At 39.9% G+C, this 267,727-nt stretch overlaps 5 protein-coding genes and 1 long non-coding RNA gene across 25 annotated transcripts; 1 reads left to right on the forward strand and 5 right to left on the reverse strand.

Annotated features, from left to right (window-relative positions):
* Positions 1 to 33,883: 33,883 nt before the first annotated feature.
* Positions 33,884 to 38,978, reverse strand: LOC131698850 (paraneoplastic antigen Ma1 homolog). 2 transcript variants are annotated; one of them, XM_058993359.1, is made up of 2 exons: positions 38,535 to 38,978; positions 33,884 to 37,930 (listed from the first exon to the last, which is right to left on the reverse strand). In XM_058993359.1, exon 2 carries the CDS (start codon positions 37,639 to 37,641, stop codon positions 36,169 to 36,171), a length of 1,473 nt encoding a protein of 490 aa, XP_058849342.1. In that variant the 5' UTR covers positions 37,642 to 37,930; positions 38,535 to 38,978; the 3' UTR covers positions 33,884 to 36,168. The 2 variants fall into 2 exon arrangements, with proteins under 2 accessions (XP_058849342.1, XP_058849343.1); XM_058993360.1 differs by having other exon boundaries at positions 33,884 to 37,438; positions 37,807 to 38,978.
* An 8,832-nt stretch (positions 38,979 to 47,810) lies between these two features.
* LOC117425590 (rap1 GTPase-activating protein 1-like) lies at positions 47,811 to 215,531 on the forward strand. 17 transcript variants are annotated; one of them, XM_058993376.1, is made up of 26 exons: positions 47,811 to 48,065; positions 83,204 to 83,247; positions 129,540 to 129,575; positions 158,227 to 158,320; positions 171,609 to 171,644; positions 173,309 to 173,356; positions 173,843 to 173,881; positions 175,338 to 175,523; positions 176,444 to 176,547; positions 178,143 to 178,221; positions 180,302 to 180,355; positions 180,631 to 180,714; positions 181,807 to 181,907; positions 182,554 to 182,683; positions 185,678 to 185,833; positions 186,801 to 186,872; positions 187,595 to 187,681; positions 188,574 to 188,714; positions 191,273 to 191,404; positions 194,442 to 194,519; positions 198,197 to 198,306; positions 199,319 to 199,432; positions 202,655 to 202,784; positions 207,775 to 207,877; positions 208,190 to 208,290; positions 212,120 to 215,531. In XM_058993376.1, the coding sequence occupies exons 5-26, from the start codon at positions 171,627 to 171,629 to the stop codon at positions 212,207 to 212,209; spliced, it is 2,157 nt and encodes a 718-aa protein (XP_058849359.1). In that variant the 5' UTR covers positions 47,811 to 48,065; positions 83,204 to 83,247; positions 129,540 to 129,575; positions 158,227 to 158,320; positions 171,609 to 171,626; the 3' UTR covers positions 212,210 to 215,531. The 17 variants fall into 17 exon arrangements, with proteins under 17 accessions (XP_058849359.1, XP_058849347.1, XP_058849351.1 ...); XM_058993364.1 differs by lacking the exons at positions 47,811 to 48,065; positions 83,204 to 83,247 and adding an exon at positions 108,107 to 108,247; XM_058993371.1 differs by lacking the exons at positions 47,811 to 48,065; positions 83,204 to 83,247; positions 129,540 to 129,575 and adding exons at positions 147,174 to 147,320; positions 210,690 to 210,740.
* A 2,797-nt stretch (positions 215,532 to 218,328) lies between these two features.
* On the reverse strand, positions 218,329 to 230,943 carry LOC117432441 (Y-box-binding protein 1-like). 2 transcript variants are annotated; one of them, XM_034904492.2, is made up of 8 exons: positions 230,634 to 230,943; positions 228,628 to 228,691; positions 227,954 to 227,987; positions 227,510 to 227,599; positions 225,738 to 226,064; positions 222,221 to 222,318; positions 219,897 to 220,162; positions 218,329 to 218,685 (listed from the first exon to the last, which is right to left on the reverse strand). In XM_034904492.2, the coding sequence occupies exons 1-7, from the start codon at positions 230,758 to 230,760 to the stop codon at positions 219,928 to 219,930; spliced, it is 975 nt and encodes a 324-aa protein (XP_034760383.1). In that variant the 5' UTR covers positions 230,761 to 230,943; the 3' UTR covers positions 218,329 to 218,685; positions 219,897 to 219,927. The 2 variants fall into 2 exon arrangements, with proteins under 2 accessions (XP_034760383.1, XP_034760384.1); XM_034904493.2 differs by having other exon boundaries at positions 222,233 to 222,318; positions 230,634 to 230,941.
* A 5,673-nt stretch (positions 230,944 to 236,616) lies between these two features.
* Positions 236,617 to 260,252, reverse strand: LOC117963786 (peptidyl-prolyl cis-trans isomerase H). 2 transcript variants are annotated; one of them, XM_034904960.2, is made up of 9 exons: positions 260,068 to 260,252; positions 246,108 to 246,172; positions 245,268 to 245,291; positions 244,488 to 244,532; positions 243,812 to 243,854; positions 238,369 to 238,461; positions 237,775 to 237,862; positions 237,364 to 237,404; positions 236,617 to 236,988 (listed from the first exon to the last, which is right to left on the reverse strand). In XM_034904960.2, exons 1-9 carry the CDS (start codon positions 260,131 to 260,133, stop codon positions 236,920 to 236,922), a joined length of 534 nt encoding a protein of 177 aa, XP_034760851.1. In that variant the 5' UTR covers positions 260,134 to 260,252; the 3' UTR covers positions 236,617 to 236,919. The 2 variants fall into 2 exon arrangements, with proteins under 2 accessions (XP_034760851.1, XP_058849365.1); XM_058993382.1 differs by lacking the exon at positions 260,068 to 260,252 and adding an exon at positions 246,410 to 246,540.
* On the reverse strand, positions 246,651 to 257,224 carry LOC131698851 (uncharacterized). The gene is made up of 4 exons (XR_009307861.1): positions 255,228 to 257,224; positions 254,821 to 254,857; positions 253,381 to 253,430; positions 246,651 to 251,457 (listed from the first exon to the last, which is right to left on the reverse strand). It is a non-coding gene; the product is annotated as an uncharacterized LOC131698851 (long non-coding RNA).
* Positions 260,253 to 261,621: 1,369 nt separating the features above from the next.
* LOC117425166 (transcription initiation factor TFIID subunit 10-like) lies at positions 261,622 to 264,946 on the reverse strand. The gene is made up of 5 exons (XM_034041891.3): positions 264,518 to 264,946; positions 263,815 to 263,969; positions 263,336 to 263,400; positions 262,376 to 262,490; positions 261,622 to 262,031 (listed from the first exon to the last, which is right to left on the reverse strand). The coding sequence occupies exons 1-5, from the start codon at positions 264,654 to 264,656 to the stop codon at positions 261,942 to 261,944; spliced, it is 564 nt and encodes a 187-aa protein (XP_033897782.1). The 5' UTR covers positions 264,657 to 264,946; the 3' UTR covers positions 261,622 to 261,941.
* Between the last annotated feature and the right edge of the window lie 2,781 nt (positions 264,947 to 267,727).

The following is a 267,727-nucleotide window of genomic DNA, read 5'->3' on the forward strand; positions in this document are numbered from 1 at the left end:
GGATTATTGAGATCAAGCTACAGACACATCCACTCATTCCTTGAAACCTCTTTATCAAATCGGGGCGCTCTTTTCTCAGACTGATAACCTCCCACCATTTCATCACTGTAGTTATAAAGGTGCTCAAATTCCCAGTTCTCTCTCCAAACTGCACAAAAGGATCTTATACAACAAGCGACACAATTCACACAACACAAATCAGTAACAGGATTTGGGATCCAATTACAAGAGACTGTATTTATCCCCTAAGTGGGAACCACTATGTTGCCATTGTGATACCATTTCCCTTTATATTAGTACATCATCAATGGCAAAGCAGTGGGCATCAACATACATTGCTGCTTCTTAGGCCACTGTCTTAATTTATAGTTTAACAGAGGATTTTCATTACATGAGAGTAGCGGTTGTTTACTTCATGCTAATATTGGACTCGGCTTTCACCAGGATAAAATGAGATACTAGTGGTGGGGCAAAACAAAGACGCTGTTGATGGCTGAAGTGTAATGCTGGCTCCAGGGATCAGTCTATTTGCGGCCTCCCTAGTGCCTCAGCATGGCAACAGTCTGGAATGGACTGGGTGGGGCACTTCACAGGGGTCATCAGGTGGGCACCTCCCGTCTTCTGTGTTTCGTCCACCAGCCCACGACACTTTGTGAAGACTCGACAGTGATGCTGAATCCATCTTGAGGGTCGGCCTAAGCAAAGTGCAGGGAGCTCGTCAGTATTAAATACTCTCTTCAGGCAATTGCTTGACTCAGATCCCTAGAGGAACATGTGTTATTGTGTTTCAAAAAAGCAGAGGCTGAAATAAATGGTGTCCAGGTTTGGCCTCGTCGTGTAACATGCTTTGTCTCTTTCTCTCTCTCCCTGTGCTAAACGCCAGGCTTAGCTCTCTCTGCATAGTCTGCTATTATTATTATTATTATTATTATTATTATTATTATTATTATTATTATTATTGTTATTATTATTATTATTATATGTGTTTCTTTCGAATGACCTCAATGGATAATCTTAGCTTAAAGAAAAAACAAATCCTAATCTTTTGATCTTCATTCATGAAGTATCAAGACTTAACGTCTTTCATTTTCAGTTTGGTTCTGTGGAGATCACAAGATGAAAAAAAAAAAAAAGTGAAAATAAGTTAGCAGAGCTGGCTGCAGGGTGACGTCAGACCAGAAAATGAAACAATAACACAAAACGTACGGGGTAAACTGAGGTGCAACGGTGCTCAGCTTAATTAAACAGAAACAAACAGTTTGTACAAAACACAAAATAAAGGACACACTGGCCAAAGTAAAAAATAACACAAACAATAACTATACTTTGCATAAAACGAATACCTTAGTTGGCTCTCGCTCTTAACTCTCTTGCTCTGAGCCCGGAGTGGGTCTTTTATATTCTATGGCTGAAGCCTTAATTACCTATTAAACAATAACCTTATTAAGACTCCAGCCACATTCCCATGGGCTTTATCAGGATGGGGATTTAACCCCATCCATGCCAGCTACATTTTGCAAGACCGGCTTTTCGTCGGTCTCAAATAATAAACAACAATGTCAGACGACTTTCATCCGTCCGCATACTAACACAAATAATAATAATAATAATAATAATAATAATAATAATAATAATAATAATAATAATAATAATAATAATAATAATAATAATATGCACAAGGGGTGGGCACTTTATCACATAAGTCCATTAGTAATGTTGAGATCCTGAGGGAATTGTTTTCGGACCTCCACGTTACTCATTATGCCCCACTTGGAATACATCTCCCTGTCCACAGGATACAGAGGAGGCAGACGCTTGATTAAACTTCCTGAGGACATTATTTAGCACAAGCTGTTGATATCAGGAAGGGGAGGTATATGCTTACTGTCAGTCCGTTGGTCTGTATGTCACACTTTCATCTTTACATATATCTAGAGATCCAGCTGTGATGAAACTTGCTAAGGACATTCCTTGGCACCAGCTATCGAGAGTATCAGTATGCTGTTTCATTTTTACTTTTTACTTGAGGCAGTCAATCAATATAAAGCAAAAAAAAAAAAAACTAACCCATGAATACAATTTCAGTCATGGTGCTGCCATCAATTATTTATTGCTTGAACTGCCTAAAAAGCCAAAAATCATCACAGTTAAAAGTATCAGTGTCATACTTGGGTTAGTCTGTATGCTGAATGGCAGAGTCCTGCTGTTTACTGTACCTCTTCACAGCAGATCCCATTCCTTATGAAATGAAATAGGAGTTCAATATACGCCTTTCCTATTCAGATGCCAGGTTTCCATCAGGTTTCCGCTACATCCCCAGTTTGACAGATGCAATCCAAGCGCTTGTGCCTCCAGAGCTATGCATCATTGCAGCTGCAGTATATTATCTATCATGCAGCTTACCAGTCTATCTTTAAATGACCTGCCAGTGATAGTTGATGAAAACTTCAAACATTGATGGATCAGCAAACTACAGTGTCCCTGTAAGCAAGCTCCAGGAGGGCTTTTTTTTGGCAAATCAATTCATTATTTTCTGTTGTTTCAAGTTGTTACAATAGCAATCCATTCACAGGGTGATAACCAAGGCTTTCTTCTGCTGAAGAGGATTCCATCTCTGCATTTAAGTTTTAAAGCAGCCCTGCTGGTTCAATAGAACTCTCAGAATCATGTCTAAACTTTAATTACATTTGGAACACTTGAGTGTAACTGTTAACCTGCCCCTTGTGCATGTAAGGACTACCAGGTATTCTGTAAGAATATGAATTTCAACATTGAGCAATATTTCTTACATCCACTAGGGGCAGAGTACACTCAGGTGTACCTGAGGTGGACCCTATTGAGGTCACAAAATTACAGGTTTTAAAAAGTGTGATGACTAAAACCGAAAACTCATTCAAAATGAATCTGAACAACAAGAATACATTGAACTGGAAGAGATCTCAGGAGCTGAGGATCTGAATGCCAAACATTTTCACGTTTATTTATTTATTCATTTACTTTAACCGCTATTTTCTCCTCAAATTAGAATGTCCTTCCCTCATGACAAGAAACTCCCCGCCCAGCTTAATGGCTGTCCTCCGATACCACAACCAAGCAAATAGCCTCCTTACATCCAAGACCTTGAGAGCCAATGTCAGAGAGTTGCCAGCCTCTGGAGGACAAAGGCCAGCCCTGCAGGTTGAGCTCACCAAGTACCTGACCAGTAGGGTCTGCTGTAGCGCGATGAAGAGAAACAGGCTTTAAGTTTGAGCCTTGCTATTGGTGGAAAATAAGACCCCCTCTCAGCATGCACTGCAACATTGGGCAGGGTACAGGCCAGCCTACAATACCAATATGGACATGTCTAGGAAGACCTTGGACAGCTGGATCAAGAGCAGGCCTCCCTCCACTCTCTGTCTCTCTCACAGCATCAGCACAGCTGCAGGGAAGCAAACGTGCAGTGATGAACATTAGCAGAGAGAAAGCTGACAGCCCTCCCCATGGCGCACAAAGACATGCTATTTATTTTTGCTGTTGTGTCGTAACATCACCACCTTTAGGCGATCTGGAAGATGACTCGAGTCACCAAGGACACTCTAATCAAGTGGGCCTCAAATAAACCTGGTGGAAGGGGCACATTAGGAAGTACTTTCATTTGGGGCCACACTTATAAACGTTTCCCATAGTAAAAGCAGGGCAACGTGTTTTAAAGCACAGTGAAAGCATAGTATAGCATAGGTAAACATTGTAAAGTCCAGAGAGGTATGGTAAAGCATATTAAACAACATGTCAAAGCTTGGTAGACTATGGCAAATGCATAGTATAACCATGGGAAAACTGCAAAATTACTGTGCACATTTACTGTGGTAAACTTCTGTAAGGACACTGATAATAATAATAATATATTTATTTTTATATAGCACCTTTCATAGTGGACCACCATCACAAAGTGCTTTACAGAGGTAGGTTGTGAACTGCAGAGTCACTTACAATAGGACATTGATTTAACATCTCATCCACAGGATGGAGCACAAGGAGGGTAAGTGACTTGCTCAGGGTCACACAGTGAGTGAGTCAGTGGCAGAGGTGGGATTTGAACCGGTGACCTTCTGGTTACAGGCCCTAGACTAACTAGTATACAACAGCAAGTGTGCAGTTTAGAAATACAATTGAACAGTATGAAACTAACTGTGTTGCAGGACAGAGAAGTTCAATTGTTGCATTAGTTACATGCTAGGCTTATAATATTACAATTATTTTATTTTGTGGTGTAAAACGTCCTTTACCTTTTCATATTAATGGGAAATACTGCACAATACTGTCTTAACACAGCAGCACATTGCTACCTATGTAGTATCATAATACTGCAGTGGATTAAAGTGACTGTAGTAAAATAAATTATTCCATACAACTTACATTGCACTTTCATTCATTATATAACTCTCAAATGTGTAACCGACTTCCTGTTAGTAAAGCATGGAACCTGAGAGCCTCCTTTAACCTAATGTAGTGCCAGATATCATGTTTTAAAATGAAAATGTTTGATAAAACATGTGTTTCTTGCAGAAGGGCACCTTTATACACCTAATGGAAGAGCAAAATAGGTCAGATTTATGAAATGTTTAAATACACAGTTGAAAACCCAATGCAAAACAACAAAAGCCTGCATAGCTAGCCTGCTATTAATAGGAGCACACATTATGGAGCCCTGCTAAACTTCTGTACAGTTTCTATTTATATGTATCCTGAAGGGACAGCCGAGGCCTGACCGACTGTGAGATAGGATGTGAAGGACTTTAAAGGCTCCGGGGCAGGCTAGACTGAGCCAGATTTACAAGAAAAAAGAAAGAGCTATTAATGGAAAAACACAGCTGACATAATTAGTAGAATTGAAGCAAACCGTCTAAAAAAATTCTATTGAATTTCATCAAGCACATGTTTATATGATCTGATATATTGCAGCTGTAAAACATATCAAAGATGCCTAGGAACGTTGGTGAATGCAGCATTGGTCAGTTATAAAAGTAACAATTAATAGCATATTAATAACAGAAAGTCCTCTCAGAATTAACAAAATAACTGCATTATACCAGAATATATTCCCACTTAAGGGATCGCCAAACCTACAGTTCTGTGCAATCCTCTCTCCTTTTTTCTCATTCTACCTTTTCTTTACCTTTTCTTTTTTCCACGTTCCTTTCTACATGACCTGCTGTAACCAGCCCCATGCACACCACTGCAAGGTTAATGTCAAACAGGTGCAAAATCAGCATGAACAGTCCCCTTAATGTGACCATTAAGAGATCCTTCACACGTTACCGCTTCGGGGTGGAGTCCACATCACCCCGACAATTATATAACTCAAAATTTATTTATAAGTTTGTCATTAAATTTTTTAAGTTTCTTTTAGTATTACTAAAAAAAAAAACTAACCCGAAAATATAGATGGTATAAAGTTAAATTTGCTTCTGGCAAACACAATGGCACTTGTGCCAGTCTCATAATGTGCCAGCCAAATGCCCAACCCTCCCTCAGCTGGTATTTAATCTGGCTACCGGAGGAGCAGAGGCAATAGGAGACTTCTTCCACCCTAATAACCATCATTAGCTTTCCATCACCTGCTTCCCTAGTCATTTCTCTGCTCTCATTTCTATAATTTCCAGTGGTATTGTTAGCATGGTGTAATAATGTGCAGTATCTTTAATTCGAAGGACCTTCACAGCGCATAGACTGTCATATCGACTCTGTCCTTCATTATAATCTCATTGCTGAGATTTAGTTATGTTTTTTTTCTTTTGCATTTGCATTTGCAGGAAGTGACACATCCTCTCACTCTTTCTCCTCAATGTAACCAAAAGCAAATTATCCTTGAAAACTGAGCAGTGATTCGTCACAATAACCTGGGGTGCAGCTGTGCATTATGGAAGCAATCTTCCGCTCGCATAGTGTATCGGAATACGATTACCCTCAGAAACAGTGTTGGTGTCTTGCTTCAGTTCTTTCCAGGTCGGATGGGGATAGCATATTCCTATATCAGACAGCAACCCCTAGTGGTCAGGTGCCTGACTAATCCAGCCAGAGACTTTCCAGTCTGGGCCTGGCCTCCTTCTGTTGCTTGGTAACATCCATTGCTCAGGTTCAGTGGATGAAATGAGGATTGGTTTGACAGCAGGAACAAAGGTAGCCCATTGATCTTCAGTCCTTCTGCATTCTGTTTTCTCTATGGGAACAAGATATTAGACAACCTCTATCTCCCAGGAAGACCCCTTCATTACATTCCTTCCTAAAGAAGCTATTCGTTCCTTTCATCTAATTCCTTATCACATCTTTGTGCCTGTTATCAATTTTACAGCCTTTCTTAGCTTCTTGTTTCTCTCAGCGACTCCCTTACCTTGTTGTGTTCCCGTTCACTCTCACTGTAGGGCATAAACAATATTATAGCTATATTTTTCGTAACCCCGCTACTTACTCTTTAAGATTTGTCACTGTCATAAAAAACAAAAATGCTCTGCTCTTTTAATAGCTGAAAACCAGACTTATGCAAAAGCAGGTCATTTGTTTTTGATTTGCATCCTTTTCACTTTTGAATATTTAAAAATTCAGGGCTTAGAAACACGAATCTCATTCAAATAACAAGAATAAGCTCATTGACCAGGTGAGGTGACTGAGGTTCAGAAACGTGTGCAGTTAAGAACAAACGCAGCTGGTGCAAATAAGAGGCAGTCATAAGAACATGAGATCAGAAGAAACATGTACAAGCAGGTGCCACAGACTAGGACGATCTAAGACATCAGTCATCCCAGTGTATCAGCAATGACTAATCGGAGGGAGAGAGGTCACCAAGAGAGACAACTGTGGCCGCAAACAGTTAGTGTTGGACACAGGAAAAGAGGCCGAAATATTAATCGTGGCATCTATGCCATGTCATGTTCGTGGAAACAGTGGCCCATGTAAATTACCAATCCTAATAAAGTGGCCTGGCAGTGTATGGTAACAATTGTTAGGACAATGCACATTTGACAAAACATACAGCAAAGGGAGGCAAACTGGGGCGCTTCCCTGACGTGCAAGATATCAAACGTGTAACAACAGAACACCACAGCACACTGTTGGGTTAAAGCAAGTGGTACTGGCTGAATAGAGTGAAACTATTCCTAGCAGACAGAAGAAATTGCCATTCAAAATCAGCCGCTGTTGTCACTGGTAATTGGTTCTCCTGTCTGTCTAGAGGAGGCTTTTAAAAGCAGACACTGGAACAGCAATCTACAGAATACCAAGACTCTCTTTCGTCATTCCTGGTGGAACCTGGTTTCTTTTCTTTATCTTTAATTTGGGAAATAATTGAATATTGTTGGTGCCTCTAATTTAATGAGCTGTAGCTTTGTAGATACAGTGTATGTAGCCTGCCATAGATATATGTGTAGATATACAGGCTAAATCAGTCAAAGTGTCTTTATAGATGTAAGAATCAGGGTCTAGTTTTTATTTACTGGGTCCTGGAAAACAATAAAGAGAGCATTACAATGTAAAAAAAAAGACAATTACAAAGTACAAACAACACAATAAAAACATGTGTGGTTCAGACTTAATCAGCAGCACACAGAGATCAAAGGACAGTGTAAATAAGACATATCTGTTTGTTAATGTGGACTGAAGGAGAAGCATTGGCAGGAGGTTCTAAGCAATTCCCAAATATGATCTTTAAACCCAGAGAAGGAACGATAATAAAATCTTCAAACTATGATGGAAACAGTTTCACGTCTTCCGGAGTTAATATGCAAATGATCATTCTCCCGTATGTGTTCGAACCCTTGGAACAGACAAATGAGTGATCTGCCACTTTGGGTCTTCATTCCCCATAGCGCACCCCTGTAAAGGATTAGTAATAAGAGTGTGTGAACATGGCTGCTCGGTGAAGCTTGACGGCAGGGGAGAATAGACAGTATAGGGCGACACTGGGTGAGTGACGTTTTTCTGATTTGAAATTTCTGGGCCAAAGCGTTTACTCCAGGCTCTCGTTAATTCTTGTTTTTGTTTTTTTGGGTTTTTTTTTTAGACATGAACAAATTTAAAGTTTGATATTCATGAAACTTTTTATGTCAGCAACAGCCTAGATACAAAGAATGGAATTTGCATAGGAATTATTAGTTCGCCTGTTCAGTTTCCAATTACAATTCTGTAAAATTTGCAATTACAATTCGGTATGCATAATATTTTTTTTTCTTTCCAAAAATAATAAATTTTCCTATGATTGACATATTAGGTACAACTAGATATCAAAAATGATAAAAAGTCCCTCCAGCTATTCTGGCCCATTAGTTAGGAAGCCAGCCCGATGGTGTGAGAGCACACAAGAGGTCATCTGGGTATAACTATTGACTGGACACTTCAATGCTCTTCTCATCCAGCCGCATACAGGCCCATCCGCAAAGCAAGGATGTCACATCTAATCTGCAGTTACTTCATTAAAGATATTGTATACTTGTGGCAAAGTGCCCCCCCCTGTGTATGTTATATGTTACGTGTTGTATGTAAATGTTGGTGTATAGTCATTGGTACACGGGATATAAACGGGTCTGTGTTTCACGTGTATTTAAATTGTGTATTTGTATTTAGGCACGGGGATGGCACATCACATCACGTGCAAGTAAAAAGTAATATGCGAGCACGGGGAATTGCACTTTAATTAATTCACGTGCAGTTGTACCGAGATTCCAATTGAATGATTGACTAGCAATCGAATCTCGGTACAACTGCATAAAAGCTGCATGTTTTCACTCACTGGGGGTTGGTGTTCGGTGAGTGGAGAACGAGTGTGGAGAAGGAGAAAGTAAATAGTAAGAAAGTAAGAACGTAAATAACTGTCTCACTCACCGTGTTTCGTTTGTCTGTCTGTTTACTGTCTAGTCCGTTTTGTTTACCTGTTTATTTTGGCGCAAGTGCCGTGTCCTGTGTTTTTGGTTGTGTTTAAAACCTTTTATTTTCTGTTTATTAAATGCTGAGCGCAATCACGCGCTCAGCTTAAACCAAACTCCACATCTCTGTCGTTTGTGTTCCTGTCTTCTGGTCTGACGCCACCCACTCTGGCCGTCTTTGTGACAATACTCTATAAAGTGCATAGTATTGCCTCAGGCACTGTTGAATTTCAAAACGGATTCTCTGGATCCCAGTGCTGCTACATGTATACTAAGTGGCTGTAGTGAACAAAAGCATTTCATCAATGCTACCTGTTGTGAATTTCAATTAGGGCTCAAATGGGCACGTAGTTGTAGTAAACCATTTAAAACATGGTATCTGGCAGTGGACGAGGTTGAAGGAAGATTGTGATGGATCTCCTCCTAGCGGCTGGTGAGTTAATAATCAGCATCAGCAGAAGACAGATACTTGCCTCTCCACTAGAGAGCTTGCTCGTTAGCTGAATGATAAGATGTTTCTCCTAAAACTGTGAGGTTACCGGTTCACGTGCCTTTTCATTCAATTCAATGGGCTGAGATGCCAAGCCCTTGCCAGGTCTCAGTGTGCTTGCCTTGGCTATGAGATGCCAAGCCATTACCAGGTCTCAGTGTGCTTGCCATACTTCTGAGAAGTCTTTTATTGCTTTACTTCCTCAGCAATGTGTTCTGGGTCAAACCCTGTTACTGTCTGCAAAGCATGTCAGTCAATAGAGGAAGCAGCTGTCTGGGTAATGACAGGAAAGAATATGTTGAAAGAGGTGAGGACAGTTTCAATCTTCAGGTAAAATGACCAGGGAAGTTCAAGACTACTTGAAAGTTAGGCCTGTACTAGACATCATGTTTTAGGACAATGCACATGTCTCTAGATATATGTAAAAGTGTGACACACATGCATACAACCCTAATTGCATTGAAGAAGGTCCCTAACAAGTTTCATCGTAACTGAGCAAGTGGCTGTATGTATATATGTAAAAATCACAGGTGTGAAATACAGACAGGTAATCAGACAGACAGCCTTCATCCAACCCCAAATTGTGATGCGCTCAATAATGTTTTCTCAAGAAGGTCCTTAGCAAGTTCCTTTATCATCGGACAGGACAAGTGGGTCTCTAGATATATATAGAAATGGAAGTGTGACATTTCGACAGTCAGTCTCCATATAGACCCAAATTATGATGCTATCAATAACTAAAGAAAATCCATTGCAAGTGTCTCTGTCTGAACCCCTTTCTGTAGCTATCTGCTTACAAGACTGCAAGGATTTCAGTTTTGTCACAATGCATCAGTCCACGAGACAGAGGGCATTACCTCAGCACCAACGTGCTGTGCTTTTAAAGAAGTTAGAACCAAGGCCTCAGGACTCATGTTCTTACCTAATACTTGCGTTTGCATAAGGGTTTATAGGGCATCTCGTATTAGTGCCTGATCACTTTATTAGGACCTGTGCCTGACATCAGTTTGGGTAACTGTTTGCCCTGATCACAGTCTTGACATGGCATAGACTCCACACGGTGCTGCAAGGCGTCTCGAAGGATGTTAATCCATTGAGTCATTAATATTTGACAAGCCTCTGTAATCATGTTTCCCCTGTGTCCACCACTAATTGTTTGCAGCCACAGTTGTCTCTCTTGGTGACCTCTCTCCCTCCGATTAGTCATTGCTGATACATTATGATGATTGATGTCTTGGAGCAGCTGACCACCACTGTTCTTGCTACTGTGGCACCTGCTTGACAAAGTTTGAGATCAACCAGCTACTAGAAACCGGTTGAGCATTGATGGGCCGAATGGCCTCTTCTTATTTATAAATGTTGTTATGAACATTACATCTACAATGACTTAAACTATAATAATTATCTGCATATTTTCGTACTCTTAAATAATAAAATCCATGCTGCTGCATAAATCCATGTTATTAAAAAATGTCAAACCTGTTATTAAATTATAATTATAATGCATTCCCAAGTTGTGATATGTTTTTTAATGTAAAATTGTTCAAAGAAAAACAAATAAACTGCACAGAAAACTATTTGTATTACTTTTTATGCAGGTCTGTAAAAAAAACCTAAAAATTATTGTTTCTGTTGCTATGGCAACAAAATGAAAGAGCTGGGCAGAGTGTCCTTCTTTTGGCCTAGTTTAGTCTACAAAGTCGGCACAGCCTATATATATATATATATATATATATATATATATATATATATATATAGAATATATCAGGGCAATGTAATACGTGGCTAAAGCAAAGTGTTTGATGTATTTCTGGTTATGTAACAATTAAAAAGCTGAAAAGCTGAGGGTTGAATAGACGATGTGGCAGAGATACTGTAGTGTAAAACAATTAACAAAAACTAATTAACAGAAAAGCAATACAATTAAACAATACAAAAAGGTGCCATTTTTTCATCATGGAGGTTTTTAACCCCCTCCCTGCTGTCTCACACAACTCGCTGTGTACTGTTTGTTAGCCGCCGTCCCGAGAGCCAGAAGGGGAGGAGCCGCCGTCCCGAGAGCCAGAAGGGGAGGAGCCGCCGTCCCTAGAGCCAGAAGGGGAGGAGCCGTCGTCCCGAGAGCCAGAAGGGGGGCCGCTGCCGTCGCCCAGAGAAGGGGAGCCGCTGCCGTCGCCCAGAGAGGGAGGAGCCCGAACGTCCACAGCCCGAGAGGGAGGAGCCCGAACGTCCACAGCCCGAGAGGGAGGAGCCCGAACGTCCACAGCCCGAAAGGGAGGAGCCCGAACGTCCACAGCCCGAGGGGGAGGAGCCCGAGCGGGAGGAGTCGGTGCATCCACGGCCCGAGCGGGAGGAGTCGGTGCGTCCACGGCCCGAGCGGGAGGAGTCGGTGCGTCCACGGCCCGAGCGGGAGGAATCGGTGCGTCCACGGCCCGAGCGGGAGGAGTCGGTGCGTCCACGGCCCGAGAAGGGGAAGCCCACAGGCCCAGGGCTGAAGGGACCCGCAGGGGAAGAATACAGGCTGTTCCCACCTCCACCGCCAGCAGAGGGGGAACAGCCGGAGCTGTCTCTCCCTCCACCGCCAGCAGAGGGGGAACAGCCGGAGCTGTCTCTCCCTCCACCACCTGGGGTTGGTTGCCTGCCTGTCCGCGTCGAATGGGGTTGCCTGCCTGCCCGCATTGTCTGGAGAGGCTCTCGGTGTGCTTTCTCCTGGGAATGCTGGTCCGCCGTCGCCGTCCCAAGCGCCAGAGGGGCCAGAGGGTCCAGCGCCGCCAGGGGGTCCAGAGGGTCCAGCGTCGCCAGAGGGGCCAGGGGGTCCAGAGGGTCCAGCACCGCCGGAAGGACAAGCGTCGCCGTTCCAGCCTCCGCCACCAGACGGAGCCAGGCCGCCGTTCCCGCCTCCGCCACCAGAGGGAGTCGGGCTGCCGTCCCCGCCTCCGCCACCAGAGGGAGTCGGGCCGCCGTTCCTGCCTCCGCCACCAGAGGGAGTCGGGCCGCCGTTCCCGCCTCCGCCACCAGAGGGAGTCGGGCCGCTGTTCCCGTCTCCGCCACTAGAGGTGCCACCATCGCTGCTCCTGCTGGAGGGTCCAGGTTCCCTGCCAGCGTTTATGTTCTTGGAAGGTCCGGGGCCCCCGCTGTTGAAGAAAGCTTGGGGGAGCCGATATCAACCCCGCCCACCACCACCCGTTGAAATAGCCCACCCAAGGGACATAAGGGGACTCTTGGGGGGAGGGCTTGGGTTCAAAGGGGGGGGAGTTTGGCCGATTGCGGCCTCCGTACTTTGTACGTGGAGGGAGGTGTGTGGCAGAGCAGGGCTCTGCCCTTAGAAATACTGGCAGGGAAGGAGTTAAATTCTCCTCCCTGCCCAGGTTGATTGCTTCAGGTGGGAGCAATCCACCAATTAATTATTCAATTATTACTCAGCCACCTGGCATAAAAGGAGGCCTCAGCCTCCCAGTTGGGGAGAGAGAGTTCTGGAAGGAGAAGAAGTGTTTGTATGTGTGTGCTATTTTGTTAGTTTTGGTCCAGTGAAGGCAACGCCCAGCCTGGAAACTTTATTTGTAAGTTTTGTTTTGTGTTTATTTTGTGTGTGAAACCTTTTTGTTTGGCCCTCGTGCCTGTTTATTTTGTATTTTTGTGAATTAAAAACTTTATTTTGAACTTTAAACTGTCTCTGAGCCTCAACCTCTGTCTTCCTTGCCACAATTTGAGTTTCATGCTCCATAATAGTTGAGGTACACTGGCACCAACTAGTGAGACAGCAAGTGAGAGAGAAACATTGCATGTTAATCCTGACCTGAACACCCCTATACATGCTGCTGACTGTAAAAGGCTCTGTCCCAAACTGACACACGACATTCAAGAGTCTGTAGAAAGGGAAACGTGGAAGTAACAGGCAGTGAATCACTCCATTATCTCCCAGATAAGGTCGATGCCTGCCCCTCCTGGAGTTAGTGTGATTCAGCACAGCTAGGACTGCATCACTGAAGGAACCGGAGACAGACAGGAGTCCATCCATAATTGATTTGGCATGAGGCGAAGCTAAGTGTCGTTAAGCAGCCTAGCCCTGGAGTGTGTTATTGAGCTTATAAAATGGCAGAGTTGACAGGTCACATTGTCACATGATTCGAATAGATTTAGTCCCAAAGCAGCAAAACCAAGTAAATACAGATAGAAGAGAAACATGAATCACAAAATGATTGCAAATGCCATAAATTAGTAAGGAGAATGTTACAAACTGTTTTAATAAAATGGCATTTGAAGCTACTAACTTATTATTCGTTTGCTTTGTTCACTTTACCAGCATGGGGAACATTGCGTCCTCCCAGGGGTCCCCATACATCAGTTTGGGACCCCTTGTTTATATTGCCTTTACTTCAGAATCTTGGTCTAAAAACCTGTATACAACATTTAGTTGTTGAACTAAATCCAGTACACAATTTGTGTAGCTTTCTCTGTCTGTATAGTGTATTCCAGTTCCAGGTATTGCATATTGCATGAACAGAATCAGAAGGAACGTGGTTAGATACTGAATGTGTGAGCGGAGACCAGGGCTGTATGATCTGGTTACTGTTGAGTTGTGACAGTACATTTAGACTTCTACAAAGTGTGTGTGTCTACCTGCTACACTTCAGGCACACTGTGTTGATTTCTGATATGTGATTTCTAATACAATATTTAGGACTCTGTTTTAATAATCTAAACAATGATGGATCCATGCAATGATGGATCAATGCAACTATTAACTCTGTATTCATCTTGCTGGTCTTTCCATAACTTGGCTGATCTTATTAACATAGCTAAATTAAAACACAGTGGAAACAGGCCTGTCGTAGAACAGGGGTACACGGTTAAGGCAGGGGGTATTAAAAGCTGCCACTGTTTACCAATTGAATACCCCTACTAATACATGCATGTTAATGAATTTACTTCAGTAAAACTAAAGAAAGAAAAGCATTGTCTTGCTGTACATACCTCACTCTTGTTATCTGGCAGCACACATTAAACATTAATACAGCAAATATGAAGCAAATCCGATTAGGATGGCAACATTGTCGAGTAATTAGCAAACAGCAAATAAGATTGACAGTACATTAGTCGCCCAGCTGAGAATACTGTCAGAACTGTTGGGGGGTGTTGTCTGCAAATTTCAGGCACAAAGGAATTACAGGATCAACAAATTATCCTTTTCATAACAGTCATTTATACAGTAGTGTTTTCAATCCTTCTGAGTGGTTCTGTGTTCCGTTGCAATATTAGTTATTACCATGTTTCTCTAAATCTGCCTTTGTGTGTACTGGCCTGATTTGAGTGAATGAAGAAGGCTGTTCAGTCCTGGAATATAGGAATACAGACAAGCCCAGACATGTGTAAAGGCAGATTTAGAGAAAAATGACTCAATATGGCTGCAACAGAACCAAGAATCGCTCAGAAACAATAAAGGAGTAAGAGAAATGCAAAAAAGCAATTACATTTGAACCTAATTAGAAAACTAGGAAGTTCAAGTGTAACTCAATTCCTGGAGTGCTAGGCACGAAAACCAAGTCTTTCAGCTAGTGCAGTGCAGATGTTTTAAAATGAAAGTACATGTTTGCTATGACTTTTATAGTCAATGCAAGTGTACAACAGGTATATCTGTTTGCACGTTATAACCCTAACCCCAACCTCAACCCTTTTCTGATACAACTGTATACTTACATATATTGTGCAGAAAGATTTACACATTAATCATTAATTATGCTTAAGTGCAGATGTATTTACTAAGTAACTAGCATGTAAATACACAGTAAAGCATTACTGATTTATGGAGGTATTTTGTTAGCTACAGAAACAAAGGCAATTCATTAGGGATCAAGCTTGAGCTGGTTGTCATGTAAACTCCATTCCTGACAGATGAGATTCTCTACAGCTTCTGATGTTGGGGGAGGAATCCTGCCGGTTTATTTTTTTTAGTATTGTCATTTGTATTAAATATTTATAAAGGCTAAGTCCTGTGAGATTCCAAGAAGCCCGAAACAGGGTTATACAAAAACTTCAAAGGATGACGGTGAAGATTCACGAAACAGAAACACACACACAATACAATTTAAAAGAACAGCTTCCTGGTTCATTGTTCTGCAGAAAAACTAAACACCGGCAATGTTTGGAAGCAGGATTCAAATATTTACCTTGAGTATTGTTGCAAGCTTTGTAAACTGTTTATTGTCTAATGAGATTTGAACCCCTTTCTGCTTGCTTGTGTTCCTGGTGTCCCTACTGCACATGCAGGCAAACCCGATTCATATCACTAATGTTAATGTCACAGATTGAAAAGTCCGAGGAGTCAATGGGGGAAAGCTCCTGATAACATCACTTGTTATCAAACTGTGGTTAATATCACTTACATATCTCTGTCTGACATTTGATTCCCATCACACATCGCTGAACTCTCTCCAAAATATCCTTTTGTAGTGCTGGGACCACAATTGAACACAGTATTGTGTGTGGTATGACCAGCATTATAAACCCTTATTATAAATCTCCATCTCTGTGCTCTGTTTGAGGCCATACAACCAAGCGTTCTTTTAGCCTTTTTAATGGTCTCTCCTTGTTAGCTGGGTGTAGAAGAATGATTACAGCAGTGCTGTCCAATGCCATAACTCATTGAGCTCCACCCTTATAAAAGTTAACCGCGGTATTTTTGTTTTTCCGTGCTTTTCCCATGGTTATACCATGCATTTACCATAGTTTACATTGCTTTACAGTGCTTACCTATGCTTTCACTATGTTGTATTACACTATGCTTTTACGATGGTAACCTTTTATAAGGATTTTTCTTAGTAATGGCACTGTAGCTTGAACTCCTTTCAAACTGTGATAAGCTGCTTGCAAGCCTTAATATTGCATGCATGGAAAAAATGGAATCAAATAAGATCAGCTAGTAATTTACAGTAGAGTGTTTGTTCCGCAGCCTAGCCAAATACATCTCAGAGTGCATGAGGAATGCATAGTGCACAACGTTTTGCAATTTTGATATCGCAACAGTTCAAATGATTAACAAATAATTAATTTTGTTAAAGATAAATTTCCTTCTATCTCAAATACTGTGTCACAAGAAAAAAAAAAACTAAATTTGTATTTAGGAGTCTGACTTTGGCCAGAGCCTATTTCTTACAGCAATTTTATAGCAGGTGTTTGTTTTAAATGTAATACAAGTAATTCAGTTAACAACAATTGAATAAAACCCGCTCATGCCAAGTTGCCCTTCATGCTCCTGTGGGATTAGGAAGGAAAATGAAATCAGCAATCACTACTGATCCAGGCTAGTCCTTACCTCCAGGGTTCCGTAGCTTTGTAAGGAAACTACATTATTTATGGATGTGTATGTGAAGGAACATTTCAGCAAAAAAAAATGTATTGATTCCAATAATCAAAAGTTACACACGTATTACCTACACATTATCATTTGGACATGATAATGTAGCACCCGGTTATAAACAAAAATCAAGTAGTGATCAATTACCTAACGCTCTGGAAGAAGCACAGGGTGGTCAGTCGTCAGGACTCAGGTATGTTTTATACAGTCTCTACACCACTTTGCATGCACAGCTTCATTGCTGGCTTATCTCTGTCCGTCAGCAACATTTTGACCAGACCACTCTTATTGCACCAGGTCAGGTCTGTTCATTTTATAGCCCCTTTCCCAGGCAATAAAGCATGTTTTCCCTGATAGCAGCACACACTGCCCACATAATAGCAGCACAGCTGCATCTCAATTGTAGTTTTGTACTTAGATTCTTTTCGTTAACTCTTTCCTTACAGCTTGATAGTTTGCTGTTGAAAAGAGGCAACTGGCTGCGCAGTAAGAGCTGAGCTTGCTCATTGCTCTTCTCTTCTCCTAAGTAAGCGGGTTGCATCATTCGAAGTGGGTAGAAAGAAATTAGGTATGTAGAAAATAAAATCTAATAGCAATCAATGAAGATGGATTGAGTGAACTCAATTGATTTAGTCTATAACATGAAAATTGTAAAAGGGGTTGACACAATTAACCCAAGGCAGAAACCAGGACCTGAGAACACAGTTGTAAGTGGAGACAGACTTAGGGCACAGAGAGTGATGAAGGTATGGGATGGGTACTGAATCATTGGCGTCTTTTAAGATGCAACTTGACAAATTTTTACGATCAATCACCTAGGAACCGGTGAGTCAAATGGCCTTCTCGTTTGTAAATGTTCTGTGGTTCTTCTTCTTAAAGGTATTTTGATTATTCTTATAAATCTCCTATTGTTTTGAGAAACATTTTCAGTGTAAATGACACACATGATTGCCCAGAGTTTATATGCCACAGAAACTCCCTCTTTTGAGCCTCAACATAAAGGCCAATGGTATGCCACAGTAACATTCCATAATGGATGACTCTTCACTCCAGTGCTGGCAGTTTGCAATTCTCTTGAGCAGAAATTTCATTACCAAATCAAAACCAGGTTCCCCATAAACAGGCCCCTTCCCTGGGGGGCAGACACAGGCCCTGGCAGACATGACAAATGGTGGATGCAAACCGCAACAGTGTCACAAGATAAACCCATCTGCTTGGGCTCAAGAGCGTCTTTCCTGATAATTACTTTGTAATGAGGTTTAATTTCTTCCAGGGCCGTCTAATTACAGTGTTTCACAGATACACAGGGGGCCCGTTTAACACTTGAACTTTATTTATAGACTGATTTTGATTGATTATATAAGGTTTGGTAGTCGTGAAACGAGTGCTAGATGATGTATGTTCTTGTGTTTCTAAGCTCTCTAGCCTTTAAGAACGTGCGACATAGATCTCACCTATGTAATTACCTTGTGTAGACGCTCAAAGTATGGTAAACGTACATCTGTGTTTTTAATGGGGTTTTTTTTTCAAAGCTATTAATGAATGTGCTGATCTCTCCTTGCAGATATTCCAATGCTGCGCATCCTCCACATCCCACATCCTTATTCAAAAGATTTCATGAAGGAACGCAGAGACATTTGAAACTTCTCATAGGTAAAGCAGCAATTGGTTACTGAGATAACAAAGCCTATGGCAATCCTTAAAAAAAAAAAAAAACTCCATATTCTGCTCTCCTTCTCAGTAACCAAGTGCACTCTGAAATATTTTGTTCCCTTAAAATATCATTAAAATACAGATTAAAAAGGAATAACAATTAAAGAAAATTAAACTTCTTACATATTAGCCCAACCCAAAGGCCATCCTACACAGTGCAAGTCCAGGACACTACCTAGCACCATTCAAAGACTTACAGCAACTACAGAACAGCAACCTAAAGCTAAAGGTAGTCCCTTTAGTGATGTAATTGTATGTGTAGATGCCCTGAAGATGGTCCAGGAGACCTGTGGATGAACTCTTTACCTGTGTAAGTGAGTTAATAAAGCACTGAGAGTAGGTAATGACGTTTTATTAAAACCACACAGTCCAAGCATTCAAAGATTCAAAACCCTTGCATCACCAGCACACTGCTGATAATAATATATATACCAGTAGGTAAAAATAGAACGAAGCTGCATGACAAGATGTGGCAAAGTGCCCCCCCTCTGTGTGTTATATGTTACGTGTTGTGTGTAAATGTTGGTGTATAGGCATTGGTACACGGGATATAAGCGGTCTGTGTTTCACGTGTGTGTAAATTGTATATTTGTATTTAGGCACGGGGATGGCACATCACATCACGTGCAAGTAAAAACTAATATGTGAGCACGGGGAATTGCACTTTAATTAATTCACGTGCAGTTGTACCGAGATTCCAATTGAATGATTGACTAGCAATCGAATCTCGGTACAACTGCATAAAAGCTGCATGTTTTCACTCACTGGGGGTTGGTGTTCGGTGAGTGGAGAACGGGTTAGTAGACGGAGGGTATTGTAATAAGTAGTAAAAGAAGCTCACCGTGTTTGTCTGTGTAATCCGTTTTGTTTGTCTGTTTATTTTGGCTCAAGTGCCGTGTCCTGTTTTGTGTTCTGTTTGTTAAACCTTTTTATTTATTTGTTATTAAACGCTGAGTGCAACCATCGCACTCAGTTTCTCATCATCACCGTCTGTCTGTGTGTTTCTCTCTCTGGTCTGAGTTCCTCCCTGCAGCCGTCTTTGTCACACGTGGTGTCAGAACCGGGACAACAGCGCCTCCAGGGCTCAGGCCAGAGCGGGAACCGCAGTTTTTTTTGTGGAAAAGTAAATAAAAAAAAAAAAAAAAAAAAAAAAAAATGGAAGGCTGGAACTGGAGAGACGGCTGCAGTGAGCTGGAGGATCTCCTCGGCAGGTTGGAGGACCAAGGTTGGTGCCTTGCCTGCGGGGTGTATGGGCACACGGTGGCTGTCTGCCCCTTCCAGGAAGAGGAGGAGGAACCAGCCCAAAGGAGGAAGGTGAGCAGAAGGAGGCAGAGAGGGGGAAAAGTGAGGAGGAAGCAGAGGGAGCCAAGGTGGTGCACCATGTGCATTGCTTATGGGCATGAGGACGAGGACTGCCCAGAGCAGGAGCCAGGGGAGGAGGAGCCCGAACGTCCTGCGCCTGAGTGGGAGGAGCCCGAACGTTCTGCGCTTGAGTGGGAGGAGCCCGAACGTCCTGCGCCTGAGTGGGAGGAGCCCGAACGTCCTGCGCCTGAGTGGGAGGAGCCCGAACGTCCACAGCCCGAGTGGGAGGAGCCCGAACGTCCACGTCCCAAGAGGGAGGAGTCGGTGCGTCCACGTCCCAAGAGGGAGGAGTCGGTGCGTCCACGGCCCGAGAGGGAGGAGTCGGTGCGTCCACGGCCCGAGAGGGAGGAGTCGGTGCGTCCACGGCCCGAGAGGGAGGAGTCGGTGCGTCCACGGCCCGAGAGGGAGGAGTCGGTGCGTCCACGGCCCGAGAGGGAGGAGTCGGTGCGTCCACGGCCCGAGAGGGAGGAGTCGGTGCGTCCTGTGTCCGGAGGGGAGGAGCTGAAGGCCCAAACCCCTATTTTTTTTTGGGAGGGACGAGGGCGTGAAGCTCAGGCTCCACAGCAGCCGCTGTTTTTGCTGCTGAAGGGAGCCCAGCGGAGACGCCCGCCACCAGCCCTACCCCCGCTGTCGGAGGAGCCGGCAGCGCCACCAGCCCTACCCCCGCTGTCGGAGGAGCCGGCAGCGCCTCCACCACCACCCGAGGGAGAGGAGCAGGAGCTGCCTCTGCCTCCACCACCACCCGAGGGAGAGGAGCAGGAGCTGCCTCTGCCTCCACCACCACCCGAGGGAGAGGAGCAGGAGCTGCCTCTGCCTCCACCACCCGAGGGAGAGGAGCAGGAGCTGCCTCTGCCTCCACCACCCGAGGGAGAGGAGCAGGAGCTGCCTCTGCCTCCACCACCCGAGGGAGAGGAGCAGGAGCTGCCTCTGCCTCCACCACCTGAGGGAGAGGAGCAGCAGCTGCCTCCGCCACCACCACCGCAAGGAGCAGAGGAGCAGGAGCTGCCTCTGCCTCCACCATCTCCAGGAGCAGAGGAGCAGGAGCTGCCTCTGCCTCCGCCACCACCACCGCAAGGAGCAGAGGAGCTGGAGCTGCCTCTGCCTCCACCACCGCCAGGAGCAGAGGAGCTGGAGCTGCCTCTGCCTCCACCACCACCCGAGGGAGAGGAGCAGGAGCTGCCTCTGCCTCCACCACCACCCGAGGGAGAGGAGCAGGAGCTGCCTCTGCCTCCACCACCGCCAGGAGCAGAGGAGCTGGAGCTACCTCTGCCTCCACCACCGCCAGGAGCAGAGGAGCTGGAGCTGCCTCTGCTGCCCGTACCTCCGCAGGGAGTACGGTGGCCGGAGCCCCAGAAAGGGGAGCTGCCGGCCACGAAGAAGGGGGAGGAGGTCTGGAGACCACTTTCCCCAGCAGCAGTTTCGCTGCAGGAGTTCTTGTGGCCGGAGCCCCACAGGAGGGAGCTGCCGGCTATGAAGAAGGGGGAGGTCGGGGGACCACCTGCCCCCGCAGCTTTTTTGCTGCAGGACGGGACCAGCATGCTGTCAGCCGTGCCACTACCGGCAGGGGAGCTGACAGCATTTCCAGCCATGGGCCCACTGAAGCCTCCCTTCCCAGCCCGAGACTTTTGCCTGGACTGCTGGGTATTTAAGGGGGGAGGTGGCCGTTGAGGCCATGTGTGCGTTGCACAAGGGGGGGTATATGTGGCAAAGTGCCCCCCCTCTGTGTGTTATATGTTACGTGTTGTGTGTAAATGTTGGTGTATAGGCATTGGTACACGGGATATAAGCGGTCTGTGTTTCACGTGTGTGTAAATTGTATATTTGTATTTAGGCACGGGGATGGCACATCACATCACGTGCAAGTAAAAACTAATATGTGAGCACGGGGAATTGCACTTTAATTAATTCACGTGCAGTTGTACCGAGATTCCAATTGAATGATTGACTAGCAATCGAATCTCGGTACAACTGCATAAAAGCTGCATGTTTTCACTCACTGGGGGTTGGTGTTCGGTGAGTGGAGAACGGGTTAGTAGACGGAGGGTATTGTAATAAGTAGTAAAAGAAGCTCACCGTGTTTGTCTGTGTAATCCGTTTTGTTTGTCTGTTTATTTTGGCTCAAGTGCCGTGTCCTGTTTTGTGTTCTGTTTGTTAAACCTTTTTATTTATTTGTTATTAAACGCTGAGTGCAACCATCGCACTCAGTTTCTCATCATCACCGTCTGTCTGTGTGTTTCTCTCTCTGGTCTGAGTTCCTCCCTGCAGCCGTCTTTGTCACACAAGAATAAAGAAAATACAGGACTCAATTACCATTGCATTAGGCAGTCAGGGGATTATAAATACCCAGTTTAAATGCATCCATAGCTTGTCATGTAGCAACAGTGAAAGCAGTAGGAACCTACAAGCGCAGCGTTTACAATGAGTGTCTAACCTAGAGAGAGGAATTCTGTGAATTTGTAACAAGCTATATAACTTGGAGTCCAATGTTAAAACACTGATCAATTAAAATTTAAATACTCTGGGCAAATTAAAATTTTCAGGCAAAGGAATTTTTTTTATAGTATAAAACTAGCAAGATGCACAAAGGAACACTTGTTTCTTTCTAGTTTTATGTATTTATTTAAGTGTTGTTTTAAATTTAGAGTGCCCAGTTATTTTACCCCTGTTTTTCTCCATAGTACAAAAAGTACAACATCCTTCGATTCCACCTCCTAGCCAATCACCTCTTCACACCCAAGATCTCGACAACCGATGTCAGCTAGTGACTGGCCCCAGGAGTACAAAAACCAGCCCTGCTGGTGTCTGCCTGAGCTTGGGGCCCCTGGCCAGTAGTGTACACTGTAGCACAGTGAGGAGAAACAGCCCTGTTGATTTTCCTAACTCATTGGCCAGAGCCAGTGCAACGCTCCCTATGAAATCCCAAGCCAGAACACAAACCTGAGTTGCTCTGATTGTATGACTCGCCCTTCACACCAACGTGATCATGCCTTTACAAACAAGCCGAACCACTCTCAGACCTTCTTTCTAGTTTCATACTGTTAAAGTTATTCCTCTGAAAATTTTTCTTTGCCCTTGCTTAAAAAAAACCTGGCACTCATTCTCTGTCTTTTGTGTTATAGCATATAGAAGTAATATATACATATTTGGTTACAGTAGCAAACTAGTGAGCCTTGATTGTCATCCACTGCCAGAAGAAAATGGGGGTCACGTATGCAGGAAAGTGCTGCTTCTCAATAAAAAGAGATTGTTTATCAAGAGGAAGGTATAAGGGTCACCATGGAAAAGTATCTGCAAACAGTGCAAACTTCAGAAATGACAAGGGAACCCTTGTTGGCCTTGGTTGGGCAGATAATTTTTATTTTCTGAAAAGCAGATAAAACAAAAGTCGTACTGAAACAACGTACAGCATGCACCTGCTTGCGATGGATGAGCTCATTTCTACTTTACACGCTGCAGATGTGTCCCCTTAGCGGGACTCTGCAGGGAGAATAATCTTTATTTCTGAAAGCACACCAATCCTTCTCTGAACTCAATAAGAAATCCATCCTTTCACTGGAAGCAGCGCAACTGATAAATATGATTCATTTTTTCTATTACCGTGGCTTACAATTTCTATTTGCTACTCTGCTGTGAGGAAATTCATCCACCAGTCTGTAGATGAATGTTCAAAATGTCTGATATGCTCTTCAATATATTATCATATATTTTTTATTGAACAAAGTGTGTTACTAACCAAATGAGTGGTACCAGCCACAGCAAAGATTAGATTTAGTGGGGAGATTTTTTTGACAGGGAAGGTACCAGTGATAAAGAGTACTGAGAAAATTAGAATCCCAAGTTTGAGCAAAAGTCTGTCTTTTAGACTTTCTTATAGAATTTCTTTTAAGGCTCTGTGTTAATTTGCTCCGTCCAGGTGGTATATTAGTAATTTGAGATAGCAAATGTTGAGCAACTTCTCGAGAGCTGCTTTATAACTTAAGGAAACAGGTATACAAATAGATTACAATCAAGGAAATACTTGGTTTACTTAAATACTGGATTTTACATGAAAGTATTAACTTTTTAATTGCTTAAAAGTATATGAAGTTGGGAATTACTTCAAATAATTTACTAATGTCTTAACATCTCCTGGGCTTTTAAATAATTAAGTAATTTGATTACTTTCCATTCAAATTCAGTTTCGATTGATTGTTTGAAGCAGCTTACACGACTTTGTGATTTCACTGTTTAACATTTTCTAAGAAGACCGTGGAGAAGTGGATGGATGCTTTTAGGGCCAGCATTTTTTTTTTTTAATATTCAAACATACATCCCTAATCATATTTTTTTTTATTTTAATGGCATTATGCAAAATAAACTCAAATTTTAGCTATTCATTATCAGCCTTACTCTGCCCAGGCTCCATTAGGCTGTCATATTTTATACCCTCTGCATTATGCTATGGCACTTAAGAGCCTTCATTTGGCTTGCTGCCTGGAATAGCATTTAGAGAAATCATTTCCAAAAGCTAGTCTGTTATTATTTATGTGAGCTGGCTCATCTGCCTTTGTAAAAAAAAGGTGTATAATTTTGTATGTTCTCTATTCATCCCAGACATCAGATTTAAGTAGCTTCCTCCTTCAACCTGCAATAATATAATTATTATTTATTTCTTAGCGGACGCTCTTATCCAATTGTTACAAGATATCACATTATTTTTTACATACAATTACTCATTTACACAGTTTTTTTTTTTTACTGGAGCAATCTAGGTAAAGTATCTTGCTTGCTTGATTTACCAGAATTATTTTGTTATTATATATACTTTAAGTACAATGATTAAGGATACATTTCCCGTTGTCTAAGATATTAACGTAATGTGTTAAGTTGCATTCTGCAACACCCTTAAACTCAAGAAACCCAAGGATAAACTAAGGGGAGATTGAACTTAAAGAGTAAATCACTGCAGCTTAATTTCTTCCCTTACTTTTTTACTTAATTCAAAGTGGAATTACTCAAAACTGTATTTTTTTTAAATTTGCGAATGATAGATCTATGTCAAAGTGCTTTTACCTGAGCACAGAAGCTGCTCATCCATTCTAGTTGCCTGCATAGACATATCTAACATAGACTAGTCAGCCAAAGTGTCATTATAGAAGTAAGGGCTATAGCCTTCTCGGGATCCTTTTATACTGCTGGCAATACGCTTCTGTAGAATAGACGGTGCTGATCCTTACTGATATAAAAACTCTTACTAATATAAAGGCTTTATACAAACTAAATTAAGAATATCATATTCCCAACCCAGACGGGAACCTTGTTTTATACCGAGGAAGAACCCCGGGAGGCTCACAGCAATAACACAAGCCCTTAGCGATAAGTTTCTGTGTAGATTCCCCTGGAATTGTGGATGTTGCCAAAGCCTTTTTCAGCGTACAAATTGATAACCTGCCAACAGCAAAGACATGTTGTGCCAAACGGAATCAAAGCAGGACCCCAGGTGACCAGGAAAGGGTTGTGTTTTTCTAAAGGCCCCCGGAAGCACAGCATGCATTTGGAGCAATGCAAGGCTTAAAAAGCAGGACTTCATGACTCCAGCATCACATCTGATGCAGTCTCTTGACGTCCGTACTGGAAAGGTTAGAGGCACAGTCATTGTTTTGGTAGTCAGGTTTTTTTTATCTGACTCTAGGCCTTCCTGACATCAAAGGCCACTTTCTTTTCAGAGACTGAAACTTTTATCTCCACGCTAAGCTTTGAATACCATCAGAGTCCTTCTTCGTTGTTTGAAGTTTCTGAACGAAGGCTTGCGAGCTTAAAAGGGCTTATTCACCATCAGCATTCTGGACAGATGAAACCACAGTAGGGCTAGGATTTAAATTGTCCACCGCAGACATGCATGTCCCTGACGATGGAGCGATAGTGCAATCACCTTTCTGTCTGTACATTACTGGTAAATACTTATGTCCATCATTATGTCACCATTTTTTTTAGGGCTCACAAAATACCATAATAAATCACCTGCATTTTAGAGTAACATATTTATTTTGGAGCTTTATGAAAACAAACCTGTTTTTGTAATGCAAATTTCCTTCTTTCTGGTGTGCAGAACATAACCTTAAATCAGTTGCCAAAAGCTCAAAGTGGGCCAGGTTTGATGGACTGACCCACAGGCAACCCGGAGAACGTAGGCAGGGGAAGAGGTGAATTAAGCAAAGTGAACAAATGATAATTAAAGCAAGGAGAGGGGCATACTGTATAATGGCATGCACTTATGAAAAGTGATAAGCCCATTGGCTTGTTAATGGAACAATTTTATAAACACAACTCCCCATGCTGTTGTAAAATAATGTGATTTTATAGACATCTCAGCCTCTCTCATCTTCAGCCATGGGGGCAGGAGGACACAGTTGCACAAGCTCACACGTGAAGCAACTGAATTTTCACATGAAGCACAGCTAACTATAAGTCCATGGTCTTATTTGTGCGACGTACGTTACAATATTGACATGGTATTGCACCACCAGTCTAATGGTATGTACATTTACTGTGAAAAAAAGAACATTATTATTGTTAGCGTTGATAACAGGGGTTTAAATGAAACAGAAGCATTCCAAATTAATACAGCGGAATGTTCTGGAAGCACTTCTAGAATCCCTTGTGTGAGTTCCAAAGCTTTGTGGAAACTGGGTCAGGCAAACTCTTTAATTATTAATCCTCCGTTTATTTTTTCTCATTTTCATTGCCAGCAAACTCAGAAGAACCTGGGCAATGACAGACAGAAAGCTGGTAAACACAGCTTTGAGCGATCCTGCAAGGAGCAATAGCATGCAAGAATGGCCATAATATCCTTATGCAAATCCACTAATGTGAATAGTCTCCGTTGCCATGGAAATAAAAAACACTATATCGAATTTAAATGTGCATGCTTGGTAGAGTAATGTAACCTTTCAACTCTGTCAGCCCAAATATATAGATATATGTTGAGTAGAGTTGAAAAGCCACATTGTCACATGATCTGAATGGAGCGAGGAAGGCTGTTCAGTCCCAGTGCAACCTCCCAGATTATACCCCCTATGAGATTATACCCGGGTACACTCTGGGATATACCCCAGGGTAGATTCTAATGTCTTCCAGTATCTAACCCCTCCTCCCAGAATCCACCCCACCCATAAGGAGGATATATTATTAAACAATAACACATAAGTCAAACATGAGACCTTTGCTAAATTGATATTGTTGTATGAATTACTGTGAGATAGCATGATGATATAATAGTCTGTTTTGAAATTTCCAAAAAGAAAGTGCATCTTGAATATACTTTATTTTCATGATATATATTTATTTATTTATTTATTTGCAGTTACACATATTATTTCACAAGTTTAAACAACATTGTTTTTTGGGGTTCAGTACCCACATTAGAATTACTCTTTATTTCATCTATATATCTATATGTGCATGTATGGATGTGAATATATCAAACCTGCCTTGGAAACTGTTAGATATATTGTCTTCAGGTTTATTTTTAATATATTTACATATATTTAATACATTTTCCCCACTATAATTTAAATATATTCTACAGTATATTTACAATATACTAGATTTTAGGTATATGATAAATATATACTACAACAAATTTTAACTAAATGTTAAATACATTTATAAACATAAATACATTTTCTTTGTTATGTATAAATATATTGTACAGTATATTTGAAATTGCATTTATTTTCAAATAAATCATTTTAAATAGAGTTGTATGCTGTTATTATTACACTAAATCAGGGTATTTGGAGAGATTGAGGGAATGGGGTAGATTATGTAAGCTCTATTCAGTTACTAGAACCTTCAAGACATAATACTGGTGGGGTAGATTCTGGGAGGAGGGGGCAGATACTGATTTAATGGTTCAAAATCCCGCAAAACAGAAGGTGCCCCGTTCTAATATTGCATCTCTTTCCCCGGAACACGTGTGTTGTTTTGTTTCTATTCAGGCAGGGATTGCTTTTTGCATAAATCATTTCCAGTGTTTTTAAAGTGCATTCAGTTGTTTGCAATGCTAGTAGCCTCATCACGGCTCACAGCTCATGGGACACAATATTCTCCTTCTGGTTTTCATCAAACATTTATATCACAAGTACATTTTCATGAAATATACATCACGGTGACCCACCTGTTGTGGAACGTTGGAATACCCTAAGGGTTCTTTAACTATATGTTTCCTGACCTGAAGATTATTAAGAGAAAGGTAGCATTCATTTATTGACTTATTATTTCATTTTCTTGTGATTCTATTGCAAATATGAGAGGAAAGATGACACTAGCTACATTCAGTAGATACCATTAGTAGAGCCCCCCCCCCCCAACAACAACTTTATAACCTTTATAATCTTAATGTTGCAAACTAGCAAAACCAAAAGTGTGTGGTGCTTTAATGATGCAAACTCCGCTTTACCATGTAAGGGTCATTGACCCTCACAAAACTCTACAACAGTCAATTCGCATGGAAACTTTGCAGTTTTCCCATGCTTTTCCCATTTTACTGGGAGTTTACTGTACCATGGTTTGCCGTGCTTTTTAATATGCTGTACAATGCTTACCTATGCTTTACTACTCTATGCTTTTACAATGGCAAACTTTTATAACAGGCTTATTGAGCTGCACATTATTTCAGTAAGGAAATGCGATAGGTTATTTATAAAGCATAGACTAGACAACACTACTACATTATACATATTTTACACTATATTCTTTGGCCTTTGCCTTGCCTTTCGAGGTACCCATAAATGAGCTCGCAGATAAGTGGAGAGGCTGACCGTAGGAAAGCCATGGGCAGGGGGCAGGATAGCTGCCCTCCCCATTAGATGGAGCCAAAAAGCAGGTGGAGGCTGGAGAGCTCTGGCACACATCGGAGACGTAATGGATTGAGGTAAGATATAAATACTTTCCTTGTTGATCATTGGAGTTATTGTTTATCTAACGAGAAATACAATTCTATCTATTCGATTGATGATTTGATCTGGTATTGGAAACGCCTAAAATATGCTTGATGTTTAGTGATTTGATTTAAGGTTAAAGTGAGTTCCCTGCCAGAACCACCGCTTTGCTTAATCTTTCTCTTTATTTAGAGGTGAAGGCTGGACATTGGGTAGATTTAAGTAGAAGTCAAAGTGCGAAAACAAATGGTAAGTGTTTAAACATGTTAAACAAGCACAGAAATACTGAATCGGTATGTACTGTTGTCCAATTAAATCCTTTGTATGGCTTTAAGAAGTCTCTGGTCATCAATATGACTCTCAATCACATCAAGGTTAAAGAGCTCTGTCTTTATTCATTTCACTAGTGACCTGATCCTGATTTGAATCCAATTTGAATTCCTGGCCCCCACTGTTTTAGGACTGGATTCAGACTTGCAATGAGAACCCTTTGTTGTGCAGTTAGATGTATCTGCAGTTAGAATTAGAGTTCTGTCTATCTCCTCTAGTTGCATATTTGCACTATAATTATGTGCAGATAATAAGAGGATGCTTATGTAAAAAAAGAGTGTGTTTCACTGAGTCTTGTTCTATGAAAAGTAAGGGGCATCATAGGAATAACTTATATATTTGCCTGTCTGTTTTTTCAGGTGTGAAATGTCTTTAAGCAAAGAGGAGGCATTCAGATCATTTGATGTGTGGTGCAGATAAGTCAATGGAATAGTGTATGATATTGCCTATGAATCCTGATATATAGGAGACCCTGTATAGTCCAATACATTGGCATATATTTTGCAATTCATTTGCATGCTAAATATTGATTTCCAGTATATTGTAATCTACACTATACTGTGAAAAATGAATGCAATGAAAATAATTTAGTTTACAGTAATTGCCTTTGAATTCCAGGCACCCAGGACCTTGGTTTTAATGTATTATTTAATGAAATAGAGCCAGTGTTCAAAGCATTCATCAAAGTGCATTGCATTGATTGTAGAACAGTAATATGACAAAACATTCCATACTTACTTACTGATTGGACACGCAACCTCAATATTCATGTAAATTGAACAACTCAAACCCTCATTAACAAGATGCTTATACCTGTGCTATATGAGAAGGATTTTTTTTCTTATTAAAAATAATTTGATTATCAACTCACGAGTCTCCATAGAGGCGTTCTCTTCAGAACTTGATTAATGAGCTTTGGGCTGAATTAAAACGTAATTATGTATTAAAATACAATTGCAATCTGTTTCAGGATTAATTACACTACAGCTTTGGGGGAGCAGAGAGATGGTTACGGAGGCTAAAACTCGTGTTTCAGAACCCAGGAAGAGAAGGGAGGTGAGCTGGACCAGCATCAGAGAGACTTAGAGTCATGGTTAGGGTTATATCATGCAAACAGATTTACACACCAATTACATTGTAAGTATGCATAATAACATTGTAAATATGTGCAAGTACACATGTATTTGCTAAGCAACTACTATGTAATACACTCAATGTAAAGTGTTACCCATTATTGATTTTGTTTACACGTACACGTAATTAAAGTCATGGAAATCAGCTGTGTTCGGCAGGCATTAGGGAAACACCTCCTTAAGATGGGGGACGGACAAAATTGTTCATTAAGACACATTCACCATGTCAGGGAAGTATCGGACTGTACCTCCTAAGTGTAAGGGATTATTTTTTGTATCGTATAACATGCAGCAGGTGTGATGGTAAACAGGAGCCCCTTACCCGCTGTCCTCTCTGGTGTTGTAGAGGTCTCGGCGGCCTGGGTTTTTGTGTAACAATGCAGCTTGAACACGTGGTGCCTCCAGGGGAATATAGGTTCCCCCACCTTAACTCTCCAGCTGTATTTCTGAAGAGGTATTGTGCAGCAACACAGTCAATACTTCACTTCAATATTATAATGACCCCAAACCTTTTTTCCCTATAGTTAACTCAGGATATATTTAACTACGCAGGGGAATATTACTGTAGTAATAGTATTAACAATTATACACAGCTTAGCATATATATATACATACACAAATTACACAACAATAGTATACTATAACAACAATGATTGGGTTTATTATAGTAATATAGATTATATGGCTAAATAAATGCAGTTCAGCTTAAAGGGCAACAAACATTATAAACTAAAGAAAAAGGGTGCTATTCAATCTATATCCCTCCCACTGTGCACATGTATTGTTTGTTGTATTTTTTTACAGTCAATGTTCCTGTTGTGCAGAACTAGTTCTGTGTTTTATTTCGTTGGAGTACTCTTATTTTCCACGAGGTTTGTGAATGTCATTGACATTCAGGTATTTTACGTTATTAAACTGTCGTTCCTTCTTTTTTATTTTCAGATGCCAATTATTCCTTCCAATCAAACGTAATTTTCCTCAAATTCACAATACATTTCCGAAGATATTTTCTCACTATTCACAAAGGAATATCCCGAAATTCAAACTGACCTGAGATCTGTTTTTCTCTTTTGTGGCGAGCGTGGGCCAAGCTGCAGGGTCGGCCGTCTAGTCTGCAGTCAACGTGACTGTCCCCTGTGTCAGGCGCGCGCAACGTGAGCAGTGTCGTTTTATTCAAACTGGTGTTTTCTTTTTCATTTGTAGATGCATCCAGCGATTGGATACTAGGTATTTACAGATTTATTTAAACTGTAATAGTTTTAACAGTGAAAGCGTCGCTCCACCGTCTGTTTTGGGTCTTTCTGTTTATTTTCTCCCGATCAGCTGCCAGGCGTCTGTTTTCAGTCTCGGGTCTCCCCCTTCCCTTTCGCTCTTTCTCAGCTCAAATTGAAACGCACATCCTGCCCAGGCGTCATCACAGGCAGAGGCACAGATTCCCTGCGGTCCTAAAGAGCTCAGTCACTCTACCGTAGCTATACAAATAACCTGCTTTGCTGAAGGGGGTTACATTCTCCCCTCTTTAAAATGTCTGATGCCCCCATCAGATTAACTTCTATACACGATCGGTACCGATCTGGTCTGGTCATGATCCAGTAGGAAATGCCCTGTGTATGTTTCCGAACGACATGTAGCGGTTCATCCCTAGAAGTACCTGGTGAATCATAAGTAAGACGGACAATCGGCTTCACTTCACGACCACTTCGTCTTGGCTCTAAGGTCTGTGGCTCTGAAACGGAGGGAATTCTCCCCTCTTCAGATTCTGTATCCGGTGCTGGATCTACTTCAACAGGATCCACCACACTTTCAGGTTCACTATCTGCACGCACACTAACATCCTCTCCTTCAGGTGGTACGTCTGCCTCCACGGGTAAGTCTGCATCGTTCTCCACAATATTCTCAGTTTCAGTAGAGGGTTCTGGGCTCTGTAATTTGTCACTCCCAGAATAATCAAAGATCTGAGTGACCTCACCTTCCTCTGATTCTGAATCAGAACTTGAATTTAACTGTTCGAGCGGATGTTCTTCTTGGCTAGTTTTCTGGGCTTGATCCAACAGTCCCCTAGTCCTAGGTCTGGACACAGATGTACTGGGTTCAGTTACAGAAGGAACGGTCACTAACTGCCCAATAGGTAGTAAGTGGTTTCTGTGAAGCACTTTTATCAGTCTCCGACCCATCTCCTTCTTGAGACGATAAACAGGTATGTTTGGCAGTTTTCCAGTAACCACAAATGGTTCAGCATTCCACCTGTCTCCCAGTTTATTTTTTCCAGGCACGCCTAGACTTCTTATCAGCACCCGATCTCCAGGAAACAACTCTTGATCCCGGACCCTGAGATCATATCTGGCTTTGTTCTTCTGGGCCATCTTCTGTGCTGACTCAAGGGCTAAGCGGTAGGCATCTTGCAGTTCTTGTTTCAGTTTTTTGACATACTGAAGGTAAGTTTCTGTACCAGCTCCATCAGGTGAAACACCAAAACAAATGTCCACTGGTAGGCGAGCCTCTCTCCCAAACATAAGAAGGTAGGGTGAAAATCCAGTGGCCTCATTTTTGGTACAATTGTAAGCATGCACTAGGTGCGAAACATGCTGGCTCCATTGGATTTTCTTGCACTTCTCCAGTGTACCTAACATGTTTAGTAAGGTCCTGTTAAATCTTTCGGGCTGTGGGTCACCTTCAGGGTGATAAGGAGAGGTTCGTGATTTTTTCACTCCCAACATCTGTAGCAGTTCTTTGATCACTCGGCTCTCAAAATCACGCCCCTGATCCGAATGTATCCGGGCCGGCCATCCATAATGTACAAAATACTTCTCCCAGAGTACTTTGGCCACGGTACAAGCTCTTTGGTCTCTAGTGGGGAAGGCTTGAGCATAGCGGGTGAAATGGTCCGTTATGACCAGGATGTTGCTGAGACCTTTGCTATCTGACTCCAGAGATAAAAAGTCCATGCACACTAGTTCCATGGGCCTTTGGCTTCGTATGTTGACCAGTGGGGCGGATCTCTTGGGCAGCGTCTTCCGGGCTATACAACGAAGACAGTTTTTGCAGTGTGTCTCCACATCTTTGCTTTGATGGGGCCAGTAGAACCGTTTTCTCACCTGGTCCAAAACCTTGTCCACACCAAGGTGTCCACTGTCATCGTGCAGGGCTTTCAGAACAGTTTCTCTATACTCCTGGGGTAACACTAGTTGTTGGAGCTGCCGAGGGGGATCCTTAACTACTCTGTAGAGGACTCCTCCCCTGAGCACGAGCTTGTTCCATTCCCTCAAAAACAGTTTGGTGTCAGGATGATCAATCTTGACCCATTGAACAGGCTTATCCAGTTTCTTTGCAAGCAGCACTCCCTTGAGGCAGGGGTCTGTCCTTTGAGCTCTCTGCAGATCCCCATGACTTAGTCTGGGAAGCGATGTTACTTGCAGCTCCGACGAGTAAGCATAGGCATCTGGGATTGCAGCAGGGGGTGCTCCCAGGGTATCTACAGCCCTAAGATGGTTTACTGTGGCATTCTCTGATTGCATTGTTACCATCTTACACATGGCTCGGATCCCAGGGGCAGATATCTCAACCCACTCATCATCAGCATGTCTGTTGGGGTGAGGCCTTCTTGACAAGGCATCTGCATCGATGTTATGACGTCCGGCACGGTACACGATTTGGAAATCATAAACAGCTAATGAAGCAAACCATCTGTGTCCAGTTGCATCCAATCGCGCCGACTTCAAGATATAGGTTAGGGGGTTGTTGTCAGTTCTTACAGTGAACTTGGCTCCATACAGGTAGTCATGGAATCTATCGACAACTGCCCACCGCAGTGCCAGAAATTCCAGTTTGTGGACTGGATAGTTTCTTTCTGATGCAGATAGGCTTCTGCTAGCGTATGCTACTGGCCTCAAACTGTCAGGATATTTTTGATATAGGACGGCTCCGAGTCCCTCCAAACAGGCATCTACATGCAGGAGATATGGCTTTGTGGAATCAGCAAATGCTAGGACCGGGGCATTGGTCAATTTTTCAATCAGTGTGCGGAACGCATGCTCGCAACCTTCCGTCCACCTGGCAGCAAAAGGCTCATTAGTTTTGTAGTACGTCTCCTTGGAGTTTGAAGACTTCTTATCCTTCCTTGTAGGTGGATAGCCTTTGGTCAGATCATGGAGGGGCCTACAAATGGAGGAGTAGCCCGGTACAAAACGCCTGTAGTACCCACAGAATCCTAAAAAACTCTGCAATTCCTTCAAATTGGTCGGCCTCGGCCACGTAGTGAGAGCCTCGATTTTAGCAGGGTCAGTTGCAATGCCTTGCTGAGACACTATGTGACCTACATACTTGACACTGGTTTGGCAGAATTGGCATTTATCCAATGATAGCTTTAAGCCTCGTTCCTGCAAGCGATCCAACACTTTAAGGAGACGTTCTTCATGCTCCTCAAGTGTCCTTCCAAAAACTATGAGGTCATCCAAATAAACCAAGACTTCCAGGAGATTCATATCTCCAACTGTCCGCTCCATTAGTCGTTGGAACGTTGCCGGTGCTCCAGATATCCCCTGTGGCATGCGCTGGAACTCATAGAATCCCAGGGGACAAATGAACGCGGTTTTCTCCATGTCTTCAGGGCTCATCGGAATTTGGTAATATCCGCTCCGTAGATCAAGAACAGAAAACCAGCAGCTTCCTGACAAACAGTCCAGAGCTTCTTCCACCCGAGGCATAGTATATTGATCAGGTATGGTTCGCTTATTTAATGTGCGATAATCAATGCACATTCTTACATCACCATTTTTTTTCCGAGCTACCACAATGGGCGATGCGTAAGGGCTTCTAGACTCTCGAATGATGCCAATCCTTTGCAAATCCTGAAGATGTTTTCGGATGTCTTCCACATCGGCAGGTGCAAGTCGTCTTGATCGCTCTCTGAACGGGGTGTCATCTCTCAAACGAATATGATGTTCTACTCCACGCGCACATCCCACGTCCCAATCACAAGTCGAGAAAACATCAGCTCTTTGGGCTAATTTGGTTTGCAGCCGTTCTTTCCAACTGGAAGGCAAAGGGGAAGTTCCAAAATTCAGCTTAGCCATATCAAAACTTGGTGTTCGCTGCTTAGTTGGAATGGAGTGAGCCACGGTGGCGGCCTGGTACACATGTGCTATCAGTGTGCCCACCGGTATTGTGACAGGATGTGCTGAGGCATTACAAACGGGGACCTGGACTGTGGCAGTCGTCTTGTGTGACGTTTGAGCTACTCCCCTTCTAATAAAAAGACCGTTCGGCAGTCGGTCATCTTCAGGAGCTTCGATGAGAATCAGCTGATTTTTCCCATCATCTGAGACTTGGGCTTTTCCCTCAACCACCTGTACGGTACCAGGGGGTATGGTCACTGGCAAACAACCCAGCGTCTGAATGGTTCCTATTGGCCCTCTAGCTGTCTGCAAGAGTTCTCTCTCTTTCTTGATGTAAGCATCGAGGCACAAGGCATGAATCTTTAGTTTCCTGGCGTAATTATCTCCTGCTCGGTCGCGACACACACGAGCCAGTATCCCAAATATGGCGGCATTTGTCCCTATTAGGCAAGGGATATGGTTAGGAGAACCAGTAGAAGGACAAACCAGGGCTAAGGTTTCTAATGTCTGCTGCACACCCACAACATCTGCAGGGAATTCCAGGAATACATTGATATATCCCAGATATGGATACTGTCCCTCCCCAAGGCCCCAGATAGCAAGACCAGTAAGTGGGTGCAATGGTAGGTGACTGAGATGCTCCCTGTAGTAATGCTCAAAGATTATCGTAACCTGTGATCCAGTGTCAAGAATGGCACAGCATGGGCGACCTTCTATTCGCACAGTTACTTCTGTCTTAGGGCCACACAGACCAGCAGGCCATGGATTTGTTGGTGTATTTCCCACAGTGTTACTTTCCAGGCTAAATAGCTCCTGTGAATCGGAGTGCGCTTTTGACGATAGGGGCCCAGGGCACTCCTTTACTGGGTCCCATCGTAGTTTCCCAACTGATTCCCATACATGGCTTCAAGACGTTCAGCAACCAAAGTAGCATTTCCAGTGTTGACACACTCTTTTATCCTATGACCATCCAATCCACAACGGTAGCAAAAGGATCTGAATGGAGCTCTGATAGTAGTTGGAAGTGGCTGCCTTCCAGCAGAGTGGAGAGTTGTTCCATCTTGTCCAGTTCCTTCAGCTGAATTCTCCCTCTTGTAGAATGGCTGATGACCCCTTGCGCGGACATCTTGGCGTGGCCGGGCATCCTGATAGTGATGCTGCTGCTGCACAGTCAAGGATGATATTTGTTTCCTAATCTCCTGTAGCTGCTCTTTTAGGCTATCCATTTCCGCATTAGGGGCTGGTGTGACATCAGGTGTGTTAGCATGATGCACTCTAATGGGCGCTGTGGGGGGGTTTTGCTTGAGGCTCTCTCTCTCCTCTTCCTCTCTGATCTCTTTTATCAGAACAGAAAAAGTGGGAGGATTTTTCTGCCGTTCTTTAAGCCGGAGTTTAACTAGGCACATGTCAGAGTATATGGCTCCTTTAAGTAGCTGATTTAAGCGTGCTTTTCCTAATGCACTGGCTTCTATGCCTCCCTTCACATATACTTTCTGTAACAACTTCTCCAACCGGGCCAAGAATATAGACAGCTTTTCTCCCTGCTTCTGCATGGTAGTGCGAAATCGTAAATATAAGTCCTCTCCGCTCTCTGTGCTTCCAAACATGTGCTCAAGTGTACTGAGGTATTCTTGAGCCGACGCATCCGGGTTTGCCACACGCAGTGGTCTGACAACATCAAGAGCAGGGCCTCTCAGACTTTCCACTAGCCTTTTCCGCTTTTCTCCTTCTCCACACTGCCATTCTTGGATCATATGTGCTGCTTGGTCCATCCAGGTGTCATAGTCATCCTCCTGGCTAGGGGTGGGCTTGACGCCAGAGAACACTCTAAGCCGTTTGTAGGAAGTGCCTTCTGAAGATGGCTTCAGAGCTTTTTCAAGTGCTTTCCCAATAGTAGATAGTAAGTCATCTGTAGCGCTCGTTGAGGAGGCTGCTTGAACTCCAGCTACTTCTTGCAGATCGTTCAGTGTCTTTCCTTCAGTCTCCAAAAACATTTGCAGCTTCTTTTTGAAATCTGGAGTTGGAGTTTGGGGGTCAGGCATTAAAAGTACTTGCTGCAACGTCAAAGGTGGACTATCACTATCTGTATCCATGGTCTCGGTCAGGTCCACCTCAACCAGATCTTTGTCACTGCAACACAATGCGAACCACTGATCATCATTCAGGTTGTAATATCTTCCCAAACACTTTACTCTTCCCAAATCATCATTAGCGCGGAGTACTTCTAATAATTTTTGTGTGGTAATGTTCTCAGGGAGATTGCCTACCCAGAAAGCACGTGGTGGAGCAACACCTTCGGCAGCGCACCATGCCAGTAACTTAATTTTGTCCATTTTGATGGCTCAGAAACAACAACAGCAATGCTGGTCAAACTAAATGGTCGCACAATTACTGCTTGCTTAGCAATTAGCCTCCCAGCGGAGCCTCCATTATGTAAGGGATTATTTTTTGTATCGTATAACATGCAGCAGGTGTGATGGTAAACAGGAGCCCCTTACCCGCTGTCCTCTCTGGTGTTGTAGAGGTCTCGGCGGCCTGGGTTTTTGTGTAACAATGCAGCTTGAACACGTGGTGCCTCCAGGGGAATATAGGTTCCCCCACCTTAACTCTCCAGCTGTATTTCTGAAGAGGTATTGTGCAGCAACACAGTCAATACTTCACTTCAATATTATAATGACCCCAAACCTTTTTTCCCTATAGTTAACTCAGGATATATTTAACTACGCAGGGGAATATTACTGTAGTAATAGTATTAACAATTATACACAGCTTAGCATATATATATACATACACAAATTACACAACAATAGTATACTATAACAACAATGATTGGGTTTATTATAGTAATATAGATTATATGGCTAAATAAATGCAGTTCAGCTTAAAGGGCAACAAACATTATAAACTAAAGAAAAAGGGTGCTATTCAATCTATATCCCTCCCACTGTGCACATGTATTGTTTGTTGTATTTTTTTACAGTCAATGTTCCTGTTGTGCAGAACTAGTTCTGTGTTTTATTTCGTTGGAGTACTCTTATTTTCCACGAGGTTTGTGAATGTCATTGACTTGCAGGTATTTTACGTTATTAAACTGTCGTTCCTTCTTTTTTATTTTCAGATGCCAATTATTCCTTCCAATCAAACGTAATTTTCCTCAAATTCACAATACATTTCCGAAGATATTTTCTCACTATTCACAAAGGAATATCCCGAAATTCAAACTGACCTGAGATCTGTTTTTCTCTTTTGTGGCGAGCGTGGGCCAAGCTGCAGGGTCGGCCGTCTAGTCTGCAGTCAACGTGACTGTCCCCTGTGTCAGGCGCGCGCAACGTGAGCAGTGTCGTTTTATTCAAACTGGTGTTTTCTTTTTCATTTGTAGATGCATCCAGCGATTGGATACTAGGTATTTACAGATTTATTTAAACTGTAATAGTTTTAACAGTGAAAGCGTCGCTCCACCGTCTGTTTTGGGTCTTTCTGTTTATTTTCTCCCGATCAGCTGCCAGGCGTCTGTTTTCAGTCTCGGGTCTCCCCCTTCCCTTTCGCTCTTTCTCAGCTCAAATTGAAACGCACATCCTGCCCAGGCGTCATCACAGGCAGAGGCACAGATTCCCTGCGGTCCTAAAGAGCTCAGTCACTCTACCGTAGCTATACAAATAACCTGCTTTGCTGAAGGGGGTTACATAAGAACCCCATACCAGGAGTTGAGTGAATCAGTAACACTGAGCTTCTAACAGCTTGTAGATTTACAAAGACACGCTGCACTAATACAAGGTTAGTTTAGCCCTTATTGTTTCATTGTCAGGGCAAGGACAGCTCTTTTTTTATCTGGGTCCCCTGAGCCTAATTACCCTCTTACTTAACATTGGTTAGCATTAGATATTGAGATTAATAGATTTTAGGGATATATAGAGGTGTCTCTCTGTCTGTTCATTCATCGATCCTTATTACATTTTTAAATACTGAGAAAACAAAAAAATGTCCCCATACTGTCTTTTTAGCATACTTTACAATGATACCAACACCTTATTTATTTACATCTAATGACATCCTAAATTTGTCCCATTTTCTTTCAGTTATTCACTGCCATTTCTTCTTCTATACTTTTCTGTATATATTGTTAAGAGCGTTGGATTCTACTGACTAAGTCTTTTCCCCTCAATGCCTTGCCTCAGCTTTCTGTCGACATCTGAGCTGTGTAAAGAATTCTCTCTCCTTCTGTTCTTAACATGTGATCTCTTTTGACAGGGCTGGATCTTATAATGGCAGCTCCCTGAAACCAGCCAGGCTCACAGAACTGAGGAGGACGAGAAGGAAATTACTGAGCAGCTTTATCTTAATGCTGCAGTATCGATCCACTGCTGCAAAGATTACTCAGTGGGTTGCAATATATCTTATACTACAGTTCACGTGAATTGCCGAAAACAGGTAGAATCAAATCTTAAATTGTATCCCTGAGATACAAATTCAGGTGTAGATCAGACTCTGGCCAAACAATAATTATTTGTGTCAGTGATGGATGTGATGACTGAAAGTGGTATATAAAATGATTATAAACAAGAAGGATAGTTCAGGTAATATTTCACACCCATACAAAGTTGCATAATAAATACTGTTTGATTGAATGTCACAATAGAACATTAAACAGGTGCTGTATTTTGTTTAAGTCAACCCCCTAAGCCATCCTACCACACACGCAAACGTATTGTAAATCACAACAAATTGTGAAAACTGTTACAACAGGTTTCTACCTTAAACGTTCTTGCCTCTTATTTGCACTATCAGCATTAATACTGCCCCTTGTTTGAGTGTTGAACGTTTTTGTTTTTTTTTGTTCATTATTTTATTCAAGATACAAATCTACACATACGACTCCTGGAACCTCCTCACTTCATGCACTGTGTGGGTCAGTCTCATTCCATTGGTTGGTCTAGCTAAAGACATCCATAGCTTTGTACTGTATTTCTCAAATTAATAAAAGGGAAAGCAGGTTTTAAAAGGGGTAATGATATGGCTTGTGCGAATAAGAAATTCGATTTTAAAACCTTGGTTATTACTAGAATGTTTGAGCTTTGTTGAATGCTTTTAAAGCTATTTGCACAAGATACTATAAATAAGATGCACTCAGACCCTATATTCCTCAGAATCGATACGTGACTTTTAATTCAAACTAATGGGATGCCCAGGAAAGCTTACCAATGGAGAGTAGTGTATTCTTTCTTTTTCTCGATTACTCCACGGTTTCATTTTGCTGAGAGATTTACTGTACAATATCCTGATTGAGCTGAATTACCCTTTTCACTATTGCGCTAATGAAATTCCTCAGTATATATGTATCTATACGCAGACACGTATATGTCAATGAGTTTCATGTCGTTAGAATTCATCTCCTCTCAGATGTTCGCTATAAAATCTATCCTCATTTGTCTTTCAGAGCACGTTGTGACAGAGTATGTTAAGACCTCTACAGTGTTATGAGTTTAACATAAAAGGGTGTCTGGGAGTGTGTCTGCTATAGGCTGCAATTCCAGGGGAAATTTGTATTCCTACATTTTTTAATTATATCCAACCAACCATGAAGTTCTGTACATGTCCAATTGAACCTACAGACTATTGTCAATGGCCATTGGATTTTTTAAAGTAATTGTAGCTAACAAAATATGTCCATAAATCTTCTTTACCATGCACATCTATTCATTATGTAGGTCTCAAATGTGCAGTTTTGAAAGAAACACATGTATTTTCATTTTAAAACATGATATCTGGTACTGCTCTAGGTTATAGACATTTCTGTTTTCAATGTAGACTGTCTTGCACTTCCTGGGTCATTTCACTTGGAGGGTGAAATTGTCCCGACCCCTTCACTGGCTTCTTTGCTGGCAATTTTTGATCAGCTCCTTCCTCTATTGACTGACATGTTTTCACTCAGTGATATGCTTTGACCCAGAAGACACTGCTGGGGTGAAGTGCCCAAGGAAGTAAAGCAGTAACAGACTTCCTGGAAGACAAGGCAAGCAAACTGTATAACCCGTGTTTCTTTACAAACTGCACATTTGAGACTTATGTATAATGGGATTAAGTCACGCTTTTTTAAAGGGCACCTTTTGACATGGGTCAGTGCAGTGTCTTGCATTGTCTTTTGGGTCAAACCTATATAGTGAATGGACGTGCATAACAGGTTTTTTGTTTGTTTTTTTGTTAAATTTAGTTGGCAATGATTTTTTACCCTGGTTTTCAAGGCCCAATTATTATTTTTATCCCGGTTCACCACTGCAACTCCCGTGCAGACCCTGGAAACAGCGTCAGACACACGTGTCCTCCGAAACGTGTCCTGCCAAGCCGTCTTTTTTCATGCTGCAGGTCTATAGTGAAGCCACCAGACCCATAGTGCCGGAGGACAACACAGATCTGAGTGGCTTCTACAGCAGACCCGCTGGCGCACTATCGGCCACAGGAGTCGCTGGTGTGTGGTGAACCACGGATTACCCTGCCGACCTGAGCCCTCCCCACCCGGGCGATGCTCGGCTAATTGTGTGCCGCCCCCTGGGAACTCCCGTCCCCGATCGGCGATGGCATAACCTGGACTCGAACCAGCGATCTCAAGGCTATAGGGTGCATCCTGCACTCCACGCGGAGCGCCTTTACTGGATGCGCCACTCAGGAGCCTCCCTGTATGGGATGATTTTGCCTTGCCTTGGCTGATTGTGCTCCTGTTGGGTTAATTAACTCCAAAGAATTTGGATTTAGTGAAATACATTATTTCACTGGTCTTCCTTGTTATCTTTTAAATATAGGTCAAATTGCATTGTACTCAAACAAAGGAAGATTATGTAACTACAGTTGAGTCATCAAAGGCTAAGGGGGTTATTTTGAAAGCTAAAAAAACAATAATAATTCTCCAAAAAGCAAAGCACATTGTGTGCGTATTAACCTAAGCAACATTGCATAACTGAACAAAACAGAACACAAATTAAAATTAAAATACAAAAGCCAAGCGGATTTGCACTTGACTGGCTTATCAAATCACCTTCTCCTCAGTTCAAGCAGTGTGGGATACACTCTTATTTTTCAATTACTCTGCCTCACTTACAGTGCATGTAGTGTTTTCTGCATCACCTTCCAGGGGATCACTTTTAAAGGGATTGTAGCTAACAAAATAATTACATACATCTTAACTGTTTTACACGTCCATTAGCTACATAGGTCTTCATTGTGCAGTTTTGAAAGAAACACATGGTATTTTCCTTTTAAAACATGCTATCTGCTACAATACAGTAGGTTTAAAGCTATCAGTTTCAATGCCTTACTCAAGAAATCTGTTGCAGCAGTGTCTTTGGGGTCAAAGCATGTTACTGGCTGAAAGCATGTCAGTCAATAGGGGAAGCAGCTGGTTGGTGAAATTTTGTATTTTTTACCACTGGGAGCAAAATTATAATTTCCATACGATTTTGATTTCCTCTCAGACAGGGCCACTTCTAAAATCACTCCATAGATACTTCAGACCGGAAGCCTATCACACGTAAGGTATTAGGGGAACAAATGTTAGTGCTACTAAGAAAGTTTATATTGGTTAGCCATTAATGCAGTCCTGAGTATTTAACCCTTTCAGACTTGTCCCGCCGTATGTTAATATATGCTGTCGAAATCACCTTGGAACCTCACGGGACTCCTAGGTCCCAGTCTGAGGTGTATAAATATATGGGAAAAAAATGTGTCCTGTTTTATACTCAATAAAGGTGTTTATTCTTCAGGGCAACAAAAATAATTCAGGACTGAAAGGGTTAAATCCCTCTAGATCACAGCAGTGCCATGAACTCCATGTCTGCTGGTGTTCCTCAGTCCAGCAGAGACATCCTGAAGCACAAACCCTGCTCCCCAATGCATAAACTATTCATGTATCTGTGCAGAGGATCCACAATCCTAAACAGTCTGCATTAATAAGACATTTTTCATTTAAAGGCACATTAGACCCCAACCTCTCACCCGTCCCCAAGTATAATAGGGGGTCATCTAAGGAATCTCATTGTAAGTAAATATATATTTTATAAATTCATATATGTTCACCCAGGCGAGACTGTTATGAATTTTAAAACGTGCTTTGTTGAGGGAAGCCTGTATTTTAATAATGTAACAAGCAAATAGCATATGTATATTTTCATCGTTTTTGTTTGCATAATAACCAGCAGTTGTCCTTTGGTAAGACAAGTTCATGGGAATTTATTTTCTAAACATTTTCAAACTTGGGACCCCCATGGGGCTCCCCTGGTAAAGGCACGGCTGTGTGGTGTACAGACCGAGTCACACATGGGGCTCCCCTGGTAAAGGCATGGATGTGTGGTGTGCAGAGTGAGTCACTCCCCTGGTAAAGGCGCGGCTGTGTGGTGTGCAGAGCGAGTCACACATGGGGCTCCCCTGGTAAAGGCACGGCTGTGTGGTGTGCAGAGCGAGTCACACAGTCAGGGGGCTCCCCTGGTAAAGGCATGGATGTGTGGTGTACAGAGTGAGTCACTCCCCTGGTAAAGGCGCGGCTGTGTGGTGTGCAGAGCGGGTCACACAGTCAGGGGGCTCCCCGGGTAAAGGCATGGATGTGTGGTGTGCAGAACGAGTCACACAGTCAGGGGAGGGCAGGGGAGCACAGGTGAGCTTCCTGGACACATAGAAACACACATCTACACAGCAAATACTGGCCTTTATCTGGAGCTGGTCTTCTTAAATAACCTTTGAAGGTTTGTACAGTGCGTTTACTTCCAAAACATTTCAAAGCCAGGGCACTAGTGTGAAACAACATTACTGAAGGTCAAATGATGAGAGCTTATTTATTTTGTAAATGTTAAGGCTTCCGTTTCTGGTGTCCTGTTGGCTGCATACTACTACTACTACTACTAGTAATAACAATGCTACTACTACAATTGCTAGTAATAACAATACTATTATTACTACTACGACTACTGCGACTACTAATACTAATACTACTACTACTACTACGACTACTACTACTACTAATAATAATAATAATAACAACTTGGCTGGAGGTTGATCAGCCAGTACCCTGTGTGACAAGCCTCAGCTGGATTTTGTAAGACTATTTTACAGTACCAAGGAATAAGAGGTGCAATCAGCAACTGTATTGTTAGACAAAAAGAATGAACAATGATCAATGCATTGAGAAATCTAGAAGCAAAGCAAAACAGCGGAGACTCTTGACAAGAGCCTTCAAATACAACTCAGAACATTCTCTAAATAGGGCAGCAGGGCAATCAGTCAGTGGATGTTTAATTAAGGCCCTATCAATGAATAAACAATTAATCTCTACAATGAATCCATCTGGATTGCATTAGCCACTTATTTTTGATGCATTCAACTGACAGCTCGCATTTAGATTAGAAGGAACATAGGTCTGATAACTGCCCTTACAGTCAGGATTGAAAAACCATGGTTAATACACAGTATAACCATGAGAAAAATAAATAAAATAGGAAAACTGCAAAATTAGTGTGCACATTTGCTGTGGTAAACTTTTACAAGGGATACTATTATAAAACCAGCATATTACTCTGAAGAAATTCTTCCAAAGCAAAGGGCATTACAAGCCAATTAATTTGGAACATCTCTTATTCCCAGCACATCTCCACTCTGGCACGCACTTGCCGATTCTTCCTGAGCAACATCCGAAGAATCCGACCCTTCCTCACCAACTATGCTACCCAGCTCCTGGTCCAGGCCCTGGTACTCTCCCGCCTAGACTACTGCAACTCCCTCCTGGCTGGCCTCCCTGCGTCCGCCACCCGTCCGCTCCAGCTCATCCAGAACTCTGCTGCCCGCCTGGTGTTCTCTCTGCCTCGCTTCGCCCACGCTACTCCACTACTCCGCTCGCTCCACTGGCTCCCGATCACCGCTCGCATCCAGTTCAAGACTCTTGTACTAGCCTACAGATGCCTTGACCAGTCTGCACCCAGCTACCTCCAGACCCTCATCTCTCCCTACACCCCCACTCGACCTCTCCGCTCCGCCTGCACTAGAAGACTGGCTCTACCTCCGCTACGCTCCCCTGCCTCCAGAGCCCGCTCCTTCTCCACCCTTGCTCCGCAGTGGTGGAATGACCTTCCTACAGATGTCAGGACTGCCCAGTCCCTGACCACATTCCGGCGCCTCCTTAAGACTCACCTCTTCAAAGAGCACCTGTAGAACTTCTCTGTTTGTATCCTGGGACACTATCACCCTTCATGTAAATGTGCTTTATTTTGCTTATCTGCCCCCTATTTTACTGCATTTAATCCTGTACTTCAGAATACTGTAATCTGCCAAGTTTTTAACCTGTAGTACTTTGTATTTAATCACATCCTGATGTAACTATCACTATTTAATCATATCCTGATGTAACTATCACTATTACCTGCTGTATTATTGAATTGTGGTTTGTCAAACTTGTACTTTGCTTGAACAAAAGTTATTGTATTTCTTGCTCTTATTGTATTACTTGTATTGTAACGCTTGAAATGTTTTTGCTTACGATTGTAAGTCGCCCTGGATAAGGGCGTCTGCTAAGAAATAAATAATAATAATAATAATAATAACACATTTTTCAGAGTGGTCCTCATACAGTAGCATACTGGTACTGCAATGGATTACCAGAGGGTAATTTCAGATATCCCTCAAACAAACCTGTTTCACAGAGCAGTGACAATGTTACCATGAGGGATTCACCACAAATTTACATCAAAACAACATATCTAGAAACTATGAGAAACATCTCTATACACTGCCTAGCCACTTTATTAGGACCATGTCTACCTGATTGGATCACTATGGTGTGGGACATGTTCTCCTGGTATACCCTGGTGTGGGGCATGTTCTCCCAACCCTGGTGTGGACATGTACACCCAACAATGCTGCACTTGAACCAAGAGGTGAAAATCATTCAAAATTAATTGAAATTTGCAGAAAAGGAGAAACAACTGATTCTGGAAAGACTAGAACACCATGAACTGGGTACAGGTAAAAAATATGTAGAGACAGACACCTCCTTATGAGAGGTTATTTATTTCAGTGGTCTGGAGAGAAAGGACTTAATTAACTGAACCTGATTACCACTAATCTTGGACTAATGGTATTGTAGGTAAAGTAGTCCAAGAATAAGGCTAATTGGGGTCTGTGAAATCATATATATTTTAAATATTTAAAAAATAATATTTGATGTGTTCTGTATTTTTCATTCCTTTAAGCCCAGTAGATTAGGATCTTAAAGGGAACTAAAGGAATGAGCTATGAAGAGGGAACTGAATCTAGCCTAGAACAAAGAACAAAGAATAAAGGTAAAGACAGAGTTAACCATTGCCAATACTTACAGTGCAGCACAGAAACCAGGAGCAGAGGGCATGCAGATCTGTAGGTTAGGCTGCATTGTAGTCATACATTCATTATAATGAGCTGATGTTTTACAACGTAACCTGTACATATTTAAAATCTAATTATATGAGTAACTTACCACTGGGGAGGATTCATATTCATTACTGTAGTGTAAGTGTCTATGAAACCGTTACAGAATATATTGGGAGAGAAAGAAAAGGATGGGCCGGACTCCAACCGAGAGAGCCTTCCCTATGGAGTCGAGCCTAGCCCTAATGGCCTCCGAGCCCCTGAAAAGACAGTCCTCTGACTTCTCGGAGAGTCGTTATAGGCTCGGTCTCGTGACTGGGTCCCAGTTAGCGATTGGGGTCAACCCTCAGAAGTCAGAACAGCTCATACGAAGCCTTGACGTAAGGAAGAAAAGAATCTGAAAGAACTATGGGACTCGAGCACTAAGAGTAAGAGGGACACGTCCCAGGAGGGTAAAGGAAGAAGGAAGACAGAGCCTTATGTCTTGAGGCAAGATATATAGCGCATGAGCTGTGAAAGAATAGTGTGGCTGGTGGTCCCCTCTGACCACATGAAGAACCTGCAGAGTTACTGGAACTCCAGGTCAGGGAAGTGAGAGTCACTAACCCCCCAGAGGGGACTGACAGAGGAGGAGAGAAACAGCAAAACGCAAGAGAAAGAGAAAGAGCTGAGCTGTGACTGTGTTAAATAGGGAGTTCATGATGACAGACAGGTGAAATTAGTCAATGATGATAGGCAGATGAAATTAGAAAATAGCGAAGCCCTCGTTCACACCCCCCGAATTTAAATCCATAAATCCACAGCAATATTTTAAGCAGTTTTGACAAGTCTATTGTGGGGTATTATGATATACCTAATAAATAGGCTATAGAATAATACAGATATTTTAGTTCTCCACCCATTAACAAATGTGCTTCACTATAAAATATAACGGTATATTGATGGATATTTGATGTAAAATCTCCTTCGTTTTCGCGCTGTTATTACGAACCAGGGTTTTGACACTGCTCGTTACTTAGCTTTCCTGCTAGTACCACTGCAGGTAAAGCAAGCTCTGCCTGGGACGGGTCACGTGACAGAGGCAATGCCTTTTCTCACATCCAAAGCCAGAACGAAAAGAAAGCTACCTCCTCTTTGCTCAGGAAGCAAGGGAACCACTGGCAACAGAGCGCATCACAAGCCGCTAGCCGGCACGTCTAGTTTTCTGAAGCTAAAAGACACAGTGTGTTACTCTGACTTTCCTCCTTCTCAAACCGAGCACCTATCGGACTCCCACCCCCCCGCTCCTCTCTATTCCGCGTGCACGGCTGCAGCAGTTGGGACTTCTGCTACAACAAGACCCGACAAACTGCGAGAACTAGAACTACTCACAGTACTGCAGGTAATGTAAATCTGCTTGTTTTGTCCTCCACCACACCTATGCAGGGAATTTGCATGTGTTATAGAGAGGGCTGGGATTGTCATCGTAACCTGGAGACCATGCATCTATTGTAAATTACTGATGGGAAGGTGCAATTGGGTTGGTAAACGGGACCTCTCACAAAATTCCAACACGAGCTTAAAAAGGTTCGGTTGCTCTTTTGTTTAGCATGTATATATCTCTCTGTCTATTTAATAATACTCATATAATATATGTTATATATCTATATATAATAATAATTATAGTGATAATATCGCTTCAACAGAGAAACGTGAAATAAGATTCCCGACAAGTAAACGTTGTTCTCTAGCATTAGACTGAGGCTGGTAGTATTGACAAATCAAACCGCAAAACACACATAATAATAACGATAACAATAAGTACTATGTATTGCGTGTACCTTGGTGATATATTCAGTCTGCATTTAATATATATATATATATATATATATATATATATATATATATATATATATATATATATATATATATATACTGGTGCGTTTTATTCTATGGTGTTGTATTAGTTTTGTTTACCTGTGCACTATATGTTACAGAAGCATACATTTGCAACGCTGTTCAAACTGAAGTCTCGTTTTACATATTTCGTTCAATGCAAGGTTAGTGAGTCTCAGTCTGTTAATTTGAAGAAGAAAAAAATGATTAGAATTGGGCACAGCTGTTAATGATGATGATAATAATAATAATAATAATAATAATAATAATAATAATAATAATAATAATAAAGACAGCCCAGTATTTCTTGATAACTATAATAGATCCGTCTCTATGGGGTGGGTCTGTTCCGTTCTAGACTCTCTTCACGTCGTTTGTTTTAATGCTACACTGTTTAAAATGCTATTGAGGTTGACGCTTAGATGTTATGGAAATCGGAATTATTGTTTGCAGAGGTGTGTACACATTTCCTTTGTATTTTAAAGCACATTAGCTGCATGACTTATCAGCGTTTTTTTGTTTTTAGGTATGATTAATATTAGAGAAGGAACAAAGTGGACTCAAATCAGTTCTCTACTTGACTTCTACTTTGGAATAAATACTTAATCTGTAATGTACAGGGTGACTGCTGGCAATTATAGATTGGATTGGGAGAAATGTATGAAAAATATCCTTTGGCACTAATAACGCAGTACATTACCATGAAGAAGCCCTAACAAAACCAGAATATGAAAATAACAATACCACTCTGATGGCCACTCTGCTGCTTTTGCTCTTTGGTACAGAAGCATTGCAATACCACCCTGATCACACCTTAATCCTAACCTGCACACTGACAGAGACTGCTAACACTGGCAAATTCTGCAAGATTATGTGCTCTTTGTTTTGTGATGTGGATAAAACGAATATCGACTAGGGGCAAGGCTGAGAGCACCACACTCACTTCAGTGTAGCCTGAAAGACACAAGACGCTAGTGGACTTAGCTTAGTGTCTGCTGCGCCACTCAGCCCCTCATTAGTTTGATTGTGGTGGCTAGCTGTCTTTCTCTGCTGATAATGACTGGATGTCTGTCGCCTATAAAAGACAGCCATGCAGCCTCCAAATCAGGTGTAAGTGTACTTGTTTTTTGCGCCTGTGATTCTTTGATTCATTATTGATGTCAGCTCATTGATGCTCCAGTCAGAGCATTGCTCAGAAGTCAGGGCCCAGTTGAAGGGAGGGTCTCAAGCTGTTTTTTTTTGATACTAGCAATGCAACTGCTTTGTTCCTGTCAAAATGCTGCATCAATTACTGGACGTTTATTGTGCCCCTTGATTTTACAACTTCTATTGCTTTCCAGTACCCAGCTACTGCACAGTGTAATTCTGACTTCCAAAGAGGATGAACATACCTGCAATATCCTGCACATAGTTTTGCATAAAAGGGATGGGCTGTGCCTCACATGCCTGATTATACTTGCGTTCTGGAACCCTGGCATGTATTTTGTAATACATACAAGCTGCATCGCCCTGCTGTTTCAGTTACGATGGGTATGGAGGATAGTAGACTGATAGTAAGTGCTTGGCTGACAGATGCTTCCAGGTTCAATTTTACACTAAATTACTTTCTTGAGAAATTGCCTCAAAAGGGTTTGTCATATCTTGAACGGTTTATTTCAGTGTATTCTGTATTTCTTGGTTAACGGGGAGCTTTGTTTTAGTAATGTAGAGTTAATTACACAAGTCCAAAATATAAAATAATTTTAAGAGAGGACTGAAATTACAACTGCCCACCCCAACCACCTCACTTTTGAGATCTGAGTTTTCAGGAATAGTTAAGAAAACTGGCAAATTATAGTGTTGGCACTGTTTTTTAATGCCTGGATATTTCTTTTTTTCTGCAGATTTTACACGAATATTTGAATAGTCTTTGATTTTTTTTTTAATGAACTGGAAAACAAAAGTATAAATGATACCAAATTAAAGTAAAGAACATCTCTCTGGAGTAAAAAATAGACCTGTTACCCCATCATATTACTTATTAAAGAAAGGAGAGAAACATTCTTGAACACTAGGATTTCTGTTATTTATTTCAATGATACAGTCATTTGATAAATTCTGCAAAATTCTGGCACACAAACCCCACAATAGCTATTAAAGGTGTCTTTGGATTAGAGGTCACAGTTTTGATCTCCAGCCAAGCTTGGCTTTTCTTTCATGGATACCTCATTAAACATAATGCTCTTTAAAAAAAAATACACTTGTGTTTTAGCGGTAATAGGACAGTTTATGCAGTACACAATATGTAGGGCCAGGTGGAGTCCTGTTAGACAGGAAGGAAGTGAATATTGGTCCACCTTACCTACAATAAAATGAAGTAACCCAGCTTTCAAAGATTAGTGCTAGTCAGATGCATTTCAAGCTGTGTTTGTTCGAATATTCAAGCATTTGCCCCAAGAAAGGCAGAAACAGCACTACAGAAGACTGGAAAGAAAGTGAATATTGTGGTAATGGATGAGGATATATTCCTCTGGGGCTCTTTTTCAAGGGCAATGACCCAGAGAGTGTTACTTTCCTGTTTCTGTGCCGCTTGCAGGCAGAGAGGCTCAGTACTGTTTGTTTTTAAACCGCACAGAATCTCCATGGGGCTGCTTTGGTGGAGACTCTCCAAGTAGAGAAGCAGTGGGAACAAGCTGTTTACACTGGAACCCATGGGGACTCTGTACTGACATACCCTCTGGTTAGGTGGCCTAATTCAGGAGTGCTTGTCTTTCTACATGCTTTTTTTTTCTATTCCTCTTTTATGGTATTTGCAATCGCTCTGAGAGGTTCTGTTGCTCCAGTGTTGGTCTCTGTTCTCCGAATGTGCCTTTACCTGGCTTTGCCTGTAGAATCATTGTCACGTAATTTGAATTGAACGAAGCAGGCTGTTCAGTCTCGGCACTTAGGGTTCTCCAGCTAAAGGCAGATTTTGAAAAATGAAAACATGTGAGCTACAGAACCCAGAACCACTCAGTATGATTGCAAACACTGTAAAATAGGAAGAGAAACAAATGAAAATGACTTCTGAAGCCACATGCTCTTTTCATAATAAAATATTCAATGATATATTCAGTTATCAGGTAAAAAATGTTGTCTGTTCAAAACAAAGCCATAGCCTTGCTTTCTCACAAAATGGAGGACAATACTGAGTAAAAGTTGTTTCACCCAAATCAGATTACACAGAACACTTTTCACACCCCCACAATCTCTTCATGGAGAAATTTGAGACGTGTAGGTACTGTACAGGAACGGAGAAGAACAAAACACCACCGGCAGTGGCACTGATCCTTTTTAGCTTTAGATGACTGTCAGAAACATGATTATCAACGGTAATGTAATTACCAATAAGAGTTTTTCATTGAATTTAAAACCTAGCTTGTTTATCCCCTGAGTACCGTCCCAACAGAATGTCCTGTTTTTATTATTTATTTATTTATTTATTTTGTGTCTAATATGTAAAATCCTGAGAATTTTTTATTTTTTTTATTTCCATGTTTGAAGTTTATGATAAACTAGTTTCAAATTAAAATTTTATTTACAGTCACTTAATGATGTTTGGAGTGGTTCTTACTGCATTTTTTTTGTGTTAAGGTGTTTTCACATCAGTTTTAGTTGCTTTCTATAGATAACTGTAATGTGGGCCAGATCAGCTAGTGTCTTTATATTAGTAAGCACCAGCACCATCTAGTGTGCAGCAGTGTATTGCCAGCAAGAAAGAAGTAACTTGATCCTAAGTAGCGGATAACAAGATGGAGCTGGCTCTTACTTCTTTAAAGACCTTTTAATTAATTTAGCCTACATTTTCAGATATATCTGGTTAGCAACTGGACTGAAGAGCAGTTCCTGAAAGCATCAACACAATATTGGAGTGATAGCAGTAAGTACTCACAATCAAACATCTTATAACGTAAAGCTACTTAAAAAAAATATATCTTTTTTGTTTAAAAATTCTGTTTGAACGCAGCAGGCCAGGGTCCAGCGGTGAAAGACACGTGCTGTAGAAGCACTGTGCCTGGCACACAAACCTCAAAAATAGCTCTTAAAGGTGCCTCTGCAATAGAGGTGACAGCTTTGATCCACAGCCAAGCCTGGCTTTTCTTCCATGCCCACTACCAACCAAAACATTGTTAGCTTTAATAGGACATAGTTTATGCAGTGTAGAGTGTAGAAGGCAAAGGTGAGTCCTGTTACACAGGAGTGAAGTGAATCCTGGACTACCTGAACATTAAGCAGCCCAGCTTTCAAAGGTTAGTGCTAATCAGGACATGTGAAACCAGAAATAATGAAAATAAAAACTGCAACTACAACTGTGGCTATTTAAGAACTCCCTGAGCATCAGTAAGACTCTTCTTGGACCTGACTGATCTACAGTACAGTATAACCGCTAAGTTATAGACAGACCTCCTATTAATCTGGGGACAGGACTCCTGGCTACTGTTAAAGATGTGAAGACTAGGAATTGTAACATTTTCAGTCAGTTAGGTACCAAATAACATACAGCTGTATTTATGTAATTTGATACATTCTAAATCAATATTTCTTCAAGGAAAAAAAATAAAATCCTTTGTTTTGGCTACAAACTTCTGCGTCCTATTTTAAGGACAGTCAAGTAAGACATGCCCGTGATCAGACCAGTGAAATTTCACGCCAGCTATGAAGCTCAACACATACAAAATACAGCTTTGTGGATTAGGAAAACACCAAGAAATGTATCATTTTTAGGTTTCAGTTTCTTATTTTATATTGAGGTGTCCTATCTGAAGGGCTGTATGTGCTCAATTAACAGTTACATTTACACTTAACAAAGTTATCATAACAATATAGTTAAAATGCTAAAAAAAATTACAAAGTAGTCTGTACTTAAATGAGGACAATGGCAGTGAATGGGTTAGGGACACCCTCCGCTCCATGTGTTTATAATGTGTAAATAAATTGGATGAGTTTTCTGTTCGATATATCAGTTTTGCTTTGTGGTTTTCAGTATACTCTCACGCGCTTGGCAGTGTGATTTCAGAGATTGTCTTTCCTTTAGATCAGTGAACCCTGGGAGAGGGGCAGAGTGTCTCCTGACAGAAGGGAGATGAGATCTGACACATTTCTAATACCCAGACGCTCTCCCAGAGCTCTGACCTTGCTGTTACTTCAGAGTGATCTCCGATTGTGACAACAATATCATTCTGCAACAGAGACATCCGCTTTGAAAAAAGAATGGTCTGATCTGTCTAAGCAGTATGTTTGGGGTGCTGATTCCCTCAGTCTATGGCAAGTTTAGCATACATTGTAATACCTACTCTCTAAGAACCGGGACAGATGGATGCAGGTTTGAACCACTAAGCCCATCACCACCAAGGAGCTCAACAGCAGATGTTGGTAAGCTACCTGCAGGTGCCTGTTCAAGCTCATCGGGCACTTGGCCTGTGGGGGGCGCTGTAGTATGGTAGGGTGATGCAGTCTCTGATTTTTGTTCTCTCCCTAACCTGCAGGAGCACCAAGCCAATGCAACTCTTCAGCAACTTGGCACAGACAGGACAAAACCTGCGCTACCCTGACTGCATTACAATACACATAATGGGTTGTGCCACTCAGGAATCCCACATGCATAAGGTTATAATCAGCTGTCTGTCCTGCAAGTTCTGTGGCACCCCAAATATCCATTTAATACTAAAGCAGACATACTGGGTGGGACATTGGTCTGAGGCTGGGGGGACCTTCTTGGTGGTACTGCAATTACCCATATTGTTATAATGTGGCAATCTTTTGTGTGCACCAGAGAACAATGTAAAGGCAATCCCCATTTCATTTAAATTCTCTATTGGTAGTTGGGTATGGGTTTTTTGCCTTTGCAGTTGCTTCAAAACAGGACCCTTGGATTGTATATTCTTTAACTTTATTGTGTTTGGTTCCTGAAACAAAAGCCTATAAGGTATGTATACGCTGGAACTGGAGTTAAGGACTATCCTTGTTCAGTCACTGAGCCTACAGATAACATCAAGCATTCTGAAGCCAAACAAGGTGTCTTTAATAGCGACTGCTGTAACCCTGGTTGCTATAGATGCAGTTAACAGAATAGCGCTGAATGGGAGTGTGGAGCGAAAAATCTTCCATTCATTTCTGATTCTATTTGTGGCAAATTTTTAAAGCTCATGTTCTGCCTTTGGTATGCGTTTGCTCTTTTTATTTAATCATGGGGTAATGCTGTCATGTTTGCTCTTTTCTCTGAATAGTCCATTAAGTGCTGAACACTATCTCTGCATTGTCAAAAGAAAATTGTGGTCATGCCTAAGAGACACACATATACTTGCCAAGCATATGAATATGAATAATGGAAAATTACAAAAAAGGTTTATATAAATTGGCAAGTGTTTTCTAAAATGCTTTTGAACTACAGATGTTACCAAGCTACCGAGCCTTGACGATAAGAGCCCGGTCTGTATAGACTCATGGGGCGCTTGACCAGTAGAGGTTGCTGAACCATGATGAGCTAAGGGGTTAATTTGATCACTTATAAGCTGTTGGGATCAGTGACAGCTGGAGCATTTCTTTGTATCAGGGAATCTACCTGAACTGAATCAACTGCTTATTTTTAACGGTATTCCAAGAATAACCAAGGGCGTCAGGACCAATCAGCCTGCCTCGTTCCATTCAAATCATGCGACAGTGTGACCTTTCAACTCTGCCAGCCCCGCATGATTTGAATGTATGGAGGAAGGCTGTTCCGTAACAGAACTTAGGACTCCCCAAACAAGCTCAAGTCCAAAGGCAAGACATACCAGAGTTAAAGAGAATAATGATATTAGAGAACCACGTATATTGATTGCAAACATCATAAAATAGGAAGGGAATGAAAAAAAAATCTATTAAAATGGCCTTTCAAGCTACCTTTAAGTAAAGCTATGACACCACCATAACATTTTATTTAAATCATAGCCAAGCATGTGTACTTGACTGAACCTTGCGTGTATTTAAACTGAACTGACAAGCTTACCTATTCATCTTTCTGATCTTTCTAAATAGAAAATGTAATCCTCTTACCAGACAGAGTCTAGGCATTCAGCTTTTACTTTTAAACAAACTCGCAAATAGGAAGGAGACATTTCCGTCAGCCTTTGCTGAATGGCTTCCTTACCTTTATTTTCCTCTAAACCTCAGACTAACAGGTACCCAATTGCACCCTTCTGTGTCTCCTTTATCAGTGTGTCACAGACTAATCCATACACTGCGGGGGGACATCTCGCTGTGGCTTGAGGCTGTTCTCATCAGTCGATATTAAATATAATGGGGTAGATGTAAGGATAGGTGCAAAAGTAAATCGTGCTTAGCAGCTAAAAGTGCAGCGTGTGTAAAGAATGGTGTTCATCTGGTGTTCTGCACCCACTATCACATTTACACTGTGCCATCATTAATCCATTAAAATTATATTGAAATGCAATCAAATGAAGAAAAGAGCATGGAATTGGGCAGGATCTGGATACTAAGCTGGCACAAACATTATAATGTGAGGTAAGGATTTTGCCTTGCACTTAGGCAATTACTGGCCCTCCAAAAACTTTACACCTCTTCTTACAAGGTGCAAACCATTGTAAAAGCAAGCAACTAAGAGCTGTATAAAAGATCATTGGTTCAATTTGCATTCTTGTAATCCAGAACACTGCTAATGTACATGATAAGATTCTGTCATCTAGTAAATTAGTTCCAAGGAAAGAGAATAATCCACAAATAGTGACCTATTACCAGCCACAGTCTGTGTATGTATAAAAAGCACAACAAATGGCAGGCGTTTATGACTGGGATATGAACTGGCAACCTCACCTCTAGAAGAATGAGGCTCCATTAGCACAGCAGATACAAAGGCTTGTTGCTGTCACATAGTGCAAGTGCAGACTGGAGATGATCACAGCTGAGTCCTGGTCCAGAGGGCAGATTACCCACTACCGGGCCACCAACACCACTGCAGTACTTACAGAAACTTCTCATCCAAAGAGGTCTCAATCAGCTCTTCCTGGTTTTTGAGATCTGAAAACATCCTACAAGATGTCTACACAGGACTATAACTATCAGCTTCTCCATCTTGAACTGTATGGCTCATTGAGCTTCTCGATATGGCTCACCTTGATTTAGAGTTGAATGCTTGACATTTAGTAGTTTTTGGTAAAAGTCAAAGTGCAAAAACAAATGTGTTTATTTTTTTCTTTGTTTTATTTGTTTAGTTTTCTTAAGGCCCTTTTATGAACTCTGGTTATCGATATGGCTCTTTCAGCTGAAAAGGCTGGACAGCTGTGTTAGTTTTCCGACTTTCAAAGACTTTCAAGTAGCTGCTGTGCTGTATACTCTGGCATCACCTTGTGCTCAGCGATGGAACCAAGTTCAAGTTCAATGACGAGGCCTGCTCCAACTAACATTGGAAATACACAAATAAAATGGTGGTGTTAGAATGCAGAGAAGAGGTCAAGTAGAATGTGCATATCTATGTGAATTAGAGCATTTTCAATTAAAAAAAATGCATGGTGATGCAACAACACAGACACCATGAACGAGAAATGTTAAACCTCTATGAAGTTGGGATAGCTGAATACAAGCAGAATGATTCAGGAGAGACATTTTGCCTGTTTTACCCTGCCCGGATCCCTTGGTCTATAATATCCCTGAAGAGATAATCACCCCACCTTAAAATATATGCCCAAATATTATAATAAGCATTATCTGTTGACTTCCAATGCGGAATTACTTTGTGGGACCTTGTTTTTAGCCATCTCTACAGACACCACCCCAAACACTCACCACTGCAACCCACTTTCAAATCAGGACTGAACCTCTATTCCCGCTGTCAATCCAATCGCCTTCTTTTCCTCTGCTGAACCTTAGCAATTGATGCTACCAAGTTACAGCTGAAGGAATAAATATATTAAGTTGTATGCGAACTATAACTTCATGCAGTTGGCTAAGTTTTGAGTGCCTCATATAGATAATGGTTGGGGTGAAGTGGTGTAAGGATGGGTGGGGAATGGAATGTAGGATAGCGGGACCAGTTTTAACTGCTTCAGTAGACACCATTTGGTGGTATGACCATATATGGTTGTTTTTTCTCGATATAGGGTTGAAAAGAGAAGATAAGACAGCACCATGGAGGCCAGGCCCAATGGCAAGTCTCTGTATGGACCTGTTGGGCCACTGACCAGTAAGGGTTGATGAAGCTGGATAAGGTGAACTGTTGCCAGTCGATTCTGTTACCCATGCAGGAGCACACAGGCCAATGCAGGTCTTCCTGTGGGTCCCCAGTCAAGATCGAGGCAAACAGGACTTGAACCACCCTTGCATCTCGCCGTTCACTCCAAGCAGCAATGTTTTTACTAGAGGATCTGCTCAGCAGGGGACAAGTAATATTTTTTAAAGCTAGCAAGAGTTAAGAACATTAATTTTAAAGCATTGGTTTGTAATGGCATGAGCAAAGACGGCAGTTTATAATATTTAAATCTATTCAGCCTGGAAAAAAGATGAGTACGAGAGGCTAAATTGAAGTTCATAAAATCCTCAATGGGCTAGATAACATTAAAAGGATGCACAAATGTTAAGTGAGTATGTACAGAACTGAAGGTAGGAAGCACTTACTGTGTTGGTTCAATCCAGTTTGGATTAATGAAAAGTGATGTCATCACATGACTGGGTGGGGTACAGTATTTATGCTTGTACAACAAGTGTTGGGAGATATAACATCAAATACATTTTTCATATTTGGTGTGATAGAGCAAGTTTCTTGTTTTTTTTTTTTTATTGTTATTTTATTTTTTAAACCAGATCTCATTTCAGAATCTACCTTGCTTTTATTCAGATCCAACGACAGGATGATGGGTGATTTGCACTGTTTCAAATTATATTGCGTTGCTAAGCAGATACGGCACTTGATCTAAGGAAAGTATCTTCTGAGTTCAGCTGTTTAATTTAATGTCAGACGTACTCTTTTCCATATATTACTTGTTGTGACATTCTGCAGTGGCTCATGATGATGGCCTTAGACAACTCGCTCGCCCCTCATTCGTAGAATAACTACAGCACTCCATGAATGTTGATGGTGCACCCTCTTTCTTCAATGGTATCTGCCAAGACTGGTCTAACAGTCAATGTGAATCCCATTTTTGAAGAGAGGACAGTTACTCAATATCTTGGTTTGCCCGACTTGATAAACAAGGGGTCTGAGTGGGGAGAGCAGGCAATACATGTCCCTTGTGGTTTGTCATTCCTAGAAAAATTGATACGACTTTGTGGTATCATAGACAGTAAAATCATGTGCATATGATTATCTATTCAGGGGAAGATATTTAATAAGCAAAAGGTCTGACTGAGATGGAAATATGTTTTGAAATATAAACTGTAAGAAAAAGCCTTGGATTGGATTCCGGTTGTTTTAAAATTGATAGGGATTTAGCTTCCTTGTAAAAAGCATGTAATAAGGATGAGAATCCTTAGTGTTCAGGTTTGTCCTTGCTTCCTGTTGCAATAATACATCATGGATTAGTGCTGCCTAATCTTTAATCAAACTCTGTTATCTCTTGCTGTGCATTGCTGGCTGGCAAGTTCTGAATAAATAATTGTTTTCTGTGAGCTGCATTATAAGCTTCAATAGTGTTGCACCGAGCTTCAAATGCTTTCTCTAGGTAGTGTAAGGTTTAGTACCCCTGAACGGTTTCATATACTCTATATATACAGTATATACATATATATATACTGTATATATATATATATATATATATATATATATAGAGAGAGAGAGAGAGAGAGAGAGAGAGAGAGAGAGAGAGAGAGAGAGAGAGAGAGAGAGAGAGAGAGAGAGAGAGAGAGAGAGAGAGAGAGAATATTCAAGAACGTTATTACCTTATAAACTCATGTTGAAAATGTCAATGCTCCACCTAAATGAAATGTTTTTTCTGGACTTGGTGACTGAAACAAAGCTAAGATGTAGCTTGTCAGTTGCTAATCTTTTTAATTGGTTGTGATCTTTTCAGGCAGCTAGACAGCTACTGCAGCTTAGGTAATACTACATACACTAAGCACAATCATACCCATTGGCTGGGTAGCAAGGACAAGTGCACTTCTGGGCACAGTTTCAGGAAAGAAATCTTTCAGGCAAGTCTGTTTGTCAAAGTCTCAGGGTAATTCAAGGACAGTGGTCTTCTTTTGACTTGTTACTTAGCTTTAAGTTCTGGAGATTATTATTATTATGATGATGTCACAAAGACGGCTGGAGTGGGTGGCGTCAGACCAGAAAGGAATACACACAGACAGACGGTGATGATGAGAGAAAATGAGTGCGATGGTTGCACTCAGCGTTTAATAACAAAAAAATAAAAAGGTTTAACAAACAGAACACAAAAACAGGACACGGCACTTGAGCCAAAATAAACAGACAAACAAAACGCACTAACATTAACAAACGGTGGATGCACAGACAAACGAACACGGTGAGTTAAAACACTTACTATTATTTTTATTATTCTTTTCGTTTATTTTAACTCCTCTCCACACCCGTTCTCCACTCACCGAACACCCAACCCCGAGTGAATGAAAATGTGTCTATATATACTGTTGTGCTGGGATTCAATTACTAATTAATTATTCACTTGAATCCCAGCACGTGAATGAATTACGTGCAACCCCGTGCTCACATATTAATTACTTTAAATGCATGTGCAGTGATGTGCAATCCCGTGCCTAAATACAATTATACATTTTAAATACTCGTGTTACACAGACCCGTTTATATCCCGTGTACCAATGACTATACACCAACATTTAACACACTTTAGGGTTCATTCTACACTACCCCAGTAGATTGTTTCTGTCATATTTAATTTATCATTGCAACACTCACAAGGTAAAAGAACCTGAATCTGGTCAGGCATAGCCACATTATGTTTGTGAGATATAGCACATTTCAACATTAGATTACATTTATATATATATATATATATTAAACAGTTAGGTAAATGAGGTAAAATGAGGAACAGCACATCTCAATTTGCTCAGTTTATAAACCTGACAACAAGGTTTCAAGCTCAGCAATTTATTTATTATTTCCCTTTCTGAGTGTAACAACTAAGACAAGGATATGCAGGCTTGGTGTCTGTGTTTCAAGAATTACATCTCAAGGACAACACTGCGTGTTAATTAAACAACCAGATCTTCACTGGTGACTTTTCTCCAGTCGATTAACCTTTATGCGCACTCCTCTTGATTTATCTAACACTGCCATGTAGGTTCGGGAGCATGCTGTGCTGGTTCGAATGCTGTTCACTCTCACTTGATATTAGCTAGGGGCTGAACTGGAAGAGCTGCTTTGGCCTTTGCGCTCCCACGAGCTGGGGAGGAAATCAGGTGGAGACTAGCCAGGCTGGGCCTCGTCTCCAGGGTTAATTTTCTTGTCAACATTCTTAGCTTAGTTTTGAAAGAGGGGAAAATAATTGATCTGTAAGGATGAGCAAGCCAGAAAATGTGTCCTGACAGTCAAGCAAAGCCTGATCTACAATTAAGTAAAGTGATTCGAGGGTCAAGCGTTACATCAGTGTTAATCTCATGCCTTGTTAAAGTGTGTATTAAGGTTGCATGAATACGTTATTTTCAATGTTTCTTGGCCTGACCCTACCAGCCTCATTGTGTATCCAGATCATGCTCCCTCCTGAAAAAACACTAATTAGGCCTGTATTTTTTTCACAGTAAAAAGTGGATTATTTCACTGTATTTCTACAAATAGGTATTTCAAGATATTTCATGATTTAAACATAATATTTCTTAAAAGTAGAAAAAATAACGTCACATTCAAAATTGATCATTTTCTCGAGTTATTATACAACAAATGTTCCTAAATATTTAAATGCTTACCTGAAAAAAAAGCTATGAAATGTTAAATTGTATTTCTTTTTTTATGTCCACCTTTTAAATACATTCTATTTTCAACATCAGTGAACTATCAAAACAAAATGAAATCATAAATAAATGTAAAAATAACAGACATGTGAAATGTCCCCTTCTTGTACTGGACAGAGCGATCTTTAGTAGAAATATTTCCGATCTTTGATGCAGCTGGTGTCTTTTTCGTTGAAGACATTTAAGAAATCATGCAGCTCAATGCAATGAGTTCAATCATTTACCAGAAGCAAACTAAACTGGCTGCCAGGTTCCTAAATGCAGTTTAACAGGTAGTGTGTCAATAAGGCAAACGTTTGCTGTGTTTGTTTTTAAAAAATAAAACAAATATTTATATTTACACTATTCTTTCAGAAATGAAAAATTTCACAGGGAACTACATATTACAAGGCAATGGGTACATTTTACTGAAATCTTAAAATCTGTGATAAAAAATACTACTGATGATCCAATTGCCATGAATGGCTGCTGTGGAAACTACTGCACGCGGCTGGAAGTGTTTCTCACCTGTTTCAGCAAGTAACTTTACTGAAAGACTACCCAAGGGTAATACAATAGTTTCAGTGTGTTATACTAGATTAGGGCTGCTGTTTTATTTGTGAGCTTTCCTAGACTAGTATGCAGGTCCGCGGGGACCAAACAAGTTTCAATAAATGCTTTCCCAATAAAGTGGTGGGACGCTGTTTGTTTAAAATCCTGCGGCTAGCTTGTCGTTGATTGCTTACAGTGAAGTGTTACTGTGCTAGGCATTTTCTCAAAGAAGAACTCGGAGGAGAGTCTACGGTGCTCGTCAATTACTCGGTGCACAGTGACAAGGACCTCAGTCTGCTTGTTCTTACAAAGTTGACAGACAAAAACAGGGCATTCTTTTGACTGATAAGCGCCTGGAAGAAAACTATGATGGCATGCCACCTAATATTACATAAAGTTGCACTCAGTGAACTAGAAATACCTCTTATTGTCAGATTTCATGAAATTCAGGTTCTGCAGCGCAGCTGTTTTTAACTCAACATTTGATATCCAGTATCTGCGGGTATCCCGTGATTACCCCTAAAAATAAGTGGGTGATGCAATCCAGGAGGATTCGCTGGATTGTAAAAAGTCCAGCTGTCTTATTCCATCTGGCTACAGGTTGACAAGGATGGAAATAAGACTCCTATTGCATAGCAGTTTCACCCATTCCAGGTTTTACTATGAGCTTGATTAGCCACAGTGTATATGCATTATACACTCATAGTGAAACCCGGAATGGATCTAACTGCTATGTAATTGGAGTCTTTTTTCCATCCCTGTTTGATTACATCAGTCTCATTGCAGCCTTTCTGTTAATGCTGAGTGCAAATTCAAGAAGATCAATGCTTCTGCTAATGCTTCCCATTAGCATCAAAACACTGACAGAGGCAGAAGACGTAACATTTGTTTCCTTGACTCTTCCGCCTTTAGCCTCATCATTCAATAGTTTTTTTCTTCTGGAATCACAATTGGACACTTGTTCTAGGTGGCTGCAGTGCATAATTTCACCACAACGCTCACCTTTGCATCTTAATGCTTGTTATTTTTTGCTTCCTAATTGGTTCAATATCATGATGGAAGTAAAGTGAGGGAGGCTGTATGTATTTGTGCATTGGTGCATTGGCAGACTGTAAGGGTGGAAAATAACATTGATAATAACGATAGTAGTTTATGCCTCTAAATTCATTTCGAGCATTTTTCATCAATTAATTTGTGCCTGTAGACCACAGTTTAAAAACCCTTCCTATTTTCAGGCAACTCAAAGGATGAAGAGGTGACACATGCTGTTCTACCATAATTAAGTACTGTGTTTGTAACCTTGCTTTAAAACATCATCATTCACTCCTAATGGTGCCTAATACATCTTAGTAGATATCTTAATTACTAATGCCACATGGCTTATATTTCACTATTTCAATGTTCAATCTGCAAGTTGTGGTATACAGTAGGGATGTAACAATACAGTTATTTTACAATACGACGCATTGCGATATGCAGGTTGCGATACAAAATGCAGCACGATACACATGATCGTCCTGATGGACTACTTGTATGATATAAGATCAAATGATCATTTAATGAAGGACTATAGGGAGAGAATATATTCATACCAACTAACACTCAATTATAGTTTATTCAAGAACCATCTGGTGAAGTACAATTAGCTCTGTTATGCTTTTGTTCTTGTATCAGGGTATAAAGGATACAGACCTCTATTACGACACGCTACATCATGTAAAGAAAGTTACGTGATTCAACGATACACAATGAAACGTTACATCCCTAATGTGCAGTATAGGGAATTGTTGGGATTGCCTGTGTGCACGATTGTTTAACAAATCAACAATGTGCAAAAACTGCAAATGAATAAAAGGCAAATAGATGACCATTCATGCAGATTGTGTCATTCTATTGTGACAAGCACCCATTAGAATGTTAGTCAATTCCTGCAGGAGAGCAGGGAATTAAGTCAGCAATTACCACAGGAAAATATCCTGGTTTCCTTCCTTCATTGATTTTAGTGCCGCAGACTCTCGCTTGTCCACACTAGCTGGGTCTGGACCCTGTTCAGATCACTGAACATGGATGGTCTAGTGTTTGTTTGATATTTTTCATACTTGTATTTCATCAAGATTTAATAATGTAAATGTTTTACGAACTTGAATACTAAAACTGAAGGTTTGTACAGCTGTTATCCGCATGAATTTCATTATGATAGCGTTGTTTAAATTTTGGGTCCATTTGGATTACCAGGACAGCACTGATTCAATTAGAGTTAAAATATTCTTGGAGAGATAAATGACCATTTAGTCAACGATTAACACCTCTGATTTCCTCTGAGAACTTAGGGGAGAAATCTAATCTTGAGACTGTTGCTCATACAAAGTCTGTAGTTTTTACAGTGTGGGAAGCACTTGCCACCCGAACGTCAGTATTCGCAACAGTGACTGAATTGTACAGGCAACAGGGACATGCAGCTTTTATATATTACAGAACAAATGCTAGGGATTCCATTTGCACAGCAGTCATGGGTATATAATATTATAAATTCCTCCCTGTCAAGCCTGTTTGGGTACTGTGTAGTTAACAAAATTAGCATTTAAAAAAAAATAAAAAAAATAACAAATTCATTATCAGGTGTAATTAACACAGATTGGATTTAATGAATGCCATATGGAAATAAAGTGACAACAGACACAAGTCTTTAGCGGGTTGAATATATACCAGCTTCTGCCAAAGCCATTTGTTTCCCACATCCTGGAATTCAATTCCTGCTATTTGTCAGTTTTTATCTTTATAATGCAAAGAATCAGGGACTGTTTCTTATTAAACTGCCACTGGAGATCTATTCTGTGTGTTAAAACTGCAGCATCTTGAAGGGTGACTTTTTACCTAACAAGCCAAATTCAACTAAACTAAAAACTTGACATCTGTGTCATTATTAAGCTGAATCAATTCCATTTCTTTTCCTGGCAATAAAAAACAAATGCCAGAAATGTTTAGCTGTAAGAAACAGTTTTTTTTAAATGCAGTTTTGAGCAGACCACATGTTATCAAAGCTCTGTAATGTCTATAGTTCTGAACAGTTGACTTTTCCATCTAACGCTGGTGGTGCATATCCCTGGTATATTCCAGGCATCCGTCTGTCCAGAGATTAACTATAGAACACCACTTTTCAGTTGTGAAGAAACTTGCATTGATTAGCACAGTGGTGCCACAATGCTGTCTGACATCATCTGTACTACAGACCACGATTAGCACTAGGCTTGGATTATCTTCCCTACGAACACATTAAGATAACATTTCCATTAAAGATGAAAAGGCAGCTAATTGTGCAAACAATGCTTTAAAAGTTGGAATACAAGTTTAGGACAAGTTTAAAGTCACTGAAGGAGGGAGCTTTTTCAGCCAACCAGCATATCTTCATAACTTCAGGTCCCTTGCTTTATTTTGCATCTTTTGGTATCCTCTCTGAAAAGCTAATTATCCCACCTTCAAATACTTGTAAAAGAGTAATGAGCAATCTGTCTCACAAGTGCAGCCCACGCATTATCCTTTTACTGCCAATTCAGAACAAATCAGAAAGCTGAAAACACTTTGATTAAAGATTTAAGTTTGGTACTTTTTGGGTACTTTTGTTAAACTTGTAGACATTCTGGTGGGATCCTCCCACCAGTGCAAATAATTATTCCTAATGGCAAACCTGTCAACCTGACATTTTTAATTATATAGCACTGCCTTTGAAATAAGAACCATAAGATACTGAATACAAAAAAACAGGCAGGTTCTAGTAGGTAAGAAATATATTTTTAAGGGTACTTTTATTGAGCTCTCAAATCTTACGTTTCTACTATCCAGTTGGATGCCTTTCAAAAACATACTGTTAAAATTTGGCAGAAGCTGTTACAACCAGTAAATCATTTTGGAATGCAGCATGCATCATAAAACACCAGCTTCCAATTAAATTGTTAAATCCTAAAAATATAAATCAAGGCAGACAGATTCCTTGTATCATAATTGCTTTCACATTGTACATTTACCTTGTCAAAGAGTTTTATTTAACATTAAAACACTCCTGTCTCAGTTCTCCAGCCCTGTCACCCTGCTCTAACTAAGGCACTTCATTCTCAGCTCTGTCACCCTGCACCTTAGAGGTGGACTGATCATCTACAGCTATGGTGAAATGTTTTGCATCACCTAGAATTTTAGGATTGAGACATAAATAATAAAAAAAAAATGTATGAACATGATTTAGATCTTTTATTTAACATCATGTAATCAAAGAAACTACAAAATGATATCCCAAAAGTCTACCAGAAGCCTAATAATAGTACAGTATTTCATGTTAGATTTCGAAATGCAATATCTGAAACCCATAGATGAAGAACTGTGTACTGAAGCTTGTGCAGCACTCGAATACTTCCCCACCACACTCCCTGCACTGACACTTCTCTATACTAGTCTACACACTCCATTCTCAGCTCTCCAGCACTGTCATTACCCTGCACCTTAACAATAATGTGCGCTAGTCTACACACTTCATTCTCAGCTCTCCAGCGCTGTCATTACCCTGCACCTTAACAATAATGTGCGCTAGTCTACACACTTCATTCTCAGCTCTCCAGCGCTGTCATTACCCTGCACCCTAATAATAAGCGCTAGTCTACACACTCCATTCTCAGCTCTCCAGCGCTGTCATTACCCTGCACCTTAACAATAATGAGCGCTAGTCTACACGTTCCATTCTCAGCTCTCCAGCACCTTCATTACCCTGCACCTTACCTTGCATCTCAATAATAACCACTAATACACACAGCTCTACATCATGGTAGTCCAATAACTAAGGAATCTGTACAATGGGGTATCTAACGTCTCGATTGCAGGATGGTTGAGGGGATATCAGATTTCTCATCATGTTTGTCAGTCCAGTGGTCTCACTAACGGCTGCTGAGTCTGCCCCTGCACAAAAACAGTGGCTCTAATATTCACACTCCAGTTACCGTCTGCTTGCACAGCTTTACCTGAGAGATTCAGCAGAAATGGTCTCCTGTAGTGTGATTGTTTGGAGCTGGGCGTGCACACCAGAGAACAAACTAAAACAACTATTAATCCAGCTGATAGTTTATTGCCTCAATTGGATAGGGAACATGAGTCTCACCAGGGCATGTTTCTAACCTCGTTTGTACCGTTTAACAGTGCTTAAAATGTATATTGTTCAGATGGAGCCCTAGCTACCAACAGCTCCCTTGTGCATTCTCCAGTAATCGCTGCCTTTCTCTCACCTGCTTGCTGCAGAGTGCACAAGGCTCTCCATGGCTCTCTTTTGTCTCATACAGGATTTTCTAAAGCAACTGCAATACCAGATCTTGTGCTAGTTGGAAATGCACACATATTTAAAACTATAGTGCAGGGCTGTCCAGACTTTTGGGATAAAAGAGCTAAATGAACGACCAGCAGACTTTTTTGCACATACAGTGTTTTGAAAGAAGACAGTATCTGTTTAGAGATACCAAGCTATTTAACAGGCATTCTCAGTGGGGTGTGAGCAACAGTGCCCTACATCAATTGTCTTCCATTGTTTCCGTAGTTTAGCTTTACTTGCATTCCTAGAACACCTACAGAATGCATAGACCACTAAACTGCAGGACGGAAGACTATAAGAAAAAGACACCAAGAAATTCTATTTAATGGGAAATTGACCATGGCTGTGGGACGCCAGCTTTAGGGGCTGCGCTGTATTATTGATTTCCCAGTCTCTGTGTTGAGCCACGTATGCCAGCTCTAGTTTGTCTTCAGGTCAAGGAAGAAGGTTAAAGTCCTATTTAAGAGCAGTCCCAAGGCTGAATGTGACCTTTGCCATGCCATTAGCACTGAATGAGTCAAGGGGGTTTAGTGCTGTCATTCCCTTGCCTACTTATTGAAAACTACAAATATTTGTATTTGTATTTTTTGTTGGGTGTATTGTTCTGGGTTTTCCCACTGTTCTCCACTTTGTAGAAATACTAAAAGAAACTGAATTTCAATGGCAAGTGTTTCAATTAGAAGTCTTTTTCAATGTCTCTAAATGTTGGAATGGTTTTGTAAAGTCACATTAGGAGGAGTAGGTGTGTACGAATAATCCACGAACGGGACGTTAAGCTTGCAGAGGTGTGAGTGACTAGTTAGTCACGTAGGGAAAAGAAAATAAATAAGTACATGGCAAGAATGTAAAATAATAAAAATAAATAACATAAAATAAAGCCATGAAAATTTGAAAAGTTAATACAAGAGGGGAAGAAATAAAAAAGATAAGATGGGGGAGAATCGCAGATAGTGTGAGGTGTTATTGTGCTCATTCCAAATATGCTGTCTTGGAGTGTTTGGTATAAGACTGTTATGCATGTGCTGGTTTTGGTTGCAATCATATTTATGTTGTGCAAATCTGATGGCTACTGATTTGCTAGTTTCACTCCATTTTCCCTTATTCAGCTGTGTTGAAAGTTCCCCATCATTTAAATAAACTAGGTTAATTTGGAAATTGAGCATACGCGATTCATATCTTTGTAGTGTGAGTGCCATTGTTTTCTATTGTTAGGAACACTTGTGAGTGCGGCAAGGAGTCTCCCGGTAATGAGCAGAATTGAGTGTGCGCCAGTCTGTGAAAGTACCACAGTATCATCTCCCCCGACTCTGTGAAAGTACCACAGTATCATCTGTCCTGACTCTGTGATAGTACCGCAATATCATCTGTCCTGACTCTGTGAAAGTACCACAGTATCATCTGTCCTGACTCTGTGAAAGTACCACAGTATCATCTGTCCTGACTCTGTGAAAGTACCACAGTATCATCTGCCCTGACTCTGTGAAAGTAATGTTTGCCATCTCCTTGTTCTCCTTACTGCCCAAAATAAACTGAACAAATCGATAGTACACAGTAGTGTTTCAGACTGATCATATTGAACAGTCTAGAATGTATAAAGGGCATCCCAAACTGAGGACTGTATGTTTTCAAGAGGGCTGCAGCACATACAGAAATATTCTGTCCTAAATGACATCTGACAAAACAAAGTTCCCCAGGCCCGGGGATCAATGAATTTACATTGGTGCTTGAGATTATGTGGAATGTAGTAATTAATATCTTATATGTACACTATCATACATGGATAATCTTCATTTTCAACCATTAAGTACCTACTATTATTCTACAACATCATTGAGTGGGGATACCAAGTTATAATGCCTACTGTCCTGGGGGGAACTAGTCAAGAAAGGACATGTATAGAACACAAAAGAACGAGAAACAGAAAAGAGAACCACTGAAGGACCCAGTCCCAAATGAATTCCGTGTTTCCTCAGGAATAGATTATTTTTCAGCGCCGTCTTGTTGTTATGTTTTGATTGATCACTCTGGTGAAACTCTGCACGGCTGGCTAGTGTCTATGACATGAGCTGGTCATTGATTTAAGGAAAGATAACTACAGTAAACTGACCAATAATCTGAGTCATGGAAACATCTAATGTAGCTTGAAAGGCTCTACCAGACAGATAAAGGAAAAGTGAATTGCTTTATTGTGTCACGTTGAGTTATCCACTAGTTTTTATCCCTTCGGTACCAGTAATAAGTGTTGAGTAGCGAGTAAAGCGTGGTGTTGAATTAAAAAATTAAAAGATGAATTAAGTGAAGGTGTCGAGTTATCCACCAGTCGAGTTAACAGAGGTTGACTGTATATGTTTCATACACAATCTTTCAAGTCATGGTGCCCCCCCTAAAACCAATATTAAAACCAGGTTGCTTACCAAGTTCAAAGTACAATGATACAGAAAGGAGCTTCTGTGAAGGGCATAACACATTCCTGAATATTATTTTTTTGAAGCCAGCTGTGGGTCAAAAAAAAGTCCTTGCTCATCTTATGTGTTCAGTGTATATATTCAGACTCATAAATCAGCAGATTACGATTCTATACTTGGTGCTAGAACCAATATGTAATGCAGTCAGTAAGCTTGATGTGATTAATGCAGTGTGGTTATCTCTTTGTAATCACATTCGGTTTCTTTATAAATGTGCTGTTCTCCCTTGAAATCCACAGGAGAGTCTCATCAAAATCTCATTCTCAATTCCATTGAGATCCGTGGGTTCTGGAGAATAGACCGTTTCAATGAGAAAATCAATAGGGGGAGAAAATCCTTTGGGATGGGAATGCATTGCCGGCTTTGATTAAAAGCTGTTCCCAGCATTATCTAAAAATGTTGACTTAAACATGCATAATGATTTTAAAGGTATAATGTGGTTGGGGTTGGGTTGAGGTTGGGGTTGGGGTTGGGGTTGGGGGGGTTGAGGTTGAGGTTGGGGTTGGGGTTGGAGTTGGGGTTGGGCGTAAAGTAAAACCTCATCTTAAGGCCACCACCATTTCTGGCTCTCACTCTCATGGTTTGTATATCAACAAAACCCTTGAATAAATGTCATCCTTCATATTTACAGTAGGTGCAAGCTATCTATTAGTGAGAGATCAACAGCAGGTTGAAGACACTACATCGTCTGTCTATATACCACTGATTCTGTGTATTGTCATTCCTATTTAGGCACTGCAATTTGGAGCTTTTGATGTAAAGGTATGCTTATTTTTTTGGGTTAATATAAACATTTAGAATAGAGTAAATCAGGTCACCCTGATATTTCAACATAGCTTCAAAAGCAGGCACTGAATTTTGTATAATCTAAACAATGCATTGAAATGTTATTTTTTGTTGACAGAATGTTATGTCTCTTGAACACAGAGGAATGTAATCCAGGCTGATCAGGGAATCATGTACATGTCTCCTCTTAATGAGTTTCACTAACTGAAGTGGCAGATTCCATTAGCCTTGCTCCTGTGAGTGGTCAACAAACTCTCTGTGCTGTTTTATATGTATCAGGGCAGGAGGAGTGCCTTAGAGCCTGAAAGTGAAAGCAAGCACTGTGCTGATTTATTTTATTGTTTAACAATTCTAAATGATATGAACAAGATTAACAAAATGTTTGGGAGTACTGGACAAACACGACCCTTCAACCCTGGAAGCAAACCTATCCTAAACCGTCAGAAATAAGAACATGCACAATTCACAGGACAGGAGCAAGGACTGGATTGGAGTGGGAGGAGCGGGCCTGTGGCTTAGTAAAGAGGACAGGGTCTCCACTTGACCTGTGGAGAGACGCCCTTGCGGAGGTGAGACCGGCGCAGGAGAATTGAAAAGATGGAGAGAAGTCCAGAGGTCTCCCCAGGCTTGCTGAGGGAAGACTGCCACGGCTGAGTAATGCGCTTCACATCCTCCGAGGGGGAGACTGGAGCGCTTCAAGGAGAAAGAATATAGAAACATGCAAGGATGCCGGGGGCTCCCCCTGGCTAGAGAGCTGCCTTGGTGGAGTAGCCGTGTGGATGGGCTCCGAGGCTGGGAGACAGGGGTGAAAAGGAGAGAGTGAGCGCAGGAAAGGAAAAGAAGAAAAAAGGATAAGAAGGTTTTGGCCTTATGATGGCTTTTTTTATTGATTACAATAAACTTAGATGTTTAAGATACTAAACTTAAACTAACTTCCCCAGCAGGAAAAATCCCCAACAGAACCAAATTCAGAGAAACGGGAAATTTGTAACCTAGAATTGCAGTAAATAAAAGCGCTGTGCTTATCAAAAAGAATTGGTCACAGGGAAGATGTTTTTGTTTCCCCCCAAAATCAGACTGCTATGGAGAAAAGGCATGGCCGATGAAGATGGTTTTTTCAAGGACATGCTTTCACAGACTGCTCTGATAGTGATTATACTTTTTCAGCAGAGTTGCAGTGTGTGGGAAAAAAAGACTTTCAGCAACTTTTAACAATCTGAACCTAATAACAAAAAAAAAGTTTTATTGCAACCCGTTACAGTATAGACCAAAATTGGGAAGAGAAATGCTCTGTGATTTCCCTCCAGCAGTTGGATTTTAGTTGGTGCTATTCCTAGTTATAAATTTGATCACAGTCCATCTTTCATAGGTATCCAGAGCCGGTCAATTAACTACAGGTAATGATAGCTATAGAGAATATTAATACTATTGCAAACCAAATCAATAGTTTGGGGTATGAGAGTGTTTTAAAGGTTATGTTTTGTTCTGTATCATGTAGGCTACTTTAAATGTATGTTGCTATTTAGCTAAACTTTAAAGTCCTGTTAGCTTTTAGAGGGCGTCTGTGGGATAACGAGCACTCTACTGGGAACCTGATTGGCTAAGACAATGTGAGTTTGATAATTTACTTTAACTGGAGATTTCCTGCATTCTAACTCCAATGTTCTCTACAGCAGTGCTTCTCAACCCTGGTCCTGGGGGCCCACTATCCTGCTGGTTTTTGTTCCAACCGAGCTCTCAATTACTTAATTGAAACCTTAATTGAACTAATAATTAGCTGAATTTGACTTTTTTAAATTGTTTAGCTTACAAAAAGTTGGAGAATTCAAGTTCCTTATATAATTTTATATTTAACTTGGAACCTCCAACTGTTTAAAATAATTAAAAAGCTCTGATTAGGCAAATTATAGTTCAATTAAGGGAAATGCCAGCAACAGCTGCCACAGTCTCCTGAAAGGACCCAGAGGCAAGATAATGCAGGGTGGCCAATAGTTTGACCACTGCAGGGATAGCATGGCTTCTCTGGGTCATCTTTTAAATCTGACAGCAGCTCAAGAATTATGTGGCTGTCAAGCCTGTACCTGTGCTTAATTTGGTCTTCATTTAAATCGAAGAGGGTAATGTGGGTACGAAATACCCTTTCTCTTCTCATCCTACAAATCACTCATTCTTGTTGAAGACAATGTCTCCTTCTTGCTGCAATCACAGTTGCCATAGTGTTTTTCATACTGCTTTAAAGGTTTGCTAACTGTGACTGTTGAAAACGTGTTTTCAAAAGTTCTTAACAAATTTATGCAATTGTAAGTGTTGCGAATTTATGCAGCAACGCCCATAATTACATATTCATCTGGCTGAACCGCAAAGAAAAACTGCTGCTGCAAAGCATTCCCTAAAAAGAGACTAACAGCAGTGCACTTGTTTAGTACATTTCACCCCAGACTTCCGACTTGTTTGCAACTGGTTTATGACTATTACGACAGCCGCAAAAGGCATGTTTTGTAAAAAAACATAATTTTAATAACTGCTCACAAAATCATGTAAAAGGGAATTACTTTTTATAGCATCTGCACAGCCGTCACTTTTATACAAACTCTCCAGCTTGTATATACCCAGAATTCCACACAGCAAGTAGGTCATGTCCTGTACGCAGTGTGCATGAGGTCATTGAGTCTGTCATAAAACCCAACAACGTGCTTGACCTACAGTGGACTTTTAATGTAACTAAAAGCTTTCCTCCTAATGTAATTACACATCTGCCTTTCAAATAACTTCACAGTATGTACTACACAAGAAAAAGTAATCTTCAAAGTGGTTTATATAAAAAAAAAAGGAAACGGTGACTCAGAATGTCATTTATTTGCAGTCTGCGCTATAAAAGATTTTCATTTTTTCTTCGTTTAATTTTTTTTTTTTTACAATCTCCTCACAGGAGCTGCTCTTCTGTTCTAGTTGCCTGCCATAGATAGAGTAACAAATGCAAGATCGGCCAGTTACAGAAGTAAGAGTCAGTGCCCTCTAGTGATGCTCCACTTTCGGTTTCTTTTTGTTTTCTTGGCAATACTCTGCTATACACTAGACGGTGAAACAGGTGAAGAAATCCAAGCAGCTGTTTCTGCCGTTGTTTTACTTTGAATGGTGAATTAGACTCATCAACAGCAAAGACCCTCACCTGAGTGTCAGCACCTGATTTCTGTGGAGAGCTCAACCTGAATACTCTGTTCATGCAGCTCTAATGACAGGTAACTAAAACTGAAGAGCAGCTCCTGAACTCATAGTCAAAGTCCAAAGTTGGCCGTTCCACTCCTGGTCTTTATTCCAACCCTGTTCTAAATTGTTTAATTGAACCAAGTAAACCTCCATCCAGACCCTGACTGGTTAATTATCTCATTTTACATGTTAAACCTGGAGTGGAATGACCCTCCAGGACTGTGATTGGACACCCCTGACCTTAACCCTTATCAAATAAAATTCAATGTTTCGAGTAATTTCAATAAGAACCATTCAAAATGATTGCAAACATCAGAAAAAGAACATGTAATTTTCATCTACTTGCTCTTTAAATATTTTGTCCTAGCACTTATTTTTTACTTTACATAGACTCCCAGTACAGCAGTACATTGCGTCACATTGCAGATCCTGACTGTGTGCAGAGACCTTCTTCTCTGCTGTGAGTCTGCGTGGTGCCAGCCAGAGTTTCTGTCCTTCTGAGTCAGCCTTCTGCTTTGAATGAACTCATTTCCCCTCACATTGTAACCTGGGGTTTTCAGCTAATTACAGCGATAAGAGTGGCAGGCTGTCCTCCTTCAGTTACAACAGGAGCAAGGGGGGGTCCCTGCAGCCAGACGTTTCAATGTGTAGAATTATATAGCATTTCAAGCCCACAGAATACAGCATGCAGTTATTGTACTGTTACAAAGAAAGTAACAGCATAAAGCTGATTTTTTAAAAAAAACAGCTCAAGAAATACTGTGATTTAAAGAGCAAAAGTATGGGTATGAAATATCATCGTTATCTTAAATATTATATTCTTCTCATTGTTTAGATTCACTTTGTGTATCATTCTCGGTTTCACTCATCACGTCCTGGTGACTTTTTAAAACTCAGCAAAGGGACTATCAATCATGTCTTCTCTTTTCAAGCTGCTTTCACACTCAAATGCCGCTACTGAGCCATCTCAGAGACGTTAAAAGAATTATTTAAAATACCCATTCACACAGCATGAAATTGCGCAATATATGGCGGTATAATACCGTCATAACAGATCGTTGTCATGGCAATGGCGATTCGCCCGTAAATTACAGCGTCACGCACCGTCCCTTCTATTTGTGAATTCACCTCCTCGTCAGCCCGTAAAGTTAACAATTCCTTAACTTATCCCAGACTCCAATTACTACCTCGTTCTTGATCAGCCATTGTATTTGAAAAAAATTAAAGCGTGTAACACCAACGACAAAAATACCCAACACATCCGGTATACAGTCACGTGGGATGTTGACTTTCAATCTACTACCTTGCGAGGTGGTTCAGAGACGGCATAAAATATGACGGCTCTATGATGGTAGAGGCAAGTCACACAGACCAAAATGCTGCATCAGTGCCGGTTCTGAGCCATCATAACTCGTCTGTGTGAAAGGGGTATAAGCTGAGCTGGTACACCGGAGTGTAACCATTAACCTGTCCCCCTGCAACACTGATCCTCCAGTGGATGTCAGAAATGCCACATTTGTTCTACAAGGTATCTCTTACTGATGTATTTCTTACAGTGTGTTGCATGGGGCAGGTTATTGGTGGAGGAATGGAGGTTCATCAGTCCTCCTGGTCGGTAAGTGGGTTGCAGAGATTAGGCGATATTTGAATACGGCAAGATGTGTGATAGTTGGTTACAAGTAAATTAAACAACGTGAGAATTTGAATAATATGAAATCGCATAAATATATTTATTTAAAAAGGTAGGTTAGGTCCTCATATGGGATACATGTTATATAACAGATTATTTTAATGGAATGTTGTGCAACAAACAGTACAAAAATGATGTTAACTCTGAAGGTATTGGCTAAAACTTTTGAATATAGTGCTCATGATTCACAAGTGGTACTAATGCAAATAACTTATCATGTTACTAAAATGAGGACATACACTTAGGGGTTGATCTGTGATACGCCACCACTGAATATTACTCCCCCTGGGACTCCCTCTGGGTTGCACCAACCTTCTTTTTTATGGTTAATACCGGGGGATAACCATAGAGAGGTGGTTGATGCCATTCAGGAGAATTGCCCTCTGCAGATATAAGATGACCGACTTTTAGTGAATAGGGACCAAAGCCTGTGACATTTCAGTGTGCCCCTGTCCCTATAGCAGAAAATATACTATAGACATGATAAAAACATGATAAGGAATTGGATAAAAGAGGAAAACTAATTCACCTAACGAGCCATTCATCCCTTTGATTGCACCCAGACAGTTTATAGCCGGCAAATGTCAACAAGGAAAATGTCATGAAGATAAAATAAATTGTTCTGCAGCCGACAGCCCTGAAACAATTTACTTAAAGATGGACGCATTAAAAAAATAAAAAAAATAGAATAAAAAACACAGCTTTCAAGGACAAACGGGTCCTGAATCAGGGACTACGATTGTTTTATAGTTTGTTTTAGACTAATGAGATTTCAAGATATTTGAAGCTTCAAAGAGTGAAAAGGTTTTTTTTTAGTTTTTTTTAAGCCTTGGTTTTTATTAATTTAACTGTGATGCCACAAATTTAGTGGGGCCCTAAATTATACACATTAATACAACTAAATAGGCTGAAGGATAATGATTTAAAGATCATTTTTCTCCACCAAATGTTCTTGTAGTGCAATATTTGAAAAATCTCCAAATAACCAAAAACAATCGTCAGGACAAGAAGGGGCAGTGACGGTGTTGCCAGTGATAGTAAGATGTACGAACATTTATGTTAGTAACTGTTTAGTGGCTACCTCCAATCAAATTGAGAGTGTATTTCTCACACACTCTTTGCTGTGTCAGTCATTTAGGCCTAAATAAAAAAAGCTGATATTAACGTACGTTATCTGTTTGTATAAAACCTGTTGTGGTTGATACATTTCGAATGCTTTGTCGTTGACGTTCTGAGTGCGAGCTCTACACTCTCAGTGCTATTATAAGTGTAGTTGCTGCTTATAGGTTCCAGTGAGGACGTGACAGACTGTATTTTAAAGCCTTGCCTAAAACTCCTTTGGAGGGCACTATTTATCCTTGTTCTAACGTCACGTGCTGGAGCGTGCCATATTTCTAACTCTCATTCTATTGCTAACTGAGTTTACCACTGTTTCAGATAAAACGTCTATATACATGTACAGTATATCCACACAATTAAGTGGTCATCTGTAACTTCAAAACCATATAATGAGTTCTGGTTGTAAATCTCCCTCCCGACCTGTGAGGGCGCTAAGCAGCGAGGACAGAGTTCTTTTGACGGGCTGGACTGACAGTTCTTTCCCGGGTCGGGGAGTTGGCCAGTCTGGAAGAAGGCGAGTTTCTGTTGCAAGAATGTATTGACCCAGAAGGTAAACAATGTAGCAGCCGCTGATTGTAAGGCAGCTGCATTAGTTTACCAAGGGGTCATGCGTGACAGCATAAAAAGGGGACAGAGACTTGTAATCGGGCCCTTCGCTTGGTTTCAGAGACACACGGAACTGGAAGGACCGGGAGAGTTCCCAAAAATAAATAATAAATATTCGTGAGTGTTTTGTTTGTTTGTAGCACTGTTAGTAATTGTCTTTTGTTTGTGAATTCACTAGACGGCTAACACGTCTCCGGAGCTGTCGCCTTGGGCCAGCACTACCCGGAACAACAACACCACAGTCACTGTTATTTGTTATCACCCACCTTGAGCACTACTGCACGCACCCGGACCGGTGATTTGTGTTAGTAGTATTGTGGGAGCGGATAACGTGTTATTATTTGTTTGTGTTTACAAATCGTTGTTATTTTCCTGCCGAGCTTTACACCAGGGGTGTATTGCCGGAGAAGTATTGTTATCAAGCATTTAGCTTTCATGTAGGTCACACAAGTTTCAGATTTGTAGGCTTGCAATAAGAGCCATTTTTTGCCCAAGCCCAAATGGAACAAAACTTTGCAGTTATGTGTACTAATATGCATTACCTCACCACCTGTCCACCCCAGTCCAAGACAGTTCCTGATGCAGCATATCCATCTTCTTTGAATCGTGACATTTTGCTGTATGCATGTGGGCCAAATCCAATTGCAAGCCATTGTCTTTGTACCGTTTACTTGGAATTAAAAGGAGGCCCACTCCAAAGGTCTTATAATTATGGGACACAACTCTAACGCTGCCTCTAATTAATATATTCTAGTACTTCTTTATATGCTATTCCTTTCCTTTGAGTGTACAATACATATTTATAACCTCCCATAAGCACACCTAAAGGCTCGGTTTCAGCATGGCCTTCACAGTAACCTTTACAAGTGGTACTGCAGTTCCACATTAAAAACCTTATTTAGAATTGTGAAGAGCCTGGCTTCTGAAGGTCATTGTTTTATTAAAGGGAGGAATGCACTTACACACTTGTGATGATCTTGAACCCTAAAGACGCATATTGATTTGACTTCAATGCGGGAATATAATTATCATTATAAGTGATCTCAACATGGTGTGTCATACGACCTGAATGAATTATAACTGACCCAATGTAATACAATACGGTTATATTACCCAAATGTGTTTTTATAGCACAGATATGTGCGTTTGTGAAGAGTAGCTTTTCAATTACGATCATACCTGTTACATTTTTATGAGGTTTCATATTATTCTGAGAGGTTCTTATTGCAATTATGCATACAGTGTTTAATTCAGTTTTTAGTACTCTGTGCTAAGGCATTTTGATCTTCCAGGAGCATCACTCCAGCTCTAGTACCACTTTGTCTTTCTGGATAGACATATGCAACACAGGCTAGATCAACGTTTTTGTATTGTTGTAAGAGCAATCTAGTAAACAGGTATTGTGTATACAAAAATAATTTTTATTCAAAAATGGATTTAAACACAATATTTGCAAAAGAAACCACTCAAAATGAAATAAAAGGGAATGGTAAAAAAGCCCTAATTATTCTTTAAATTATGAATATATTTAAATTATGAATATGTTACATATTATGAATTATTGACTGCTTTGGATATTCCAGCCAATCAGAGTGCACGTTTCACCTTCTGTATCCCACGACACATCATGGAGAAACCCTAGTCAGCCCATGTCTTTCAGTTTTTACCATGCTGTGTTCTTCTCCATATCAGCACGGTTAACGTCACCTGCTTTAAAAAATCATACCTGAGGCACCTTTTACAATTCCATTCAACTGCAAGTCCATTCAAAATGGTGACATCAGAATCGACCAAGTACCTCAGCTTCTTAACAGTATTCTCTTCAGCAACCTTTTCCCTCTTTTCAATGAAACTGACAATGGCAATGATTAAAAACAAAATTAACTACATGTTTTACTTGTATATTAATAATAGAGCAGTATATAATAAATGTATTCAGAACATCATTTTACAAACCAATGCCATTTACACATAAAGATGTATTTCTGTTACATGAGGACAGATAGACTTAAAGGTGTCTATTTTAGTTATCTAAGACAGGGTTTCCCAATCCAGGTCCTGGGGGATCTCTGTGTCTGCTGGTTTTCATTCCAACTGAGTTCTCAATTACTTAATGAAACCCTTAATTGAACTATTCATTACCTTAATTAGACCTTTTTAATTGTTTTCAGCTTTTAAACAGTTGGAGATTTCAAGTTAACTATACAATTTTATAAGTAACTTGAAAATCGGCAATTTTTTAGGAGCAATTTTCTATACCCGAATCTCGCCCTCACAATGAGGTCAGGTCGACTTTTACTTGAGCAAATTTTGTTTTTCGTTTTTTGTAATAGTTTTTGTTTTTTTTAATGGGAAAGGGGTGAAGTCAGCGTGAATTAAGTAACCATTTTTTCTGGTGTTTATTGGCTATACACCGATTTCATTGTTTTTGTATCAGGGGGTGTTTTATCTGTTAAAGTCCTAAAGGGTTTGTCAAATTTCCTCTTGTGTATAGATCCTATCCTGTTCATATAACATTTGATAACACTTTTTTATGTGTAATAGTAGTTAATGAGGTTGATACCAGAAATGAGCAGCCAGACAAACTTTTGCTTTGAAATCCTCTCTCCTAAGAGACCCCCTACACATGAAATATTAACTTATAAACTATTCTATCTGAGAAACCATCTTACACTCCCATTAAAACACCATTTCCATTTCCTTCCTAGTTTTATACCACTAATATTATTCTATTCCTCTGTATTTTCCCTTTGATTCAAAACAGCGTTTCTCCATCAGTCCCCGAGGCTCTGTAAGATTGAGAATCCCAATCATTACATCCCAAAATCAATTTCAACTTGCAGCACAATGTTGTTCCACCTCCAGCAAAGCAATTATACAGCTCTGATGTCAAAGGAAATGTAAAAAATTGGAATGTTCAACATTGTGGCTCATTTCATGTTGCAGCATCTCAATGTCATAATTAGTTTTAGAATGAAATGTAATCTAATGATTTGCTGTCTGTTAGCCACATTATTCCATAGCTTAGACCCATTCAGGTAAGATCTTCTCATGTAAACTGGATGCTTGCTGGAATATCTAGTTGAGGGGCAGGATTCAATGATTTGTCAAGGGAAAGAAGAAAAAGAAAGTCATTTTAAGTGTTTAAAGTATGTACAATTCTAAAGTTAAATATATATATATATATATATATATATATATATATATATATATATATATATATATACACACACAGACGTGCTCAAATTTGTTGGTACCCCTCCACAAAAAACGAAGAATGCACAATTTTCTCTGAAATAACTTGGAACTGACAAAAGTAATTGGCATCCACCATTGTTTATTCCATATTTAATAGAAATCAGACTTTGCTTTTGATTTTTTATTCAACATAATATTGTAAATAAGAAAACAAATGAAAATGGCATGGACAAAAATGATGGGACCGCTAACCTAATATTTTGTTGCACAACCTTTAGAGGCAATCACTGCAATCAAACGTTTTCTGTAGCTCTCAATGACCTGTGCACCTGTTAACAGGTAATTTGGCCCACTCTTCCTGAGCAAACTGCTCCAGCTGTCTCAGGTTTGATGGGTGCCTTCTCCAGACTGCAAGTTTCAGCTCTTTCCATTGATGTTCGATAGGATTCAGATCAGGACTCATAGAAGGCCACTTCAGAATAGTCCAGTGTTTTGTTCTTATCCATTCTTGGGTGCTTTTAGCTGTGTGTTTTGGGTCATTATCCTGTTGGAGGACCCATGACCTGCGACTGAGACAGAACTTTCTGACCCTGGGCAGTACGTTTCGCTCCAGAATGCCTTGATAGTCTTGAGATTTCATTGTGCCCTGCACAGATTCAAGGCACCCTGTGCCAGGCGCAGCAAAGCAGCCCCAAAACATAACCGAGCCTCCTCCATGTTTCACTGTAGGTATGGTGTTCTTTTCTTTGAAAGCTTAATTTTTTCGTCTGTGAACATAGAGCTGATGTGACTTGCCAAAAAGCTCCAGTTTTGACTCATCTGTCCAAAGGACATTCTCCCAGAAGGATTGTGGCTTGTCAATATGCATTTTAGCAAATTCCAGTCTGGCTTTTTTATGTTTTTCTTTCAAAAGTGGAGTCCTCCTGGGTCTTCTTCCATGGAGCTCACTTTCGCTCAAAAAGCGACAGATGGTGCGATCAGAAACTGACGTACCTTCACCTTGGAGTTCACCTTGTATCTCTTTGGCAGTTATCCTTGGTTCTTTTTCTACCATTCGCACTATCCTTCTGTTCACTCTGGGGCTGATTTTCCTCTTGCGGCCGCGCCCAGGGAGGTTGGCTACAGTTCCATGGACCTTAAACGTCTTAATAATATTTGCAACTGTTGTCACAGGAACATCAAGCTGCTTGGAGATGGTCTTGTAGCCATTACCTTTATCATGCTTGTCTATTATTTTCTTTCTGATCTCCTCAGACAACTCTCTCCTTTGCTTTCTCTGGTCCATGTTCAGTGTGGTGCACACAATGATACCAAACAGCACAGTGACTACTTTTCTCCATTTAAATAGGCTGAATGACTGATTACAAGATTAGAGACATGTGTGATACTAATTAAAGAAACGAATTAGTTTGAAATATCACTATAATCCAATTATTTATTATCTTTTCTAAGGGGTACCAACAAATGTGTCCGGGCCATTTTAGAATATCTTTGTAGAATAAGTAATAATTCATCTCTTTTCACAGCTTCTTTGCTTTATTCTATGACATACCAAAGGCATGCAAGTATACATGATAAAATAGCTTTTCATTTCATCACTTTTCAGGAGGAATGAAGCATTATTTCAATGAGCTGTAAGGGTACCAACAAATTTGAGCACGTCTGTATATATATATATTATGATGTATGTTAAGTTATTATATTGTATGTAGGGTGTCTCTTATTTTCTGAGCAGCTCAGATTTGTGGTCCTCTTTGTCCAAACAGCACGAGATAACATTGCTGATACAATAAGAAACCCTGTACACTCAGCATATTAACTTGCATGATCAGGGTTGCTGTCTGTGTCTGTATTTCTCTGTATGGAGTTAGATGCAGCAGCTGATGCTTGTGGGTGGCCCTTGTGTATTATTGTGCCACAAGTTAAATGAGATACATGTGGCCACTGGTGGCAACTCCAGTAGTTCCCCTGGCCCGGGGTACATTGGTGTAACTGCAGTGCTGTCAGGGTAAATGGGAGATGTTTGTTAACTGCTGTTAAATTATTATTATTTGTTTATTTAGCAGACGCCTTTATCCAAGGCAACTTACAGACTAGGGTGTGTGAACTATGCATCAGCTGCAGAGTCACTTACAACTACGTCTCACCCGAAAGACGGAGCACAAGGAGGTTAAGTGACTTGCTCAGGTTCACACAGTGAGTCAGTGGCTGAGGTGGGATTTGAACTGGGGACCTTCTGGTTACAAGCCCTTTTCTTTAACCACTGGACCACACAGCCTGTTAACACACCGCCATGCATGAGCACTTATTATGTCCCTTTTAAAATAGAACTGCATGTGTGAGACGTAATGGACTGGCAGGGAACAATGATTATGCATATATGATGAAGCTGTATTAGCATAAAACTTAATCAGAGTCTAGCAATTCCAGGTTTTGCTGGGAGGATCAGCTGTACAGTCAGTTATTTTACAACCACATAACACTGAGTTATTGATACGATCTAAGAAAACATGTGACTAGGTTGCATTTAACAAACAGCACCTTTAAATCGGAGTTCCTTGCAGGTGAATATAATACAAATGTTAGACATATGAGTCTTACCGTGAGTTTTATAGTACATTATACGGGTTATACAGCCCACTGATAAATACATTCTCAGATTCCTCAACAGATGAGAGTTGCTTTATTTCAGTTATTCTGTGAAAAGGGCTTATAAAGAAAAACAAAACGACTAAATAAGTTGTTTTTATGTTACTTTACAGAACTGAAGAGGACCTTTTGAAGAACAAAGACAGAAACTACAAAGGTAAGAAATGCACTGTTTGTAGAACACAGAGTTGGGTATCTTTATAATAAGCATCTATTAAGACGCCTGATCAGTGTTCTAGCACTGCACCATTTAGAGTTAGGCTTGTTGGAACACTGACGTCAAACTCAAATGGCGGGAAAGGTGCTTTGTTACGGGCAACAGAGTTGAACTCGCAGTTAGTAAAGTGCTGTTGTTGGTAATTAGTTTATTAATATTAGGCAATTAGGACAAGAACCACATAAAAAGTAAAAATGCAATTTGAATGTATTTCAGATCTGTCACTGTAAACGCAGCGTGTTGCTTTACCTGCGGCTTGTGTAACTGAACATGAGGAGAGTGGAATAATATTCTACCTAACGTTATTTTGGCAAGGAACCTCACACCTTCTGTCGAACTGATTCAGCCAATTTGAAATACTGTGTGAACAGATGATAACATTGGTCAGGTTGATTTTCACCCACAAAAGGATAGTGAAGTCAACCAAGCCAACCAACAACTACAACACATAGTTACTTTGACGACCCTGGTGGTATCCCAATGATATGAGCTAATATATACAGCTACAATAATCCGTGTATATACCAAAGACCCATTCCATTGTGTTGCCATTACAGGTTGGCTAATAGCCCCTTTCTATTTGTCCTCCTTAACTATCTTTTATTCAATATATCTGACAGAAAGGAGCCAGGAGGGTTGACACTGTCTGAAAAACGAAATTACAAGTCTGCAAGGATCGGCTCTTAAATAAATCAAACCTCATTTCAGTGTAGCGACGGTGTGAAGAAAGAACACTGTCTAGCTGTGGTAGCTTGCTGCAATTGATCCCTGTCCCAGTTGCACCCCCCCCCCCCCCCCCATACAGCCTGCCGCTATATTGTGATTATCAATCCATTACCTTCTGCTTCCTCTCGTCTCTATGAAACCAGATTTGATTGAGCGCTTTGGTTTCCCTGAAATGATCAATAATTCCTTTTTATGAAAGGGAATTATATTTGCGTAGATCAGGCTCTGGCGGGCCATCTGACTGTTCGGAAAGTGCAAACTATCTCTCACTGTTTAATAAAAGCCTGCATAACTTGTTTTGCTATGGCACACTCATCCAAAAATCATTGTCAGTGTTGCAAAAATAAAAGATGCCTGATAATATTTAGTTATGAAGGGATTTCTGTACAGTATGTTCTGGTATTGCTCCCTCTTCATTGTGATTTGAAGTCACAGTATACAGGTATACAGGTTGTATGTTATATGCACAGTATACTTGTGGTACACTGTTCTTCAATATTACAGTGCTAGGGTGGAATACAGAAGGTACTGGACAAGGAGCTGCACATGGTATGTGATGCAACCCAAGACTACTCCGTCATATATGTACCACTGCATTCTATACTTCAAAATCTCCATCCAGATGTCAAGAAGCTGCTTAGAACAATGCGTCCAGAATGCTCACAAGCACTAAATCCTCTTCGCTCATTAAATTGATTTGAATTTCTTCTGATTATGTGTCACGCTGTCGTGGTCTTGGTCCACTGACACGCTTATTATTCAGGCAGTTTAATATTGCAGCATTCAGACAATCTGGGTCAAATGTGTATTGTTATAAATGAGAATACGCACTGCCTGGATCTGTATTTAATATGGGGGTGTGGCAAAGTGGTTAACAGTGTGCAGGTGCAGGAGTGCTGCGGTGCCCCCCTTCTAGATGGCCGACTTCCGCCCTAACCCTGGGAATGAACTGTCTAGCCATCCAGTCCAGGGCACTCTGTTCCCATTACACAGCACCCTCACAGGTCGGGAGGGAAATTTATCAACAAGATTCATTCTGTCTCTGTCACAGGGGGTGATGATGAAGACCAGGGAAGATCCCTGAATTCTCTGTCATGCTCCTGTCATGCATTATCGTATCCCTGGTAGTCTCTACACTCCTCACTCCACACTCCACACTCCACACCCCTCACTCCACACTCCTCACTCCACCTCCACACTCCACATCCCTCACTCACCCTCAGTTTATATACACATGTGTTAAGCACCCGTGTCCAATTGTTTGGAAACTGGCTTCCGACCTCCCTGTGCTTCCAAAACGTTTTTAAATAATAAGAAACCTATCGTATCGTACAATTCTGTGTATAAGGTCTCCCTTCTTTTAAAGCCACATTTGTATGTCCTTTGACTGGCCTAAATGTTTTACTGTTTTGGAAAATCAGTTGAACAGAAACCTATGAATGAATGTAGCAAACAGACATCATTTAAAATTGGACTTGCTTGTAGATCACTGCAGCTATAAAGACAGTAAATTCTACATTTCAAAAGCCTATTTTTATAAATTGTTGCTGAGATATTGACCAGTGGGAGGAATTTTGTTTCTATTGAATAAAACATCAGGGCAATGAAAATAAATGGTCTGAATAAGCCTTGAGTATTAACATGTTAACATTTTTACAGAAGAATAAATCCACCCTATGTATTTAATTAGCAAATAACATATGAATACCAGAACCCTCTTGGGTCAGAAGCAACCTTTTTATTTGCTTACTCATGTGAAGTTATGTTGGGAAAACAAACCACTGCAGAACTGCTGTTCATTTAAGTTTTGTATTTGCATGCATGTTGCCATCCTGGATGGATTCCACCAGCAGCAAAAATTTGGTAACACTTTACATTGGATCTTTAATTAATGTGTATTCACACAGTAGTTACATAGTAAATGCATGTGTACTTACACATAATTATAATGTAACATGTAAATCTTTTTGCACATAGCACTCCATGAACATACATGTATTTTTTTCACACTGATTTTGCTGCACTGTCAGTATTAAATTCTGTACTAAATAAAACTCACTGGTGTCTAACTAACATATTACAGTAAAGCCTGCCTTAGCGACCACCTCACCACCTGTCATGAGAGACTACTTGCAGAGGCCAGGGAACGCTGTTTCTCTATAATGTTACTGTGAAGAGTTGCCACCTGCAACCAGCGATTTTTCTTACTCTCATCCATTGAAACAAACCTGGAGGAGAAATCGCTCTCCGATTAACAGTCATGTTTCTTTGAAGTTTTCAGATAAAGATTTTTTCATTTGCTCATTACAGTTTCTGCATTACTGCCTCTGAAATCCCAGAAAAAAATATATTTCAGTGCCTGAAGCCAAGAATATGATTAGAGACATGAAAGCATTTGCCATTCAAAAGGGCTACAGCCGACTTTTAGAGCTGTTCAACAACACAGAAGAAGAAGAAGAAGAAGAAGAAGAAGAAGAAGAAGAAGAAGAAGAAGTGGTAAAAATGCTTCTGTCATCTCAGAAGCAAACATCGGTAACAATAGTAGCCTCTTTGTTCATCGTAAAAGTGCCCATTTCACAGCTAAACTCTGAAGAGGGACCACCTCTTACAAGCAGCCACTTTGCTGACTCCCATGTGTGGTCTCTCCTGACAGGCTTTACTGTATATTATTCCATATTATACAATGGCAAGAAAAATTCCTGAGCTCTGATTGGTCAGCCTAGACCCGTGATGGTATGCTGGGATCTAGTACCGGCAGCCTCCTCACTGAAAACCTCACTCAATCCACCACAACTGTCAATAACACAGAATAAATTACACAATTCCTGAAGTGAATTTTACCTTAAACAACATGACAACTGTGGAAACCTTGTTTGGCAAGGAGCCTTCAAACACAGAGCAGCCAGGAGACCAGACAGCACCTCTCAATGGAGATTGACTCTGAGGGACTAGACAAGGTAAACTCTGACAGAAATGAAGCATCCACGAAATGACAAACCAACTGGGCAGTCAAAGTTTTTATTGACTGGGTGAGTGAGATAATAAATATAGACTTGAAAAGAAATACAGTAATACAGTTCTACTACAGTTTTATGCCGTTGTCAGAAATAGCTCCGGAGAGTATGGCATAAGCAGTTACATGGGGCTCAGAGCGGGCTTAAACAGACACTTAAATGAACCGCCCCGAGCCGTAACATTAATGTACTGTCAAATGCAGAGTTCAACACTGCCAACAATGTGTTCACGGTATACATAAAAAACTTGAGAAGTCCTACTGTTATTAACTCATTTTAAACAGAAATAACACTTTAGTGTATCTATTAGAACGTCAGAGTCCATACTTTACTACGGTTGTAAATGGAAAACATGAACCATTTTACAAGGCAGAATGTTATTTCCACATTTTTCTAATTAAAATCAGTTTCAAACATGACATGAGTCGTATTTGCTATTTTTTACAGTCATTGTATAATAGGAATAATGCACTCCAGGTTGTGTGAGGTGCTGGGATAACATCACTTCTCAAGTTTTTTATGTATGCTGTGAATCCTACTGTCACAGTCCAGTTGGATTAAATTCCCTATCAGGGTTTTTATTTATAGAGAAACAAGCTTCCTTCCCTAATGCAATCTAGTGTGTGACCCAAATAGGCATGCTTCTGTTAAACTCATAGCGGTTTATAAACTTCATCGTCAAGCCCTTGCATATGTCATCTGATGCCACGTGCAGGTGACAGCCTTCTTAAACATGTCAAAAAGCTCTTTTTTAAAGAGCTTTTTGACATGCAGAGATACTGCGCCATAAATTCACTGCCCCTGCAGACAGCCGCTTGGACTGCAGCAGTCGGAACCAATCAATTGTGTTTGTTTTTGTTGTCGTTTTGAAAGACGGCCCGGGGGGAGGAAGGTTCCTGAAGCCTGTGTTCTCAGCCTCTGAATGACCTGATCAATACTCATCATGTTAACTCCTCCTCGCTCAGTGAAGGGAGGAGGGAGGGTGTGAGGTGGAGATGAGCTCTCATTGATCTGACTTCAACATGCCCTTAAAAGGACCATGGCGTCCCTTTTGATAATGCTTGGGCCCTATATTCTAAAGGCACGATTTCCAAATCACTTTACCAACTATCAACTTTACCAAGATAACTAATTGTGTATTATACGGTATGAATAGGTTAGGATTTATACTGGCACGAATCAAATTGGAGTTGAAAGCAGCCAACAATAAACATTAGCCCTGGTTGAGCGCTCCACCATTATTATTATTATTATTATTATTTATTTCTTAGCAGACGCCCTTATCCAGGGCGACTTACAATCGTAAGCAAATACATTTCAAGTGTTACAATACAAGTAATACAATAAGAGCAAGAAATACAATAACACCATGCCTAAGTGATGGGAGAGATTAGGCCATGTAACAAGAACCCGGGATGAGACTCTCTGGCTGGACACATGAAGCCCACCTTTATTGATGGCAGCTTCATAAATAAATAAAAAGTGTTCCCCTATTTATAATCAGCTAGAGAAAACCTCTCCCTTAAGAACAGAATGTTCTTGTATTACCAAAACATTATTTAATAATTGCATATTTTGCTGTACAGGAATCCGCTACTTTGGCGTCAAACCCTTTCACTTTCAAAGAGACAGATTGATATTAAGCAGACAGGTAGCCCCTTTAATACAGCAGGGCTTTCTAACCTATAGTTCCGTGTCAGTGCTGGAGACCAGCTGCAACGTAAAACTGTACCTCCTACACAGTACAAAGAAACTTGATGCAATTACGAGTAGCTATCATTTTGCCAGTCCTTTGTTATTGAACATGCCATTTCCCATTCAAAATTACAGTGTTTTTATATATTTCAAGGAATGGGTTGTAAGTGGGTGGGTGGGTGGGTGACAGAAATATCAGCAACTACTGGTGACTAGCTAGAGTTGGAAATTGGATCACATGGTTACTGCTGTCACTTCAGTTTCTTTTTTTTTCTTTTTTTCTTGGGGTAGCTTCACCAGCAAGTGTGGTTCTTGGCTCTTGAGACACGATTCCAGTCTCTATACCAGCATAGAGAGAGCAAAACCTTAAAATCAATTGTAAATCTAATCTAAATCTAATTCTAAATCTAACACAGCTCTTTCACATCACTTCAAGACAGAACCGATTCGCCACAGTGAGTAAGCCATTGACGCAAGTGGTAGAGCAATCTGCCTTGGTTCAGTAGCCGGTCTCACTTAAACTTTAATGCACAATACAAAACAAAAACAAAAACATAATCTGAATTCTTGACAACCTCTACAAGTAGTTAAACACTGTAGCACATTTCGATTGCACCACTGGTTCTGTGTAATTCATGCCTTGACATTTCATTATTATAGGCAAGAGACCGCTGAAGCATGCGATAAGTGCTTTAGCAAAGACAAGCAGTATTTATGTTTCTGCTCCTGGGAAGAAATTCAACTTATTTTGTAAATTGCTTGCCTGTTCTCTGTTATTATATCCATTCTGCATCACATATATGTCAAGTACAGATACATCTCTCCACTTGCAGAGGGTTTACAAAGTATTGCAATTTCATTTTTCTTGAACTATGTTATAATGGTACAACATGTCAGTGTGTAATTGAGGCTTAGATATTCATCCATTTAGCTTTGTTTGTTTTTATAGCTCATTCTTGACTTGCCATTCAGTCCTAGGACTCAAGCAATTCCCTGCCAGTTGTGTGGTGTTGGTTTTGTGATCTGCAATAATGTCCACTGAGGGCTAATCTCAGACCAACAAACTCATTTAGTTGTTAATTGAATCAGACTGTAGCTAATTGATTTACATGGTGACACAGTGGTTTTGCAGTGGTGGGAATTTTGCTGAGATTTTTTTGCAGTAGGTGTAAGCCTTCTCACTCTTAATGATAAAGGCAGTGGCCCAACCATTTGTCTACTTTTTAAAAGCATTTACTCCTTACTTTGTTTAACACCTGTTCATTTTACAAAACTATAATATTTAATCAATATTTTGTGTTTATAAGTTTGCCATTACCTAAAAAATACAACACAGTTTTCAAATCGAAGTGTCGAGGTTTGCATTCGTTAATTAAACTAGACAATAATGGAAACGCTTATCTTGAACTCGAAACAGGCCGCCAGTGATCCTTTGCTGTTTACAAACCACAGAACAAAGGCCAATGAAATTGGGTAACATTCTGCAGTGAGAGACAGAGAGAGAGAGAGAGAGAGAGAGAGAGAGAGAGAGAGAGAGAGAGAGAGAGAGAGAGAACCTTTGCCCTGGAGAAAACCACTGAACAAGGGCATTGTTCATTAAAGTGACAAGAGCATGCCAAAGCTGATTCTGTCTGCCCTCTCTCAGCATCTCTATCTATATATCTGCCTGTCGGGGAATCTATCTGCTGTCTCTTCAAGTCTGTTTCTGTACCTGCGTTGTTTCTTTGGTCTTCCAGTGCCAGGTCTAGTCATCCTGTCAGTTTGTTATCTAAATGCTGACACCCTCTGTATGCCTGTCTAGCAGTCTGTACGTGTCTGTTTCAGTCATTTTGGCCGTATGTTTGTCTCATTATGTTGCTTTTTATTTGAACCCTTTATTGAAATACATCTTTTAATATGAAATCATGACATTCGTCTAGATCAGGGAAGGGGAGTTGACAAGAGCCAGTGTTAATACAGTGGGGGGGGTGGTTCAATAATCAGCGTTATTGTATGGAACTCGTGGTATAGTAACAACAGCTTTAGTAGCAAGTGATTTTCAAACGGAATTTGTTAATGAAATCAATCCGTTAATGCTTGGAAATTGAGTCGATGAGGTTGTTAATTAACTAATTTCTCTGTAAAAAGCTCAATTGTCGCAGGTCACGTACATCTCAACGATTACATAAGGGGGAACTCGTTAATCAAAATGCATGCTAACGAGATCAAGAAAAATAATGTGCTGTTATCACCTGCTGGAAGTGTACAGGGACAGCGACACCTCCTCTTTCCCAGGCTGTGTCTGTCCCTCTACGTCGCACATAATGCTTTTAGATGGGGCATTTTTAGTAAACCAGGGGTCCGCTCGATCACATTCCTAGTGGACTTGTGTGCCCTTGTACGCCTGTTCTTCGTTCGTGTGTGGATTAGATACAAGTGTTAAAAGCTAAGGACGCATTGCAAATCCTCAGTCACCACTCTAGTATGCTGTTTTCTATACCAAGATTTCATTATTTCCTCTGAAAATCTACAGTAGAGGTCAGTTGTCATATAATGTACGTATCCAGAGTTCAGATGATTAGGCTATAGTTGCATTGACCATTTCTTGGTAGTAACAAATAGGGGCACTGTATATCATTTTAGCAATACAACAAACGTTCCATAAGGTTAGATTAAAACGAGTGAATAAATCCAATTCATAACCATAAGTATAGAAATGACTAAAATGTTTTCATAACTACAGATATTGAATTATCTAGGTAGTCTTACATACTTACCTACTAATATGCCATCTGGTGTATTGGGTCTCTAAAAATGATTAAACACAGCGGATTGTGTCAAAATGTAAGTCATGACAGGAGCCGATTTGTTCATTAACACTGGAGTTATCATTTAGACTTTTGAAAATCCCCTCTAGATTTTGAATAAATCTTCAGTAAAAAAAAACGTATTTAAAGCTATTTAAAATGCAACACAAAAATAGACGTCTGTGACCGGTTCCATAAAAAAAAAACTTAAAGAGCAACTTGGTACAGGAATTAAATATCAGAGTCATCCTCACTAACATATTCTTCTAGCAAGAACGTTGTTATTTTAAAAGCTGTAATAACCAAGCGCATTTTCTCTTCCATCAATACCGTATTCAAAGGTACTGTTTTCATTATTCTTATGCAAAATAGTACAGGGCAGTTTTTTTATTACTTTACATTCCATTGATTCTCAGTTTGGCTTATCATGTAATTCATGAATGATACAGTGCTATTCTACACTACACAAACATTAGACAAAGACCTATGCATACTAATTTGCCAGTACCTAGGCGCTGAAGCATACCCACACTAATGGTTTAGTACTGCCTTTGTTCTGTTGCTTGGATTCATTCACCAACCTACAATTGAATACATAGATAAAGGTTATCTGGCTGACTTAGAGTTGCTGTATAACTCCACTGAGCAACACTATGCTGACTGAGGGCTCAAACGCACAGCTTTATTGCTTCATGCAGTTAATCAGTCTTATGAAGGCAACAAAATTGTACCCGTGGTGACAAAGTTATCATCTTGAACTTAATACAAAAATAGTTTTTGTGAGGGAGTTGAGATTGCGATTTTCTTAACATTTCTGTAAATGTCAAATGCAGAATGAGTATTGAAGAGTCCGATAAGCAAGGATTGTCTTGTCACGCATGTAGTCTGCGTTTTCATTAGACTTTTCAGGGTCTGAAGGAAGGTGACCTGCTTGAGCACAGGGATTTACTTACCGTTTTACTTTAAAAATGGGAACAACCTGGAGAATAGGTCTGCTTGACTGAATAATTGCTTTGAATAATCATTTTGAAAATGGAATTGGTTTGAGCCATGCAGTAGTATTAAACAGAAATCAAATTAAACCAGATGCTATTAAAGGCTTACTTTTCAGAATATTTAATCTCCTACCTGTTTAATATCCTATTGCTGCTTCTGATCACCATTTACTAGGATTAATGTCCTTTTTCAACCATGTTTCTGAAAAGAGAACTGAATTTCTAATGCAAGCTGGTTCGACCCCTCTGCAACTGTGGCAACAGTGAGTAAGTAAGTCTCTAACTAAAATGATTATTATTGATGTCCCCTCCTGGCCAAGCATCTCTTGTGACATTGATAAACCACTAAAACTTAAAGTACATGTTTCATTTCAATGCTGCGGAAATTATAAGCTTAATAGGTACAGTAGTGGATTAATATTATGTTATTATAAACGAAGTCTCCATTAGACAAAAGCAACAACACCTCATCTTGTGCACAAGTAAATATAATTCTAAACATACAGTTCCTTACTGTACTGGTAACATAAATGCCATGGGAAATGTAAACAGCTTGCTGTGAGTCAATTATCTTGAATCATCTTCTAGTGACTTCAGTCACGAACAGCTGGCTGGTATCCGAAAGGCAAGCCGCAGATAATCTGCAATTAGAACATTTTTAAACAAATTTCCATCAGTTTTATTGGCTCAGATATTTTCTTTCCAAACAGTAAGTACCACATCTTATAATATCTTTGTTGAGGGCCCTGCGTAAGAAGACTTGATGGGCAGGCATTTCTAAAACACATATACAAATATATTATATTTGTGGTTCAAACTGAAAACCAGGACCCATTCACATACAATGAGAACAGAGCATACCATTTTAAACCACAGCTCGAACAGCTTAAGTTGCTTATGTAATGCTGTTTTTCCATCTGTGCTGTGATGTCAAACTGAACTCCAAGTCTATCTGCAGTACTCAATTCAGTCTGTTTCTGGATGTTACCACACAGTGTCAGAGATCACCTGTGTGCTTCAGGTTTTTGGATATTTCTTCCAGTGTTTCCCCTAATAGTTAAAGGTACTGACAACTCAATTCTGCCAAAAAAAAACATTCTGCAATTTAAGGTTTTACACCTGCCTCTAGCCTCCTTTAAATTGGACACTTATAAGACAACTTTCTCCATAATAAATAAGAGGGCACTCAAGTCTACCACCCTCACGTCCCCCCACGTCCATATACAATCCATAAAAATGAGCCCCTCCAGCACTGTCTGGCCCTGCAAGTGTTCCAGGAAAGAACTTTGGGATGTACTTGTCTGTTTTGTTCACTGACATTTCCTTTCTAATAGCTTTGTGACACAAGAAAGAGCCTAACTGCCCCCTCGCCTGTCTTTCCCCAGACCTCCGGTGTTCAGATTTAATGGACATTTTGTATTCTTGGGCACTCTTGCAGACAGACTTTGTAATCACTTCGCTCTGGGATGTATAAAAATAATCTTGCCCTTTCTGTTAGCTCTGCTGAAGTGTCATCACCCAGCCGTGGCAATGCAGAAACATGGCTCTGTGTTTCAGATGCAAGCGAGAGCACAGGTTGTACAGTTCTCTCAAGAATGGTAATTACACTGCGAGAGAAGCAGCTCCTTATCTGTCTTAAAGGAAGATTTGCATTCAGTTTCAGATTCATTGCTTACTTTGGTTCAGAGTGCTTCGAGAGCTGGCAGCCTTAACAGAATTAGCTGCAAGCCAAGCGTGAGATTGGTGGTTCTGATGCATGTAAGTTTGAGAATCTTGGATCTTACTTTAGCAGCAGCTCTACCCTGGCAATAATACATTAAGAAACTCAAACTTTTTGAGAAAGTCATTTTCAATGTCAAAGACTTGTAGTGGAAACGTTTGTCGTTGAATTGTTGTTTCTTTTAGTATTTCTTAATTTGGCACTACTCAGATATTGAATAGTTAGGAATGAATCTTTTTACTTGAATCCAGTCCTGCATGGTGTTGCTTTTGATTATAATCACACTGCTATGACACTATGCTTTAATACTGTAGTGAGAACGCAATGAAGTTCACTACTGGGGCAATAGATCACAAACCCCTGTACCTAATGCTATCACACTCTCGTTCCTACATAAACCTCAGCTCCACACTACTTAATAGAGAGGCAGTAACGATCGCCATGGCTTTTATGTGATAGTTTACATTTCTTTTTTGCTTCTTGCTTTGGAATAATAGTGTTCTCAAGGCACATATTATATTACTATTACTAATAACACACATATACATGATTCCAGTTATTATTATTTGTTTATTTAGCAGACGCCTTTATCCAAGGCGACGTACAGAGAATAGGGTGTGTGAACTATGCATCAGCTGCAGAGTCACTTACAACTATGTCTGACCCGAAAGACGGGCCACAAGCAGGTTAAGTGACTTGCTCAGGGTCACACAATGAGTCAGTGGCTGAGGTGGGATTTGAACCGGGGACCTCCTGGTTACAAACCCTTTTCTTTAATCACTGGACCACACAGCCTCCTGTTGCATTTGTATTGCAGTTGTATTTGAAGAGTCTGCACATTGTTTAGTAATGTTATCAATGCAGGGATTATTGCTGATGTATTACCTTTATGGTATTCAGTTAGGAATTTGGTCGCTGATTGCACCATTGCTACTTGGTTTCATTGTTTGTATTGGTGTGCGGATCAAATTGAATTGAATGGAATTAGCACTGTGAAATACAGCAGTCAGCTCATAAGCAGTGTGTTTGTTTTTTTTACTTCGTTGCAGGTTTTGAACTAGCTCCCTAGTGTGAAGACAACAGGGAGTGATTGCACATTAATTAGTTGAGAAAAGGCATATTGTGTCTTAAACCACAGACAGTCAGAATACATTAATGAATCAGTTTTGACAAGAGAGCTGCTTCATAGAAGACTGCTGTCCGTGGTGCTGAATTTTCTTTCAATGTTGCATTCCCCAGTCTTTTTTTGTAAGGGCTACTTTTGTTTACTTGTTAACTAGCCAATTAACCCACTTTTCATCTCTCAAATCTGACTCAGACCACCAGCGAAAAGGTAGTCTTCCTGCAAACAGGGCAAATAAGTCCATCATTCAAAATAATTGTGGTGTGAAGGTCAGGAGTGGTTCAGGTCAGGATTTTGGTGCACTCTCTTGCAGAGCTGTGTCTGGTTGTAGCCATTGCTGGTTTACATCACCTTTTAAAGATATAAAAGAATACAAATGCCTTTAAACAAAGTGTCCTGTGTTTCAATGGGATGATCAGTTTTGAGTTGATCAGGTAGCCCTGAAGAGCCAGACCCGGTGCTGATCTTTTTGTATTACTTTATGACTTGTTGACCATATATTAACTTACCATCAAAGTGATTGTAAAGTAGTTTCAAAATGCTTCACTGTTTTGCATTTCCATTAGCTACTTCTCAAACATGTAGTTTTGAAATAAACACATGTTGTAGCATGATGTCCTATTAGATTCGGTTAAAGAACGTTTTCTTTCCTTTCTCTCTTTTACACTTTCTAGGTCATTTCACCTCAGCCATGTCTTCCAGGTAAAAGCCTGCTACTGACCTAAAGCATGTACAGGTTGGTTAATGACAGGAAAGAAGCTGTTGAAAGAGTGGGGACAATTTCACCAGCCAGGTGAAACGACATTATCTGAGAGTCTGGTTCGCAAACAGATATTTCTTTCATAGTGTAGAACTATAGATCATGTTTTAAAATAAAAATGCATGTTTACTATAACATCCTTCTTTCAAAACTGCACATTTGAGACCCACATAACGAATGGAATGGCACGACAGGAAAGATTTATGATGACACAACCCCCCTTGTCTCATCTCGTCTTGCCAGTATTACTGATGATATGACAGAGAAAACCTAAAAGATATTCATGCAGAAAATGGATGCTATTAAATAGACTTTGCATTCATTTTAGAGGATACCAAAATGATTTACTTTCCAAAGAAAGTTGATTAATCGAGTGCACTTTTAAACATAGTTCAGTCAAACTTTTCCTAACTCATTTTTTCTGTGGTTGCCTATGAAAAAGCTATTAATGCAAACCTCATCGCAGACGTGTCCCTATCTTAGCAAACCCACACCATTCTTCCCAAGTCAGACTCTGCAGGATTAATGTACTGGGCAGACCTACGCAGGCTGGGTAATGGAGCTCAATCTGTTAGATTAAAGGCTTCATTCATTTAAACAGCATTTAAAAGTCATTAATAAAAAAGACTAATGGGTTCTCGTGGTGGATTCACAGAGGCTGGATGCTTTCAGTGTCTCTGACTGGCTGGTTTACTCCAGCAAAGGTTTTTGTTTTTGTTTTTCACAGAGCAGCTCCTTATATCCGGTAAAAGGACATTTGGGGTCTGAATACCATAATGAATACCACAATACCATGCATCAACACTATTTGAAAAATTGTGACTCAGTTGATGTTTTTAAATCTAATCTTAAAACATACTTCTTTCGATTGGCTTTCTGTAAATCATTGGTTCTTCTTATTGTTTGTCTACTGAAATTTGTATACTGCTTTGTGAAGTGCTTTGTGATTTTTAAATGAAAAACGCTATACAAATAAAATGTATTATTATTATTATTATTATTATTATTATTATTATTATTATTATTATTACTATCAGCCCTATTATTTGACCCCTGTTTTTTCCACAAATTAGAATGCCCGATTTGCATGTTCCCCCACTAGAGGAATTACCCCCAACAACTCAGGAGAATTGAAGTAGGCATCCTCCGATCTCCCACAACTAAGCCTCTTTACACCCAGAAGCTCGACAGTGAATGTCAGCAAGCTATCAGCCCCTGGAGGACAAAGGCCAGCACTGCAGGTTTGCTTGAGCTCACTGGGTGTCTGGCCAGCAGGGGCCACTGTCGTGCTGTGCAGAGACAACAGGGCCCACAGGAGTACAATAGCCAATGTGATGCTCCCTGTGGAATCCACTGCAACTTTTCACAGCCAAGACACTAACCTGTGCTCCCCTGACTGCATGACCTTGTACACCTGGTTAGCCATTCGAAGACCGTACTAGGTGGAGCCGTGACATTAAAGAGTAAGTAGCAGGGTTCCGAATAATGTAGCGTCACACATCCCCACATGTTGCTACAACTGTTTAAATAACATACCTGTAATTGTTCTTTTCATTGTTGACATCCTGACAACGTTTTACGCTTAGAACTTTAAACTCTGTTTCAAGGCTCTTTTCAAAACAGCATCTACAGAACCTGTTATCTGATTGGGGTTAAACTTGGTAGGGACATTCTTTAGCAGAGTGTATTCAGAGTGTAATAATCTAGGGAGGTGTCACGCATTAATACATGGTTAAACTGAGCTTTAGATTTTAACGTGCATAGCTAACACCGTGTAACACATTTTTTTTCTTTTTTGGTTCCTGGGTAGTAAGTGTTATTTCCTAATTGCTTATGCCTCAAAAGTATAGAAAATGGCTATTATTCCCCACAAACTTTGCTTTTGTGACCAGGACAGTGATATTTTGAAATTTACCTATTTCCAATGAGAAAACGGGCGAATTTGTGTCTTTTCGTTCACATAAAGTCAGAAAAAAACAACATATGAATCCAAATTAACATGTATTTATACTAAAGTAATACAAAAATGACTACAAAAGATTTAGAAGTGAGTAGTTTTTTGAGATTTACGATTATACTGTAAATCACTTTCACGAATCAGCCCCCAAATGTAGTCTCCCATCATGTTCTCGTTATACTGTCCTTGGTAGTTCAAAGTCCAGTATATCCTGGTGGAAGCGCTCGCCTTGCTCCTCCGAGTACGCTTCCATGTTCTCCTTGAATTTATCAAGATGAGCATCAAGGATATGGACTTTGAGGGACATCCTACAGCACATTGTGCCATAGTTCTTCACCAGAGTCTCAATCAGCTCCACATAGTTTTCAGCCTTGTGATTGCCCAGGAAGCCCCGAACCACTGCGACAAAGCTGTTCCAAGCCGCTTTCTCCTTACTAGTGAGCTTCTTGGGGAATTCATTGCACTCCAGGATCTTCTTTATCTGTGGTCCGACGAAGACACCGGCTTTGACCTTTGCCTCAGACAGCTTAGGGAAGAAGTACTCATCATACTTCAAGGCGTCCAGCAAGGTCTTGATGCTGTTGTAATCCTCTTTGAGGTGCACCGAGTGAGCCAGGGGAAGAGACGGGTACTTGTTACCATTATGGAGCAGCACGGCTTTGAGGCTCCTGGATGAGCTGCCAATGAAGGACAGTATAACGAGAACATGATGGGAGACTACATTTGGGGGCTGATTCGTGAAAGTGATTTACAGTATAATCGTAAATCTCGAAAAACTACTCACTTCTAAATCTTTTGTAGTCATTTTTGTATTACTTTAGTATAAATACATGTTAATTTGGATTCATATGTTGTTTTTTTCTGACTTTATGTGAACGAAAAGACACAAATTCACCCGTTTTCTCATTGGAAATAGGTACATTTCAAAATATCACTCCTGGTCACAAAAGCAAAGTTTGTGGGGAATAATAGCCATTTTCTATACTTTTGAGGCATAAGCAATTAGGAAATAACACTTACTACCCAGGAACAAAAATTGTGTTACATAGTGTAATCAATAAGTTGTAAGAAAAGCTCTCGGATTTGCCTTTCTGTCTTTGTTTTGTAATCAGTGCCTCAGTCACATTCTCCAGAACACCTTAAAAAAGAGGCCGCATCTTATAAAGAGTCAATGCAATAACAAGTAAAAGAAAACCAATGAATACACATCAATGTTGGCTTTTGCTCAAGATGGACTACAATGATGCGCCCAGCAGCGCCCCTGTGTGGCTGAATATAGAAATGGCAGTCAATTTCTTGACTTCATTCATTTTTTCTTGGTAACTCAAACACCAGTAAACAAATCTAATATATTATGTGTATCTACATTTGATTTATTTTCCAGTATAACACTGAACCTATTTGATTAGTAATCCAATGGCAGTCTCAGTGCTAAATGACACAAAACCTTTTCATATATATTTTTATTTTACTGTTTTATGATATTTACAATCATTGCAATTGTTTGTTATGGCAATTACTCAAATAATCTATTATTTGATAAGTCAGTGTTAAGGCCCTTCTGTTCTAGTTGTCTGCTGCTGACATACAGTATGTAATGTAGGTTTCTTTATATTCGTAAGCGCCAGCACCATCAATTGCACAGCAGTGTATTGCCAGATAAACAACATGAAACATGACTCAATGTGGCAGCTCACTAGATGATGCTCGCTGTAGCCTAAGTTAAATGGATTTGTGTCAGGCAACTAAAACTGAAGAGCAATTCAGAGCACACTACAGAGACTTATAAAAAAAAAAAAATTATTGCATTGCTGAAGGCTGGACACATTTAAAGCGTCTTAAACTGTGAACACAAACGGTTTCCATTCATGCAGCAGTGGCCTACGCAGTTCACGCTCTGAAAGCATTCATTCAACAAAGGTGTTCGGTTCACCTTAAAGTCTGTGTTGTGAATAAAGAAGGCACTTTTCTCAATGCCCTTCCATGTCAAAAGACTGAAGTGCTTCTTAATTAAAACAAACCGACCTGCTACTTAAAGCACTTCCTGTTTGGCATGTAGCGGTTTCCTGTCATTCACAACTATTCTTTTGTGGTAGGGGAGTGTTTCCAGAACTAACCGCCGTGCTGCTTCAGCCTTCTCTCACTCGCCACAGAAAAACACATATAAATAAGCTTTTTAAAGTGGCACTGGCTGCTTTTATTTAGCTTAGTTAGTGCTCATAAAAGGTGAGGCGCTGGCTAGGCTGAGAAGTTTCCCTCACAGCTCTACAAGTGAGAGCACGGCGCTCAGTCCTGACCTGCACACCTATTCAGTCCTGTGCCTCTCTCAAGCAGACTGACAAGCCTGCTGAATTGTGTGCTGGCTTTGAGATGCTGACTTCCCCCACCGGGCTAAGTAAACACCACTAAACTAATTTCACTTTTGACCTGAGCTGGATGTGAACCTAGGAACTGCAGCTATGGGCATGAAAAGCTAGTGAATTACCCTTCTGCACCACCCAGCCTATTTTTGTTTTAATACAATAGCCTCTAACTCAAAACTACTTGGTACCGGAGCCTGTTCATATTCTGGGTGATATACTGTATACAGCGGAGGCACCCATCCGTATGTAGTTATGTACAGCATGTCAGACTTACACTTTTACATACAGTAAACTATACAGTATCTACAGAACCTTGTGTCTGATTGTGATGCAACTTGGTAAGGACATTCTTTAGCATATTTATTATAACATGTAACATACTAGCCTTGTTTTTTATGTTTCTGGTACTTGCATCCAAAATCTTAAAAAAAAAAAAAAAATACCTACTGCTGTAAATGTTGTAGACACCACGTATAGTAGTTTATACAGCTGCTATCAGAAAGCATGGCTCAGATATAGGTTAGTTAGGACTACCAATGTTCCAATAAGCGTGAGTCTATGGTACTTACATAATGATTTTTCTTTATAGTCAACTAGAAATCTTTCTCCCTTAAAACCCTTTCCCACTTCACAGAAAATGGAATCACAAACAACACAGGAAGTCTTGGGCGGGTTTGATCAGTTTGGGCAAACACACAGGAAGTAAACAGGAAGTTGTAAGGACACAGTTTTCCATGAGCAAACAATGCATCAGTGTCAGACTAAGTGTAAGAGATCGATACCAATTAGATTATTGTATCACCTTTCTGCACCTGTGTGAGCTTCCCTGCTGACAATTGCATTGTGATGGGCAATTTGAGTTCATTACTGCTGCTAACAAGATTCAGTGTAATATACTTTGTTTTATTACAGGGAAGCACACACAAGTGTTAAAGGTGAGACTACTAATCATCTTATTGTTCTCTTATCTTAAGTGTCTCACTGAGGATGCAAAAGCCCTTGTGGGGAACCAACTAGAAACATCTTCATATGATCTGCAGTAGAGAAAATACTGTGAACCATGCTGAGGATGTAATGAAAAACGGAAACAAAACCAAAATTAGAAACCGAATAACGTGAATGATATTAAACACACCCTTTTTATTATGATCATTTTATTTATACATCCTATTTCTTCTACCTTTTATCTAGCTGCCCACCCCTTAGAAAAGTGGACCATGGTTGAGTAATTTGCAGTCTTCTTATGCTTTTCCCAGGGTAAATCTAAGCATTTCTCATAGTTTACATTTCTCATAGTTTACCTGTCTGGGCTGTACAGTGTTTATCTGTGCTTCACAATGCTTTTACCATGGTAAGCTTTTCGAAGTGACAAGGCAGTGTGTTTATATAGATTAGTAGCCAGCATAAAGATTTGTAATGTTGTTGAAGCCATTTTATGCCATCCCAAATAAACAGAGCTCCTATCCATTTTTAAAGCTGAAGTGCAGTTTTTTATTGAAGTATCTTAGCACTCCCAGACCGTGTTTAGCTGTGTTTGGATTCCTAAGCCTCTCACAAGGCATCTAGATCAATTCCGATTGATTGATGAGACATCCAGGCAAGCAAGTTTCTTTCAACTGAGAAATACATTCATCCAAATCCCAGTTGGGGAGAGAGACAAGGAGGGGGGATATAATTAGGGCTTCTGTTTTTCGGTTTTCATTCATTTCATTTTTTGGTGCTTATTTTTAGCTTTTTTCGAGTCATATGTAAATCGTTTTTTTCAGGGCTTTCGCTTTCTATATTCTTATGAAATTCTTGTTTTCGGTTACTTTCGGGGTTTTTTCTGTCACAATATGTATAGTAACTTGACAGTACTTGCACACTCCAACTGTACCTTCTTTCCTTTGCTGTCCTTATGGTCACAGGCATATTGGTGGTCCAGTGGATGTGACCCTGAGCAAGTCACTTCCTTGTGCTCCGTACTTCCGATGAGACTCGCATTATTCCCTTCATTCCCTTAATGTTTTGCTCCTGCACTTTTTTTTTTTTTATATAATTTTGTGTCATTTGTGCCTGTGTGCCCAATTATTTTACCCTCGATTTTCTCCCCTATTTGGAATGTCCAAAATATGTTTCCCCTCACCGCAGGAATTCCCCACACAGCTCAGGAGAACTGGAGGTTCAGTGGGTGTCCTCCAAGTCCACGACCAAGCCCAGGAACTCTGGAAGACAAAGGTCAGCCCCCCAGGTGTCCTGTCTGAGCTCACTGGGCGCCTGGCCAGCAGGGTTCGCTGTAGCACGATTAGGAGGAGCAGTCCCTGCCGGTTTTGCCTTCCTAATCCACGGGAGCGCCAGAGCCAATGCGACACTGCGTTTGGAATTCCCAGAGAAGACCGTCCACTTCGCACAGCCAGGACGTGAACCTGCGCTGTGTGACTCACCCTGCACACCAGCTGAGCCACGTGGGGACACTGCTCTTTTTGTTTACCCAGACTTTGTTTTCTCCTTGACTACTTTTACATTTTTTTTTTTACTAACTGTAAAAATGCCATTTATTCTGACGCGTTACGTTTGATTAAAAAATAAATAAATAAAAAGTTTCTACTTGTGGAGAGGGTTATTATTATTATTTATTTATTACTGATTTGAAGATAAAGTTCGATTCTGAATTATTATTGTTACATTCAACTTTTTAATTGACCCAATAGCCAATCCATTAACTAGTTTTGGTTGGAAAATTGATCTGTGCTAGAATCGATCTTGAGTTGGTAACCCCGCACCCTAACCCTAACACTCCCTTCTATTCCTAGGAAATAAACAGCGCACAGCACTATTCAGTGCAGTTCTAACTGGAAAGCACTCCTGTCCAGCAAAGAGACAATAACAGGGATATCCCCCGGCAGTCCTAGCTATTGAAACTTGTGTCAGAGCTATGTTGGCTCCATCTGAGATTCCTCATTTCAAAAGCATGCCCAACAGTAATCCACTCTTCTTCATAAAAACTTGTTCATGCAGCGGTCCTGGGAACAAACCCCTGCTTGATCCTGCACAGGGCTGCACAGTCCTGGACTATGCGAGGGTGGGGGGGTGGGTGCTAGACAGAACTGCCACAACAAGACCGCTTTTCTTCTCACTCCATCTGCCCAGTTTTCTGCAACATTTTTTCCAATAAACCGGAATGAATGAGCTCAGTGTCCAAGGCTCTGTATGTGGCATTTAATGGAGTGTTTATAAAAACCATAAGGTGTGGATTTTAACAGCAGTCCCAGCGCAGTCATTGTCTCCCTTGCAGAGCTTGTTGTGGTTTTAACCTGGGGGTCGTATAGCTTTACTGTACTGTACAAGCACCATAGATGACAATAACAAAACTGACGCTCAAAGTTTTGTTTTCAGAAAAAAAATCTGTAAACGTTTTTTTGTAATACAAACTTTTAAATTTGTATATCTTTCCACAACAAGCGTTGAGAGATCTAGCATCGAATAACTTTTTTTTTTTCGTATTAAATCGCTGCTTGGTTTGAATGAATGCAAAATTGGACCCGTGCTGGGTAGGGGCGCTATCCCAGCGCTGCCAGGGGCTGATTGACAATTAATCATTCAATCAATCACCACCTGGTCCCATTCCACACACCACCACTGTGTTAGGTGTACAGAGTAGCATGGTTTGGGTATGTGGGAATAGGGAATAGAAGGTGCAGTTTAATATTAGAATTGAAGGTGTTTCCGTACTGACTTCTGTTGGATCTGTAGGCTGGGAACCTGTAATGTATGTTTCTAAGTGTTCGTGGCTTCATAATCAAGTTGAGAGTGTATTTCTCACACAGCGTCAGGCCTGCGAGAGAAGTAAGTTGTTCTGTCATACAAACAGTGCAAGAGAAAGCATGTCCCACAGTTTAGATGAATTACTCTCGACTTGATTAGAGGAAGTCATCGCACACTTAAAAACATATAATGAGTCTGTGACAGGAATGACGAGTGGTGATGTCACGGCAGAAGCAGGCACGGAAAATAAAACTGACACCGGGTACTGCAGTTCAAAAAGGCTTGGGCCGCCGTTTTTATTAACAAACAAAAATAAATAAAATATTCAAACACAAAACACTGACGCTCACAGAGCAAAATAAAAGGGTAAACAAAAACAAATCTCTGACACAAAATAATAAATAATACGATCCCAGGTCAGGCTGGGCAGTTGCTGACACTGTTCCTGGAATCTTTTTAAATCACGTTTCGTTTCTCGCCACTCTCGCTCCTCACTAACACCCCCCCGGAGCTAGAGAGCTGCAGGCTTTTTATAACAGGTGACCATCAAATTAAATCACTTAATTAGCAACAAATTAAATCACTTAATTAATTCGGGAGATGACCACCTTCTGCACGAGTTTAATTATTACTACTGTGGATGGGGTTTCCCATCCCCGCTACTAAATAAATCGGCTACGCCGTCAAAATCCCCAAACAATAACAAAACATACGGCGCTCGCCGTCATATATACAATAAATCATCAAAATAAACAAACACAAAATAACACAGGGGCGGAGGGGGAACCCTCGTTCTGAAAATAAAACAAACAAACACATATCAATAAGCAGGGCTTACTACCGCCCTGCTACAGAGTCATTACATTGAACTAAAAAACAGACAAAGCTGGTACACCTTGATAAATAGGAACATATATTTATTAACACCTTCGGGACGTCACTTATAATAGGGTTAATATGGTAGCCAGGCAGCAGAGAAAGGCTATACGTTTGTTTTTAATTCGGTAATAAAGATGGGGTAGGCTGTTTTTTTGTATGTTGCTTAGTTTGGTGAAGAAAGGATTATGAACACAGAGTGGTCTGTACAACTGGTCTAAACAGCAGGTTATCTAAAAACAAAACACCAATTTTTTTCATTTAAAGTGCTTTTTTGTCACCTCAAAGCGCTGTCCATATGGAACACAAGACTACTGTTATAAAACACAAGCCCAATTAATACACCAGCCTAAATAATTGCAAAGACCAAGTTCTAGAAAACTCCACAATAAAAGGCTGAGAGGTAAACAGCTTTAGACACGCTAATTGATACATTTTGTAAACCTAGAATGTGAAAACCCACATCACCGTGTCTGAGTCTCTAATGAAATTTTGTTTTAGCAGTTTGTGAAATTGTAAGATCTTCATTAAAGGTTCTTGGATAACCGCTTAGTAAAATACTATCGTTTACCCTTTCACAGCCTTCAAAGCTAGACAAAATGCTGTAGAAAGTAATGTATTAGAATTGATTCTAAATATCACCTTGCAAAATGTACTGTAAATTGCACAGTAAACGCTTCCTCTCAGGAGATCCTTCTAAAAACCAGCATCGCGAGCTCCAGCACTGTGATACTAGAGATCAAGGTTCCTTATCCTCCCAAGTGTGAATAATCTGTTACACTGTAACCTTCAAGCCCATAGGGCCCTGCCTACCGATCCCCCTGCGCTTCACCCCACACGTCTGCCTGATGAGTGTTTAACACTCCTGACAAATGGAGAGTCACACATTTTCTTCTTATTGTCAGGGGTATTGAAAAAGAGCGTGAACGCCCCAAGCCCTGTCTAACTTCATGCCCAGTTAGCGCTGCCCCAATGCTGCTAATGAGGGGCTGGAGGACCCCTGCTGTGGCTGCATCATGTCTTCAGCAGAGCTGAGCCCAGCCAGGTGAAATCAGTGCACACTGAGAGGTCGCAGAGGGGACAGAAAATATAGTCGCACACCCCTAGTGGCCATTTCTAAAATCTTGAGACTTCAGAATTTTCAGGTTTTTTTTCGGAAGTAGCCCCCAATGTTGAAAGCCATTAGTTACTAAACAGAAACTGCGTGAGAGAATTATACAAAACACACGTACTGGGACATTAATCAGAGAGGACATGAAATATAGCCTGAACGTGGGGAAGAGATTATTCTCACAAAAAGAGGTCAGGTTTACAGTTTATTTGCCTGTTTTGATCATTCAAATCGGCCGTGATTTTATTCTTGTCAGGAGATGCTGAGATTGCCTTCAGAATAATCTGTGAAATGGGTGATGTGGTTCAGTGGTTAAAGAAAATGACTTGTAACCAGAAGGTCCCCGGTTCAAATCCCACCTCAGCCACTGACTCATTGTGTGACCCTGAGCAAGTCACTTAACCTCCTTGTGCTCCGTCTTTCGGGTGAGACGTAGTTGTAAGTGACCTTGCAGCTGATGCAGAGTTCACACACCCTAGTCTCTGTAAGTCGCCTTGGCTAAATAAACAAATAATGAAGTAATTCATTTTGAATTCAGCCCTGTTATTTCATTACCCTTATTTATTCCATGCTCTGTTATAACGATGTCTCTGCTCAAGCGCAGTTCATTATTATAACACTGTGTTTCCTGCTGTTGTAACAAGACTTCCTGTGAAAGACACGTTGGCTGTTTGTGGGAATATTGCTGTTAACAGATTATTATTAAATACTGGCGATGTCTTACTTTACTGTACACTTTATATACTTGAATTAGAACACTAGTTCCCACTACACCTCTTTCAGTCATTGCTCACAGTTTTAATGACCTTTCTTTTTGGTGCTACAAATGAAAAGTGACAGGGAAACTAATTTGACTTGAATGACGTCTTAATTAGTTTCATTTTGCATGTGCTGTAGGCGTCAGTTTATAGACTTCGGCAGCAGATTTGACTGGAAGACACACACACACATAAAACAGGATTGCTGCTTCAGATTTGGCAAGCATGTCAGACTCGGGGGGATACAGATGTAGTTACGTCACTCGAAATTGCTTCACGATTTCCAAACACTGGCCCAACTTGCAAGATAAATGTTACGTGTAGTGATCAACGTTTTGTTTTGTTGTGATCCTATTTTCTGTTATGAGGAGAGTGATAAACAAAAACCAAAACGGTGAGTTTTTTTTTTTCTTTGTCGACACCCCCTTTTCCACATTTATATGATTGATGAAGTTTGACCTGTTGTCAGAGTAATAATTTAAATAAATAAATAAATAAATAAATAAATAAATAAATCTATCAAAACACCTGATTTTTGTCTCCAGATTTTTATTAGAAGGGCCTGGGAATTAAGATCCAGGACAGAGTTTAGAGGGGCTGCTGTATTTTTTAATGAGAAAAGCTTTAGTTTTATTATAGGAATAAATAAAACATTTAGAAGTGCAGATGTCTATATTTTCTTTATTTTTCATATGATATACTTAGTATTTAGGAAAAATGTGCAGTGCGGACACCAGTAAGTGTTTGTGGACACACTTTGAGGCCACCAAAAAAATCTGTTTGAGAACCACTGCCCTAGCATTTAAACAGCTACTCACAACCAAAGTATTGTACGTAGCTTATTTTTCCCACCTTCAGAAACATGATTCTTTTTTAGCAGCGTGTACAATATATTATTAGAACAGAAAGAGAAAGTGTCACTTTTAGTTTTTTTTTTTCAGTTCTCACATTATATATGAAATGCTTGAGACAGCGTGCATGTTACCAAGGCAACAGGAAGAGGTTCAACAATTTCAAAGAAGAGTAAGGTCTCTGCAAGAAAGAGGATATGAAAAGGAGAGAAAATCCCAAGAAAGGACAGTAGGAGGCAGTGTAGTGCACACCACACACTGTCGTAGACTCACTCCCCTGACTCAGACAGAGAGAGAAGAGAGAGAGAGATTCTGAGAAGCTCACTCACTGGTAGTAACCCCTTCATTCAGAGTTGACAAACTTAGCAGAGTACTCGCTCCCTGGATTTTCTTTCCTGGCAATTATACACTCCTAGGATGCCTCAGAGAAAAAGGAGCTTCACTTTTGGAGCGTATGGCGGGTAGGTTTCCCACTTGGAAACTATTTTATTCTTTTTATTTTTTTTCTTCTGTTGAAACATGCATGATGAATTCAATCACAATACTGGAAAGATCCTGTGTTTCAATTGGTCTAGAGTATACAGGTTGAACTCTAGTCATTTTTTGGAATTGTAATTGCTTCGGTCTAATAGAACTCTGTCCAAACAGCTCAGCTCAGCTGTGTCTTCAGTAAAGCAGTATGTTGTCAAATGGGGAATGTTCCATTATTTGCAATTTGTGGATAGCAAACTTGTACTTGACCATTAATCCTGTAGGATTTAGTATAATGGATTAATTGTGCATTTCCAAAGTATAGTTCATAGGCATTAGAAATGCTGCTGTACTGTTAAAATGCATTCTACAAGTGTATGCATGTGTCTAATTGTATCTGGTCACATTAACTCATGCTGTTGTGAACAGCAGAGCTGTTTGTATAGAGAATATCAGAGTAAATCAGTTTGAATTATGGTGCTACAATCCTTGTAGCAGTTTTAAAGAGCTGCCCAATAAGAAAACAAACATTGCGATTATGTGTGAGTAAGCAATTACGCATGAGAAGGAGGGCAGATGTACTGACACAGTTCACAACTTCGAGACTGTTATTATAATGCAGAACAGCCACTAGATTATAATACATTAGGGTGATGATGTTAGTGACATCTGGTACTGTGCGATGTTGCAAAAGGCTGGAATCAATGCCCACTCCAGGATTTTAAACGTGCTAATTGGTATTACTCTTTCTTTACAGTATCAAAATACTGTAATACAGCAGTATCAAAATACTGTAAGATGTATTTGTGCTGTCTGTATTAAGCCACGTTTGCTTCAACAGGCTGCCTGTCACACATCTACCCTGGTCTCCTATTCCAGCACACTTTGCACTCAGGCAAGGTGGTGTAATGCGTCATCAGTCATCTCAAATGCAACGCAACCTTCGTTAATTAAAGCTCTTTCAATTTACTGTGTATCAAATGGAGCCATTCGTGAGCCCATTTCAACAAAACGCGTGTTCAATAATTAAACACGCTTCTTATCTCACGCATTGTTGAACTGAAGCTGTAACTGCACTGTGCTTTTTCTGTTTGAAACGTTTTCTGTAATAGAAGTGCTGATAAGTTTGACAAACACCCAGAAGGTCATGGCAAGATGCTACCCTGGTGCCTGCTTGCCCTGGCCTTGTTTTAAACCAGGCTGCCCTGTGTCGGAGGCGAGCAGTAGCAGGACGGGGTGTGTAGAAACGGGCAGACGCGGACACAGCAATGTCAGGGATGTGTAAGCGTGTGGGAACCTGGTTTTACTCTTCTTTTGTTATAGAGTTTCCTCAGTAATTCATCTAAACTGCGGGACATCAAAATACTGCCACTCTTTAAGATCATTTTTATACGGCCCACAAAAAAACTGTATGAGATTCTCCTTCATGTATTAATGTCTGTGAAAATATCTAATTAGGGAGGGTCCTATTCTATTGATAACGCTGTTTAGATGTGTCTGCACTGTATTGTCATCTGAGTTTGAAAGTATTTTGAGTATTTTGTTTTAGCTTAGATCCTGTCCAGGTTTTATTACAAGCTTGATTAGCCACAGTATAGGTAACAACCAGGAATGGATCAAACTGCTATGCAATGGGAGTCTTATTTCCATCCTTCCTGGCCCTCTCTGTCACCAGTCCTGTGCCAATGTAAGGTTTTTAATGACATTCTAAAGCCTGTAAAGGCAGCCATGTTTTATATACCGGGTGTGGTACTCACAAATCAGCCTCTTACCTCCCCTGCTCCCACCTTGCAGCAGACTCAATCAAAAAGGTGAGCCCAAGGTTTATCCAGCTAACCAGCCTGCTGGTTTGTTTGACAGCTCGCTTTAGAGGCAGCATTGTGGGATCATTGACATATTTATTAAGCAATGCATATTGAATCCGAGTAAAGTTAGAAGGCTTTGTGGTCTAGTAGTAGTGTCAAAGTGTATTTACCTTTTATATTTTTACAGTTTTACCTGAGAACTGAATATGTAAAATGGGACTTATGCTTTTTCTTAAGAGTTCAACCAAAAAATGTCAGGATTTAACAGCAGTACAAAGACATTGTTAAGACTTCTTGTTGAAAATGTTTGCCTACATGTATACAGTGTCTTACGACTGACTGTTTGCAGAATGCAAAAATCCCAGCACTCCCAGTGTTCAGCGTCACAGTTGCAGTGGTAGCCTGCTGTTCAGTGTGTGCCCATGTTGAGCTACGGATCCACAAGTGCCAGGAATAGCGTTCTGTTTATTCTCCAGACAAGCCGTTCAATTGTTCTGTTTACATCAACCGTGTGTTTCTTACCCTTGGCTGTATCGTGTGCTGCTGGTTTTAGTTCTGAAAACACTCAGTGCTTTTTTTTGTTGCTGTGTATTTTTATTTTTTTTTTAAACAATGGATACCCGAGACGATGACTCATTTTCACGTACTTGAAAAGTTTTGAAAGCACTTGGGCTCAGCTCGCAGGGACGTCAGCAGAGCCCCTTGAATTATTCAAAACACTCTGATCAGATCTGCTGCGATCTGTTATTGTAACGGACTGGGTTATTTTTTGTGTGTTCGACAAGCACACCTTAACGCTTGGCTAGCGTAAGGGTGTAGCTAAGCCAAGCCTGTCACGGGGGATGACGCAAGTCTTTGGAATGTGAGCAAAACACCCAAAATTTACCCAATATCACTTTTACATCATGCTGTCGAAGTATAAACAGTTGGTCCACTATGAGATGAACCAGCACGCTGTTGTGGTGTAAAATTCTTAGTTGTTTCTGTCTTAGTTTTGGCTTGTTTGTGCCTTTACTGCAAGTTTCACAGACCTTGCATAGCACTAGTTTTGGACTACATAATGTCACCTTAGGTACTAGTCCAAGGCTAGTGCTACTCAGGGTCTGTGAAACCAGATGGTACAGTTTCTGTGGCCTGCATAGTTTTTCATTTCTTTTCAGGTTTGCTAAATGACATGGTGGCATAACAATACATAGGCCAAGTAGAGTGAGGATGAACAAGGCCTAGGTCGAAGTGCTAACCATTTCTAATTTCCTATGGCAGGACTCCCTTAGAGGAACAATGGTGCACTGGCAGCACAGTAATGCAATGAGATACGAGGGGAAGACTTTTGGGGAAAAATATTGTTTTTTTAATGGGATAACATGCACTTTCAATTTAAAACCAGGAAGGACAAGTCAGTACTGTCCGTATCAATGTTCCAGTCCACAAAAAATGGACTTGTCGAATTCAAACCTCATCCTGGACTCAAGCAACTCTGGGTCCTGCTATGCTCAGGTAACAAACATTGCAGCATAATATAATCTACAAAGCATAACACTTCTGTAGTGGTTTTTAATCTAAAACTGGCATGAACACGGACACAAATACAGACCTGGCATCGATCATCCACACTGGAAATGAGTGTGTGGATGAGCGCCTGTGTACACTTGCTTCATATACCGTACATGTGGCTGAATATTCCTTTATTGTCTGGATCTTGTACTTTATCCCATAGTTGAAATTCCAGTGAACATGGCCTTGTTCTTTAGCACCATTTAGTCAAATTCCCAGACAAATTAGGAAACTCCCCATACTGCACCCGTGCCTGCAATAGCAAAAATGTTAAATTCTTGTGTTTTCCCTTAATTGAAAACATATGAAACACTGCCCTCTGACAAGTATTGGGACAGATGCGTATATACAACGAACTTGGCAGACACCGTTGCAGAAATCCTTGAGGTGAAATGAAAACCAAATATCCCACCCAGTCGCACTGGGAGCAAACGGATATAGAGTATACACCATAAACTTTCATGGAGTGCTGTTATTCCATGGATGAGGATAGCCGAATAACCCACAAGCCCTCAAAGTGGTTCAGTGGGTTGTTTACGGCCTTCCTCAGGAGTGAAATAAACACCACACTTCGACACTCAGGGAATTATGATTGAAAAAGAAAGTATGTTTAAACCTAAATTACATTTGGAGAATTACTTTCCTTAAGTCAAACCCTGCAACTGCTTAGCAGTTATCATATATAATCATCAACACAGGCAATTTTGCTTTAAATTTACATAAACATACTTGTTCAATAAAACTGCTTCCAGTGTGCATGTTGAAACGTGGCTTGCAGTTTACTTCAGTATCCAGATGTGTGTTGTTGAATACAACTGAACAAGCTGTTTAAAGATGCCGATACAAATCACTCCTGAAGATCGGGCCAATGTGCAGCTCTATTCTAACAATAGCCACCCGGATGACTAAGACTGCCTCGGAGATTAACTAATATGAATATCGTTTTTGGTTTTTTATTATTACTACACAGAAGTATTTGTAATGTTTGAAGTAAAATGGTAAGTTTGTTTATTTTATTGATTGATTGACGGCATTAGTAAGCTTGTAACATCCTTACAATTTAGTTTTTTTTTATTATTATTGTGAAAAACTAGGCTCCCTAGTGATGATAAATGTAAAATTGGATACACTTTGAGAAATCCAATAGAGACAAACATTATCTTTCACATCTGTTATAAAGGTTTATTTTTATGAACATGAATATTATTGGAAATGAGAAGAGGTAGTTCTTCTAGTTCCTTTTTATATATATATATATATATATATATATATATATATATATATATATATATATATATATATATATATATATATATATATATATATTAATACAATTTGCTTTATAAGCATTTCCAACTGTATTACTGAGCAGTTTTCTGCAAATATGCAGACACAGATGAACAATACTTTCGAGCGATCATCAGTGGCACTCCAGTACAATAGTTCAGTCCTAATCGACAGTGGGGTGAACCAATGATAAAATGGTACTGTACCTGAAACCTATTTTTATTCCTTTAGTATTCTACTTATATTTTTGCAAAGTTATTTAAAATTCAGTTTACCAAATTACTTTTCCATGGAACACCTCATTTCTGTGTAGTTCCCTGGTACAGTTCAGAAACCAATTATCCCATTGTGTTCACCCACACATTCACTAACTATTGGGTTATCTGATCCAGATATAATTAAGAATAATGACTAGCCAATAGTGCTACTAGATGAATGTGTAACAATAGTTATTCATAGCAGAAGAAAAGCTATTTTAAGATGTCTTTGTATTTGTCGTTGTCCTGCACAGTTTTCATATTATAATTTGCAATATACGCTAAAGATAAGTATCTTTGTCTGGGTACGTGGAGTTCCAATTAGGTTTAGAACACTAATAGATCATTGTGATATTCACCATCATTGTGTTTGTCATGATTACTTATTGTACTGATCATAGACAGTCATCTAAAGCTAAAAGGATGCTACTGAGATGGTTTGTTCTGACACAGATGTGTCCATAAAGAGGTACTGGGGAGAGGGTGTTAAGTGCCATGTAATTAAACCGAGCATCGGTCAATTACTTTAATTCAAACCCCCCCTCTATTTTGGGAAATAACAGTTCTTCCATGCACGAAATTCTGAAAATAGCCAACAATAAAACATTTGAAGTAGTTTTGGACACATTAATAAATATATTTTTCACTGACATTTTTTTTCTCCTATCCTCATATGAGGTATGAGGTCATCATGCATTTACCAGTTCCATATTTTCCTATATAAAGACTAGAAGAGTGTTTTTTTTTTGTGTCTGTCCCCATGTGATGTTGCTATGCATGAAAGGGTTAAAAAGCCACCACACAAAAAAACAGACATCTCCTAAAGAGAGAGAAAGTCGCAATGTGTGGGAGTTACATGATTTAAGGTAAATTATTGGGATTATTTTCTTTCCAATAACCGGTGATTTGAAATGTGATTATCGTTCAACCCTAGTCCCAGTTAGATCTCATTGTAGGCAATGCGGTTATGCAGAAACATGTTTAAATTGGAGAGGTGGGTGGCTACAAAAGATCTGAGGACATTTGACCAGGAGTCTGTGTTAGAAAACATTGATGACAGTAAGCTTAATGTATAAAACGTTTAAATATCAATTGCTATTACATGCTGGTAGGACCAGCACGATACTTGTTTATTTAAAACTCACCGTGTTTGTTTGTGTGTCTGTCCGTGCACTGTCTGTTTACTGTATAGTCCGTTTTGTTTGTCTCTTTATTTTGGCGTGAAGTGCCGTGTCCCGTGTTTTTGTGTTAAAACCTTTTATTTTCTGTGCTGTTTTATTAAATGCTGAGCGAAACCATTCGCTCAGCTCCACTAAACCACACCTCTCTGTCTGTTTATTTCCTGCATCTGGTCTGACGCCACCCACTCCGGCCGTCTTTGTGACAAGGGGTTACAAAGCCACGTGGTAGAAATGTTGTAGTCAGAATTTAGTAAGGATATTGGCCACAGTCTAGTAACACACATTAAACAGAAACTCTGATGTATCCCTTCTCTTGGGGAATCAGTCTAGAGTCACAATAAAGTCACGAATCACTTTATTGGAACCGTAAGAAACAGAACTCACATGCTCACATGTTTTCTTCAAATCAGGTGGAAACGCATTCCGATCACAAGCTCATAACTGGAGTCTGGTTGAAAGTGTATAATATCCATTAGACCGTATTCAGAGGGAGGTTAATGGTTGTTTTTGTTATTCTGCGATCTTAAATGTTGCATGTCATGCTTTCTGGTAGAGTTGCTTCCAAGGTAGCAGCTGGAAAGGTCATTGTAAAAAGTGTAAGCGTGGATGTGAATGTCTGGGACAGGGGGTGGGTTCTTACCCACGTCAGTGTAGTAGGCGTCATAGCAACAGGTGTCAACATTTTGTTGATGTATCTACCATTTACTAGCTTCACTTTAAAGTGTCTGAAAATGCAACCCCATCCAATTTTTCTCCCTAGTCCTCAGGAGCAGACTGACCAATGTCCCTGTAAGTCCCCAGTAAAAACTGGTAACTCTGTGCAACCCGTATTTGAACAAGCAAGCTCCCAATCACATGAATTGTCCCTCACACCATATGGCAACGTCTTTGCACCATATGGCAACGGGACCCATTGCAGTTGATATATTTGTTTTCTATATTAATTTGAACGTTGTCTCTGTGTTTAAATGCTCACATCTCAAAATTTTTTGATAATCTTGCAGCATAAACTATTTTTTGTAAGCAAGTGCAAAGGCAATTTCCCAAAGAGGAATAAAATAATGAACAGTATTAAACTACCAAGAAACTACTCATCAATAATCTAACTGTGAATTAATGTACAGTAAATAAAATATTTCTTGCTAGTTTTAAACTACAATTGTTTTATATGCCTTTTACCTTGCATTGCAATTGGCAAATACGAATTGTTAAAGCATTTATATTAAATGACAGCAAGTACATCACTGCTGCTCCATCAGCGCTGCTGTGGAAGTATAAAACAGATTATGTTGCATTTGTTACCGTATTACACCGCGCAAAAAGGAAATTCTTTTTTTTTTTGTTGAGAGTATCATCTAATTCCAGGGTAGACCCAATAAGGTAATCAAGCCACCTTGTTTTCATGAACACCCTGGCATGAACATTGTTTCGCTTTTTGTTTTGTAAGTATTACAGTGTTAGAGTTCATCTGCTTGCAAACCGCGAGTTAGGAGCGTGACAGTGAAGCTAAAAGGTTAAAGTATCTGTGTAAAATCAACAGTAATCCAAAACGTCTGTAGGAGGCTAGGTGTTTGGAGAAGATTGATGCAAATTCAGTTCATCGTGTTCACCATGTAACGACAGACAGACAAACCATTTTGAATGAGTCAAAATGAAAATAAATCTGGAAAACGGAAAGAGGAACAGCAAAGCGAAAGGGGACTTTTGAAAAATGTGAAGTTAATGAGAGGTTTCATAGTGTTTAATCAATTGGTCTTCAAGAGATTAAGAAAGCCAGGTAACTAAAGGGGTTGGGAATGTGGCTTACCTCCCCCTGCCCTCACCTTCCCTCTCACAGCACAGGCTTCAGTTGCAGCGCTGATTGAACTCAATACACAGCCTGGATTAAGATCTGGCAGGTTTCCATGGAAACTAGGTTACCTTGAAGATAAGGAACAAAAAGAATGAAAGGATCATCAAATTCTTCTTTTAATAGATTTCTTTTGTGTCGTAAGAATTCATGAAAGAGAACCATCTCGAGGCTTCCCCTCACAAACTCAAACACACGTGACTTCACGCAGAAACGACACAGCGAGAAGTTGAAGCCTTTGTTCTAGCAACATTTTAATCTCCAAACAGAAGTGATTGGACTGCATCTCTCCCTGCACATCCAGGACTGCTTGCATAGTCAGAATCATAGTCTCAATCAAGTTACGGGAACTTGTTGCACAATCAACACTTTTCCAAGAGCTCAGAAAAAGGGACATCACGTGATCACAAATAAAAACTGAAAACAAAGAGCCCCAGTTATATTATATCACGTGTTAATCTAGTAACTACACAGAAAGAATATGTATGAGATTTAAATGTAGACGTTCTAGGATTTCCAGCCGAGTCTTTATTTATTGGATATCCCTGCTCCATTGAACCATGCACTTTAGTTATGCCTTTATGTAGCAAATCCACAGCACCATTTACATGTTTCATGAGGTTTCTATGAAGTATCCGAGTCGGCTCCAAACAAAAACCTTTAGTCATTGCTGAAAAACACCTAATGAAATAACTGAAATGTTCTGCAGCACTCAGAGGCTCGGATCCAGGGGGCCAGGCTAGTTTATTCATTTCTCTGCATGACAAGCTAAGGCTCATTTAAAAGGCTTTGCACCACTGAGTAGAGAAATTGATTGAACTCTGCTTTCTATTTCCATCTCACCTTTCCAAATCATTTCTAGACAGGGGGATCAGAAGCAGTGCTTTATCTGTGAGGCTGTGTTTAAATGGCAAGGGAAGAGCTTAACAAAAGATCAGGGAGGAAAGTTTAATGACGGGAGCAGCACACAAACATTACTTCATTGAGCCTGCAGGGTTTCTAACGCCTGTTATTGTGCTGTCCTAACAGATCTCAGGTGGGTGTTCTAGTTTCTATTTCAAAGCCATTTCTTTTAACATTCGGAATGTTCAGTTCTGTTTTCACTTCTCCCCCTATCATTGTGGACTGGTAGTTTTTTCGTATGAGTGTGTTTTGAAAGTAAATGTTTAATGAGGTTTAAACATGTATGTTTTATATTCTGCGACTTTTTGAATTTTTTAAACATCGGATAATATTAAAAACTAGTGTGCAAAGTAGAATAAACGTACTAAAGCAAGTAAAATAAATGTCTATTGTTTAAAATAAAAACTTCTAAAATAAGATGATTAAAAACTAAGACGAAACTTACACTACTTGTATGTACATATAAGAACACTAGAAAACTGATGCTAAAATCATGAAATATTGTCTCCAACTGGGAAGGCTAATTATCTTGGTAAGGTGATATTTAGTATAGCAAGTCAGTCTGAGCTGGGTTTCAAATCTGGGGTGTAGCAGCTAATGCTTACCTAACCTGGTGTATTCTAAAAGGTCAAGGCTGTGCTTGTGAACAGTTGCTGGGAGGGGATTCAGTTTATTGCATGCTCAATATGTCTTCCTGTTCTCTGTTTACTCAATGAACTGAAGTCTTGGTAATTAACCCTAAATCTCATGCACAGCAACACTGGCCCTTTATCAAGTGGGGAAGGGGGGTTAGAGGCAGCACAGTACTCAATTGAAGTCTGTGTACGAGATTTTGTGTGACGGGAAACAAAGTACAACTGAATGTTTTCTCTGCGCTCAGTGGCACCAATGCTGATCAGCCTTTCCTCAGCTTGAAAGCACTGCTGTTGGTGTTCTCTGAAGTCACACCTCTTCTCCCATTCCTTGACACCCTCCTCAGATTCCACCTCCAATCAGACTCGGAACGCCATTCTAATCATTTGACCCTCATCGTCTGCCCTCGGCTACACCCACAACCAACTAGACTTTCTTTTTTTTGCAAAAGCAAATTAAAACAATCTAGGAAAATGAGCTCAACACAACAGACCCGTTAACTAAGCCTGGTCTTGGGGGTTAGGGGTTGATTTGATCAATCTGTACTGTGATGAACCTGGATCTGGATCTGTTTAGAGCATTTACAGATAGTCCTGTGTACGACAGCACTTCAGTGTTGGAGAAGAATTGTGTGTTTTGTGGACATTGAGTAGCGAGTCCAGGTAGGCGGCGCTGGACAAAAATCTGTGCAGATTTTCAAGCAGGATAAACAGTAAGCTGCTGCGTCTCCCAGCACTCGTTTGTAATTCTGTACAATACGCTTCACCAGGTGTCATTTCATACTGCGTTGTTTTTAACATGCAAGTGTAAAGATCAGAACGACCTTTAGGAACGTAGATGGAGACAATAGCTGGTGACGTATCTCCCTTTTAAATCTTGTGGCTTCCTGACAGAAAAGCAAAACTGAACAACACATCCCCCTGTCAATATTCCCCCACATGTAGGTAACGGTGGAATGTGTGTGTGTGTTTATGTGGGGATGTGGTTTGCATTACAGTATTTGATATTTTCCTAATCTATCCCGTGAGTGGATTTAAACAGCTGCACTATGAGAATGTTATGTTAATGGAGGTAAGAGCATGCTTTTTAAGGGTGTTTCTTCAATTACACCCAGTGATCCTGTAACCTTTTAAAATGACTTGGGAGAAACTGACTGACTATTTTAATACAGTAAGGATTTCAAGTCAGTCTTCAGTGAAAAAGGCCAGTATTGATACAAGTAACACTATACACAGGCTTAATCCAGTCATTTAATCAACTGTTTTTTTTTAAAGAACATTTCTTTGCAAAATGAGACACCAACTTCTTAAAATGAATTAATTATTGTGGACTTGATCAGAAGCTCACCAAAACACAGAAATGCTACTATAAAATAAGGCAGTTTTGCTATGAGACTACAATGTAGTACCAGGGTTTTTCATTGGTTATAATTGTGGTCATTAATAATAATTACAAAAACAAAAACAATACTGTATACAGTGTGTATGCATTTTACAAGTGCAACATATATGGCTAATTCAGAATTATATCAGTACATGTTTTTCTGAAAGAAAATAATAATAATAATAATAATAATAATAATAATAATAATAATAATAATAAACAATTTAGGAACAACTTAAGACTACTCACAAGCCCCTAATGGAAGCATTGTGCTAATGACATGCAATTAGCGCATTGTAAATTAAAAACATCAGAACACTGACATTCACATTGCAATGTTCTGTATGCTAGATTGAGCTAAAGTGAGTGATATTAAGTGCGGTAATAACAAAAGCGATATTATCAGGAGCTTGTCCCTATTGCCTCCTATTATAGTCTGTCTGAGGCAGTTAACAATAAGCATGGTATTAGGGTGTTCTGACTACACACTGAAATCTCTCTGTCATTCACTTTGATTTGGATTATAAATCCTGTTATCCTGTGAGACACGGTAAGCACCACTGCCTTTAAAAACCAGGACCTTAAAACAATACACATCAATTTAACTTGAGATAATATGTACCTTCCCTGCACAGAGGACTTCAATTCTAAAACTTCTTTAAAACCTACAAAAGAGTAAGTCCTCTCACCCTAATAAAATCAAGCAATACTATTCAATATTCTGTGAATTGCTGAAAGATTACAGTATCTTTGTTGTTTTGCTCTCATTCAGTTTAGTTCATCCGCTGTGTTCATTCCTCACCTCATGTTTCCTAAAGAAAGACAGTACAGCTTGAGGGGGGTGATACATGTGACATGGATAGCAACATGGGGCGAGGAAACGGTTCAAAACTGAGTCTGCAGAGAGTAATTGCTAGGAATACATGTTGTTGTGTACAGTGCAGTATATTGTGGACAGAATTACACCAAGACATTTTTCTGTTCTTTTGTAACTATAACAGTAGTTGATCAGACACAAATAGTCTTCTCACAGAAACCCAGACTATAAAGAGCGTCTATTTGGAGACAGATCTAATGATTTAACTTCTATTATTCTGCTATTGTAGTCTCCCTGGTGGTCTTAATTTCACTGCAGTAAATTTTGCCAATTTCATAACCTCAAACAGAGATTTTGTTTTCCTTCATTATTTTCAAATATAAAATGTCTATTTAAAAACATAAATATGATTTATAAGACCCACAATTAAAGATGGATAAATCTTTGAAAGGAGACAAAAAGGAGAAAAACGTTTCTTCAGCAATACATCAACCAAAAACACATTAGTGCAAGTGCTTGAAGTCCCACTGTTTTAAAAACCAAGAAAAATGTGTTTGAAGTTTGACGTCCTGTGATTATAATAAGAGTTAAGACCAGTGTTACTTGTGTCACAGTTCTGTTATTATTATGCACATGGTGAACGATCGATTTCCTGTTATTATACACAGCAGTGGTGTGAGATCTCTGTATTATAAGCTTGATGATAAAACTGCTAACCTCCATTTTTAAAAACAAACTCCACCACCACAAAACACTGTCAATACCAAAGCAAGCAACAGTGCATATATGGAGCGGTATTCTACTGCTTTTCCATTGAGTACCATTGAGACTTCAAGAAATCTGGAGAGATTCCAGTATTGCCTACACATACTCCTCCTAACAAAATACTTGTCATTCTTAGTTGCTTCATCTTATTTAGTAAACACTTTTGGGGTGATGCCTCATGCTTTTTTATGAAACCAGCTTGTCCACTGAAGTTTTATGTTTTAACAAGTCGTATTACTAAAACAGCAATACAGGGCTATATATTGAATAACCAATGGCAAAGCAGTCAACACAGTGTAAACAAAGGCAAGGCTTTTGAAATCCCACTTGAATTCAATAGCTTATAAACTCTGTTAACTTAGTACAGAAAAAACTGAAACTAGCTTTTGGGGATTTAAACAACGCGGGCTCAGATGGGGGGGGGGGGCAGGATAAGCAAGCCTAGTTTTAAAAATGTGAACTGACTGAATGAAAGCACAAGAGCAGAGATTAACAATCTAGTTGCATAACAAACTAAAGGCTCTTCCACCGAGACTCCAGCCTGTATCTTGAAGCATAAAAACTCAGATTTCACAAACATGTGAAACATACAGGAGATCTTTGACTTGTGCGTGACGGCCGGATGTAGATTGCTGACTGCAGATGGAAGCAGCTTCAGCCCCAGTTTGATACTGGAAGGAGGTGAGTTCTACAGGTTGCTTTTATGATGCAGATGGAAAGTGTTCAAATCAGTTCTGTGCCCAACAGGGAAGCCAACACGGAGACTTAAAGTGCAATTTGATTTTAGTATCAAATTGACCATGCTTGTGGAGCTGCAGCTTTAATTTGATCCCAGTAGCTTCATTCACATGTATAATGTTAAGTTAAAGGGAATAGCCTAAGATAACACAGGGTGATGAAATGCACTACTCTCTTGGCTACATTCCATGTCCCACATACGTATAACACATTAGCATCACCGCTGGCTTTCAACTTAATTAAATGATGTTAGTCATGGTCAATGGCCTGAGAAACATACACAGTGAACATGGTCATAAAACTACCTGAGATATCTCAGAATGGTTCTCATTTTGTATTCCAGGGATAAAAGCTGAAGTTAGCAGCCCCCTATGAATGTTCCAGTTAACATACATTGTTAAACCTCCTTTAGCAGTGACCTGCCATTTCCAGCCAACACACGCTTAAAATAGTCCTGTCATTGTTTACCCACTTGTAAAGAGGCTAATGTTTGTGTCACGTGCACCTATTTGTATTTCCGGATGTGCGTTTTTCTCAGACAAATATGCGTACTCCCACATACTGTTGTTGAAATAATGCCTGCTACGTTGTTGTTTCCTGTTGAATGTGATCAGTATTCCAAAAACAGAGTTTGGAGGGAAATAAATGCGTCGGTCAAGCAGGGTTTCAGCTGATGCCTTCAGCAGTGCATGACAGGTGACAGTCAAAGCATTCTGCTGCTGCCATACAGCAGACTGAGGACTGGCTCTGACAGTGAGGGCGGAAATACTATACCAGTGTCTGCAGCAGAAATTAGGCCTATTCACATATTCAAGGTTAAGAAGAGCGCAGGACTCTGTCACAGCAAGCACTGAGTTTTTTTTTTTAAAGTGTACATTGTGTCCTGTAATGAATGAGCATGTCATCAGGTCATTACTGTGTTTGTTTGTATTCACTGGACAATTTGAGTTTTTGTTTACTGAACATTTTCTACAGGCTTCTGGGAAAGTAAAACTCACAAACCAAGGGGGAATGAGTTATTGAATCAGCTTTGTTTTTTTCCTGAAGTGTTTGGGCCAGCATGTATTGCATGCAGGTAAATAATACATGGTGATGCAAGTCTTTAGTTTTTTTATTTTATTTTTAAATTAAATAGAAATTTTGTTAGCCATTAGTGCAACAACACTTACAATAGAGCACTATACTGTAGGCATTACGTTACATTTTCACGTTGTTTGTTTATCTTTTTATTTGTAAAGCTGTCTGTTTAAAAACAAATAGTTAATTAATTAATTAAATGTAATTCTTGATGTAAAACCTGGACCTTTTGAGGCACTTGAGTACCAGGGTTTAAAACCACTGTCCTGGACTGTATGAGGCTCACTACCTGGGGCCCTAATATCTGCTGCACAGTCCTGGAGCAGGATACATTGGCTCCATCTAAGTGTGCTTGCCTTGGTACTGCTCTGCTTACATTGGTCATTTCACTCCATCGGTGTCTTTGCGGTCAAAGCATCTTACTGGCTGCAAACATGTCAATCATTAGGGGAAGCATTTGATTGGTTGCTGACACGAAAGAAAGCCTTGAGGAAGGAACAATTTCACTCTCCAAGTGAAATGACCTGGGAATTACAAGTCAACCGGACAGCATGGCTTGCAAGCAGAGATTTCTTTAACCGAGTGTAGTACCAGGTATCATATTTTCAAATGAAAGTACATGTTTGTTAAACATGTGTTTTATTTCAACACTGCACATTTGAGACTCCTTAATGAAGTCAATTTGATGATACTTTACAATTCGATTCTTCACAGTTGGGCCATCATGATGATAAATAGCCCTTGAGTATTTCATTACCCTTGAAGTTCAAGCTTCTTGATGTGTAAGTATCGGTACCATTGATTTCAATACCAGAGAGTGTGCTACCACATACAGTCCATGAGCTCCACTGACTGTCACTGCTTGTAATGAGCTGGTCTACTGATGATTTTTCACAGGGATTTTAGGTGACGCATTTAAGAGTCTTAAGATGACATGCACAGTTGGAAATAATTGGATGACAATCTTTTTTTAAGATTTTGTTCTTGTTTAACTTGAGAAGGTAATGGCGTCACGTGTCAGGTCTCTCCTGTAGACTAGCTGTGAGTGTTATCAAACGTGACAGTGTGGACGACATTTGCATATACGGTTAACTTTCTGAGGGATTAACATTTCACAGCAATCAGTCGCAGCAGATTGCTACCTCAAATTGGAAAGAACACAGGCGAATATTTATTTGGCATGAATAGGATCGCTTTTAGCTTACTGCATTATACTATGCTAAAGCATAAGTGTAGAAACAGCATGTTAACAGTCTCAATGGGCACAGCTGTATAGAACCTTACAGAGTTCTACTTCTTTCCAGAACCTTCCAGTACTGATAACTAGTCAAAATGCAAAGTCTATTAAATATGAATTCTTGAATCAAATGTTATATCATTCCGAATCATGTTGTCCTGTGATAAGACTACATTTCAATAAGCAAATGTCACAGAGTCCCATTGATAGCACAGCCCTGAATGACTGACCAGTTCTGCTGAAGTCAGAGCAGAAGCAGCACATACATACCAAAGCATTTGTCACATAATAGCAATAACACAGCCAATACTGTAGAGTGCTATAGGATGGCAGACAGCTGTGCATGTGGGTAATAGCAGCACAAGTAGAAGTGAATGGTCTGTTTATGAGCTGTGAGTGCTGATGTAACCAATACACAGATACTTGTGGTCCTCTAATGCTATTAAGTACTGCTATCATATTAGTATAAAAGTTAACAAATCCAGCTGTATCTGTTTTCTAATCGTTGCCAACCTTTATTAAGTCCATTGTTGAAAAGAGGGACAGGTTGATGAAGAGAATACTGTGAAGTGGCTGATGCACGATTGTGATGTCACCGTTTTGAATGGATTGTGATGTCACCGTTTTGAATGGACTTTTCAGTTGAATGGAATTCCGAGAGGTGCCCAAAGTGTGATTTGCTTAAAGTAGCTGCTGTCAGCCGTACTGATAGGGATGGTACAGCTTGGTAAAAACTTCAAATGTGACTGCTGATGTCATGAATTGGGAATACAGCAGAAGAAACGTTCGCTCTGATTGGTGGGAAGATCCTCAGCTTCTGTAGTTCATAATAATAATGATAATAATAAAATGAGAGTAATGTATCAATTCATTTTTGGAACAAAAAACACCTTAGAATTTACTTAAATAACAATACCAGACTTAGTAGCCTTTTGAACTAAAGAAATTTCTTTTGGATTGCACACATTGAGTTTCATCTCTAAACTAGCACTAGTTGTCTGGAGATTGACCTAAAGATATTATACTATTAGTCATTTTGAAATAATAGTTTCTGGCTTGTATATTTAAACTTATGGTACAGCACAGAGCAGTAAAGCACAGAGTAGTAGTATCCGTGCCTCCAGAGTTATATTATATTTCATTGTATTCATTTGAAATCTACATTGCTTTCCAGACAATTCACATAATAGAGCAGTGCTCCCAGATTCTGGGATATTTAGTAGTAGGTGTTTTTTTATTCAGAATTTAAATGCATTAGAACTGAAATGTGTCACCATTCAATTCAAAATACTTATTTGAGAGAGGTTGTCTGTAGTAATAGATATAGCTCAGTTTTCCATGTAAAATATGTAGTATTCTACAGTATGATAGTAGTTGATAACACACTATAGTCTAGCATAGTGCTTTGCACACTATACCAATATCATATACTGTATAATATGTTAAGCCTATGCAACACAAGGCAACAATGGCGCAGTAAGAGAAGCAGCTGGTTGAGGTGATATTTTTCATCTCCACCATTTATTTCAAGCTACAACAGCTGAACAAGCTTCAGTTGAGCTACCTAGGGAGAATTGCTTTTAAAAAATGTCAGATGGTTACAACGCCTTTAGGGACCGTTTGGGTGGTCAACAAGCTTTCTGTTCAGAAGACTATGGAAGTAATGTGCAAAACAGACACTAAGAAGAAATTCAGCTGGAGGGGACTGCAGCTTTAAAACTCAAGGGTGCGGCGCAGAGCGCTTAAAACAAAAGGGCTTCATTTTTGTAATTTTTTCCAAAGACGATTTATCACGAGTGAGGGTCCTTTGGTTGTGAATGAATATCAAACAACGCAGTCCATTAGTTGCCAAGCTACAGGAGACAAGCTCTCCACAGATCTCAGCACATTAATTGTCACTACAGCACTCAGGAGAGATAAGCATGGCTGTTTTTCTGAATACTTCTCCAAAAAATAAAACAAGTGATTTTCTACTAAATTGATGCCAATCTGAGTGTCATGCAGAGGACTTGCAAGCCTACACACACTGTATATCTATATATCGTTATGTTTTGGGGTTTTAATCAGTCTTAGCAGGGCAGAGGTTGGGCATGAACCAATGACCACTCACTGCAGGCGAGGGTCTTAACCACTGTGCAAAAGAGCCATGTGTGGATATAGAGCTTTTAAGATCATCTCACTGATGGGTCAGAAGCTGTAACGGCAGTCAGTAACACTGCCTTTAATTCCATACATACACAGAAATGATGGGCAAATTACGTAAAATCAGCTCATTTTTGTATCATGCTTATGAAAAAAATAAAGTGCCCTTGTTAGCTTTTACAAAAGGGATCTTGATCATTTCATGCTGCACAGCATTATTGATGTGATCTTGTAAGTTAATAACAGTCACCGTTTTGTAGAAAAACATATCGCTGTGATATTGACAACATGGCAAAGATAAAGTATTGAGCTTCTTGTACACACTGCAGGGTGTTCTGTCACACTTCAGATATCTGTTCAACAGTCATTGCAGTATAGAGAGAACTGCAGGGGCAGAGGACGATGTGAAGACGGCAAGGGACATTACAAGTAGAAGACAGTGACCAACAGCAGAGACGATGACTAGCTCAGCGGAGGGGGGGGGGGGGGGGGGGGGGGATTTGTTGTCCTGCTCTGTTTGTACTACAGCAAACTTCAAATAAAGGAATTGAGTGGAGTTGTTTGTATGCATGTCTTGCTTTTAATACATACGCATATAGAACCGCTTACCCAAGGCTTGGTGAAACTTGCCAAGGACATGATCTTTGGGTATCTGTCAGTCTGCCATATAGACATCTTTATATAGATGTTCAGATTCAGAACAACTTTTCCAATTGTGATGAAACAAGCTGTGAAGAGTACTGTCCATATGTTATTATTATTATTATTATTATTATTATTATTATTATTATTATTATTATTATTATTATTATTATTATTTATTTGGCAGACGCCTTTGTCCAAGGCGACATATATTATACTGTGAGTATGGTGGACGTTGGTCGCAGGGTATGTAGATGATGGAGGACAGATGTCCTTTTGAAAACCCCTTAAGGGAACCTTGGTTTTAGACAACAACCCTCCATTCCAGGTTTGCATTTCCAGATCTGAGACGTGCCAATGCCAATAGTCACTTCATTTCATATTCAGCTAAGCACACAAACAGGTGTTCAAAATAGACCCCGTGTGGGACAGAGCCCTTTTCAAATGAGAGCTCAACGAGGCAAGAACAGAAGAGAGGATGGGGAAAAGCTATTTGAATTTCAATGCCCTGCCTTTCTCTGTAAACACACAGACAATGAAGAGCATCAGCACCTCAGAGTGGTATTTAACAAGTAGTTGATTAAAGAAAAAGGAATAAAAAAAGGCGATGGTCTGTGTACATCCTTCCCTTTTGTATGTATTTTGTCCGGCTTGTGTATTTCTGAAGATGCACAGATAAAAGATAAAGCCACTCTCCATTTAGATGCACATAAATTGTGTTCTAAGGACATGACTCTCCCCAGCTGCAGGGATCTCGAACTTGGCACTGCTGTTTATCCAGCCCTCAACAGACAGAATCATAGCGCCTCCTACTGTAAACCTATGTGTATTACAAGGATATTTGTAAATAAAAAAAATAACACCAGTCTATAATAAATTTCCCTTACCCCCACCTTCCCTATTTCATAACTTTATTATATATGCATTTTATTTAGTTCTGTTTTTGTTTTGTTTTTATTTGTTTGTATTCTTGCTAACGGCTTAAAGGAATTAGCAATGAAGATTGATAAAACTGAGAGTGGTCAGGGTATGGCATGGGTTACCTAGCTGCCCCAGACAGCAAGAAGACACTTCACATAGAGAGTGGTTAGGGTATGGAATGGGTTACCTAGCTGCCCCAGACAGCCATTGCTTTAGTCTACTCACTGATAACATTTTTGATAACATTTTGTTTTTGTTTCAAGACCACTACAACAATAGCTGTTCCTTCAGCCATGGTTTCAGTCTTTATCCCTCAGGAAAAGGGGCTGCAAAGTGTCAGTCAATAAAAGGGTAAACCAGAAACCATTTCTTCAGAGAGAAAGGCTGCCAAATGGAAAATTCATGAACTTGTTAAAGTGGGGATCTCCCTCTGACATGTTTGAACTGTATGTCCATAGCTGGGTCCATTTTGAATACAGTAAACACCTGGCCGATTTATCAGGTAGAAATGAGTTGCTAAGAATAATACGCAATTTGATAAATTCAACGCTCGGTTGTATATTTTGCAATGCACTTACACGCATAGAAATTGTGAAATATTGAGGCCAGTGAATTAACCAAGGGTCTTTACACTGCAAATTATAATATCCTGATAACGTAGCACGGTACATATACTCTGCATGGACAATGTATTAGGACCTGTCATCGCTGCATTTGGTAATGGTGATAATGCACCTATCCATCGTGCCAGAATTGTGCGCAAATGGTTTGGAGGAGCATGACTGAGACTTCAGGCGTTTCCATGGCCACGCCAATCCCCAGATCTCCATCCATTGAGCATGTGTGGGATGAACTTGAACAACACATTTGTGATCTCTGCATGAAAAAATTGACATCCCTTAAGACAACTTCCAGCCCCTTGTGGAGTCAAGGCTGTGGGCAGGGCCAACCTGATGTGAAGTACAGGTCCTAATAAAGAGGCCAGTGTTCATTTACAATACAAACTAAAAGACGCTTTTTGGTCCAAACCCACATTCTTATTTCCTTTCTGATACAATGCTGTTTGGAAGAGAATTCCAGAGAGTTGCAGATTCCAAGCTAAACACCAGTCTAGTTATATTCCTGGCTCAATAGGCAGCAGTTGAAGTGTGCTCAGTGTCTGCGGGATGGTTTGTAATTGGAAATTGAGTGGAACGGCGTCTGCTCCACTGTTACCATAGTGAGCTAATTGCCACCAGACTCATTTTGGCAGTGTGCCGAGTCAGATACTCAGTAATGTAGCTGCCTGAATGTACTGTTACTAACTAATTAAATCATTCATTCTATTTTACAGTTAGTCCAAATTTTTCTTTTTTTGAAAGTGATAGGTTTATTAAAGAAAAGTCTTCATCATAAGTCCTAATTAATTTCATAAAGTCATTCTATCTTGTAAACTTTCCAAGAACTTTAGTGTCTTTTTATTTTAAAAACTGATAAAACTCTTCTCTGCTTGTAGTGTTTAGTATCTTAAAGTGATTGTCGCAAACAAAATAATTGCATACATCTGAAATGTGCAGTTTTAAACACAAGTCACATAGCAAACCTAAAACTGCTTGTATTGTGATTGGGTGCCACTCGTGAGTATCAGCCAGTCAGTGGCTGAACACAACTCCTAATACAATACGCAAGTTGTCAGTAGAGGCTTATTGAACCCTGAAGACAGAATAATCAAAGACTATGTGCCTCTCTTACCTTAGAATCATTATTATTAATTGGTCATTTTTAGCTTTGCACACTTTTATCCAAAGCGATTTACAGAGACTAGGGGTGAATTATGCATCAACAACTGCTGCTGTAGAGTCACTTACAACAGGACCTCGGTTTTACGTCTCATCTGAAGGACAGAGCACAAGGTGGTTAAGTAACTTGCTCAGGGTCACACACAGTGAGTCAATGGCTGGGATTGAACCAGGACCCTCCTGGTAACAAGCCCTTTTCTTTAACCAGGAACGTTCTGTCTCCAGGAACGTTATACCTAGAGAGGGTGCCATGGATCACTTTAAGAAGAAAACAGGCTTGAAAATAATTGATTTTTTATCTTTGTTTTCACAGGGTCGACAAGTCCTTCTCCCGAACAAGAAGCTTATGGTGAGTGAATTCTTTACTCCTGTTTCTGAAATCAAAAAAGTTTGTATTTTTAATTTTTTTTAATGTTTTTTGTTAAGTTTTTTGATAATGTTTAAAGTTAAGTTAATTAGTATTGTGCTATTCCACGGTATTCAGTACATTTGGAGATTTACTGTAAAGTTGAACTGCAGATAAATGCATGAATGAAACTAGGGGAGGAGTTCCAGTGGTATGGACGAAATCGAGTTATGTCATTTTTTTAACTAAAGGGGGACACATGATGCATTTTACAGTATTTTTACAAAGTACGGTATATTAGTAGCAGTAGTATGGAGTGCAAAACAACACATATACAATTATTTCACTTGCTGACCTTGTGGGGACCTGCAACATAGTCAAGGTTTGCTATCATTATTTATCAATGGGCCGACTGGACTCCACGATTCCACTTGACTTAGTTTTGGCCCAATTTTACTGGTACAACTTTCTATAGAGGATTACTTTGCACTTTACAAAGCACACAACTTTTATGAAACAGTTGTATGGTGTAATATATTTTTTAATTTTATACCATTTTGTATTTGACTGTTTTTCATTGACTGTTTTTAGTTTTTTGTTGTGAAGCGCTTTGGGATCCTTGGGATTTAAGGCACTTTAGAAATGTGAACTGTATTGTAATGTGCACAGTAATAGTTTGTTTAAAGGCCATCAACACTGCAGTCCAGGTGCAGGAAAGAGAACTCCACTCAACACTGCAGAGTGCTCTAATAGTATAGGAAAGAGAACTCCACTTAACACTGCAGAGTGCTCTAGCTGTAGAAGATAACTCCTCTCAAAACTGCATTCTGCATTAGTAGTATAGGAAAGAAAACATTTTTTAAAAAAACAGAACGTATTTAATATACTGATACAGTATTTGTATGTATGTCTATTTTTATGTGTTCTTATGTAAAGTTACTTAGTGCTGAAAGAGGTACAAATCAAATGTGACAAGGGCACAAAGGAAAAGAAAACTTGGTTCACAAGGAAGGTTTTATTTAGACTTGCAGTGTACGGTCCTGTAGACCAGGAATTCAGCTGAAGACTTGGCCTGTCTACATAGCTCCTTGCTTGGTTCCGTTTGTTTTTATTTCATTTCCTTTGCTCCTTAGGGGAGGCTGTGGGTGAGCACTGAAGTTTACTATTGCTAATTTGGTTTAAGGTTCAAGCAGAATAGGGGACCTCACAACCTGGTACAAACAAAAAGTACATTCTAACAGAATCACTAAAACTAAAGTAACAATTTCAAACCATCTATATTCATCAATTAAAAGTGCCTAATATTACTACTGGACACCAATTGATTGTGTAGGTATTGCATATAGTATCCTGGGTAGTACAAGCTTAGCTGGTTGCCATTGCCTTGTGTCTGTGTGTCCATGTCTTGGATGTGAGTGCAGATTTTCCTGCTGTGACACATTAAAACCCAGGATTTTCTCTGTGTTCCTGAGAGTCATATTGAAATCCTACCTCAATAGTTAGAATGAGATTCCTTTTTCCTCTAGAGCTGTAGTTCACTTCTTTTCCAGCAGGTGTCAGTTTTGAGTCACTGCTCTATTACTTCAAGAGAAAATGTATGCTTTCAGTTTTAAAGCTATAGGGTCCGCACACTCGTGATCAATTTTAATACACTTTGCTATGCTTTTACTATGGGAGACTGTTATAAGGGCCCCTACCCCAGCATCTCGTTATGGAGAAATCCATTGTCTATGGGAGCAATACATCTCAATAGCAGCGGGACTGATTCCTTGTATCTTTAGATGACCATCAGAAACAAGATGATTGCAGTAAACTAATAATTAAGGCTAATTAAAGTCATTATTGTTCCAATCCTAGTGTGCCCATTGGTGTGCATGTTTTTTATGTAACTAAAAAAGGGTTCCTTCTACTTCAGGGAATAGATTTGACCAAGGGAGTAGGCTGTTGGTCTACCTCATTGTAGTACAATAAAGAGACCTACGATTCCCAACGCCCACTACAGTAACCATTGCATATTACAAGGGTTCTTTATGTTCAGCTTTACAACTTCTGCAGCCTTACAGAAATGAGGGGACCGAATAAATGGCTCTCCAGTGTGCAATTTACAAAAGAAAAAAAAAAACCTGCCAACATCAAAGAAGTCAAAATGAAATGTAAAACTATTCTACTGTATCGTACGATGAACTGTTTTTTAAGTTATGGATGGATTATCCTGTTTTTTTGGTCAGCATGCTCAAACAAACTTCCACTCCCCAGTGTAAATCCTTGTGTTGTTTGATGGTGTTCTTGCTTCACTCCACTGCAGGTGAATGAGGTTTAAACTATTAACTGCTTCAACGGTCTGGTCAAGCCACTCTCTTGCAGAGACACTGAAAGCATGTGAGTCATAGCAAGAGCAGCGATTGGTTACTGAGAAGGAGGGACACAATCGTGGAGGATGTGCAAAGGCTTCTGGGAATTCAGTCTTATCAGCTGCTCATTGTTTGTTTATAGCTTAAAGGTTTTTACACAATTCGTAATAAACTAAACTGACATTTTATACATTGTATACATTTAATAACTGGTGTGAATAAAATGGTAAAAGATATACTCTAGAGGCATTTTAACCTTTTCACTGCCAAGCAACTGTGCCACATTAGAAATAGCAACTGCATTTGTATAAAATCATTGTTTAAGCACTTTACAACCACATCCAATAAGATTACAAAATTACTTCTCCTGGAACTAAAACTTATTAACAACATCAAAACAGGACCCACATGTCCAGAAAGGTTGTGTATTTTAAGAGACCACAATATTATTATTATTTTTACTTTTTTACTTTTTTTTTAACTACTTTGTTTCGTTATTTGACGTGCACATTACAAAATTATTGAAAACAGTGAATTGATGAAGGGCCTTTATACAGGACTTTTACTTTTACAGCCTAACCGTGAACTAACCAAATACGTCAAATCATGAAATAACGAGAAAGCACTGTATACCGTATTTATGTAGTACGTTGAGCGAGAGACAGTAAAAACGATGACCCTGCTCATCAAAAGGCACTGAAAAGGTTAAAGAGAGAGAAGACTGCAGGATACTCTGCAGGCTAAGTGGACTCCAATCAGGTTGCCACAGCAACCACTAACAATATTGCGCTATCCTGACTGAGCTGATCCAGGTATGCCGCAGCCTCTCTGTCCAGGGAGCTTCACAAACACTGCCGTACTGATCCCAGCTTTTCACATCGCATATCCTGTCCCTGCATGGATTACATGCATTCAGTAGCATCAGGCTTGCTGTATTGGGCTTGTATTGGATATGTTACACAGCATGATTCATGCTTCAGGCTATAAGGAAATCATCCCAGGGGACCTCTCCCAATGCCATCAGGACTGGAAAAATGTTTATTGTGGCGTGACAAAATACCAGCTTGCCAGCTGTCGATTCTTTTGAAGAAGATTAAACACACACACCTTTCTGTGCTTGTTAAATTGTTTGTGATTCTTTTTATTCTGTAAATGATACTGGGAAAATGAGAACCCAGATGTATGTGTTGCATTGTGACTGTTTCTCGTACAACTCTTGACTTGAAGAAGAAAGTGTTTGATCTGTGTTTAAACTGATTGTTTGACACTATTTTCCACCTCTTCAAGATGTCCTTTGCATGTCGTTCCGAGATATTTAAAAGATGTTGGTAATTATTCGTTTGAAATTCTACTTCAAGCTTACTACAGTCATGATTGAAGCTTGTTGCTTTTTTCAAGATCCTCTGCTAATTGCTATTGACTGTGAAGTAGCTGAAGAAAGCTGGAGAAGACCTGCCACTTCATTTCTCTCATAGGCGCTTCCACGCACACACTAGCCAGTAATATTTGTACCATGTGTATACTAGCTATATACTAGCCAGCCAGTCCTGCTCAGTTTAATACCTTAGAAGCCTGGAGTACCTAGGGTTGTATAAAAGTATAACTGACCTTTTGGTCTAAGAGGTATCTGGACACATTGTTATATAGCAACTTAACAAAGCATTTACAGTACAAACCAGCATTATAAACTTGATAAATATGGCGCAAATGCTTTACTAGTAAATGTACAGTGAGATGCTAACTGATGTTCTATAGCTATGCATAATGTATATTGGAAGAGCTATAGTGAAATTGTCAATATACTGTAGTATTTAACCCAGGCTTCTTACCTATCATTACAAACACCGTTATCCCTCTTTTCTTGGTTCTTCGCTTGTTTATGTTGTGTTGTTCTGTTTATTACTGGTATGTAATCATTTCCTGTGCTGTAGGTCAGATTTACTCCAGTGGTTGAGCTGCAATCCGCCCATGTGACCTAACTATACAGCATGCATAATGTATTATGTGGAGCTGCAGTGAAATTGTAGGGTAGTAAAATCAATTCTTCCCAGCGCGTTTCTCATAATGTTTGCACTGCAGCGATTGCCTGCATTAGAGTAAATGTGATGCATGCAAGTGGTAGAGTATAAACCATTAGGGAATACATTGGTGGCTTCACTTTCACAGTGCTTTACAAATGTATGCTATAGCATTTTTCTTTCTCTGAGACTTGGACAACAGAAACCTGGAGATATATTTTTTACCTGTAAACAGAGGCAGTTTTGAGAGTCAGCTTTCTCGACATACTTCAGTGGGTGTGTGAGGGGGAGTTAAGTTAACAAAAGCTTTGTTCTCTACGACTCACCTGCACGTCAAGCTACAGCATCTGCTAATTCAACAACCTTGTTAAATATTTTAACACACTGCTTTCTGTTCGGCCACATTCATCACTGAAACTGCATTTTTAACAGGGTTTCCTTGCGTAAATTGTGCAGCTCCTCAACATTTGATTTCTGAGAGGACAGCTTCTGAAAGGTTTATTTCTTTCCCCACGAGCATAATTAGGCCTTTTCAACAAAGATATTTGTGTCAAAAATGCTGATGCTCTGAATTCAATATATATGAAGGAAAAGAGTGACAGTATTACTCTAGGCCTGTAATCGAAGCCTCCCGCTTTCCTAAAAGATGAACCCTGGCTTCAGGATCTCCGCAGCAAGGAGCCAGGCTGCTGCGAGACACTCCGGCAAATAAGCAACATTGCCTCATTCTTCCAAGGACTTAACTGGGATTTATTTGGGACTATTGGGACCTTAAAGTGAAGATTGTGTTTCCAGGGTAATTTAAAGGCACAAATCAGTGCTCCCAACATGCCTTGTTCTCCATTTCGGATTGGCCGTCCCAAGAAATTCTGGTGAGTGCTATTAAGGGTATGTACCTTTAAACAGTGTTGTGCTTGGAAGACGCCATGACATGACTTATAAATCCGTGCGAATTAAAATCTAAATATCCTTTAAAAAGTAAAGATCTTCAGTACAACAGGCGAGTGGTAACAATAATTCATTAGTTATCATAGCTTTGTAATGCAAGCTTGAAGTTCATTTTTACTTATCTTTTTAGCACAAAGTGCAATCGTGAAAAGTGCTTTGAACTTTCACCTCTGGGCTCATGTATTTGAAGTGTAAGTGTATGTATTGTATAGCCTTTCCTGTACTGTGCATGGCTTCATTTACAGTGTCAAACACATAACTAACAGCCACATTACTTAGTGGTTAGCTGCTGTTTCTCTGGTTTAATTATAGCACTGTGCTTACCCTGCACCTTTACATCTTAACTCTAAACACTCCATTCTCAGCTTTCCAACGCTTACAATACCCTGCACCTTAATAATGAGCACCAATCAAAACACTCCATTCTCAGCTCTCCAGTGCTGTCAATACCCTGCACCTTAATAATGAGCGCCAATCAAAACACTCCATTCTCAGCTCTCCAACACTGTCAATACCCTGCACCTTAATAATGAGCACCAATCAAAACACTTAATTCTCAACACTCTTGCAACTGTAGGTTCAGTCCCCTTTGAAAGTGTAATAGAGATTTTCCATTTACTAACTAATTCAGTTACAGTATCTAATTCTATTTTTAGTCAGAAGCAATGGTTAGTAAGCCTAAACAAGCAGAAACAATACAGAATGATAGAGAACGCACACATTAAATATCAATAAAATGTAGAAGGCAGTCCTTTAAGCACTGCAGGTAATTGGATTGCAGGGGTTTCAACTCCAGATTCATTTCACGTTCATTTCCTGTTTAACAGGGGCCCCTATGGAATGGACTATTAGTAGAAGGCTGCAGGTCAGCAGTGTGTCCTCACCTTCTGCTGAGTGCACAAGCTGAGTTCAAGTGCAACACAGACCCTCGTCTCATGTGGATTCGATTAGATCTGTGAGAGGTGAGGGTTTCTAGCAAATTCTCCTGTATTAACACTTGCAAGCACGATTCCTCCGTTCCTCAACTTGCAAGCAGTTCAGTAGCACCAAAATATTTCAATGTATCCATAGTATTCAGAGTATGATATGCAGTCCTTGCATTGTGAGCATAACTCTGCAGTTTAATTAAACACTCCTTGTGTAATGCACACCTCTTGTATGCTCTTAGAGGGGTAAAGAAAAGAATAGTAGGATCGATCGTGCTGTATTTGTATATTCTAGATTATCACTGTATCAGTTAATCATAAACTGTACACTATATCCCAATATGTATACTTTGTTTTTATTTTTTCTCAAACATAAATAAAGGCTTAACTGTACCATCGACTTTTGCTGACAGCTGCAAGAAAAGCAGGTTAGTATTCATGGAGGTTGTGACTTACGATACACATGAATGCTGCTTTTAAGTATACCACGAGTCTTGTTAAAAACGTGCATCTCGTGTATAGCGCGCCAAGGTGAGAAAATGGGTGCGCATAATTCCTATAAAATAAACATTTGACCAATAAAGAGATATATCAATAAGGTAATCAAAATACAATTCAAGTGTGGCTTGCAGATTTGAACTAATCTAAAAATAATTCTTACACCAGTTAAACTGCCAAAGAACACATTGCGCTATTTATAAGGCAAGGTTCACATTTTAGTATTTGCAAAGAAAAGTCAGAAAGAGGCATGAGGGTGCAGAAGCCTACAGCTTTGCATTGTAGGTGCTATCCCATTTACTGGCTCTCCTAATGTGCTAATAACAAGAGGTCTTGTTATAAAAAATGCTGCATAACATTAGGAGGAAACTTCTCATAGCCAACTGAGTTTAATGGAGCTATGTTTTAAATACAGATCTGCAGGGTAACTGCAATGGTTCATCTGAAGATTATTCTCCAGTGATCTACTTAAGAAAATACTTTAATACATAAAACTCACTTTTGAAATAATTTTATGTAATGTAGTTTGTTGTTTACATATGTGTAAGCGATCTGGATTTGACAGCGTTGTTTCTGAAACACTCACATACTCCCCAGCTGCTACAGCTTTCTGATTTCCTCTCACTACGTTAAATTACCAATTTGATGGTGTGTGTGTGTGTGTGTGTGTGTGTGTGTGTGTGTGTGTGTGTGTGTGTGTGTGTGTGTGTGTGTGTGTGTATAACTCTTTATCAACACATTTGAAAGCGAGCGGTGAGGTCTTGAACTTGGGGCCTGTGTGCGTCATAGCAGTATTTCTTGCTTAAATCCTCACTGATGATTTCACTGTCACACATTAGTGTCTGATACAAATTGAAAGTATCTCATTAAGCATTCATTGAGACATTAAGATATGTTATAATGCCAATGAAATTTGACAGATTGACAGTGCTAGTATTTAAAGTGCTATTTCTATCTGCCATTTAACACTCTCCTAGTCCCGACCCTGAGAGATTTATTTAATCCAAGGTATGAAAGCAAATTAATTCCGATGATTGGAGTGCTATTTTTTTTAGGAATCTCAAACACAAGTCCTTTATTTACAGTATCAAGAAAATCTTTCAAATCAACAACTTCATGTGAGGAACTGTTTTTTGCTGGTGCATGCTATGGTTTCTAGAATCATGTGACTCATTAGAGTCATCTTGTCCCTTGCTTAACCTCACAGATTTAGGCCTCTCTAAATTGTTGGGTTGCTGTAACCAGACAGATTTGTAAAGCTGGGTAGTTTAACAAATGTTTCCTGTTTTCGGTTTGTGTGTTAAAAAAAGTATTGCAACGCTTATGAAAGCACAACCCTGTGCTCCCTCAGCCTGCCCTGAGAATGCTTTACTACCCATTCTCACCAATTGAGCCTGCTTGCTGAGGGAGGGGCAATCACAGCATGGTGCTCATTGAGAATGTCAGTTTAGTGGTACCTCAAATTGTATTAATTTACTGATAACCAGCTTTGAAATTGATGTTTTTCCTTGCGCAGAGAGTAGCAGTGCTTACTCTACAATAATCAGTTTGCTACAGATAGGCCAGAAAAGGCTGAAGATTCATTTAGAGACATTTCCTGTCAGGTACATAGGTGTTGGGTTTGTTGTAAATCCCTTCTTTTCTCTCATCAACGGTTTGTCAGACTCGATGCCATCGTGTCGTAATTCCCCTTTTCCCGCGGCCACTTAGTATTCAAAATTGATAACATCTTCCCCCAGCACCTGTCGGAGCATATTAGCGTTTCCAAAAGAGAAATGTTCTGTTTTATTAAGCGGCCTGGTACATTGCTGACAGATGATGGTTTGGGAAGGATGAAACTGTGATTTATGAGGTGCTGCTTCAAATCGGCAGTGTTTAGAGTGAGGTTGCGATAAAGACTCTTGAAGAACGTTTATAGTAAAGTAGCAACAGCTTTCAGAAGGGGCTGGGTGACCCAGTTTTTGATCTTAAAATCTGGTGCTGGCAAGGACCGTATGAGACCGATACATGCATTTTGTTTCTTGAGATAGACATCATGAGAGCTGCTCTTCACTGTTTTGAAGGAGCACCTCAATCCAAACACGCAACTACAATTCAGTCCTGGGCCATCAGCTTCAGCTGGTACAAAGCTCTGCAGCACGGGTGCTAACAAAACCCATCTACACCAGCACATCTCTTCAAGCTTGGTATCCCATCACTGGCACCCAGTGCAATCTAGACTGCTGATAACCCACAAGGGGTCAAGCCCCTTCATACATTACTGACCTGCTGGTACCGTACCAGCCTTCGTGATCTTATCAGTCCTTGAATCTAATATTTCTCTGTGAGCCTTGGAGCAGGAGCTTTCAGCTGTTGCGCTCCTAGACTCTGGAGTACCCTGATGAAGCGTATTAGGGATTATTTATTTGTAAAGCTCTTTGGGATGGCCTTGCTTGTGATAGGCGCTATGGAAGTGAAATGCTGTTGTGCTCAGTTGTCTGTTAAGAGGACAGGATGTGTGATGGGCTGGATTTGAAGCCAGGCCGGCAGTAGTGAAAGACACGGAGCTAGTGAAATTCTGACACTGACACTTAGCCTCAGAGTGTCACAGTTTGCCTGTTTTATGGTATTCCTTTTTATTTCTAGGAAGAAAGGTCCACGGAAGGCTCCAGGCAATTTTGGCACTATCATAATCCTCAATTAAGATCCCAAACACATTTTCACTGAATCACTGAATTTCAATATACTGGAAGAATCGACTCCCAAAGCACAATAGTTAAGGAACTTCAGCTCCAAAGTAAATTATCTCTTTTGTCAAACAGATGATACATGCACACAATTTCTTCTGTATTCTCACCGGTACATTCCAGAACTTCACCCAGAAAAATCTTTAGACAGGGTTATCAGTTGCTGTAACACAGGATCGTTGTTTTTATAGCTTTGGTCACGCATAACACCCCTTCAAAGCTCCAATGTAAAAACAGAGAATTGTTTGTTCCTAGGTTTTTATGTGACACAAAACATGCCTGGACTTGAATTAAAGGGCTCTTGTTCATTCAAAAAGAATATTTTCCTGAATTTATTGTCAATCAAGGGCAATAAAAAGCACACAGAGCACAGTGCAGTGTTTAAATTTAAACACTATCCAGTAAAAGCAGCCATTTAGCATGTGGTAATATATTAGGTGAGGTGAACATTTTTTAAATCACGTTGTAACTCCCATTAATTGCAACAGCTTTTGAACACTGGCTTTTTAAAACACCACTGTGGTCTCCCACAGCAGAGGGGAGACTGAATTAAAGTATCTTTCTCAGCACAAAAAAGTGTAGCAGTGCGTAGAAGTGCTAATACAGGAGGAGGCCTGTCTGTGTATTCATATGCAGTTGACTGTCCAACAGTAACCTTCACAGTAAAGTGCATTATCAAATTCTGCCAGTGCCAGGCTTTTCTTCTGGTGCCCCCTAGTGGTAGAAGATTGTAGCATCAACTTAGTTTCTTTTGATTGTGAAACCTGACTGGAAATTAAGCTGCGTACAGAGAAAGAAGATTTTCCAATTATTTTTTTTTTAAATAAACTGTGCATATGGATCGTACATTTTAAATAAAGTAAAAACAGCCGGAACAGACACCGCTTAGTGATTTCTTATCGGAATCTGTACCATACTGAAAATGTATTGTCCAGTCTTTGTTTTATGTTTTTGACTCTTTCCCAGATTCTATACAGTAAGTAGCTTCTATATTCTCTTAGTTTGTTGTTGTCCCCTTGCCTTTGTATGCTGTTTGCAATCATTTTGAGTGCTTCTTATTGCAAGAACTCATCTTTTTCAAACTTATTAACAAATGTATTTACTGTTGGCCTAGCGATATAGCCAAGGTGTTTCTTTATCCCAGCAATAAAAAAAACAGTATGTTTTATAAATGCAAATCTCTAGTCCCGTTCCTTTCAGAAGAACATGGATTGCCTGCCTGGTTCACCCTAAATGGGACCACTTCAAGTGAGAAAACAAACAAGCAGAGAAATGAGTTTGTGTGCTACTGCTTAAAAATAAACCCATAGGATTCCAATCCTTGCCGTATCTTGGCGTTCTTTTGAAGTAGTTTGTATACCCTAGTTTTATGAGCCCATCTGTTAATATAGTATTGAAAACAAGAAGTAGATTAAAAGGTAGAGGAAAGGTTGTTTTTTTGTGTGTCTTTTTGTGCTGGGCGATTTTAATATATGTATTTGTTTCCTGTTTGTTTCTTTGATCTGTAATGGGAATTCAGCGCTCTGAAAGGTGAGGGACAAAGGGCCATATTTTCAAATCATTACCACCAGACTTTTAATTAACTCCTGTTTTTTGAAAAACGAAAACATCATGTAAATGTTAAAAAATGAGAAGCAAACTCTTTGAGGGTGCTTAAGAGAACTTTGATTATATTACTTAGTTGTTTGGCGATTCAAATTGTTCAAAAGGGAGTTAATTAAAGACTGAAGTGAATACTTTGAAAAGGCACCATGAGAGCTTCCTGTTACACTGCTAGAAGCAGACAAGCACACCAATCCTGACCTGAACACCCAAATCCAGGAGTGTCAAAATCGCTTTACCCACAGCACAGGGTCATACTGTACGTTTAGATTTGTCTGCTGACCAGGAAAACATGCTGGGGTCTATTTTAATGATCTAAACAGTCTTCCACACGTCTTTATCTATTATTAGGACTTAGATTAAGATCTAATAACATTTTAGGTTTGAAATATGTGAAAATCCTAAGTGGTTCACAAACTTTTTCTCGGCACTATATATGTATTTTTTGTAAATAAAATATAAATGTATTAATTTGGGTGTATTGCACTTTCATGGTATACATTTTGAATGTCAAAAGAATCCTTCTGGCATCCATTTTGATAACAAAAATAATAGCATGTCTGCAATGAATGCAATTTGAATCTGAAGAATTTCAACTGGGGGAGCTACAGTAGTTGAGAGCCCAGATCAACAGAGTTTTAGCTGGTGGGAAATTAAACAGTATAAACAGGGTGGAAAGAATGGGAACATTTTTCTCTGTTTACAGCGTGAACTTAATTAATAATTTCCCACAAGTTAATTAAGTCCCTGGCTGAGACATTTTTCATTTCCAATTTCTACAATCTGTCTCTGCTTTAGCTCCAAGCTCCCCCCTCACATCGAGACATTAATATTCACTGCTTTAATTTAACTCTCCCCTTGTATCTAATTATTAATAAGCAGAAATACAGATTATTACATGACAGTATGTGCATGATCTCTCTTTTAAATTCTGCATCTTATTAGCATTCTATGATTCAAAAATACAGAACTGTACCAAATTTACAACACTGCACTGATTGCTGAATAGATTTCTCATCAAAGAGGAAATATATCCACTCTGCTCCACTGCTTCATCTTAGGAGAAAGATGTGTCTTGTATTGTTAATAGGCTGTGGTGCGGGGAGCAGGCTATCGAGAGGATGCAGAAACGAGACCTCTGTTTGTGAGCTACAGAGTGTTTGAAAGTCTCAGCTCCTCTCTATTCATACTTTCATATCTGATTAGAAAATTCTCTGAAGGATTAGCTCCTGCGTTTCTTGAAGATGAAACAACTGATACTGTGAGCTGGGCAGCTTGGCCCCAAGCAGATATAATGTGTGTGTGTGTGTGTGTGTGTGTGTGTCTGTGTGTGTGTGTTTGTGTGTCTATTAATTGGTGAAAAAAAATATTTTTTGCAGCTTAGTTGGAATAGTGTTTCTCAACTTTACAGTGTTGTTGCAATCAAAATATTTAAAGAATGCAGTTTTGAAATAAACATATGATAAGCAATACATTTTCATTTTAAAACATGGCACCTGGTACTACGCCAGGTTGAATACATTTCTCAGTTTCCTGGCCTTGCTTTCCAGACAGTCTGTTACTGCTTTACTTCCTGGGTCATTTCACCCCCGCAGTGTCTTCAGAATCGAAGCTTCTTACTGGGTGCACAGCATGTCAGTCATTAGGGGAAGCAGCTGGTTGGCCACTGACAGTAATGAAGGCCTGAAGGGGTGGGGACAATGTCAATCTCCCGGTGAAATAACCCGGGAAATACAAAACAATCTCAAAGTGTGTCTTTAACCTGGTGCAGTACCAGATATTTTATTTTTAGATGAATGATATGTATTGTTTCTTTCAGAACATTTGCAAAATTAAAAAAGGAAAAATGTTATTAGCTGCACTTATTTTAATAGAGTAAGAAACATAAAACGACTTTTGAATTATTTTTTTTTTTATGTTTCCCAGTTTTTCTTTTGCTACCATATTGAGTAATCTTTTTTTTCTAAATCTGCCTTAGAGCTCCTTTGACCTTGTCTGGAAAATGTGCCGGCTCTGAACAGCCTTCCTTATAACGATCAAATCATGTGGCAAGATGACCTTCTAACTGTGCTAGCCCCAGTTACTACAGTCATATAGACAGAGTGCAGAGGGGAGAGGTTACACTGTTACATGATTATCCAGGCATGTTCAAAGAAAGGTAAGGGCAGAAAATAGCTCAATATTCGAGTAGAACCACTCAGAATAAGTGGAAACAGTAAGAGAAATGGGGAAAAGGATTTACTTACTCGTTAAGATCTCTTATTAGCAATAACAAATGATCTGTGGCCACCCTTATCTTCAATACGATACGGATACAGATCTGAATTTTTAGCTAGTACAGGTTGATGAATCTTTTACGAATCAGGTGATTAATGTCACTTGCTAAAGCAGGACTTGCTAAAATAAAACGCACACAATGCTAGAAGAAGGACCAGGCCAGCAATATGCTGAGAGCACAAAGTGGGGGTCCTTAGGTAATGGGGCTGCCTGTTGTGTTTCTATCTTTGTAAGGACTATCAAGTGAGTCATTCATCGCAATCGCCTAATACACTTTGTAGAGCACATTTATTTTGTATTATCGTCCGGGAAGTCTGAAATTGTTTACTGCTTGTGTATGTGATTATTTAAATGAGCTTGTTATCGACTCAAGCTGTGTGTTTCATGCCTCATTGTTTTGGTCTCTCAGTCTATCTATACATCTGCGTGCCAATCATCTTTCCATTAGTCTTTCAGAATACACCATTAATTTGATTTTTTTATTGTCTGTCACTATTGCCTCGTTGTCTACCAATCTGCATTTTTTTTTACCTGTTTCTTCAAGTCCTTATAACAGTGATGTAGCATGATGAAAGCACAGCAGTAATTTTAGTGGAAACATGGCAAAACATAGGCAGGAATAGTAATACAGATAAGATGTATGGTAAAGAAATGAGCACAGTAAATTCAAAAGCGATGGGCTGCAGTGTGGAAGGCAGTGGGTTTGAGTAGCTCAGTGGTTAGAGAAAGTGCTGGGCTACAGTGTGAAAGGCAATGGGTTTTTGTAGCTCAATGGTTAGAGAAAGCGATGGGCTGCAGTGTGAAAGGCAGTGGGTTTGAGTAGCTCAGTGGTTAGAGAAAGTGCTGGGCTACAGTGTGGAAGGCAGTGGGTTTGAGTAGCTCAGTGGTTAGAGAAAGTGCTGGGCTGCAGTGTGGAAGGCAGTGGGTTTGAGTAGCTCAGTGGTTAGAGAAAGTGCTGGGCTGCAGTGTGGAAGGTCGTGGGTTTGAGTAGCTCAGAGAAAGTGCTGGGCTGCAGTGTGGAAGGAAGCTAGTTTGAGTAGTTCAGCAGTTTGAGTCCCACTAGTATTTCATAATCAAGAAGCCTTGAAAATGTCATACCCTCGTACGCCAAGGTCAGACGAAACACAATGTGTTTGTTTTTCTGACTCGTTGGGCATAAGCATCAAATAAAATCGGTAAACCCCAGATGACTGAAAAGGACCCTTCATATCAGATTTTCATTAATAATCATCTTAAACCTGGAAAGGCCAGCTGTTTTCATTAGTGACGGCTTGCATATGCATGAAGATAAGCGCACACAGTAGATGATGTATATAATCACAACATCTTCTGTTCTTTCTGGCTGTGCTGATGACCTTCAAACAAGCCTTGTGCTAATACCAGCCTCGCTCTTAGATTCACAAGCTCAGTCCCTCGCAAGCATTACATTCATGCTGGTGCTGTACCAGACTGACAGTCTGCATACTTTTCACAACCAATAACTTTATATCTGGGTCTACTGAGTAAGCACTGACACCATGAAATCCATGAACATTATTGAAGCTGAACAAGTTTAATAAATGTTTCCGGCCTGCCAGGATTTGAAACTGATTTCTCTGTGCTGTTTCATCAAGTTTTACATTTGTATTCACAGTGAGATGAAAGGAAATTGTGGTCGGCCCGTACATTTTGACATTCTGCTGCTTCTTTCCATTTACTTTCCTATAAATGTTTCCCAGCCTGGTTGCTCTCTCATATTACTTTAAAGACTTAAAGGAATGCTGACCAAAAAAAAAAAATCTTCTTGCGCCTTACTTGCACCAGCAATTGTATCACTGGCCCCTCTTTTCCTCTGTTGAAGATGTTTCGATTCTTAGATATTTTACAGATAAAACTACAAAAGTAAAGCTGCTCCTGCTTCCTGGTCTGAAATCATTTCCTGTGTAGTAGCTCGGTTTTACACCAATGGTCTAGTTGCTAGCACACAGTGATTAGTTAGCAGCAAACTGTTTCATTTATCTGCGTAAAGTGTTGTATACCCCATATTGAAGTATAAAAAACTAGCAAAGGGTGTCCCTGAGTGGCTCACGTGGTAGAAGCACAGCCACGTGGTGTGCAGGGTGAGTCATATAGGCAGGTTCACACCCTGGCTGTGCAGAGTTACCATTTTTCACTGGGGATTCTGAAAGGAGCATCGCATTGGCTCTGGTGCTCCTGTGGGTTAGGGAGACAAAACCGACAGGAACTGCTTCTCCTCATCGTGCGACAGCCCAGTGAGCTCAGAGCGGACACCTGCAGGGCTGGCCTTTGTCTTCCAGAGGCCTGTAGCTCGCTGTCGTCCGCTCTTGAGTTCCTGGGTGGAAAAGAGGAAGCTGACTTGGTCGTGGGATCGAAGGACGCCCACTGAACCTTCGGATCTCCTGAGCTGTGGTGAGCAGAAAAAATTGGGGGGAAAAAAATAAATAAATAAATACATCAGGGGTAAAATAATTGGGCACACTAAATTAAAAAAGATTAAACAAACCGAAAAAACAAGCAAAGATACAAGGTCTGGAATACAAGAAAAAGGGGGGACCAATGATAATGCTGCTAATGCTAGCAATAGATAAAGCTTGAATCCACTGCAATTGCAATTTCAAACCGTATTTTATAAACTCAGACAGGTGACTCCCTTTGTTTGTATTAGAATTAACCTTCCACCTCTCCACACTGGCACAATGGTCCCTCATCCAAGTTGGTTTGAGACCAAAATAACAGAAAACAACAAACATTAAATCTTACCAGTAAAATCCATTCAGTTCATTTTTCAGTTGCACCAAGCTTGTATGGTTACTGCTTTCTTGCTTGTTTATTGACTTACTCCATGTGCAGTAAAACATGCATTTTCTATTTGTGTATCATTTATAAAAGGATGTACAGCTGAGAGCAGGTGGCATGTGCTGCACAGTACATACTGTAAAGCACTGATAACAGGAAGTCTCCTTAAACTGGATTCAGTGCATCTGAATTCTGCTCCTCTCCCATTTTGTCATCCACACTTGTTTATTTTTGCTTTTGTCCGGACTCATTGGGTATTTTAGGGGTTCCTGAACAGAACTGTCACTGTCAGTTTGCTTAGCAGCAGACAATAAGGTTGCTTTTATACCAATGTTTAACCTATAGATTAACATAGACTGGGATTAGGCTGTATGTCTGTTGCAACATTTTTTTTTAAATAATTTAAATTGTAGACATCTCTGGCAATATCCAGTGAGAGGGTTTTGCCTGGAAAACTAACCTTGACAGCTGCTATAGAAGCAGCTTTTGAAAGTTACCAGATTACACAACCGCCGTTTCTGTTGAGAGAGAGAGAGAGAGAGAGAAAGAAAGAAAGAAAGAAAGAAAGAAAGAAAGAAAGAAAGGGAGAGACCTGGGGCTAGGTTAATCCAAGATGTCAATATGCTATTGAAAACTCCTCACCGGTACAATTTAAGAACCCACGGTTCAGCATTGCAAGACTAAAGTAATGCCGTGCCTCAGGACTCTGCACCAGTTCCAGTTTTTACTGGTGTTCACAGAGGCTGAATGCTCTAAGCTGTTCACTGTGTGATAGGAGGCCAATGTTAATTTGCCGATTTAAAACACTCCATACGAATTGCAGCTTTCAACCGATTTGTTCCTTCTGGGTAAGGAGGATTTGCAAGCCAGGCTTTCCTGCCTTTTGGATAATTGTGTTTTTGTAATCTTTGTTTTATGGAATGGAAAGGATTCTTTTAATGCACAATGATTTTTTTTTTTTTTTGATGCTCAGCTTAAAAAAAAGCCCAGAAAAAAATACGTACTATGAAGGTATCTTTGTATTCAGGGATTTGCTATTCGGTATCAGTCTGTTCAGAGAGACTAGTATATTATAAACTCTTGTAGGAATAGCTGTTTTATTATTATTATTATTATTATTATTATTATTATTATTATTATTATTATTATTATTATTATTATTATTAATTTATAATATAATTCAATGCTGCAGCAACTACTGAAAACCAAGGTAATTTTCAGCATCACATTTCCAAAGCACCGACTAACATCCGAAGATCAAAAACTTTGCATCTGAGCTTTACAACGGGCTGTACCCCAGTCTTTATTTGAGGTGACAAAGCAACATTGCAGACCAGGCTGTGAAACTACTGAAGATTAGCCAAGAGGAATGCTTGACACAGGGCAGGCAGAAAAGAAAGGATTTAAGAGCACATCAGTGCATTTTATGGTTTTAATAGACAACGCATATTGTTAGTTCAGAAACAGTTGGACATTGTAAATCTGACCTTCCTCTGAGGGGTTGGCACAGGGTGACTATCATGCCAGGGGGCCAGACTAAACTGCAAGCACTGGTGATCACTGTCACTCTGCTGCACCGAGCCAGGAAGAAGCAGCAGAAGCACAGGTAGCGAACATGTTTACTGGTTAAACTGACAGTCTGCATGGCAGCCTTTTAAAAAGCAGCAGATTAAATAACTGATGTTTAATGTGCCTTTTTATGCTGCATTACACATGTGTATTATTTTAAGACTTAACCATTAAGAATAATGATTTCTTAGTTGGTGTAACGGGCAGTGTTGTGTGATGCACAGCTGTTATGGATTCTGTCCCTTGTCGGTGAGATGAGAGGAGGTCAAAAGCTCTATAACCACGAATGCAGAGGAGCCAGGCTCTTTTGAAGTGATGAAGACACTCGCTTTTCATAATGCTTATATGCCATTTATTTATTAAAGCCTCACCATTTCTCTCTGTATACTGCATGTACGTATCTCACTGTATCTAGAGAATCGCTTGTCCAGTTGTCACAAAATGACCTTCTTTTGCACCTCAGTTCACTGGGTGCTGTATATGGAGGCTGTTTGTCTGTCTGTATGCATCTCATGTTTACACAGCCTGTTTGTCTTTCTGTGTGTCAACTTACATTTTTATATGTACGTCCTCCACTGGATAGTGAACCTTTTCATGTTACTGAAGACTCCAGTTTAGATTTTACAGCTGTGGCAGGGGATGAAAGTCACTGACATGCTTATTTTAATTATGACAGTCTTAAATAAAGAGTGTTACTCATATAGATACAGTACTGTATGCGTAATAACCCTGAAGCATATAAGATATCAAGTTTAACAACTGCTGAGCATTTCCTTTCAAGATATCATGTTCATTTCAGGACACTCCCATACCGAATGAAGCACACGTGAATGGTTTTCTATGGACATTTTGACAGATTCTTTTCATACTGCGGTTGTAGGATGTGATGCAATGATTACAAGACAGAGGGTGTTGAACTCAGTTCAGCAAATATGGATTAGATCACTTGGAATCAGAGTTGCTTTTCCATTCTGCAATCAGTGAAGAGGAAATAGCAGGTTTTCGAAATACCTTGCGTTTGAAGGCATGATAAACAGTTGTAACTCACCCATGATTTTAAACACTAGCGGCTGGTTTCACATACCCATCTTGGTAGGTGAAACAGTCCAAAATCAGTGCTAATCGGGGTCGGGGAAACAAGCCTACAAAGAAATCCATCAAGTAGACAAAGGTTTTCGGTAACATCTTCATCCTTCATGTAATGTACAATATATTCCTTGGTAGTTTAGTTTCTGTTCCATTGAGATTTGTTTGATGCATGATGCTGTCTGTATGTTTTATCGCAGTCTCTGATCAGAATTTTGCGGTAAATCTAAAATAAATAGTTTTACTATTTCTGGCATAAATAAATGATTATATTGAATAGCTATACACAGTAGATGGATTAACAGCAGCTAGGACCTATCGATTTTGCTGGTAGCCTACTGTTTTTTTTTGTTTTTTTTAAAAGATGAATTGTGAAATTCTACCAATTTTTTAAAAAGGACCAAAACAATTACTTTTAAACAGCAAAATAAGCTATAGTGACAGGAGCTGCATTTTTTTATAGATTATATAAACATGTAGTACTGTGGTTCATTTTAAAACCTATATGAATGCTCCAAAAACTTCTTTACAGTGGGGTTTTTTTTGTGGTTGTTTATTTTTTGGTTCAGAAAAATGTAAACGTGAACCAGCAAAACAAACTTCCTAGTTCTTTTGCACTGTAGAGTGATGTGAACTCAGAAGAAAAAAAACTTCTAGTTGAAACAGTTCTCCTTGAATGTAAGTTTCTTTCAGTTTTACTGAACTCAAAATGGAAAAGTTTAAGAAACTAAGTCGAGTAGACAGATGTTTCAGCCAGAACTTTATTCAGTGTACTAATTAGAAAGTTCACATTAGCTCAAATGTTTGTCTGCTTGAATTATTTTCTTACAGCTTCACCTTAGAATTCTGTGAGAGAGTTTTGAAGTTATGGATGAACTCAGAAGGAACTGAATTATTTTCCAAATGGAGTCACGTGATCATACCACAAGAGGCCGGTTCAGCTTGACATACAGCAAGTGGAATTACATTACAGTTAATCTCTCCAGCAATGTCACTCCCTGCTGTGATTTACTAAACCTCACCGGGGAGCATTAATACTCATATTTATTTATCTGTGCCTTCCTTTTTTCAAATGCAGTAGATCATTGCAAAGCTTGCTCTTTGTACCCAGTAGGTTATAAAAGGGGTTAGGGTTGGGTCTGCTACTGCTGGTCACTATTGTCATAATCCCTGGTTTGCATGTATGTTAAATGACATCAAACAGACCAAATAATTCCAGTGAATCTGAACTTGTATGGCCATCACTACCAGGTCTCACATGTACCTGTAAAACAGACGCACACATTATGGTAAACCTGAATTAGACCTTTATAATTGTATGGAAGCTGTGTGGTCCAGTGGTTAAAGAAAAGGGATTGTAACCAGGAGGTCCCCGATTCAAATCCCGGCTCACACTGTGTGTGACCCTGAACATGTCACTTAACCTCCTTGTGCTCTGTCTGTCGGGTGAGACGTTGTTGTAAGTGACTGCAGCTGATGCGTCGTTCACACGTCCTAGTCTCTGTAAGTTGCCTTGGATAAAGGTGTCTGCTAAATAAACTAATAATAATAAAACATTTTATTGCAGAAATTCAGTTCCTATTCCAGTTGAGTTCAGGAGATCACATTAAGGCATGTATCCCTGGCAGAGGCATTGAAAACACATGATTCATAGAAAAAGCAGTGATTGGTTACTGAGAAGGGGAGACAAAGCCAAAACCAATGTATAGAATAGTGCTGCTGTGGTGGATTTCTAGGATCTGGACTCTAGATATTTCATCCATAACTATAAAACACTCAGCAGTGCTAAATCTAGAAATTAAATGAAAAATATTTCAACTGAAAGTCTGTTTCTTTTGTGTCTTCAATGTTGAAAACAGTTTGGGTTCACCAACTTATATCACAGGATGATATGGTTTTCACCCCGAGTGGTAAAGTGTGAAGGATCTCTTAATGGACTGGATTGGAATTGGAGAGCTGCCAGTAAATATTACAAATATAATATTCTCATTTGATTCCTGTGTTACAGGACATAGGAACCCACCTAAGCATTACACCCGTTCTATGCTGTACATAAAAAAAGCTGGGGTTCTATTCCCCGCTACACAGGAAGTGAGAGTTGGTCCATTAAAATTGTTATAGTTGTGTTTCACCCCAGTTAAGTCAAAATAAACCCCCCAAAACAGCAGTAAAACAATTAGAGACTTGTAAAAATGTTATCTTAAATGTGATAGGACTACATTTTAGAACTGTGGTTGTTTCACCAGCTTTAACTACAGTTGCTTCCATGGGGGGCTGTATAAAACTCAAGCACAGTGTAAATTAACATGCATGCTAATTGGGGCTGCCCCCTGATAATAAACTGTCTTTGTGTCAGACTCCTGCAGCTCAACACTTCAATCAGGGAGTGCCTGATTAGCCCCTGTGAGGTTCATGTGGGCAGTACAGTAAATCCCAGCCAGCTACTATCCCGGGTCAGCAGGTAGAAGATACAAGCGACCCCATCAATAAAGCATGAATCTGCACAGCATGCAGCAAGTAGATTTAAATGTGTTCTTGCGTTTTTATGATTGCGATTAAAGTCCAGGGGCTTGTAACCAGAAGGTCACCACTTCAAATCCCACCTCTGTGTGACTGTGTGACCCGGAGTAAGTCACTTAACCTCCTTGTGCTCGATCCTGTGGATGAGATGTTAAATCAATGTCCTATTGTAAGTGACTCTGCATATAATGCACAGTTCACAGCCTACCTCTGTAAAGCGCTTTGAAAGGTGCTAAACAAAGATATTATTATTATTATTATTATTATTATTATTATTATTATTATTATTATTATTATTATTATTATTATTAAAGTTCTTCAGATTCTGTACTGAGCTGGTTTCTGTACCAAGGTTGGTTTTATATACACTATACTGTATACTGCATATGAAGACATTAGCAGGAACGTTTGTCTATTTGACTTGATCTGACCAACCTCTACCCCATCGGAAGATGCCACAGCTCAGTTTTATTGGAGCATTTTACAGCACCGGGGAATCCCTCATGATTGCAGCCACAGAAAGGCGGTTAATGTAATCCTGGGTGAGTCCCCAGCTGTGGCTTATTGCCACAATGACCTTTTGTGAGTCATATTAGGATGTGTCTACTAATGCTTTCAGCAGTTACAGTTTTCTTTTCACAAATGGTGTTTTGGGGATGCTAATCCTTTTAACCAAGCAATTTGGATTTCTGTTGAAATAGTGCTCCTTTAAAATGTCTAGCTATTGTCTGGTCTTGATTTTTAATATCAAGTGTATTACATTGAGAATCTTACGTAAGGGATAATAATTGCACTGGCTACAGTCAGACAACATACACAACGGCAGGTACCTAAAACCTGATCTGAAGACTGTCGTTCATTTATGAACCTGCCAAATCGTGCCAGATTGAGTGGTGTGTTTGTGATGTGACCTGAGCTGGATTGAAACCTGTGTGTTCAGATGTGAAAGGCTTGTGAATAAGACTGATGCGCCACACAGGTGAAAACGTATGAAAAATACAACAGTGAGAACTAGAAAAAAAAAGGAATAAATCCTTTTGTTATGTGAACCGACGGGATTCAGAGAGCTCAGAGAAATGGAAATGCTCGCAGATCGATGCATTGGAGAAAGGATCAGAAAGGAGATTGCTGCATTGTTCTTAAAATGAGTCTGTTTACTGGGCAGAGGACACATTTAATCAATGCCTGTCCACTAACTACAGATAGGTTACCACCAAGTGCATCCCTTTTTATTCTTTTTGATTCTGGTGGATCATGGGAGTGAGGCTGACGCAAGAAGTGAAGATTAGGTACCAGGAAGTGGCTGTTTGAACTTCAGCTTGCACCCAAAAACAAAAAATAAGGACAAAAAGTTTTTTGGGGGACAATGTGATAATGTTTGTAATGGTAATAAGTGATAAGATTGGTTTTAACTGCTTGGCTAGCACTACTTTACAAGGAGTGACAAATGTGATGCAACAATGAAGACTGGGTGAGTGACCTGAAAAACTGTAACAAATTGGTTTAGCCTGTTATAACATGCTTCATTTGAAACATTTTCTGGGTCAAGTCACAACTAGTGTTACCTTTACCTTCATTCCTAATATGTTGGGTTTACAAAGAGAACTGGCCATTCAAATGGCAGCTGTATTTCACAGACAGGAGGTGGGCAGTTTAGAATTAGAGTTTGTAGGGCTGAAATGGCGAAACAATTTTAACAAATTAGGATAAAAAACAGAAAAGCAAGCTTCTATAGTTGAGTATAATAAGCGAAAGCCATGCTGAAAAGATTTGACCTTTGGAAACCTACAGACTGTTTTTTTGTATTCTGAGAGGGAGAAAGTCTAGGTATGGGATCCCATAACTCTTCAATGATACTATGTATTATTATGTTGGCTATTGGGCTTCCAAGGTTTGAAATGAACTTCAGTTCAGCTGCAGCAGCACTACACCGCCTCCAGGGGGAGACTCTTTTATTTTATTTAGTTTACCAGCTGTTTACCACAGCTTTATATTGCAAAGAAATACATGACGTGGATAATCAGCAGCAGTGCCTTAAAAATCATAGTTAATTTTACAATTAAAAAAAATCGTGGTGTCTGTTTTCAGCGCCAACAATATTGTTTTGTTACATGCTCCGTGCCAGTTGCATTACTAAACTACATACAGCGTGTAGCTGTAGTAGTGTAGTTTACAGAAAGGAATATAGCAAAGTGAACAAGTTGCTGCAAAATACTGATTGCTGTAGTGATTAAACTACAGTAAAGACATTTTGAAAGCAGATTTGCCTCCAGAAAGGAGATACAATCAGGCCAGTTGGAAGGAGTCTGGAGAAATGCCATCTATGTGAAGGGTTTGAAAAGAAAATAAGCTCAGTAAAACTGATGAGCTGAACTGAAATGGAAAAGGACAGGATGCTTACCATAAACCCACAGATACAACAGCAGAGTTAAGTGCCACAGAGATATATCTGAGGAGCGCTTGCATGCACCTGTCCGATATAATCTTACATACAAAGAACAGCTTATCCAATCTGGGGATATAAGGAGATGCTGTTGGACGCACTTATGTTTTACATATAGGCATGATGGAAGTAGGTCATGATCTTTTTGATGATGGCTGCTCATGCTTTTACAGCTGTGGCTCAGATGTGTGTTACTTGCATGCTTTGTTTTTGTAGATCTCCCGATCCGTATACAAGGGCTCATATCTCAGTTTATCTCTATAAACGGTTTGAGATTCAGACTTCATAGTGTTAGTTTCATGGCTAAATCTAGCAGTACCTTTATTTGAATCTCTGGTCATCTTAATAATAGAGACAACTGGCATTGAAGAGTGTAGAGTAGTGGTTAGGGTGTATTACTGTACACCACTGGGCTGTAGACACACAACCTGTGTTTATATATATATCGGAGAAGAAAAGTACTAAGATAAACTGATAACTCACTATTTTAATATATATATTTAATATATATATAAGGGTGGTGCTCGGGCACTTTGGGTCTGTTTCATGTTGAATTTCTAACCCTGTTGCCTCAGCAACAGCCCCTGCCAAAGCGGCATGTTTAATTAAGGCAAGGCATAATAAATGCAAAACAAACCATCAAACAGCATGGCCCGGCAGGCAGGCAGCAGCAGCCGTGTCCCTTTCTGCTGAAGGAGGAGGAGGGGAGGAGGAGAGGAGAGGGAGAGGCAAGGGGAAGTAGCAGCTCTATTTAAAATGAGCGAGCGAATCAGTATTGCCAGCAGGTGCATTGCAAGCCAAAGCCCATCGCAGGTCTCATTTTAGGTTTGGAGATTCTTGCACTGGAGGAGGAGGGGAAAGCTCATTGAATGACATTGAGGCACTGCTGCTAATCGTGTTCACAGAGGAGCCTTTGCATTGTTCGCTTCCACAAAACACAGGGCACAGTAAGTAACTTCATTTTTAGCTTTTTAATTTTTTTATCCTGTGAAGCTTTTGAGCTGCGACTTTAGGGGCGAGTGGGGTGAAAAAAGCTATCGTTGACTGCTAATGACAGCCTCCCACTTTCTAGAAAGATTAGGCAGGTACCAGCCAGGGGATGAAATTATAATCTGAGTTTACAATCCAGCTGCTGTACAGCAGATACAATATGATATTTTTGCCCAAGGTTTTAAAACCTGAGGGGCTTGTTGTATTGTGGAATTTATAATCTACGAGCTGTGTGTTGTCTGAGGTTGTGAGGTGGCAGCTGTAAAATAATACTCAACCAAGCTGATTACTGTTTACTATGCTGAGTTTATATCTGGCTGTCTATGATAAACTACATGCAGTTGTCATTTTAGAATAGCAGTGCTATGCAGGGTTTTGTTATATCCCCTTTGTATAAAAGAGAAGCTGACAGTCTGTGGCTATTAAAGAAGTCTGCTTGAAGTCTGGGCTGTGGTTACAGTGCACCTGATGTAGCTGGACCTGTTCAGCACTAATCTTTCCAGGTCCGGGGTTCTCAAACTGGGGTCCAGTTGCCCAGGGAGTCCCAAGGAAATTCTGGAAGCTGTTTTGTAAAATTTGCAGAAATGCACTGTTGTGGTGAGACACATTCAGCATCTCCTTTCACGGCTGTACACTTCCTCTTTCTTGTTTGTGATTTGCCTTTTCTTCAGTTTTCAGGTGGGGGTCTCTATCCAGAATGGTTTTTACAAAGGGTCCCCTGTAAACCTACAGATGTTATAAATAAATTAATCAAATCTGTTCCAGCTGTGAAAACTGTTTTATATCTGCGTTTTTTTATTTAAAATTTTATCCCCAGCTTTTTAAGAAAATACGGCACGTATCGATTTAAGATAGCTGACGTATCGTGAAATTAGCTCAAATAAAAGGCGTGCTAGTAAAAAAGAGCTTTAGATTACATAGTATGCTGTGGACATTGCTTTAACGCACACAGTAACCCATTAGTATGGGGTGCTGAGTCTGAAACCCTGACTTCAATCCTGTTAGCTGTCTACCCTGCAGTGACAGTCTAATCTGCCAGCTGTGAGCAGCGCTGGCTTCCTGCAAAGCTGTCTTCTTTACTCACCAGTAGCACAGCTCGGGAACACTTAACATAGCAAATACGTGTGTACTTACACTTGATTACAATGTAAAATCTTTTTGCACGATATATGCAAGTACACAATTGTATCAGAAAAGGGTTAGGTTTACAGTTAGGGTCATGGTTTGGATGAGGGTTGTATTATGCAAAAACATTTACAAAGTGTACTGTAACTGTGCATAACAGCATTGTAATTATGTGTAAGTGCACATGTATTTACTAAGTAATTACTATGCAAATACATAGTAATTAGAGACAATGCATGTAAAGGGTTACCCACAGCTCACTTTTTCCCATGCCTCCTGTGTACACACTGAAGTGTGTCTTTGGTTGTTGCTTTCAATTTACTAATAAGTTACATAATAATGAATATGACATAAGCATGTGTTCATGATAACAATGCTGATTTCACCCCTTATTAATGTTTACTTACTAATTCTAAAAAAGACATTGAAAAATACTTCTAGTCAAAAAGATTGTCATTGAATTGATTACGTTTCTTTTAGTATTTCTATATTCAGCTCTGTTGAGTGTGTATTACTTATGGATGATACTATTTCTATAATTTTAAGGTTATTAATCAGTGCTACTAGGAAGTGATTAGGGACAGTTATTTATATAATGTTCCACAGAGTAATTTGACATTTTGTGAAGGACACAAATTGATAAGACTTACATTAAGAAAAGGTCAGAGCACTAATTCATTTATAGTATATTACAGAATAACCTTTTATGTGAGGTAAACATTCAGACAGAAATATTAGCTCCAGCATTGGTGTGATTTTAGCATCTATTGATCCCATGCATTCAAAGTTCCAGTGTGGTCTGTATTTATAGACTTGGTATGCAGACCGGTATACGCTGGGTTAGCAGCTGTCCTGATCGTTTCCCCAGGGTTTCAGGGAGCTGTCCTGGGATTTCAGTACACCGTCCTGGGACACCAAACAATCCTGCAACATCTGGCACAGCACAAGGGCCACCAGCAAGCATCAGCAGCTCCTTACAGAGAGCTACAAAGAGCCACACAAAGCCAGCACAAGTGTTGCTGCCTGATTTAGCTGAACCAATATACTGTGCACAATATCAAATTGCTTTTAATGTATTGGATGAATACAGATTTTAAACTGAGAATCGAAATTGTAGCATGCTATTTTCAGTGATTCTGTTCAGATCTCCTGATTGTTTGATACTGCAAAGGGTTCTCCTCCAAGTACAAATCTTTGTCTGACCATATTTGTTTGATTGAACTTAACTGTAATTAATGAACGGGTTGTATCATGATCCTAAAAAGAACTACCAGTTCACACCACTGATAACAAGCATTCCAGCAGGTTAGGATAGGGCATTGGCTTTTACCATGCTAGTACTACCATAAGGACACAATGCTTTGCCTGACTACTTCACTTTCATAGTTGAGTATGATCATAAGAAAAGGCTTGCAATTGGCTGAATAAGTGACATTCTGTCTAAAGCTATTTTTTTGTAATGATTTGAATCCCTAAAGCGCTGTATTAATGACACCACAAGACCGAGCACAGATTTCTCCTTCCTTACTCAGTGGAACACTGTGGGCTGCCACACCATGCGCCAATACACATGAATGGCTTTCTCAATCCCAGGGGAATATTACCACAGGGGCTGGCCTGAAAGTGCAAACTGATCACATTTTCTATCACGAGGCAGATGAGTAAATGTGTCCATGATTTTACAGCCAGCCCTCTCTCTAGATAAGGCTTTGGATCACTGCAGACCCTAAAGGCCACCTCCCAAACACAGAGACATACATCACGGTCCCAGACAGGCTGGTCTTTAGGGCACAGCTTTGTATTCCAGCAGCAGGTGTTCCCTTAACAACTGTGCTCTGAAACAGCAGTCACCGGGTCCTGCTTAGTTCAGGATTAATCCATTGCGATTATACAATACGATCTTTGCTTTGCTCTTCTCAAATTATTAGAAGTCAATATTGCCTTGCAGTCGCTATTGTCACCTTCCGATTGGGCTCATTCACCCAGCAGCTGAAGCTGGCAGAAACCCAGGACAAGCAGTGAGAAAGAGAAAGAGGGGGAAGAAACCAATAGAGTTTTAAACACAGGTTTGACGTATTCAGTGTAGCACATATTCAACACATCTATTCTAGCCTGCTCATGCTATGGGGGTTGTCGTTAACTACAGAGTTAAGCTTGTGGATCCTCCAAGCATTTCACATTCCAAAGTGTTTCACACCCAGGATTATGTAATGTAGGCTAGATCAGCCAAAGTGTTTTTAAACGTCTCAGCAAAACAAAAGGCAAGCAGCTCCTGAAGTCAGGGGAAAGCACCTGCACACAGATACAAAGCCTGTGCTTGAGAGAGAAGCCCAGGAATGAATGGCAGACAGGGGGTGTTCAGGGCAGGGCTGAGGTGTGCTCGCATCAAAGCTGTGAGTGGGTGGAGCTAGTGCTGGCTGAAACCTCCCAGCATTCCACTGAGAAATTACAAGAAGTGTACTGTACTTGAGATGGCTGTTATTGGAACGAAGCCCTCATTGTTCGTGACTACTACCAGTGCCTCACTGCACTAAATTCAGAAGACAACATAAAACATAACCCTGTATTTCTGTATCACATCTGATACAATGCTTAGCCACCCCATTATATTATTATTTTTTTAAATCCATCCTCACAAGACCGAATGTTTTGCCGGACAGCTACGCTGTTTTGTACAAGAAAGAGAATCTAGTTACATAAAGTAGCGTTTCTCATTTCTGAAAGGCTTGGCCATTACATGGTTAAAAAAGAGTGACCGTTTTATTCCTTTTTTTTGCAGGAAACAGGATGGAGGGGACTCTCCCATCTCTAACACTCTAGAGCTGCCGGTTTTTCACCCCCACCCACCATACACTGCTCCCCACTATCTGAAGGTAGGTGAAACCCAAAACTTCCCTTGGCTTTGTCAAGGTCATATGCATATGCATGTTTCATCCTTCATTCCCCTGTGTCTTTTGTTCCCTGTGAATGTGCATGCTTTTATTGGGAAGAGGCTTTCATGCTAGTATGGTCAAAGATCATTCCCTCTAAATACACTGTGCTGGCAGACATGGTCAGGTTACATGGCAGGAGCTGTTTGTAGGAGAAGGTCCAGGTTTTTCCTCCCTGAACACCACAGTGTCCCAACACACAATGCTGAGGGACTGAATTAAAAAGCTTCCATCATAATGGCATTTTAAAAACTGGTTTGCTGAAATGTGTCTGGAGCAATATTCAGAAAACTTTATCTCATTTTTTTTTCAAAGAAATAAAGAAAAAGGGTTTATTATATATCACTTTAGTTTTGGTGTGCTTGAAAAGAAAATAATTAAATCCCGCTGGTTTCTAGAATTAAGTTTCTATTCTGGATTGAATCTGTGGAGGTTTAAAGATGGGCCTTCATGATGACTTTATTATTTTATTGCTTGAAGGTTTTTGTAACACAGAGATACACGGTAAATATTTGCAAAGATCTTTTCTATCCAGTCTATGTTTTTTGTTGAGTGTGTAGAATGAGTGTTTTAATGAAGGCAGTGTTTGTGATTAAGGAGTATTGTGTGGCAGATGGGTCAGATACACATTATTGTATGTACATAATGCTATTTTGTGGCAGATGGATCAGATACACATTATTGTAGTACACAATGCTATTTTGTGGCAGATGGATCAGATACACATTATTGTATGTACACAATGCTATTGTGTGGCAGATGGATCAGATACATCATACTGTATGTACACAATGCTGGAGACTTGTTTGAGGGACCAGTCACTGATTTCTATGAACAGCACAGCTAAATTAGGATTTCAATCCAATGAGTAGATCACACAAATGCAAGCCAGGCTTGAAAGACCAATTGAGGATGGGGCAATACATGCCCATTTTACCCCAATTAGATGCCTAGGTTACTAGATATATTGGCACCCCTTGATTAGATACATCGTTTCATCATCAATTCCATACGACGGGTTTGTTAGGGGGGTCCCCCGAGTGGCACGACTGTGTGGTGTGCAGGGTGGGGGCATACTGGCTGTGCCAAGTTGACGATCTTGGCTGTTGATCTGACAGGGGGTGTCACCATGTTCCTTGGTTCTGAATTTCCCACAGACTGGGGAGGTTAAATGGTCTCATATTGCTACAGCACCACCCTTCTGGCCAGGCACATGGTGAGCTCGAGAGGACACCTGCAGGACAAGCCTTTGTGATCCAGGAGCCGGTAGCTTGTTTAATAATAAATTAAAGTCTTAGAAGCCCAAATGCTATCAGAATAACCGGGTGGAAAATGTCAGTGTACTTCTTTTACCAAACATGGATACAGTAAAACAATGTCAAGACTAGTGCCACAATCGCCCACTCGTTCTGCATTGGTAATACATTATGCACAGGTTTCTGGTGCTTTTAATAGGGTGGCTGTGCTCCGATGAGATTTAAAATATTGATAGTTTTTTTCAGAAGGTATTACATCCCTGGCCCGGATGCACTGCCCCTTGGGAAAACATGAATTGAAAGTAGAGAAATAGGGAAGTAATGCATCTCACAAAGCAGCGGTATTGTATTGTTTTTTATCAATTCCACCCCCAGGCCAGATTGGAATCGGTGGGGGTTGAGGAGGTGAAATGCAATTGAGACGCTTTGTTATTTCAGCTTGGCTTTCTAATGGACTGGCTTGTTCAACCTTTTTTCCCATTAAAGAAATAACCCCTTGATCCTTAATTGGAAACTGCTGGATTGCCAGTGCTTTATTGAGGCCTGTAATTCATCATTTGCAACTTTACACCCAATTAGTTCCAGGCTTCTAGAACAGATCAAATCCTTCTGATCTCATTCATTCGCAAGTCTTGAAAGATGGGAAGGGTTTGCATTGAGGTGGGGGAATTGAATTCTGGGGAGGGGTTTGAAAGAAATGTAATGCAAGGCTTCTACAGTGGCACATTGAATCATGTTTGAGCTCTGTTCTAACTACAGTATTAGTCTACTACTCTCCATACACATGTCTGAACTGTTTGATACCCATGCGTATGTCTCCTCCACTCTCTTACCACCTGTAATCAGGGCTCAACCAGCTGGTTCATCTTTGGATAGTTCACAGTTATTTCAACATCTTTTCCAAGCATTTACTTCAGTCTAATTAGTGGAAAACACCTCTATTAATTTTACAAAACTAGAACCAAACAACTAAGTAATACTATAACCATGTATTCTAGAATCTACAGCTATTGCCTTATACAGACAACACTCTCATATCATCTTAACTGTGCCTTGAGAAAGATTGAGAGTATGATATACTTTCTGAATAATAGTTTCACAGATGTACTTCAACATAGGAACCAAATTTGTACCTAACGCCGTACAACTGTACAAAAGATACATATTGTAGAATTGGGTTTAGTATTATCGTCAAAAACTAAAAACTGACCTGCTATTCTGTGACATTGACTGGAGGTTAAAGGTATCCATTATCCTTGTACAGCAAGTCACTGCGTACAGTAGATGTAAAAGATTAACCATTGTGTGTGCTTTCCGGTTTACATTTCTGCATTTACAACATTGTTACATATAGCGATTAACGAAGAACAAAACATGACACGCTTACAGAAAAAGGAAGCGTCCTCTCAACCTGCAGCTGTACTCAAATCGATGCCTTCTAGAACTCACACAAAGGCAGGTAGTTTGCTGATTGCGGAACTTGGTCCAGAAACTCTGCTGACCTCCATCGCTTATCGCAGTCAATCAATCAATCTATTTTTTATATAGCGCTTTTCACGATAAATTGCCTCAAGATAAAAAATAACAAAAAATTAATATACAAAACTATTTTGAGAAAGAGTCAAAGATACCCCTTTAAATTCAAATAATAAAAATGTGGTTTGATACGGAGTCTGGAGGATTGAAGCTATAAGCAAAGCAGTACTGGACCCATTGGACTACTTGGTGTAACTTGAAAAGCACAGAGAAAAGGTTTTCTACACACACAAGTTTAAAAGGGTCATTCACACCAAATGCTTTGGGAAAGGGATGAATGCGGTACGGAAGAGCACTACATTGTGTTCACACACAAGGTGACCTTGAGCTATCGATTTCAGTCAAGATGTTTGCAGAATAAAGTACTACACCAACACCTTATTTATTTTCCTTTTTTTTTAATTAAATGCTTCAAAAAATAGGGGGGGCAATAGCACTGGCTACCCTCAGGCTTGATGCTGGGAATGAGTGTATCAGCTGTGGGATTGAGAATTGAAATAATGGTATGTAGTTTGAACTGCAGTGATCGTAATCAGATCTATTGGCTTAAATATATAGTGCTTGTCCAGATTGAGCTGCCGTTTGCTATTAGAGCCTTGATGCAGAACAAATGGTCAATTTGCTTTGTGTCATGGTCTACGTAGTATTCAGCCACCCTAGGAAATGGATAACATTTGTGATGCCACTTCACTTGTGTGTCATTTTATTATTATTATTTATTTCTTAGCAGACGCCCTTATCCAGGGCAACTTACAATCGTAAGCAAATACATTTCAAGTGTTACAATACAAGTAATACAATAAGAGCAAGAAATACAATAACTTTTGTTCAAGTGTGACAAACCACAATTCAATAATACAGCAGATAATAGTGATAGTTACATCAGGATATGATTAAATACAAAATACTACAGGTTAAACACTTGACAGATTACAGTATTCTGAAGTACAGGATTAAATGCAGTAAAATAGGGGGCAGATAAGAGCAAAATAAAGCACATTTAAATGAAGGGTGATAGTGTCCCAGGATACAAACAGAGGAGTTCTACAGGTGCTGTTTGAAGAGGTGAGTCTTAAGGAGGCGCCGAAATGTGGTCAGGGACTGGGCAGTCCTGACATCTGTAGGAAGGTCATTCCTATTTTGTTCAGTATGGGGTAACATAGCAATACGTCCTGCCCACCATGCACTGCAAACCAGCAGTGATTGAATACTCGAGTCAAAGGGTGAGCTGAAGATGTCTCATAGTGTCCACCAGCTTGTTCCAGTCTTTTGACTTGCACTGCTTGTCATTGCTAGGGGATGGTAGAGTTCAGACTTCCTAACGAAGGACGTTTCACTTTAATTTAGTCCTTGTCCTGCTTTACATCCTTCAAGAGGAATTGCATTTCAATTGCTTCTCCCTGGGCAAATATCCTTACTCATTTTGAAAAGCAGCCCCCTTCCTAGCAAGCATAACTGCTAGAATACATCTTTTTACTGCTTCTTAGCTTTCGTCGATTTAGCACTCTCTTTATGCACGGTTTGCAGTAGATGGTGCCATCAAATAAGCATTGCAGTACAGCATCAGCAGAACACTTCTACACACAGAAGGCAATACGAGCAATAAGTACTGCAGTGCTGGTTTGAAATGGCTCGTTTTCAACAATACAGTGGAAAGAGGACCATGTGGATTCAAGGGAGATGGGACTAAGATGTGCTGCTGTTTATACCATCGAAACATACCACAAGCTGTTTCTTTTAAGCTTTTATACACTGCCAGGCTCTTTTATTAGAACCTGCCTACAGTATTGAAGTAGATTACTTAAGTGTTGTTGCGGATCAAGTCCCTACCAACAATACTGCGCTTGTAGCCTGATGGCTATTTTCAAGATGATAATGCAGTCATCCACAATGCTAAAATTATGATAATGCATCCGTCCACAATGCTAAAATTATGATAATGCATCCATCCACAATGCTACAATTATGTGCTAATGGCTTGAGGAGCATGACAGACATTTCCCATCTACATCCTATTGGACAAATGTGGGATGAACTTGGAAGACTCATTCGTAATCACAATCCTCTGCCTACCTCTCTGCACCGATTGTGTAAAATATGAATGACTTAATAGATTAACATCCCTCGAGGTATCTTCCAGCACCTTGTGGAGTCATGTTGTGTCAAGGCTGTGATCAGGGCAAACGGAGACCCAACCTGATATTGGGTACAGGTTCTTAAATGGTCATTTGAGACATTCTGAACTTTTTAGAAATGCAGGGAAACAGGAATTAACCAGTCAGGGCCTGCTTATCCAAGGTGTACTATTGAAATGAGCAGGCTGGTTTAAAGGCACCCTGTAGACACTCATTTTGCTTTATTTCTGAAGCATGATTGATATCCCCTAGATATGCTTTTTTCAGTTGGGTGGGTTTAAACTGCATTTGTATTGCAGTATGCAAATGTGTATTCCTTCTGTAATGCTGTTGTCAGCTTGGAAGAAATTGCTTGGCCTTCAGACTGAAGGGGCTAATTTTAAAGTTTAGTGAATCTTGCTCAGGGAAATCTTGTTTTAACATTCTGGAACTTGAGGTAAAATCAGAGTTTGTGCATAATTACTTAGTGAAACTAAACTACACATGGCAAAACAAAATAATAATGGAAGTTGAAGTAAAAAAAAAAAAAGGAAAGCAGAAGCAAGTGTGAAAAAAACTGAATGCATTGGGCTTGGTGTAATGTTGTGTCTTCTTGGCCAGGACTCTTGTGAAATTATGTTTTTTAAAAGTCAGCCAATTTAATTGATGGTCAGATCAAGGTTGCACTGAGAGACATCAAAGGGTTCAAAGATTTCCACCTCTTCAATCAGTGACACAGTACAAGCGGTGAACGGAATTAGGATGGTTTTTGCCTTGCAGTATGAAAAGTTTGACAAAGAAATCAATTTAAACCAGAGAGTAAAAGGGTGGAGACTCAACGGTGGTGGGTCTGAATTCAAACGGATCTTGGGCACAACATTGGCGCCGTGCTTTGTGTTCCGATATTGAGTGCAAGCTAAGTGTATTTTATATCTGTCCTAAAGCATTTCACATGGAGATTATGTAGATTGCTTGAAACGTGCTACTGGGCATATGAAAAATAAATTGGTGCTCCACGCTGTGTGAATGTTTAAATGTGCAATTCTGCTTGACGGATGGCATCCATCAAAATAGTACCAAAGGGAATGTATTCATGACAAACCCAGTTATCACAGTGCAGTCAGACCAGACGATTAAATAGTTGTAGTGTGTACATACTCAACAAAACCATTCCCATTGAAACAAACACCCTGCGATCCGCAGTGAGATAATCAATCACTCAGGTGTTCACAGAAATCACAATGGTGACAATCACAATCTAGGTTGCAGGCTCTAGCACAGAGTACTTGAAGTACATGTTTTTCACATGGAGCAGTGCTGTGTTCATGCATGTTGAGTGATGTAATGAATAATCTGTGCCAATTCATTGAAGCAGAATTGTCTCCAAGGACACCTGTAAAATAGTTTTGTACTGATGATAAAATAAAGTGGATGTTAAAGTGGATCGCTGGTACAGTAACTGGATCTGACAGTTTAGATCAGTGGTCCTGTGCCCATGACGACGTCTGACAATCTGGAATACAAGTGCAAAACCAATGTATTGGTTGGGGAACTGAAATCCTTACATTCTACTACTGTGCTTAGTCTCTGCTTTTGTTCCATTTGATATGTATTTTAATGTCCTGTAGTATACATATTGGACATCTTAGGAGAACTGGTTTAGATTGGCATTAATAGAGACCCAAATGAGCCACCCTGTTCTTTGATTAATTTCATAACCACAGTTCACACTACCGTATTACACAATCTTGTATAGGGCTGGTTCAGCCCAGAGGAGAGGGTATACTGTACTGATAATGTACTGCTTGTCTTTAAAGTAATTCTCTGTCAAACTTGTGAGATTGTCCTAGGATAGCTTGAAGTTATCCCTTCCATCAGTCAATAATGTAATCTTTTAACATCCTGGAAGTGGTGCCCTTTGTGTTTTAATGTAAACTGTGTCCTTGCTAATTTGAGATTTAAGTGACGTGGGCTTGCTTTTTAGATACTGCAGTAGTGCCATACCTTGGCTGGCGTTTTTTTTTATTTTTTTTATTATTTATTTTCATACATTGACAATAGGAAGAGATTCAAGATGGGGTTGGGCAGAAATGGGGCTCAGAATATAGTCTTTGCTTGAGAGAGGCCTAGCACGGAATGTTAGGCTAGGGGTGTTCAGGTCAGGATTGAGGTGTGTTCTCTCTTTGCAATTTTGACCTTTTGATTTAAAAAAAGTAATTTTCACAATATAGTCTGAGCGGGATAATTAAAAGTTTCATAATAATTAAGGAAAATGTTGAAATTAATGGAAGTAAAAACATGAACCCAAAGCTCTTAGCATTTCTTGGTTAATTGTATGAATGAGCTGCACTGTTTGATTTTATTTACTAGTATAGATATTACTGCACATGTATTCAAGCATTTTGCAGTAACCAGCCTCCAGATTATGAGCTGTGGTCAGAGTTTACTTTCCAATAGGTTTTAGTGGTTATAGCTATTAAAGTGTACAACCTTCAGGATGTCCCCAATGGGTACTCAATAATTCAGACCTGCCACCTGCCTCTGGTTTTGACCTACTCCTTTGAAGCATACTCTGCAGGTATCAGCTTCCTGACTTGAAAACTAAATACTGAGGGCCAGGGCTAGAAGCTATCCATTCAGCTGGACACCTGGGTCCTTGCCTGTAATGCACATATACAGTAAACTGGAATTATACATAACTTAAAAACGGTCAAGTTAAAAGTATTATACTGAAGGCGGCACTTGACTAATGGTTTGACTGCTTGACTTAGTTTCACAAAGTCTCTCCTGACTGGTCAACAGTCACTCTGGAAACCTGTTTCTCATAGTAGAAGCTGGTTGTATATATCCTTGTATATGAAGAGAAAAAAGTTTCAAGACATGTTTCCCAATGTATGACACTGCCAGCCTTCTCCAGAGGAGCAAAAAGTGTATTGAGTTCTCATGGCCTCATCCCAGTTCAGTCAGTCGCAAAAAGCACCATCACAGCTGGAACTAGAAATACAAATGAACACAAAGACAGACGCAGCTGTAGGGCTATTTCTGAGTGCATGTTGGCTGCAGTGTTTGTGTACCATTGAAAAATGCTTTGAGGTGCTTCAGTGCATGAAAAGAAAGCCCTTTACAAATGGAAGATTAATGTGATGATGATGCCAGCTGCCAGTCCAGGCCCATTGTAAAGCAGTCTCGTTGGGAGTTTGAAAGACAACACCCATTTGTGTGTGTTTGTAAAGTGGATTCCACTCCCAACTTTAAAATCATAAATAAAGAACATCCCTGTGGCAGGGGCTGCGTCCCGCCCCAGAATTAGTTTTGTTCGTTTGGGTTTTGTACAATTTGTTGAAATTGAAGGTGTTTGTTAACTTGGCAGTGACATAGTTAAAAAACCATCTCTGAAACACATGTGCACAATATTAACTGATAGACAATTTGACTCTGACCCACATGTATAAAAGAGGAGCTAATAGCCAAGTAGGTAATGTACAAGCAGCTGAAGATCACTTTACTTCAACAAAAAAGGAACAAAAATAAAATGAAGGTATCGCCCCAAAGTATTTTCATTTTATGTAGGATTGCGTTCCTGAGTGCCAGGACCTTCTCTCCTGGCCAGGCACGGCACCTTATAGCAGTCTAAATCCCTGGGTATTGATCGATCTCAGGGTGACGCTCCTTTATAACACGCCCCAAGATCACAGCAATGCCTGACAAGCCTGTTCCTCCACCTCTGGCTCCCAGCCAAATGAGAAGGAGGGCGGGTATTCAGACAAGGCTGTAGGAATGCATAGCTTCCTAGAACATGTGTCATCAGCTGGAGATAGTGAGACGCACGCACACACACAGTCTAGAGAATCCCGTACTGTCAGAGTTCAGCAGTCATGGAATGGGGTAGAGGGTAAGATTGTGGCTGCCGGAGAGAATTCATTTCAATGGAGGAAGTACAGAGTACCTTTGAGACTTCAGGGCTCCATCTAACAGCCAAAAGGATTTAACAGTGGAAGCTGGTGATAATCTCCCATTTGATTTTCTGAGGAAAGTATTTTTGTTTTATTTTTTTAATCCGAGATGGCAAAGAGTCAGCTTTTACACTTAAGCCCGTGTACATTACGGAGAAATCATTTGGAACAGACAAAGTCCCCTGAAGATGTAAGTACCATTGCGTCTACCTTTACTTTTGAATCAGTAGTGATCGTGTATACTCAGAAGTGATCAGTGTTGGTTTTAAATGCTTGTCAACTTGTCTTAGAGGTAGAACTGATCAACCTACATTTACACACCTTTTTAAAGCATTTTACAGTACCAATGAATCTAGCTGAATTGAGTGGATAAGTGGTTGATGAAATCTAGGGTCATTCTCCAGTGCTTTTCAATGCTCTAAAGGATTAATTATTTGGGGTGACTACACAAATTAAGAACCCTCTCTGGTAGTTGACTTTGTTAAGTATTATAAAGACAGATTTCAGCACCTGCAGCACAGCAGACAGTGTTTAAACAAGGAAGGGGGTTGGTTCACCATCGCAACTTAAATGTATGGGTTCCTTACAATGTGTATAGTGGCTACGCACCTGCCAGGTAGCCGAAGAGCATGCAGTAGAGTAGGGTAGTTGCTTCTGGCTGTGTGTGTTTTCATCTCCCGGCAAGAACTTGGTTCAGTCCAGTTGCATGTCTTAAGAATTACCTGCAGAGCATGGTGTCTGCTTGGCAGGACATTCAAACTTTGACATTAGTCCTAAAACTTCTGCTTGGCTACTAAATCCCCAACTGGCATTTCAACAAAGAGAATGCAATGTTGGCTTGTGGATACTATCCCCGTTTACCTGCTAAATAAATAATTTAGTCAAAAAACAAGGCAGTGTATTTTGAGCCAAGAGATCCTGGATTCAGGTTTCCACCTGACAGTATCAGGTGACCTCTTTGTCCCTCAGTACTGCGTTAACGCTCTGCGCATTGTTCAGGTCAATGCAGCAGTTTGAGTTATTCTGCGTTTTGATTTGACACCTTCTGGCTGTCCTCGGCAGCCCCTTGTCACTCCTCACTTCTGATCACATGTAGTAGCGGTAGTCTGGGTCGTTTTCCATTCCTTAAATATGCATGATTTCCTGGTTCAGTTTGCATTCAGGGATGATCCGTCATGACAAGTTATTCATTTAAAAACAGCACTGTATTGCGGTTGCGACCAAATTTTACATATATCTGGTGAAGCACTTATTTATAGTGATGAATCCTGGTAAGGATGTTGTGTAACATGTTATTAAGTGGATCAGAATCTTGGGATCTCTCAGTGATCTGAGTTAGATGTTTGTCAGTGTGTGTGTTTACAGTAATAAATAGTTAATTGTTTTTTGCAATGTTAATATTTACCACACACACACACACACACTGGTCTGAAATGCAGAAAAATGTTCTAGTAAATGTTAGGGGGTTCTAATGATTTTTGTTTGGTTAGAAGCATTCTGAATAGGAGTACAACATGTTTAAAACAAGATGAAATGTAGGGAATCTACTGGAACACCCTCATTTTTATACAGTTGTTGTTTGTGCTTAGCTTTGTCACAACTTCCTTTTCCCAGCAGAAGATACAGTACAGGCATTGACTTTGCAGGCATTTGATTTTAAGGCAGAAAGTGGTTTGTGGTGTGTTTAGCTAAATACAACACTATGAAACAAAACGCTTTTCATGTTGAAAATTTCTGGGAAAATGACAAACACTGCAGTGTTCAGATACAGTCGTATTCAGGAGAGAATTTCTTTCTGTTTTATACCCTTATCTGTTAAAAGCATTTCAAATGTACCAAAACAACCACGTTAAGATAAAGGGACCAGAATACAAAGATATCTGCAGAAGGGGCCACGTTATACTGTCCGGCCCTGTAAAGATGGAAAGCATCAGCTACGTTCCCTAGCTTCTCTCAGTCCCAAGCTCATAAAAGCTCACAAAAATGTTTTGCTTCTTGACCAAGATTTCTCCCACTTTGCAGATATTAAAATAGTGTTTCGAGCTGTCCAGAAACACAATTTGAATGGGGCTGAAACAACTTGAATAGCTGTGGTAATGCGCTACATTCCCCCAAAAGATCAGTCCTCTGTGCAGTAGGTAGTCACTGTAGTTGTTCTCCATGTGTTATTGCGACTTGGCCAGAGTACTAACCGTGACTCCCAATATCAGAATATATATATTTTGGTAACGCTAATAGGGACAATTGGGGTCCAGTATTCAAATACTAACTGTTGCAACAGAATTCTTATATTGTGTGAAGTGCAGCTTACTAAAAGAAACAAACCTAAGACCTTCGACAAACTTTCGACATCAGACCTAGAGCTTCATATTACTGTATACGATGCTATGTACAAACACTGGCAAAGTTATGGATTACCTTATTATTATGAAGCACAATTCATAAAATATATTCATAATAAAAGGGCTTTTGGTCTAGATTTACATTCAGCATGGCAAAATAATGACACAGGCACAGAACAATCAGTTCCTAATAATTGTAAATGCCCCCGAGGGTAACTTGTTACAGGGAGGTTTTTTAAATGCATTTCCTCTCACTCTGTTGTTAAACAAAACACCCCCTGTGAGAACACCTTCACTGTGAGCCTTCACAGTGATGTACACGGATACCACAGACACTTATCAGATAAACCAAGTAACAGAGATCCACTGTTACTAGATTGTGGCCAGCAAGTAATATATATTTATATATATATGAAATGTGTGTAAGAGACAACTGTGGTTATACAAGTACAGCAGGCCTACATTGTAATTTGCTTATTTAAAAGGCTTGTTGTTTTTGTTTGTTTATTTAAAAAGCAGTGGAAAATATTAGTCGTTCTCGGGCCAACATACATCAATACATCTGTAGAAGATGGTGTACCTAAATCTAAAATGTAGAATAAAATTATTAATAGGACCCCTGGCCCCTTAAAATGTGCCAATGCAGTCCAATTCGGATGAATCCAAATTAGCTTAAATGACATGACGAGTCAAGCGACCCTCAGTGTATGTATAACCCTAAGACGCAATCTGACCGGTTGTTCACATTGGGAGAACTCATGTAAAGGGCATGGTGGTTGGTGTGGAGCCTTTGTGGCCAGACACATCAGTGTACACTCTTTGACGAACTGAAGTATGGAGGCACCCGCAGAAAGTTGCTTTGACTCTTATGCCAAAAGGATTTGAACCCAAGACTCAAGAGCTGAAAGGCTGGTGAATTAGCGTGCTTATTTATTTTTGGTTCCCTAGCAAAGATTTTTTTTATATATATAAAAAAAACATCCTTCTGCAGTTCGTTGTGCCGAATCTCTCTAGTGACTTCTAAACACTGTAACCAATTTATTTCTGAAGGAGGTCAGTGGACCCAGGTGAATAAATAATGTTTACCAATTGAAACCTGACCCAGTAATTCGACTCCATGCGCTTGTTACATTGTTTCTTATTCTCGCATGGGGCATAGCTGGGACGTCATGTCCTTTTCTTTGCCCTGTGGGTAAATTAACAGGTGGCTTGTGTTTGTCGCTGTCTCACCTCAAGCTAATGAGGATCTGCCATTCTGTCTTGATTTAAAATCTTTCTTGATTTTAAATGCTAAATTGTAGAATATTTCATTTATAGCCACCTTTTAAAGACACTCTACAGCATTTTCACCATCAGTGAATTATCAAACAGAATAAAAACATAAATAAATGTAAAAACAACAACTGACACATGAAATATCCCCTTCTTGTACTGGACAGAGCAATCTTTAGCAGAAATTGTTCCGCTCTTTGATGCAGCTGGAGTCTTTTTGGTTGAAGACATTTTAAAGAAAATCGGGCAGCTCTCTGCATTGTGTTCAGTCATTTACTGGAAGCAAACTAAACCGACTGACAGGTTCCTAAATGCAGTGCAACAGGTAGTGCACCAATAAGGCAAATGTATCCTGTATTTACTTAAGTGATAAAAAATATGTATATTTACACTATTCTTTCAGAAATATTACACAGCAATGGGAACATTTCACAGAAATTGTGAAGTCTATGATCGTGAAAAACTACAGCCCTAGTAACGACTGTTTGGCTTTAATGTGATGTAGGATCACATTGGGGAAACTCCATGGTCTGGCAGTGGAAGTCCACACATGGTTTGGGTGTGGTGAGGGGGGGGGGGGGGTCATATACAAGCATTGGTCTGGCAGTGGCTGACCACATGGTATAGCATGGAAAATGGAAGGTCATTCAAGTTGGTTGCAAGTATGAATTAAGAAATGCAGTCACTGGAACACATTCCTTTGGAATTTAAACAATTTAATTTGATAAAACCTTACCTTTATTTAATTTTTTTTCCAGAATACTGATTTGTTTGAAATGATTGAAAAGATGCAGGTAAGGTGTTTCTTTTCTGTTTTTTGTTTTTTTTCAATATATCTATTTATCTTTTTACATCCATGTTTCTAAAACTCTTTTCTGAACAAACATTGCCTATTTTTATTCTTGAGATTGCTCAGAAGGAATGGTCTTTTTAATGAACAATATTAGTCCTGAGACTTGCTTCTAAAACAACCATTTATCCTTCACATTACTCTTATTCAGATTAGTCACCTCTTAGCAACAGCTCCTAGTATTTGTAGTGTCAACACTTTACGTTCTTGAAAAGTGGGTGAGAAAAGGTTCTTTCTTTAATATTCTGCACCCACTTCATGCAAGACTGTGTTCTGAATATTTCATTTACTTATTACAGCAGTTTGAAGTGCATATGTTAAAATGGAAAAGACAGAGGCAATGCTGTAATCAGACTCTTCACAATGGAAAACAGCAACATTAAAATGTATACAGAGTTTTACACTACATGTTGTACATCAGCGATCACAACGCCAACATCTGCAGAATACTTTAGCTCAAGGTAATTCCAACGCATAGGAGCCATCAAGGGCAATGACTGGCACAGCTTCAATCAGAAGGACATTTTACAAGAACAGTGTACAAGGTTTAAGGCTTAAATGTTATTTAGAGGAAGTTCATCTCCATTGAAATTTCACTCATAGCCAGCGTAACTGCTTTAGAAATGGGACAATGCAAAGAAAAGTCATTGATTTAGTGGTACCGGAAAGCAAAAAAAAAACAACGAAAATAATGACATGACAATAAACAGAGGCTGTGACAAAGTTGATTATGGAAAGAAAGAAAGTGGATTTTAAAGTACATAGAGCTAACGAGGTAAATGGATTATCATCATTTTGCAGGTCTTACGTTTTCCTATATCAAATTTAAACATGTAATAGTAGATTTAATGCAATGGTACATCTCCGCCACATCCCTGCATCACCGAGGGACTCCATGATATTGACTCCTGTACAAGAAGTCATTGGAAAGACAGCAATTTGTTTGTCAAGAGGAGAGCCATGGCATGGCATCTGGGAGTTTGAGTTGTTGCAATGAGAAAAGCGCTTCTTGATAACCAGATCGCTGCTTTTCCAATGACTCTCTGGTTTCAATGGCTCTACGTTCCTCCAGGTGACCTCTTGAGACAGCAAGCTGGGATAGGGGTCTGGAGGTGCAGCATTGACATATCTAGGAGGAGATACCCATGCAGGTTGCTCCTTGGTAGCTTTGTTAGCTTTATTTACTTTAAATTCACTCCGATACCAATGGTTGACATGTAGCTTTGCCTTTCCACATTGTGCTGGCTCTGCAGGGCAGGCATTGTCTGCTTAGAAAACACAGTAACACAATTAACCATCACTGATTCTGTGGGACATTCCACTTGGATCATGTTTAGCCTTTGCCCCTCAAATATAGCTAGGCAAGTCCCGACTCCCACAAGCCTCTCAACAAGGATGACCTCTGGGGCGAAGCCTCTTTCCCCCCCCGGTCTCTATATTGACCCCTTCTGTCTTGTGTATCCTGGGTTTGATTTGAAGAGATGATCCCCTTGTAATGAGAAAGCATGGAAACCACCCCACCCATCCCATTGTCTTTTGTGTTTGCATTTGCAGTGTCTTTGAAGATGGATTATCAATTCAGTGTATTTCTTTATAAATCTCTTACAGGGCTGCAGAATGGATGAACAAAGATGTACTCTCCCACCCACACTTAAAGTAAGTCCTTTGTTATGAATGGTTTGAAGTTGAAGTTGAAACCCTTTATATTGTAACAGTATCAGTGATCAGTTAAGAAAGTAAACTGAAGAAAACACTAGCCAAAATGTCTACTGAGTTTCTTATACATTTTACCATAGAATTCTGATTGAGCGTTTAAGTTATGATTGATTGACCTAGGAGATATAAACAAATAAATTCTCAAGGGAATTTAAGGATTAATATCACAAGTTATCTTAAATTGCTTAATCGTTTCAGGTTCAATTTAAATGTAGTAATAATATTAAAACATTAATAAAGTCACAACTTAAAAAATGTTGACCTTCCAAATACCTAAAGAGCTCTTGTTGGTGTATTGGAGCTCAAGTTCAATGCACAATACTTATAAATATTATTATGTGGATGGATGGAAGCTTGTTTGATTTGATTTTACGCTTTTATAAAAGGTGAGGTGGCTAAAGCATTATCTTTTTTTGTTTCTCTCAGACTGAAGATGACTACATACCTTACCCCAGTGTGCATGAGGTAAGAGAAGCTAAGCTGGGAACAAGAGGACACACTATTGTACTGTTGATTTTTTATTTGTATCCAACAGCAGTAATCAAATTAATTCATCCAGCCTTAATTCAATTACAATGGTACACTAAATGTTCATAAACTCTTTTTATATGTTTCAATGGTCAATAGCATGTCCTCTGTTTGCTACTGGTAATATTAGAATGTCCGGTCCCACATTTGAAAGCCGACTACTTTCTTCTGTGCCAAAATACAAAACACTTGGTTTGGGATATTCAGAGAACTTGTAAGCCTTGAATTATATGTAGTCTTGTGTTTATTTAATTTTTAAAAATAGCCATAAATATAACATTTGATTTAGGTTTAATACTATAGTCATGTTTGTACAACTATATTATTGTCTTGTAAGAAATCTATGTATTCCAACCATCATATAAATATGTGTAAAAGAAATTGGATCAACTGGCTATACGTTAACACACAAGGAATCTTTTTATATATATATTTTTTTTATTATTTACTTATTTATCTGAAAACAAAAATGTGCAAAATTTACATTCCAAACTCAATCAGGGTCGGAGGAATCAATGCTTCTGAACCTTCAGGTCGAAAGTTGTTACATGCAGAATATACGGAATCAAATCCTAAAATAAGTAGCTTGAATCCAATTAGATTGTGCATGTAACAAGAGAGAAAATGCTTACTTTATTTAATGGATGAATTAAAATGATGGAACACATGATGGATACTGAAATTTAAAAAAAACCATGGAAGTGGACACAAATGGAAAGGCAGTCGACTGTACAGTTAGGGCAGCAGTGTGGAGTAGTGGTTAGGGCTCTGGACTCTTGACCGGAGGGTCGTGGGTTCAATCCCCAGTGGGGGACACTACTGCTGTACCCTTGAGCAAGGTACTTTACCTAGATTGCTCCAGTAAAAACCCAACTGTATAAGTGGGTAATTGTATGTAAAAAAATAATGTGATAACAATTGTAAGTCGCTCTGGATAAGGGCGTCTGCTAAGAAATAAATAATAATAATAATACAGTATTGCATTGAGAGGTGATAAAGGAGGTCACTAGAGCACACCTCAGGGAAAACAGCAATGACAAATGGATAGAATTAAAGAACAATTGTATGTCCTCTCCTGCTTCAACATTTAAAAAGATCCCAAAGGGCTTTCTAAAAACTTTGACTTAATCTTGAGTCTCTCAAGCACTGTACAATAACACTTCATTAAGCCCTGTCTGTCAAATTAGAAAAGGTCCTAGCTAATGAGTCTAGGTTTAGGTTTGAATCTGCTGTAAAATGTAAAAGCTGGTCTTTGTCTACAGCTAAGTCATCATTTGTCAATACCTGCTCAGTTCTTCAGTTACATTCAGTGCAGTTTCAGAGTTTAAATCGAATGACACAGCGATCTGCGAGTAGGCCGGTTCGATCTTACCAGCCTTGTTACCTCTTTCAGGTCCTGGCCCGCACAAGCCCGTTTCCCCTCATTCTCCTGCCCCAGTTTGGGGGTTACTGGATCGAAGGGACCAACCATGACTTAAACAGCACCCCCGAGACAGAGCAGCTTCTTTCCCCCACCGCTCGCATCAAACTGGAGTGCAACACCACCGCCAAGCTGTTTAGGAAGCACTTTCTGGGCAAGGTGAGCAAAGGGAGAGGGCCTCGCAACACCACTAGGCCCGGGAGCATAGGGTCTGGGCTTGCATTCTAGGGCCTGACACAGCAAAGCGTGCGAGAGAAACACACTCAACTTGATTAGAGGTAGCCACCGAACACTTGTACACATGCACAAAGCACTTTTAATAAAAACTGAACTACGTTTATAAGATAGGTCAGTTTGCATAACATAGTGGGATAGAACATTCTTGTCTCAATTTAAGTCAATGTTTAATGGAAGCAAAGAGAATTGAGGTGCTGAATGCTAGTGTTTGTATGTTAGTTAATCTAATAAATCAGAATCAAACTCACTCTCTCGGCCTTCATCGTGGGACCTCTTGAAGAAAGAACCCAAGAACAAACATTACTTAATTGAGATCTGTTTCTGGTTGCGTTTAAAAAAAATCTGTGAAAGAAGCCCCTTAAATGGCATGCTTAGTCCTGCTCCTCCTGAGCAGTTCAGAGTGCTGCCAAGCAGTTTAATCAATGATCTGGATGAGCAGACAAAAACCTGTGCTTGATGAGAATTCCCACTCTGAGCAGCTCAGTTACTTAACAAGCCCACTATAGTAAATGAAAAACTCATTTCAATACAAATCTCCTGCCAATTTCAGTGGCTTCCCCCCTTGTGAAGTCACATGTTTACAGTTGCATGATTAGCCCCCAAGCAACTGAAAATATACGACTAAATATAATCTTCAATCCCGTGGTCATTTAGCTCAGTCACGCCATTCAGAATATGTTCTGAATCTGGCCTGAGTAACCATATGCTCTTCTCAAATAGCATTAACTCATCAATCTTTGTGATGTTATTTAGGTCCAGACATATCACCTACATGGAAAGACTAGTGTCTAGAAAAATGTCCCTGCTGAAAGCTGATTGTCCCTCTTGTTTTTGATGTTTAGGAACATTTTAATTACTACTCCACGGACAGCGCCCTGGGACACCTGGTCTTCTCAATGAAATACGATGTGATCGGGGATCAGGAGCACCTGCGTCTGCTCCTGCGGTAAATACACCTCACACCTTCCTCAAGGGTACATTTATCCACGTTTACTATGGAAGCCACTAGCAAGAGAGATCCAATCCAAAATATCCTTGTACACGTGTTCAGTATTCTTGTATCTGTTCTGTATGATTATTTATTGCTGTTTCTGTTTAGATTATTATTTGCCGTGCTTACTAACTATTCCCGTAGAAGTGGATTCTGAAAAGACTCCTCAATAGTCCTTGAGCTTGTATCCATTCCGTGACCGAATAACCTGTTAGTCACGATATATTATCACTCAATAATATGCCTCACGATGGTTTTGGACCAATTATCACAATATTATTGTGACAATATATTATTGTAGAAATTCACGAGAGAATTTAAATGATCAGACTAACCCGCAATTCAGTTCTATACCTGTCTGTATAAAGTTATGTACAATCAAAAACATTTCAGTTTAAACGACTAGGACATATCAAGTACTTGCACAGCTGGCTTCAAATGTAGATTATAAATGATTTATATACCAACAAAAAAAAAGTAAATACTGTAATAGATTTAGCAGTTATGAAAATGCTTATATAATTCTGACAATAAGCTGGCTGTAGATGCATTATTTTACAGCACAACTGTGGGAACACTATGCAGATCGCTCCAGTAGTCTCACATTATTAATATGCTTGACTGGGAAAAGCAGCAATTTTCATGCTTTCTGTTCCTGCTCAAAACAATATAATGTACTGTACTAGGACAGTTAACCCCAGACTCATGTTTTGCTTTGAAAAGATAGATAAGACTGTGGACTGCTGGTGTGTATGGAGTTCTGCGCCATGCTCTACTAGTGAACCCTTGATGTTGTCTGCAGATAGTGGTATCCGATCCTGGATCTAACACTAGATTTGCTCTGCATTTAAAAAAAAAAAAAAACACTACAAAGTTTGTGTTTACTCAAACTTGAAAATGAAGTGACAATTAACAATGTTACTGCCTACAGTCAGGCACTCCGAGCTCCTCATCGCAGCTCTGTGTAGCAGGCAGTGTTGTGTGGTGCACTGCCGTTACGGATTATGGCCCCTGTCGAGGAGATCAGGTTAAAAGTTTTATAAAAGTTTTTGCATAGTGGTTAAGACGAGAGAGCTTGCCTCAGTCCTGACCTGAGCACCGCCTTCCAGCCATTCTGTGTCAAACTGTGTGGAGTTTACTGGGTCCACTTGGAGCTAGATTGAGACCTCTAAACCTATTTCACTTATGACCTGAGCTGGAACCCAGGTCTCTAAAAGGTGAATTGGACTGAGAGGCTAGTGAATTGGACCGAGAGGCTAGACTGCTGTGCCACCTAGCTCCTGATTTACTGTCCATTCTGAGAGATGCAAACCCCAGAGTAAGTCACCCCTGGTTCTTTATCAAACAGTGACGCAACTGAATAGTGACTTCCATTTCATAAGTGTAGCCCAGGAAAGCAAACTCGTCTTCTGCAACAAAATTGAAACAAAGCCCTCTGCAAAGGAAAGGACAGCTAGTAAACTTTCCAAATGATCCACATTCGTCCACCAAATACATACAATTTTCAGGTGTAAAGTCTCTTAGAACATCTGTTATGTTTTTATTTTCAGAACTAAACTGAAAACGTACCACGATGTCATTCCAATATCCTGCCTCACTGAGTTTCCCAATGTTGTACAAATGGCTAAGGTAAGCACTGGAGATTGGAATAAGAGTTTCTGCAGAGATTTGCCCAGGCTTGTTTAGCAAGAAAAAAAAGCACCACATTTAAAGGACACTGGTAAATGAAAGTAAATGGAATCCCAACACTACCTCCATTTTTCATTTAAATAAATCTAACATGCAATGCCCAAAAACTGCATCTGTGGTACAGATGTTTTCAGCTACAACCACCCAGAAAGCATAGCACGGTATAATAAAGCATAGTGAAAGAATAGTAAAGCATTGTAAAGACCAACAAGGTATGGCATATTAAATTATATGGTAAACCAGGATAAACTATGGTAAATTTATAATATAACTTTGGGAAAAGCATGGTACAGATGCAAAAATATTGTGGTCAACTTTTAAGGGACCTGAATAGGCAACAGATGTGTTTGTTGCCAGTTAAACATATCAAACATAAGAATTTTATTATATTACAGACCTGCAGTACAGTACTGGGCAGGTCCTAACAGGGCTCTTTAGCATAAAGATGTCTTTGACAAACAGGAGCTAGGCCCTCAGATGTAATCACAGCTCTGTTTCCAGTGATAAGGTGGGTGCAGATAAGCGTTGTTATCAGATAAGAGGGATCTGTTGTTCCAGACAAGGCTCACTCTCTCGTTCGGGTTCCGGTAATGCAAGGTCCTGTTGCTAGGAATGCCAGCTGTCCCTATTTACACACACGCACCAATGAGTGACAAAGCAATCGCCAAGCCAACCAGCTCTGTGTAGCTTCACGGGTACTGCAGTATAGTGCCACGCTTCACCGTGGGGTTACAGGAGACGCTCTGAGCTTACTAGATTTAAAAAGGATTTGTTGAATGGCCCGCCTATAATAACCACTCACAAGAAATACCATTAAGTCATTTGAGCCAAGAAATGCACAGAAATTGAAACCAGTCCATTGTAGACATTGGAGGGACTTGGCTAACGCATAAAAAATTTGAAATCTCTTTCGGACTGTGGAGTGCGTTTCTTGTTTCAACTTTTTTTTATATATAAAGGTCTGGTCAAATATGTAAATCAATGGCTAAAAAAGAAGAAACAACATCTTGTTTGAAATTCTTATGCCCTAAGCTCAGGCTTATTTCTAGCTATTTATATTTAGTATCTGATCCCATATGTTTTAATATTAATAAACCTCTATGTGGAAGGGTGAGGGTATTCACTGACACGGGAGACAGAAGATTTTATTTGGAAACACCGCACAGGTGCCCAGATTTATTTATTTTTCTTATTAATTGTTTTATTTACTTCAGCCTGCAGAGGGCGCTGTTGTCCGTGGTCTGGATACTGCCGACAGTAAACCAGGACCACGGGGTTACCAACACAGGTATCCAACTCCGTGCACCTTCAAGTGCTCAAAAGTAATAATGAAAACAGAAGGCGAAAGAAAAAGGGAAAATAAAACACAGTAATAAAACTACAAACAAAAGTGCTGCTTATGCAGTGCCCCCACTGCCGCTAAGCCGGTCAGCACGGGTCTCCGTCCTACACTCCGCTGTGCTTATACACTGGGGTTGGCCAGGGTTCCCCGTATATCTATACATGTCCCCTCGGGTAGGTAATTATTTCTTTTATTTTGTAAATTATTTTTACGGAAGGCTGTCCCCTCAGTCGGGCTCGCCTGCTCCTTATTTCACGCCGGCCTCTTCTGCCAGCGACACTGTACTTCCCCCAACACGGCCACCCGAGCGCATAACCAAGCCAGTTCTTATGGGCCGAGCAGTCTCCCAAGGCCCGCCCCTCAGCCACTCAGAGAGAGGGAAAGCACACACACACTCTTCCCCACCTCTCCGTGTCATCGCCATGGCCGACAGGCGGATCCCACGAGACTGCTGCCCTCTACCTGCAGTAATACGGATGTGCCAGACAGTCAGTCCAGATCTCCCCTGTTACACTCTATTTTGTAATTGTGTATCTCTCATTAGGATTTGTATCCATTTCTGTATCAGTGCAATACATCTCAATAAATGTACTTTGAATTATCCCAATAGAAATAACTACATTTGTGACTGAAGTGGTTTTATACTATAAAAAGCCCTAACTGTCTTTTTCTTTTCAGCTCATTTGTGAAGATGTGAATGTGGACAGATTTTATCCTGTCTTGTACCCCAAGGTATACACAATATATAAATATACAGTGTATGTATGTGTGTCTGTATTTGTTGAATACCGTTGCTCCTTGTAAGAAGTGATAACACTCAATATCCTCTGCCCCCAACTTTTATTTTTACTAAGCCTTTGCTTCAAACTTCAATTTGAAACATACATTGTAAATGGTAACTTGAAAGCATGACTGAACTTTTTTTTTTTCTATGTATAATCGTGTATCTTTATAGCGGTCTAGACGTGTGAAAGTCTCACTTACGTTCTCTCGGTTTCCCTCCTCAGGCTTCACGACTGATTGTTACTTTTGATGAGCATGTCATCAGCAACAACTTCAAGTTCGGAGTTATCTATCAGAAATTTGGGCAGGTGAGCACTCTGGTTTACATTATTGATTATTATTAAAATTCTCAGAATCGCTACTTCCTTTTAAACAAAACTCTTACATGATCGATTTTAGTTGTACAGGCAGTGTTTGGTTGCTGTAGTTCCAGTGTTGCTACATGAGCGTTGCTCTGGTTATATTTCAAAGAGGCTTGGACAAGATGTTCTGTTTACAGCTAGCAATATGAACATCAGCACAATAACGCCAGAGCTAGACCCCCTCTCCCACAGACCTCTTTCAACTCAGCCACTGGCATTCCTAATAGCCATGAAGGAGTTGGAAATGAGGAGCCACCTTAAACCTGTAAGAGTCCTTCAGGGGGACCTTTTGAAAAGCTCTTTTCATCCAGGCCCAGATAAAAGTGCTCTGGAAAAATACAAATAAAAGCTGTCTTGCTGGGAAGTGGCTTGTCTTTTGTTCTCAAGTGGCCCTGAAGTGCTTTCCTCCAGCTTCACGCTGCCCTGACACTTGAGTGGATCCCAGGGTCCAGACTCGTTGTTTTTAATAACAACTACTTGTACCACGCCAGACCTTGCGCTAGAAATTAGGAAGAATGTTTATTCAGCTGTACCATTACTGTGATTATTATGTTAATTGGATTTAGGTTCACCTTTTTAAAAGGCTTATTAGAATTGGTGATGTTGCATTGTGTTTCTCTTAATTTTAAGGTTGATTATGTTAGATCGGTGAGGCTTTGTTTGATATTTTTTTTCTTGTTTATTTTAACGGGGGGGGAGGGTACATTTTATTAAAGGATTTTTTTTATATAGAATGTAGAGAGGCAAGACAAGATGAAACAGATTAAACTGCTTTTAACTAATTTAGTTGGCCTAGGTTCTAATTAGGTGTGCTAAATAAGCTTGGAGCAGCATAATCAGTCAAGCTTTCCGCTAGTATTTAAACACATTGGTGCAAATAATTGGTAAGTCCTAGTTTTTTTAAACTGAGAAAAAAAAAGTTTCCGACTGTAATGAGACTGATCTACGAGTTCATGCTCTGACCTGGTGCCCTGCTTACTGTTTAAGCTTTGGTAAATGCCAGCACGGCTGTGTTTCATTTATTTGGTTGTTTTTCAGACAAGTGAAGAGGAGCTCTTTGGAAACAGTGAGGAGAGTCCGGCCTTCGTCGAGTTCCTGGAGCTGCTGGGGCAGAAGATTGAACTACACGATTTCAAAGGGTAGGAATCCAGTGTACTGGATGAGACCAAGCTCCTACATTCATTGAGAAACCAGACACGTTCACCACAACATGGCAGTGTTTACCTTTTAAAAAAACAATGCATTAGTCACCCAACAGGGCAATTGCTATGTAGCAGGCCAATGGTGGAGCTTAACTCAAAACATGTTCTATAATGATGTTTTCATATAGTGAATTGCTTATGAAATGTTTATACCCTGTACTATATACACACATTGAAATTCCATACCGGTGGGGGGTGGGTAGTAGAAACTTAACATTGTTTTATTAAATCTTTGATTAAGCATTTTACAACCAAAAACAGTAAATTATTGATGTAGAAGAAAGAGTAAACACTGGGGTGCAGTGATAACTTCAGTTTCAGATTATGTACCGTTTTAAATCTGAAAGGGGTTATACTGGTGTCACCTAGGTTTTCAGAAGCAGACCACTAAAAACACCTCCGATATGGCTTTGCTTTTGAAGCTGTGAGCGACTGTCTGCAGGATGCTTGCTAGATTTGTGGTGCCTGCTGTTTGGCATTGCTTTTGAAGCTGTGGGTGACTGTCTGAATGCCGTTTGCTGTATTTCGGTTGCCTGCTGTTTGACCAGTTTTGATTGAAGGTACCTGCTGATTTTTGTTCTAGTTTCCGTGGGGGTCTGGACGTGGCACATGGGCAGACTGGCACAGAGTCGGTGTACTACAACTTCAGAAACAAGGAGATCATGTTCCACGTGTCCACCAAGCTGCCATACACCGAGGGTGACACACAGCAGGTAGCCTGCCTCCCCGTCCTGTCTGAATACAGAACTACTGCTTAACATTTTCACTGCCTTGTAAATAGGACTTGTGTTTCTGCTGTGCTGGTGTAAAAGTGCCACTTTGACATTGTTCCATTAAAATCCTCGTTGCAGCATTTTACAAACACAACACCAAACTCTTATATAATCTATGATAACTGTACCAGGGCCACCATACAGATTCAGAAATCTAATTCAGAAACTATGCTGTCAAATCCAGATTTCTTACACATTTAAAACAGAAAATTACAAGGAAGATGATTTCTAATGTGCATTTTATGCATTTATAAGGGTTATACTTAAGTAGATCGCTGGAAAATAGTCCTCAGACGAGCCATTGCTTGGGCATCAGAATTGTAAACCCGACTTTATGGCTACGACATCTCACTAGAATTCATCTTCCCAACGAGATCAAAACAGGACCCCATGTGGACAGACATTGTCCGTTTAAAGACAACACTGTTCACACCCTTACAACTTGTTTAACAATATGGTATAATTTCGGGGAGACAGAAACAATGAGCCCTCTTATCATACGCACAGAAAAGGTTAGTTATTAAAATATACTTCTTACTGGCATTAGCAGCATTATAATTGGTCCACTTGTCAATGTGTTTATTTACAATATGTACAATATGTACCTTTAAGTTGTGAATCAGGTCCCGGTTTTGTGGGCAGGCAGTACAGTGAATGCCACACTGTCCTTACAAGGTCTCTCAGATATTAGCTCCAGTAAAACACCATTTGAAAATAGTCTGTCCCTGACAATTGCAGCAATAAAAATAAAATAAATAAAAAAGGTAGCAAACAAAGCACTCTCATTTTTGACTCCATATTCTCATCCCCTACCCCTGAAGAACAGATACATTTGTTAGCAGCTTAATCAGTAACTGATTTGCAAGTCATTTTTTCTCCAGTCTGTGATACCAATATCCCCCTCTTGTTTCTCCACGTTAAACCATCAGAACGCCTCTGTTCAGTGTGTGTGTTTCTCCACGTTAACCCATCAGAACGCAATTGAAGGAGTATATAGTCTGAATATAAAATTAGTCAGTCTGTCGCTCACGGAACTGCGTTATTTAGCAAAGCACTCAAAACAGAAGGACGTTATTTTTTTAAAACTTTGACTGTTCATTGGATAGAAAGAGGGTTACTTGTATCTACTGTCAAAGTGAGTTCCAGTATCACAGAAGTGCATCTAGTCTGCTGTACCACCTGCATGCTAAACATGCTTTCACTTCTCAAAATACACTCTAGTAGTTTTTCTGCTACAGCCGTCAACGCAACAAATGAAACTGTCAGTTTCAACAGAGTACTCTTAGAAATTCATACGATACTAGAAGTATAACCAGTGCAGTTGGATAGCTACCGACTGCAGACCAGCTAACATTGTAGTTTATTTCAATAACCACATTTATTTTTAAACAATATTATTTACAATTATGGACAATATAACCGTTACTTAGTGAATGTTTTGTTTTTTTAGGCAATTTCAAGTTATTAATAAGATTATTTAAAACAGCAATTAAATGTATGGGTAAAGGAAACTGATATTGTAAATGCAGAGTAAACTGACTCCATTGTGATTTAGCAATTTGTTCAAAACAATTTAACAACAATGCTGGATTGTAAATAAAATATAAAACTATAAAAAGAATCCAGAAATGGTTAAACAGGGTTTTTATGCTGGGTTGTTTTTTGAATGAATGATAATACTGATAATAATAATAATAATATAATAAATCAGTAATTAAATACTTAAATGAGGGATGCAGTAATTATAAATTAAATACGCGATTAAAACCAAGATTAATTTTGTAATCAAGTTTAATCGCAATTAATATTTAATCGCTTCACAGACCTAATTTAAAACACAAACAGTCATCTGATATCTACCCCACTTACAATCACTTTAGGAAATAAAATATTAGATTACATTTAAACAACTGGACTGTATTTTGTATTGCGCCCCAGTTTAAGAACTGTAGCTAGATCGACGTTAAACCCTTTCATTGGGCATTCGTCCAGCAATTCATTATTTAAATAGCTAATCCAGCACTCTCAGATCACAGAAATGTGTACAGCAACCAGTGCGATTTCAATTGGAGGTTTTTCCCCTCTATATGAAAGATGCTACTATAAATTATTTCTCATTTCCAAGTCATCAATTATTTCCATAAAAATGACATATTTGCCCGAGTATCGTAGTATATTTACCAGTGGATTGGTAAATTAGGCAGTAGGTGAGTGGGAGGACTTGGTCCCTGCAGTTTATTGGAGGCTGCAATATGTTTTTATTGATGTACAAGGATGTTAACCAAGTTCTGTTCATCATTTCATAAAGATTGATATCTAACAAAGTCAATAGTGAACGCCAACACCTGGACTATGAATAGCTGTCACACCCGGATGAAAACACATTGGTAATTGCATACTAGAGTCATATCGAGCTCAGTAAGCTGTTAAGCTTCAGCAGAAGTAACATTGTCTTCATAAATTGATCCCTTATTTATTTACATTCAGATAGCAAATAAACCCAGCTTGTGTCTGGTGAGACTTGTATTAAAAACAGTTTCCTCCCACATTAAATTACATACAGTACATGCTACTCAATTGCAAATTAGTGGAATATAAAATTGCATACAAGATAGTCATCCGATCACGGTTACAGATTTGTCAGGTTTCATCTTGTGCTTTGTACAGCAGAGAGCACACACAATTCTAATGCTCACTTTTTTTCAAAGCAGTTCCTGAGTCAGATCTTCATTTTTGTGATTTCTAGTAAGTTCATACAAGTCCTTTCACCCAAACAATATACAATAATTGAGACACCCTATCCAGGACTAATTATTCTGTAGTAAAGGTGATTTTTATTTATTAGAAGGCACACGGGATTACAGAAACAGGTAAACTGAATTATATGCACCATTTGGGTTCCTGAAGGGGCTCTAACACTGCTTATCTCTATAGCTCCAGAGGAAGAGGCACATAGGAAATGACATTGTGGCCATAGTGTTCCAGGATGAGAGCACACCGTTCGTGCCAGACATGATCGCGTCCAACTTCCTGCATGCCTACATCGTGGTACAGGTGGTGAACCCCTGCTCCGAGAACACGCTCTATAAGGTAATCTCGGGTGATGAGCCCCCAGACTGGTGCCATGGCATGCTGGAGGCTGTATCTGATAAATATCAGTACTTGTCAACCATGCACCTCAAGCACGCTCAAAAGTGCCAGATTTTGTTTAAGCCAGTCAGATTTTCTATCGAATGTACTTAGCAATTCAATATAGCTAGAGACGATTTCAGGTGATGAAGGCCGTCTGGGAGCATACTAAAAAACAATGCAGATATAAAACCTGTATTTGGTTGTAGCACCCTTTATTCTTGACATCTGTGTTTCAACAAAATATCCACATGATTTATCACCTAAATATCATTAAACTGTCAGAAAGATGCGTTCAAGGAAGATAAGGGAGATTTGGCCATCATAATTTGGCCATAGAGAATATCTACAGTAAATCAAGGCCAATGGAGGACCCATGAGACACACTACCAAAACGTATGATCCAAAGCCGTCCAAACCTGTGTAATTAAAAGAGCTATTCCGATTACCTGGGGAGTTGTTCCTGAGCCATGCAAACAATGAAAAAAAGGTACATTTTCTGAAAAGCTGACTTAATAGTAGTAGATACACACAGACACTGCTTCAGTAATGTCATGCTCATAAAAACATGCAGCATGTTTAAAGCACAACAGCAGTACCTGCATGTTGACTGAACTCGCTTTTACCCAAGACTACAGACTGCCCTTGCAGTCTTTTCAAACCCAGTAAAATCTCTAAATGGGATACTTCAAAAGAACTGTATTGTGGAGCTCTAGAGCCATCCTCTGGACAGCCCTGGTGTAGTGCATTTAAAAACCAGTCATGCCTTACCACGGGATACACAAGATAACACCCGGAGGCTTGTGACTACTTAGAGACCTTGTTTAATGACACGATATGGTGTCATTAAACAAAGACTATGAAAGAAAGAAACAAAGGCTCTGACAGTAATTCTGTTGTAATATAATATGGATGTTTTCTTCCCTAGGTGTCTGTAACCGCCCGAGATGATGTGCCTTTCTTTGGACCTGCATTACCGAATCCAGCCATTTTCAAAAAGGTACAGTAGGATGTCCAGGGCCCTCGATAAGGAGAAATGCAGTGAACCCCCTCTGTCTGCAGACATCCCTCTATTGAGACATTACTCAGTCCCTTAGGTGATCTTTCATGTGGAACCAAAACCAAGTAGCGCATGTATCTAAAAAGGGATCCGTTCAGGTTAGAACAGGAAAACATGAATACTTTAAGAATCTAAAACCTCCAGATGATAAACCTCAAATACACATGTTGTATTACAATAGCATGTAACAGGACACATTACTCACACATAGATACATAATGCATGTTCAAAGTTGTCTTCTGTTCTGATGTGAGTTCCAAATGGATGACCCATTCCTGCAGCACCATGCAGAGCACCTTCTCTCAGTGACAGCACATTATCTCCAGTTATCCTTGGTGAACTAATGCTTTCCATAAAGAAAACAAGAGGAAAGGGATGTGTTGGCCTTATAATCATTGAGCCATCATTAAGCCATATGCCACAAGTTAGAGATACAATGAAACCTTAAATCCTGTAGGAAATTCCAAGGTGTTTTTAATAATTGACCTTTATGGAATTTACCCAACTGGAATACCTCACAAGCGTGTTCTCTTGGTTAACGCAAGATCCACAAGACTCTACGAGCATAGTTCATCAGTGTTCTGGATATGATGCTCAGTAAATGTGTTTGCATGTGGAATTGAAAATAGATATGCTGTCATTAATACTTGCTTTGCCTTCAGGGACCAGAATTCCACGAGTTCTTGCTGACGAAGCTCATCAACGCAGAGTACGCCTGCTACAAAGCAGAGAAGTTTGCCAAGCTGGAGGTGAGAGGGGGTGGGGTCAGTGACATGACAAGGAGAGGATTCAATACACAGTTACCAAGCAATGAACTTCCAAACCCCAGCACTGCTGAAGACTGTACCATTCTGGTAACATTGCTGGAGCAAAATACAGTCATCATCAGCAACACATTTCTGGTTTTACCCAGCCTCCCAAAATGTTAAGATATTTTCAGTGCATTGTAGCTAGGTGGTATTCATAACCACACAAATAACCCATAACAAGAGGAACGCCAATATAATTCAATATCAGTTACTACAATATTGATGTGTATAAGACTGTACAACACTATATATGGAATAGACTATAAAAAAAATCTACACACGCGACCTCAATGTATAGTTACTACTGCATAAAACACTAAAATCAACTTCTTCAAATTGACATGCATATTTGATAAAGTGTATCATCTAAACATTAAAACATCCTTATTTGTAGTTATAAATACTGCCTGTGTTCCAAATCAAGTGATAAAAATGTACAAAAATAAAATGTTATAATTTAAGTGCATTTAATGTGTTAGTATAAATGTAAGCTTTTTATTTAAATGTCTTAAAGTGGAATCCATCTGTGACTTAAGCTATTTAATAAACATTCATCAAAAAGGTACAGAGAAACAAGGTAAACGAATTAAGATAAAATTGTAATAGCAGTACAGGTACCAAGGATTTGGTAGCCTATGGTAATTTGCCTCATCTTGTATATACTAAAGAGTCATTGTAAAACAAAAAACAACATGACATACTAGTTAAGTGTCAGTTCAAATGAATACAGTTGGAGTATGTTAGTGTGTATTGTATTGCTAATAGATTAGTTAGCAGTGGGAATGGTTGATTGAATGATAACAAGTGGATCAAGAGGCTGCTCATGTTGCAGGAGCGCACGCGGACCGCCCTTCTTGAGACCCTATATGAAGAAATGCACATCAACAGTCAGTCAATGATGGGCATCGGGGGAGACGACGACAAGATGGAGAACGGGGCAGCAGGGGGAGGGGGCTTCTTTGAGTCCTTCAAGGTAACCAATAGGAAAGAATAGGGAGGCGGGAGCTTCTTTAAGGCAACCAATAGGAACGAATTGGAGGGTTTGGGAGATTCTTCAAACCAACCAAAAATCGGAAAGACCAGTAGGAGGAGATTCAAGGTATCCAGATGGTAAGAGGAGGACAGATACTAAAAAAAAATCAAAGGTAACCAAATCAAACAGAATGGGGGTGGGGCTTCTGAAGTGGACGGGCACCATTTAGCTGTCACTCTGAATTACAGCAACAAAAAGTCTACAAATTCCAGTTACTGGGAACAAGCTTATTTTTGTATAGAAATACTGTATATAATTCATATTAGTACCATTTTTAAACAAACTATTGAAAATGCATATTTCTTAATTGGTAACATGCTAGTTAAGTTTTCTTAAAGGGGAAAAAAAAAGTTTACTGCTGTCTTTCAGGGTAATAAAAAGCACCTGGGGTGCACAGTAGGGGTCACAAATTCCAAGTATCTGGCACTTATCATTATATATTTCTAATTCCTGTGACTGGAGGTGAGAAGTGTGCTCTGCGGTTGCAAATACATTACATTTTGGTGTGGAAGACACCGTTTTTGCGTTAGCTGCCATGGTTGTTTTGACCGCCAGTATGGCAGGGTATTCTGCCGGGGTCACGTGACTGCAACACCTCAAAATCAGATAGAACAGTATGTGGGAGGGTGTGTTTCTGCAAAATAACGAATAAGAAAGGATAATCTTTAAGGTAATGAATTGTGAGGGTTGGGGCTTCAGCAAGGCAACCAATCAGAAAGAATATGAAGAGGGGCTTCTGAAATATAACCAACCAGAAAATAGAAGGGAGGGGCTTTAATGTAACCAGTTACAAGAAGGAGGGAGGAAGGGCAGGATTCTGCAAGCTAACCAATCAAGTAGAATGGTGAAGAGAGGCTTCTGCAAGGCAGCCAATCGGAAAGAATTAAAAGGGAGGGGCCCCGTCCAGCAGGGTCTCCGGGGCAGGAATCGAGACTGGTCTGTTCAAGGGATCTCACTTTGACTCGACAGTGGGGATCTGTGAAAGCCAAGGCATTGTCTTACCTTGCTGACAGCACTGCAGACAATGGGGCGTTTTCATCATGCATTAAAGTAGTGGATACAGCTCTCAAGAGTTATGTGTTCTGGATCTGCGACGACAAAAAAACAAGCATTTTCTGTTTAAAGCAACAAAAGTCGTGCCAAAAAACATAGAAATGTGCAGAAGCAAGGAAACGAATAGGTGATGAAACTTCATCGTGCATAAGGAGTGGATAGATTACCATACCAATCCAAACCAAAAAAGCACTTTACGTAGCAATTCTCAGAACACTGCACTCATAATACAGCTTGTACACCAACCAAGAGCAGTTAGGTATGGAAGACCAGGTAGCATCATTGTAAAGCAATTGGTCATCTCGCCTGGTCATCCTAGCATGAAGCTATTGTAGACTGCAGAAGGGCTAAGAAACTGGAGTGTTCAAGGCTGTTTTTTGGTTGTTTAGTAACAATGGAGTCTATTTTATGCCAGGATTCCTCCAGTAATATGCAATGTCTGCAATGTAAAATCAGTGATGCTTTTCACACACACCGAAAAAAATAAAAAGGTAGGAATTCAAGAACCCATCATATTCCACACTGCAGCCCAGTGCTTAAACCACTCTGATGTAGACCAAAGATGAACGGTGAAATGCTTTATGCATACATTTCTTAAAAAGGTTAGTTTTGGCTTGAAAGATGCAATGACCCTGGCCTTGAATTGCATTGTCTGTCATTAGCAGAACACTTACAAATCCGTTACTGTTGAGTTGTGTTTTCCCAGTCTTTAGTGTGTTTGAAATGGATGTGTATAATAATGTAAAGCCTCTGAAGGTTGTCGTTCACTGTTATAAGGGTCACAAGCTTTCATAGAAACCTTTGGAATAGCAACCCGTTTCAGAACAGACTAAAATAATGCTCTGCTCCAGCATTTAGAAGTTAAATCAATGGAAGGCATTGTAAATTTACAAAGGATATGTATTCATAAATGTTTCAGTTAGAGATATGTATTTTGTAAATTTACAGTTCAGTGACTGGCTCATCTCATATTTAAAAGTACAATACTTCTATATTTAAGTCCTACTAGTTCAAATATGTATTACAGTTGATATGTAAAGTACCCACAAACAGGAAAATCTCCCTCGTCTGAAACACCTCACTTCTAAAAATCTGGCTCTGTAAATTCCCCTGTCAGGTGCTGCCCATGGAACCTACAGTACGTTACACAAGATGGGGTTCTATTATCTCGAACACAGGAAGGAATTGAATGGGGGAGAGGAAGCCTAACTTACAGCACTGATGTGTCAGAAGGACAATATAAATCTGGAAAAGACGACAGTTAAATAGGAGCAGAATGTGGTTATTCTAATGAAAGGGAAGAAAATGTCTTTAAAGCTTTGGTTATTACCCCTTTATATAATCTAGTCAGTGGTGGGATTAGACCTCGAGACCCCCCCCCCCACCCCCTCCTAAGTGTCAGTGCTGTACTGGAGCTCAATCTCTTTTTACGTCTCTCTCTGTAGCGGGTGATCCGCAGTAGAAGCCAGTCAATGGACGCCATGGGCCTCAGTAACAAGAAGCAAAACACAGTCTGCACTAGTCACAGCGGGAGCTTTACCCACAGTGCACCAGAGACCCCCAAAACCCCCGGGATAGTAAGTAACCATTTTGGTTTTCAAAGAGGCAGCTGCTGATCTCAGTCAGTGTACGGGAGGGTGTTAGCTCCCCTTGAATACAAGAGACACAGGCATCCCCAGATGAACCAGTAAGGTAGGGCTGTTTAAGGAAGGCATAGGAACCAACAGCTCCATTTAGTGTTTTCACACAAGTAGAATACAACATGTTTTCAAAGTCTATGTTCAACCCAATTACAAACAATATACTGTTTATTTTTAAGTCAAATAAAAAAAAAAACATTTAATGTGAACTCTGTATACAAACAGAAAGCTTGTCTTAAGAATTTACAGTAATGGTTAGCAGCACTTGGTGTAGTAATTTCGAAAATATTTACAAATAGGGACATTCCTATAGTTCAACTACATTTAAAAAGGGTCCTTCTACATAATTTGTATGTTAGCTATAGTGATTTTCATGGTGGTTCAAAGATATAACAAGGTTCTTTATTTTAGCTCAAATTTACCAGAGGTATTTCAATGTCTGTTTCTAACCATGAAAACTGGGAGATAACAATGGTGTCTGCAATTACCAATATATTTAACATTTAAAAGCCAAAAACAGAAAAACTAGGATTAACTAATCTAAATCATAACCAGCCCAGGCCACCGACGTTTGGCAACGTTTGAGAACTTTGTGGCGGTCACAAATTTATAGGGCAAAAGATCTTTTTACAAAACCTATGCATTTGAGTTTTACTCCTTTTGACAAACCTTATTCCGCTACATGCTTATTCAGCTACCCTTGCAACGTGCTTGCAAAGGTTTAAATGTTTATTGTAGAAGAACAAGTGGCCAGTATTGAACTGCAGTGTGGAAAGTATTGGAAGCAAGGTCTGGCAAACAATGGCTTGCCCCCAAGCTGAGGCTATCAATGGGAACCTGGTATAAATAAGGGGTAAAGGCTCACTGGTGCCCCGCGGCTGCATAATTCAAGGAAACAGCCAGAACCAGCCCTACAAACCTTCTTTGAGGCAAGGAGTATTTCTAGTGTTAAGTGTGCATCTAAGACCGACTTATATGAAATCTGTTGTGAAGAGGTTGGATGGATGGTCATAATGTGGCAACAGAAAACTGTGAACAATTTATACAATTTGGAGGTAGCATAACACCTGGTCCGAGACCCTGATTGATTATCTCAAATCTAGGACGCCCGTACCAGGCTCAGTAGTGGAAGATTAGTGCTGATCGGGGTCTGAGAGAGCAGATGAAATTGTCCATTTGCATCTAACTTGCCATGAAGTCCCTTAAGAAATCTCCAATGCATCAGATTAAACATATTACTGCTGCATACAGCATCTGGACATGCAAGTATTTCAGATGGATTTAAAAACATCTTAAATGATCAGGCAACATTCACAAGTCCCTTATTTAGCTGTTGTGTGTTTTGTTTCCCAGAATTATATTTGACCGACTGGTTAAGTCCAATTTTTGCTGCTGGTTTTTCCTCAGAAGATGCTATGCCACACAAAGCAGCTCCCATGAAACTGGTCTTAACCAAAAATCCATCGTTTTTGTAACACTGAGAATCCTGTAAAATGGTTGTCTAGAATTTCAACAGATAGAGTAAAAAAGTAGATAAGGGATTGAGAGAGAAGGGAGGGGAAACAGGCATGTGGAGTTCACCATACCCAAAGAAGAAACTACATTACAGCTAATCTTGATCTCCTAACCTGGAGTGATGAACTCCATACAAAAAGGGTATAGATGGACAGTATAAAAATCAGTTCAAGAAGTGTTCTGCATTGGTTCCATAGCCTCATCATTAAATACAGTTGGCAATAAGGAAAAAATGACATTTAGACAAGCCTCCATTAACATTTTCCATGTTAGAGGTGCTAAATTAAGTGAACAGTTTTTCAGCCTTTGCATCACTGGCCATGTGAATGTTAGAGCACAGATGTGCACTCTTTGGAGAGAATGCAAGAGGCAAATAGCAGCTGGATTGGTTGAAATATCAGTAGTACTGAATGAATCCTGGATGGAATATGCAAAGGGACCTCCGAACCAGAAGATGGTGCTGTAACTTGAGTGGCCACTGCAGTTTAATGCTGGGGTGCATCACTTCCCAGAAGGGCAGAACCATGACAGTACCCACTACAGAGGAAGTTAGAGGGTCACATGGAACAAGTGCAATGGTGAATGAAACCATGTGCAATCGCAAATCATCAAGCTCATTGATCTATTACACCATGTGCAAATAATCAAGCGCATTGATCTATTAAACCACATGCACAAGCGTAAATCAAGCTCATTGATCTATTAAACCCCAGGTTCCCATCCCCTGGGTTATTTCAGGGAACAGTTTTGTAGCTGCTCCTACCTGTAACTATGCGGTTTCTTGGTGTTCTACCATTGGGAATTGTCTCATTCCTTTGCAAAATGCATTGTTTTTATGGCCCTTGTGCTTCCTTCAGTAGGACCCGTAGTGTTATGGACATGTGAGATTATTATGATAAAGAAAGAAAATGCCTTGGTCATTACAACTTCAAACGGGAAAGAAAAGGTAGACTTAAAGCCATTGCTTACTTTGTTCAATAATGAAAAAAATACAAATAAAAAAAAGTGCCAAATTCTGTGGAAAACTATTGCCTACAGTTTTCTGTTTGCCTGTTTGGTATGGCAAGTGGGTATTGGTGGCAAAGGCAATAGGTGGGTATATAATAAAAGCCTGGGTAAGCAAGTCTTTCTCCTGGTTACCAAGGGAGATCACCAAGGAAATGAGTGTACTACCATCTTAAACTACAGAAGCTTGTGTTGTGATATTTCAGATCCTAGTTTTGACAATTCTACTGTGTGTTGTTGGTAACCCTTGTTTGTTCATTAATGTGTCCATTTGTTTTAAAACAGAGCTGCACTTTCTCTCTCCCTCTCTCTCCAACCAGCGGTCTTTCTATTCTGCGTCTCCTCATTTCATAGCTTGTGTGGTTTTTGTGCCCCTCTAGAAGATTTTAAAAACAAAAGCTACCTGCTGCATGAAATCTCATGGTGTCTTTTCTTCTCCTCCTGTCGGACTCAGTCATTGCTTGTGCCAGGGAAAAGCCCCAGTAAATATGGACGCCGCGGCAGTGCCATTGGCATAGGAACTATAGAAGAGGTTCATGTCTAATTCTCCCTTCTGCACCTGCTCCTGCATGCATCTGTCTCTTTGCATGTTTGGTTCAAAGCAAGCCGAGAAAAGCATCATTCCTGTCTGAAACACCACACACAAGCTCTGTAGAATTCTTACACTAGTCTGTTACAGGGAAAATACCCCACACACTCAAAACCTATTAGATACTTATATTAGACTGTAAGTCGCCCTGGATAAGGGCGTCTACTAAGAAATAAATAATAATAATTATCCTTAACATCAGAATATGACAAGCCAATAACTTGCTGCTTGTTCTTGACCTATTTTGCACAGTATGTAATAATAAATGCACACGCTACCACTGTATAGCTTGCGTTAGCCTAAGCAATTCAGAACTCGTGCAAAATGTAATCTTGACCTATTTTCTAAAACCTTCAACACTGGGAATTCTCAATTGTCCTTAATAGGAGTTTTAGATCTAGATACACCCTACAGACTCATGTGCATGTCAGAGATCACAATATCGATACTTAGGTAAAAAAAAATGCACATAACTGGATGTGTACAGAAAAAAAAAAGAGAAATTAATTCACACATACAGCTTCTCACGCATGTAGATGCTTGTCTGCATTCAGGACAGTTATGATAGATCGGTATCTCCCTCTTGTGGGGAAATAGGGCAATTACATAATAAAAATGATTCCCTTTGAGAATTTAGCTCATATTAAAAAAAAAAAAAAAAGATTTATACATTTGATAAATCTTTAAATGTAACTGGTTTATCAAATTAAATGCACAAATGCATTTTGATACTAAGAACATATTTACGACGGCCCCCTAACAGGAATGCTTTTCTAGGTCTGCTCTTAAGATTTTTGCATGCTATTCTAGTTTGGTTGAATTAGAAGCATATGCTTGTAGAAACTATTTTTATTTATTTTTTAAAAAAAGCATATCAGTATCTACATGGAGAGGGGCTGGAGTTATTGAAGTACAATACAAAAAAAAACATGCGTGCTCAGTCTGTATAAAATCGACGATTGTTAAACTGCAGAGGCTGCATCCAAAATAACTACCATGTATTTACAGGATATATAGATAGGAACATTTGAATTAAGAAAATATATGAAAAACATAAAATTGCCATTGAAATGAGCATCAATTAAATTCTCACGCTTTTCCTTCAGGGTAGAATTTCATACAGTTGTGAACCGTCTAAAAATCCAATGGACAGACTCCGCTATAAGGGACTTATCAATAGAAAAAGGTGTGACGGATAGAGTCTAGGACTGGTAATAATTATTCCAGGTTAGACAGCCTTTCAGCACAATGCTGGAAACTAAATCTCTAGACCTCTGTCATTTCTTATATATTCTACTAGCAGCCACCTTCTGGAATCCGAGACGGGCCAGTTGGCATTCTAGAACCAGCAGTGAACCGTACAGAGAGAGAGAGTTAGGAGACCACTGTAACAAACTAAATATGAACTCAATACCAGAGCAACAGAAATCAGAAGGGTGGCATATGGTAAAATAAAAAAAAGTCCATACAAAAGTAATTACACAGAAATTGGATTAAAGATTCTGTTCATTTAAGGACTTAAAATCAGCAAGTCTTGGAACAGTTTTTGTACAAGACACCAAACACAAAACTAGCAAGACACTACCAAGCTGTGCAGTTTGTAGAAGCTCTTAAACTGGCTGTTTGAGGTTATTTTTATGTTTTGGAAGATTAAATGTATGGTATGGCGTTATGGTACCATCCGTACCCCCTAGTCAGGTCTTCCTATACCTTTTAAACCAGATTCCCAGTTGCAGTAGCTCACTGCCTTGTACCCAGTCCAGCACCCTAAATCATTAAGCTTATAAATATGTCAACCTATCAGTGCAGTGTACTGTAGTCTTCTACTGGAAAATACATGATTCCTTTACCAGCCCCTGGCCATCCATGTACTGTAGATCTGTTTTGCATGCCACTAGTGTACCTGTGTAGGATCCAAGGTGTGAATGAAATAGTGTATGTGTGCTGCTTTGAGTGGGGGATAGCATCTCACACTGGGGCAACAGGGATGACTCACTTTATTTAGGGAATAAGTCATGCTGCTGCAAGGTCTATAGGCTGTAAGGTCTATAGGCTGTAGAAACCTAGTCTAAGGAACTAAGCATGAGGCAGTCTCTTACTGTATATATTTATATAAGCAAATAAGTTAATGGCTATTAATCTAGTTGAAATCTGACATAAAGTAAATTTAAGACACTATCAAACATTTTGGGTACTAGCTGAAACTGGTCTATTTGCCTTGAAGTTTTGACCTTATATTTTTGATCTGTGTGGATGATTCAGCTTTCAGTGTGCTGGTATTTGTTACTACACCCAGTCTGATTTTTGAACATAATACAAAAATATCTGCTTGCCATTCAAACCAGTGTTAAATACCCGATAAGGGTTGTATTTGTAAAGAAGATGTATAATATAAACCAAGAGCACCTCTTGGGTCAGATCCTAGGTGTTTAAATGCCATGCTCATTCACGCTGGGTGTAGTGTCGCATTAAAAAGTACCACTTCACAGGAGCAGTGGTTAGACATACCAGCGTTCTGATCTCTCAGTATCAGTTGCAGTTAATGGTTTGTTAATTTTCCCTCCAATTGGCTTCCAGCTATACTCTAATACTAAACACATTTCTTTTTTAGTCTAGGCCAAAACACATGTCTGCTTGACTTACAAGTTAACAGTTTATAGGTTTTCCCAGACCCTGGTTAACACTAGTCTGAATTTCATTTAATACCAATTCAGAAAGAAAGCTACAGTTTGTTTTGCCTCGGCTTTCTGTCTTCGCTGCTGCAGTAGAAATGTTAACTGCCCATCTTTTTCTTCGATTGCCTCAGTCAGTTAAATACTTTTGAAAGTATTTCTGCTTGCCAGCGGTTAACGCAATACCAAAGCAACCAATCAAGTGTGGTGTACATACTGCTGAACATGACATTTTGTATAGACATGTACATCTATCTATAACAAGTACAGCATGTGTGAATGATTGTACTGGATGCAATGGTTAGGGGTGTAACTGTACACCAATGTCACTGCGATAGGCATCAATACATGCACTGGTCCTGTGCAATTAACCCAGATGTGCCTATTGTCCTGCATACAGGTCACTTCGATGGTATTGTTAAAAGACAAATGAAAGGAGTTCAGGAGAGTGTATTTATACAAATGTGAAACTTATTCAAGAACCATTTGGTGAACTACAATGAGCCGTTGCATTCTTAGTTTTGCATCACGATACGTGCCTCTATTACAATGCAATGCATCATGCAAAGAAAGGATCCAGAATCGAGAACCCCTAGTAATTGTTTGTTAGAGCTGTATACAGTACAAACATGCATCCCATGTGAGGACAACAGTATACAAACATATTTATCAATTTAAAATGTTTTGTACTGTTTTAGGGTAACCAAAATGTAACCTCCAATCTATAGCCATTTCTGGCAACATTTGGCAAACCTACGATAAACAAAACCAGTATTAAAGCATTATCCACTTAAAAAAAAGTGTTACATTTTGGGCAACCTGCACAGCTTATAGAGCATGTACATAGACCTGCGATTATTGAATTGGATTGCTTGGTAGGCAGATAGTAGATCAAGCTCTGTCAGATACCAATCCCCTATCCAACACGTCTATCGCTGTGTTTTGCAGTCATTGATTATCCCGGGGAAGAGTCCAACTAGGAAAAAGTCTGGTCCCTTCAGCTCTCGCCGGAGCAGCGCCATCGGGATTGAAAACATCCAAGAGGTGCAGGAGAGGAGGTGAGTGTGGCCAGGGAGCCAGAGCAATCTACCAGCCTGGCCAGTGCCAGGGCAATCCGCCAGCATGGCCAGAGAGCCAGGGCAATCCACCAGCATGGCCAGAGCCTGGGTAATACACCAGCGTGGCCAGAGAGCCAGCACTGGAATGGGGTTATGCGTAGGGCTTCTGATTTTCTGTGTTTTACCCTGACTTTTATACTCTCCTTTGAGAATTCAGTTGATACCTGTTAAGCCATTTGTGTATCAAATCAAGAAACATGTTAATAGAAACATTTTATTTTTATTTTTTAAATTATGAAAAACTAATACTTTTAAAATTGGCCTAGCCTTCATTTACAAGTCAAACATAATTTAACTGAGTGTTTAGTTTATTTTCAATATTTATCCTCATTTCTCAATATTAGTCCAATTTAATTCCTTGTCAGAATTACTTGTTAGACCAGTGATTTTCAATCCTGGTTACCAAGAGCTTGCACCAAGAACTTCCAAAGCAAAGACAATCAAGGGGGGAATATGCTCCATTGAGTCATCCCAAAGACAATACACTCAAGGAGTGTCCCAAAGAACTTCTCCTAAGTTGATGAAATAGGTGAATGTCGCGAGAGATCAAGCCATCCACATTGACTGCCTGTGTCAATGATGACCATTGATGGGCTGCCATGGTGGAAGATGAATCCGAGAAACAGACACTTTATCCACTTCATGCAACCCAGAGAAACAGCAGGACCATCCACAAGAGATAATGAGGTTTCACCTCCTCTAAGAAGTACTCGTTTTCAAACTATGCCTGGCTGCTGTTAGTTCATGTTTTTAGACTCCTTAGAACAAACTGATGCAAGTCAAACTTTCATTGTGTGGTAATCTATTGAAGAAACACTGTACAGATACACACTGCTAGATTAGAAATGTTATTTAAAATGTAATAAAATTGTATGTAAAATATTCACATGTACATTCTTGAAGTGTACAATTATACCGGAGTATTTGATGGGTTGACCCTATTTGACCCCAGCAGGGAATGTTCCCCAAGTATCCAGAGGACAACAGACATTGGTCACATATCCCAGGAACCCAAGTCAGATTCGTCCAATCAGAGTTCACCTGAGATGCCCACAACCAAGAACAGGTTAGTCGCAACCTGTGCCTGCTTTTTAAAATACCTACCAGTCAGCACTGCCTATCCCCAGCTCTACAGTCACCGTCAGAGAAGAATGGTGCAGTGCTTTGTGTTGAAGTATAATTACCACAACCTGCGTAAAACCCGTCTGGCACATTCCCGGATAATAGAGAAGCACACCCTTGACAGTGGGCCTGTGAAGGGAAGGGACGTCAACACTTGTCGTATTTCAGTAATTCCAGGGGCGGTCCATCCACAACTACAGTATAAAAACACTCAATGGTAGAACATGCAGGAATACTAAAATAAACTTCTGACGAACATCTTTTATTATTATTTGTTTATTCAGCAGATGCCTTTATCCAAGGCGACTTACAGAGACTAGGGTGTGTGAACTATGCATCAGCTGCAGAGTCACTTACAAATACGTCTCACCTGAAAGACAGAGCACAAGGAGGTTAAGTGACTTGCTCAGGGTCACACAATGAGTCAGTGGCTGAGGTGGGATTTGAACCGGGGACCTCCTGGTTACAAGCCCTTTTCTTTAACCACTGGACCACACAGTCTAATGTTGAAATGAGATGAAGTCACATTCTTATACCACAGGTCTCCATTCCCATTAAGGCAAGTGAACATGCGTGGCTTTGTATGCTGAACACATTACCCTTGTATAGTTATGAAGAGGTCCATGATCACCAGGGACTGTTGGTCACATAGGCAAAGGAGAGAAATTAGAATTTAATAAAGTTAGAAAATAAGATACATGTCAGCGAGTGCAATCAAGATAGAAATAACAGCAAGCAGGAAGAAGTAGAAAGGGGAGGTGTGTGTGAGTGAGCACTAAAAGCACAACACTTTTTCTGGTACAATGCTGTGATTAGTCATTCCGATTGCTGCTCTTTCACCTGCAGTGTTTTGGTAAGATACAGACCTGATATCAGTGAGTGCTGTTTGAAGTCGTGATCATGTTGATAACATTGTATTGGTATTTGAGAAGTTGGTATTTGTATTGTGCAATCTTGAAATACATATTTACATTAATGTATTACATGGTTGTATTTAAGTCAATTTTTAATACTGACACTAAATTATTGTATTACTGCATTCAGATTGGGTACATTGTAAATCTGTGCAACAGGGACTGGCTGAGAAATAGCTTTTACATAATGCTGGTTTCATTGTATAGTAGCAATGTATTTCTCTTTGTATAAATCAAATCAATTGTGAATAGGTCAATTATCACCAAGGACTGCTAGTCACACAAGCAGAGGAAAGAATATCATTTAGTAGAAGTTAGAAAATAAGATTGCAGTTTTAAGAGAATGGTAGAATCCAGTGAAGTTGGAAAATAAGACAGAAGACAGTAATTAGGAGCAAGTTGAAAGCTCAAGGAGAGGTGTGTGTTGGAACTGCAAGCAGGAAATGTTTTTTAGTTCAATGGTATTTTGTTTATTTCAAATGGGCTCTGTTAGTTGTGCTATCAGTTGATGAGCCTTTCCTTTCTTTCCATGTTTCTGCATGGTCTGGAACTGATGGTTTCATGTTGATTAAAGTGTAATGACACTGGAGTTTTGAAGTGCTCACAATCATATTTGCATTGTGCAAATAGAGTGGCCACCAATTTGCTAGTTTCAGCAATAGTGATTGCACACTACAAAATACCAGTTCCACTACAAAACAACTCTTATTTATATTACTTCTGCAATGTGCCCATATTTAATAAATATGTTATCCACACCAAAATTGTTCAGTATTCCTACAAATTATTGTGGTGTCTGCAAAATATTGTAGAATTCTATTAATTGTTAAGATACACATTATCCAATTGATTTATATTGATGTAAGCTGGTATATATAGTTGACCCCCTACTGAAATGATGGCATGTTTAAAGGAATGATCATGCTGGGAAAGGGGGGGTGTAGCAACGTATTTAGTGCAGCAGGTGATATACTGTACAATCTCATCCCTATCTTACACACAATGAAACATCTCTTCCTTAACCACAAAACAAAAACACACAGGAACTAAAGACCAAAAGGGAAGATACTGAACACAGGGCAGCTAAAAGACCAACTATACAGAGAGACCATATTCCCACCGAGACAGACAGGATACCTTCTTAAATACACACAAGCCAACAAGACAACAGACAGGACCTGCCTTCACACTCCAAACTCTCCACAAGTCTACTGCAGAACACCAATAACCACAGGATTCAAATACACTAGAAATTAACAGTTTCATTCCTTTAAAACAGGCCCTTAATTGCCACTCTACTTTATAAATATAACTTCTAAATCATAAATTAAATGACGAACTACCCGCACAGTTGCTGACAGTTTGGAACGCAATACACATTTATAACAATTATAGAATATGTAGCAATACCAAAAGAAACAAATAGATAGACTTCTAGTCAAGAAGTTTGTCAAGAATTCTCAGGACCACGATTGTGAATGAAGGGAGTGGCAATCACATGGTTTCAATGTTTGTTGATCAAACATTTAGGTAGGGTGGTTTAAAACACAACACATCATCTAAGTAGTGTGTAAGGAGCTTAGTCACCAGTTCCCTTTGTTCCACCCAGATCCTTAAATACTTTATTAAACACCTACATTCAGTTAAACTAGCAAACACCTGCTAAGGTCCTGGGATGCTCGGTTCAATAATTAAGGTATGACTAAAACAAATGCCTGCACTGGAATGTATTGAGAGAGCCAGAAGTGAGTACACTGGTTTAAATCATTACACAGATGAAGGCATTCAACAAAACAGGTGTTCCTAAACTCAGGTTGGCATTAACTGCTAAAGCTTGAACAAATATTTCCTGACTTTTAGAACAGCCACGCAGAAACTGTTGCAAATGTCTTAAATGCATCCAATTAATTTCACTGCCAGTCTGCCATGTTGCTTCTGAGGAACAGAAAATCCCTGGCAAACTAATTTTCAGGGATTGCGTTTAAAAACAAAACCATTTAGTTCTTGGGAACACATACCGTTTTTAAATTTAACTTAACCTGCTACAGTAAAAATGCTAGGCACTTAACATTAAACAGCAGAGGCAAGCTTAAAGCCAGCTATAAGGGAAACTAATACATCTCCATGTTAAAGCAATACAACAGAAACAGGAATCACTCATTGCAAACACCATGAGAACACAAGGGACAGGTGAACAAACGAACCATTGAAAAGACACTGGAAGTGATTCACTCTTTAATTCAGGTCTGTAGTTATTCTGTGTATTGCAGAGCTGCCTCCATCCCCGAGGCCAATGACCTGTCTCGCTCCTCATCCAACGCTAGCAGCTTCGCCAGTGTGGTGGAGGAGAACGAAGTCCTTGAGGAATACGACACCGGCATGGTAAGAACCTGCTTTCTCACGCCTTCCCAAAGAACACACCAGACCCACAAGTGAAAGGGGTATGCTAAGCTACAGATGGCTCCAACACAAAAACAAATACTTCAAATTTCAATATGGAAACAGGTTTGTCCAAGTAGCATGACGATTAATGTAGTAATCCCAGGCAGATTTAGATTTACATTTGTCCAGGCACATGGTAGTCTCAAATACTTTGTCCCGACAAACAACCCCCAACAAATATTGTTCACGATTCAGTGAGGGCAAACTATTTGAAGAAGAATACAAAAGTAGCGATTCTTGGCTTCACTCTATGCAGACTATCCTAGGTAGAAGATGTTGTCTAAGTTATGTTGGATTCTGTTGCGTGTACAACAGATTTAAAGCAAACTAGTCCATTCAAAGGTGGTGAAATACAAAATGCATGCAAAAAAGTAATATCCCATGCAAATGAGAAAATCCAGGCTACTAACCTTAAACCGAAAGGATAGATGGATAAGTCTGTGAAAGATTTTGTCCCATGGTGTTCTCTGTAAAAGCAAAAGTCCTTTTTACTAGGTTCTATAAAACCAGTGTCTTAAAAACAAAGAAAGTGGCTAAACTTGAACTACAAAATAAAAACAGCTACACTTTATACATCCAGTTAATGTTAAAAAAGAAATAAATAAAAGTAAAGGATTGCTAACAACTATTACCTTCAAGCTTCACGTTGCACCATGTGACTGGCTGCAAGAGAATGTCCCACCTCCAGACTTCCCCTTTTATAGCCTAGGTCATTTCCTGTGAGTGACACCTAATTCTGATTGATCAATGCATCATTCAATCCAACTTGTTTAAAAGACAATGGGGGTCACATATCAAGCGTTTGCGATGGCATTAAAATTGCCCCGTTGTATCATGATACTTTTGGCAAGTTAATTCCCTGTTAGCACCGCCAAAATGCGCTGAGCCGTGTAATGCGTTCCACCGCTCATTAGCCATGCATTTTAAGGCATGTCAAGCCTTAATTATATGCATGCACAAATTGTAGGTGGGGCTTATTTGTAAATTAAGCCTGTGATATTAAAATGAGATTTATGAAGCGGCAGAACAGCTGTACTGGTTCTAAAAGGGTCCCCAAATAAGTCTGATTTCAAACTGGTCTTATTTGAGCGCACAGAAAAAGTCAGAAAGCAGCTGATAGGAAAGATCATTATGGCAGCAGTCATAACGTGTTTCTTACGACAGAGAGTGCAGGCTCCTAACCTACCTGGACAACCCAACAGAGGGAGAGTACTGAGAAGAAGGGAGAGCATTTAGGGTCCGCATTCCCCTTTTTGATCTCCCTGAGGATTAAATTATAGCTCGATACTGGTTATTTCATTATGTACAATTGTTTGTATTGGTCGTATAATAAACTTGGTTCATTGAGTATATTTGGTTTTATCTGTCGTATAATAATAATATAATATAAAGTCAAGACACTTAGTCGACACGGATCATTTGTGCCTCTCCAGAAGAGCTACCTGGGCTTTAGTGGGTTAAAACCTGTACGTTATATTTAATACACAGGTTAGCCCATTTTGAACTGGCATTTCTGCCTATCCAAATGGTCTACCTATCATTCAATTGAGGTAGCCCATTTGGAGGGGAGGCACTATTTTTTCAGATTAGTCTGTTTATCTGTGCTACCGGTAGCCCATTTTGAGCACTGGCGCAGCGCATTTAAGCATTTAAATGTGACAGCTTATGCCGTGCCTCATTAATTTTGGGCCAGTTAATACATTCGGGATGGGGTCAAATTTGTGCCACGGCAGAGTGGTACTTTACACTCCACCAATTTAGCTCTGCGTCCCCCAATGTGCTTTAGCTAAAGCATACATATGCTCCTATGTTGCATATGTTACACTTCTCATACACTGCTTGCCTATTGTAGCTCCCAAACTTCTATACATTAACAAAGGTTTAAACATTAATAACATTAACAAAGGGTTAAAAAAAGTAAACAAGTAGTAAATGCAGGTGTTTCTATAAAGTGATGTCTGGTATTCTGTATTTATGATAGGTATTTAAACCAAGGTATCAATTTACAAACCCATTGTAATTAACAATCTCAATGTCATCTGTCTGCAGCACCAAAATGGATGCTGTCACCCTTGCCTATTCTCAGAAACCTTCCCATCTAGTCATTATATATACCCTGCTCATGTGGCTTTTGTCTAAAGTTCAGGTGTGATTAGTAAGGCATAACCTGTAAAACCTGGACCTGTGGATCTATATACGTAAGGCCAGTCATCGCAGGCCGTTCCAGAGTTAGATTCTCACCAGATCCTAAAAGAAGTGTTATATTGATTTACAATTCCCAAATGCATTGGTGCCAGCAATTAGAGTACACATGTCCCTCTGCTCTGAAATGGGGCAAGACAAACTGGTTTCCATCCATGGCTGGCTGAATATCTTTCAGATGCTTATTGATTAAAACCTCACTGTCTCAGAGTGATGTGTGGGGAACTGATCAGTTCAACAGTAGCCCATGTATTCAAAGATAGGATTGTCAACTTCCATACATGTGTAACTACCAGCTGGTTCACACTCCCCGATTAGCACTAATCTTTGACTACCTTTCCTAAAATACCGTTAAGTAGTTCTGTAGTAGTGCTAATCAATGGTTGTGTGCTACAATTTTAATTAAACAGCCAATCAAGTCATAGCTACTCATTACGCTACTGGAGTCAAGCCACATTCTCTGCAAGGGAAATTATTGTAGTTGGTGTGGGGTCTGGGGTATTGTGAGCATTGCATATGGTACATGATCTAAAGATCTCACACTTCTTTGTCAGTCATCAGTTTCAGAACTTTGAAGTACAGATGTACAGTTGACTGAATACTGGTACACATGTAAAAGTTTTGCAGTGAAACTGAGTTACCAGCTTTCTACACTATCAAATAATGTATGTAAATAAGGTCTGGCACAATCTCTGTCTTGCTGAAGTTGCATCTTCTTCCAGACTCTCTTCACCAATCCGGGAACCTTTCTTTGATGTTGCCTGATCGTCTGCTGAAGTCGGCCTGCAGTGTAGCTTTCAGACCAGCACATTGAATTTGACATCACTTTTACTAAAACATTCAAAATACACATTGATTAAAACACCAGAAGAATGCACAGCACAGAATACATCATCATACAATCTAGTCTTTTACATATTAGTCTTCAGAAAGTCAGGTCTTTGAACAGACTCTGAACTGACTTCTGTGCCTCATAACCATACATATGCTTCTTTTATTTTTACTCTTGGGTGAGACCTTAAAATATAACAATTCGCGTGGAGTGCAGGATGCGTCCTATAGCCTGGAGGTTGCCAGTTTGAGTCCAGGCTATTCCACTGCCGACCGTGGACAGGAGTTCCCAGGGGGTGGCGCACAATTGGCCGAGCCTGCGGGCTTGCCTTAAGCTGCCCAGAGCTGTGTTGTCCTCCGATGCTGTAGCTCTGGGTTGGCTGCATGGCGGGCCTGCAGAGTGAAAAGAAGCGGTCAGCTGACGGCACACGCTTCGGAGGACAGCGTGTGTTTGTTTTTGCTGCTCCCAAGTCAGCGCAGGGGTGGTAGCGGTGAGCTGAGCCAAAAATACAATTGGATATTTCAAATTGGGAGAAAAACGGGGTAAAATCAATTGGTGACTATTAAATTAAAAAATATATAACAATTGGCTGCTACTATGAGAAAGTGTATACGGTAATCGAGTACCTTTTATACTATACAAATGCAGCACATATCTGCTACTCCCAGCCATCTCCATGAGGACAGTAAAATAATCTGAATAGTTTATTAAATCTAAGCTGCTTTAGCTTTATTAACATGTTCGTTGGTCCCCATTTAAATCACAACCTGCATTAAGATGGTGAGCAGCTGGTACGTGGGGACATCTCAAAGGCAAGTGAGTATTCCTTGTCAGTATCATACAAAATAAATACATTTCACACAAACCCAAACACAACATGCTCAGGATGTCCATGTTCTTCAAATCAGTCAGAGCAAGAACTTGTCTACTCCAGTTAATAAATCGCAGCACATGTAAAACTTGCATTTTTCTGAGCTTCAGAAGTTCTTAACTAAGGGCTTCAAATGCCACCCAATCCACACAGTATTTGTCGCACCTATTGCATGTGCTGGAGAATCTGAATATTAGGCACACTATGTGCCAGGGGTGTTAAACTGCAGGGGTGTTGAACTCAGGTGCACATTTACTAGGATCAGTTCCTGCTAATCCTTTCCTCAGGGAACTGACCAAGTTGGAGTTGATAGTCTTTAAGGGGGTCTGCTGTGTTTAAAGTGTAGATCCCATGTCACATGGATGCTACACAAGGTGTGGATCGGCTAAAGTAATAGTAAACTAAAAGGGAACCCACTTTTAGCAGATTCTTTGGACCAAACCCTGTACTACAAAGTCCCTTCAGGAAGACCACAGAGGCGCTATGATCATCTTGAACCTTAATCCCATGCACAGTGTATGCTGGTGTGTCGCAATGCATCTCAGCTCATTAAATTACATCTAGGTGGAAGTGATAGGGACTGAACCAACGACTCTTGACTCGAGAGAACTTAACGATCACCCAAATGAAGATTCCGATAAGCAAGGACTGTCGCAAAAGGCAAGGGGCTAGAAAGCAACCCCTATGGTCTCCTATACCATCTCCCCTGCCCCCTTGCTCCCGTGGGAATGAAGCTTTAGCAGCTAGGCTGCTTTATTCTATAGGAGAGCCTGCTTGTAATGCTACCAAAGCCACACAGGTTTCTGCTCACCCCTCAACCCCATTCCCTCTTGGAGATCCTTACCTACCATAGTGATTAGCTACTGTCGCACCCAGTATTTCTGTGTTGACCATAAATTGAGTTGCGGTAGCGCTGCTCGAGGGAAGAATTGCTTATTGAAATGTTGTGCATGTATTTGAAGAGGGGGGTGATGATCTAAGCACTTGCAGCCTTATAGCTGTGCCTTCTCTCACTCTGTTGACAGGAGAGCCTGTCGTCCGCTGGGACCCCTCACAAACGGGACTCCTTCACCTATAGCCCCTGGCTCGAGGACAGTGTCAGCAGTGCCAGCGGGGGGAACTCACCAGGTACAGAGGGCTACGAGGAGCGGCCCCATCACGGCAGGCAGCCCATTGAGGCTTGTCCCTTGTTATAAAATGGGCTTTGGGTTAGCTATAATAAAATGAGCATAACTTCCCTAGACTTGTATGGCTGTTTAAGTTAATATTCTGCTTGCCTTTTTAAGGACCATTTTCATATTGGTGAGATAACCTCTATATTAACACTAAACATGTCAAGTTTTAGAACTCAGTGTTCACTCAGTGTTTGTTTTTTAGTGCTTCTAAATTCAGACCCTGACAAAGCCCTTTATAATAATCAGCACCAACCTCTCCCCGCAGTGCCACCGCGCTGCCCCCAGCCCGATTCAGGAAAGCCAGCAGAGCCTTCGAGACCCGAGATCCGGATCAAACTTGAGAAGCCCCATGAGCAGACGTCATCGGTAAGGGAACCACAAGGGAGATTCACCCAGGGCAGGGGGATGGGTGTGGGAAAACACATGCCACCCTCTTTATTTTTTCTTCCATAATTCTCTGTGATCCTTTATTTAAGAAACTTGAATTGACTACTTTAAACTGGGAGAGCTGGTGGGTAGCGTGGGGGCTCTGCTACCCAGTTGTGTATTTAAAGAGTAATTTCACAGAGTGATTGAGTATAAACCCAACCCCATCCCTGTATTTGTGCTTCATGTTCAAAACAGGAAGGATGTCAAGTCATTTACACTGCAGCCAAGGAAAGAAATCATTTCTAATCAAAATGGAAGATACCATTCATCGAAACGTGTAACCTGTAAATATTTTGAGAAAGTGCTACCCGCAATAAAGCATCATCATTTTAGACAATTTGGTACAATTGGCTTTCATTTCCCTCCCACACATGACACATGTATGTGTACAGGGACGTGTGACATGTGTATGTAGCCACCAAGACTGGTACAACATTTTTGGGGATAAAGAACAAATGTCCAACCCATTTTACTAGGTGTCAATCTGATACTGTATACTCGTTCCATGTATTCAGCTAGCCCTGTTTTGTCAATAAGGGGTGAGTCGGGATACCGGTTTCATGGTTTAGGTACACTACGGTATTGACACCATTACTGTTGTGCTGTATCGCAAATATCAGAATTACGGCATACAACGGTTAATGCTATGTTCATGTTCCTATGAACAATGTGAAGGCAAAAGGCCATTTTCATTTGAGCTCATTAAACATCCTGTACAAAACAAGTCTCAAAAACTACTCGGCTTGCTCACATAGCTTCACCGGTAAAAACCCAAATAGTTTGTGGATTATTCCTTCAAGAATAAAAGGAAAAACACTGCAAAGAGCTGAGAAAAGTAAAGTAGCTACACAGGTTTAGCAGCATCACTTGTATTAAGGCTATCTTTACTTTCAGTGACGCATCATTATGATTTTATTAGAATGCTGCCTCATAAAAGCTACAGTAATACAAGGATTATTGTCTTATTCATTGTGTTAATGTAATACAGTGTTATTTTAATGTCGTTTGAACTGATTACTGTATTTTGATAATGGTTTTAGAGGAAACTGTCAGCCACACAGAATTCAATGTCAGTTTATTAGCAGAGACAAGAGACTGCAGCAGGAAAGTCTACTTATTCTCAAAGCTGTTTCGTTTTCAAAACTTCAGTATGTTGCAGCACCACATTGTTTTGAGAAAGTCATAATAATAGTTTGAATAATACATACTGTCGCAGTTAAAAAATTCTGATCGTCTGTAAAAGAAAACTGTAAAATTGTTCTGCCTTTTTTCAGCTTTTTATTATTAATTATTTCTTAGCAGACACCCTTATCCAGGGCGACTTACAATGGTTACAAGATATCACATTATTTTTTCATACAATTACCCATTTATACAGTTGGGTTTTTACTGGAGCAATCTAGGTAAAGTACCTTGCTCAAGGGTACAGCAGCAGTGTCCCCACCGGGGACTGAACCCACGACCCTCTGGTCAAGAGTCCAGAGCCCTAACCACTACTCCACACTGCTGCCCTTTGGCTGTATTAAAATATAAAATAGTTTAAAGCACTCTGTGAAAGGAAGTGTGATTTCTAAAATTACCTGTATAGTATTTCTCCATTTTTTGTAAATCTTAATTTTATAATTTACACGATTTATACCATGGTATTAAGGTATTTTTTTTACAATTATCGTATCGTGGAGATTGTATACCGGCCCACCCCTAGTTTTAATGTCTTAGTCAATCAATGTAACTTCTATGAATATTAAGGAAGAAAACACTACAAAAAATATTCGGTGCAGCGATAAGCATTCAGAAATTAAGCCTTACCCTATTACCTTTTGTTATTCAATAACATCCTCAACTGACACTAATTAGCATAGCATGCTCTGCAAGTATGTGATCAAACTGCAGGAATAATATCCAAAATAATGTTCTCTACACTGTATGCAAATTGTATGTAAATATTTATTGGGTGTATCTAGTTCAGTATTGGTCAATTATAGTTCGGTATTTCGCTTCACTGGAAAGTGATTTTTACAAAACGGAAGCTAACTGTAAGACACTTGAGGGGGTGCAGGGTGAGTGATGGTTTTAATCTCGGTGGTGCCAAGTTATCTTGACTGGCTGACCACAGGTAATGCTGCATTGGCCTTTGCACAGCCGCGTGGTAGTGAGGTCCATGGACAGTCTGCCTCAGCATACCTCAGAAACCTCTACTGGTCTTGTTAATCGAGGACAATGTTTTGAAGCTGCATGTGTGCCCTTGCCCTTGTACTGCACCTGTTCATCATGCCCCCTCTTTAACCCTGTTTAACCCTTTGTTGTGCTCCTTTGCATCTGTGTGTCCTGTCCAGAACTGCTAGCCTCTCTGTCCCGATCGATTCATGGATGTCCATCTCCAGCAGGTCAGAGCATTCCCATTTTTATCTCAATTTCTTGGGGGAGGTGTTTACCAGGCAGATCAATTTGCTGGGCCCTTTTTCTGAAACCTAAGACAGATTTATTCTTGTAATTTCAGCAGCATTGAAGAAGAGTCCTACTCAATACATTCCATAAGTTGTCTTAAGAAGTCATGATGACAGTTTTGAGAGAAGCAACTGTTCTAGCTAACGTGTATTTGCATTTAAAAAACTATCTGACATCACACTAGATTAAGAAAAGCTCTCAGCTTTCCTGTGTTACTTTCAGGTAGTCTGTTACACTTCCTTATTTATTTACATTACATTATTTTACCTCATCACTGTCTTCAGGGTCTATCAGCATGTCAGTCAGTGAAGCAGCTGGTCAGTTAATGACTGGAGATCATTAGGAAACTTTGCCATCGAAGATCAGTTGATAGAAGCGTGGTAGAAATTAATCAAATCTACTTGATTAGATCCAGTAGGCAGTAAACACACTGAAGCCAATGGGTGAGTTGTCACCCAATGATGCAGAACAATTTCAAGCTCTAAAGAAACACAATGTGCACTACTCACCTCTACTTTCTTTCGGTTGGATAGGCCGATTCAAAACAGCTTTCAGTGCCACAGACTCTCTGCCACCCATTCAAAGCTGCTCAATGTTACTCCAGATCTTTCAAATCACTCTGATCCAGGTGAAAACAAGCATGCCAGAAGCTGAGCTGTCTGAACATGTTGGAATATTTCACTCAAACTGCTCTGCAGCATGCAGATCTGTTGTATTCCATGCTGTTCTACCGTGTATGTTGCTTGTAAGGTGTACAGCATACTTGGTCAAAGATGCAAGCACTATAATGTATTGGGGACAAACCCATAACCACAATGATATTACCATTAGTTTAATATTGATGACATATCAAACGATGTACCATTTTCCAGAAATGTCTCTGTAGAGTCTGCTTTTGAGGCTAAGAGCTGGAAACTATTGCAGGTTACAAACCTGAGCTCGTGTGATGATGGCAAAGATCGATTGTGAAAAGAGATAAGACAGGTCTGGCATCTACCAACGTATGAACAGACATCATAGAATAGTGAGAACGTATAAAAAATATGTAAATAAATTAAGGCATACTGAATCTATAGCCAATTAAAAGAACAAGCCCTTTAGCAAAACATTGGCTAAGAGTTTATTTGATAAACTCCACCGAGATGAGCCACAGTACATTTTACAGCACTGGGGAATCACCCTGGATTGCACCAACCACGTATCTGTGTTTATACCAGGATTACCTGTAAAGAAAATATGGAACCATTATTAAAGAACTAATAACGTGTTTCAATCTTGTGTATAACCTAATCCAACACTTGTTTTCTATGTCTGGCAGCATTCCCATAAGAAACACAAAATCAAGGAGCTGAGACGAGCACGGATGTTTGCCACGACAGACGATGACAGCCAGCCTCCTGGGTTCTGAAACACTACTAGCATCACTGCGATATGAGTATTACACACATCCTCCGGGTCACGCAGCAAAGGTGCCGGGAGGCACAGGACTCTGAACGTGTAACTAGAAACCTCATACCACTGACCATGTGACATACCACATTCCCAGCAGCCCTTGCAGGCTGCGCCAAGGGGCCCGCCTCGAATCAAGAAGGACCTGATTTGCACTGTGTTCATGTTTGTTTGTTTATTTATCAGTTTTATTTAACACTATACCGTACTAAAGCTTTTGTCTGTATAACTAATGGACCAAGAATGCTTTTACCTCCAAGTGATAAACAACAGAAACGGAGACATTTTAACTTTTTGACCACAAGGGACAGTTTTTACAAGATGATAAATCTGAATTGCCAACTCTTTCCAGGTTAAAACTATTGCAGCTATAAGGAAACTCCTGCTCCACTGCTCTGTTTACAGAGTTGATCAACACCTACAAACCAGGTCAGATTAGACAGTCGGCAATTAGGGGCAGTTTCCTAAACTCACGATTGACTTTGAAGTCGTGGAGCCATTGGGAGAGTAGACGTCATTGTGTCCCAGCTTGTCCTTCATTGGGAGAGTAGACGTCATTGTGTCACAGCTTGTCCTTCATTGGGAGAGTAGACTCCATTGTGTCCCAGCTTGTCCTTCATTGGGAGAGTAGACGTCATTGTGTCCCAGCTTGTCCTTCATTGGGAGAGTAGACGTCATTGTGTCACAGCTTGTCCTTCATTGGGAGAGTAGACTCCATTGTGTCCCAGCTTGTCCTTCATTGCGAGGATAGACGCCATTGTGTCCCAGCTTGTCCTTTATTGGGAGAGTAGACTCCATTGTGTCCCAGCTTGTCCTTTACTGGGAGAGCAGACACCATTGTCCCCCAGCTTATCCTTTACTGGGAGAGCAGACGCCATTGTGTCCCAGCTTGTCCTTCATTAGGAGAGTAGACGCCATTGTGTCCCAGCTTGTCCTTCATCGGGAAAGTAGACTTCATTGTGTCCCAGCTTGTCCTTTATTGGGAGGGTCGTCTTCAGTCCAACCATGACTGAAAGTGACTAGGAACTGGGGAATCGTTAAATGTAATTCCATCTGACCTTCACAAATCAACCAATAGTGACAGAAAAATAAGACAGATACATCTTTATATTGTATAGCAGCCAACTAACCATGTTAAAACATACCAACATATTGTAGTCAACTACAGTATTTATACTACAGGAGTCAATGAAGGCAAGACCAGGTTATAAATGGACACATCTATGGAAGGGTGAGAAGCTGGGAAGCGGTTTTAATCTGCAAAGCCAACTGGAGTGGTTTCATCTGATCTCCACTACCTTACACTGCCAGTGTTTTGCGTCAAATCCGTCTTCCTATTCAGCACCACGGTGTAATAAGCAGGCTGTTTCATTTCTTATTCATTCGTAAGGCTGCTCATTTGACATTCAAAACCATAGAAATTGCCCCACTAAAGAAGATAAAGCTCTCAGCTGACAGTTAGATATCGAGCTATTCCCCTGCGTCTTTCAGGGCTTATTCAGCGAATGCAAGCAGGACCTAGCAGGTAGCAGATATCACCATTTCTGTTCCGAATGAAGAGGCGCTAAATTAACAAGTGGTTTTACTGTGTCAGTTCTGAAGCTATAGGAGAAAAGCGTATGCTATAGGCAGTCACAGACTAGATTTTAGCATTTACCTATAACCCATCTTGCTAGATGTACACAGAACAACAGGCCAGTCAAAGAAGGATCTCAGACTAGAAGTTATTATTATTTTTATTTTATTGATTGTACATAAAGATAAATTATTTATTGTCATCTGCGTACTGAGGCAACTGGAATTGCTGTTTTAAGGAGGAGACACTAGAAGGAATCTATTTTGGCCGATTTCCCTCTGGGGATGCACGGCTGTGCAAGATACTTCAGAGAAGACACCCTTAAAGTACCAAGCGGTAAATATCACAATGTTGTGTTATCGCAGAAATGTATTTATAAAATGTATGTGCATTTGATTTGTGTGTTTTGATGTATATATTAAAAGATAATGCTATTTCATTTTTTTTCTGCCAAAATATCATCGAGGAGGGGTATACAGGGATATTCATCTTTAAACACTGCTGAAGGGTTAATTTTCTTCTTTTAAGTTAATTTAATTGAAAGGGGGGGTTTGCACCTGTAAGTAAATGTTACTGTAGCTTTTATTTTATTAGCCCTTAAAATAGCTTATGGGCTACAATCTGTTTGACTGGAACACTAAACATTTCCTGCAAATGAAAAATAATATGAAAATTAGAAGAAATGCATTATGTAAAGTTCAATTTGAATTATATATATATAAAAAAAATAATAATAATAATAAAAAAACTTATACAGTAGTTACCAACATATTTTGGAGTGAAACCCACATCCATTTTCCAGTCCAACACAGCTGCCACATTGAGATTTCATAAAAAAATCAAAGTGCACCTCTGGTTATATATTTGGCAGCTTTTCGATCTGCTTTGTGAATACAACGTCCGACAGGGCTGGGATTCCACCTAGAAAGGCTTTCGAAGTTGGAATAGGGTTTTGCACAAGCCAGAACTTAAACACAACTTTTCTTTGTGCGCTATTTTTAAAAAGCTGCATCATCCTCCTATTTTCCTTGGAAACTGTAAAACCAATATTTTCACACTAGGAGAGAAAAAAATAAGACCGCCAAGCTGCTTACGCCTCTTAGCTGAGTCACAAACAAACTCACTTGATGCTGTGTTTGTGAACCCAGCCTCTGTCGAGACGCCATGTTTCCATTTCACTGGCTCTCCCGTCACTGCATTGATAACACTGGGCAGGCTGCTGCTTTCCATAGCCGTGTATGTGCTGCTTAAAATTACCAAACACAGCTGTTAGTAAACAAATGCGTTGCAAAACTATCTATCTCAAAACCATCATCAGAATGCATTGGGCTTACATGGATAGGAAACATGGAGAACTGTACAGACATGGGCTAAAAATAAAATGTGACTGCTTCACAGGAGAATCCTGTTGTAAATTGAAATTTGAAAAGACAATCTAGTCACAAAAAATCAGAGAATTAAGCAAGATGGTGCACTGCCCCAATGAAAGTGCAAAATAAGGAGATATAGACTGGTACCGAAAACACAGATCGACATCATAGCTTTTGGTGTAAAGCTTCTTAATGTTGTGGTCTGTGAAATATACAGCTTGTGTAGACTGCTTAAAGAATTAGGCAATGAGGTTGTGGCGCCCTGTGGCATAGTCATGTTCTATGTGTGTGTGTGTGTGTGTGTTTTTTATTATTATTATTAGTTTTTTTTTTTTTTAATAAAACAAAGCACAAAAAAAAATTAGTTGACAACAAGACATCAAGTAAATGTTGAAAAAAAAAAAACCAACCTTTTACCTTTGCTAAATTTTAATTATTGTATTTGCGTTCCAGTGATTATCAAACGCTAAAAACGACACCATTTGTCAGAATGTTCTATTTGTAAATATTGCTTTTTGTAAATATGGCCAACAGAAAATAAAAAAATAGAAACACAAACATTAATGCAATGGGTGTACATTCTCTCTGTGACAGTGTCTTTAAGTGTGTTATTTTCGTATTTATAATCAATGGTTCAAAAGCAGTGTTACCAGAAGTAATTCTCAAACTGGGCAAACTGAGGCCCTCTGAAACGATGTGTCTAATGTCACAGACCGCCCTATTCAAAAGGGCTATTACAAATCTATTTTAGAAGTGCACCATACAAGTACGCACAAGAAATAAAACTCATCTTCTTAGGGACAGACTTGCATAACTCAGCATTACACTGTAATCATAAAGAAATAAGCACAAATAAAACTTACATTTATCTAGCACCTGGCATTAAGACTGATCCCAAGGCACTTAATTACTGTCACGCATGACCTACAAGAAATTAGTGGCTTGGCCAATTGATTGCAGAGGAATACTTGTAACGTAGGTATTCAGGCTAATCACAATACAAATATTGTAAAACATTAATCTGAATTAATCATATCTGAATGATGTGCTGTGAACCAGTTTAACACCCACCATTGGACAGATCTCGACATTTGTTCCACCTAAAGGATTTTAAATATGCTTTTAGCACCAAGCATCAATTTCGATTAATTTCTTCAAACTAGGTTTCAATTGGCTCACTTCTTTCGCTTCGCTCACTGAGTAAATCCATTTAACACATAACTACTCGGTGGAGATTATAAATAGCACTGCTGCATGGCCAGATGGCAGTACTCTTGAACAGGAACAGTTTGAAGGTAATCAACACCAGACATATGCTGTCACTAGACAGACCAGTGAAACCTGCCTCAGTTTCATTTTTCACACTGATCTTTTCGAACAACTGCTGTCTCTGAGTGAGAGGGCCATTTGGATCACGCTACAGCAATCTGCCAAGGGCAAGAATTATGTACAGCGCAGCATTTCCCAGTAGCAAGTGTGAATTAGTGAGCCCCTGTGCCAAATCCAAACACCCAAAACCATATTCCCTGTGCCCAACAAGATTTTCCTTTCTGGCTATATTCCTGCCAAAGCTTTCCAATGTTGATGGCGATATTAGTCGAGCAATCCCAGGTTTTATGACTGTTGACACATTGTACTTGAGCATACAAACCTTGTCCTGCAATAAATGATGTGTTAGGTAAGATTTGAGTTGCCAGCCTACTCCTCGTTGCTGGTCTGCATCTACGAGTCCCCCATGACTTCCAAACAGGACGTGTCATCCATTTCCAGTTACAATTTAGCACACGTTGCATTATGCTGCTGTACTGGGAAGGAGTGACAATACCTGTAACCAGAACTTCAAAACAATGAAGTGGATCCTCATGTTAAACCTCATTTACTGTTTAAACTATGGTGCCACAAAAAAAAAAAAAAACCTTTATATTTAGCTTTTGTTTTATTTACATAGATTTGCACATTTGGTTTTCAATTACAGTGGTTAATACATCTCTCTGGGGGAGAAAAAAGGAAAATACAAGATCCCCATAAAACAGTACATCTTTGGTTATGCTTTTAGTAAAACACTACACCGTTTAGGATTTTTATTTTGCTTATACCTTTACAACCTTAGTTTGAAGAAGCCCAATTCAAGTCAACATCCGCTGTAGTTAAAGTCTTTCTTATTGCCAACGTAACATTCACAACTCTATTGTTTTTCACTTTTGGTGTCTGTTTCCATCAGTAATGGAGACCAATTCATTCTTAATGTTTCTATCCAGTTATAAATATTTCTGCATTTCCATGGGTAACACAATTTGGAAATTTTTTTATATAACTTGTATGGAAGAAAAATGATAACTTACATGGGGAAGAATGCATTTAATGGTGAGGTAGTTATAGCAGCCTGGGCAGAATTCACAACCACCATCTTAAAAATCAAGTGAAGTACTTGGACATGTCCTGCTGTTGACTGCTTACATTACAGGCAACATGGCCCTGACTCAGCAAACCATATCTTATGTAGGTCAAAAAACACATGCGTTCGCACTGTGCCAGGAAAAATAAATAAATAAATATTTCAGCATGTTGTTTTATTACCCACATGAGTAGCATGCAGCTTCAAAAAACAGGGCTTTTAAACATGTACATATCTTGATCCTCTTCCATCATAACAAAAGGACATTTGACCAGCATAGATTAAAATTTCATCTACGGTAAATTTATGCCTTCATTCCCTCAATGAGACTAGGTTTCAAATAGGAGTAATAAACCACAAGAGAAAACAAACTAACCAGATAATCGGGTTTAGTAAGCCAACATAAAGCTCTAGTGCTTTATCCCTTTTGTTTCAGACATCGCTGAAAGGTACCTACTTTATTTATTTATTTATTTATTTTTTTATGGTAAGTATCGACACCTCCACTATTTCAGTCGCCACAGATAACTAAAGATCCTTACAAGACCCAATGGTGCCAAAAAAAAGCTTCTGTTTGGTGCAATTAAAGATAGCTCTCAGGAAGGTGGAGATTTTGCCAAGGTTCAGATTGCATTTAGGAAACTTCACTGCTTTGAGCGCAAGACATTTTTAAAACAGCTGGGACTTTTAGCCTGATCCCAAAACAACCATTAAGCCATGAAATAAACCACAGGAGATCAGAAACTTTGACTTTTATTTGCGCTTGCCTTTGTTTTTAAATTCAGGTTGTACAAATAAATTCAGATTTAATTCTTTAATTTAAAAATGTCAAATTGACCAGATATCAAATTACTTTAAAAACTATTGGTGTAAAAACTTAAGACCGATTTACAAAAAACTTTAACTTTTACCAAAAGAAGTTATGTTTTTAGTTGTCAGATAAAAGTAATGAAAAAATTAGGCTGCATAGATTCTGCAGCCAATCACTGGTATCTGGTCAACTGCATGTAGCAAGCTTTCAAGATCGTCAAGTCAAATCTGTTTCTTATTGCTCTGGTCTTCATTTCCTTTGATGTTTCTTCATGTTGACTAAACTGCAAAAAAAAAAAAAAAACATGATTAGTACAACACTATCAAAGTTCAACAGCTATAAAATTATGCATCATGGTCTATCTTATAATGAAAAGTAAAAACAATCATTTTAGATTAGCATTACTTCTACACACACACACTTTCTTTTACTCAAAACATTCTAGTTTGATAATTTTCAATATCCTTAATTTCTCATTACAGAATGTGTTCAATTAATGCAAGGAGATTGGAAATTCTTAGAATTGTTTGAAAACATGGAAACACACAATAAAAATATTTCAGTGAATTATTAACAGCATGTCAAGTGCAAGTCTCTACTCATTAATTAAATAAATCTGAATACAAAATTGGCTCATGTAGGTTTCTGAAATATGGCCACTGAAGTTATTACTACAATACAAAGTTAAAAATATAGCAAACATTGTGCTTACTTAACTAGTGTCTCCAATATCTTGATCATTTACAAGGCAAATGTCAAGTACAATATTTGCACTATATAAATGCGATACTGAAATGTATGGCAACTGTCTAAATTTGTGGCGCCAAGTACAGCACTTTGCGAAAGACACTAGTCTGTAGCCATTTACTAAAAGCCTTTGCAGTTACTCCATGCAGTTCAATGGCAGGGAGCAAAATAAAGCTTTAGCACTTGACCAAAAATGTCAACGAACCAAACAATAGAAATTGCCCAGTGATGTTGTCAACGTTTGTTTCATCAAACCCACTGCATTACCTCATTTTATTATTTTTATACAAGATTAGTCCCTCAATGAAAACTGCACATTTAAGCAGGGTTTGCAATGCAACTTTGTAAAACAGTAGCTGGGCACAAACCCAAGATTGTGTATTTGGTTAACATCTATGGAAATGGGTTTCCTCTCCAACACTGGCACACAATGGCATGAGCCCTCTGCAGCAAAGCAATCAGCTTTTACAGATAATTCTTTGTATGTGGCCAGGTACCAAACCCTGACACAGTCACGAAGCTACAATAGCAGATTCCAAATCACTTGCAATATAGACAAGATCAACTTTTCCACACACAAGTGCTTCATGGTGTAGATTTGACGGTTCCATTAAAATTAGTTTAAAGAATTCAATGGCGACTAGGTAACGCATGCAAGAGATAGTCTTCATCCGACACCAATTAGCTATCGTGTTACATGTATTAAATGTTAATGGTTGGAAGCCCTTCACTCCCGCTGCTACGTACCCGGACGATGGTGTCGGTGGTAAGCCGGTATTTACTCAGCGCCTCCCTGCTCGGCCGGGGGAGCGGATGTTTTCTCAGCTGCTGGTTCGGCTGCTTTGTTCTCTTTGCCATCTTCAGGTTTATCGCTCTGAGGGCGTCTGCGGCGGTAGTTGTAGTTGCGGCGATACCTGCGCTGGCGTGGCTGCTGGTCCTGGGAGCCGTCGCCTTGGTTCTCCTTGTCCTCCTCATTGGCATCATCCCGGGGTGGTCTGGGACGAGGGGGGCCCCTGCAGACAACCACAGAGGTCACTTTCACATTAAGGGGAAAATCCATGCATGTTTTCAAAAGGCCATGGGGGGGGGGGGCTGGTTTGGAAGGAAATACAATAATGATACTTTGACAGTGCAGCTGACCACATGGCAAATGGGGCTTTCAGTCCTTCTAACATCTATACTCAGAACTGACCACACCTACAAATCTTTGTCAAAAGTAAATGGGATGTCTGTTTCCTATTTAACAGGATTTCATGCATTTTCAGTTGTATTCAATTCTCTCTGTAAAGCTACCTCACCAAGGTAGTCAGCGGATCATTTATTTCATGAAACCTAACATTTAGAGCAAATCCCTGAATAGCCACATAGACAAAAGGAAGCAAGTCAATTGTTTGAGAGGAAGAAGCTGTACTGACATTAGTTTCTCTATAAAATTTAATGACCTCTAGTTGCTTTAAACTTGCAAACTTTATTTTTATGAAGAGCCTATATTTAAGAGCGTTAAAGCACATGCCCTTACATGCACATGAGTTGAAGCAGAAAACATATCAAGACAAGTATTAAATAACGATGCATCTCTGTTTTTGCACACTGTTGCATGTATTTATATTCGTGATAATACAGTATGGCTTTGGTATCTTTGCAAGCCCAGAGATTCCAGAGGCTTAGTCTGCTGCTTATAGTATCAATCTTCTCCAAACATCTGCGTAAGGAACAGTAGTTTCCATGTTGGATTTCATTTTAAGCCCAGGCAAGTATTTCCTTCCCCAGCTTGGGACAGTGTCAGCTACTCACTTTAGAAGCATCTTGCATCTTACCTCTCATGCCCCAGACCAACCAGCTATGCTGAAATAATTGGTTGACATTAACCTCCTAAACCATGGACAGTTTTAACCCTTTGCGGTCCTATGTCAGACCTGGTCTGACATCGCAATTCTCCCTTTCCAGTCCAATGTCGGACCCTGTCCAATATCAAAAAGATGTAAAAAACAGGTCTCTAGTCACTTTTTCTCCGGAAAAAGCAGAGAACCATTAAAAAAAAAAAAAAGGGGGGGGGGGGGGGGGGCGCGTATTTCATGAATACAGATAGCCCCGACACCATAGATAAGACATAAACAAACAAGATAGCTGCTTCTGCATCCAGCGCTCAAAGAATCAGACATTTGCAGGGCTTTTTATTAGATGTTATAGTAATAAAATAACGACTTAGATCGCATTATTGAGGAGTTTGGTGATAAAACGAGTGATCAGGAGATGATATCAGTGTATGCAGTATTATGTAAAGGTATGTGAAAAATACAGCGAACGAGGGGTGGGGCGGGGCTGGAGATACAGTACTGAGTGTCCTGTTGATATGCAGTGCCTTTTAAACCTGTTTTACTGTGAAAAAAAGTACTTTTAAAACAGTGCGTCTAAAATAAACTATGCCTGTGAATTAATTGGACCTGACGCGCCGGATACGAGCTGAATAAATGAACCGCTAAGGGTTAAATTCTGTCGACTCAATTTAGTGCTCATAGAAGTAGTCAAGGGACAACGGCAATGGCTACAACTAAAACACCCTCCAAATTGTGTAGCAGTTTTATGATGTGGACTAACTTCTATTGGGGGCCAAGTTTAGACAACTAACCCAATTTGAGATTAGAGTTGGATTTGAACAGCATTAAAGTCAGACCAGAGTCCCTCCTTTGCTAGTCAGGCATGACTCCTCAGATACATACAGTGAAGGATCAGACACCAATGTCATTTAGGGTTAGTAAGCAGTCAAAGAACTTATCCACAAACAGGAAATACAGAAACCCAAGTGGGACATTATAAAATGTAAAAAAAAATACAAGAAAAAGCAGTTGCAATTCAGTGTAGTACTGCAACAACGTTGATTTTGCTTGTTGATTGTTCAGCTAACTGGCTGACACTTAATCAGAAGAATACAAGGCGGCAAGGAGAGAAATGTCCTATTTGTTTATCAAGTGACTGAATATAGTAAATTTAGGCTGTTTAGTCCTTTTGCCGACGACCCCTCCCATCAACTCGTTGTTGCAGCTCTAACTCAGTGAACACAACATGCAAACCTTGCTCTGAACCTTGGTCGGTAGCCTCTGTAGTAGTTCTGCCTCATTGGTTTAGCACCCTGGTCAACAGCACCTTGGTTCTCTTCTCCTTCACCTCCCTGCAATACAAAACGTAAATTTACATTAAAGAACTCGGAAAAACATTGTGGTTTCCAGGAGATATGGCTCATTAATACCTACAGTACGACCAATCTGAAATTCATGGAACAGTATGGGGTCATCATATTAACAGCATGACACGTAGCTTCTAAACCAAAGCCAGAAAGAAAAGGGAGTATATTTAAACAATTACCAATTGTAGCACACCTTGTGCTATATGAATTCTTATCTGAAAAGATAAGCAGAATTATAAAAGGTGGATACCTGTATGCAGCTGCCACCTCACATTAGCACTCTGCTACATAAAAGCATACAACAAACACCAAGGGTCAATTGCAACGTACCACTTCCTTACTAACATGGTACTAAATCCAGGTTTGATTCAACTCCTGTTAACCATTAAATTGGTCTAAATTAAACCCTACTACAACATACCAAACACCTAAACCAGTTTTAAACCAGCTCTATTTAAAAGACAAATGCCGCAAATTAACCTTTCTTTGCGAATTCATCTACACAGCAAGTAGGTTGTATCTTGTAATACTGAATATGCCTACATGAAACCCAAAACAATTTAAAAATAGCGTTTAAATTACTATATTGCATATGGTTTACAAAGCTTACCAGCAATGTCTGGAAAACTAGCAGTGAACTACAGCACCAAGCAAGTGTTCCTGGTGGAATGCTAACTTTTGACAAACTGTACCTAATTTGGAATTAGTTGAGTGTTCTGAAAGGGTTCCTGGTATTTCTAGTGTCTTCAGTATCTGTGATAATCTAACAATGTGCACCCCATAGATTAGGTAGGAAACAGAACCATATATGGTATCTATGATGAAATCCAGTTTACATTAACTTTTATTCTTAGTATTTCATTTATTGAAACATGCTATTTTTTGGTTAGCATATCTAGGGATTCTGTTTTTCAGTTTATTTTATTTTTCAGTGCTTATTTTTAGCTAGAGTTTTATGTAAATCGTTTTCCAGGGCTTGTTTTTTTTTTTATATACGGTATGAAATTGTTTTTTTGGGGTGTTTTTTCTTTCTGGTCAAAATATGTATAGTAGTAATTCGACAGTACTTGCACACTTAAATTGTACCTTCTTTCCTTTGCTGTCTTCCACAATGAAATCCTTGTGCCCAAAATCAGGCACATTTTTCTGGGGATTGTGTAGGCTTTTTTAAAACATTGCCACAATTTGCAATTCTGTTTTAAATCCTCCATATCTTAAATACAGCTTTAACCCTTTGCAGTCCTATGTCGGACCAGGTCCGACATTACAATTTTCCCTTTCCGGTACGTCAAAAAGAGACATAAAGCACAGGTCTCTAGTCGTTTTTTCTCTGGAAAAAGCCAAGAAAACCATTCAATGGCCAAGTGAGACCGATAGGAGCCAGGGAAAAAAAAAAGGGGGGGATCGGAGCAATACATATAGCCCCGGCACACAGCGATAACACGGACATAAACAAGATAGCTGCTTCGCATCCAGCACTCAAAGAATATCAGACATTTGCAGAGCTTTGAGACGTTATAGTAATAAAATAATGACTTGGATCGCATTATTGAGGAGTTTGGTGATAAAACAAGTGATCAGGAGATGACTTATCAGTATGCACGACTATGAAGAGGTATGTGAAAAATACAGCTAACAAGGGGTGGGGCGGGGCTGGAGATGCAGTACTGAGTGTCCTGTTGATATGCAGTGCCTTTTAAACCTGTACTGTGAAAAAAAAAAAATTAAAACAGTGCGTCTAAAATAAACTGCGTGTGAAAATAAATTGGACCCGACGAGCCCAAGATGCGCTGAATAAATGGACCGCTAAGGGTTAAATCCCACGAACAAGCCTCCATTCCTAATTGTAACCTTGTTTCAAATCTTGCAAGCGAGTCTCCAATAGAAATGCAGGAATGTGCTGCCACTCAGTTGGGGTAGGTTTCAAGTATTCAGAACAAATCAATAACAGATACAAGTCAGTAAGGAGGGACATTGCCCAGCTGCACTGGGAAAGGTAGTTTGAAGGTTTCATTATTATTATTATTTTTTAAAGGGGTGGTCAGTGTGAATGGAGTAACCATTGCCACTGTTATCCAGTGTTTATTGGCTATACAACGATTACATTTTTTTTTTTTTTTGTTAAAACCGAAAATCAGAAGCCCTAATTCTACCACAGTCCTGCAGTCCACAGTCCGGCCCCTATAGAATTTTACATACTGTTTTAAATAAAAACAAATAAGAATTTGGGTAGCAACTTAATATAACCCCTTTTCACAAAATTCAAATTTTGCACCAATATAAAAAAAAAGTCTAAAAATAATTTAAGGCACAGCAAGCGCAGTACCTGTTGTTCGCAAAAGCACTTGGCTACTTACATCAATTTGTTAAACCACATTTTCTCAATAAAATAAAAACAGCAAATGGATATGTTTTATACATGAGGTTGTAATATATTTGTCAGGGGTGGCCGGTTAACAATGTTCGCTTGCTCGCCGGACCCCCAGTCTCTTATTAATGAATTGTGCTTCCCTTCTGGGTGATGTGCGTTTCATTTCCCCCTCTCGTGTGACACTGGCACATCAACAATGCCGTTACTTTGCAGAAAGACAGAAAATGTTTAAGCTGTTTAAATATTAAAATAAAATTCACAAGTCTAACTCTGTCTAACTTTAAATTAATGTTTATGAATACTCATTTGTTCAATTTTGTTCTTTGTCTTTGAATTTGGGATTGATTTAAATTCAGGGACAACTTAATTTAAATAAATACACATTTAAATTTGAGTACATTTCGGTGTGTTTAATTTATTTCTTATTTCAACATCACTATTTCTGAATGTATGAAAACCAAACAATTAAATGCTTTAGCCATGTTATCAATTGGGGAAAAAAACAAAAACAAAAAATGACATGATAGCTGACATTCGTGACTAATACAGTAAATCGAAAAATTTGCCAAGATAAGACATCGCAGAGCAAAATTTTGTATCGCTACCAACAAGAAACAGACCCAATGGACAGTGCTTCTACCACCGAGGCTGGCCCCCTGACCCCAACCCCCCTGTACCCCCTCACCCCGACGCCCCCCTCACCCCAGACCCCCTCACCTGCATCTGAGGTGTGAACACCTGAAGATTTTTGCTACCAGCCACCACCGATATTTGTATATCTAATACTGCCCCTTCAGATAGTAGAGAGCCCAGTTAAACCTGCTGTTACATGGTCTAAAAGAGACCACAAAATGGGCTTAAATTAAGACACCGCTGGTACGTTTACACCTAGAACTAAATTGGCAAGTTGCAACTGAGCTCATAGACTGGCCTTTAAGACTTGTTTTGAAGTTTAAACCTCAATTAAAATCGATTTAAGTGGTACATTGTAAATTGACCGAAAGGAGTTTGAAGCATGTAGATCCAGGCTTACCTCTGTGCTTTCCCCACGCGGTGAGGTGTTGGTGTACGGTGGACGGCGTCCATAGCGCCTCTGGACGTAGTAGGGTGGGTAGCGTCTCTTGGGGAAGGGAGGACGGCGCTGCTGGGGCTGGATTTCCCCCTCAGGCACACTCTCCTGGCCCTGCCCCTCTCTCTTCTCACTTCCCTCGCCCTCACCATCACTCTGGTAGTTCTGTGGGTAATCGGGTGGGGGGCCCCTGCGACGGGGGTAGCGCCTGTAACGATTGCGGTCTGCTGCGTATTTGCTTCCCTGAACTGGAACTCCCCCTGGACCAGTAACGTTGGCTGCTTCTGCACCCTGATGAGGAAAAAAAAAAAAAAAAAGGGACAGACATATCTGGTTAACTACTAACCCACAGACAACTTTTGATTTCTTGTACATGATCATCTTGTAGCTAGAGGCTCAAAAACGTAATCAATTACCCATCATTTTTGTTGATAACATGGGTTAGTACACAAGTAGAAGAAAGAGACAAAGTTTTATAAATGTCTCAAGCAGCAATACAATGTAGTACATAAAACAAATGGAAGCAGAGAGTACTTTTAAGAGGGGAACCTAACTGGGGCAATGTACTGAGTGGGGTGCTGCAGGGCTCTGTCCGTGGACCACTCATGTTTCTAATCTACACCAACTACTTATATTTGGCACAAACCAGTCAAATTTGCAGATGACAAAACTTGGGGCAGTGGCAGAGACGTTTAAGAACTGGGCAGAAATGTGGCAAATGAAATTCAATATCAACAAATGTAAAATGTTACATGCCGGTCACAGAAACGTGCGATCCAGACACCAAACTGAGGGAATAGAACTAGAACAGCAGGAGAAAGACTGTGGTGCTGTAATAGATTCATCGCTGTCAGCAAATCACACAGTGCAGGGATGCAACAAAAAAGCTAACTGAATGCTTGGGTATACAGCCATAAAAGTGTAGAGTACAAATCCAAGGAGGTTATAATAAGACTGTACAATGCACTGGTGAGATTACATTATAAATACTGTCTAATTCTGGGCACCACAGCACCAAATGGACATCGTGGCCCTGGAGAGTCCAAAGAGCAACGTCCTGGGATAGTCTTAAAGGACTGAGCTACAAGGAAATTAATTTAGCTTGGAACAAAGAAGAATACGGGAGGAAAGTTAAGTACAGTACAGTCGTGTGCCTATTGCAGTCTCGCCCAATTTACTAAAGCTTTAAAAACAAAGTGGTCCAAATGAGAACTAGAAAAGTAGACAGGACCTTCACTTATGAAACAAACTTACTAGTAGATTCTTCAAGCACATTACATCTATCCCATAATATTGTTATTTTACTACAACCCCTGGGAAATAAAAATAAAGAATGTGAAATATCATTGCACCATAGTAGACAAAATGCATTGCATTACTCTATACAAGTCTACAGGTCTCCACACACCAGACGCCCCCCTCCACAACGACAGGTATCCATCATTTTGGATACTGCTTCACCCTGCTGGACCATGTGCACTGAAGCTGTTCTTCCATCGCTCAATGCCCTAGTTGAGCATGTCAAATAGCAAAATATAGGATTCAATCCTATTTATTTTGCATTGCTCCAGTGCCGCTCCTGCGTCACCTGTGGTGTGAAAGAGACTTATCAAAAGTACAGGTTCTACTCATTGACGCATCGCTGCACAGCTCCGCTTGTCGCATCACACCTGGTGGGTAGCAACCTTTACTGCTTGTGGTTTAAAAAAAATAATAAATTGAAAAAGCCAAGTTACCTTCTCTCCTTCTACCACATCAAACTCTACCGTCTCCCCGTCTCCAACACTGCGCAGATATTTCCTTGGGTTGTTTTTCTTAATGGCAGTCTGGAAAACAAGCAATTGAAATGTGAACAGTGTATCCTACCCAAATAACCCGCCATCAGCATGCAATGTGAACAAGCAGCTGTTATATGGCCAAAGACAAAACTACATGAGATAGCATTCAAAACATCCAAGTGATACATTGCTATGTTGTGGGTATATCCAATACTGAGAAGTATAAGAAATCTTACCGTTCAAAAGTCAATTGACAATTTTCTGGTGAAATTAACCCCAATTACTAATTCCCTAAACCAGACCCCCCCCCCTCCCCCCTCCCACATTCCCCATTTTATGTGAAGTAGATTACACACAAGTGGACCACACTTTTGTACGGAAGATATTCGCATCTATACTAACCTGGTGTACAAAGACATCATCTTTTGTGTCGTCCCTAAGAAAAACAAAAACACACATTAAGTGTTAAAGTGCATATACTTTTCTTCAGGGGAATTGTACTAATTACATGAGTTGAATAATTGTGTGGAGAATATTTAGTTTTTGTTTTTTTTTGTTTTGTTTTTTTTTTTGGGGGGGGGGGGGGGTCTACATCAATTCATCATTAAACTGCCTCATGGTACCACAGATTACACCGTCTCATTGCAGCAAGACCATTGGGGTAATTCTGCAATACAACAAAACAGTTGTTCTTCCCCCCCCCCCCCCCCCCCCCCCAATTCATAGCATTCTTTGAAATATCTGCACATTCCAAAGTGAAGTAAAAAATCAGAAGCAGAGAAAATGGAGACAAGTTATATTTGCACTCCTTCAAGAAATGGGCTGTTGGATTAAGGCCTACAGTAGCAGCTTTAAAAAGCACAGAATTAGAGTGCAAGCCTAAAATGGATAGCTACCATACTTAAATGGGGTCAAACAAAGCTTCAATTTTATTATAACGCAAACGCAAGAGAAGATGTGGACTCAGTGTAGTACATTAGCTAGTATGTAATTCAGTACACTTAACAGAACTTTATCCAATGCACATGGTGTAATGTCACACAATTTAGGGTGTAAAAGTACCAAGTCTAACAAACCTGTTGATGAAACCGTAGCCGTTTCTTACGTTAAACCACTTCACTGTTCCCAGGACCTTTGTTGCTGTAAAAGAAAATAAATCAATGACAAAATGGATATAGATGCAGTTCTAGGAATTAAAGTTATCCATAATCAACAGTAGACATGGGACTCTTACCCAGAACGATTATTTCGACTTTAATAAGATTCCGTTGGGTATTTACATGTCTTGTTTCGTACTCTAAACAGTAAATTTAGAAACAACTCCTACTGTAATACATCCAGACAACAACTTAGAAACTGAAGCACTAGGCAACATGGCCGCTTGAAGTATCTGGATACTATAATTAACCTGGAAGTGGGGTGCTTTTAATAGACAATGATGTGAAGCTTAGCTGTCAGCGATTTAACAAGTGAAACTACTCCACGGGCCTATTTTGAAAACACATTCCCCACCACTGCCTCAAAGTATGTCATATTTGATTTCTCAAGCTAAACGAGACTGCATGTTAATTATAAGGAATTTAACTCGGATATGTATTTTAGTGACACGACTACCACACTTAAAATACTGCACATTACTGAAAAACATCGTTGTGTCAGACCAATTGCACATTCTTCCCGGAACAAGCCTGATAGCAACCGGTTTACAAGGAAGTGCTGAGTTTACACGTGGTTGAAAATACAACCTCCGTAGTTATTTTAATATATACACAATTACTCAAACATTTTAGATTAAACAAACTACTAACCGTACAATAAGTTACCAGAGGGCATTTGTGTCATATAAAAATTAAATTAAAAAAGCTGAACAAGAAATGCGACATTTCATTCGGAGCATACATTTAAATCGCTTGTTTCGGGTACCATGAGGTTGGAACCAAGCCAACGCATCTAGCGCAAACCCGGCCCAGAATCCGCGCCAAATGTACAGACACATACAAAACAAGACCGAGGTGAAATGTTTTTAAACAGTCGCTAAATATCACAGGCATTCTGTTTATTTGATTTCCAAACGATTTTATGCAGGGGGTGACTGCGTAAAACCCGTTTTTCTAGACAAAAGAGACGCTATCCTAACCAAACACTACGGCGGACATTTTGGAAATACAACCAAGTTCCTGCTAAAGTCACTCTACTAAAACAGCGACGATTGGTACCGGTGCGATGATTTATATTAATAGTACTCGGGAAACTTCGACTTCTTTTGTTAATATAAAGAGCATCTGCGTAACTCATGAGCATTTGGGCAACAAACGAGCCGTTTTACCAATTTGTTTGAGTACTGTACAACACTATTAAACAAAGGGGTCTTCAGCCGCAGGTCTGTACGGTACAGTACACTACGGAGTCGGTCTTGGTGGAGGCAGATGATTAAAACAGACCATTTAAAAGAGAAGTCTGGGTTAAAATACCACCGCCACAGGGTTAAGATGAAGATCTAGTTCAAGTTCACTGACAACCCCGCCTGCTGAACCAGGAAACCAAGACCACTCAACCCCAGCACCCACCAAACTGAACGCCATGCGCTCCCTTCATGGGCCCAGTTAAAACCTAACTGAACCCACTCCAGTCGCTAACATTACTATCCACACGAGTAGCCCCTCTCGTGGCCCACCAGAACCTCCACCCTGTAATCCACCCCTTTTTTCCGGTCCAATCAAACCCGCCCACCCGGCGGTACTTCGGAACCCATGCGCTCCCCACGCAATCTAATGCCGGGTAACATGCCACAGATGCGTTACCAAACTTCCAAGATACCCGGCCCGCGAATCGGGCCGAACTAGAACACTTTTTCCAGAACTCAAATACAAAATGCAGCTCGTGGTATGGCCCTTTCTTACCGTTTGCCCAACCGACTTTTTACACAAAGAAAATCAAACGATAACACACTAGGGGTACCAATGAAAAAAAAAGACACAATTAACACATTCCTATACCAACATCGTGGTGGGGGGTGGTTCTTATTAAGGAAAATTACATAACAGTTTCTGTCGGATTAAAAAGCCTTATCCCAGCTACTTACCGATGACCTTCTTATCCCCAGCGGGAGCCACCGCTGCCGGGCTGGATGGGCTCTCCGCTTCGGCGGCCTGCTGTGGCGGCGGCGGCGGCGGCGCCTGCTGCTGCTGCGTCTCGGCCTCGCTGCTCATGGTGGTTTCTGGATGGTATCCTAAACTTTTGCCGGCGGTGGCTGTCTAGTGTGTTTTCCCGGTGCTGGATGGTAACCTGGGCCGGCGGTGGTGGGGCTGCTGCCTTCGGGCTCTCGACGTTCCTTTCTCCGCTCCCTTTGCCGATCGAACTGGACGGAATGCGAGCTGACACCGGACAATATTGTTTGCAAGTTCTTCTCCCATTCTGCATTGTAATTGGTCATTACGTGTGTCCATCGTCGTAAACCCCGCCCAGATATTCAGCTAATGGTTGAACTATCGTTCACTGTGAATACATACCTTAATTACGTATATGACTGGAGCGCCAGCCTGGCTGTAAGTCCCACAAAATAATTACGCCGCGCACTAGCAGCTGTGATTGGTTAAGTAGTCTTCCATAATATGAGCTCCATTTATTCCGTCTAGGATTCGTTTACCAAACTGTCACTTACAGCCAAACTTCGTTAACAAAGGAGGAAAGACCGATCAACTAATTGTCTCTACTTTCTAGGAACTTTTTTTAAGTTTACTGGTGGGGCAGATAGGCAGTAAAGATGCCGCCCATGATGCAGAGCCATTGGCAAAAAACGTACATAACTGTTCAGTTGAAAGTCACACGCATTAAAATAAAAGTGATGGAATGAGATTGGTAAATAACTGGAAACAAAAGTTTCAAAGTTACGATTAAGTCTCTTAATACAGACTGTTAAACATTATTTCTTGGAGTTTTTCTGGCTACTTATTTTGATCATGGGATCATATGCTATGCAGTACTATAAATGTAAGTTTAACATTTGTTTACTAATTAAAAAGACGTTTTTACGCCCTGCGAAATTGATAATAAATAAAAAGACGCCAATTCTCAAGTGGTAAAAACGCAACTGCGATTTAATTACTTTAAATTAAGCTGTATCTCCTCATCTAAACTGAGTGTCACATTTTCAGCAGGAGGTTTTCACGGTGTCACAGATTTTACCCGTAAATTTAAAAAACTGTTTCTCAAATGACAATTTGACACGCCACGTTTCACAATATCATTTTGATATTATGGGTTCCCACTCCTACCAGCATGTGCTTATGTTGGAAGCTTGTCTATTAATAGACATTCTGAGAAATAGTGGGAAGAGGCCAATTTAAAATCCTGCCGTACTGCAATATCATTCAAATGTATGTTCTATAGCACTGGATAAGAAAGCGTGATAAAAAAAATTCACGCATCAAATTAAATTAAATTAAATTAAATTAAATTAAATTAAATTAAATAATTATTGTTTGAAAAATAAGCCATTAGCAATTCTAATAATTTTGTATTTATGTTTTCTTCAATCTTGCTCAAATGTTACTGTTTTAAAAGTACTTGCCGTATATATAAAATAAAAACGACATTGATATTGAAAATTAGGGACATAGTGTGGCACCAGAAATATTAGATTAATGGCTAACAAACACTAGCTTTCAAGACCTCCACAGTATTTTCTTCAGTTGTAAGTGGACATTTAAAGAAACATTTGTTATTGTTTGGATCTGCGGAATTGTCAAATTTTGGGAATAAAACATTCCATTCTCCTGGTAACTGAATGGAATGCTGAAAATAGTCCATTTATACATTTCAATGATAGTAGGCCATAAGGGCAAGCTTGATGTTATTTTTGTTTTGTAATGAGAATTTAGCAGCCATTGTCATTTCTATAAACTGATGCTAAATCCATGAAACACAAGGCATCTTTCAGGCAACTATTTCTGGCGATTTCTGAAGAAACATCTTGTAGGTGGCATTATTAACGGCATCTTTAAACAGCTCCAGTCTTCAGTAAGTTGTTTCGTATTATGAGAGATAGATATTCAAAGCTTAAAAGTTGGCGCTCGCATTATAAAATTGGATCAAAATAAGAAAAAAAAACAGCAAAATGGCACAAGTGGGTCTACACGGGTTCTGATATGCATGGAAACAATATGAATGTGGCAAATACAGTCAATCAGAGTTCCAGTAAAGGTGAAACAGCTTCCCTATTTTTCGTCTGCACTTTCAGCCAAAATTTTCTTCTTATAGATCCCTGTCTTTAGAGTAATAAAGACCTTACCACCATATTCAGACAACACCTTAGTGTTACAGGGCTCACTTACAGTAAGTGTGCAAAGTGTTTCCAATTGAGAAAGCTCATCTAAAGGACCATTAACATTTAAGTGTTGTTTCTGAAGGTGGCTTTACATTTTTTTAATGCATTTATTTGTTGGTTGATCTAGCCTCTGATTAAAGTGATCTTTTTTAGTGTACCCATTAAAAGAAAAAAAAAATCATATCAGTAAAGAAAGGTAACAGTACCTGTCTCCCAGTTTTGTTACTCTATACTCTTCTATTAGCATTGGGATGGAGGAAAAGTACATGAAGAGAACAGAGCTGACACCCCCATTGTTCCATGACAATGCCACAGGAGCCGAGATACCCGCTCCATCAGCACCATGCTGGGCTGTCTATCGATGTTTAGGTTACCGCCAGACAGACATTCATACATGAATCTCCCAATCACAAACATTATTGGAATCAAGGGTCTGCAAGATGGGGATTTTGCCTACAAGTGATGGTCAGAAATGAAATATTTACTAATGCACCTTTAATGGCACTACCACAGGGTCTGTTTACAGGAATGATCTTGTCTATTGCCACATTCTTATTTCCATGTGCATCAAATCCTATAGAGGCCAACTTGCCTCCACTATCTTTCAACAATACCATTTTTTAATAATGATAACATCTCCTCATCCTGCTAAACCAGCTGTTTAAAGCGCATGCCTGACCTTACAATGAGCAAAAGCAGATACACATTGAGAAAAAAGAATGTGCCAACAGACAAGTTATTTCTGCAAATAACCCCCATGTCCTTTCAGTACCACATGCATAGTTCTATACTGTTCAATCAGGCCTATATAACAAATAACAAAGTTTACTGTAACTAACTTTAAATTGATCGGTAAATATACAAAAATATTTAAATAAAATGCATATAGGACTTGGAAACACAAATAGCAGTTATTGTAGCCTAAACTGGCTACAGTACCAGTCTAAACTGGTGTAAAAGGGCATATTAACTGATTAAAGTAATTTGTGTAACTTGAATAATCTGTCTAGACGTTTCTGTAGTGAATGGCCAAGAAATAGGAGTGGAGCTAGAACTGAGGTAGTAAAACTTACCGAGGAAGGCTATAGTTACTGTGCATACAGATATGGAGTACAGTAAGATCTTTATGCAGTCCAATAAAAGCTTGCAAACACTGTAATCCTGACGTGATTCTCTCCTTGCCCTTCAGATCTTATCCTCTCTCAAGCAAAGACTGTACCAGATTGTGAGGCGGATTTTAAAAGACCACCAAACTCACTGTGCTTGAGACCTGAGCGGGATTTTAATACAGGCCTACAGAATTGAAAGCCAAGAGAAACCAGAAAGTCAGTACTCTGCTAATATAATAATAATAATAATAATACAGTCCATTAAAGCACTTCAAATTACAAGTGAAACCTCTCCACAAGAATCATATTCCAAAATCCAGACCAATTAATAAAAGCAGAGTAAGTGGAGGTGGGTCATTGGTTGTCCAACTCATTGAACTCGGACACCAATGCTTGGTATCCTCGATTAAAAATCAAGGATAACTTTCTGTATGTAAAAAACTGAGGTTTCTAAGGAGAAGAAGTGAAGTCTGGGAGCCAGATTATATCCCAGCTCAACCATTGTCTTTCATCACCTCCCCCATTCTCTGATCTAATCTCTTAAACTCATCCTACTTGGGACGCCACATGGTTCTACGAGAATATCCTGGGTATGCAGAAAATAAATAAATAAATAAATAAATATGTGGAAAGAACATCTGAACCATTTGTGGTATTAAAGCACATCCAGGTTTTGGGTAATTTCAGACTCAAATCTTGTAAATCTTGCTCAAATCTCTCTTCTTTCTCTATGTGATTTACAAATACAGAAAACAGTGAATATAGAGGGCCGTTATACAGTAAAATCTAACAATTTACTGTCAACATGGCCCTACCGTGAAATCAGATTTTGAAATAGAGAGATTCTTCTCAAAATCTCAAAATGTAACCATTTTATGTATTTATTTATGGCACAAACCATGGGTTATCTTGTACACCAGATTGTAATACATCTCAAAAGTTATATGTTGAAACTGACATTCACAAAATACCAAAACGAACATTATAAAAACTAGATAATTCCATTTTGTTCTCAGTTTAGCCCCCAGAAGCCACTTGCTAGATGGGTGGAATCCAGTTCTAGGTTTTAAACATGCACCCCCACCCCCCTTTGTTATGCTAATCTAATCAGTGTTCTTGATGATGGCTGGCTGCTTTGTTAAGTGTTACTGGTAATAGCTTTGTCTGTTATATCGCACAAAGACGACCATTGACACCCAAGTGTGTGCCTCCCACCCAGTCGAAAACACTTCCTGCTTTGTCTGGTACTGTTAAAGCTGTTTGAAACTAGTTCAGTTATGAAAAAATTAAATAAAAAAGTGCTTGAAAATGTATGGATCATTTCATTTTCAAACTGTAGTATAACTTCTACGGCTTCTTTCTTTGTGTATTACGTATTGTTGAAAATGTGTTTCAAAACACAACCGTGATTGTCTTCTTAATGTCAGATTGATATGCGCTTTTGTGTAAGTCAAGCATGTTTGCTGAATTTTCGTTCCAACAATAGCGGTGGTCACAGATGGACTTGCTGTAGTGTCTTCAAAACCTCTTGGACATTTCTTCCAGCAGCAACAATCTCTGAAGAATGCACTTACCAGGTTTCATCACAATTTGGATACAAGCATTTCAAGATTTAAAGTAAAGTGAATGGAAGTGTACCGTATGTGTGGAATACAGAGAAGGTAAATCAGCAGCCTCTCATGCCTTTCCCTTCAGAGGCCTGTGTTGGAATCCACATCACAATTGAAACGAGTTTGGTGTTCTCAGTTTAGCCCCCAGAAGACTTTTGCCAGCATCACAAAACCACCCCACAATTCTCTGCTTGAGAGGCCCAGGGCTGAATGGCAGGTCAGGATAGAGGCACAACAGGGATGTAAACAAATCTTAAACGAGTCTAACTGTCACTCAGATGGATTGCCTAAACAGCATAGAACCTCCAGCTACATTTTTAAAGACAATTTTACCACAGTGAAGAGAAGCATGCTTTTTTTTTTTTTTTTTTTTTTTTAAAGTGAGATTTTGTTCAGTTTTTTTTTTTTTAAGATTGCTAATTGGAGTTACAGTAGCACTGACACAGTCACACCTTTTACATGGATATGAAACCAACACAAAGAAGAACTCTGTATTCTTCAATGCAATACTGCTAGGAATGTTAGGACTGAGCGAGAGCTGATGGCCAGACTGCACGTGAAGCAGCTGAGTTATTGCTCTAACTACCATTGCAATCATTTCCTGGAAGAAGTAGATCACAAGCAGTAGCCAACACCGCTGACTATTACAATGCTCTCATTTCTTACTGTTCCTGCCTGCCAATGTCTTTCTAAACACAATCAGAATTATTTTCATATTTGTCCTAGGCCAAAGCCCCTTTTATTTTTAGCCTGTACCATCTGAAGACTTTTGGATGTCCATAAATAAATCTGTAACTGCAGCCCTGAGAGCTTAGACAGGGGAGAGGTGACTTGAGTAAGGTAATAATGTGACGTGCGTGAATGTTGGCACTGTATTACATCAGTGAAATATAAGGTTCATTGAAAGGTTAAATGCTTCTCTATAAAGACAATTTCATGGGTTCACAGACCACCTCTTTTTCCTTTCTGAATATCTTTATCTGATTAATGACCCAGGATAATGAACTGTGGATACATGTATCAATCATGATTGTGTTTATATAAAAAAACAAATGACAATATTTAATACACAGCAACATTACATGTTATAGAGCAGAAATGTTCACGTCTGTTTTAAGGGTTTCTTAGGGGTTGATTCAATAAAAAAAAAAAAAAAATACAGGTTTGTTTCCCTGTTTTACTGCGCAATCCAAATTTGGCCAGGACAAGTCTCTCACTTAATTTTAGGCCGTTATTACAGTCCCTGAAATGTTAAAAAAAAAAAAAAAAAAAAAAGTTGTTATCAGTGTGTCTGAAAAGAGGATTTGAAGTAGTTTGTTAAAGTTACATCTCTCCACACTGTGCAATAACAATAGGGAGCTTTGGTTTATTGTTGGGACCAGTAGGGACGTTCTGAAAAACAAAGACATACATAACTATTAGAAACGGAGGCCTGGGTTCCAAACAAAGCCTTCAACTTTGAAGAATATAGACATATTGCAAACATGATTGTATACAGTATTACATTTTAATCACTCAGTGAGAAAAAATGCTACATTTTCAGCCTTACAGGGGATGCTTAAATACAGGTGATTAGAAAGTAAGTTTACCACATCAACGATATGGTGCGTTGATGTGGTAAACTTACTTTCTAATCACCCTGTATATCAGCCTTTAACTTTTGTGCCTCCTCTTTGTGAATATATGTGCTATACTGTAGCTCAAATGTTCATTTATTTTGTTTCCATATCGTTATCATATATTTTGTAATAATTCAAAAATATGTACCTCGATCTTCCTCATCACAAGTAAACCATCAACTATTTTACCTAAAAAAAAAAAAAAAAATGAACACTTAAATTCTCTCCATAATATATACTGTAAATATCACTTTATTATGTTTCAGAATCACTGTATTTCCTGCCAGGGAAGCACAGCTTGTTTTTATATTTAATTGAGTAAAGGGCAGGAGATTTCTAAGGGAAGTGTATTAACATAGCAGAGACTCATTAATCACTTATAAATCCGAGGATGTGCCTGTACAAAACCGACAAACAATTTGCAAGAAAAAAGTTATGGTTTTATTTCAAGTTATAGGAAAAGATGGCTAAAATATCCCAAACATGTTACAGATCTGTGTTTTACTTCAGCAAGAGAAATGTGTGCAAAAGATCACTCTGCAACAGAAGGCTTACTTACCAAACACAACGTGCTTCCCGTCCAGCCAGTCACATTTGGTACAGGTGATGAAAAACTGACAGCCGTTAGTGCCTGGGCCACTGTTTGCCTTGAGACACAAAGCAGCGCTCATTTGTTATTGTGATATAAAGCAAACTGAAGTAATAGACACACAAAATCATGCACACATCAAAATGAAAACTTGACACATTTTCATGCATTTCTCTATTAATAGAAGTTTCTTTGTTTTTTTTTGCTGTTGTTTTTGGTAGCACTTATATGTTAGCATAATTAAGAAGTCTGTGCCCAAACATGTAACTTATTTAGTGCACCAAGATGTGTCTTTTGTAGAGCACAGATGTAAATAATGCAGCTTTATTGAAATTAGGGGTGCACTGCATCTGTGGGTCCCTAGCCAAGATCATCAACTCTGCACTGCCAGCAACCTCCTGATTGTAAGCTCCTGAGTGTATTTACTGGATGAGCCGCTGCAGGACCGATTCAATATTTTTAAAATACAAATCAATCTACTAAAAACTGCATAGCATGCACAGGTAAATGTAGCATTGATTCATATGATATCAAATACAATACACGATAGATCCTTATCCTTACCATTGCTAGCAGTCCTGGAGCAGAGTGTTTAATTTTGAAATTCTCGTCTGCAAAAGGACCCCTGTAGATACTGCAGATCCCAGTGCCATCACCCTGTGATTGAAATGCCAGATGTTAACAGGTCAAACCACTCCGGTTTCAGCTTACCAACTGTATTGGATAGTAGAACTGAAGCATTGAATCTAGTCATGTAATCTCCAGCCTCTCACTATATCTGTGACAGATTGATATTACTGTGCAGGTTGGGTATTCCTATTCATTCAACATTACATTGTGAGAGCTGTATCACCCTATAAGTTTTTAAAGGGCGTATTACAGTGTTATTGTCAAGGGCGACATGTATTATACTCCTGTTTTACCACTACCTATACTGAATAAAAATCAGCACAATATTGAATTCTACATTTTAAAATAAAGGCTAACCATCTTTTATGACTTCAGAACAGCTGAAGAAATGCTGTATGGGGGGTATCTCAGATATCCGCAAACTCTTTAACACCTCTCCCTCCCCCGCACCCCCTCCTGCTCCAACCCCTACACCCACTACATCCCCTACTAACCCGCCCTCCCTCTCCACCTTCTTGCCCCTCTCAGACTCTGACCTCTCCTCCCTGCTCCAGGGTCATAAACCCACCAAGTGTGCCTTGGACCCCCTCCCCACTCACCTCTTTCAAGCTGCTGCTCCTGCTCTACTCCCCTTCATCTCCTCCCTCCTCAACACCTCTCTACTTTCTGGCATCTTTCCCTCTGCCTTCAAAAAAGCCTCTATCACTCCCCTCCTCAAAAAACCTACCCTCGACCCCACCTCCCTCCAGAGCTACCGTCCTGTCTCCCTCCTACCCTTCCTCTCCAAAACCCTCGAGCGGACTGTACACCGCCAGCTCTCTGCTTTCCTGTCCAACCACTCTCTGCTTGACCCTCTCCAATCTGGCTTCCGCTCTGCTCACTCCACTGAAACCGCCCTCCTGTCTGTCACCAACTCACTTAAATGTGCCCGAGCTGCCTCTCTCTCCTCTGTCCTAATTCTCCTCGACCTCTCTGCTGCCTTTGACACTGTTGATCACTCTATTCTACTATCATCTCTTGCTGACCTGGGGATCTCTGGCACTGCTCTGGCCTGGTTCTCCTCCTACCTCTCCAACCGCACTTACCAGGTAACCTGGCGTGGAGCAACCTCCACACCTCACCCTCTCTTAACTGGAGTCCCCCAAGGGTCAGTCTTGGGTCCTCTCCTGTTCTCTCTCTACACCCGCTCCCTGGGCCCCCTCATCGCATCCTATGGTTTCTCATACCATTTCTATGCTGATGATGCTCAGATTTTCCTCTCCTTCCCCACCTCTGACTCCACCATCTCCTCCCGTATCTCTACCTGTCTGTCTGCTATTTCCTCCTGGATGCACTCGCATCACCTCAAACTCAACCTCTCTAAATCTGACCTCCTTTTCTTTCCCTCCTCCTCCCCCTCCTCTGATCTCTCTATCTCTGTTCCTCTGGAATCTACCACACTCTCTCCCTCTTCCTCCGCTAAGAACCTTGGAGTCACCCTGGACCCCTGCCTCTCTTATTCCCAGCACATCTCCACTCTGGCACGCACTTGCCGATTCTTCCTGAGCAACATCCGAAGAATCCGACCCTTCCTCACCAACTATGCTACCCAGCTCCTGGTCCAGGCCCTGGTACTCTCCCGCCTAGACTACTGCAACTCCCTCCTGGCTGGCCTCCCTGCGTCCGCCACCCGTCCGCTCCAGCTCATCCAGAACTCTGCTGCTCGCCTGGTGTTCTCTCTGCCTCGCTTCGCCCACGCTACTCCACTACTCCGCTCGCTCCACTGGCTCCCGATCACCGCTCGCATCCAGTTCAAGACTCTTGTACTAGCCTACAGATGCCTTGACCAGACTGCACCCAGCTACCTCCAGACCCTCATCTCTCCCTACACCCCCACTCGACCTCTCTGCTCCGCCTGCACTAGAAGACTGGCTCTACCTCCACTACGCTCCCCTGCCTCCCGAGCCCACTCCTTCTCCACCCTTGCTCCGCAGTGGTGGAACGACCTTCCTACAGATGTCAGGACTGCCCAGTCCCTGACCACATTCCGGCGCCTCCTTAAGACTCACCTCTTCAAACAGCACCTGTAGAACTCCTCTGTTGTATCCTGGGACACTATCACCCTTCATTTAAATATGCTTTATTTTACTCTTATCTGCCCCCTATTTTACTGCATTTAATCCTGTACTTCAGAATATTGTAATCTGCCAAGTGTTTAACCTGTAGTATTTTGTACTTAATCATATCCTGATGCAACTATCACTATTTAATCATATCCTGATGTAACTTTCACTATTATCTGCTGTATTATTGAATTGTGGTTTGTCACACTTGAAATTATTGTATTTCTTGCTCTTATTGTATGACTTGTATTGTAACACTTGAATGTATTTGTATTTGCTTGCGATTGTAAGTCGCCCTGGATAAGGGCGTCTGCGAAGAAATAAATAATAATAATAATAATAATGTATTGTGGAGGTATATATATATATATATATATATATATATATATATATATATATATATATATATATATATATATACAGCTCTGGAAAAAATTAAGAGACCACTGCAAAATTATCAGTTTCTCAGGTTTTACTATTTATAGGTATGTGTTTGGGTAAAAATGAACATTTTTGTTTTATTCTATAAACTACTGACAACATTTCTCCCAAATTCCAAATAAAAATATTGTCATTTAGAGCATTTATTTGCAGAAAATGACAGCTGGTCAAAATAACAAAAAAGGTGCAGTGTTGTCAGACCTCGAATAATGCAAAGAAAATAAGTTCATATTCATTTTTAAACAACACAATACTAATGTTTTAACTTAGGAAGAGTTCAGAAATCAATATTTGGTGGAATAACCCTGATTTTCAAGCGTCTTGGCATGCTCTTCACCAGTCTTTCACATTGATGTTGGGTGACTTCATGCCACTCCTGGCGCAAAAATTCAAGCAGCTCGGCTTTGTTTGATGGCTTGTGACCATCCATCTTCCTCTTGATCACATTCCAGAGGTTTTCAATGGGGTTCAGGTCTGGAGATTGGGCTGGCCATGACAGGGTCTTGATCTGGTGGTCCTCCATCCACACCTTGATTGACCTGGCTGTGTGGCATGGAGCATTGTCCAAGTTTTCTTCCAGGACAACCTTGTACTTGGCTTGATTCATGCGTCCTTGTGATGAAGTGCCCGCCCCTGTGTGTATTTTGTGTGTTATGTGTTGTATGTTGCGTGCGTGTGTTAATGTTGGTGTATAGTCATTGGTACACGGGATATAAATGGGTGTGTGCAGCACGAGTATTTAAATTGTATAATTATATTTAGGCACGGGATTGCACTTCACGTGCATTTAAAGTATAGTATGTGAGCACGGGGTTGCACAGAATTAATTCACGTGCTGGGATTCAAGTGAATAATTAATTAGTAATTGAATCCCAGCACAACAGTATATATAGATGCACATTTCTTTTCACTTGGGGTTGGGTGTTCGAGAGTGGAGAACGGGAGAGAGAGAAGGAGAAAGAAAAGCAAAATAAAACGTAAAGTGTTTGTTCTCATCGTGTTTGTTAGTCTCCGTGCACCGTTTGTTAAGTGTTAGTTCGTTTTGTTTGTCTGTTTATTTTGGCTACAAGTGCAGTGTCCTGTTTTTGTGTTTAAAACCTTTTATTTTCTGTTCTATTTATTTATTAAATGCTGAGCGAAAGCATTCGCTCAGCTCCACCAAACTCTACCTCTCGTTTTGTTTATTTATTTCCTGGCTCTGGTCTGACGCCACCCACTCCGGCCGCCTTTGTGACAGTCCTTCACAAAGACAAATCTGCCCGATTCCAGCCTTGCTGAAGCACCCCCAGATGAGTCCAATTTTCAGCTTTGCCCAACACCTGGTCATCTAATGGTTAGACGGAGACCTGGAGAGGCCTACAAGCCACAGTGTCTCGCACCCACTGTGAAATGTGGTGGAGGATCGGTGATGATCTGGGGGTGCTTCAGCAAGGCTGGAATCGGGCAGCTTTGGCATGAATCAAGCCAAGTACAAGGTTGTCCTGGAAGAAAACTTGCTTCCTTCTGCTCTGACAATGTTCCCCAACTCTGAGGATTGGTTTTTCCAGCAGGACAATGCTCCATGCCACACAGCCAGGTCAATCAAGGTGTGGATGGAGGACCACCAGATCAAGACCCTGTCATGGCCAGCCCAATCTCCAGACCTGAACCCCATTGAAAACCTCTGGAATGTGATCAAGAGGAAGATGGATGGTCACAAGCCATCAAACAAAGCCGAGCTGCTTGAATTTTTGCGCCAGGAGTGGCATGAAGTCACCCAACATCAATGTGAAAGACTGGTGAAGAGCATGCCAAGACGCTTGAAAATCAGGGTTATTCCACCAAATATTGATTTCTGAACTCTTCCTAAGTTAAAACATTAGTATTGTGTTGTTTAAAAATGAATATGAACTTATTTTCTTTGCATTATTCGAGGTCTGACAACACTGCACCTTTTTTGTTATTTTGACCAGCTGTCATTTTCTGCAAATAAATGCTCTAAATGACAATATTTTTATTTGGAATTTGGGAGAAATGTTGTCAGTAGTTTATAGAATAAAACAAAAATGTTCATTTTTACCCAAACACATACCTATAAATAGTAAAACCAGAGAAACTGATAATTTTGCAGTGGTCTCTTAATTTTTTCCAGAGCTGTATATATATATATATATATTACACACTCATGTACACACAGATTAAACACCAGTACCTATTTCAGTACTGTGATTAAATTCAACAGTTTGTTGCTATTATTCATATCCAGCAGATGGCAGCATTAAATCTCAACACTGATTGCATCTATATCTGATTGATTCTATATATGATGGATTATGTACAGCCAATTGCTGCTAAATGAAAATGGCTTTGTTAAGGGATGCCACTGGTTAGCACTCCTTGAAAGAACAACAGGATTCATCAGAGTAATGAGATGGCATGCTGTGCTCATTAATAAAATCCTGCTAAACTTTAAAACAAGCTGGAAATCTCAGCTGTAGTCTGTTTAAGCCAGTGGTAACCAAGACTTTAAAATGCATTTCTTTAAATCTTATTTTCTTAATAGCACTAGCAATGTTATTGCTGGTCCAACTTCTCTTCCGTTTAAGATCGTCTGGTAATTTGCTCCCCCCCCCCCCCCCTATTTGGAATATGCAATCAGAAGAAAGGTTTAGGCTGCCTTTGACTTCATGTGTTCTAGTTCAAACTCCATCCAATGGTAGTTTATCTGTAGTGTTGTATTTGAAATATTTAACCTTAAAAAAAACAAAGTACCAAATAGGGAATGGATTTAAAAACACTTATCACTCCTTTAAGGAACTATAATAAGCAAGTAGGCAACACAAAACCTTACTTACATTTACAAAGTCCCCTCCCTGAATCATGAAGTCCTTAATTACCCTGGAGAAAGAGAGAGCGAGAGAGAGAGAGACAGTAATTAAAGACGCAGTAGGACAGAGGTTCCCAAACTGGCTCACGACACACCTTAACATAAAGCATCCGGACTAAGGACCCTGCCCAATGAATTCATACAAACAGAGAGCCAGGTAGGAAGTGTTTAGATAAGGATTTCAATCGTTTCTGTAAAAATCTGCTGTTTGTTCCCACATGGTTATACCATTTGCCATCAGGATAACCGTGCTAGACCTATCACATATTGCAAGTATACATTTCAATTATTTCTTGATAGAGTCAAGCTTCTGACGCCTTTACAAATGTTTGTGTTCTTAAACTAATCTTCAAATTACTACTACCTGATGTAGGGTCGTAAAAGATCAGATCTAATAAAAAAGAATGACAATTCTGTCCATGTTCAGGTGCAAACTTCTGTAAACTAATGTACATACTACCAGGTGTACCATAAATCAGGCTCTCTGTTTATTTCAGGTGTTAAATGTCTTTCTGCAAAAAGGAACACATTCACATCATTTTGATTTGTGGTACAGGTAGTGAACAGAGAACCTCCTAATCGGTATAATATATGATATTCGCCATGATGTTCTGAAATTCTGCAAGCTAGCTGCGGAACCTTACCTGTGGAACGTGGTTCCCTTGTAACCAATAGGGACACCATCCTTCCTAGTGAAAGAAGCAGACCACACGTTATTAAAGCCGCCCCTTGCTGGCGTTTCAGATATTTTCTTTACAGATGGAAATACACTAAAGAGAGTTGGACGGTCATCAGTATGATAATGTTTTGTACTGAAGGATGTATGATTTCCACAACCGTGGTACACAAAGACCCCTTCTGTAATGATCCTTTAAGATAATGTATATGACAGTCTATACACGTGTACTAAACCCACGAGCCAACTTCTAGAATTGACATGGCAAAGTAATGGGTTTATTATTCCACAGCTGGGTCAGAACCCCCTAGACCCCTCAGCAGTTACATTGGGTGTTCCAGGACATTATATCCACAACACAGCTCCATTAGTAGTTGTTGAAAGAAATTACAAATGTGGGTTTTTTACGTCCTAAAAAATGTAATCTGGTTTCCCAACCGACATCCCAAAATTACTGCCGACTAAGGACTTTCCATATCTAAAACTGAAAAAAAATGTGCACCACCCCACACCACTTTTTTAAAAAGATAAAGTTAAATGTTGGTGCTGTAAAAACAAAGGGAGTAAAAAAAAGTGTGTTTTGAATGCATATCCAAAAAACCCACATCTTTATATCACCTCATGGTTACCAGTAATACAAGAGCCAACATCTAGAACTGACATATGCACACATAACCCTACTGTCAATTGTTGTTTACTGCATCACTGTGTTCCTCACGCCTTGGGCTGTGCCTAAATTCGGACTTACCTGAATTCCCCAGTACAAAATTGCCTGAGGAAGACAAAGAAAAGGACATGTTAAAAACAGGCTTTTAGATTAGTAATCTGCAAACACGATGCTGTGTACTGCGCCCATCCCCTCCAAATATAGGAGGCTGTGTGGTCCGGTGGTTAAAAGAAAAGGGCTTGTAACCAGGAGGTCCCCGGTTCAAATCCCAGCTCATCCACTGACTCATTGTGTGACCCTGAGCAAGTCACTTAACCTCCTTGTGCTCAGTCTTTCGGGTGAGACGTAATTGTAAGTGACTCTGCAGCTGATGCATAGTTCACACACCCTAGTCTCTGTAAGTCGCCTACGATAAAGGCATCTGCTAAATAAACATATAATAATTCTTTAATCTAATCTAAAAACATGCCTTTTCTACCCATTAAAAAAGTGCCTACCACAATGTAACAGCGAGTAAAACAGGTTTGCATTATCAGCAAGAGGTGAAGTTTCTTCTTTTTTTTTTTTGTAAAACTGTTTTTATTGTTTTACCTTTTGCTTTAACAGACAATAACACTAAACCACAAGACAATGGGGGCTCACATTACAAGGTATTTGGACCTATGCACATATAACTCGTTATTCGACATTTCCAAAATGAGGAACACAGCAAACAGACAATCAAAGAGAAGATAAAACATGTACTTGTTTTTTTCAAATTGAGCTATTCTGCTTTTATCTTCTGCCAAGCTTTTTTCAATGTTTAAATAGTAAAGCATTAAGTTTGTCCACTGCTGGATGTTTTTGTTTTTTTTAATGTGTGTAATTGAACAGACTGAGCCACAGTTTGGTATGGAAAGTGGCAGTGTCTTCAAACTCTACCTGATATTTTCTGCAGTTTTGGGCACAACGTCGGCAAACAGCTCAATCTTCATCCGTCCAACCTCCTAAAAAAAAAAGAGAGAGGGTTAGGTTTCAGTTTTAAAAAGTTGCCCTTAAACAAAACCTAAACCCTAATGTAACAAGTTAAGGTTTGGTATTTCATTAAAAGCCAGGCAATTACATACATCATTACAATGCCTAGGTTATACACATCAGGGTGATGATAAAGTAAGATGCAGTACAAAAACTTTCCGCCAAAGAAACATGTGAAAATGCTGCATGACGCTGTTTTTTACAGTTACCTTGACAGATGGTGCCCATATCAAGCAGGTCATGTAATGCCACTTATGGGTATCAGCAGGAAAACAACGTCTCAAATGCCTGACCCAAACTGGGGTGTGCACCGACTACACCACCAGCTGTCAAGCGACATCTGTTAATGATTCAGAACAAAATAAATAAACAAACAGGATGTGGGCACAAATTGAGAATCAGACACATTCTTGATACAAATAAACAGAGCTAGAGTTCAAATACTGTAACTTGAAGTCATTTAGAGCCGCTTACAGACGCTTTATACATTATATTTTAGTGTTAGTTTGGTTAAAAACGGTTTTGCTCTTTGAAAGAATAAATGAATAAAAACCAAAATATGACAGGCCAGACCAGAGCATCTGGATTTTGAAAATGGGCACAAACAAACCAATATTACCAGATGTGAGGAGGTTTAGGACAGAGCTGCATTGTTTTAATGTATTTTTAAGAAGTGTTCTGGATTCTCTCAGTGGGTGAAAGGATCAAGTATTACACAGGTAAGATAGATTTTTTTGTGGTGCTGGGGTAGTTAGCGTGTGTTTGTGAAACAGCCTTTTGCATTTTAGTAGTGTAAGATTATTTTATACTGTAATAAAGGGTTTATATAAAAACCCATAAAAGTGGCAGATTTTTGTTTAAATTTAAGCCTTTTCTTATTCTTGTGTGTCGGGGGTGAGTGCAGTTTGTGATAATGTCTATTCTGAGCTCACTGCCAGGGGCATGGGATCTCACAGTAACCCATAACACCAGTGAAAACATATTGTTCAAGGACGAAAACAACTGGAGCCATGTCTTCCTGTCTGCTATTCTCACGGCATATTATCTGCTTAATAAAAAAATTAATTGTTTGTATTCAAATGCTGTGCATGTCTTGTGCTTGAGGGATGAAACTCTTTTATGTATAAAGGATGACGCAGCCCAGGGTCCGGAGCTCAGATGCACATCCTACTGAGACAAGCTACTCTATTTGTATTCTATTACTACAATAAACTAGACCTTATTTTTACTACCTTTACATATTAGTGTTTTTCTTACAGTAGGGGTATTCAAATTACAATTGGTCTCTATTAGTATTAAGCTTGTGAATTTTAACTACATTTCTGATTTTGTTTACAATAAAATGACTGGTATTTTTGTCCCAAGTATTAGGAGGTTAAAGTGTTTATGGTGTAGTGTACTCTGAATTAAATATTTTGGGTTTATTATTTGTTTTGGTAATCCAATACTTTTAAAACTGCCCGGTTATTGAACCAAGGCATATTTTTATTACTGTTTATAGATTTGCCAAAATACTGACCCAGTTCTAACTTGGAGTTATAGTATACATTAGTTGGCATGTGTATTATTTGACAGCTTGTATTTACTTTAGTTAAATTTAATAAATTAATTAAATGAATAAATAAAAAAAGGTTACCTGTTTATAATGGTACTAACAATAACTGGCACATTATTGCAGATTTAAGGAATAGTTGCAAATGTGTCATAGAAAGAGATCTACTAAATAATTAATTAAGGTTTGAAAGTTGTACTCACATGATCCATTTGGCTATGTGAAAGGGTTATAACAGTATTATACTGGCATATATTGTGCAATTTTGTGCTGTGTGAATGGGTATTTTAAGGAATTTTTTAAACGTCAGAAGGCTCAGTAGCGGCCTTTGTGTGTGAAAGGGGTATAATTAAGGGTGCTTTTGTAAACTGAATCGCAGGAGTGTCAGAGCGCACGCTGACCGTTCGTAAACTCCTGGAGTGCTCTGTGTTGTCGTTCGGAAAACTCAGAGATCAATTTCGGAGCGCTTGGGGCACACTCTGACCGCTCCAGCTTCAGAGCAGGATTCTCAGAGCGTTTTCCATTTCGTCCTCACTGTCAGATTGAAGATCTTGTAAAACATTACCAAGTGTTTTCAATCAGTGAGAAACCCACGACTTTCATTTTCAAACCGTTTAAGGTCGAAAACTAAAGAGAAATTCCACACTCTGAAGCACTCCAAAGAGATTTCTTGGACACTCTTTCAGGATACCCTTCCCTCAGATATTCCAGTAGTCAGACACTTCAGATATCTTTCCGTTGATATTTACCCCTCTCTGCACTCTACTGTATCTACTAATTTCAACAAAATTTTCGCTCAGGTAAAATCAGATCTGGACAACTGGTCACACTTCACGAATTAATTCCAGGCCCGCATCGCTATAATTAAAACAAATGTGCTCCCACAGGTTAGCTTTTTCAGCTCTATGCTCTCTTTATCTCCCCCAAGTGGATATTGGGACAAACTTCATTCCCTGACTTCCAAATTTATTTGGAGAGGAAAAAGACCCTGTACCGAACTTTCTACTCTGCAACGTGAAAAAGTATCAGGAGGTTTATCCCTTCCAAATTTCAAATTGTATTTTTGGTCATTTGTGTTGCGCCCGCTCACTATTTGGTTCAATCCCAACATCTCTATTGGTGACTACAAGACTAGATTACAAGACTTGATTTACTTAAATATCTCTATTAGGCACTGCAAATTAAAGTTCAGTCCAATAATTACTCGTTAATATCAATCTGGCGTGCTATGGAAAAACACACAAACTGTCAACTTAAAAATGGCCCTCTCATACGCCTATATTCCTTAACTTCATACAGACCATCAGCTATCTATACTACATTACTGTACTGTGTTTATTGTACTCCCTAATAAAAAACATTTGATCCAAAAAAAAAAAAAAAAAAAAATCACACAGGATGGAGAACCATGGGCTTCTACACAGCCATATATTTAATTCAGCCTTGGCGAGTTGTTAAGACTCATTTTGGATCTGAGGTTATGCTCTTTTTTGACTGTACACAAGTAAATGTGGTTTAGTTATCTGAAATAATCAGGTTAGCTTGGGTTCCCACCCACAAGGTCATTTCCTTGTTTGACAATATATTTGAATTGGGTCTCTGCCCTACCAGGAGCTTACAACTTTACAGTAACAAGACTCCTCTGTGTCCAAAACTGCAACAGCTACTGTACACAATCCTCTGGTAAGTAAAACTCATACTATTTAATATTACTAGGAGACTAGACATTTTATTGCACTACTATTATGCAAAGGTGATTCAAGAAGAATCAAAAATAAGAAGTAAAAAAGTATTTTTTGGAGTTCCTGGAAAAAAATAGAGGATAGTCCATTACATTCATAGAGGATTGATGGTCCAAAGGTTAAAGAAAAGGGCTTGATACCAGGAGGTTCCTGGTTCAAATCCCAGCTCAGCCACTGACTTACTGTGTGTGACACTGAGCAAGTCACTTAACCTCCTTGTGTCGTTCGGACGAGATGTAAAACTGAAGTCCTATTATATGTGACTCTGCGGTTGTTGATGCATAGTTCACCCCCTAATAAATTGCAGCTATTCCGCATATGAGGATGCCTGACTAACCTGCGGGAGATGCCGGTTTTGTTTGCAGCTGCTATTCTGGGACTGAGAGAGAAGATTGCTTGTATTTTATGTTTATTTTTTGGTCTTCTTTTTTCCTACTGCTGTCAGACAGACAAGTACAAACTACTGCTATTAGTAAATTGCTTTTTTTTTTTTTTAAATTGATCCTGCAAATGTCACAAGTCTTTCTTTGAATTAACGTGATACTGTACTTGGAATAAAGTCAGTGTGAACATAACTAGGTATTGTCAAACAACTCAATGGGCTTTTAAATAGGCCAAGCCTTTATTTAGAAGCAGAACGTACAAAAGAGATTGCCAGATGTTAATAAGCGACTCATCTTTACTAAAGCTAGAATGAAAAATGAAGCGTTTAGCTGGACACACTATTACAATCATTATAAGTAACTGTATTTACATGAATAAAGATGAGTCGCTTCTGCATTTCAATGAAAAAGTAAGACTTACAATTTAAAAGTCCATTTAGTTGTTTCACAGAAAAAACCTGTAAATCAAATCAACTTTACTATTAACGCGTTTCTCAGTTGTGATTGAGATACACAAATGGCTTAACAGGTATCAATTTCATTTTTTTAAGGAGAGTAGAAAAGCTGAGGTAAAACACAGAAAATCAGAAGACCTATTTATTATTATTATTATTTATTTCTTAGCAGACGCCCTTATCCAGGGCGACTTACAATCGTAAGCAAAAACATTTCAAGCGTTACAATACAAGTAATACAATAAGAGCAAGAAATACAATAACTTTTGTTCAAGTAAAGTACAAGTTTGACAAACCACAATTCAATAATACAGCAGGTAATAGTGATAGTTACATCAGGATATGATTAAATAGTGATAGTTACATCAGGATGTGATTAAATACAAAGTACTACAGGTTAAAAACTTGGCAGATTACAGTATTCTGAAGTACAGGATTAAATGCAGTAAAATAGGGGCTGATAAGAGCAAAATAAAGCACATTTACATGAAGGGTGATAGTGTCCCAGGATACAAACAGAGGAGTTCTACAGGTGCTCTTTGAAGAGGTGAGTCTTAAGGAGGCGCCGGAATGTGGTCAGGGACTGGGCAGTCCTGACATCTGTAGGAAGGTCATTCCACCACTGCGGAGCAAGGGTGGAGAAGGAGCGGGCTTTGGAGGCAGGGGAGCGTAGCGGTGGTAGAGCTAGTCTTCTAGTGCAGGCAGAGCGGAGAGGTCGAGTGGGGGTGTAGGGAGAGATGAGGGTCTGGAGGTAGCTGGGTGCAGACTGGTCAAGGCATCTGTAGGCTAGTACAAGAGTCTTGAACTGGATGCGAGCGGTGATCGGGAGCCAGTGGAGCGAGCGGAGTAGGGGAGTAGCGTGGGTGAAGCGAGGCAGAGAGAACACCAGGCGGGCAGCAGAGTTCTGGATGAGCTGGAGCGGACGGGTGGCGGACACAGGGAGGCCAGCCAGGAGGGAGTTGCAGTAGTCTAGGCGGGAGAGTACCAGGAGCTGGGTAGCATAGTTGGTGAGGAAGGGTCGGATTCTTCGGATGTTGCTCAGGAAGAATCGGCAAGTGCGTGCCAGAGTGGAGATGTGCTGGGAATAAGAGAGGCAGGGGTCCAGGGTGACTCCAAGGTTCTTAGCTGAGGAAGAGGGAGAGAGTGTGGTAGATTCCAGAGGTACAGAGATGGAGAGATCAGAGGAGGGGGAGGAGGAGGGAAAGAAAAGGAGGTCAGATTTAGAGAGGTTGAGTTTGAGGTGATGCGAGTGCATCCAGGAGGAAATAGCAGACAGACAGGTAGAGATATGGGAGGAGATGGTGGAGTCAGAGGTGGGGAAGGATAGGAAAATCTGAGCATCATCGGCATAGAAATGGTATGAGAAACCATAGGATGCGATGAGGGGGCCCAGGGAGCGGGTGTAGAGAGAGAACAGGAGGACCCAAGACTGACCCTTGGGGGACTCCAGTTAAGAGAGGGTGAGGTGTGGAGGTTGCTCCACGCCAGGATACCTGATAAGTGCGGTTGGAGAGGTAGGAGGAGAACCAGGCCAGAGCAGTGCCAGAGATCCCCAGGTCAGCAAGAGATGATAGTAGAGTAGAGTGATCAACAGTGTCAAAGGCAGCAGAGAGGTCGAGGAGAATTAGGACAGAGGAGAGAGAGGCAGCTCGGGCACACTTAAGTGAGTTGGTGACAGACAGGAGGGCGGTTTCAGTAGAGTGAGCAGAGCGGAAGCCAGATTGGAGAGGGTCAAGCAGAGAGTGGTTGGACAGGAAAGCAGAGAGCTGGCGGTGTACAGTCCGCTCGAGGGTTTTGGAGAGGAAGGGTAGGAGGGAGACAGGACGGTAGCTCTGGAGGGAGGTGGGGTCGAGGGTAGGTTTTTTGAGGAGGGGAGTGATCGAGGCTTTTTTGAAGGCAGAGGGGAAGATACCAGAAAGTAGAGAGGTGTTGAGGAGGGAGGAGATGAAGGGGAGTAGAGCAGGAGCAGCAGCTTGAAAGAGGTGAGTGGGGAGGGGGTCCAAGGCACACGTGGTGGGTTTGTGACCCTGGAGCAGGGAGGAGAGGTCAGAGTCTGAGAGGGGCAAGAAGGTGGAGAAGGAGGGTGAGTTAGTAGGGGTTGCAGTGGGTGTAGGAGTTGGAGCGGGAGGGGGTGCAGGGGAGGGAGAGGTGTTAAAGAGTTTGCGGATATCTGAAATTTTAGAAGAGAAGAAGGAGGCAAAGTCATCAGGGGAGATAGAGGAGGGAGAAGGAGGGGGGGAGGGTTTAGGAGGGAGGAGAAGGTAGAGAATAGTTTACGTGGGTTGTTAGTGGAGGCTTGGATTACAGATTGGAAATAAGCACATTTAGCAGAGGAGAGAGTAGAGGAGAAGGAGGAGAGGAGAGTGCGGTAAAGGTCTAGGGCAGCAGGGAGTTTGGTTCTCTTCCATTTCTTTTCAGCAGATCGCAGTGTGATTCTTGCCGAGCGGAGCGCAGAGGAGAACCAGGGATGGGGAGGGGAGGGGCGAGCAGGACGGGAGGTGAGGGGACAGAGGGAGTCGAGGGAGGAGGTGAGTGAGGAGAAGAGGGTGGAGGTAGCAGAGTCTACGGAGAGTTGTGAGAAGGAGTCGATAGGAGGGAGGTGAGAGAGAGCAGTGGAGGCAAGGACAGAGGGGGAGAGAGAGCGGAGGTTACGGCGAGAGGTGACAGTGGGGGTAGGAGGAGTAGGGAGAGGGGGGAGAGACAGAGAAAAAGAGATGAAATAGTGATCAGAGAGGTCCAGGGGGGTGACAGAGAGGGTGGAGGGGCAGCAGGCCCTGGAGAAGGTGAGGTCCAGTTGACGGCCAGCTTTGTGGGTAGGAGGGGACGGAGAGAGACAGAAGTCGAAGGAGTGCAGGAGAGGGAGGAATCCAGCAGAGTGGCTGGGGTTGGAGACATATATGCAGTAATTTATAGATAAGCAAGTAATTTTTTTTTATTATTTATTTTAACGTTTAAAAACTATATATTTTTACAGTTTAAACTATATATTTTTTAAAGTTTAAACGTACACATAGTTTTGCTTCAGGCACACACACTCTCCTGACTTACCCTGCACTCCAAGTAGAAGTCACTGGGGACCCCTCAAACTCAGTTAGCTACTGTTAAAAAAAAAAACGTTCAAAGATAAAATAAGAAAATGGGAAACAGTTCAGCCGTATCGTTTAAGCAAAATCTGAAAAAACATTTATTTTTATATTACAGGGGAGCATTGCTAGAAGAGGTCCCAGGGAAGTGTTGAAGAAAGAGAAAGCAACGTCAAGAAGATTACCCAGCGTGCCGTGGTCTTCAGCTGTGACCCATAAAACAGAATAATGGTTATTCTAAAATCAACGGGAGAGCTACAGAGCACTGTTCATGACAATACCTCTGTGTTCCTGTACCTCTTCTTTTTCAAAGCAGGGCTAAACTGCTTGGTGATGACAATCAGCCATAGGAGCATGCGTAGATCCTTGATGGGCTTCTTTGGCATCTCCCTCTTCCTGGCTGACCTGATGTTCCTCTGCTTTTTGGCAGCCATGAAGTTCAGAAGCAGCCTATTCGATTCCCTGTGCTCTATCGTGTCCTACTTTTCCAGTGCCTACACCAAGCTGCCTCTGCCCATTGTCATTCTAGGGGGCATCGACCATTTCGTGAACCTGTCTCGCAGTGGCTTCCCAGTGTCTCGCAGCCGGGTATTCCTGTATAGTGTGGAAGTTCTGATGGTTTGGGCGTTCGCCATATTCGACTCTATGCATACTATCATCATTGAAATTCAGAAGATGGATCTCCCCAATAACCAGAGCGCCTTTATATGCCCAATCTACAGCTCCAATACAGTCAACTTGTTCTGTGTGTCGGTGCTCGTCTTCACATGCTGCTTGGTTGCCCTCTGTTGTAAACCACTGCTGCTCTTTCAGAGGATTTTCCAAGCCAAGGACCAGGATAAGAAATCACGGGCTGAACCGCTGCAAAGCGATTTGCCCTTTCGCTACAGCAAGCTTTCTGATCAGGAAGAGGACATGGAGGCCCTACTGAATCAGCAGCAGCAGCCACACAGCAAGATCATGATGCTTCTCCTCAGCATCAACATGGACTTCTTGGTGAATTGGGGAGTCTTCCTGGTGGGGAGCACCATCACCATATTCTGCAACCTAGCTGCTCCTTCCTACATAAGCATGAATCTTCTGTGGCTCTTGTGTGCCAACAGCTTCCTGGTCGGTCTGGTCTACTGGATACAGGCTGACAGGGTGGGGCCTCTCAATGACTTCCCTGATGACATCTGTAAATGGAACTTCTACTGGCTAATCAACAGACAAGCTTCTACCCTACAGGAAAAGGTGTCCCATAGTATCTATACCTTATCTGACAAGATGCATAAAAACCCCTCTCTAGTCTAAAACCAGCACAATTCTGCAATACACTGAACAACAAGAGTACTCAGGAATATCGTTTCACTGCACCAAGTATCAGACTATATTGCACACAAAAATTAAGTATGAACTATCTTACCAGCAGCTCTGTAAAGCCGTTTCAGAAGTCTTGGTATCTAAAAGCAATTAATACTGTACTGTTTATTGTTGTTTGAATAATAAACCAACTTATAAAATGGGTCTTTTAAATATTCTATCTTGATTGGTCAAAACAGGTCACATGGGGGTGTGACTATTATAGCATATTCCCATGGGTTGAAACTTTTTTCAAAAAGGGGCGAATCACTTTTTGCCACTAGAATTTTGAAAAAAAAAAAAAAAACAGTAGCCATATTTTAATTTATACTAATAAACATGACTAACCACATTTAATGTATCACTTTGAAAAAACTGGTAGCCATATTTAAATTCGCAATAAAGATGATTGACGAGGTATATTGATTTGTATCTTTCGGGAAACCAAATACTGCTAGATATTGAACTTACCGAAGCACAGCTTCTGGATATAGAAGGCAAAGAAGGTCTACGTGATTGTCCTGCTGCACTTCCTCAGACAACGACAACAATGAATCAAACACCACGTTGCTCGAAATAGCTTGCTGCAGCGCCACCTACTGCTCAGAAAAGGGCATGTAAATCTTCAAAGCTGCAATTTCAATGGCAGTGTTCAATTTAACATCTAGAAATAAATAGTGCTTCTTGTTTTGAATCAGTTCAAAGTTTATTAATAATAATAATAATAATAATAATAATAATAATTTTTTAATGAATGCATTTTTTTTTTAAGGGACTATTTTTTAGGTCAGAGGCAGAAGTATATTTAATAAAAAAATATTTTCTGTTAATTAAAACATGTTTTTATGTTTTTTGTCTTATTTTTATTATTACTATTTAGTCAGTTGAACCATTTTATAAGCACAATAAGGCACGGCTCGTGACTTATAACGCACCCGGGGCGTGTGGATATTAGAGTATATCATAGGGTTACCATATGGCTCCAGATTAACCGGACGCTTCGAGACAGACCGGGATTTCAAAATTCCCCCTAAATTGAAAGTAATTCACGTATTAATGAGCTCCACCTTTGCTGAGATTAATTCTGCTGTGGTGGAATTGCTTGGGCGCAGCAAACAATTCACACTGATCAGCTGCTTCTGATCAGATCTTAATGAACGAATAGCTAATTTATCGATAGAGCAACGAGATGATGATGCGATTGTATTTGCAGAATAATATGGCCGATTGAATTTTAACAAACAGAAAAAAGATAGGGACTGGCTGCAATTCATTCTTAGTTTAATACAATTATTTGACGCGCATGCGGGTATTTAAGCACCATTCTTAATTGTAGCTAAGGATGGTTCATTTACACCTTCATTTATTTCAATTTAGGGGCAAGTTTGAAATCCCGTTCTCTCACAGCATCTGGTTAATCTGGAGCCACATGGTAACCCTATATATCACACACCCTGTCATGCCTTACTGCTTATGTATCTCAGAATATGAAATATGAAGTTCTCTTACTCGTGGGTGAAGTTAGAGTGGATGGCAAGCACTGTACTACTAACGATGTGAATATTTTAAGCACACAAACACAGCTATTACCCCAAACAGCTCTTTTATGAATACATTACCAGCCAGATACCCTAACCTCTTTCCTTTTGGGATTCCAATCTGTAAACAATATTGTGTCTCCAGAATCAGTTTTTAAGCAGTTGAAATAGGCCTATATCTGAAGCTTGTATAGAGTACTATACTAGAAATTCCTTTTAAGTCCTTTGTTTTATATATGTTGTATTCAATTTCATTAAAAAAATAGGTTGTAATAACCCAATAAATAAAAAGAGATTGATGCAAAAAAAATTCATGTATTGTAGCCTGAATTTCATATATTAAATTGTATGTTCAATTTAATAGTTACATATTTGTAAGCATGTTAGATATTGACTGTATGGGTGCCATACCCAGTTACTAATAAAATTCTTTGGAAAAATTGAAATATTTTTTAATGATTTTAAATTGAGGTTTGTAATAATGTTACATCCATGATGTTTTTTCTGATAACATTTTTGCACAAAATTTGATTTTTTCTTCTAGAGTATGTGAAGATAAAGACATAACGCTTTGTAATATTGGTTTCCTAATTGATTCAAAATTACAGCTATGCCCAAAAGTTTTACATCACCTACAATTTTAGGATTGAGACAATTAAAAAGAAAAACTATATGAACATAATTTAGATATTTTATTTAACATTGTAGAATCTTAGAAACTACAAAGTGATATCGCAAAATACCGGAATCCGTAATAATAAAGTATATTAAAACTACAAAGTGGTATGTAATTCAATGTTAGCATAACACTATTCAGCAGGTTTCATTCGAATATACTTAGAACTAGTAATTCAAATTAGAACACAATGTACATTTTATAAAGTACAGATATACACTACCGGTCAAAAGTTTTAGAACACCTCAATATTTCCAGTTTTTATTGAAATTTACGCAGTTTAATGTCTCAATGTACTCTAAAATTAAAGCATAGAACAAATAAACAATTGGAGATAAAAAAAGAAATCATGGAATCGTTTTGTTTAACAAAATTTAATCTAAATTTTTGACTCATCAAAGTAGCCACCTTTTGCAGATATAACAGCCGAACACACTCGTGGCATTCTTTCTACAATGGAAATTAAATATTGTATGGAAAGTTCTTCCCAACACTGTTGCAGAAGTTCCCACAAATGTGTTGCACTTGTAGGTTGCTTTGCTTTCACCCTTCTGTCCAGTACATCCCAAACCAGCTCGATGGGGTTTAAGTCTGGAGACTGTGCTGGCCATTCCATGATTTGAAGCCTACCGTCTTGTTCTTTTCTTCTAAGGTAGTTCTGACATAGCCTGGAGGTATGTTTTGGGTCATTATCTTGCTGTAGGATGAACCCCTGACCAACTAGGCGTATACCAGAGGGTATTGCATGGCGCTGCAAAATGCTGTGGTAGCAGTTTTGGTTCAGGGTGCCACTCACTCTGTGCAAGTTGCCGACTCTGGATCCAGCAAAAGAGCCCCAGACCATCACGCTTCTTCCTCCATGTTTGACAGTTGGTGTCACACACCGAGAAACCATCCTTTCGCCTACTCGACGGCGTACAAAAACCCTGCGTGATGAACCGAAGATTTCAAATTTTGATTCATCGGTCTATAAGACCTTCTTCCAGTCTTCAATAGTCCACTGGCGGTGCTTCATGGCCCAGGCAAGCCTCTTTTTCTTATTTTGCCATCTTAGCAATGGCTTTCTTACTGCCACTCGACCTGTCAAACCTGCAGCTCGAAGTCTTCTCTTCACAGTTGAAACTGAGACTTGCTTACTTCGACCAGTGTTAAGCTGTGCTTGAAGCTGTTGTCCTGTGAGCCGCCTATCACGCAAGCTGTTGACTCTCAGAAACTTGTCTTCTGATTCTGTTGTGGCTTTGGGTCTGCCAGACCTCTTCCTGTCAGAGTTTCCTCCAGTTTCCAAGTGCCTTTTGATGGTGTAGCAAATTGTACTCACTGACACCTTGGCTTTCTTTGCAATTTCTCTAAAGGAAAGACCTCCACCTTTAAGGGTTATAATGGTCTGTCTGTCTTCCTTTGTTAATTGCCTTTTTCTCACCATTATGAGAGCAATATACTACTTCCTGCAGTACAATACTGTACTGCAGGAAGTACAAATAATGCTTAAGAGGGTGTAGTAACACAATCTGTTCCAACACTGCTTTTATACAGACAGAGGGTTTGTAAGTAATCAACAAAAGTTGGGACACCTGTAGGAACTGTTAGCATCAACTTTCAAGGCTTAATTTACTTCCATTGCTGCAGAACAGCTGTAAGTTGTTAACCCATTACTTGTTCCCTGAAAAAGGCCTTTTTGTATAACTCTGAAATGTACATTATTTTTCAGTTTTTGGTAACCTAAACTTTTTTTTTTAACCTCTGGCTGTTTACCGCGCGACCTTTGTACCATTTCAGGTTATTCACTGGACTTGAACTGCTTAAATTTCAATAAAAACTGGAAAAATGGGGGTGTTCTAAAACTTTTGACCGGTAGTGTATATTTTATATATATATATATATATATATATATATATATATATATATATATATATATATATATATATATTCTTTTTACCCTGTTCTCAACAATGATAAAACCATTGAAAACGTTTCCTGCACCCACTGCCACCAAACACTGGACAGCAACAGACTACTTGCCGGATTTCAGCGTTTTTGTGGAATTTGTTGTATAATTACTGCAGAGAACAATGATCCATTTGAATGTGACAAAACTAGTATTTTCTGCTTTAATAAATATTACATTTAAAAAAACACAGAGCCCAGCCTATTATCATAGCCTGTCATAACTCGATCACAATGAGATCACATGTAGTAATGTCACAGCATATTTATAGAAGAAGCTGTGGGGAAAAAAAAGCAGTTCTACTATTTAGCTGTCATATATTGTTCACACAAAGAAAACAATTACCTAAATAAAGAGCCTTTTGCTTGTAATGCCATCTAACCTGTATATAATTTATGATCAAGCAAATTAGTAGAACCTTGCTCACCAATTGCATAGGGCAGCTTTGCTTTTACAATATAGAGAGAGGCTAAATAATTAATATATTTATTTATGTATGTACTTATTTTTATCTAGATTATACATATTCATATGTTGTTTTTTTCTGACTTTATGTGAACGAAGACACAGATTCGCCTGTTTTCTCATTGGAAATAGGTAAATTTCAAAATATCACTGTCCTGGTCACAAAAGCAAAGTTTGTGGGGAATAATAGCCATTTTCTATACTTTTGAGGCATAAGCAATTAGGAAATAACACGTACTACCCAGGAACAAAAATTGTGTTACATAGTGTATTTAGTAAATAGCTTTTTTCTAAAAAGAGCAGTCCCAAAAGTGCGCTGGAAACAAAACACAAATCACATTAAGAGCTGAAAATAAACAAAACAGTTTCTCCCTTAATGTATCAAGCTACCACGATTATGGTTTTGTGGAATATAATAAATTCGCATCTTTGCTGCGCTTTCAATTGGAAAGCGTGCGCTCCATTTATTTATGTAAATACATCTTAACACCAGGCGAGTAAAACAATTTGTTAGGTAATGCCTACCCCTACTGCTACGAATTGTATTTTCTCAAATATATACATTTTTCAGCTAACTATCGATTCATTTGTTTACTCTCCGTAAGAGAACCATAACGTATACAGTACGTACACAGTAGTTCACTCACGTGTGTGTAGTCAATTTAATTTTTTTAAAATTCCACTTACTTGCCCTCCTATGGTGACGTCAAAGAACACTATAGGATTGTTCGGGTTTGAAACTGGTAACGCCATGACAGCTTATTGGGGAAAAAGAATATTTAAAAGTGTCTTCTTTAAAAACACACTGAATCGAAAAACACACTGGACATGAACTTCTTTCAAATGAAACAGTTCGCAGCTACGGCCACCGGCAAAGGACAATATTCAACGGGTTGTGGAAGAGTAAAGTGGAAATGTTCGCATTTTTCGATTTGTGAAACGACTTCGCGCTGAAATACTGGTTAACTGTTACACCAGCAATGTGTTTTTTTCTTCTCAGTAATATACTCATACTGAAGCGTTATCAGTGCATAATTTAATAGCTCTTTTAAGTACATTTCTTTCTGGAACAAAGTTATTGAAAATAATAATCAAAAGTTTAAATATAGAAAATAACAAATAATAGGAAGTATTTTACATTGTCATTCTATATTGGGGATCTGACAGGGATTAATTGAACAAACACCAGCTTCAACATTATATTGTTATTTATTTCTGTCAGTATCAGGGCTATCTGGTCTGTGTTTAATTTCCACCCAACAAACCACTGCAATGATGCAGGATAAACCAGCAATGACCAACAATGCTGACTGCTGGTGCAATACAACCTCCCCCCCCCCCCCCCGCCTTTTACTGTAAAATGAAAACAAAGGTTGTCTACACATTTATGGGTGTGGTGTCCAACACTAACGTTTATTTCACTGTGCATGAATACTGGGTGAACATTTATTATATTCATCTGTTTTCTATGGACTCTGTTTGAATAGAAAGGGGAGGGGCACAAAAAGAATCTACTTTTCAAGTGCATTCCAAAATAATTTTATTATTCAGTTTTAATTTGCAAGAATAAAAATGGACCCCTAGCTTGGACCTGAAGAACACAAGCACCAGTAATTTAGCTACATGGTGCATTTTGTCCTCATGTTATATAGTGATTGGTAGCACATTGTTTCACTCCACACACCTATTTTTATCCAAAGATGGTGACCCAAAAAATGCTCTAGTGTGAGGATTTGTTTTGTACCAACCCCTTTTACATCGTAGCCACATCACCAAAGAATAGAGTGGTGTCAACATGGTGATCACACATGATTTCAGCAGTGTGGATATTGTATTACAATCCATCAACAGAATCTGCTTTTACCAACCATTACAGTATGTCAAGATTTTTAAATAAAAGACGATAGGGGAGTTTTATTAGGTGTGGACCTCTCTAAGCCCTTTTCTGAATCTCTGCTATACACTTTGTTCATTTAGCATTTCCATATTCTTGTAAGCTATTGCACTGGTAAACTCAGCAGTGCTATTTTTTTGTATGACTCTTCGTATAAGAACCTCCTAGTAATTTGAGTGGCTCTTTTAGACAAAAAGGCTGGACCAGTTTCATTGAATTCCTTGGCTCTGCCTCTATAAGAAAGTCAAGCATCCTTCCTCATTTTAATTTCCCTTTGTGGAGAGGTCAATCCAGGGTTAACTCTATATTACTGACCCGGATTTAAAGTAACACTAAACAAAACAAAATCACTTATTGAAGAGTTTTATTACATCATTCGCGTGATTACAAAATATCACTGCTCTTCTGTAAAACTGTAAAAAGGTGCCCTTAAGGTGATTATTATGTAGTTTGTGGAAACACTTTGGGATGACGCATGGGATGCACTGCAAAAAACCTAATTACAAGCAGTATAGAAACAAACTGAACGAGATTGAGAGGGGAGCCTCTATAACATCACACGGGAGATAATAAAAATAATACAAGGGAGGGATCCTCTCGATTAAACCAAGAGAGGTACAGAGGCTGGATTGGAAGGCCTCAAGGCTTTAAGCTTGATGCTTGTCTCTCATGTAAAGTAGTGAGGCTTCTTGACGTTGATCCCGTATTCAGTGAGAGCAGGAGTGAGGTCCTCCATTGTCAGAGTGTATTTCTTATCCTGGAACAGAAATGCATTGAGATGAAAGGACAGCCCATTGTAAGGAATCAGGCAGTTTCTGAAAAGCAAGATGAGCGATTCCCAAAAATAGGCGAGTGGATAAGGAATCAGGACGTTTAAACAGTAGGGTCAGCCTTATATATTTCAGATCTACCATTTAACTTTTTCAGATTCAATGCTACTGCGTGAATAATTGTTTTTACTGGATCTCTCTTTGGAATGACTGGAAGCATCTCGCTATTCCAAATTACGCCACTTTGCTAAGCAAATGCATTTTGATGTGTGTTAGACGTACAGACATAAAACTGGGCATATCTGTGATAAAAACAACTGAAATACAATACCTTGGATTTGTTTCTTGAGTTGACCGAAGCTGTCCCTTTCATTTTGCAGTGCTGCAGGGCATCGTTTGCGATGTCAGAGATGAACTTCTGAGCAGCCAGAGAAATCAGCCGGATTCTGCAAATGAACAGATCACCGATCAGGATTTAAAGCTGCAGTATCCCACAATCCTGATTTTACTCTGTGATATACTGGAATTCCTTGTGACTTTTTAAGGTCTTCCATTATTCTGCCTCCTCTTTAAATACCCCCCACCACCACAGTTGAATTTAAAAAGCAAAAAACCTAAAATTATATATATATATATATATATATATATATATATATATATATGTATATATAATGGGTTAACCCTCAAAGGAGTGCAAACCAAGGCTTTGAAATCTCTTTCTTCTAATGAGCACCCACAGCAGTTATAACTGGTGCCCATTTCTTGTCTTGCAGATCTTTTGTATATGTGCAGATATTTTTTTATACAATGGTACTGGTAAAGTTACTGTTGCATCCTGGAAACTAATCACTTCTGCATCCTGGTTCTCGTGCTATAGTGTTCAAACACACTCTAATGGACTAGCTCCAAATCAAACTGTGACCTACAGCACCAGGATGCAACAGTTTTTTCTAAAACGCTGTTTTAAAAATATTAACTTTTCTAATGCTGACAAATCTTAAGAAAATAGATTTTAAAGCCGTGTCTAATTCTTAAGGCCATTTCTTGGGGTTACAAGTGCATTCTTAAGTTATTGCAGCCCTACTTTCAATTCTCCATATATTTATACTTATAAAACAAGCTAAAAGTTTGTTTTCAATATCCGGGGGAGGGGGACAAAGCTATCAGTAGCAAGATATCCAAGTTACATTTTACAGTGTGTGGAATAAAATGCAAAAGTGGCCCAAAAAAAACCAAAACCAATAAAAGAGAATAATCCTTGCAGCTTTGAGGCAGCAAATTAACCCCTTACATTCTGGGATCCGATGCTTGGAAGCCAGCTCGGTTAAGATAATATCCTGTCACTGCATCGGGAATCTAAAAACACAGAAACAAGAAAGAAGACCTCTTAAAAGACCAATTTATGTAAAAAAAAAAAAAAAAAAAAAAAATCTGTACTGCATCAAACCTTCCAAACCTCAACACTAGTGTTTAACAGTTGCATTCTTACCTCTCAATAGCATAGCAATAATCCCTTATTGTTTTGTTGCTGCTAATGTTTTCACTATTTACACTTATTGTATAATCTGTTACATCTCTAAATTAGAAAATACTGGATCATCCTCTCCCTATTCACTCCGTGTGTTACAGGTAAAAATAACTCCAACTAAACACACATCACCTGTAACACTGGAAAGCTGTCGCAGTGAGAAGTTCAGAAATCTAAAATAGATACAGAAATCCATGTTTATAAGAGGTAAGAAAACCTGTCAACAAATACTGTGCTCTTACTGTTGGTGTGTAGTCCTCCAGTTGCATTAAGAAATCTGCCAGAGGGGTGGTGGAAAGGACAGGCTTCACATCTCCATTGGCGATCCCTGCGGGCACATAGACCCCGTTTGCAACGTAAGCCTCAGAATGAGGAGCAGAAGCAGCCGAGGAAGGAACTGAAATAAAAGATAGTCAGTTCACAAAACTGATTCCAAACCTAGAACTCATGCCAGGACTGAGTAAAACAAGGGTGTCAGTAACGTTCACCCCCTGCCACAGCTGTAAATATTAAATTAAAGCAATAAGCGCACAATAAATCTAATTACACAGCCAGACAGGTTGACCTGTAGGAATTGTTAGCATCAACTTTCAAGGCTTAATTTACTTCCATTGCTGCAGAACAGCTTTAAGTTGTTAACCCAATCCTTGTTCCCTTAAAAAGGCCTTTTTGTATAACTCTGAAATGTACATTATTTTTCAGTTTTTGGTAACCTAAACTTTTTTTTAAAACCTCTGGCAGTTTACCGCTTGCCTTTGTACCATTTCAGGTTATTCACTGGACTTGAACTGCTTAAATTTCAATAAAAACTGGAAAAATGGGGGTGTTCTAAAACTTGACCGGTAGTGTAGGTAAAAACCGCAGGTATGTCTTATTAAACTCACAGTACAATATTTGCATAGAGAGTACATACACACAATCATAAGATGCTGAGAGCTTCCTTACCGCTGTTTGCTGCAGTGTTTGAGGTGCTGCTGCTGGTATTAATGGCATCGTTAGCACTGTTATTACTGCTGTTGCTGGAAATAGAGGCGTTTGAAGATGCAGCTCCGGTAGAGACCGGCTGCGGTGTATCGACGTTCATTTTGTATAAAAACAAACACACCGATAAATTCTGTCTGTTCCAAAATAAAGTAACAGAAAAAAAACTTTCAAAATAACGAAAAAATGGAAAAAGTACTTATTACACAAAGCACCAACACAAAACAACAGCGGCTATGATTTGTAAGGAAACCAATCCGGGATACTAAAAACAAACAGGTTCCGTGTGTACACGCCGAAATACGTCCGGGCTACAACTTGGTTTGGTCACATACGTTCCATTGATCTTATTTTTAAGAGACATGGGCTCTCAATGAAGGTAAAACAGAAAGCAAATGTTCTCCACTTACAAACTGTGAGTGAACAGGTGTTAACACGACAGCAGAGCTCAGTGCTGCAGCCTGGTGGAGGAATGAGGAAGAACACCTTCCGGCGTTGAAGTGGACGGATTGAAGCTCTTTAGTTGCGCCCAGTCTTGCTCTCCTCCACCTTTAATAGGTACTCACCTAGGACCTTAATAGTTTTCCATACAACAAAAATATGAAAGTATTTTTCCTGTTCAAAGCTCAGTTTAATTGCCTTTTTACATCTCTTCCTATTTTATGGCGTTCACAATCATTATCGGCGGTTCTGGGGTCTGTTGTTCCAATGTTGAGTTATTAGTATCATTTGTTTTTTTAAATGTGCCTTTACTTGACTTCCTTTGAGCTTGTCTGGGAAATCCTAAGTGCCAGGACTGAACAGCCTTCATGTCACCCTCAAGTGCTTGCCCCACCCACTCTCTCTATTTGAGTATTTGGGACCCCCCTATAATATATATATATATATATATATATATATATATATATATATATATATATATATATATATATATATATATACTCTCATGCATACTGTGAAATCAGCTGCTTGTAAGTTTGGTATACAGAAGGAAGGACAGCCCCCCCACCCCCCCCCACCCCCAATAGCCTTTGAAACACCAATATGCAATGACTGAAGTCCATATATTCATAATATCTGATACAGTAACTGTTGCCAGAGAATGTTCTAACCATGTTTTAACCCAACCGGATGAGCGATTCTCTAGATACACAAGTACAACCAGAGTCAAACCCCATTAAATTCACTCCTATTAATGTCCCTCCGCTTGTTATCACCACATTGAACTGTCCCAGATAGAATATAATGGAAACATTTAAGAGTCATGTAACTGATTTCCAACTGATTAGAATGTTTCCAACTGAATAGAATGTTTGCATGTACAGACGTGCTCAAATTTGTTGGTACCCCTCCACAAAAAACCAAGAATGCACAATTTTCTCTGAAATAACTTGAAACTGACAGAAGTAATTGGCATTCTCCATTGTTTATTCCATATTTAATAGAAATCAGACTTTGCTTTTGATTTTTTATTCAACATAATATTGTAAATAATAAAACATGAAAATGGCATGGACAAAAATGATGGGACCGCTAACCTAATATTTTGTTGCACAACCTTTAGAGGCAATCACTGCAATCAAACGTTTTCTGTAGCTCTCAATGAGACTTCTGCACCTGTTAACAGGTAGTTTGGCCCACTCTTCCTGAGCAAATTGCTCCAGCTGTCTCAGGTTTGATGGGTGCCTTCTCCAGACTGCAAGTTTCACCTCTTTCCATAGATGTTCGATAGGATTCAGATCAGAACTCATAGTAGGCCACTTCAGAATAGTCCAATGTTTTGTTCTTATCCATTCTTGGGTGCTTTTAGCTGTGTGTTTTGGGTCATTATCCTGTTGGAGGACCCATGACCTGCGACTTAGACAGAGCTTTCTGACACTGGGCAGTACGTTTCGCTCCAGAATGCCTTGATAGTCTTGAGATTTCATTGTGCCCTGCACAGATTCAAGGCACCCTGTGCCAGGCGCAGCAAAGCAGCCCCAAAACATAACCGAGCCTCCTCCATGTTTCACTGTAGGTATGGTGTTCTTTTCTTTGAAAGCTTCATTTTTTCGTCTGTAAACATAGAGCTGATGGGACTTGCCAAAAAGCTCCAGTTTTGACTCTTCTGTCCAAAGGACATTCTTCCAGAAGGATTGTGGCTTGTCACCCCCTCCCCAATCACCTCTTTCAAGCTGCTGCTCCTGCTCTACTCCCCTTCATCTCCTCCCTCCTCAACACCTCTCTACTTTCTGGTATCTTTCCCTCTGCTTTCAAAAAAGCCTCTATCACTCCCCTCCTCAAAAAACCTACCCTCGACCCCACCTCCCTCCAGAGCTACCGTCCTGTCTCCCTCCTACCCTTCCTCTCCAAAACCCTCGAGCGGACTGTACACTGCCAGCTCTCTGCTTTCCTGTCCAACCACTCTCTGCTTGACCCTCTCCAATCTGGCTTCCGCTCTGCTCACTCCACTGAAACCGCCCTCCTGTCTGTCACCAACTCACTTAAGTGTGCCCGAGCTGCCTCTCTCTCCTCTGTCCTAATTCTCCTCGACCTCTCTGCTGCCTTTGACACTGTTGATCACTCTATTCTACTATCATCTCTTGCTGACCTGGGGATCTCTGGCACTGCTCTGGCCTGGTTCTCCTCCTACCTCTCCAACCGCACTTACCAGGTAACCTGGCGTGGAGCAACCTCCACACCTCACCCTCTCTTAACTGGAGTCCCCCAAGGGTCAGTCTTGGGTCCTCTCCTGTTCTCTCTCTACACCCGCTCCCTGGGCCCCCTCATCGCATCCTATGGTTTCTCATACCATTTCTATGCTGATGATGCTCAGATTTTCTTCTCCTTCCCCACCTCTGACTCTCCTCCCGTATCTCTACCTGTCTGTCTGCTATTTCCTCCTGGATGCACTCGCATCACCTCAAACTCAACCTCTCTAAATCTGACCTCCTTTTCTTTCCCTCCTCCTCCCCCTCCTCTGATCTCTCTATCTCTGTTCCTCTAGAATCTACCACACTCTCTCCCTCTTTCTCCGCTAAGAACCTTGGAGTCACCCTGGACCCCTGCCTCTCTTATTCCCAGCACATCTCCACACTGGCACGCACTTGCCGATTCTTCCTGAGCAACATCCGAAGAATCCGACCCTTCCTCACCAACTATGCTACCCAGCTCCTGGTCCAGGCCCTGGTACTC

Source organism: Acipenser ruthenus, chromosome 20 (genome assembly GCF_902713425.1).
Source record: "Acipenser ruthenus chromosome 20, fAciRut3.2 maternal haplotype, whole genome shotgun sequence".
In the NCBI taxonomy this organism is placed as follows: Eukaryota; Metazoa; Chordata; class Actinopteri; order Acipenseriformes; family Acipenseridae; genus Acipenser; species Acipenser ruthenus.

Bases quoted from the DNA above. Each gene is read 5' to 3' on its own strand.
- LOC131698850 (XM_058993359.1), bottom strand. From the start codon at position 37,641: ATGGACAAAATTAAGTTACTGGCATGGTGCGCTGCCGAAGGTGTTGCT.
- LOC117425590 (XM_058993362.1), top strand. From the start codon at position 147,235: ATGCCAGGGGGCCAGACTAAACTGCAAGCACTGGTGATCACTGTCACT. The intron at 180,356-180,630 runs GTATACACAATA...TTCCCTCCTCAG, and splicing joins ATCCTGTCTTGTACCCCAAG to GCTTCACGACTGATTGTTAC. The intron at 181,908-182,553 runs GTAGGAATCCAG...TTTTTGTTCTAG, and splicing joins GAACTACACGATTTCAAAGG to TTTCCGTGGGGGTCTGGACG.
- LOC117432441 (XM_034904492.2), bottom strand. From the start codon at position 230,760: ATGAGCAGCGAGGCCGAGACGCAGCAGCAGCAGGCGCCGCCGCCGCCG. The intron at 228,692-230,633 runs GTAAGTAGCTGG...TTTCTTTTACAG, and splicing joins TGGGGATAAGAAGGTCATCG to CAACAAAGGTCCTGGGAACA. The intron at 226,065-227,509 runs GTAACTTGGCTT...TTTCCTCATCAG, and splicing joins ATGTGGTAGAAGGAGAGAAG to GGTGCAGAAGCAGCCAACGT.
- LOC117963786 (XM_034904960.2), bottom strand. From the start codon at position 260,133: ATGGCGTTACCAGTTTCAAACCCGAACAATCCTATAGTGTTCTTTGAC. The intron at 243,855-244,487 runs GTAAGGTTCCGC...CTCTTTCTCCAG, and splicing joins AAGGGAACCACGTTCCACAG to GGTAATTAAGGACTTCATGA. The intron at 237,405-237,774 runs GTAAGTAAGCCT...TTTTTTTTTTAG, and splicing joins CGGGAAGCACGTTGTGTTTG to GTAAAATAGTTGATGGTTTA.
- LOC117425166 (XM_034041891.3), bottom strand. From the start codon at position 264,656: ATGAACGTCGATACACCGCAGCCGGTCTCTACCGGAGCTGCATCTTCA. The intron at 263,401-263,814 runs GTAAGAGCACAG...CTGTGTTTTTAG, and splicing joins TGGAGGACTACACACCAACA to ATTCCCGATGCAGTGACAGG. The intron at 262,491-263,335 runs GTAAGGGGTTAA...GTTCATTTGCAG, and splicing joins CAAGCATCGGATCCCAGAAT to AATCCGGCTGATTTCTCTGG.